Source organism: Dendropsophus ebraccatus, chromosome 15, assembly GCF_027789765.1.
Source record: "Dendropsophus ebraccatus isolate aDenEbr1 chromosome 15, aDenEbr1.pat, whole genome shotgun sequence".
Taxonomy (NCBI): Eukaryota; Metazoa; Chordata; class Amphibia; order Anura; family Hylidae; genus Dendropsophus; species Dendropsophus ebraccatus.
This window is the reverse complement of record NC_091468.1, coordinates 22,822,096-23,110,453: the sequence shown is the minus strand read 5'-3', so window position 1 is coordinate 23,110,453 and position 288,358 is coordinate 22,822,096. Positions and strand designations below refer to the sequence as shown.

The 288,358-nt window shown below is 44.4% G+C and overlaps 10 protein-coding genes and 2 pseudogenes across 19 annotated transcripts; 6 read left to right on the top strand and 6 right to left on the bottom strand.

Annotated features, from left to right (window-relative positions):
* The first annotated feature begins 4,309 nt into the window (after positions 1-4,309).
* PARP1 (poly(ADP-ribose) polymerase 1) lies at positions 4,310-30,567 on the top strand. The gene is made up of 23 exons (XM_069955631.1): positions 4,310-4,582; positions 9,049-9,211; positions 9,874-9,989; positions 11,148-11,365; positions 16,817-16,913; positions 17,800-17,916; positions 18,026-18,202; positions 20,511-20,646; positions 20,762-20,902; positions 22,154-22,378; positions 23,082-23,150; positions 23,339-23,471; positions 23,594-23,789; positions 24,082-24,210; positions 24,651-24,734; positions 24,846-24,968; positions 25,055-25,183; positions 25,638-25,736; positions 26,021-26,173; positions 27,508-27,635; positions 27,904-27,965; positions 28,145-28,259; positions 30,015-30,567. Exons 1-23 carry the CDS (start codon positions 4,463-4,465, stop codon positions 30,097-30,099), a joined length of 3,015 nt encoding a protein of 1,004 aa, XP_069811732.1. The 5' UTR covers positions 4,310-4,462; the 3' UTR covers positions 30,100-30,567.
* LOC138774491 (adenosine receptor A1 pseudogene) lies at positions 12,597-13,547 on the bottom strand (annotated as a pseudogene).
* Positions 30,568-32,278: 1,711 nt separating the features above from the next.
* Positions 32,279-33,217, bottom strand: LOC138774003 (adenosine receptor A1 pseudogene; annotated as a pseudogene).
* A 21,929-nt stretch (positions 33,218-55,146) lies between these two features.
* Positions 55,147-79,862, top strand: LIN9 (lin-9 DREAM MuvB core complex component). 3 transcript variants are annotated; one of them, XM_069954294.1, is made up of 15 exons: positions 55,147-55,393; positions 61,916-61,948; positions 63,303-63,391; positions 63,474-63,578; positions 64,924-65,054; positions 65,194-65,319; positions 65,783-65,940; positions 66,683-66,816; positions 68,870-68,989; positions 69,392-69,493; positions 69,691-69,771; positions 72,857-72,982; positions 74,005-74,184; positions 74,276-74,373; positions 75,629-78,100. In XM_069954294.1, the coding sequence occupies exons 1-15, from the start codon at positions 55,297-55,299 to the stop codon at positions 77,559-77,561; spliced, it is 3,513 nt and encodes a 1,170-aa protein (XP_069810395.1). In that variant the 5' UTR covers positions 55,147-55,296; the 3' UTR covers positions 77,562-78,100. The 3 variants fall into 3 exon arrangements, with proteins under 3 accessions (XP_069810395.1, XP_069810394.1, XP_069810396.1); XM_069954293.1 differs by having other exon boundaries at positions 55,148-55,393; positions 64,921-65,054; positions 75,629-78,099; XM_069954295.1 differs by lacking the exon at positions 75,629-78,100 and adding an exon at positions 79,285-79,862 and having other exon boundaries at positions 55,160-55,393; positions 64,921-65,054.
* A 28,675-nt stretch (positions 79,863-108,537) lies between these two features.
* On the top strand, positions 108,538-109,731 carry LOC138774002 (homeobox protein Mix.1-like). The gene is made up of 2 exons (XM_069954544.1): positions 108,538-108,606; positions 109,033-109,731. The coding sequence occupies exons 1-2, from the start codon at positions 108,538-108,540 to the stop codon at positions 109,729-109,731; spliced, it is 768 nt and encodes a 255-aa protein (XP_069810645.1).
* Positions 109,732-112,431: 2,700 nt separating this feature from the next.
* Positions 112,432-117,670, bottom strand: LOC138774310 (homeobox protein Mix.1-like). Of its 2 annotated transcripts, none has more exons than XM_069955057.1 (3): positions 117,612-117,670; positions 113,268-113,536; positions 112,432-113,129 (listed from the first exon to the last, which is right to left on the bottom strand). In XM_069955057.1, the coding sequence occupies exons 1-3, from the start codon at positions 117,640-117,642 to the stop codon at positions 112,458-112,460; spliced, it is 972 nt and encodes a 323-aa protein (XP_069811158.1). In that variant the 5' UTR covers positions 117,643-117,670; the 3' UTR covers positions 112,432-112,457. The 2 variants fall into 2 exon arrangements, with proteins under 2 accessions (XP_069811158.1, XP_069811159.1); XM_069955058.1 differs by lacking the exon at positions 117,612-117,670 and adding an exon at positions 117,188-117,319.
* Positions 117,671-128,394: 10,724 nt separating this feature from the next.
* LOC138774366 (homeobox protein Mix.2-like) lies at positions 128,395-132,139 on the bottom strand. Its single transcript, XM_069955152.1, has 4 exons — positions 132,096-132,139; positions 130,292-130,556; positions 129,300-129,565; positions 128,395-129,206 (listed from the first exon to the last, which is right to left on the bottom strand). Exons 2-4 carry the CDS (start codon positions 130,434-130,436, stop codon positions 128,526-128,528), a joined length of 1,092 nt encoding a protein of 363 aa, XP_069811253.1. The 5' UTR covers positions 130,437-130,556; positions 132,096-132,139; the 3' UTR covers positions 128,395-128,525.
* Positions 132,140-137,625: 5,486 nt separating this feature from the next.
* Positions 137,626-174,285, top strand: ACBD3 (acyl-CoA binding domain containing 3). The gene is made up of 8 exons (XM_069954977.1): positions 137,626-137,920; positions 162,092-162,233; positions 166,055-166,195; positions 167,445-167,603; positions 168,293-168,467; positions 169,450-169,651; positions 170,292-170,576; positions 172,092-174,285. Exons 1-8 carry the CDS (start codon positions 137,701-137,703, stop codon positions 172,301-172,303), a joined length of 1,536 nt encoding a protein of 511 aa, XP_069811078.1. The 5' UTR covers positions 137,626-137,700; the 3' UTR covers positions 172,304-174,285.
* Positions 174,286-185,413: 11,128 nt separating this feature from the next.
* LOC138774336 (nuclear RNA export factor 1-like) lies at positions 185,414-210,745 on the bottom strand. 6 transcript variants are annotated; one of them, XM_069955092.1, is made up of 22 exons: positions 210,610-210,745; positions 207,635-207,689; positions 206,768-206,830; positions 206,577-206,676; positions 204,039-204,122; positions 202,874-202,978; positions 202,660-202,770; positions 200,268-200,337; positions 197,541-197,629; positions 197,158-197,265; positions 196,063-196,172; positions 195,919-195,955; positions 195,260-195,328; positions 194,954-195,009; positions 194,446-194,553; positions 193,782-193,843; positions 192,324-192,439; positions 190,917-190,959; positions 190,461-190,536; positions 188,712-188,894; positions 187,017-187,077; positions 185,414-186,026 (listed from the first exon to the last, which is right to left on the bottom strand). In XM_069955092.1, exons 1-22 carry the CDS (start codon positions 210,644-210,646, stop codon positions 185,961-185,963), a joined length of 1,809 nt encoding a protein of 602 aa, XP_069811193.1. In that variant the 5' UTR covers positions 210,647-210,745; the 3' UTR covers positions 185,414-185,960. The 6 variants fall into 6 exon arrangements, with proteins under 6 accessions (XP_069811193.1, XP_069811194.1, XP_069811195.1 ...); XM_069955093.1 differs by having other exon boundaries at positions 206,768-206,827; positions 210,610-210,743; XM_069955094.1 differs by having other exon boundaries at positions 210,635-210,741.
* Positions 210,746-215,822: 5,077 nt separating this feature from the next.
* H3-3A (H3.3 histone A) lies at positions 215,823-226,232 on the bottom strand. Of its 2 annotated transcripts, none has more exons than XM_069954688.1 (4): positions 226,125-226,232; positions 224,671-224,825; positions 220,061-220,214; positions 215,823-216,798 (listed from the first exon to the last, which is right to left on the bottom strand). In XM_069954688.1, exons 2-4 carry the CDS (start codon positions 224,796-224,798, stop codon positions 216,670-216,672), a joined length of 411 nt encoding a protein of 136 aa, XP_069810789.1. In that variant the 5' UTR covers positions 224,799-224,825; positions 226,125-226,232; the 3' UTR covers positions 215,823-216,669. The 2 variants fall into 2 exon arrangements, with proteins under 2 accessions (XP_069810789.1, XP_069810790.1); XM_069954689.1 differs by lacking the exon at positions 226,125-226,232 and adding an exon at positions 225,234-225,427.
* A 17,118-nt stretch (positions 226,233-243,350) lies between these two features.
* Positions 243,351-259,420, top strand: SDE2 (SDE2 telomere maintenance homolog). The gene is made up of 7 exons (XM_069954472.1): positions 243,351-243,537; positions 245,919-246,036; positions 249,949-250,060; positions 251,516-251,685; positions 252,030-252,141; positions 258,353-258,773; positions 259,106-259,420. Exons 1-7 carry the CDS (start codon positions 243,430-243,432, stop codon positions 259,319-259,321), a joined length of 1,257 nt encoding a protein of 418 aa, XP_069810573.1. The 5' UTR covers positions 243,351-243,429; the 3' UTR covers positions 259,322-259,420.
* Positions 259,421-273,506: 14,086 nt separating this feature from the next.
* On the top strand, positions 273,507-276,336 carry LEFTY1 (left-right determination factor 1). Its single transcript, XM_069955102.1, has 4 exons — positions 273,507-273,783; positions 274,073-274,316; positions 274,424-274,663; positions 275,997-276,336. The coding sequence occupies exons 1-4, from the start codon at positions 273,507-273,509 to the stop codon at positions 276,334-276,336; spliced, it is 1,101 nt and encodes a 366-aa protein (XP_069811203.1).
* Positions 276,337-288,358: the final 12,022 nt, after the last annotated feature.

Sequence of the window (288,358 nt, the reverse complement as noted above, 5' to 3'; positions counted from 1 at the left end):
CTATAAGTTTGGGGGAATGGTCTGGGGTATGTATTAATCTTTGAATATGGTCTGGGCTCTGTTTTAGTTTAGGGGTTTGGTCTGAGGTCTGTATTAGTTTTGGGAAAAATTACACAACACAAAGCTACATTTTTAAAAATGTTTAACAATTTTTATTGACATGATTAAAAAATCTCATGATAAAGTAACATAGTGCAAAAGGATCTGGTAATTAATGACAGCCCAGAAATCACGGTGTTAACCCCTTAACGACCACGGGCGTATATTTACGCCCTGCGGTCGGTAAGGACGTTCAGAACGGGGCCGCGCGGCGGCCGCGCTCTGAGCCGCGGCAGTCCCGGGTGCCGCTTGTAGCCCGGGACCGCAGGTATTAGCGGGCACGGTCCGATCGCCGTGCCCGCTAATACAGTAATCAGATGCAGCTGTCAAAGTTGACAGCTGCATCCGATTACCGTTTGCAGCGTCATCCCTAGTGTCTAGTGGGGCGATCTCCGTTTCTGAAGCCGGCCAGGGACCGCTCCAAGATGGCGCCATCCCCGGCTCGGCACTCGTTTACTTCTGGCTGCAGCAGCCGGAAGTAAACGAGTGCCTATCTCATGGATCTCTGCAGCATATCTATGCTGCAGAGATCTCTATGAGAGATCAGTGCACTTATACTAGAAGTCCCTGGGGGACTTCTAGTATAAGTGTAAAAGTAAAAAAAAAAGTGTCATTATTAATAAAAAGCCCCCCCCCTAATAAAAGTCTGAATCCCCCCCCTTTTCCCAGATTATAAATAAAAGTAAATAAATAAACAAACATGTTTGGTATCACCGCATGCGTAATCGCCCGAACTATTAATTAATCACATTCCTGATCTCGTACGGTAAACTGCGTAAGCGCCAAAAAATCCTAAAGTGCAAAATTGCGCATTTTTGGTCGCATCAAATCCAGAAAAATGTTAATAAAAAGCGATCAAAAAGTCGTATATGCGCAATCAAGGTACCGATAGAAAGAACATGTCATGGCGCAAAAAATTACACCTGACACAGCCCCATAGACCAAAGGATAAAAGCGCTATAAGCCTGGGAATGGAGCGATTTTAAGGAACATATTTTTGTTAACAATGGTTTGAATTTTTTACAGGCCATCAGATACAAGAAAAGTTATACATGTTATATATCGTTTTAATCGTAACGACTTGTGGAACATATATAACAAGTCAGTTTTACCCCAGGGCGAACGGCGTAAAAACACATATCCACTATAAACACAAAATGTGTTGTTTTTTTTTCAATTTCACCACACATTGAAGTTTTTCCTGCTTTTGCAGTGTACTTTATGCAAAAATTCAGCCTGTCATTGCAAAGTACAATTAGTTGCGCAAAAAATAAGGGGTTTCTAGGTGAAAAAATGCAACTGCTATGGCCTTTTATGCACAAGGAGGAAAAAACGAAAACGCAAAAATCAAAATTGCCCCGGTCCTTAAGGGGTTAAAGTCACATAATCATGTAAACAGGTATTTTTGTAAGCCTCTCAATCCCTATATATGCCCATGCAGTGTATCCACATGGCCTCCTAGGTTTATCGGATGCAAATCAGCATAACCTAGCCGATATCTAACAAAGTAATGAGAGCCGCTTACCCATCTGGCGTCCGTAACCCCGACGCGCGCTTTGCGTAAGGTCGCTTTATCAAGGGGCGTATCTAACTCCTGTCTCTCCCACTATTTATGCTGCAAGTGAGGATTCCTTCCGGGGAGCGAGGAGGGGCCAGGAATCACGCCACTTCCGGCCTACGTCACTGGAACGCACGCCCGCCGGTGGAACGCAGGCGGGCATGCGCACAGCAGACTCATGAGGCCATGTCGGAAGGGCGCCTGTGCCCAATTCTCCCGGGATCTGCGTACACAGAAGGTAATCGTAATTCACAAATCGGAGGCCATGTGTTTACATCAACATCACGAGACTATGTCTGACGCGTCCTATACATATTACACCAAGAAACAAATAGGATAATGAATTAATTGAAGTGCATAATTATATATCAATCTAAACATGTAGATAATTAGTGTGACAATGCCAAGATAAAGTGCAAAATGTGCTATTTCACTACATACTCAAAAACATAATTGAAAATCAAATTTCATATATAAAGAAAACCAAAAACGATACTGATCATAATTAAATTGTTATAAAGTGCAATACATCATATATATGTAAAAAGTGACAGTGCATACAGGCGCTCATATAAATAAAGTGCTACAGTGACGCAATCATTAATCCCATAATGTAATACTAGATCACATTTCCTCTCATTCTATAACCTTCATCCATTCGTTCTCTCCCACTGTTCTTTTTAACTTTTTTCCTTTCTTTTATATTCTTAACCCCGTCACACATAGGAATCCACATCATGCTGTTTCAAAAATCTCCAAATAACTGAAATAAAATATAATACATACAAGAGTTGAAAACATGCAATTAAAATTTGATGCACATGAACAAACTACAGGAGTGAAGCAAAGCTTCGCTGTTCATTTAACCCATGGGGGGTCTGGTCTGGGGTCTGTATTTAAGGATCTATTCTGGGGTCTGTATTAGTTTAGGAGTCTGGTCTGGGGTCTGTATTAATTTATTAATCTTATATGGGGTAAATATAGGCTTGTTTTTCAGAACTCAAATAAGTAGAAATTTTATTTTCAGTAGAAATAAACCTCAAACATTTATTTCATCAAATAAAAGTATAGAGTTACAAAAACCTCATAAAAATATAGGAAACACTTTTACATGTTTTCTGGACAATGTGGCCCTTAAAGTTGTATAACTTTGTAATGTGTGTTATTTTGTGAATACGTTCTTAGCGCCGCACTACCCCTTTAATCATAGCTAGAAGTGTGTATTACTTTATGAGCTCTGTATTTACTTAGAGGGTCTTCTTCTTCTTCTTCTCTGGGGTGTGTTTATTTTGAGGGTCTGGTCTGGCGTCTGTATTTATTTTGAGTGTCTGCTCTGGAGTGTATATTACTTTTGAGGGACTTTACTTATTTAGGTGCCATGTCAGTGGTGTAGCATACCTCCCAACTTTTTAGACGGACAAAGAGGGACACTTATGGTTCAGTCTAGGAAAATTTTGCAGACATTTCTATACTTTTTTATTCAAGGATACATTTACACATACAGGATCTGCTGCAGATTGATGCATTTAGTTACAGTGATATCTGCAAATCTGCAGCAGATCCTGTATGTGTGTCTGCATCCTTAGGTCCCATTTACACATCAGTAACCCTGTCTGTAATTGTGGACCCACATCTGTGGAAAGCATTACAAGTGTGTGTTAGTAACTGTCCGCCTTTGCAGGGACCCACTGATTCAAATAGGTGACAGGGACCGTGCAATGGCTTAATTGGTATTAGCGGCACGATTCATGACCCCAAAATGGATCCGTAACACCTACAGATGTGTGTATGGGGCCATATGATCTGCATGTGTGATATGATAGGTGAAAGGGGCCATAATGTCACATGATTCATCTAAATAGAACAATTTTTAGGATCAAAATTGCACGAAACTAGAGCCACATAGGAAATTTATTAAAGGGGTAGTGCGGCGCTAAAAAATTATTCACAGAATAACACACATTACAAAGTTTTACAACTTTGTAATGTATGTTATGTCTGTGAATGGCCCCTTCACCGTGTCCCACCCTACCCCCCACCCGCGTACCGGGAAGTGTTGGTGCATTATACATTACCTGATCCGTGTCGAGCCCGTCCGCCATCTTGTGGCAATTCGGACGGATGGCCGAATCGCTGCCGCCGTCCCCCCTTCGCCGCGTCATAACTGTGCTCAGCCGCGATTGGCTGAGCGGCTGATGACGCGGCGGAGGGGGGACGGCAGCAGCGTGACAAAAAGAGGGACAAGGGGCAAAGAGGGGCTTGGGTCAAAAATAGGGACTGTCCCTCCAAAAGAGGGACACTAGGAAGGTATGTAATAGGTAGAAGCGTCTGGTAATCATCCTGATGTCACTTCTCATAAGTAAAAGTCAATGGGGCAGCACCTCTACACCAGATGAGTCACTTATGGCAGACACTGGGGGTGGTGGGAACTTTTAGGGACATTCCTTATAACTTCTCATGTTTTTACCCTGAGAGACAATGCAGACTTTGACTCCCAGGGGCGCTAGAGGAGTCACGTGGTTCAGGGGGGGGGGGGGGGGAGAAACAGAAACATCCCCAAGTCTCCAGGACCACGTGACGCCCTCTGTCCCAGCCCCGTTATCTCCTCGTTCTATCCTCTTCTTCCTAGCAGGGCGTACTAATCGATCGCCGATCCGGAGCCAACTGTGTGAGGCGCTGAGAGCGCTCGGCACTCGGCTTGTCGGTCCTAGTTTGTTGTGTGGCGGGCTCCAGACTCCACGCCGCTGCTGCTGCTGGTGTGAGTGCGCGTCCTGCCCGGCTCCTCTACACTCCCCTCCTGCAGCCATGGCCGAGGCCTCTGAGAAACTCTACCGGGCCGAGTATGCCAAGAGCGGCCGGGCCTCCTGTAAGAAGTGCGGGGATAACATCGCCAAGGGCTCGCTGCGGCTCGCCATCATGGTGCAGGTAGAGTCATGCGGCATCATCGCGTGTCTGGGAGGGTGGGTGGGCTTCAAGGAGGACACAGCTGGGTAGTAGAGGGGTGCCAGGGCCATGCTTCCTGTGTAAGGAGCCCATCTGCCCCTTTAAGACATTGCATAAGTATCCCCCCTTTAAGTCCCATATCCTTTGATACTGGGGGGGGTAAAACTTTTGCAGCCAGTGACTGCAGCTAACCCATCTCTGTGCACTTAAAGGGGCTTTCCAGGTGCAAAACATTGACCATTTAGGTGTGTGTACTAATGCACTGGGGTCTTCTCAGTAATACGTCCCAACCCGTGACACTCCAGCTGTTGCCGAGCTACAACTCCCAGCGGCTGTCGGGGTATGCTGGGAGTTGTTGTTCTGCAGTAGCTTGAGATTCATCAGTTGGGAAGCCTTGCTGTACTGGGATTATGTCACAGGAATAGCTACATACCTATACCACATCCTCGCTCTTAAAGGGAAAGTATTCTAATAGCTACATACCTATACCACATCCTCGCTCTTAAAGGGAAAGTATTCTTTATCTGTGCATAGACTTGTGCAATGGTCCAGTAGAGCAGGGTAGGGAACCTTGGTTCTCCAGCTGTTGCAAAACTACAACTTCCATCATGCCTGGACAGCCAAAGCTGCCCAGACATGTTCGGAGTTGTAGTTCTGCAACAGCTGGAGGGCCCTAGAGGTATATGACCATAGTAGTGTATGTGATGTGGTTCCCAGGTGTAATACCCAACCTGCTGCTCATGTATGGACAGGGCGTCTACACTAATGCACTGCCATGGAAAGAGAATTCCCCCCCACTCTGTGTGGTTCTCCACGTGCTTCACATTGGATATATACCCGTATATTACTTGTCTCGGTCTTGTTCCCCCTCTACAATCTCTTCATTTCATTAGTGGACAGTGTCACCTGGGAGGGGGCTCTCAGCTGTTGGGTCATCTCCTCAGCAGGGAGGTGGGGCGCAGCCACCTAGGTGACACTGTGCACCAATGAAGTGAAGTGAGAGTAAAGGGGAGGGGGGGGGAACAGTATCACTTTAAAGTGGATTTCAAGGGATGAGCGTTCTCAGGTCATTCCTCTAAGACTACTGTATGCAGATGGGTGTGTTGACTAAAGTATTGACATCTATAAATGAGATCAAAGAATGCCGTCTTCAACCCATGTTATATAGCAGGGATGGGGAATCTTCATCCCTTCAGCTTTTGCAAAACAATAATTCCCATCATGCTTGGACCAAAGCTTTAGCTATCCAGGCATGATGGGAATTGTACTTGTTCCCCATCCTTGCTGCAGCTCGTCCATAGGTTCAGCGCATGGAGATTGATGCGTCGGTTTCTAAACATCAGGGTATGCAGTTGTTAAACCCAACTTTTACAGAACTCCGGGCGCGGACATTTTGTGCCCCCCGGCCACATCTATTACTGGGTGAGGACCTGGGACATGGAAGGTCAGGCCTGCTCAGCCAGTCAGTCAGCTGCAAAGATGGGACAGCACTACATCTGGCTGACTGGAACGTTGCGTCCCAAGTCCCCCTCTCTAGACTAGAAGGTGGCAGAGGACTGGACAGGAGGACAGCAGACACCAGCACTGGAGCCAGGGGAGGTAAGTGCATGTTGTTTTTTTTCACCCTCCCTGTCAGTTTTGATTTTAAAAAAAGTCTGTGCCCGGAATTCTCCTTCAAAGGAAATTTCCTGGAATAATAGTATGCAGCTCCTTCTCATAACGTGCAGACACAGCCATGTGCAGCTCCTCCTCATAGTACTAATGTACCGACACAGCCGTGTGCAGCTCCTCCTTATAGTACTACTGTACCGACACAGGCGTGTAAACTAGTGCAGTAGAATCTTAATAGAATTATGGAATACAGTTTTTAACCCAACTTTTATGGACTTACAAATAGTGCCCAGGGTACTTAGCTGATTTATAGGATCGGTGTATGTACATGCCACAAAGGACGTGTATCGGGAACACACTATTATTAAAGGGCCACAAACCCTATGTTATATAATAGTGCAGGAGGAATGCTATACAAATGTAAGGGCTGGATGTGGCTATAGGAGGGATAACTGGGGGGGGGGCAGGGTGGTTTCACGCATTTCACTAACACTACAATCACAGCTTGTTTCCAGAGATGACTGATAAAGAGAGAACAATAGAGGACATTTGGTTGTATAGTGAATAATTTCATGTGTGCACAGTGTCCTACATAACCTCCTGCAGCTACATGTAAGTGTATGGGGGGGAGTAATAGGAGATCTCGCCCTGGGGGATCTCCTGATCAGTGGACACCACAGCAGTTCATCAGTCACTATTGGTATGTGGATTAGCAGCGCCCCCTGCTGTTCTCTATAGAACTTGACTCCTCTGTCCTCATCTGCTCTTTATAGTGATAAACACAGATGCTAATTCCCTTTTGGTTTTCTAGATTGATTAGTCTTATGCTAAGTTTACACGGAGCGATAATTGGTCCGATTAACGATTTCGAAGTAACTATTTTTTTTTTTTTATAACGATCAGCGTTTAGATGGAACAATATATCGTACAGAAAATTCGTTTTGCGATTGCTTAAGACTATCCCGCACATAGGTAAAATCCGTGAACGACTGTTTAGACAGAACGATCGGCAATTTTTTTGCGAAAGACAATTTAAGAACATGTTAAAAGATCAAAATGAACGATTTATCGATCGTTCGCCGCGTTTGCACATACGAAACTTCGCCCTATAATCGTTCCGTGTAAACGTAGCATTATCGTGCGTATACACAGAAAGATTTATCTGACAGATTTTGAAAGCCAAAGCCAGGAATGGAATTGAAAAGAGGAGAAATCCCAGTCTTTCCTTTGTGACCTGTTCCCTGTTTATAGTCGGATCCTGGCTTTGGCTTCAAAGATCTGTCAGATAAATCTCTCTGTGTAAACTCATCCTAATCAGTAACAATCATTGATACATTGTACATCGGAAAAATCAATAATTTTTTGTTAAAGTTGAGTTAAGAATACTGGCACAAGGTTATTAAAGGAGTATTCCTAACTTATCCCCTACACCCACTGATTATGACAAGAGGAAAACTGTCCCCTCTGATGAATGGAACCCGCCACCAGTATCTCTCCCACCAGTCAGACCCCGCACCAATCAGAAAGACTATCCTCTTATCAGAGACCAGGGCAGTGCTCTGCTGTCTGCTCAGTGGGATTGGTTGGTTATGTAATGCATATGGGGGTGCTCCGTTCCCTGATAGTAGATGAAGGGAGTGATTGGGCTTGTTGGATTTTACCATTCTCGATCCTTTTGTTCAGAGGTGTCTGTCACCAGTTTATTCCCTTCTCCTGACATGTATGTTCATCCAAACTGAGCATGTGTGTATGGGGAGTGTGGAGGAATAGCTGCTGACTTCTATAGGCACTGTAATGTATGACTACATCATCAATCTGCATGGAGCCGTGGAGACGCATTGGTCTGAGTGGGAGCTGTGTACACAGAACATGTTAAATGCAGTGATGTAATACATACAATCATATAGACGTCAATAACCTAAAAATTATTATTGTTTTTTTTACCATAGAGGATTGTCGAGACAAGTTACTTGGTTGATGGTTTTGAGTCACTAAAGCTTGATGGTTGTACCATGAAAAGTTCAGAAACTTTTTGATAAATGTTGCCTTCCAATCTCTGCTTGCCGGCAGTGAATAGAAAACTCTAACAAACTGTATACATAATACTTCCCACAGCTGAGGGTTTGTTATAATTGTATCTACTTTAGGGAAACACTGGGCTCCTGACCGATACATTGTATCAGATAATCAGAATCTGTTTAGCTGGCTGGATACAATGTAACAAACCTTCAGCTGTGAGAAGTATTAGATATATACAAGTTCCCGTTCACTAACACAAACCCCCCCCCCCCCCCCCCCCCCCCCCGAGCTCTTTATATAAGCCATGCAGAGTCACTTCTTGTCTGCGCTGGCTGTGTGGGCATTCACTAAATCGCTTTGCGGTAAATGTTTATCCACTTTATTGCCAAGTATTCATCTACGCAAAAGTCCTGGATGCCTTATTAGGGAAGCGGGTGAAATTTCCTTCCATGAACTGAAAGCATTTATCCCTACTTTCCTGGGCTTCTGAATGGCAGATCCCTCCTAGTTAGGCAGCAGAATAACCGCAGGGGTCAGATTAGTGCTAGATTAGACCAGATTTCCATACAGGTATCTTAGAAAGCCTCTGTAGTAATAACCCTATGGTGATCACCCAACTTTACTAAAGTCAGATACAGTTATGTTGTCATTGTGTATTGTATTCTATGGCCAACTTGTATTTTCAAGATCTGGGGATTACGAATGGCAGCAGGGGGCTTGAATAGGAGGGGTATTATCACCGTCTCCCCAGATCAGAATCCATTTTAGTATTTCCAGCCTACAGAACTAATTTGAGTGTATTTCTTCCTCCCCTCCAGTCTCCCATGTTCGATGGGAAGGTCCCGCACTGGCACCACTATTCCTGCTTTTGGAAGCGGGCACGAGTCTTATCCAGTGGGGAAGTCGATGGCTTCACGGAGCTGCGTTGGGATGACCAGGAGAAGATCAAGAAGGCAATTGAAACAGGGGGAGCAGCAGGTGGTGAGTTGGAAAGATGTTTTATGTATATAAAGCAGGGACTGGAAACTTGCATCACTTCAGCTGTAGCAAAACTATGATTCCCATCATGCCTGGACAACAAAGTCTTGGCTTTCCGGGCACTGTGGGAAGTGTAGTTTTGCAACCACTGGAGGGCTGAAGGTTCCCTCTCTATCATATAAAGCTTAAAGGGGTACTCCGGGCTGGGGTTATTTTTAGGGTATGGCTGGGGAAGGGATGGAAATAGAGGCCGCCGCCCACTTACCTCCCTGGTTCCAGCGCCGGGTCCCGGATCGCACCGCCCCGTTCTTCAGTCCCGCTGCTGCTTCCTGGTCTGAGCTGCGGCTTGAGACGTGACGTCTCAAGGCAGCTCAGCCGTTCAGCAGCTGAGACGAGACCACTGAATGGCTGAGCTGCCTTGAGACATCACGTCTCGATGCGCAGCTCAGACCAGGAAGCGGCAGCGGGACTGAAGAACAGGGCGGCGCGATCCAGGACCCAGCGGCCTCTATTTCCACCCCTTTCCCGGCCATACCCTCAAAACAACCCCAGCCTGGAGTACCCCTTTAAGAACTTTAACAACCTGTCTTGCATAGCAGTGTACTATGGGGGCAGATAAGCTGTACATGTATTGAGCTTAGCTGACTTTGTTCCTTCCCCCACAGAACCTGGAGGCGAAGCTAAAGGTGGTAAAGCAGATATGACGTTGAATGATTTTGCTGCAGAGTATGCAAAGTCCAACAGGAGCACCTGCAAAGGCTGCGAGGAGAAGATAGAGAAGGTAACAAGTGTTAACAAATCTAAACTGTTGATAGCCCTCTATTGGGCAGGAGGTGCCGAGGATGATGGGTTCACACTACATTTTTGCAATCCGTTGTTTTTTTTGGGGGGGGGGGGGGTCCTATCCCTTTTTGCAAAAATTTATGTATTTGTTTGCATCCCTTTAGATTTATTTTTCCATTGACTTCCATTATAAAAAAAAAAAGGATCAAAACGCATCAGTTTTTTTTACCGTACACAAAAATGTGGTCAGTTATGTTTTTGTGTATGTTTAAAAAAAAAAACAGAGGTGTTTTGATCCTTTCTTATATATAATAGAGTTCAATGAAAAAAAAACAGATGCACACAAATGCATCCTGTTTTTCCATCCCTTTTTTTTTTTTTTTTTTTTTCTTTTTTTTTTTATTTGCAAAAACGTATGAAAAGAAAACTGATTGCAAAAATGTAGTGTGAACCCAGCCTTAGCTTCGTCCTTGGCACCGTCCTCATGCGCTCAGTCATTTTTCTCCATGGTCCAGTAAGACTAAGACTGTTAGGAATACTGAGACACCTTTAGGAGCACTTCCCTGCCCCTATAGCGCAGATCCGCCCCTTCTAACGATTATCAATGGCGTGGGCTGGCCGGGAGCTGCCTGTATCTGTGCTATGGGGGCAGGTGGTACTTCTAATGGTCTTACCGGACCCTGGAGTAAACAACTAAGTGCATGGGAGCAGTAGGGATGCATCAGTAGGTTAGTTCCCCTTTAATCCTTGCATGAGAGACGCAAAAGCTTTTGCTGTCCAGGCATGATGGGAATTGTGGCTTTGCAACAGGTGTCGTGTAAGGGAAGGGTAAATGAAAGTTTTCCTCCACTGATACACTGTACCAAACATAAGGAAGATTTGTACTGTAAATGTATTTGGTTCACAGAAGATTTTCTAGATTGTTCATACAACAACTATGAGAAATAATTAGACTGTATGGGGTTCAGTGTCATAGATATAAACAGGAAGGTCTCCATTCACCAACAGTAATCGGAGAGCTGAAAAATATTCAGGTATGGGTGTCTGTGGATTCAGGAAGACAACGGTTGTAGGAGGGTGTCAGTGAGGTTCAGACTGGAAATGTCTATTATTTAAGGGGGCATTCACCATTTAAAGGGGTATGTTGTTTTTGCAGGGTCAGGTCAGGTTATCTAAAAAGAGCCTGGATGTGGAGCGACCTCAGCTGGGCATGATCGACCGCTGGTACCACCCAGACTGTTTTGTGAGCCGCAGGGAAGAACTTGGCTTCCTCGCCATCTACAGTGCCAGCCAGATGAAGGGCTTCAGCCTCCTCAGTGCAGAAGACAAGGAGACTCTGAAAGCCAAGCTCCCTGCGGTGAAGAATGAGGCTGGGTATGTGTCCCCTACATCCACGTCCTGTATACACCCCTGTGTCTCTGTTGTGGGTTGCAGATCATTGGTGTTTATTGTAAGTCTGTAGTGAAGAGTTTAGAGCCATATTTGAGAATCGGGTTTCTAGGGACACTGCGTAACAACCAGAAACTCTTGAGGGATATTCCCGTCACCAGTGTGTCTCAGATTGAGTGCAGCTCTGGAGTATAATACAGGATGTAACTCCGGATCAGTACAGGATAAGTAATGTATGTACACAGTGACCCCACCAGCAGAATAGTGAGTGCAGCTCTGGAGTATAATACAGGATGTAACTCAGGATCAGTACAGGATAAGTAATGCAATGTATGTACACAGTGACCCCACCAGCAGAATAGTGAGTGCAGCTCTGGAGTATAATACAGGATGTAACTCAGGATCAGTACAGGATAAGTAATGTAATGTATATACACAGTGACCCCACCAGCAGAATAGTGAGCGCAGCTCTGGAGTATAATACAGGATGGAACTCAGGATCAGTACAGGATAAGTAATGTAATGTATGTACACAGTGACCCCACCAGCAGAATAGTGAGTGCAGCTCTGGAGTAAAATACAGGATGGAACTCAAGATAAGTAGTAATGTCATGTATTTACAGAGTTGCTCTACTTGTAATACAACTTGTGTACAAAAGCCATTGTACACAAATAACTACTGGTATGTTACTTACCCTTGTGGATGGGTTAATAGGACAGTTGAATGCAATAATTTCTTTTTATATTCTTTTATTTATTGTTTTTTGCTCTTAGCTGTTTGAGAGTGAGATAGCTATCGGCCATACACTCCCATCAGGCATCTTATTAGATATCTTGTATGACCAGCTTAGGGATGTAAACTATATACTGTATACACAAGTTTTCTTCTGAAAACAATGCAATCACAATGGCTTTTTTGCAGTCATGGAGCATATTGTGTCCAGAGTCGTAGTGAGGTAGATTATACAAAGTGCTTTATGGAATCTTATATTAAAGGAGTTATCCACATTCAGAAAAACTGGTGCTGTCTCTGGAAGAAAGCAGCCATATCATGTCCTCAGTTTGGGTGCTGAATTGCAGCTCAGTTCCATCGAAGTGAATAGAGATGAATTGTAATACCCCACACAACCTGAGGACGGGGTGGTGCTGTTTTTACAGGAAGTATCTGTGCTTTTTCTAGTACTGGATAACCCCTTTAATAAAGCTTTCGGGTTTCTTAGTGCAGGTGACTAATGGAGGTCTGATCCTTGTGCTGAGCAGGGGTGACTGCCATGTTTCTACAGAGGAAGACTCTCTTGAAGGTTCGTCTGAAGGACTTCAGCTTGTAGACATACATGATAGGGTTGAGGGCAGAGTTGGCATGGGTGAGGATAATACCAATGTTGAGGAGGATGGGGTGGATGTAGCACTTGGGGCAGAGTAGGCTGACACCATTCATGACATGTAGAGGGGCCCAGCATAACATGAAGAAGAATATTATGGTAAAGAGGTTTGTGGCCGTCTTGAACTCCTTCATACCAGCTCCGTGTTTGCCCACCACCATGCCACGCAGCTGCCTTCTTACCGCATAGTAGATCTGGCTATAGATCACAAGCATAATGATTAGAGGCAAGTAAAAGTAAACTAAGGAGAACATATAGACCAGGTAAGTCATATCAATGACATGGACAAAGATGCAGTAGCCGTCTGGGGGCGCTGGCTTATGCCAGCCCATGAGGGGCATCAGCCCACTAAGAAACGCCACAATCCAGGCTATGACGATGACTATGAAGGTGTTGGTAGGTGTCATGATGCTCTTGTATCTTAGAGGGTTGAGGATAGCGATGTAGCGGTCTACGGCAATGGCCAAGAGGCTGAAGGTGGAGCTCATGGTCAACATGATCAGGGTAGAAAGCATCAGCAGGCAGAGCTCCAGGTTGTATCGGGGGAGTCCTATAGAGGTCAGAATGGCCCACGGAATTGCAAACGCCCCCACGCACATATCTGCTACTGACAGCGACACCAGAAAGTAGTTAGTCACCGTCCACAGCTTCCGATCTAGCATGACGCCAACACACACCAGGATGTTTCCTAAAGCCGCTGTGACCGCGATCGTGATCTCCCCGGCGGTATAAGGGACGTCCAGGCTAAATGTGAGGTCAGTCATTGCAGTGATGGTAGCATTCATTGTGCCGTTATGCTAAAAACAGAAAGGAATGGCGTGAGATGATGGGCATAGGTTCTGTTCAAACCAGTAAAATATGTGGCAGCAACGCCAGATCCATTTATGAATAGGTATCAGTGAGTGGCGATGCGTCATATTGATTCTAGTGTAAAAAATTAATGAAACTCTAGTTAGGGGGGAGGGTACTTATGCTTTACCTGGTCTCTTTTGTCTAATGCTCTGCTGCAGCTCCTGTTCACCTCCACCCCACACTCTGATCTTCTTGCTACTGACATGGAAAGGAGTGAGGATGGGTTCACACTATGTTAAAGCGACTATGTACCCACAATCTGACACCCCCCCCCCCCAAACCAAACCACTTGTACCTTCGGATAGCTGCTTTTAATCCAAGATCTGTCCTGGGGTCCGTTCGGCAGGTGATGCAGTTATTGTCCTAGAAAACAACTTTTAAACTTGCAGCCCTGTGCCCAACGGCCGGGGCTTAGAATATCTGTGCCCCAACTTTGCACCACCCCTCCCTCCCTCCTCCCCACCCTCTTTATCATTAGGAATGCAGCTTGAACATTTTCTCCTGTCTGAACATTGAACAGGTGCCCTAACAATCCAGCCCATGTTCAGTATTCACAGCTGAGGAATAGGAGACAATCTGCCTGGAGCATTCCTAATGATGAGGAGGGACAGAGAGGGTGTACCAGCCTAATGCATACACAATCTAAGCCCCGGCCGTTGGGCACTGGCTGCCAGTTTAAAAGTTGTTTTTTATGACAATAACTGCATCACCTGCCGAACGGACCCCAGGACAGATCTTGAATTAAAAGCAGCTATCTGAAGGTACAAGTGGTTTGGGGTCAGATTGTGGGTACAGAGTCACTTTAATGCAGTCAGTGCATCCCGGTTGTCTGGTCCTGTCAAAAACAGGGATGGCAGTGTACATTTCGATGCCCTGCAACAGCCCTTATTCACTTCAATGGCCTCCATGTAGTGTGCTAGTAGCTGGTCAAGTGTGTGGTGTCCTGTACTGTACTAAAGGGTCCAGTATATTACACACAGGAGTGGCATATGGCCCACAGCAGACTACATGCAGGCCATAGAAGTGAATGAGGTCTATTGCAGTGCATCACAATGTCTATCATCCCTTTTTTTTTTCCCCCATTAACACAGTGTGTACCCAGCCTCCCTTGCGCTATGTGTACCCAGTACTGTATCTGTCGCATCCTCTATGTCTAAAAAAAAAAAGAGGATTCTACTCCAGCACAGAAGGGGATTATCCTGTACTGATCCAGAACTTACATCCTGTTTTGGTTTTGTTTTTTTTATATAAAACATTACAACAATGATAGACTATAACATAACAATGACAATATAATTAAAATATAACTGTATAATATTTACAAGTCCCAGAGTCAATACAGATACAGATTACATTACTTATCCTGTCCTGATCCTGTATTATACTCCAGAGCTGCACTCACTATTCTGCTGGTGGGGTCAATATGTACATACATTACATTACTTATCCTGTACTGATCCTGAGTTATATCCTGTATTTCTTTTATTAACATTTTAAACATAACAATAAATAAATACAGAAATAACGCATCATATCTGACCAGAACAAAACAATAAATAGAAAAATTACCAAAACAAAATGAAACCATAATATAAACCACTGGTCCATCCCCACACTCATTCTTCCACACAGACAACCATATACCTATATACACTATATACACACACACACAATATAACCAATTTTAGTTAAACGTATTAATAAACTATATACACTACTATATACAATACACCACTATATACTATACACCTATATAAATAAATAACTAAATGTAAACTCCCTGGCCCAGTTGCATTGTGCACAACCTAATACTACAGAAACTCATTATTCTGCTGGTGGTGTCACTGTGTACATACATTACATTAATTATCCTGTACTGATCCTGAGTTATATCCTGTATTATACTCCAGAGCTGCACTCACTATTCTGCTGGTGGGGTCACTGTGTACATACATTACATTAATTATCCTGTACTGATCCTGAGTTGCATCCTGTATTATAACCCAGAGCTGCACTCGCTATTCTGCTGGTGGGGTCACTGTGTACATACATTACTTATCCTGTACTGATCCTGAGTTACATCCTGTATTATACTCCAGAGCTGCACTCACTATTCTGCTGGTGGGGTCACTGTGTATATACGTTACTTATCCTGCACTGAACCTTGAGTTATATCCTGTATTATACTCCAGAGCTGAACTTAATATTCTGCTGCTGAAGTCACTGTGTGCATATAATAAATCTCTGACATCTCAGACACATAGTAATAAAGGTTATCAGATTTCTATACCCTCCACTCTGAAATATTTAAAGTTCCCATAGTACTGGCACAGGACTTACAGGGTTGTTCCACATGCAGTGGATTTTCAGTGATGGGGCGTCCCAGAGTGACAATACTCCTCGCTCTCCGTGGTCTCCACTCCTCTATATATCTGTGCGATCCCTCCTGGTGACAGATGTTGCTCTTCATCATTAGTGAAGGTGTTGGGCGCTGATTTGATTAATTAGCTCATTAATGAGTCGCTGAGGCTCAGATATCCTGTCACGTCTCCTCTGGAGGACACCAGAGCGGGCCCCCTCTCTGGTCACATGATCAGGATAGAGGCCTCATTACAGAGTGTGGTGTCGCACTTTACTAACCCTGCGTGTCACAGGTTTCCTTATTAGTGCTCGGTGATTGTTGTTTTTACTAATAGATTCATTATATTTAGCATGTCTAGAGACAACATCACCACCCCCCTTCTTTGTTTTATGTTTCTAGATTTGAATTATTTTTCAAGAACTCAACAAAATTTTCAGTATTCTTTATGAAAGTATCGAAAACGTAACTATTTACTCTCTGTAAAAATAGGTAGGAATTAAAGTGACACTGTCACTTTAAAAAAGTTTTGAGACGTCCAAAGTATTTTTTGGTCGTGGCATGTGTCCCTACTACAATGAGCAGGGAGCAGAACTTAGCTCAGTGCTTTTCTCTATCTATGGGGGTCCAAGCACCCAGACCCCAACCGATCAAAACGTTTGACTTGTCTCTAAAAATGTTTGTTTAAATCCCATGAAAGTAAGCTGGAGTTACAGAAAGAGCAGTAGTGGTGTTATGGTGTTTTCAGAACTCGGGTCTGTAGGTCATAATTGATGGTTGAAGAATCATATCCCTACATTCAGCTACTGTAACTCTCTCTCTTTCATTCATTCATTCATTCAGGAAGAGAAAGGCAGATGAGCTGGACGGATCTGCTGTTTCCAAAAAGAAATTGAAGAAGGAAAAAGAAAAGGAATCAAAGCTTCAGAAACTGCTCAAGGTATCTAGTGTCTGAAATCAGCCCTCGACACACAACTTACTAATATAGAGTTCTCACTAATGGCTTCAGCGTTTCTCTCCGTGACTTACTACTGACGGGAAGTCTTATAGTCCTTTCATTCCCATTGTGATATTGTCTCCCTCTTTGCCAAGGCATCATCCTCTGCCGTCACAGGAGGCTTGGATGGATTTAGTCTCTAAGCTGTAGCCCCACCCCTGAGTAATGTCACCACCTTTGTCTACTACCTGGATAACCAAATTAAATGAGTAGCCCGGCAGAATATAAAATCCCGCAGGGGGGAAATTCATTACAAGTACTAACTTACCTCTCCCCGTGCCCGCGGTGAGTTTCATGACCAGCTGCTGGACCTCTTACGGGCTCCGGTGTCTCCGGACCAGACACATCACAACCCAGGTGATGGACTGGCCACTCAGCCAGTCCGTGACTGGGGTGGGACACCGCTCTAGTCACTGTTTGTCTGAGCAGCCAGTCCATCAGCCAGGGCAGGCCTTTTTCCCCGAGTTGGGGGGGGGGCATGAGGGGTGGGCACGGGGAGAGGTAAGTTAGTACTTGTAATTCATTTACCCGTTGCATGATTTTTCAATCCACTGGACTTCTCCTTTAAAGACGTTTAGATCAAATCATGGCTGCAGGGATAAATTAGTATCCGTGTCAGCACCTCACATCTGCAGCAATGTTACAGTTTTCATTGTTTCAAATGAGGAAAACTGCAACCAGTGCGGTTCCTGCAGAGTCAGGATCCGAAACTATATAGGAAGGGCAAAATTGCATCATCTTGGGGGTTTTGCCACCTTTACCATATGTCTAGTAATGATCTGTGGTCAAAAGTTTCTTAATTTAATTTCCCCCATTTCGCCACCCTCAGGAGCAGACAGAACTTATCTGGAGTATAAAGGATGAGCTGAAAAAGGTGTGCAGCACCAACGACCTGAAGGAGCTGCTTATAGCCAATAAGCAACAAGTACCGTCTGGGGAGACAAATGTAAGTGGTGATATTTGTGGATAGAATATATCCTGACATCATGGTATCTTTTGGGTACTGTGGTATTTGTAGCACATGTTAACTCATTTTCACCTCTATGGTGTTGTAGATCCTGGACCGTGTGTCGGACGGCATGGCGTTTGGTGCATTGCTCCCTTGCGAGGAATGTAAGGGACAGTTTGTGTTCAAGACCGATGCTTACTATTGTACAGGAGACATCAGCGCCTGGACTAAATGTGTTGCTAAAACACAGACCCCTGATAGAAAGGACTGGGTTATACCTAAGGTAAAGAACATCAGATTTCTTGTATCTATCCATTTATATAATGCTGAAGTCAGCAGCACAGAACATCCCCCTATGTTCAAGAGTATACCTACGATTATTCGGCCCCCTATGTGCAAAAATATAACTACTATAATACTGCCCCTGTACAAGAATATAACTCCTGTAATACTGCCTCCTATACACAAGAATATAACTACAATACTGCTCCTATATACAGGAATATAACTACTATAATTTTGCTCCTATATACAAGAATATAACTACTATAATACTGCTCCTATATACAAGAATATACCTACTATAATACTGCTCCTATATACAAGAAAATAACTACTATAATACTGATCCTATATACAAGAATATAACTACTATAATACTGCTCCTATATACAAGACTATAACTACTATAATACTGCTCCTATGTACAAGACTATAACTACTATAATACTGCTCCTATGTACAAGAATATAACTACTATAATACTGCTCCTATATACAAGAATATAACTACTATAATACTGCTCCTATGTACAACAATATAACTACTATAATCCAAACGAAGATAAAAGAGCTTGCACTCACCAAAAAATCGCTGCAAATCAATCCATTTATTCAGTCTTGACAGACGTGTGGGGAGGGGGAGTGAAAGCAGGGGCGTCCTGATGGCTAGCCATCAGGACGCCCCTGCTTTCACTCCCCCTCCCCACACGTCTGTCAAGACTGAATAAATGGATTGATTTGCAGCGATTTTTTTTTTGGTGAGTGCAAGCTCTTTTCTCTTCGTTTGGATTTCATTTACCCTGTTATAAGCTTTTTGCACCTCCATGCTGCTCTCCATTGCCTAGATTCCTCACGTATATGATCCTAGCTCGTGGGTATACAGCAGATACTATACAGACTTGTAGAGCAGGTCTGAGTTAGCACCCAAGTTGGTAACTACTATAATACTGCTGCTATGTACAAGAATATATCTACTACTATAATAGTGCTCCTATATACAAGAATATAACTACTATAATACACGGAAACTGGAGAGAAAGGAACGGCTGCACATCCCATCTATGGCTGATACTAATGCCGCTAGGCCTATATTAAAAATCAACACCAGAGTGTCTGTATATGAATTGATCAAGCCATATTGCCCCGTGTACCACCGCGCAGGTCCTCTGGTCCACACGGGTCCCTACGCTAACTCCACACCGTGTCGGCCAGCGACCGCCAACCCCGCAAAGCGTGCACATGCAGGGAAAGGAGGCCATGGAACGGCCCTGCAACCCCAATGTCACAGGACCAGACCCAAAAAGCCCCACCAAAACCCAGCCAGCACCACCGGCGGGGAAGGCTGCCCCCAAACGACACAAGTATGGATATGGTATTACACTTACCATTGCTGCTCTCACAGAATGGGGAAGACATAAGGTCCAGACATGTGAGCACAGGCATATCCTGCTAATTTTGGTCATGTGGGTCTTATAAAGGAGTGCTAGCTGTTCAGAGAGGGAGAACTCGAATCCCTCCTGTTTTTTCCCATTCTGTCTGTAGCAGCTATGGTGAGTGCAATACGTCATCCAGACTTGTGCTGTTTGGGGGCGACCTTCTCCGCCGGCGGTGCTGGCCGGGTTCTGGTGTGGTGTTTTTGGGTCTGGTCCTGTGGCATGGGGGTCGCAGGGCCTTCCCATGGCCCCGTTCCTTGACTGTGCGTGCCTGCGGGGTTGGTGGCCACTGACTGGCACGGTGTGGACTTAGTGTAGGGACCCATGTGTATCAGATACCGGCACGAGGTACATGGGGCAGTATGGCTTGATCAATTCATACACAAAATTCTGACGTGTTTTTTATTTAGCCTAGGGGCACTAGTATCAGCCATAGGTGTGCAGCACTCTTTTTCTTCCCTGAACCATAACTACTATAATACTGCTGCTATATACAGGAATATAACTACTATAATATTGCTCCTTTATACAAGAATATAACTACTATAATACTGCTCCTATGTATAAGAATATAACTGCTATAATACTGCTCCTATATACAAGAATATAACCACTATAATACTGCTCCTATATACAGGAATATAACTACTATAATACTGCTTCTATATACAAGAATATAACCACTATAATACTGCCTCCTATATACAAGAATATAACTACTATAATACTGCTCCTATATACAAGAATATAACTACTATAATACTGCCCCCTATATACAAGAATATAACTACTATAATACTGCTTCTATATACAAGAATATAACTACTATAATACTGCTCCTATGTACAAGAATATATACTCTACTTTTCATATTTAGGAGTTTTATGAGGTTCCATATCTGAAAAAGTTCAAGTTTAAGAAACAGGATCGTGCCTTTCCTCCTGCGGCCCCAGTTCCTGTTGCTGCTCCAGTTGCCACCGCTCGTGCTGTGAAAGAAGAGCCGCTGCCTGAAGGTGATCTGACGCTTCCATTCGATAACTGTTTTGCTCTTGTGTAGTGGGAGGTGAATATTATCAGGCTCCACCTGATATCAGATGGTAAATGATTTCTTTTACTTTTCGCTATCAGGCAAACCATTGACCAAAATGGTGGTTCTTACACTTGGTAAATTGTCCAAGAACAAAGAAGAAGTAAAGGCTCTGATTGAAGAGTTGGGCGGAAAGACGACCGGATCTGTAAATAAAGCCACGGTTTGCATAAGTACCACAAGTGAGTACCATAAACACTACTGATATACAATGTAAAAGCGGGAAAATTTGTGGCCTCTCAGTCCCCAACAGCATCAACATCAGCTGTTTTAAAACTACAACTCCCATCATGCCTGGACAGCCAAAGCTTTAGCTTTGGCTGTCCAGGCATGATGGGAGTTGTAGTTTTGCAACAGCTTGAGAGCCAAGGTTCCCTACCCCTGTTAGGGTGGGTTCATACTGAGGAATTCTAGCGGATAATGTCTGGAATTCGCTGTCCGTCGGCGTGCACGGCCGTGCGCCTTTCCGCCGGCTCCATAAACACCGTTTTATGGGCCGGCGTATTCTGTTATCCGCCGAAAGCAGTGACATGTCACCTCAGTATGAAGCCACTCTTATAGAGGAAGTGTGTAATACCCCTCCCCCGACGGTAGACTCGTAGCTAGGACAGAGAAGAGACTCTGCACCTATCCGCATTCTGTTCCCCTTTTTCGGTTCTGTCTCTTGTGTCCTTCCCCCTTCGGCCCTGCTCCCCGTTGTCTCCCCTCATCCTCCTTTCAGCAGTCTATTACTTTATACATGGGCTACAGCAGTTATTATTGGCTATCTGTAGGTCCCATCACGTATCTTCCCTCTTATTGTAAATACTGATTCTGATGCCAAAAATATCATGAAAAACTATGAATTCTAAATTATGTAAGCCATGTGTAATATTTTATGGTGCATGAATTGCTTCTAAGAATTAGCTTGAACTAAAGAATTTCTTACGTTAAGGGTACAAACCCACTTGACGTATTTGCTGCATGAATCAGTCTTAAAAATAAGCAGGCAAAACGCAGGTTGGCTTTATACAATTGTTCTGCGTTAAAATACGCAATTGTATATTTTTGAAGCATGAAGCTACATGCGTTTTTCGCACAGGTTGTTAACAACTGATGCTTTGCTAACAACAAGCTTCACGCTTCAAAAATACGCAATTGCGTGTTTTAACGCAGAACAATTGTATAAAGCCAACCTGCGTTTTGCCTGCTTATTTTTAAGACTGATTCACGCAGCAAATACGTCAAGTGGGTTTGTACCCTAAGGCTGCGTTCACGCAAAACTGATGAAAAATAGATGCATTTGTGTGCATCCGTTTTGATCCATTTTTCCATTGAATTCCATTATGAAAAAAGGATCAAAACCTATTAGTTTTTTCCCGTTTTTCATCCATTTTATGAAAAAAACATAGTGTAAACCCAGCCTAACCTGTCTCTTTACTAACCATCCGCAGAGGAGGTGGAGAAGATGAATAAGAAGATGGAGGAGGTAAAAGCGGCCAACGTGCGGGTGGTGAGCGAGGATTTTCTCACTGAGCTGCAGTCTGGAAAGAGTGTCCAGGAGTTACTGACCCAGCACGGGATATCTACCTGGGGAGCCGAGGTCAAGAATGAAGTGGAAGCCCAGCCGAAACCTAAGTCCAGCACAGGAAAAAGCGGAAAAGTGAAGGAAGAGCAGGGTGAGGAGAAGGAGTATGTGAAAGACTTAGATAGCGAGTCTGTGATTTGTCCTCTAATGGGAAGCTCTGTGACCAGTGCTAGTGTCTGTACACATTTGTATCCCCTCCCTGCACTCATCTCTATGATATGAGAAAGAACTGTGGTCATAGAGTTGCACAGTTCTTGCTATCCCCTCCCTGTACTCCTCTCCATAGTAAGAACTGCATGACCATACAGGTACAGGTACACAGTCCTCACTATAACCTCCCCGCATGCATCTCTAGGTTCATAGAGAGAACTAAGTGGTCATACAGCAGGGATGGGCAATCTTTGGCCCTCCGGCTGTTGCAGAACTACAACTACCATCATGCATGGACAGCCAAAGCTTTGCTTTGGTTGTCCAAGCATGATGGGAATTGTAGTTGTGCAACAGCTGGACGGCTGCAGGTTCCCCATCCCTGTCATACAGCTGCATGTTGGGAGCTTTGCAGTCCCATATACCCATAAATGTCATGATATGTTAGTCACTACAGTTAAGCTGGCTGATATAGTGACTGTGTCCTTCTGTGATTCTGTGTTACTGGATAAGTTCCTCCAACCCAAGCCTAAACTTAAATATAGAGATCATTGTTTTGTTATCCCAAGCAGCAGATTTTCCAGTCCTAATCTTACATTAACCGAGCATTGATTTCCATATGACAATGAATCCTTTTCCAATCTTAGGAGGCAGCAAATCTGAGAAGAAAATGAAACTGACTGTTAAAGGAGGAGCAGCTGTGGACCCGGATTCTGGTAAGCTTCTATATAGCTTCATGGATCACACACAGCAGATTGGTTGCAGGATCTGATGCACTTGTCCTATTCATCTACATTTATCAGTTCTGCACCAGCTCTGCTGCATGTGATGATACATGGCTGGGCTGTGGTGCCTTAAGTCAGGACATCTGCTTCTTGTAAAATCTAGTTCATTTTTCTTTTAGGACTGGAAAATTCATGTCATGTGCTGGAGAAGAGCGGCAAGATCTTCAGCGCTACCCTAGGGCTTGTAGATATAACCCGAGGGACAAACTCTTACTACAAGCTGCAGCTAATAGAGCACGACAGGGATTCCAGGTGTGTGATGCTCTTCCAGCACACTGGTGCTCTGGGGATGGTTCTCCATCACTCCTGTGAGTTACATCGCTCAGTGTACCTGCACAGGCTTGTATTGAGTCTTTATCTGGTGCATTCTGCAGGTATTGGGTGTTTCGTTCCTGGGGTCGCGTAGGAACAGTTATTGGCAGTAATAAGCTGGAAGAGATGTCCTCTAAAGAAGAAGCCATTGACCATTTCTTGAATCTGTACCAAGAAAAGACGGGCAATGCATGGCACTCCACAAACTTCACCAAGTACCCCAACAAGTTCTACCCTCTGGAGATAGACTATGGACAGGTGTGTAATACAGGGTGATGTTAATCCTTCCTTTACCTCCAATACTATATGTGTCCTGTTCCATCTGTATGAAGAGTAGGAGGTCACCCACTTGGCCCCTGTCCTCAGTGGTTCATACATAGGTGCACATGCCTCATGCCTTCAGTTACCTTGATCTTAACACATTGCGTAGTGACAGTTTTAAGTGCCATTTGTGCAAAGCTATGGCCACAGATTTAGGATTGTATGTGCATGATTTCATATATGCTTTGTACCTGCATACAGACTAGCAAAGTTTCCTTATGTTTTGTAGGAAGAAGATGTCGTGAAGAAGCTCTCGGAAGGAGCTGGTGCAAAATCCAAGCTTGCTAAACCAGTACAGGAGCTGATCAAGATGATATTTGATGTGGAGAGCATGAAGAAAGCCATGGTGGAGTTTGAGGTATTTTGCCTTTGCTGCACAGATTTTAATTGGTTATCCTGGATTAGAAAAAGCACAGCTACTTTCTTGCAAAAACAGCGCCACTCGTCCTCAGGTTGTTTGTGTGGTATTACAACTTCAACTGAGTTGCAAAACCACACTCAAATTGGAGACAGGAGAAGTGCTGTTTCTGGAAGAAAGTAGCCATGTTTTCCCAAGTCAGGAAACAATGTAAAGCAGGAAAGGGGAACCTGGTGCTCTGTAGCTGTTGCAAAACTACAATTTCCTTAGTGCATGGACAGTTTTAGCTTTGGTTGTCCAGGCATGATGGGAACTGTAGGTTTTCAATAGCTGGAGGGCAGCAGGTTCTTCATCCTTGAGATAAATATGGCACTTCTCACATCAAATACTTTGCTCATAGCAGCTATTGTCACCTTGTCATTCATTCCCGTTTCTTGTAGATTGATCTCCAGAAGATGCCTTTGGGTAAACTTAGCAAGCGACAGATCCAGAGCGCGTATTCTATCCTAAATGAAGTACAGCAGGTGAGGTCTATGCACTTCATCCTCCGTTCTAATTCTTCTGTCACTTATTAGGCTAGATGTAGTCAATGCAATATGTGTCACTATATAATTGACTGCTCTGTTTTATGCCAGGCTGTATCAGATAGTGCCACTGAAGCTCGGCTACTGGATCTGTCCAATCGCTTCTACACTTTGATACCCCACGACTTTGGAATGAAGAAGCCACCTCTTCTAGATAATGCCGACTATATCCAAGTAAGTGAATAAGCCCCATAATCTGTGCTTGTTACATGACATGATAGGTCACACATTTTACACAGTGCATCTTTATGGTGTTCCAGGCCAAGGTGCAGATGCTGGACAATCTCCTGGACATTGAAGTCGCTTACAGTCTCCTACGAGGCGGCACAGACGATTCTGAGAAAGATCCCATCGATGTGAAATATGAGAAGATTAAAACTGATATTAAGGTAGTGAAAAGAATGTTCATTGGACATCACTGTATATTCTACCCGCCCTAGTGTCGGCCCTTCCGATGGTCTCAAGAGGCTAGTAACCAGAAATATTCCATAGGCTTGTAATGTCTATTTTAATGCTCACATAAATTGTCTGTATCCAGACTGGCAATCTAATTGGCCACTTGCAGTTTGGATGGTGACCCAGTGCTGGTTTTACCTTCTTGGAATCGCTAACATGTACTATATGGACATCAGGGGAGGCTCAGTATCTGTATGCAGCCGCCCTAGCTATATGTAATTGCCCTGACCGGGGTTTGAGCAGTCCTGCAGTTCCTGACACATCCATTGGTGGCAGCAGAAAAGCTGTGTTGCCCCTTACTGCTGCCACTCAAAAATAATAATAATGAGAGTTGTAGTTTTGCAACAGGTTACAAATCATTGACATCTATCTATTTCCCCTTTGCAGGTGGTTGACAAGGATTCAGAGGAAGCCAAGATAATTCATCAGTATGTCAAGAACACTCATGCTGAGACCCACAATGCCTATGACCTGGAGATTCTGGATGTGAGTGATTATACTTTTCATAGTAAATGTCAGAAGTTTAGTATACATATGTTGCAGTGGCACATAGCTACCTGCACATAGCTGTAGACTAGAATTCATAGATATCTAACCTGCATACATAGGGCTACAACCCATGGTAGTACTGCTAATCGAAATGCGGCCTGATGTTCAGAACTGGGAGTTTCTGATGTCATTTTTGACCCTTAGGACACTGGATGGTCAGTGAAGGCGAAGTTTTCTAATACTTTTTCTTTTTTTCTTGTTTTTTTTCCCCCATATAATAGATTTTCAAGATTCAGCGAGAAGGAGAGTTTCAGCGGTATAAGCCTTTCAAGCAGCTACATAACCGGCAGCTGCTATGGCACGGGTCCCGCACAACAAACTTTGCTGGAATCTTGTCCCAGGGTCTCCGAATCGCTCCTCCTGAAGCGCCTGTTGTGAGTACACACCCTGCAAATGTTAACACACTCAACTCTAAAGATGGCTATATATGTCCGATAGCTGTTTCATGAAGGTACATGTATTCTGTATAGAGTGGAGAGAAGGCCACCGTCGGACGCCTCTGTTTCCTTTAGACTTTTCTAGAGGTGGCCAATCTCCCCAACAAAACAAAAAGGGGTCCGATATGTTCAAATCTGCTATTTCAGACCATACACTAATGCCCTGGAGAGATTCTGAAGGCTTTCATATACATTAGATGGTGCACTGATAGAGCTAAAATTAAAGGGTCAATGAGATTGGTCATCTTCAGATGTAAGAGAATGAGGAGGAAGACCGGCACTTTCTCAGACCCAAAACTTGTTAGCTCTCCTAAGAATTAAATTCTATTAATCTCTGGCACCAGTTGATTTGAAAGAATTGAATACATTTTTTGCTGAACTACCTTTTTTAAAGGGTTAAAGACCATATTCTTTAATATACTGCAATAGGACATGTGGATGTGTCTGTCATCATCAGTATTAAAGGTTTGGAAAAAACATGGCCACTTTCTACCAGAAACAGCGCCACCCCTGTCCTCAGTTTGGCTGTGGGTTTTTCAGCTCCGTTCCTTTATTGTAAATGGAACTGAATTGTAATACCACACACCACCTGAGGACAGGAGTGGTGCTGTTTCTGCAAGGAAAAAAGCTGAGCTTTTTCTTTCTTTTAAACCACTTTTTATTCAAAAGTTCAAATCGAGTACAATCCAAATTTGGCCTGCCGTAAGAAAGGCAGAAAATAGTCAGAACAGTCTTGGTAAAGAGAACACCGACAATACTTTTTGTATTTTCTAACTTGGGGGAGGGATAGTGGAGCCAGATTGTTACAGGGATCGGTGGTGGAGGTAAGTCAGCGATATTGCACCAAAGACACAGAGGAGACTCAAAGGGTAATCAGTTAGCTTAGGAGAAATTTCTAAATTTAGCCTAAGGGACCAGATTTTCTTTTTTAACATGTTGGGGCACCTCTTCTCCCTGAAAGCCAACTCCTCTAGGTGGTAAAGCTGGTTAACCTTCTGGAACCAAAGCTGCTCTAGTGGCTGCATTGCCAACAGAGGCTGCAATGAGAAGTCTGGCCGCAGCTAGCAGTGGTCTAACCAGCCGCTGAATAGCAGGAGAAAGGTCAGGGGGCAAAAGCTGGAGAAGGCAAGTTTAAGGGGTGTACGGAAGAGGGAGACCAATAATTCCACTAATGCGAGAAGAGATGCTGCTCCAAAAAGTGGACAGTGGCAGTGCCACTGCTGTTTTGTAATGCTGGATAACCAATCATTTCTTGCATTTCCTTCTTGCAGACTGGTTACATGTTCGGTAAAGGTGTCTATTTTGCCGACATGGTATCTAAAAGTGCAAACTACTGTCATACAATGCCTAGTAATCCAATAGGTCTCATCCTGCTGGGAGAAGTCGCTCTTGGAAACATGTAAGTAAAATCTGATTTACTTGTTTATTTTATATGAATTGCATTATAAGGCAGGGGATAGGAAACCTACGACCCTCCAGCTGTAGCAACACTACATTTCACAATAGCTGGGGGGGGGGGGGCTGCGGGTTTCATATCTCTGCTATATAAGGTCAGGGAAGGGAAGAGTGGATTAACCCCTCTATGACCTCTATGTGCTCTTATATGCAGTATGGAACAGGATTGTTTAGGGGAGACTGGTACTAACCTCTGATATTCTCATTTCCAGGCATGAATTAAAGAGTGCTGCTCATATAACAAAACTACCAAAGGGTAAACACAGTGTAAAAGGTGAGTGCTCTGTCATACAGATCAGTAATGTATGTATAGGTTTTGCTTGTGTACGCTATGTAAGCACTTTCAGTAGTGCATTTTGGTTGCAAAATTATGCAGCAATCTCCCCTTCTGTGTTGTGCAATGGGAGAGGGACTCTGTCTGGACAGTGTGTTGATATAGTTTTCTTCTCTTAGGTTTGGGTAGAACGGCACCGGATCCTGCTGCTACTGTAAAACTGGACGACGTGGACGTTCCTTTGGGAAAAGGTGTTTCCACCAACATTGCCGATACGAGTCTCCTGTATAATGAGTATCCTTCTCAGATGTTTACTTTGCAGATGCAAATTCTGGTAATACTGAATATACATAGTCACTGGAAGGGTACAAACCCACTTGACGTATTTGCTGCGTGAATCAGTCTTAAAAATAAGCAGGCAAAACGCAGGTTGGCTTTATACAGTTGTTCTGCGTTAAAATACGCAATTGCGTATTTTTGAAGTGTGAAGCTACATGCGTTTTTCGCACAGGTTGTTAACTGATGCTTTGCTAACAACAAGCTTCACGCTTCAAAAATACGCAATTGCGTATTTTAACACAGAACAATCGTATAAAGCCAACCTGCGTTTTGCCTGCTTATTTTTAAGACTGATTCACGCAGCAAATACGTCAAGTGGGTTTGTACCCGAATAGCGACTTTATTGCGGAATTTGGGAGCGTACCAGTGAAGTGAAAGCTGTATATATTTGTATGCAGTGAGTGCCTCCTAGTGGTCAGAGTTCTGTAAGCAAGTATCTACCATCTGATGCACTACTGGGGTGAAAGCACCTCTGACACCTTGTCTGCAGCCCTAGCTTGTATGTACATGGCTCCACACTCAAAATCATTGACATCCTTGTATGAATTAAGAAATTTCCCAATTTGATGCAGGTGTAGCTTAAACTTCTTAGTAGGCTATCTATCCATTCATCATTTGCATGTCATAGTTGTCATCAGTTGGGACCCGGTGCTGAGACCCCTCCCATTTGCTAGAATAAAGCTACACTACAATTGTCTGTCCTGCCCACTTTCTAAACAATTATAGTTAGCAGTATACAAAATTATTAATGGAAGTCTGTGGGATTCCAGCAAGTCTGTATACAGAAAACACCATAAACTTTCATTATAATCATATATTATTGAAGTAAATGGAGCCTAACTGTAATACCACACCCAACCTGTGGACATAGGTGGTGCGATTTCTGAAAGAAAGTAGCTGTTTTTTTGTTTTTTAAATCCTTGATAACTTCCTTAAAACGAATGTAACATCAGGTACATAGCTTTACGTTTTTTACATGTATGGATCGTGGCTGGTATGGGGATACCAGTGCTGCGGTTCCTTTTTTTTTTTGAACCGGTTCCTGCACACGGCGCCGTTATGTTCCAGGGCACCGGCCGGGCATGAAGCACTGAAGGTGGGCAAGCCGACCCCTAGAGTGATCTTTCCTCCGTGAAGGGCTCTATTAGAATCATGCTTCATGCTGGGCCGGTGCCCAGGAACTGACGGGAAAAAAAAGAGACTGCAGCAACGGCGCCCATCCATTCATGCAAAAAATTAAATATCTGGGGGGGGGGGCCTGACCACTGGAACACTTACCGATCCCAAGAGTGGGGGACACACTCCTCCCTGCAATGAATGGTGCACTCCTGTGCGACCACCACGGCCTGTGCTTTATTCATTCTCTAGAGGGCCACCTAACACTTACAAGAATTAGGTGTCCCCATGGAGAATGAATAGAGCGATGGCCATACAGGCAAGGTGGGTGCTCCATTTATTAGGGAACGATTGGGTACCCATTCTCAGGATTGGTGGGTGTCCTGGCGGTCAGACCACCACAATCAGTCTGTTATGTCTGATCCCATGGATAGGTGATAACATGAGATGAGATGAGAATACCCCTTTGATAAATGCTGCCCAATATTATATTAATGTTATATAAGTAAGTTTTAGTCCTTTACTTTATAAAGTAACTGAGCTCACCATTACTGTCCAGAGCTTGTATTTATGCCTTAACTCTTCTCCTTTAAGATATATTGTGTATGACATTGCCCAAGTCAACCTGAAGTATCTCCTGAAGCTGAAGTTCAACTATAAAGGAGGGATGATGTGGTGATCCTGCTGCTCGCTTCAACCTTTGTAGATGCTATAAAGCTTATATCTGACCTAGTACTGACACGTTAATGGACCTCCCACATGATCACTTTTCTATACTCCTCACCAGCCAGCATGGCGGGGGGATATCAGACATGCACTGATACACCTGTATGCCTGCTTGCTTCCCGCCTTCAGGTTGTTTTATAGTTGGACCTATTTCCTGTTCAGTAGTCGATGAAGCTTCCCTGAACTGAGGGTAGATGCTGGAATGCAACTCGCAACTCCTGGTTGACTGAACCTTGTTTCTTGTATATTTGAAGGTTTAGGTGGATGTGGCCCCTGGCAGGGGCTATTAGGACGCAGTTATCTATCTTGTATGACTTGATCTTCCAGTTGTTCGTTTTTTTTTCTTTGTTTTTTTTTTTTTTTTTTTCCCTCCCATGTCTAAAAGTTCTGGGAAAACAATAAAACAAAACTTTTGGTTTGGTTTTTGGTTATTGACTACTTTTTTTTTATTATTATTTTAATATGTTGCCTGATGCTTATGTGATTTTTCTTACTGGAGCTGCGTTTGCCATGGATTGTTCGGATGGATGCTGAATAAAGCTGATGTCTTCTTTAAAGGGAAGCAGTCAGCATGGTTGTTCCCAGCAACACAATGTACATCTACTGTGCAGCTCCGAGGCTAGCAGCCATGTCTGCATCTGTATATTTACATGGGCGAAATAGGAGTTTTATTCTGGCCCGTGAGGCCTGGGGTGGGGCGGCAATTAGTCATCTTGGCGGCTAGCTGTCTGTGACTAGTCACAGCTCTCTGCCTGTCAGCGCCCAGTGCTTTGATGATTGACAGGCGTCTGTCTCTTGGTTAGTGGCCTCTCTGTGACAGTGCAGTGACTGCTAAGTGCTTAAAGTTTGAAAAATGTGGGTGTAGGGAATCTGAGTAAAATGAGTATCTCCAGAACAGCCAGTCTTGTGGGGTCCCCAGTATGAAGTGGTTAGTACTGATTAAAAGTGAACAAGGTAAGACTTTTGGTGCCCAGGGACAGCATGATGGTGACTCCAAGGCTTACTAATGTGTGATGGCAGTCTGATCCAGAAGAGCTGTGCGCTATGAAAGAAAGGAGTCCGATCGCACAGGACGAGGCAGCTTGCTGTGTTTGGGGCCCTAAAGACCGGTCAGAGGCCATGTGATACCTATCCAACCTCTGAAGGGTCTATAATGAGCATCAGAACTAGAGCATGGAGCAATGGAAGAAATCTGGTCTGACGGATCACATTTTCCATCATGTAGATGACTGGGTGTGTGTGCGCGTCAGTTACCTGGGGAGGAGACAAGTTGGTGGGGTCAGTGCGATGGGCAATGTTCTGCTGGAGACATTGTGTCCTAGTATTGTGGATGTTACTGTGACATGTACACCTTCCTCACCATTATTCACACCAAGTCCTCCCCTTCATGGCAAAGGCGGACCCTCTAATGTCATCGGTCGGAAGGATAATGAGCAACATGACAAAGAGATCAAGGTGGTGATCGGCCTCCAGATTCTCTGAATCTCAATCCGACCAATCATCTGTGGGATGTTCTGAAGAAACGAAGTCCCATTCGTGAAGGATGCACCCCACACCTTACAGCTGCTGATACCACAGGGATCTGGGCCCTGGGGGATGCATCAAAGGACTATGGTGCCCGGGGGAGGAGGGATACATCACAGGGCTGGGGGGGTTTATACCTTGTGGGGCAGAACACAAAGTGGTTTGCACAGTATTAGCAGATGGCTACAATGATGCAGCTGATTGATTTGTATGAATATAAGTTGTCAATGAGACCCAAGCTGTGGCAAAACTACAACTGATGTCCCAATAGAAATTCAGTTTGTTTGCCATCAGCTGGAGAGTTACACTGTTAGGTCATCATGGGAGTTGTAATCGCGGCTGGAGACCCACTAGGATAGTCAAAAATAGACACATCCTTTAAAAAAAAAAGATGTCCAGGCTTGGAAAAACATGTCCACTTTCTTCCAGAACCAGTGCCATGCTTTAGTTTCTGTGTGGTTTTGCAGCTCAGCAAAAGCTGAACTGCAATACCACAGACAGGAGGTCAGTTTGGCGCTCTCTTTTTAAAGCATTTTTTTTCTAGTCCTGGATAAGGTCTTTATAAAAGGTCTGAGGTCTTTATAAACTTTTTTTTTTAGTGCAGGTGACTATTGGGGGTCTGATCCTTGTGTTGACTTGTGGGTGACTGCTGCCTTCCGGCAAATGAAGACTCTCTTGAAGGTTCGTCTGAAGGACTTCAGCTTGTAGACATACATGATGGGGTTGAGGGCAGAGTTGGCATGGGTGAGGATAATACCAATGTTGAGGAGGATGGGGTGGATGTAGCACTTAGGGCAGAATAGGCTGATGTCATTCATGACATGTAGAGGGGCCCAGCATAACATGAAGAAGAATATTATGGTAAAGAGGTTTGTGGCCGTCTTGAACTCCTTCATCCCAACTTCGTGTTTGCCCACCACCATGCTACGTAGCTGTTTTCTTACCACGTAGTAGATCTGGCTATAGATCACAAGCATAATGATTAGAGGCAAGTAAAAGTAAACTAAGGAGAACATATAGACCAGGTAAGTCATATCAATGACATGGACAAAGAGGCAGTAGCCGTTTGGGGGTGCTGGCTTACGCCAGCCCATGAGGGGCATCAGCCCACTAAGAAATGCCACAATCCAGGCTATTACAATGACTATGAAGGTGTTGCTAGGTGTCATAATGCTCTTGTATCTCAGAGGGTTGAGGATAGCGATGTAGCGGTCTACGGCAATGGCCAAGAGGCTGAAGGTGGAGCTTGTGGTCAACATGATCAGGATGGAAAGCATCAATAGGCAAAGTTCGAGGTTGTATCGGGGGATCCCTATAGAGGTCAGAATGGCCGACGGAATGGCAAACGCCCCTACACACATATCGGCCACTGACAGCGACACCAGAAAGTAGTTAGTAACCGTCCACAGCTTCCGATCTAGCATAACACCAATGCATACCAGGATGTTTCCTAAAGTGGCTGTGACCGCGATCGTGATCTCCCCGGCGGTGTAAGGGACGTCCAAGGTAAATGTGAGGTCAGGTTCTCTGGTGATGGTGGCATTCATTGTGCCAAAATGCTAGAAACAGAAAGGAATGGTGTAAGATGATGTGCATTGTGCAATACATTCATAAACTTATATCGGTGAATGTCAGTGTAGTATATTGAGTCTATTGCTTTTCTGTGCTCACCTCTGTGTTACAGGAGAGCTAAGTATTTTGATACACAGGCTCTAAAACATGGGTCTCCAAACTGCGGCCCTCCAGCTGTTGCGAAACTACAACTCCCATCATGCCTGGACAGCTAAAGCTTTGGATTTGGCTGTCCAGGCATGATGGGAAATGTAGTTTAGCAACAGCTGGAGGGCCGCAGTTTGGAGACCCATGCTCTAAAAGGTCTTGTCTTGGCCAGTGATTGGCTGCAATGTTAGGTCCTGCGTCCAAGCAGTACTGTTAGTACTGGGGACCACAGAGGGCAGTATTGGGGGGTCACTATTAGTAGTGGCTACTGTCAGTAGTGGAAACCAGAGGGGGAAGTATTGGAGGGGTCACTGATAGTGGCAGGCCGTATTGGCGTGGTAGCGTAAGCCGGAAGATATACATTGGGTGTACAAACATCCTTCACTCGCCCTCCTGTCTCCCATTCCTGAACGAAAGGTCGCAACCATTCTCTGCAGGAGAATACTCATGAAAGAGCCCTCTCTTTTCAAAGGTTTTTAGCTTTGGCCGGACCAACCATTCACCAGTGGGGAAACTTTCTGCCCCTCCAGGCGACCTTCCTTTTCTTTTTCAGCGTCACTTTATTGTAAACCAGCTTGTCTTTGGCGCCTCATAATAGTATTGAAGCCTCCACCAAAGATTACCTGCCGACTTAATCCTCATTGAGAGGTTTTTAAGGTTCCACCTACTTTGTGGGGCATAGATGGTAATATACCTGAGCTTCTGCCCCTTCTTAGTGACATCCAAGACCAGACACCTCCCAATGCCCAACTCAATAACCCGCCTGCATTCTACGGCAGCTGTAAAAAAGGACCGCCACCCCACTATACGGCTAAGCCCATGCCTCCACTCTTTCTCGGCTCTTACCAGGGAGGCTAAATTTGTCAACCTTGTCTCCTGTAACACCATTGCTTATAGATCAGTGTTGGTCTGTAACCTAGACAACGAGCTCTCTAAGAATATCCCTTAAATGCTGGCAAAGTTAATGGATGCCAGCGTCAGTGGGGTGAGTGCTGCCATCCTTCGTGATTGAGTTGGATGACCTAATGTCCCTATTTCTTTTGCTTCTTCCCCCCTCCTCCTAAATCAGAAGAAAAACCCTTAGCTTGCTCTTTAGACGTTTTTAAGGTTGCAGTTATGCCCATACCCAGATCCTCATCTCCAGACCCAGGGACCACCTAACTGGGCGGCTGTGTTCCCTGAACTCTTGAAACAGACTAAAAGTGTCAGGGTCCCAAACAAAATGACATGCTCATCAAATTTTTTCGGAAGATGTCCATCACCTCCCAGTACCCTGCCCAGCCACGTCATTGTCACAACAAGAAAGCAACTTGTTATGGGTAAGACTGCTCACTTTCTTCAATGCAAAGAGAATGGAAGAAGTCTGACTGAAATTTCTTTGTTCCAAAGGTCCTTAAAGTGCCACTGTCGTATTTATTTTTCAGAAATCAATAGTACAGGTGACTTTAAGAAACTTTGTAATTGGGTCTATTAAGCAAATATGCCATTATCTGCATTCAAAAAGACTCCCCCCCCCCTTTCCTCTCTCTTATTCACTGCTCATTATCAGGAAATCTCGACTTTTACATCAGTTGAGCCCTGTGTAACCTATGGAGGGGGGAGGAGGGAGATTAGTCACCAGCAGAGAGCAGAGAACAAAAGATTACACAGCGGGACCTGTGTGAAAGCCTGTATTCAGAGGCCAGAGAGGTCAGTGCTGACTTCAGAGGAGATGGTCCGGTGATGTAGCTGTAAATTAACTCTTTGTTGTTCTGTTTTGGAGCCTCATCTCCCTCAACCCCTCCCCTCTCCATAAGAGAACCATGAAGACTGGGGGGAGAGCTTCAAACTGCTTTTTCATGATAAAAATGCATTTTTCGGCTAATAAACCCAATTACAAAGTTTTTTAAAATCACCTGTATTGATTTCTGCAAAAAAAAAAAAAAAAAAATTAAAACGACAGTGACGCTTTAAACATTCTTACCCTGTTGAAGATGAGAATACGGAATTTTTGAAAAGGCCCCTACGGTAGATCCCCCAGTTGCAAGATCTCCAGGAAGACCGCTCTTCCCTTTTAAAGGAAACTGGCTCCCATGAACAAGAGGGCTGAGGAGAGGTTCCTTAAAAAGACTTGGGAGGCAGCTACCTTTAAACTTGTTTCACTAGCTAGATCCCTTAAAGCGACTCTGTACCCACAATCTGACACCCCCCCAAACCACTTGTACCTTCGGATAGCTGCTTTTAATCCAAGATCTGTCCTGGAGTCCGTTCGGCAGGTGATGCAGTTATTGTCCTAAAAAAAACTACTTTTAAACTTGCAGCCCCGTGCCCAAAGGGAGTATCTGTGTCCTAACTTTGCACCACCCCTCCGATTGTGTCAGATTGTGGGTACAGAGTCGCTTTAAGGTTTAGGGCAGTTAGAGGCCCATATTAAGGAGGGGTTCTCCCAGACACCTCTTACTTGCATCTATGCCCACCCTGAGTAATGCTGTAGACTACATGTCACATGCCTCAGCGGATGCCCTGAGGTTGGTTGCAAGAACCACGCCACTAGTTAATTCAGCCTACAGAGCAATTTGGCTTGAAGTATTCAATGTGGAATGGCATTTAAGTCCAGACATTGTGCCTTCCATGTCAGGGGCAGTTTCTGTTTGACCCTGCTCTAGGTGCTTCCTAGAGAAATCTTCAAAACATAAAAAAGGTTTTCCTACTATTCCCACCTTAACTAGGAGATCCTTTCATGACAGGGGTCAGAAAGAAGCCCAAGGTGGACCTCCTAAAAACAAGGGTTGAAAAAGTCAGAGAAAAAATAAAGAATGTTAGTTTGCCAACTCTGGTGCTAGTAATAAAGACCACAAGCAATGATGCCAGCGCCTCACTGCTTTCTACCCAGGATAGTAAAAAATTTTGGCAAGTGTGTGGGTGAAGGATCCAATAAAGCATGGCCTAAAGATAAAGCTGTTTCATTTCCCAGGTAATCAGTTCTTTGTCACAGATCCAAAGAAACAGTTAACGTAGACCCTTTATCTGGTGAGAACGCCTTGGGACCTTCTGTACCATCATAAACCTGAACAAGTTCAACCAGCACCTTCTATATGAAAAGTTCAGGATGGAGACTATCTAGTCCGCTGTTTTGATTTACTTCAAAAATTGTTTCATGATCCCGATATTTAGGGATCATCAAAATTTCCTTAGGATGGCTGTTCACATGGGGGACTTCAGTTTCAGGGTTTCTTTTTGTGCTGTCCCAGGCCCCCAGGGCATTTACCAAAAGAAGTCATGGATCACTTCAGTCCCTTATCTAGCCAACTTTCTGCTAGTAGGCCCCTTAAATTGTCACTGTCGTTTATAATTTTCAAAATCTAAATCAGCAGGAGATGTGATATAAAGCATGTTTGCAAATTACATTATTGATTTTTTTTTTTTAGTTATGCTTAAAGGGGTTGTCCGGCGATAAAAAATTATTCACAGAATAACACACATTACAAAGTTATACAACTTTGTAATGTATGTTATGTCTGTGAATGGCCCCCTTCCCCGTGTTTCCCCCCACCCACGCTAGACCCGGAAATGTGGTGCATTATACTCACCGCATCTCGTGTCGTCCACGGTCTCCGATCCTCAGCAGTGACGTCTTCTTCGTGAGACCAGCGGATCTTCCCGAGTGCCGGCCGCCCTCTGCAGCGTCATCCGAAGCTCAGCCGCAATTGGCTGAGCATAACTGTACTCAGCCAATCGCGGCTGAGCAGCTGATGACGTGGCCGCGTCATCAGCCGCTCAGCCGCGATTGGCTGAGCACAGTTATGCTCAGCCAATCGCGGCTGAGCTTCGGATGACGCTGCAGAGGGCGGCCGGCACTCGGGAAGATCCGCCGGCATCCCGAAGAAGACGTCACTGCTGAGGATCGGAGACCGTGGTCGGCACGTGACAGGTAATGTATAGCGCACCACACTTCCGGGTACACGGGTGGGGGTGGTGGGACACGGGGAAGGGGGCCATTCACAGACATAACATACATTACAAAGTTGTATAACTTTGTAATGTGTGTTATTCTGTGAATAATTTTTTATCGCCGGACAACCCCTTTAAAAACTTACTTGTATCCAGGTCCAGTCTCCTGAAGCTTTCTAGTCTTGTGCTGCTTGTAAAAAAGAGACTAAATTCAGGAAGTCCCCGCCAGTATAGAGTGCTACGGCCCAATGTGTCTGTCAATCAAATGACTGCCTACTCTGTGTCTGTGCAGATGACCTGGACTTCCTGTGTTTAGTCTCTTTAAAGTGTAACTATTGTTTTAACGTTCTAAATCAACAGTAGATGTGATATAAAGCAAGTTTGCAATTTAGATCCAATTGCAATTATTTTTTTATCATGGAAAACACGCCACTTCCTGTTTTCTGACACTTTTTTTTTATTTCAGTCAGAAAACAGGAAGTCCTATGTATCCCAGGCCATCTGAGCGCTCACAGAAAAGGCAGTCATGTGATTGATGGACACATGGAGCGGTGACTCTCTGTACTGGCCAGAATTCCCGTGTTTAATCTGTTTTTTACAACCAGCACAAGTCAGAAAATCTGCCTTCAGGAGACTGGACCTGGATTTCTGGTAAGTTCAGCTTTGTTTTACAGCATAATAACAGAAAAAAAAATAATGAATGTATATTGCAAACTTGTTTCATTTTACATCTACTGTTGACTTAGATTTTGACAGTTTTAACGACAGTGACACTTTTTAAGGTCCCCATACACTTTTAATAACTGAAGGCCTGACCGATCGGGTGTCATTTATCTCTCTTGCCTAAGCAGTAGATAGTAGTGGCCTATCTGAATCATCAAGGCGGTATGAGGTCAGATCTGTTAATGCAGGTTTGCTATTATATTTCAGGTTGATAGGTAAATTGAGTACGCTGTCAGCCCTCCACCTGAAAACGTCAGAGAACATAATGGCGGATTATTTGAGCAGTGTTTGTCTGAACCAGGTAGTATGGATGTTGAAGTCATGAATAGACCTCTTTGCTACAATAGACAACAGGAAGGTAGACAGAAATGAGTGCAATTTGAGCGCTTTGTTCGCCATTTGAATATCGGTGGCTAAAGTTGGATACAGCCATAGGCTCTATCCATGTATTCCAGGACTCTCTAGGGCTGGGCACAGAATCTCATTAACTTAACTTACAAGATATGCAAATAAAAATCCAACCATTCGTTTATGGCATAATTAACTTACGCACAAAGATCCAATCGGATCACTGTGTGGTAAAATGGTTCTGCAGCTCAGTTCTATTGAGGTTAATTAAGCTGGATTGTAATACCACACAGCCTAAGGACAGGGGTTTCACTGTTTTTTGCAAGAAAGTTGCGGTGTTGGTTTTTTTTCTACCTAGAAGGACAGGTTGACTTCCCTTCCCTTGACCTGGAGTGTTCACTTTCCTCTCCAAAATGCCTCCACGAGACATTGTCGCAGGTGACTTTCCCCATTTGGACCTGGAGGTGAGGATCTCCTTAGTTTCTCAGCCAACACACCTGCATAGCCCCTAATAGCACCTGGGGGTGGCCGGGCCTGTCCCTGCCTCACTAGTAACATTACCCACTGATGCAGTATCCCCATTATTGCCATTAGTACCATCCCCACTAAAAGACAAGTAAGGGCCCTATTCCACCGGACGATTATCATTCGCATAATCGTTAACGATTAACAATCTCAAACGACCGCTATTGCGAAAGACCTGAAAACGGTCACTCATTTCCATGGAACGATAATCGTTACTTATGATCGTATTTGCGATCGTTTCCTCTTCGCTATTTCTTCGCTATTGCGTTCGTATCTACTGCGAATGACCGAAAAACGTCTTATTCAATGCGAACGATTTGCGAACGAGCAACGATAAAAATAGGTCCAGGTCTTATAAAGCTATCAACGGTTTCTCGTTTAGTCGTTAATTGTTAACTGCATTTCAACCGAACGATTATTGTTTAGAGTCGAACGATTCAACGATAATCTGAACGATAATCGTCCGGTGGAATAGGGCCCTAATTCTCCAGCCTCGTTGGACACTGCTGCTGGTTAATGGCTTTCAGCAGCCCACCATCCATCTCCCCCTCAGACTCATGTAAGGCAGCCTGTGCAGCCTGGATTTAGTCACTTGCCTGGGTCTCTAGAAGGCTGCTCACATGGTCTATACAGGATGTAGGCCCCTTTGGGGCTTTAGGAGGTCAGCCATTTACTCAGCCACACTCTTAGCAGACAATCCTTGGGGGATCCTGGATAGCACTGTGACGTTTCTGTATCTCCCGCCTCATCTCCTTCCTCTCCTTCACTCTCTTCATCTCTTGCCTCATAGTCCATATGAACGTTCTTACTTCTCATCTGCTCAAAGCTTTCCTCATTTAGCATCTTTTCCCAGAAAGGCCCAGCACCCTCCAGGAGGATCTGCCTCTCTCCTTCCAGCTTCTTGATCTCTACTTTCAGGGCCTGTAGACGCTGGGAGAGCTCAGGCTTGTTCTTCCTGCTGGCTGCTCCTGCTTTGCCACTGACCAACCATCTCCTTCTGCATCTCTTTCAGCTTGTTGCACAGGTGCTTGCCACAATTCTGGAGCTAAGGCTATGATCACACATAGAATTAGAGCTATTTTGCTGTAAATTGTGCAATTGCGGTAAAAATTGCCCTACATTTTTTGCAATTCCATCAAAATTATGGCAAAAATAGTGCTATTTTACTGTGAATTGTGAGGTTCATGACAAAATAGCACTAATTAATGAGAATTAAATGCTAATTAAATGCTATGTGTGCACATAACCTAAAGGTGATAATAGACGCCTTAGGACCTGAAACGCCTCACTCCTAAATAGATCAAGGCAACGCTCCTCCCTCCTTTACTCTAGGAAGCTGTGCGGCTTCTGACTGGTTCAAATGAAGCCAGACACACAGGAGCACTGGCTAGTATCAGATTCTTCTCCGCATTCTCCTCCAGCCTGGACCGGAAAGTGGGAGTCCAGGACTCTATAGTGGGGGACCTTCTCAGGAACTTTCTGGGAAAGGCAGGTGGAAACGGTTATGCCGCTCTTCACACCCTAAAGAGCTACATTCACTATTCTGCTGGAATAATCCCCCAATAAACCTCTGACATATCTCTCATGCACAAAACAATAAAGGTGATCAGCTTTGTATACCTTCCACTCTGAATCATGTAAAGTTCCCACCCTAGCTGCTCTGGACTTACAGGGATATTCAATATGCGGTGGATTTCCAGTAACGGAGCGTCCTGGAGTAATGGTGCAATGCTTCTCGCCTTCAGTGGTCTCCGTACTATAAATCGTGTGCTCGTTCCTGGTGGCAGATGTTGCTCTTCATCATTAGTGAAGGTGTTGAGCGCCGTTTTGATTAATTACCCCCTGTAATGAGTCACTGAGGCTCAGATGTCCTGTCACATCCCCTCTAGAGGACACTGGAGCGGCCCCTTCCTTAGTGATCAGCGATCACACCTGATCAGGATAGAGACCTCATTACAGATCAATGTTGCACGTTTCTCACCCTACTTTTCACAGGTTCCCTTGTTAATAGTCACTGATTGTTGTTTTTAGTAGTAGAGTCATTATATTAAGTGTCTAGAGACAATATCACCTCACCCACCCTTTTTTCATTTGTAGATTTTAACAATTTCTTCACAAAAAAATAGCTTTCTTCATGAAAATGTTTAGTACATAACTACTCACCCTCATTTAAGTCAGGTTGGAATTAAAATGTCACTGTCACGTTAAAAAAAAGTTTTGAGGTCTGGGTGCTCCAAGGAGAAGCACCTAGCTGAGCACTTCTCGATATGGATGGGGGTCCAAGCAACCAGACCTCAACTAATCAAAACCTTTGCCTGTTGCCTGTTCTCTCAAACTTTTCACATGCCGTAAAGATTGATTTAATCCCATAGAAGTAAATTGGAGTCATGGAAACCCTGTGTTAACCTAATTCTGGACTACACCCCTCCCTGTGCCTGCAGAGAGCGGTGGGACTGGCCTCGGGAACCCCACTGGGTTCCAGTATCTCCATTGCTGACATGTCACGATCCAGCTGATGACTGGGGTGGGATGTCATCCCAACTCGAGGGGGGGGGGAATGTCTTCCGGCGGGGTTTCCAAGGCCTGTCCCCCCACTCATCACAGGCACAGGGAGAGGTAAGTTTGTACTCCTGATCAAATTCCCCCCTGTAGGCTGCCAGATTTTAAAGGGGTTATCCAGCGCTACAAAAACATGGCCACTTTCTCGCTACTGTTGTCTCCAGTTTGGGTGGGGTTTTGAAACTCTGTTCCATTGAAGTAAATGGAGCTTAATTGCAAACTGCACCTGAACGGGAGACAACAGTAGGGGGAAAGTGCCCATGTTTTTGTAGTGCTGGATAACCCCTTTAACATTCTCTTTTAAGCCACTGAAGTGCCATCTCCTCAAACCACAGGTGAAGTACCTGGGCCACGCAGTGAGGGCAGAGGGTGAAGCCTGATCTGGAAAATATCTCAGCTGTTCAAGGCTGGCCCACACAAACCACTGTTAACCCTTAGGCGACCCTGGACGTACCCGTATGTCCAGGGCCGCCTCAATGTGTTCAGAGCAGGGCCGCACGGCGGCCGCGGTCACGGGTGCCTCTCGGTCCGATCGCCGTGCCCGCTAATAAAGTAATCGGATACAGCCCCATAGACCAAAGGATAAAAGCGCTATAAGCCTGGGAATAGAGCGATTTTAAGGAATATATATTTGTTAACAATGGTTTGAATTTTTTATAGGCCATCAGATACAATGAAAGTTATACAAGTTACATATCGTAGTAATCGTAACTACTTGAGGAACATATATAACAAGTCAGTTTTACCCCAGGGCAAACTGCGTAAAAACAAAAAAAAAAAACTAATAAAAGAAATGCGTTTTTTTCCAATTTCACCACACATTGAATTGTTTTCTGGTTTCGCAGTGTACTTTATGAAAAAATTCAGCCTGTCATTGCAAGTACAATTAGTGGTGCAAAAAAAAAGGGCTCATGTGGGTTTCTAGGTGAAAAAATGCAAGTGCTATGGCCTTTTAAGCACAAGGAGGGAAAAACGAAAATGCAAAAATTTTATTGGCCTGGTCCTCTAAGGGTTAAAGAAGTTAGGAGCTTACTCGGATTTGTGGGGTACTACAGATGTTTCATCCCTCAGTTTGCTCACGTCTCTGAGCCTCTGCAATAACTGCTGAGGAGGCATCCACTTGAGATTTGCAAGAAGTAGCTGCCCATCATGTGGACTGACCAGCAGACTACCTTCCAGACCCTCATGAGGCTGCTAAACCAGCCCCCTCTCCTGGGTTATCCGGACTACCAGCTACCATTCTGGTTGTACAAAGACGCCAGTCACCTAGGCCTAAGAGCAGTTTTGTCTCAGGTGCAACATGGGAAGGAGAAACTGATCGCCTACACAAGTAGATGTCTGCAAGGTGCCGAGAAGAGCAACCAGAATTATAGTTCTTGTTTTAGTATTTAAGTGGTGGACAGATAAAGGATAGTATAGATTGTCAACTTTTATTATAGGTTAGGGATCCGACCCCAAAAATTTTTTGTACAGTTCATAAGATGCCAGAGTCTGAGAATTTAAGGTATAATCAAATTATTCATTTCTTAACCTCCCTTAAGAGCCCTATTACACCAACAGATTATCTGACAGATTTTTTGGAGCCAAAGCCCGGAATGGACTATAAACAGAGGCAAGGTCAACTTTAACGTCAATGCCTTATCCTGTGTACCAACAGATGAGGAACCACCCAGCAAAGTGGAAGATGAATGGGAGGAAATTGAGATGCCTGTCTTCTACACTTGTTTTGCTTACCAGAAAACAACTGCAGTCTTACAGGTTCAAAAGCAGGGTGCCAGACCAATACCATCCAACCACCACTTTGAGAAAACCCTCCTGCAAAGTGGGAATATACCATGCAGGCTGCATCAAGACTATCCTGATCCTAAGCTGCTATACCTCTGAAGACAGAGGAAATGTCTGTTTATCTACCAACGTCAGTTGAGCAAATTCATCAGCTGCTGATCCCTCACATGGTTGCTCATGTTGTACTTGAGGCATACCACAACAAATCTGGACACTTTGGAGTGCAAAAAGCCACCATTTGGAGAAGGTTCTACTGGGTTGTCATGCATTAGGACATTTAGAGAGGTGTACAGAATGTCCCTCCTGCACAAAGTCCAAGGAAGTAAGGCATGACCAAACAGCTCCTTTGCATCCTATCAAGACTCAGTGCCCTCCTCCCGGTCGGACTCCTGCCACCAATGTTTAATGTTTAATTGTCTCCTTGCTGTACCTGTACCGTCTTGTCCTGTCTTCCCCCCAGTGTTGTTATGTTTTTGGTTTAATGGTTTCTTATTTAACATTTTCCTTCCATGGGTTTACTCGGTGCTGTAACTATAGTATGGCCATACGCTGTGACCGCCTTAGGCATTTATACGGTCGGCCTTCGGGCCTCATGGTCTCTCCCACAATCCCCTACTGGTGGCCAGTTTGTTATGGGCCCCATCTTATTGCAGTGTTTCGCCCTATCCACCATCATACTTAATCTGTTTCATTGATGAACCCATATACAACGATATTTGCCTGTTCAATGTTTATTTCTTCTGTATTATGAAAACCTTAAAATAAACAATTTATAAAAAGAAAAAGACACAGTGCCCTCTTCAAATTGTTGCCAGGGACCACATCAAGCTGGAGGCAAGTAGGTCTGGGTACACCTATGGCTTGACCATAGTTAACTATTACACACAATTTGTCATGGCAGTACCAGTAAAAGATTTGACTTCTCAAACAACTGTAGAAAAGCTGTGGAAGAATTCCATCTTACCATACGGCTGTCCTGAATACACCCTGATTACAACAGACTGAGGAGCAGCACTTTGAGTCACAGTTGATCCACCAGCTTTGCCAGCAGCACAACTACAAGAAGCAGAGAACTACAGCCTTCCATCCTTAGGGTAACAACCTTGGCTGATTGGCCAAGATCACTACTGTACACTACTGTTGGTGTACGCCTACAACAACACAGTCCATTGTCCCACTGGATACACTCCATACTTCCTAATGTCTGGAAGTCACTTTTGTGGGTTTACAATATCCAAATGGTAAAGTCTACAAGACTAAGAAGGAAGGGAGAGAACCCCAAACCGTACACCATAATAGGTTGAAACTTTGCCTAAGGGAAGAACATCCTGCAGAGTACGGAGATATGAAACCAGATGAACAAAAAGAAGAAAGCTCAGAGCCATCTGTTCCTGTGCCAGTCACATTTTTTAACCAATTGTACATGTTTCTGGGAACTGTTCTAACTTCAGGCCATATTACATGGCACGATTTTCCAGGAGAAGGGAGTGCAAACCTATCAGTTCAGAGCTCGCTTCCCCCTTCCCCCTATTACACGCTCAGACAGCGAGTAGGGAGGAGCGGGAGGGGTCGCCCGAACGATCCTTTGATTGTGCAGGTTGCCCATAGAGGTCAGTGACAGTCTTCTGCCACCACTCCTATTATGCATAGCGACGTACAACGTCCCTGACATAATCATGCTCTTTCAGCAGGTTGATCGTTGCCTTTTGACATGCGCTATTACACTAAAGGATTATTGGCCTTATGTCCTCTCCAAGAGTTCCTACCAGAGATCTGACCAACCCAAGAGTTGAACCAGAACCAGAGATACTATCTGTAATAGTGGAGCAACCACCTCCATTGAAGAGATCGGAGAGAACAACCATGGACTGCCTATTCAGTGACCTTTCTTACCCCAGAGACTCTAATGGGCACTACCTAAGAGGAGCGATAATCGTCCGAATCGGCCCGATTTGGCCGATTATCGCTCAGTGGAATAGAGAAAACGATCAGCCGATGATTGTGTCATCGGCTGATCGTTTATTTAGGCCAAAACCTAAAATCATCGGTCACCCACCGCGCATTGCTGCGTGGAATAGCGTTGCGCGGCGGCGACCGACAATTCAAGCAGCATACATTACCTAGCAGGGCTTCTCCTCCGCTCCGTCTTCATCCAGGTCCCACGCGCAGCAGCACCTCCGGTGCCGCCTGACTGAGCTGTCAGACCGCTCAGCCAATCACACGCCGGGACCGCCGCGGCCAGTGATTGGCTGATCGGTCTGAAAGCTCAGTCAGGCCGCTCCAGAGTTGATGCTGTGAGCAGGACTGGGATGAAGACGGAGCGGAGGAGAAGCCCTGCTAGGTAATGTATGCTGCAAGGGCTGCAAGGACATCGGTAACGATGTCCCTGCAGCCCTCGCTAAACGATCATTGGGCCGTGGAATAGGCCCAGTAAACGAGCACAGATCTAGCAGATCGGCACTCGTTTACATCATTGATCGGCCCTAAGTCATGTGCTTAAGAGATTTGTTTTGCTAAAGGACTTCTCCTCTGTCCCCCTTGTTGTTCATTTTTTTTATAGAGCCCTTGGCTATAAAAATGAAAATGTCCAATGAAGTGAGAGGATTTGGTCTGCAGGGCGGGAATGAGAAACTCCTGCTATATGCGGATATATGTCTAGTCCAGTTGTGAAGGTGGTGGACATGGATGACCCGATCGATTATCTTGGAATAAAGCTCTCTACCAGAGTAGATAGGTACATAGCACTTAACATGCAACCGTTATATTTAAAGACCAAGAAGAAAATTGAATTCTGGGGACGGCTCCCTTTATCAATGGCTGACCGTATGGGAATAATTAAGATGGTTATTTTGCCTCAATTTTTATTCATCTTATTTTCTTCGCCAGTATGGATCCCGGATGCTTGGTTCAGTAAGATTGAAATTATGCTAAACTCTTTTATCTGGGGGAAAATGAGACCTAGGATCAGATATCACAATTGGACTCAGAGGGGTAGGGAGGGGGGAATGGCCTTGCCTGATCTCCGACTGTATTTTTTGGCTATGGGGGCCCAGACATTTAGAAAATGGGAAGTCTCGTCAATCACTCAGTTTATATTGGGGAATTCTAGATATGTTTATGAGGATTTTTTTGTAGGTTTAGAGGGGGGGTTTGGAGGAGGTAGAATTATTTCACATGTGGAACTATATGTCAGGATATGGAAGGCACTTAAAAAACTATGTAGGGTCACTGGGAGTTTTCAGTTCTCCCCTTTATGGGGGAATAGTTACTTAAAGGAATTTGACTCGCTTCAGGACCCCCTTGGTAGGGAGCTGAAAGAGATCAAATATGTATCACAAATAATAGTACATGGGAATCTAATATCCTTAGAGGAGATTAAATTTAAATTCACACGGTCTAATATACACTGGTTTAGATATACACAGCTAAGTCACGCATTTAGGAATACTTTAAATAAAGGAATATGGGATATTCAGAGGCATTAATTTTTTGAGTATCTGAGGTCTCCCATGGCTGGGAAAAAGTGTCTCACTGAGATATATAGGCGATTGTTGAAAACTAGAGGCAGGGGTCATCTGAGTAGGGCCAGAGAGAAGTGGGAATTAAGAATTGGGATTCTAACGGATGACGTTTGGGGGAATATAGTGGAGGGTATACAATATGTGTCTGTTAACCCCTCACATCGGTTAATACAGCTTAAAATCCTGTATGGTCTATACTTATCCCCTAAGGATTTATTTAGGAGAGGGCACAGAGGCAATTCTTGCTGTCCCAAATGCTCGGTGGAGGATGCGGATCTCTGGCACCTTTTATGGGATTGTCCTAAGATGCAGGACTTTTGGTCCGAAACAAAGGATTATATAGAGGGTGTGGTTGGCCCTCTTGTGGGAGCAGAGGCCCCTAAATTTCTGTTGGGTGGATACAGTAACGATGGGGTGATGGGATCGCTACTGAATAAATTGAGTTCCCTGGTAAAAGTTGTAATTTCGAGGAGGTGGTTTGGGGATGGTTCCCCGTCCTTGGAAGACTGGAGGTTATTGGTAGGTAGGGTGAGGCAATATGAGTTGTACTGGGCAATGAGGTGTTCCCGGAAGGCTATACAAAGATATAACAAGCTTTGGGGTCCCTGGATTGAAGGTGGGGGTGATTAATCTAGCTATGCAAAGAGGGTTTTTTTTTTTTTTGTTTTTTTTTTGGCCCTTATCTCTCTCTTCCTCTCGGGGGGGTTGGGGGGATCTATTCCGTGCTGTGTATATTGATGTAAGGTGGGGCCTAGATGTGTCCGGCTTCCCCTGAGTTTGTAACGATTATTATGAAGAAAATAAAAGAATAATGAAAAGAAAAAAAAAAAAAGGACTTCTTAACTAGGATGTGGACAGGGGAAAGTAGGTTTTGATTGGAAAACACCATTAAGTCAGGACATCTGCTTCTTGTAAAATATAGTTTATTTTTCTATCAGAACTGGAAAATTCATGTCATGTGCTGGAGAAGAGTGGCAAGACCTACAGAGCTACCCTAGACCTTGTAGATATAACCTAAGAAACAAACTCTTACTACAAGCTGCAGCTAATAGAGCACAACAGGGATTCCAGGTGTGTGATCCTCCTCCACGCTGGTGCTCTGAGGATAGGAGGAGGTGATGGCTGCATCCTCCTGTGCATGGTTCTCCATCACTCCTGGGAGTTACATCGTTCAGTGTACCTGCACAGGCTTGTATTGAGTCTTCCTGTGGTGCATACTGCAGGTATTGGGTGTTTCGTTCCTGGGGTCACATGGGAACAGTTATTAGCAGGGAAGAGATGTCCCCCAAAGAAGAAACCATTGGCCATTTCTTAATTCTGTATCAAGAAAAGACGGGCAATGCATGGCACTCCACAAACTTCACCAAGTACACCAAGTTCTACCCTCTGGAGATAGACTATGGGCAGGTGTGTAATACAGGGTGATGTTAATCCTGTTTCATACAAATGAAGAGGAGTAGGTCACCCACTTGACTTCTCATCACAGATTTACTAATGACAAATGTAGGTGTCATTTGTGCAAAGGTTGTAATACATGTATGTGGATTATTATACATATTAATATGTCTAATTCTATATAGATATATAGTCTTATATATTCTTATACCTGCATGCTTGATAAAGACATTTGTGATTGAAACATTGCTTTTATATTCTCTGTGATGCAATAAAAGCTTGGGACTTTTTGCACACAATGGGATGCTGTTGGATTCCTTTCCTCCTATGTCTGATGACATGTCTAAATCACAGTAACGCTTTGAGAGCCCTATGTCTTTTATAGGGGTATCTCAAGATGTTATTCCCTGTCCATAGGATAAGGGATAGCAAGCTTACTAGTGGGGTTCTGAACACTCAGACATTCTCCTGAGAATGGGAAAAATGTCTTCTCTATGGGACTGCTAAACATCGTTGAGCATATTTTGCCCAAAAGGGTTATTCCCACCATGGCCTGCACTCTATTCATTCTCTATAGGGTCACCTAACACTTCCAAGCATTAGGCATCCCCATAGAGAATGATGATAAGGGTGGCCAAGCAGTTGCAGTGGGTACTCTATTCATTGTGTAAACACACGAAAACACAACAAATGCAACAGCTCACTGCAATGGCAAGAGACAGACACACTACAGACATGAAAATAGTTAAAAGCACCCCCCCCCCCCAACTGCTAAAAAAATTCCCACAATAATAATGAGGCTCTTGGTTACCATTTGCAAACGGTGTAAACCACCCCACCACGTTACGGTGGCCTCATATCGGGGCAGTCCTACACTGTACTATGGCCTCTCCATGGCATGAAATACGCCTATGCTCTGGGCATGCAAGATCCATCTTATACCGGCAAAAGTAATTTACCCACCTGGGTGGGATGGGTGGAGTGCACGACCAAGTAGAGGCAGCCCCTCCCCCATCCGGAACACAGAAAAAAGACAAATTTGGTCAGCTCTCCTAGAACACCATTCACACTAGGCAGGAGCACGTTGCTATGACTAAAGTTGCAAGCACACAAAAACACAACAAAAATGCAACAGCTCACCACAATGGCAAGATACAGACCCACTACACACAAAATAGTTAAAAGCACCCCCCCAACTGCTTAAAAAATTCCCACAAAAATAATGAGGCTCTTGGTTACCATTTCCAAACGGTGTAAACTACCCCACCATGTTACGGTGGCCTCATACCAGGGCCGTTTCTAGAGGCGGGCCGGGCGACCGCACAGGGCGCTGTCAGCTAGGGGGCGCTGTTGGCATCCCCCGGACCTAAATTAGCTGCGTGCACCCACGGCCGCCCGCCCCATCATGTGTCCAGGGCCACTCGCCAGCCCCATCATGTATCCAGGGCCCACCACCCGCAAGTCCCTCCGCCTGGACCGCGCTCAGCCGAGCCCGGCACCTGGCAGGCCGCCCCGCACTCATCTTTTCCTTACAGCAGGCACAATGACGTCATTTCACTGCGCCTGTTTGGGGGAGAAGATTTGTGCGGGGGGGGGGGGCGGCCTGCTTCTCACAGGCTGGAGGAGAAGAGGAGAGAAGGACCCGCTGCCAATATAAGGTGAGTATAATGTTTTGTTTGTTTTTTGTGTGTATATTTAACAATGTGAAGGGGCAGGTATTACTATGGTGCCAGACAGAGCACAGGGGGAGGGGGCGGTGGTATTACTATAGTGCCAAACCCTATGGGGCCAGAACACAGGGCAGAGGGGGGTATTACTATGGGGCAGAGCAAAGGGGGGGGGGTTATTAATATGGGGCAGAGCACAGGGGGATTATTACTATGGGGCAAAGCACGTGGGGTATTATTACTATGAGGCAAAGCACAGGGGGGTTATTGCTATGTGGCAGAGCACAGGGGGGTATTACTATGGGGCAGAGCACAGGGGGGATTATTACTATGGAGCAGAGCACGGTGGGGGTTATTACTATCGGGCAAAGCACAGGGCGGGTTATTACTATGTGGCAGAGCACAGCAGAAGGCATTATTACTATGAGGGTACAGCAGGGGGCATTATTACTATATGGGGGCACAGCAGGGGATCCTACATACATGGGGCAACCCACATACCTATTCACTTTACTGCACATAACACAAAAAAGTGGAAATTGTTGTAAAAGTGCGGAGCCTAAGATGTTTGTCTGACAGGTTCAGAAGAGACAAATTGTTGCTGCAAGAAATCATCATGGTGGTCGGGCCAGAAGGAGGAAAAGGAAAGTGACGACTCAGATCAAAGAAGACGTCACCTGTGAGTCACTAAATTACTTTTTTTGCCTCAAGTTAAAAAGGGTTGAATAACACTGCTCTATACTATATATAATACACACACTGCTTCTCCCTAGCAACAACCGCCCCCCACCCCCACCCCTCTGACATCATTTCGTTTTTAGCAAGTTCACCCTGTAGTTAAAATTACCTAGAAACGTCCCTGCCTCATATCGGGTCAGTCCTACACTGTACTATGGCCTCTCCATGGCATGAAATACCCCTATGCTCTGGGCATGCAAGATCTATCTTATACCGGCAAAAGTAATTACACTGTATCTTGCCATTGCGGTGAGCTGTTGCATTTTTTTGTGTTTTTGGGTGTTTGCAACTTCAGCCATAGCAACGTGCTCCTGCCTAGTGTGAATGGTGTTCTAGGAGAGCTGACCAAATTTGTCTTTTTTCTGTGTTCCAGATGGGGGGAGGGGCTGCCTCTACTTGGTCGTGCACTCCACCCATCCCACCCAGGTGGTGTAATTACTTGTGCAGGTATAAGACAGACCTTGCATGCCCAGAGCATAGGCGTATCACATGCCATAGCACAGTGTAGGACTGCCCCGATATGAGCCCACCGTAACATGGTGGGGTAGTTTACACCGTTTGCAAATGGTAACCAAGAGCCTCATTATTTTTGTGGGATTTTTTTTTTAGCAGTTGTGGGGCTGCTTTTAACTATTTTCATGTCTGTAGTGGGTCTGTATCTTGCCATTGCTGTGAGCTGTTGCATTTTTTTGAGTTTTTGTAACTTCAGCCATAGCAACGTGTTCCTGCCTAGTGTGAATGGTGTTCTAGGACAGCTGACCATAGATGCTCCATAGAGGATGCCTGTTAATAGAGGACAAGTATTTTTAAATCGGCAAACCCCCTTAAGATATATTGTGTATGACATTGCCCAAGTCAATCTAAGGTATCTCCTGAAGCTGAAGTTTAACTATAAAGGAGGAATGATGTGGTGATCCTGACGCTTGGTTCCACCTTTGTAGATGTTATAAAGCTTAGATCTGACCGAGATGTACTGAGACGTAAAGCGGCCTACCACCCTGATCACACTCACTGTTCTATGCTCTATATCAGACATGCACTGATACATCTCTATGCCTGCTTGCTTCTCGGCTTCGGGTTGTTATATAGTTGGACCCAGTAGTGAACTATAATAGGGGCGTTTCGGGCGGCAGCCCGGGGCCCTGAGCTCCTGGGGGGCCCATGACCACCTAAAAAGACTTATACTTTCAGTGGTGTACTGTCTCCTGGCTACACTTCTGCCATGATTTGTAAAAAATCACAGTTTTTTATGGCAATTTTGCACAAATCAGGACATCATGACATTATCTGTCTTGTACTATGAACGCCAGGCTAGTGTTGCCATAGTTACAGTGGGGTGGGGGGGCCAGGCTTGGTGAACAGCCCAGGGCCTATGGTAAAGTGAATCCGCCCCTGGTTGGACCTATTTCCTGTTCAGTAGTCTATGAGGAAGCTTCCCAGAACTGAGGGTAGATGCTGGAATGCAACTCACAACTCCTGGTTGACTAAACCTTGTTTCTTGTATAATTAAAGGTTTAGGTGGTTGTGGCCCCTGGCGGTCAGTTAAACAGTTGTATCTTGGTTTAAGAGTAACTTGGATTAAGTGTGTTTTGCAAGAAAAGCTCATATTTTTTTAAAGTTGTAACTTGGTTTAAGAGCATTGCTTTGGTTTAAGAGCTCCCTGTACTGGGTGGGAGGGGTAGTCATGGAGGGGCATGGTCTGCATAGCGGGATCTACAGCAGTGTACTCTGACCCAGGAAGTCTCCCTCACCTTCCAAATCATAGATCTACTTCAGGCTGGGGATTACATCAGGGGACAGGACTGTGGAGGTAATCTCTTCATAAATGTAAACCCTCTCTCCACAGACAGAGAGTGCTGCATGTATGTGCCCACATCTGTCCTGCTAATTCCTTCATTCTCCCTGCAGTCTATTTCAGCCCTTGTGTTTCCCATCCTCTCCATTCCTGCTATAATGGTCCTGCACTTACACTCAGCTATACACACTGCTGCTATAATGTGCCTACACTCACGCTCAGTCATTCACACTGCTGTAGAGAGAAGTTTCTGTCACTGTCCTCCTGCAGAGCTCTGGGATTCTCACTTCCTGATTGGTCCATGCTGAACACACACCCCTTCTCCATTACTGTCATGTGACCACACAGACCTCTGACAGCAGCCTTGCTTCTCTATTATAGCCTATTGTACTACGCTACTGCATTATGGGGATCTGCAGTTCCATCCTGTATCTACAAACTGCTGATTTTTTTCAGGGTTATGCAGTTATTATACATTATACTCCATATGCTGATCGCTATACTGTACAGTAACTTATAATATCACATATTCTGTTGTTTCTAAATGTTTCATTTGTTTTACATGTTACACCAATTTTCAGCATTTTTAAATTATTTCTCATGGGAAAATTTTGGTGTAAGAGTGATTTGGATTACAAGCACAGTCCAGTAACAAATTATGCTCTTAAACCAAAAACACCACTGTATATATTTTGTTTGATTTGCTCCTTCAAATGCACCCCTTCCCCCCTTTAAAAAAAATAAGCCTAAAAGTTTAGGGAAACAAATAAATAAAACATTTAGTTAACTTTTTTTTTTTGCTGATATTTAAGGGATTTTGTTTACCATCTTTCTACCTTAGATCCAGGATGGATGCAGAATAAAGCTCTTCTTTGCGTCCTGTACACAGGTCCAACTTGTGTGTACAGCTTCTATGCATACTTGTGTCTCCATGGTAACAGACAACAAACAAACCAGTGTAGTCTGATCCTCCAGTCATAGATCCTTTTATAATGCATAATATCAGAATCACACTGTTCGGGGCTGCTTTGTTATCTGTTACCATGGAGACTCATAGATCAGCATAAGGGCTGTGGAACCAAAATAGTGGGAGGATTCTAATGAAAACTTTTGCAAAAACCTTAGAATTTGAAGGTGGATTTAATTTAAAGGCGTATGTGTCATGTGCGCCAGAATCACAGGTCTTACTGGGTTTAATCAAACCCAGTCTTTGTTTACAGCCTCCCATCGTTCCTGGGGGACTTCTAGTATTACTACACTGATCTCTCATTTAGATTTATGCAGTATAGCCCGGTCCCGGGCTGCAGATAGCAGCCAGGATTGCGGCGGTTCACAGTGGGGTCACTGTGTGGCCCACCTCTGAACTCCCCTAGCGACACCAGGGCATACATTTACGTCCTGGGTCATCTAGGGGTTAAAGGGATACTCCGATAAATTTTTAAATATATATATATATATATTTTTTTTTTATCAACGTGTCAGAAAGTTATACAAATTTGTAACTAATTAGGTCAGCAGCATAATACCCCAGGGTCCATACTGCAGACATTGTTCAAGAATGAGGAACATGACAAAGAGATCAAGGTGGAGACTTATGGTACTTTTACACGGGACAACTGATTGTTCGTTTTTGCACGATAACGGTCGAATTCGAGCGATAATCGTACGTGTAAACGCAGCGAACGATCAAACGACCAGCAAAAAATCGTTCATTTTGATCTTTCAACATGTTCTCAAATCATCATTGATCGTTCGCAAAAAATTCGCAGATCGTTCCGTATAAACATTTTTTCAGCTATTTCACCTATGTGTGAGATAGGCTTAAACGATCGCAGAAGGATCGCATAGCGAATTTTCCGTCTAAACGCTGATCGTTATAAAAAAAACATTGTTCACTCAAAATCGTTAATCGTGCGAATTATCGCTCCGTGTAAAAGTACCATTAGCCTCCAGATTCCCCAAATCTGTGGGATGTGCTGGAGAAACAAGTCCCATCCATGGAGGCTGTGCCTTACAGCTGCGGATACCACAGGGACATCAAATGGGTATGATTGTTAAAGGGGTTCACCAAAAAAAAGTTTCTGTCGAATCAACTGGTGCAGGAAAGGTCCAGAGATTTGTCATTTACTTCTATCAAAAAATTCTAAAGTCTTCCAGTACTCATCAGCTGCTTTATATCTTGCAGGGAGTGGCGTATTCTCTCCAGTCTGGCACAGTGCTCTCTGCTGCCACCTCTGTCCATGTCACGAACCGTCCAGAGCAGTAGCAAACCAAACTGGCCAAATAAGAAACCAATTTCGGCATCCTATAGAAAACCTCTTCTGCATGGAAGGAATACACCACTTCCTGCAGGACATACAGCAGCTAATAAGTACTGAAAGACTTTAGATTTTTTTTTATACATAAGTAAATTACAAATCTCTGGCACCAGTTGATTTTTTTTTTCTTGTAAACTACTCCTTTAAATACAACTCCCATGATGGAAGTTCAATTGTAGCTGTGCATCAGATGGAGGACCCCAGATAGTTAGAGCATATTGGAGAGCCACAAGCTCTAATGAAGGTTATGGTTTTTCAGGTCATCATGAGAGCTAAAGCTTTGCAACAGATGGACACCTGCTGAGTTATCACTAATGGACACGTCCTTTAAATATATAGAAAGTACCGTTGGCTGCCTATGGGTCTGGTAAAATTCCCTCACTGCTACCAGTAACGCGCATGCGTATCCCCTACGCCTTCCAGTGCGCGTCCCCTGTGCCGCTTTACGCGCGCTCTCCCCTGAGTGGCCGCGCACGTACGGCGCGTCGTGTGTTTGCCGTGACGTCACGTTCTCGCCCAGCAACGCGAGCGGGATCGCGAATGGCGGCGCAGAGAGGGGAGTTCAAACCCAACGGAGGCTCGTCCTGCCCGTGACTAGGCAACATGAAGCGGATGAAGACGCCCCGGACCCCTGCGGCCACCGGAGCTGAGGGGGAGGACGACGACGAGGTGCAGGGCCCGGATCTAGCGGACGTAGAGGGTGAGCGAGAGGGAGAGTGACAGGCTGGAGGGGAGAAGCTGGAGCCACCGCCGACACCACCCGTGAGGGGGAAGGACTGGGCTCCTGTCACTGAGGGCCCCGGCACAGCACAGACTCCGTTACCTCAGACATAACCACTCCGGGCGGCAGGGGGCGCTGCAGCGGCGAACAATGGGGGGAGGTCAGCGGGGGGTCCGCACCCCACCCCGGAGTGTCACCTCAGCACTTGATGGAACCCCCCTGCAGGGGCCCCTGTATCTAATAGTGCGGGGAGGGTCTCAGGGGTGGGCGCTTCCGGTTCTCTCTCTATGTAAACACACAAAGAGCAGTCCCTGAAGTCTTACATAGAGCCCCCCTAAAAATCACAGCACCCCCCAGTGGATCAGAGGCCCTGAGGAGTAGTCAGGTGTCAGACCCAGCCATAATCCGGGCCTTCCAGGGCTTATCTGTGTCTGGGAAAGCTGGGTGACAACCAATATGGCCGCCATAGCTATCTCCATCCATATGGCAGCGTTCCCCAAGCACCGGCTGTTGCAGAACTATAATTCCCAGCATGCCCCCACAACTTATGACTGGCCAGCTGTTGAGGAACTACATCTTGGCTATCAGGACTTGCTGGGATTTGTAGTTTTGTGACCGCTAGATACGGCCTGGATACACGGGGCTGGTCAGCGGATGTGTCAGCGGAGTGTGTGTGGGGGGGGGGTGATGGTCTCTGTAGTGCACCATGAATTGTTGTCTTCCTACTTTCCCTAAATAAGCCGGAGATGGCTAGACTACTGTTTTTTTTTTTTTTAAGGTTGGTTGCTGTATGATTGGAATTACAGTGGTGCCTTGCATTAGGAGCATAATTAGTTCCGGGCAGGGCTTGTAATCCAAATCACTCTTAAACCAAAGCAAATTTTCCACTAAGAAATCATAGAAGTGCAGACAATTGGTTCCACCCCCCCCCCCCCCCCCAAAAAAAAAAAGATTTATTATTCTGAATAACATGTAAAACAGATGAAACAAACATTTAGAAACAGCAGAATATGTGATATTATAAGTTACTGTACAGTAATGGAGAGGATGGGAAACACAAGGGCGGACAGAGACTGCAGGGAGCAGGAAGGAATGAGCAGGACAGATGTGGGCACATACATGCAGCGCTCTCTGTCCGGGGAGAGAGGGGTTACAGCTATGGAGAGATTACCTCCACTGTCCTGTCCTCTGATGTAAGCCCCAGCCTGAAGTGGATCTGCTATGATTTGGAAGGTGAGGGAGACTTTTTGGGTCAGAGTACAGTGCTGTAGACCCCGCTAAGCAGACCATTCCCCTCCCCCCCAACACACACACTTGCGCTCCCACCCAATACAGGGAGCTCTTAAACCAAGTCACAATTTTGAAAAACTGTGAGCTCTTAAACCAAGGTACCACTGTTTTAGCAACCCCTCGGTTATACTGTATGTATGAGACCAGAGCCCACCCTATGCTTGCACCCAGCGCTCTCTAAGCCTCAGTGTGGCACAGTGCTGGACCTGTTACCTAACCAGAATAATACACAATCTGTACCATTGCAGAGAGAGACGACATTTCTGGACAGATGTGAGAACACTGTAATACTGTATGATCACCAGTGTCTGTCCAGGAGAATATAATGGACCCGACATAGTATGGATAAGCTTTTACACCTTGTACCATAATTCAGCTACATCTCTAATCATTGCTCAATACAGGACTACAACTCCCAGCATGCCTCAGTGGCCCAAAGCTCCCCAATGGTTGAAAAACAACTCCCATTATGTCCTAACAACGTGTCTTTCCAGTGGTTGCTAAACTACTACCGGTACCTCATGCATGTCCTTTACCAGATTGTCTGACAGGTCATGCTGGGAGTTGTAGTTCTGCAGCCACTGGAATCCTTAGCTTGGAGAAGGCTGATCTATGGTTTTTCACACGTAAGGTCTGGGGTCTTGCATTTCATGGGTCTTCATCCTCTCCCTGTACGTGGCAGATCTATAGTGACTTTGTGAGCACCTATTTAAATGCATTCATCACACATATAGATGACCAAAATAGTTATGACGATCGATGTGGCATTGGTATCTTCTGTCATCAGACAGGACAGATGGTAGAGTCTGAGTAATATTATGGTGGAAGGATTTGCGTTGTGCTCTGTGATCATCCTCTTCCTCATCGTCATACTGGATTCTCGGAGATGCATCTGACATTCCTGGCACAGGGACTGGAGTTGTTTATCCCGGGGTCTACAAGTCATCACATTCCCCCCTCCTTCTCTGTCCTCAGCTGTTCCCTCCCCTGGGATGGATATCCCTCCACTCCCATCTGCTGTACCAAAAATATCCTTGCCCGGGGTCAGAGGGGCCGTCATTGTCCCTGCTTGTTGTGTCTGTAGCCATAGACCTGTGTTGCCTTTGTTTGAGTGTGTAGAGGGGACGGTGCAGCGCTCTGTGACATCCCCTGTGGGTTATGATGCTGTGGATTTAGTCCAGTCTGGTGCTCAGGTCTGTGCTCCACTGTCTATGGACCAGTCCTTGTTCTGTTGCTGATCCAGCCTGACGTCTCCCTGACCCTTCTCTTCATCCCTTGTTCGTTGTATCCAGTTCAGCCCCATTGTTCTCCAGATAGTCATCCTTCTGTGAAGATTATACGTCAGGGCCAGATGGTGATTGTATTCCTAAGGCACTTATAGCTAGAAAGCTGTGCTACCTAATAGGAGTCATGCCAATACAGATCATCCCCATCAGTGTCCATACACACACCAATCAGCCATAATAATAAAACCACTAACGGGTGAAAGAATAACAATGATGATCTGGTGACAGTCGTGTCAGATGATCAATGTTCTGCTGGAAACCTTGTGTCCTGGCATCATGTGGATGTAACTGTGACACGTACCACCTATCTAACCATTATACCCACCAAGTCTCCCCCAAAATGGCAGCGGTCAGCAGGATAACGCCCCGTGGACCACACTGCAGGCATTGTTCAGAAAGAGATCGCTGTGGTGATTTGGTTTCCAGATTACCCAGATCTCAATGCGATTGATGTGGTTGGTGTATATAGCCTGCTTCTCTAAAAATAAAATTTTTAGCAGGGTTTTTGGGGTGGACCTCAACTATAAGTTTTATTTAAAAAAAAAAACAACAAAAAACGGTTACAGTTATCTCGCATACGGAGAAAGATGGGACCATGGGTTATATAAAAAAAATGTATACTGGATGGGATCAAGCTTTCCAGTCTTATGTTTCTGCTGTGTGCTTATATTTTTAATGTATAATGAATTTTATAGAATTTCTGTTGCACTTTTTGTACTTTTTGCTTGACAGTATATATCTGGTTCATTATTAAAGGGGTTATCCAGCGCTACAAAAACATGGCCACTTTTCCCCCTACTGTTGTCTCCAGTTCAGGTGCGGTTTGCAATTAAGCTTCATTTACTTCAATGGAACTGAGTTTCAAAACCCCAACCAAACTGGAGAGAACAGTAGGGGGAAAGTGGCCATGTTTTTGTAGCGCTGGATAACCCCTTTAAAATCTTACCTGGTGGTACAAATTGCTGGCTTGCTACGTGGGCGCTCTCATAATGTAATACAATCACCTATGTCACATGATCAGGACCAGTAGCATTTGTGGGAGTCACAGAGCACAGACCCCCCCCCCCATCCCACCACCATTGAGGAAGATGGTTTACAGCTGAATGTTCCCACAGTGATACTGTGTGCATCTATTAATGCTATAGTAGACTTACAGTTTCAGTGTACCCCCTTACTCATACTTCATTTCATCGGTGGACAGTGTCACCTAGGCGGGGCTTCATCGCACTTGGGCCCCATCTCCCTGCAATAGACTAGTCAATAGTTTTTTTTTAAACTTTATTTTTCATATTTTTCCATTTTATAACAACAATACAGACAAAATAAGAACATCTGAGCAGTTAATCAGACTCCATGGAAAAGCAGTATACAAAACATTCAGTAAAATATGGTACTGTAGTAAGACAGTATGAGAAAACGGGATAGCCTTCATATACCTATGGAGTGGTAGTCTAGCGTGGAGGACCTCAGAATAATATGAACTAGTGCTTGCCCCCTAACTGTGGTAACATACTCAGCAACTGACATGGAGATCTCAAAATACCCAAACCTTTATGAACAAGAGAAGGGCATCCAACGTGGGCCCCAAACAAAAATAGGATCAGAAATTCAGACTAACAGGGAAAACCAAAAAAATCAGTAGACATGACTAGAAAAAACTGTGAAGTGCAACGGAATCTGTGTGCGCTATACAAATAAAAACATTATTATTATTATTACTGTTACTATTACTATTACTATTATTCAAGGGAAACCAGGGAAGGGGCCACACCTTACTGTGGAGGGAAGGCAGATTCCCAAGGATCCCAAATTTTCCTAAATTTGTCTACTTGAGACCCATTAAGGGCTGTTAGGTATTCCATACGATGGATATCTGCAATTTTTGCCAGCAGTTGCTCCCAGGACGTGGGGGGGGACTGTTGATTTCCGAAAACTTGCTATTAAACATTTGGTAGCCTTAAAGGGGTACTCCAGCGTGGGGGCTATTTTTAGATCTGGCTGGGGAAGAGGTGGCTGAAAGAAAAGACGTCCACTCACCTCCCCGGCTCCAGCGGCGGCTCCCGCATCGCGGCGCTCCAGTGCCCGGTTCCCGGCCACTACCGGGTGGTTGAGTGGACCTGAGACGTCACGTCTCAGGCCCGCGTCAGACACCGGAAGCGGCCGTGCACTGGAGCGCCGCGATGCGGGAGCCGCCGCTGGAACCGGGGAGGTGAGTTGACGTCTTTTCTTTCAGCCACCTCCTCCCCAGCCAGATCTAAAAATAGCCCCCACGCTGGAGTACCCCTTTAAGAATATGAAGGAGCAATTTAGCCATATGCTTACCTAAATTCTTAGGGGGAATATTGAGTATATAATGGCATGGATCAAGTGGTAAGTCCAGCGATAGGACCAACCGAATAAGATCCTTGACTGACCGCCAATAAGTTTGCAGAACAGGACAGTCCTAAAATATATGGGGTAAGGACCGCCGGTTAGTCAATAGTTTTAATCAGCAGTCATCTTAAGACCCATGGGGGGTCTTAGCACTAGGACCTCAACCAATGAAAACTTCTATGTGACCCTGAGATACAAATGCTTTTAGGGTTGAGCAAATTTACAGACGCCTGTTTTTATGCTGGTTGTGAGATGCCAGGCAGTTTTCTGTATTCAGAGCTGCTTTTAGAAATCTGTTGGTCAGCCTTGGAAACAGACAACAGTTTTGCCCCACCTGTTGTCAGGGATGGGGAATCTCTGGTCCTTCCGCTGTTGCAGGTCTACAATTCCCATTATGCCTGGACAGACAAAGCCAAATCTGATGGGAATTGTAGTTTTACAACAGCTGTTGGGCCAGAGGCTATAGACCGGACTTTTCCAGCCTCCATCTTCATCCTACCGCAGTGCACTGCTTTCTGGAAATAGGGAAACCAGCAGAGGTCCTGGCTGTAGGCTTAGGAATAAGCTGAGAAGAAAATCTCATGGGCCCTATTCCACCGGACGATTATCGTTCAGATTATCGATAAATCGTTCAAATCAAAACGATAATCGTTCGGTTGAAATGCAGTTAACGATTAACAACCGAACGAGAAATCGTTGATCGCTTTATAAGACCTGGACCTATTTTTATCGTTGCTCGTTTGCAAATCGTTCACATTGAATAAGACGTCATTCGGTCGTTCGCAGTAGATACCAACGCAATAGCGAAGAAAAAACGATCGCAAATATGATCATAAGTAACTATTATCGTTCCATGGAAATGAGTGAACATTTTCAGGTCTTTCGCAATAGCGGTCGTTTGAGATCGTTAACGTTTATGCGAACGATAATCGTCCGGTGGAATAGGGCCCTTAGGGTATGGTCACACTGCAGAATCCACTCAGAGTTGACATGTCAATTCTTTGGCGGATGACGGAATCCTGCGGCAAATATCATTGAGTCGGGGGAATCCACATAAAAGTCTCCACAGTGTGAACATACCCTAAAACAGTGCAGGAGAAGTAGAGCTTTTCTGCAGTTTCCCTGAGACACCACAGATGTTCTTTTTGTCTTATCTTTTACATATTACATATATTGTGCATGTATCTATCTATCCATCCATCTATCAAAATGCATTTGCTAGAAATGTTTCCAGTGCAGCTCTAAAACATAATCTTAAGCCCCAGTTCACACAACAGAGGCCAGAATAGTGTTTGTTTCTTTTTCTTGACTGTAGCAGGCTTTTTCATATTTTTGCCTCATTTCACCAGTGGATGACATTTGCCTATGCAGTGGTATATGTCGATAGTCAGGGAATAACACAACATTTGTAGTGGAAGAGTGGGAATCCAGCCGCAATTGGTGGGTCTAGCTGACTTTACTGGGGTCCATTACTGTTCCTGTCCATATATCACTGTATTAGTGAAGCCTCTTACCATTGTGCCGTCATTCTGAACCTGTTCTTTCTCCTTAGATTCTTCAGCGAAGGCGCTGGTCAGTCTGAAAGGTAAGAACCTCCATACACACACAATGCAGTATACATACAGATACAGTGGGCACCCTAGGAGGTTTTTCTGTGAGAAAAAAGCAAAACCAACAAATGTTCTTCTCTAAAGTAAATTTTAGCGCATTATACCCGTTGTACTGGATGATAGTGATGTACATAGTATCCTAACCACTGGGGTAGGTTCCATCTGTGAGGTCGATTCTGGTGTCTTGTATTTAGCAGATCATCTTCATCGCAATTACATTGTACCTTCAGTGATGGATCCTTATGTGACATAATGCTGTTGCCCATCATATTTTAGTGGGACTCATTTACTACAACAAAACATTACTTTGATTTGTCTGCCACTTGATGTTGCATTGGTGGAATGTGGTTTGGCTTTGGGCCTTGTGCATTTTAGGATTTGCAAAACCCAAGTGGCCATTACTACGATGCAAGTTTGGTCACATGACACTGGGCTGACAAGTGAATGTGATCTTACTACATGTCCCAGATTGCAAGGAACTTCTGTGGAGTTCATTTACTGTAAGTTGCGTGGAAATGTGACAGTTGTAAAACGTCAGCTATTTTTTGTTCTATGTCTCTAATGGTTGTTGCAGATCCTAGACTGCACAGGACTCGCCGTCACACCTTAAAACAGTCATGTTAAGGTTCTCCACGGCACCTTTGTGGTGTCAGTTTGCCACATCTGTCTGCAAATCTACCGGCATATATGGCAAATGTATCCATCCACCCCAGTCACCTGATGGAAAAGTATAATTGTGGCCTCAGTTCTGAGGATTTCCATCAGGGTCTGCATCTTTGTGCTGGAGTAACGGACTTTGCACTATTATATAGAACAGCATCCAGTTACAAAAGTAAGCCCCATAGTATGAACTATCTTATTTTTAACCTAAGAGCCTATGTATGGGGGTTGCCACTAAATACCATCTGTTACAGCTATACAGTGGGGGTATTTGTCGGGTAGACCCGTGAAGTATACATTTTCCGGACACCAATGTCTCTACAGATCAGACCCTTTTGTGGTTACCCAACTGTTTTTGTTGTGTAGGGAAACAAAATGCTAACAAGATGCAAATAAATCATATACTATTCACATTGAGTCCCATGCTGGAAAAGGTGCTGGGGTATTTGTTTAAAATCCATCGTTTTTGGATACTTGACAGTTGTTGTAATGCAACCTCAGGATGTTATTTGTTATTACACAATCACATTGACAAACCTTTTTTGCTGCCTTTATGTTATATGTAGACTTATAAAATAAAACATGGACCATTGCACAGTGTGTTCTTTGCTTACGTAGAGGATGAATCCACAACTTAGCTTGTTGTTTTTTGTTTCTGTTCTTTAACAGAAGGAAGTTTATCCAATACGTGGAATGAAAAATTCTCTCCTCAAAAAACCCTTAGCTGGAAAGGTGGGAACAGCCCAGTGAGCGAGCTGGTGAGTACCTACCCACCCCTACAAATGTAATCTAAATCTGCCTTTTACTGCCATCAGATCTGATTCACTATTATTTCTGCAGCCAACTCGGAGTTCTAAAAGGAGTAGACTTATAAGTGATGAAGAGGATCGCCAGATAAACACCCGATCACCAAAAAGGAACCAGAAAACTACCATGACACCACAGGTAAGTCACAATCTCTTGCGTATAGAGCCATGGTCACATGGCTGTTTCTTCTAATCGAGTCAAGTGTTCTGTGTACTAAAGGGATCCTCAAGCAGATTTTTTTTTTTTTTAGAGATAATTGAAGAAACAATTTGAAACCATGTTCACTCAATCGTCACTGCTTCTATTAATTATTGAGGTGTGACAGATATGAGGGATCCATTTATCGACATTGGGCATTGACTTATTTTCTATAAGGATTACAGTACTTTTGATGGCACAAATAGAACTCAATGTTAAGATGTCAATACACAGTAGATAAATGCTGTAGCATAAATAGGGGCCCATCCAGGCCTAGAAAAACATGGCCCTTTTCTTTCAAAACAGCATCACTCTTGTCCTTAGTTTGGGTCTGGTTTTGCAACTCGGTTCCATTAAAGTTAATAGAAATTAAAGAGTCACTGTCGTATTTTTTTTTTTTTTTGCAGAAATCAATAGTCCGGGCGATTGTAAGAAACTTTGTAATTGGGTTTATTAGCCAAATATGCCATTATCTGCATTTAAAAAGCCTTTTCCCAGTTCCCCCCCCCCCTCCTTCCTCTTTTCCATTCACTGCAAAAAATCAGGAAATTGTGACTTGTTGCATCAGACACAACCCTGTCTGTTCTAGGGAGAGGGGAGGGGGAGGAGGAGGACAGCAGAAAGCTGAGAACAGAGGATTACAGACACAGAGCTGGGTGACAGTTGTAATCAGAGCTCAGAGGTCAGTGGTGACTGTCAGAGGAGATAACAGGTGAGGTATTTGTAGATTAACTCTTTGTTGTCCTGTTTTGGTCTTTTATTTAGCTCTCTCCATAGGAGAACAATGAAGACAGGGGGGAGAGCTTCAAACTGCTATTTCATGATAAAAATGAATTTTTCGGCTAATAAACCCAATTACAAAGTTTCTTAAAATCGCCTGTACTATTGATTTCTGCAAAAAAAAATAAAAAATTCACGACAGTGACACTTTAATTGAAATGCCACACACAACCAGAGCACAGATGTGGCGTTGTTTTTGTTTGCTTTTAGTTCTAGATGTGATGTTTTAGATAGCTGTAAGTAAAATGTTTGCTCAGCTTACAACTGTCTCTCTGCTTTTCCACCCTGTACTCAGGGAAGAGATTTGTATCCTTTCTCAGGATCTGTGAGGGTCCTAGCGGTTGTCCCCCCCACTGATAAGTTTCTTATGGATCCTGTGGATAAGGGGATATCCTCCTCAGATAGGATATCCTTTTTATGGCTAGCTTTTCTCTATTCTCCTTTTTTTCTTTTTTTCTTTTTTTTAACTCTAAATTTAATGCTGCCCTTTATTTTGTTCCAGAAGTTTACAGCTACCACAACCACACCAGTAAAAAAATCATCACAGAAAATAGGCTACAGGCTCCGGAATCTATTAAAGCTTCCAAAGGCCCATAAATGGTGTATATATGAGTGGTTTTATTCCAATATTGACAAGTGAGTACCCACAGAAACCTAATTTCCTGCATGACATTTTACTACCAGAAGCCACAAGACTTTACTGAGGTCACTACACGTTCATCTTGCAGATGTGGCGTTTTATTCCATTTTTTTTTTCTCCTTTTCTCTCTTTCAGGCCTCTTTTTGAAGGTGATAATGATTTCTGTGTTTGCCTAAAAGAATCTTTTCCAAATCTTAAGACAAGAAAACTAACCAGAGTAGAATGGGGGAAAATTCGGCGACTGATGGGAAAACCCCGAAGGTAAATAAAATATTGTTACCTGTCCACTATATGATCCTCTGGATGGACAAAGCTATGCTGGTCAAGGTGCTCCTGAATGATGGTAACATGTAGAGCAACAATGGTGATGGGCTTTACTTGCTGGTGTGTGATCCCAATTCCATTCTTGTACATAGGAGCAGTACTACAGTACTTATGGGCAGTATTATAGTAGTTATATTCTTGTATATAGGGCAGTATTATAGTAGTTATATTCTTGTATATAGGAGGCAGTATTCTAGTAGTTATATTCTTGTGTATAGGGGCAGTATTATAGTAGTTATATTTCTGTATATAGGAGCAGTATTATAGTAGTTATATTCTTGTATGTAGGGGGCAGTATTATAGTAGTTATATTCTTGTATGTAGGGGGCAGTATTGTAGTTATATTTTTGCTCTTTGTGTATACTAATTAAAAAAAAATTATATTCTTTACTATTTTTAGATGCTCTTCTGCTTTCTTTGAAGAGGAGAGAGCGGCCCTAGAACAGAAGCGACAGAAAATCCGGCTGCTGCAGCAGAGGAAGGTTGCAGATGTTTCACAGTTTAAAGACCTCCCAGATGAGATCCCACTTTCTTTGGTAATAGGAACGAAAGTTACAGGTAAGAATATTCATTAGGACTTCCGCTCATTTCCAACCTCTTAGGAACAGAGACTGAATAGATTGTGCATTGCTTTACACATGTTCACACAAACTGTGATATGCTAGCTCAGTGGGTACTGTGACTGTACAGATCTTGTACAATTATGGTTTTTAATCATTAAAACCAAGACTTAATTACCTTATGTCAAATACGACACACTGAGTGTAAATTCATTACAATATTCATTAGAACTCCCTTTAGGCCTGATTCACACATACCGTATCACGGCGAATTTCACACTGTAAATTTGGCAGCAAAATCTGCTGCAATACCCTGTACTGTTAACTCAGCATCTGCCAGGCTAACAAGCAAATTTCATTACACCGCGGCGCATATCTGTACAGTTTCCCCGCTCTCAGCATCTAATTACAGATGCTGCAAGGGTGGAGGAGACTCCGTTACAGACGTTCCACGTCCGTGTTCCGTGAGGAACACGCAACGTGGGAATGCAGCCTTAGCCCGGCAGCAACTAAATACTTGCAGCAGAATAAAAATCTGCTGCGAGAATGTACGTTCATAGAAAATTTCAAGACAGTGCATCGTAGCAGAACTCGCATTGTGAAGTCCGCTATTATGCCTTGTGTGAAACTGGCCATAAAGTGGTTGTCTGGTGACGTGTATTTTTTAACATAGCTATGCATAAGCATAAATGAGAGAATTTTTTTTTTTTTTTTTTAAGTAGTTCTTTGCTTCTTTACAGCGCGGTTGCGTGGGATGCATGACGGCTTGTTTACTGGTCAGATTGATGCTGTGGATACCCAGAATTCTACCTACAGGGTCACCTTTGACAGAAATGGCCTCGGTACTCATACAATTCCAGATTATGAAGTGCTGGTAAGCATAATAGTACTACGAAATGTCTGGCTGCAACCTAAGAATATACCTTATATTAAAGGGGCTATCCAGGATTGGGAAAAAAAAACGATACTTTCTTGCAAATAAAAAGCACCATCCCTGTCCAGGTTGTGTGTGCTATTGTAATTCACATTCATTCACTCCTGAGCTGAAAAACTAACACCTAAACAAGTACAAGAGAGGTGCTGTTTTTGGAAGAAAGTGTCCATTTTCTAAGCCTAGATTACCCACTTTTATTGTACAATAATTTTGATTCCTTAGAGCACTGTAGATGTATGTTAGCAGTGCAGCCAGAAATGTGTTTCATCCTTTGCATAGATATGCTTGTTCTGTAAGATTATTGCACTTACATTAATGTCACCCCCTGCTTACCATGGATCTCCTATAACTGCACAGAACATTCAGCGGGACAGACATGTTGCACCTCCTGTCCCTCTCACAACATGCACATGAAAGAGAACCTGCAGCTCCATTTCTCTCCTCAGTTTTTTCCTCTAAATTAGTGATCAGACTATTAAGGCATGCTGGGGTGTTGTAGTTTTGCAACAACTAAAGAGGAACAGGTTGGGGAACACCTCTTTAGGGTTCCAAATCTGCAGATGAGCAAAGACTAACTGTGGCTTTAGAGGCGCAAGATACTTTTGATTTGCTAAGATAGATTACATTTCATGCATGTACATGTACAGCTGGTATATAATTAATGAAGCGATAAGGACATGTTCTTAGTGATCTAGCATTTAGCAACTGTATGAAAAATCTTGCAGTTGCAGACGTGAATCATTGGCATCATTGAAAGTCTGGGGCTCCGAAGGTGAGTTAGTGGTGTCTTATGTCTCTGACCAGTTTCTTTTTTTTTTTTTTTGCTTTTACTTTCTGGGTGCTATGTGGTATAGACTACGAGCCCCCCTTCCTTGTCTAGTCATTACATTGCCCAGGGAAGCCATTTGACTGAAAAGTATTAAGAAATGGTCCAGTATCTGTGATCTGACTTTGCAGAATAAACGTTATTACCAGCCCACAGTGTATGTTGCAGGGGTAGTAGGTAGAGGATGACATTTAAATGCACAAGCTACACTGTGTTAATACCTGTGACTTATTCCTATGTTGGACTCTCGGATCAGTTAAGAAGCACCCATCCCAGACACTTTATAGTAGCTACAGAAAGCAAGTGCAAATATGAATCACCAAATGGGGCAAGACTTTATTTTATCCAATAGAAGCTTGTAGATATAGTATACATGCCTAAGATAATGATCTTTTAGAGTGGTTGTCCACCTTAAAGGGAACCTGTAACCCCCCCATGCCGGGGTGACAGGCTCCCGACCCCCCGCTACAGCCCCCTATACTCACCTGATCCCGCTGGGTCCCGCTTCTGGATCCGGTCGGGTCACGGAGATATCAGCCGCTGCAGCCCGGCGCGCGCGCTGAGAGATGAGTCCAACTCTCATAGAGATTGACAGGAGCGCTGGACTCTCCTGTCATTCTCTATGAGCGTTGAACTCATCTCTCAGCGCGCGTCGGGCTGCAACTGCTGATATCTCTGTGACCCGACCGGATCCAGAAGCGGGATCAGGTGAGTATAGGGGGCTGTAGCGGGGGGTCAGGAGCCTGTCACCCCGGCACGGGGGGTGACAGGTTCCCTTTAAACTAACTTGTCCCCTATCCACAGGGGCCCGGGGAGATTGGTAGTGGGTACGGAGGTCAGACCCCCCAAGATATTACTTGTCCCCTAACCTGTGGATAAGGGGACAAGTTAGTTTAAGGTGGACAACCTCTTTTAACTCCTTTAAGTTGCTGTATTTCATGTCGTCATGGTGTGTGTGTGTGTGTTATATATATACACACACACACCATGATTCCCTTCGTGGTAGTAAACAGGAGTGTTTCCATTCACTTATTGCAAGCAGTAGAATATGGCACTTTATAATGTAGGATTTTTCTGTCTTCACCTAATGCTAATTTCTCATCCAGTAACACATCACGTGGGGCTCCTGTAACCACGGCTCATGTTGGATTTTGCTTTGTTTTACAGAGTAATGAGCCCCATGAGACTATGCCCATTGCTGCCTTTGGTCAAAAACAGCGGCCATCGCGAATGTACATGACTCCACCACGGTTACATCATCCACCACACGCCCAGTCACCCATCCTGGTGAGAAAAGTGACTTTATAAAAAGGTTTAAAAGTTTATATAGGAAGAAAGGTCTTATATTTATCTTTCCCTCTTTTGGGGGTTATGTAGCCTTACAAAAGTGATGACAAATGCTTAGGATAAGCCAACAGTATTAGATTGGCACAAATCCTACTCTTGGCAAACCTGTCAGTCATCTGTTTGGTAAGCACAGGAAAGCGCTGCAACCTCTTGAATGTTTACACGTAATCATCCTTGCATAGCCAAACTATTGTGGCAGGGCAGCGTACCATAGCATGGTTCATGGGAATGGGATAATGATACTAAAAGTACAGTTATTGCGACTAAACATAAGAGGCTACCAAACTTGTCCAAGTGCAGTTTATAAAACCATGGTATAAAATCTGTTATTACTATTTAAAGGAAATGGATCCCTTGTTGGCACAATCATCTTGGAAAACAAAATCTTCCAGTTCAGACAGTGACACTATAGGTGGATTTCCTGTTGAGTTCCTTGTTCAAGTGGTAAGTGGAAAAGACTAGGAAACTCTATGGAGTAAAGTCCATGAACTGACAACTGTCTCCTGCCTGGAGGGTATATGCATCATGTCTGTTGCTGTCAGTAATGTACCATAGTACACGTGTCTGCCATCTCTCTTCTTAATGAGCATTCTTTAATAGGTATTTTAATTTCTTCATTTTATCATTTATTTGTTTCTCAGACCCGATTATCAAAGATCTTGATGATTAAGAAAGAACAAATCAAGAAGCTAAAAGACATGAATACAGAAGCTGAAAAACTGGTGAGATGACAGCATATGGGCAACTTATTATTTTTTTTTTATTCATTCTCAGTATACATAGACACTTCATATTGAATATCACACATGGACTCCATATTTCCTCCATATAATTTTGGGGCCCCTGAACCTTGAACCGACTGAATGGTGCATCATCATTTAGTTGAGGGGGGGGGCAGAAATACTCCACATGGTTTTTAATGTTGTAGATGCACAGACCGATATATGAAAGATACCATGTGTCTCATTGTCCCAACAGTGTCAGCAGTTTGGAACCCGAATTGCAGATTGATTCCCTTCAAAAACATTTAGGGGCATTACTGTTACCTAAAGACTTGGGGTAGTTTGCAGTCCAGTTTTGCACCGAATATTCCTCACTTGGGGGGGGTCAGGCATGCCATGTTGTAAACCTCTCCTACATAGACCAAAATATATGCATAAGGCTATCTTTAACAACACAAATATCCTAGAAAAATGATAGCTCACAAAAAATGTAATAAACAATACAAACTTTATTAATAATTCATGTAAAGTTCATAAAAACACACATAAGACTTTCAAGAAATCAATACAAACAGGTTTTGACAGGTGACATAGGTAAGCCACAGAGATCACCCGGACAGGGATAAATAGTAAAGGGAAGCACGGTACATTTAATCAACGGCCCAACCAAGGAGTAAAATTACTACAAAGTGCATAGTGCCACGGATACAATGTCCAATAAATAAATAAATAGCAGCAACCAGGGTATATATCGAGGTGCAAAAATGCTATAGCGGTGTTTAAATGTGAACCCTCTTACAGATGGACGGCTATTACCTACATATATACAAGGTTGGAGCAACAGTGCCTAACCAGCTTCCCAACGGAAATCACAAGCTAGTGCCCAATATACCTTAAGTCCGGGGACTGCGTGGTCCTCCTCCTTCCCCAACGCACGTTTCGCGTTCGCTTGATCACGGGGCGTGGCTACACTCACTACCCTCCCAGTTTATATACCCATCGGCCACACTCCCATCTATGGACGCTTCCGTCATGCGTCCCGCGTCATCACGCCACTGACGTGGCGCCGCTCCGTCCGTCCGCCCACCCCCAGTGACGTAGTCACCTGACGGTGGGACACACAAACATCAAGGCGACGCGTTGCCATGGTGCGACGCACGCTAGACGCACTGAGTTCAGCGTCCCTATGCAAGAATGGCTTCAGGAACCCACCTAGGTGCATTACTAATAGCGAATGAAGAAGCTGGTTATCATTGTCAAGTCCAAGTATGTCACATATATTGGGTAGGGTATTAGAAATAGGCATGTACTTTGGAAATCACAAAAGTATATGAAAAAATGGGCATAAACATAGAGACCACAAGAATGTATATATAATATCAACTATATAGTGCAAATATTAAATGTACAGATGTGTGTAAATTAAATCATAATAACTACAAGTGTATATAGAAATATATGTATATATATATATATATAATATATAAAATATTAATTAAAAATAAATAAATAATAACAACAAGATAAATAAATTGTGACGTATAATATGAAAATAGAAATATATAAATATATCTATAAATGTGTGTATATATATATAAATTCATAAAACTACAGTGTAAAGGTAGAAACACTGGCTCACATATTTTCAGTCACATGGGCACATATAAATAATTTGATATTTGGATTTCAGCATGTCACTTATATATACATGTGTGTTTCTACCTTTACACTGTAGTTTTATGAATTTATATATATATACACACATTTATAGATATATTTATATATTTCTATTTTCATATTATACGTCACAATTTATTTATCTTGTTGTTATTATTTATTTATTTTTAATTAATATTTTATATATTATATATATATATATACATATATTTCTATATACACTTGTAGTTATTATGATTTAATTTACACACATCTGTACATTTAATATTTGCACTATATAGTTGATATTATATATACATTCTTGTGGTCTCTATGTTTATGCCCATTTTTTCATATACTTTTGTGATTTCCAAAGTACATGCCTATTTCTAATACCCTACCCAATATATGTGACATACTTGGACTTGACAATGATAACCAGCTTCTTCATTCGCTATTAGTAATGCACCTAGGTGGGTTCCTGAAGCCATTCTTGCATAGGGACGCTGAACTCAGTGCGTCTAGCGTGCGTCGCACCATGGCAACGCGTCGCCTTGATGTTTGTGTGTCCCACCGTCAGGTGACTACGTCACTGTGGGTGGGCGGACGGACGGAGCGGCGCCACGTCAGTGGCGTGATGACGCGGGACGCATGACGGAAGCGTCCATAGATGGGAGTGTGGCCGATGGGTATATAAACTGGGAGGGTAGTGAGTGTAGCCACGCCCTGTGATCAAGCGAACGCGAAACGTGCGTTGGGGAAGGAGGAGGACCACGCAGTCCCCGGACTTAAGGTATATTGGGCACTAGCTTGTGATTTCCGTTGGGAAGCTGGTTAGGCACTGTTGCTCCAACCTTGTATATATGTAGGTAATAGCCGTCCATCTGTAAGAGGGTTCACATTTAAACACCGCTATAGCATTTTTGCACCTCGATATATACCCTGGTTGCTGCTATTTATTTATTTATTGGACATTGTATCCGTGGCACTATGCACTTTGTAGTAATTTTACTCCTTGGTTGGGCCGTTGATTAAATGTACCGTGCTTCCCTTTACTATTTATCCCTGTCCGGGTGATCTCTGTGGCTTACCTATGTCACCTGTCAAAACCTGTTTGTATTGATTTCTTGAAAGTCTTATGTGTGTTTTTATGAACTTTACATGAATTATTAATAAAGTTTGTATTGTTTATTACATTTTTTGTGAGCTATCATTTTTCTAGGATATTTATGCCATGTTGTAAGTCAAAATCAATCAGTTTATATTCAGTAGTTTCATGTCCAGGTCACTGCCTATATGTGGATAAAGATTGCCATACCACTACTTGGTGCTGTGGTGGGGTAAGAGCATGTTAACTGTCCGATGTGTCCTACATGTACATTTGAAACCACACTGTTTCCCCTACTTCTACATGTTCTTTCTTTTATAGAAATCCTACTCTGCACCAATCGGCATTGAGTTCCAGAGGCGATATGCCACCATTGTGTTAGAACTAGAGCAGCTCAACAAGGATCTTAACAAAGTTCTTCATAAAGTCCAGCAGTATTGCTATGAGGTAAAATAAACCCTTTAAACTAACTACAGACAGAACATTGAACAGGAAGATTGAGGGTAAACGATGTTTAAGTTGTCACAAATATGTGTCCTAGCAAAACACCTATTTAAAGCCTATACACCCATGTCTTTTTTTTCCCCCTATTGGGAAAGCACAATTTTTGGGGGTTTGTGTATGGGGAGGTTGTTTTGTTTTTTGTAATACTTAATTTTCCCCAGATGTTTAATAATGGCTGTAAAAAGTGCACTTAGAAAATCTGTTAACAAGAAGTATGTATAAAAAAAAACACTACATGGTCTACATAGAAGCCATATATACAATACAAAATTATACTAGCTATAGCCAGTAAATTCAATTCATTTTCCCATGAGGCCACATGACAAATTGAAATGGTTTCCGAGGGCCAGAGCAATATACTTTGGTGGGGACAGAGGTACGTGGGGACGGTGGTGAGGCGGGAGAACATTACAGTGGCAGGCAGGGCATCCCTAAAAGCTGCGTGGCCGGGGGCCATACGATGCCCAGGTCTGATCTAGACACACAGGTCTGCATGGAATCTGTTCAAACAAAATTCTAACACTAGTTGCAATAAGTAAAAAAAAGATGTGTAAGTGCACATACCTTTTTAAGGCCAAAATTTTGGTGCAGAAGTTGTCTTAGAGGCTTATTCTTCTTTTGGAGACCATCATTTTTTCTATGAGACATGAAAACAATTTAATGCCGATTCTTTTGAACGTCACCTGTAACACCTTGTAACTGATTTACATAGAGCTAAAGGAAATCATGGCAGAAATCTACACCTGCTCAGGAGCAGGTGTAGATTTCTGCACCCGCTGTACGGGAGGCGCAGGTGAGGCTGAATTTACTACGAGGCAATCTGGCGGGGGCCTAATTTAAGACTGGCGTATGAGTATGCCGGTCTTCATAAATGTCTGTGCGTTTTTCTCCCCATTCATCAGTGAAGACCCCCTGTTCTATGGACATCATGGATTATAATTTTCTATCTTATATCTATTGTATAGCTTGCACAAGATCAGGGACTCCAGCCAGCAAATCAGCCTACAGACATCAGGCGGCGTTGCGAGGAAGAGGCTCAGGAGATGGTGCGCCAAGCGAACACGTCCAGCGGGCAACCATGTGTACAGAATGAGAGCTTGACAGACCTCATATCCAGGCTTACAGCTATCCTCCTACAGATAAAAGTACGACACCTACACCGTGGCCTCAGATTTGTTTGCTGACCTGTGTTGTTTCTGGCCCATGTAACAGATGCATGTGATCATTCTCTTGCAGTGCCTCGCGGAAGGAGGAGACCTCAATTCTTTCGAGTTCAAGTCCTTAACAGATTCTATTAATGACATAAAGAATTCAATAAATCCGTCTAATATCAGGTAAGAAATTGGATAGTATGGCCATTTTTTGTTTTTTAATTCACATTATCTGAAACCCACAATGAGTTTTTGTTCATTTTTGGCACAAAAAAATAGGCCTTTCCCATGACTTATAGTATAGCTTTTGGATATGCCACAATTGTGTGGTTGCTGAGAGCCCAACCAGTGGGCCGCTTTAGATGAATGTAATCTAAGTGCATTTTTGCATCTGTATTATGGTTGCACCCTGACCGCTTACCTAGAGGCCTGAACAGAAAGTTTGTTACAGTAAATTGATTCTGTCAGTTCTGATCATTACAGTTGTACAGCTGGCGAGTTTTGTGCACAAGCCTTATCAATTAAAACAGGTGTTGTGCATGGAACTGGGCGCAGGATGGTTGCATCTGCAATCTGATCCCTCAGCGCCAGCTGCATCACTGTGGCTCTGATTCTTTATCACTCATGTGTAATTGCCTTTTTTAGTTCACAGGCAGCCACTTCTGCAGGATTTGGCCTGTACAGTTACTCACCTTTTTACTAAATAGGTTATATAGAGAGAGAATTGAGTACACTTGCTCAGCTGTTCCTGTAGACTTTATTCCCTTCCTGCCCTTCAACATACTATTATATATTGGAGGTGGGTTTTTAATGTGAATCCCTATAATAGTCCAGTGACACATGAACATCACTATTCTAAATCTCATGATGAAGGTTGCCATTTTAAACAGCAGCCTATCATAGCTCAGTGTCCACAGACCAAACGCAGTGTTCTCACATTAGCCATGCTGTGATTGGCAGACATTGGGTGTCCCATGATCACCCACTCTAAATATCTGATTTGTTCAGAAGTGATAGAAAAAGAGAACAAAGAGCCATTTTTTTGTGCCAGATTGTTCATCTAACCCACCATCCCTGGTAATCCTCTTATCTGCTATCAACCAGTTTTGCTTTTGAGATTTCTGTTGTGTACAAATATTTTTTTAAAAGTCAGGGAGGGGTCCGCTGCACAATATTTAGACCTCTGGCAGGTTCATCTCTCAGGCATAGTTAGGTTTATCTTCTAGGGATGTTAGACATGGTTAGTGTCTAGTAGTTAGCAAGGCTTATGTAAAGTTTAAGTTTCTTCTATAGTTTTTAGCTTAATTCTGTAAGCGACATTCTCATATATCTAATAGCTAAACTTTTTTGCTGCTACGGTTTTTTGTCGGTACACTTGTTTTTACAAAACTTAACACGTGCTGAAACACAACATACATGTAATGAAAATGTCCCACAGGTCATTTTCTGCTGAAGAGGCATACGCATTTCTTGCCTCCGACACGGAGTCAGCAAGTGAGGATGACACCCCATTCATCCTGTCAGACTCCTCATCCAGCGAGGAGGAGGATGAGGAACCCCTGAGAAGCCACCCTGGGACCACCACAGAGGCAGCCCCCGAGACTAGTGACCCCACATGGACCCCCCCACCTGAGAATTATGAGCCCCAGATCCCTGAGTTTATGGGCAGCTCAGGGATCAAGTTTGCCGCTGCAGGGCCCAGAAAGATTGACTTTTTCAGGATCTTTTTCTCTGATGATTTTATTGAGCTAATGGTGGTCCACACAAACTTGTATGCCCAGCGGTTTCTTGCCCAAAACCCTACATCTATTTATGCCAAGCTGTACAGGTGGACTCCTGTGGATTCAGCGGAAATGGTGAAATTCTGGGGTCTCTTATTGAATATGGGGCTATTAAGAAAGCCATCCATCAGGGCCTATTGGAGCATGGACTTCATGTATCACACCCCACTGTACTGCCTGACTATGTCTAGAACACGTTTTGAGGCAATACTTAGATTTCTCCATTACAATGATAATGCGCAGTGCCCACCTCAAGATGACCCTAGTTTTGACCGCTTATTCAAAATTAGGCCCCTCATAGAGCATTTCAGTGCCCAGTTTGCCAAGGCATATACCCCCAAGAAGTGTATCACTGTCACAGAGTCTCTGATGCATTTCAAAGAGAGGCTTCAACACTGCCAGTACCTGCCGAGTAACAGGGAAAGGTATGGCATCAAGATCTATAAGCTGTGTGAGAGTGCATCAGGGTACACCCACAGGTTTAGGATTTATGAAGGGACAGACTCCAGGATTGAACCCCCAGAATGCCCATCCTCCCTGGGGGCTAGTGGGAAGGTGGTGTGGGATTTGTTGCACCCACTGCTGGACCAGGGTTACCACCTCTACCTCCCTAATGTTTATACCAGTGTCCCTCTATTCAAGTGCCTGGTATCCAGAAACACTGTGGCCTGTGGCACTTTAAGAAAGAGTCAGAGATGCCTTCCTAGATCGCTGCTTGGGCAAACACTTAGAAAGGGTGAGAGCAGAGCTCTGTGCTGTGACAATGTTATGTGTGTCCGGTATAAGGACAAGAGGAATGTTATTTTATTAACAACAATCCATGGTAAAGACAGCTCTGCTGCAGTACAAGGTACCAGTAAAGACACCCAATCACCTGACTGTGTCCTGGACTATAATAAGAACATAGGAGGTGTTGACCTGTTGGATCAAGTGCTGAAGCCATACAACGCTATGCGGCAACTGAGGGTGTGGTACAAGAAGCTTGCTGTGTACATTGTACAGATGGCATTGTACAATTCTTACGTATTATCCCGATGTGCAGGTCAGGGAGGGACGTACTTGGAATTCCAAGAGGAGGTAATAAACGCCCTAATACTTAGTGGCAAGGAAAAAGAAGTCCCAAGTACACCTTCTGGAACCAGGGACAACCGTATCGTACCAGGGCAGCATTTCCCTAACAAAGTTCCCCAAACTGGTAAAAAGGGAAGGAGCCAAAAAAGGTGCAGAGTGTGTTCTAAGAAGGGGATCAGAAAGGACACCATATACCAGTGCGACACCTGCCCTGTAAAGCCAGGACTCTGTATGAAAGACTGTTTTAGAATCTATCACACCTCAGTAGTTTTAGGAGAACAGGAAGGGAATGGCCCGAGTACATCATCCGGAAGCGACGACGGACGCATTGTACCTGGTCAACATTTTCCCAGTGAAGTTCCCCAGACTGGGAAGAAGGGACGGTCCCAGAAGAGGTGCAGAGTGTGTTCCAAGAAGGGGATAAGGAAGGACACTATTTACCAATGCGACACCTGCCCTGTAAAACCTGGACTGTGTATGAAAGACTGTTTTAGAATTTATCACACAACCCTTCCCTGATTTTTGTACATGACCCCCCCCCCACACACACACACACACCACCACCACCACCACCACCGCAACACAGATCCCCAAAATAATAAAAACTGTTAGCGATACCTCCTGGATGAAGATTTTATGACATCCTCTACTAACCTATGGTGTTAGATTAGAAAATGTCAGATGTGAAGGCCCTCTCTGGATGTGCAGGGGAAGAAGAGCAACTCTGCTTGAATGGTTATGCAGCTTTGGATTCTGGCATGTCAGCTGTTATATGCTGGAACTAGTGATTCCAAAAAGGGGTTGCTTATCACAGGTGTCTGTCCTTCAAAGGATGATGATGGCAATAATGTGTTCAATATATCGGAGTTCAGGTGGGCAGAGTCTCCTAGGTATAGGCTCACCTACCTATAGCCAGGTAAGAGTAGACATGTTTAGCTGAATATACTAAAGTGTGCCCCCAGAGAAAATATGTCATCACATAAGACACACGATGGGGCGTTCCTGTCTATTGCTGGTCTTATTGTGGAGATTTTTAATGTGGAAGAAATAAAGAAGAATTTTATTTTATCCCAATGTGCTGGATATTCTTTTACCTCTTTTCCAAAGTTAGAGACCACCTCTTGTCACATAGTAGCAGCAGCCTATAACAAGCACCTGTATCCTCACTGAACTAGACAAGAAAATGATTTTATTAAGAATTGTTGAAAATTTTTTCCTTTTTTTTTGTTTGGGGGGGGGGGGGGCTTCACATGGAACATTAGTCTATTGTACACATGCCATCCTATTCCGGTCCAGCAAAGGGACACTCTTTTGGTTGCTGTCGTGTGCTCCGTGGATACATCTGAAATTGGTGGGTTCTTCTAACTTCTCTTATTTGTGTTATAGTGGCTTATGCCAAGATTGGAAATTATCCCCTATTCTGTAAATAGTGGGCCAAAGCCAGAAATGGATTTGAGAAAAGGAGAAATATCAATCTTTCCTTTATGACCTGTTCTTGGTTTAAAGTCTGTTCCTGGCTTTGTCTTCAAAAATCTGTCAGATAAATCTCTCCATGTAAAGGCACCCTTAGGGTAACTCCTATAAAGATGTCCTTATCCAGATGCAGCAAAGTTAGACAATGAAGTTGCAGATGAACCAACTAGCTTAAAAAAATTATACCTGGCATTAGAAATAAAGACAAAAGTTTTCATCGGTCAGAGTCTGAGTGTTTAGATCATGACCAATCAGGAGAACAACTCGGGAGATGTCTGTGCTGGCATTGGTTTCTCTCTCTGATCTGAAGCCATCCAACCTGGACCATAGTCTTTCAACATGTGGCATTCCAAGTCCGAGCTGTGGACTTTTTCCAACTCGTTCTCCTGATCTGCCGCAGTCTGAGCTCTCTGACTCCAAACAATCAAAAATTTTGAAAGTTTTTCCTAATGAAAGGGTAGATTCTTATACACCTTCAATAACTTCTGTTTCATCCTTCCCATACACAAGAGTGAAAATCCATCAGGTCTGAGCCTTCTCTCCACTGATGTGGGGCAGAGAAGTAAGTTCACGTCCAGAAATATAAGTTTTTACTTTTGAGAAATTGCTTTTGTTCTGCAGGTCACTGACAGGACAAGGATCACGCTGTCCTGCAACTTTCTAATATACTTTGTTACAATTCCTCACCATTTATAAGAGCGCTGCTTGCTGTCAGTGAATGGAACCGTTCCCGGAAGCTTAAACCCAATGTGTTTGTCTCCCCTTGCAGCTGTTTTCAGAACAACGTCGAGATCCATGTGGCGCACATTCAGAGCGGACTGAGTCAGATGGGAAACCTGCACGCCTTCTCAGCCAATAACACAAACAGGGACTGATAATCCGCCCACGTTTTACCCTCCAGCCGGACTTGTCTGTAATTCACAGATGACAAACTCTTTTGTTTGTATTTAAAGAAAAAAAAAATATAGAAAATAACGAAAAAAAAAACAAAACAAAAGAAAGTGAACCAGCATTACGGACCTCACCTATTTTATTTACTTTGTACTATGGATACACGAGCGCATGGAGTAGCTGTTAGCATTGCTGAACCACAATCAAAACCTATGCGCATTGGAGAAGATGTGGAACACCTGGTGATCCCTGCAGGCAGCCCCCCGCCCCCCTGATTATTGTTATGATCTGTATTATCCTGCTCTGACCTGTAGGTGGCATCCTAGCTGCAGCACCAGAGCTTTAGAGCCAATCTCAATGACTTGTAAGTGAAGGAAACACACAAAATCTAGGCATTTTAATCAACCTTGTTCTTAAAGCTTAAACATCCTATAAAGTTCTGAAACTTTACTCATACACATTGTGTTTCAGTTTCTTCCATTTTTAAGATTTCCGCTTGCTGCTCTTGAGTTTTACTTCCAGGAACTAAAACAATAAAAAGCAATCCTTTTAGCTGCAGTTCTGCAACAATTGTATCCAGTGAAGGCAACACATCAGCTGCAAAGAGGTTTCCATTCACTGACGGCAAGTAGGGATCTTGAAATGGCAAGAAATTGAGAGGCTGCAAAATGAATTTGAAAGTTGCTTAAGTTATTTTATGATCCAACACTGAAAGTGTACCCCCAAGTATGAACATGGCTTTGGGCAAGAAGTCTATGAATTGATCATATTTGGGCGAACACTTCAGTTTTCTGCAGGTAGAACTTTAGTGTTGCCTTAGGGCCATTCCATCCAAACTGAACCTTTCGTAACACCTAGTTAAATACGCAGCAGATTTGATGGTGAAGATTTGATGCTGTGTTCAGTTATTTAGATCTAATCTGCTGCGTGTTTGCTGCGTATCGCAGCAGTAAATACGCTGCGTATACGGTGTGTGGGTTTATACCCTAAGACTCTTAGTGTATATTTATAACTTTAGTGTTTAAATTGCAGTTTTACTAGGTGTTACGGGTGTTACCAAAGGTTCAGTTTGGATGAAATGGCCCCTTAGTAGTTATATATCAGTCCTAATACAGTGATCTCCAGCTGTTGCAGACTACAACTCCCATCAAACTTTTGGCTTTCAGTTTTAAAACAGCTGAAAAAGCAGTGGTTAGAGAACTTCATGAGGGCGTCATGGGAGTTCTAGTTTTGCAATCCATGGGGAGCCACAGGTTGGGGAACAGTGATCTAAAGAAATGTTTTGATGCTCAAGAGACATGTGGACTGAGAGAGAATCCTCATGTTCCTTGTGGATTTTCTTCTCCCCCCTACATCATCAGGGGTTAGATTTGGAAGCTGAGGAGAATCTGCCAAGAATCTGATTATTTCAGTATAAAGTGTAAAGGAGGTTCTGTCAGAGGTGTTAGACATTGAGTGACTCTTGCTTAAGCTGCTTCACTGCTGTCTTTGTTCCAGTCAGGTTTGTTGTTCTGACAGTCTAGTTGCTAGGGATACACATGGCCTAACAACCTTTTCAATGACTGTATCAGGGGTGTATAGCTAGCAACCATTCTGTCTGTCCACTTACGTCTTCAGTGGGGGTTGGCGGCAGAATCACTGTCCTTATGGGTTTTGGTGATGAGACGGCCTATTTATCCACCAACAGCACTTATTACTAGTGTTAAGCGGATCTGTCAAAATGTTTGGTTCTGCAACGTTATCCAAACCTGAATGCTTGGTGTTTGATTCCCCATGGCTGAAGAAGTTGGAAGCAGCCCTAACGAGCCCTGGAACACATGGATACAGCCACAGGCTGTATTCATGGTTCCCTGGCAGCCCTAGGGCATCATGCAACTTCTGAAGCCGAGGGGAGTAAAACACTGAGCATATACGGGTTCAGTGAACCTTGAAGAACCCAAACATTTTGACAGATCTGCCCAATGCTACTTATTACCTATCCATAGGATAGGTGTGTCAGATCAGTGGGGGTCCAACCAATACCAAGAAGGGTGGAGCTGTATCTCCCTAGTTGAATAGAGCAGCAGTCAGACATGTGTGCTGCCCCTCAGTTTAACCCTATTGGTATGATGAGGATAGCTAAATATCTGATCAGTGGGGGGCTGACATCTTTGTCCTCTACAAATCAGGATAATAAGGGTCTTATGTTCCATTGGTTGGACAGAGCAGTGGCCAGACGTGCACTATTTTATTTAAAACTATGGGTCTCTCAATCATAGCTGAATGCTGCACCTCTGTCCCATTGTGGAATGGGGCAGCAGCGCACGTGTCAGAACGTCACATTGTTCAAACGTAGTAGGACCTTCAATTTTGTAATTGGTGGTTGGATCTCCACCGATCAGGAACTCATTGTTTGGTGGTGGTTTTGGGATCGGTGTTGACCTTTACATAAAGTTTCACAAAACATCAAAGGGAAATTATCAGCAAGTTAGAAGAATTTAACCTGCTGATACGCCACTACAGGGCACGGGGCCCTAAGGATGAGGGTAAGTTTCTTACCTCCATCCTCAACTTTATTCCAATCCATTAGTTTCATTTTTATGCACTGGGGCGGAAATACTGCCTTAAACGGTGCCAAGGTAAAAGGTTAGAAACTCACTTCATCCTCAGCACCCCATGCTTTTTAGGACATATCAGCAGATTACAGTCAAACAAAACCATAAAACAGAATATAGTGTACAGAGTTCCACCAAAGTTGTGCTTTACTCTAAAAGACCCAAAATGTTCTTTCATAGTTTACAGATTCTTGCAGGCATGGACAGTCCATATTTATATCCCAGTGGATGTCACCCAAGGACTAAGCAGCGTTGTCGCCATCTTGCAGGTTGCAGTTGTGTGTACCATTTGGCATATAGCAAAAAAAGCGTGTATTCCCCTCAAAATGTTTATCCTGTACAGAGTTGTGTATTGGGGTGGTCCACAGAGGTGAACGATAATAAAACATTTCGCATTTGTTTTAAAGCTAGCCATAGGTAAAGTGTCCCCCAATATTTTAGAACCCACAAATAATGAAGTATTTTATGGTATTGTACAGAGCAGAGACGCCTGGGGCCGCACCCTGAGGCGCTTGTATAGTTTAAAAAGAAAAAAAAAATATTCTAAGAGTTCTGGTGTACTTTGTATCTTCTTTCATGTCACGTTCCGCACGGTTACTACCTGAGGGCTGATATCTAATGTATGTATTGTATGTGTGGACTTGTTATGAGAGGTTTTTTTATTTTAATAAAGCAGTGTATGGTTAGAACGACACAGAACACACTGGGTTTTGTGGGCTTGTTTTCAGCATGTAGCTTCGCCTAAGACTTTTTATAGTTCCTGTACTGATCCTGAGTTACATACTGTATTCTACTTCAGAGCTGCACTCACTATTCTGCTGGTGAAGCTCTGGAGAATAATAATAGATCTTACTGAGGGTAAAAAAAAACAAGATTTAAAAAATTGGGGTGGAGGGGGTAATACATTTTCAAATAAAATTAATGTAAATGTATTTGGATGGACAAATGTGGTAAAAGCCTGTACTATTAAAATCACACATACATCGATCTTGTACATTGAATACTGGAAATGTAAACATCAATCACAAAACGTGAATGTAGGTGATGCCTGCAGCTCCGCATTGTTCCAGCAGGAGGAGCCAGCACCTACATTTTTTTGTGTCTATTTGTAGTTTCAAGATTAAAGGGGTTTTTCTTTCAAATCAACTGGTGTCAAAGTTATAGAGATTTGTAATTTGCTTCTATTAAAAAGATCACAAGTTTTCCAGTACTTATCAGCTGCTGTATGTCCTACAGGCATTGTTGTTTTATTTTCAGTCTGACACAGTTCTCTCTGCTGATGTCTCTGGCCGAGACAGGAAATGTCCAGAGCAGAATAGGGATTCCCATAGAAAACCTTTCCTGCTCTGGCCAGAGATGTCAGCAGAGAGCATTGTGTCAGACTAAAAATAAAACATTTCCTGCATGGGATACAGCAGCTGATAAGTACTGGAAGACTTGTGATTGTTTTTTTTTAATAGGAGTAAATTACAAATCTGTGTAACTTTCTGACACTAGTTGATTTGAAAGAAAACGTTTTTCGCTGGACAACCCCTTTAAATCCTTTTGGCATTTGCTTTCAGAATCTGCTGAAGTTTTAGCAAATTTCTTATTGAAACTGTAGAACTTGGACTGTAGCACCCAGAGAAAAGCTAGGGGTAGCCGTTGTATCAGGGCACTGGTACCTGAGTGAGCTCCAATGACTTCTGTCATTTTAAATCTAAATCTACAGGGGATGTGATTATAAAGCATGTTTGCATGTTACATTATTATTTTTTTTCTCTTAGTTATCATGGGAAACACAGACTTCCTATGTTTAATCTGTTTGAAAAAAAAAATACTTAACATAGGAAGTCATGGTCATCTGAGCACTGAACATCACTTGATTGATGGACACATTGAGCTGTGACTTCCTGTGTTAAAGGAGAAGTCCGGCCAAAATTATTTTTTTATATGTTATTACTTATGGAAAGTTACACAATTTTCTAATGTACATTAATTATAGGAAATGCTCATATACTGCTATTTGCCTTATTTTAGTGTATCAGGAAGTGTTAGAATTATCTCTGAAGCAGTGACGTCACGACAAAAGGTGTAATTCCTATGGAGTGTCCAGCAGGGGGCGCTCTATATATAGAAGTCAATGAGTACCATTGACTTCTATATATAGTGCGCCCCTGCTGGACACTCCATAGGAATTACAGTGTATGTAATGTAATGTTATGCACTGTACTTTTGTGACTTCATGAATACATTTATGGAATACTTTGGGGAGCAAGTGTCCTTGCTCCCCAAAGTATCCCATAAATGTATTCAATGAATACATTTGCTGGGCACCGAGCAGGGAGGAAGAGAGGTGCCATCTACCTCCCCCCTCCCTGCTCGGTGCTGGGAACATATACAAAGTACTACTCCCCCATTATCTGCAGATAATGGGGGAGTAGTACCTGTGCTATCCCTATCACCGTCCGCGCCACCGCCGCTCACACAGGGGCTGCTATTCATGCCCCCCGCCGCTCCCCCTCCTCCTCCCCCTCCCGGCATCAAACTTACTATCGCGCTCCTCACTACCCGCTCGCACGCCCGGTTCCCCACACTATCTGGCCGCCGCTCTCTGCACTTGCATGCCGGCCGCGTCAGCCCACCCCCGCTGGAAGCACGGCGCTTCCTGGTGTCCCCGGCCGGGGTGGGGGCGGGCTGACGCGGCCGGCATGCAAGAGCAGAGAGCGGCGGCCAGATAGTGTGAGGAACGGGGCGAGCGAGCGGGTAGTGAGGAGCGGCGCGGGCGGCGGGGAATAGTAAGTTTGATGCCAGGAGGAGGGGGGGCATGAAAAGCAGCCCCTGTGTGAGCGGCGGTGGCGGCGGAGCGGGCGGTGATAGGGATAGCAAAAGGTACTACTCCCCCATTATCTGCAGATAATGGGGGAGTAGTACTTTGTATATGTTCCCAGCACCGAGCAGGGAGGGGGGAGGTAGATGGCACCTCTCTCCCTCCCTGCTCGGTGCCCAGCAAATGTATTCATTGAATACATTTATGGGATACTTTGGGGAGCAAGGACACTTGCTCCCCAAAGTATTCCATAAATGTATTCATGAAGTCACAAAAGTACAGTGCATAACATTACATACACTGTAATTCCTATGGAGTGTCCAGCAGGGGCGCACTATATATAGAAGTTAATGGTACTCATTGACTTTTATATATAGAGCGCCCCCTGCTGGACACTCCATAGGAATTACACCGTTCGTCGAGACGTCACTGCTTCAGAGATAATTCTAACACTTCCTGATACACTAAATTAAGGGAAATAGTAGTATATGAGCATTTCCCATAATTAATGTACATTAGAAAATTGTATAACTTTCCATAAGTAATAACATATAAAAAATTTTTTGGCCGGACTTCTCCTTTAAGTCTCAACCAGCACAAGACTAAAAAAGGCTGGCTTTAGGAGACTGGACCTGGATATGGTAAGTATAGCTTTGTTATATTGCTGCCTTCAGGAGACTGGACTTGGATACAGTAAGTATAGCTTTTATATAGCTGCCTTCAGGAGACTGGACTGGGACACAAATAAGTATAGCTGTTATATAACTGTCTTCAGGAGACTGGACCAGGACACAAATAAGTATAGCTGTTATATAACTGCCTGCAGGAGACTGGATCCCTGGATATAGTAAGTATAGATGTTATATAGCTGCCTGCAGGAGATTGGATCCCTGGATACAGTAGGTATAGCTGCCTTCAGGAAACGTTCTTTATATTACATCTGTTGATTTTAGATTTTGAAAGTCATAATAACATACGAAGTAGGTGCAGAATGCAGAGGCAGTAATGGTTGATTTATGCTGCTTTATGCAGATACTAAGCCCCCCCTGATATCTATATTATACACGTTACCATTTGAATAGACATTACACTGAGGGGAGCTGTCTGTGTCACTAGTGCTGTAGCCTCCCCTGAGCTCTATAGTGTGTATGTATGTGTATATAATATATATATATATATATATATAATATATATACACACACACACTCATTAGGGGAGGCTTAGTATCTGCATGCAGCTGTTCTAGTGATTAAGTTTTCCATCGCACCATGGGTTCAGATCCAACCAAGGACAATATGTGCATAGAGCTTGTAGGCGCTCAGGAGTTTCCCCTGAAGTTCCTTTTCAGGCCCTTTTATGTGTCTTATGACCTTGACTCTTTAATGTGTGTATGAGATTGTGAGCTCAAGGTCAGTGATGACCATCCCTGTACATTGCTGAGGAAGATGTCAGCACTATACAATAAAAAAAGTACTGCATTAACCCAACACCATAATCGCCATTGGACACAGGTGAGAGAACACAGGTCCGGCTCCATTGTAACGGTGAGAATTGTCTGCTCCTGGTGGAAATGAGCCTGAGAAGGTAAATACATGAGCTCGCTATATGACTGCGATCGGCTATCAAGGACGCTTCATGGCTTTTATGAGAGCACTTACATTGTGCAGTCCAGGTAATGTGCATTATATGAGGCTCAGAGATTGCCTCTACAAGATTACTATTACTGGGTGGGGTTATGACTTTGTTCATCCTGAGCTGCCTGATACAGGAATATTCAACCTTGCACCACACTAGAGGTATAAGGGGCGGGTTCACACTACGGAATTCTCGCGGACAATGTCCGCGGAATTCCGTCAGCTGTCCGCCCGCACGGGCACGCGCTTTTGCGCCGGCTCCATAGACACCATTCTATGGGCCGGCGTATTCCGCAATCCGCTAAAAGAAGTAACATGACACTTCTTTCAGCGTATAGCGGAATACGCCAGCCCATAGAATGGTGTCTATGGGGCCGGCGGAAAGGCGTCCAGATGTGCAGGCGGACAGCTGACGGAATTCCGCGGACAATGTGCGCGAGAATTCCGTAGTGTGAACCCGCCCTAACAGTGTACTGATGATGAGCCTAAACTACCCCTTACCAAACAGAACAAATTTGGAGGCTCGACCAAAATATCAGTTAAAGGGGTGCCACTTTATATCCAGAATAAATCAGATGCAAACCAAAGAAGAAAAAAGCTGGACACACCATGCAAGTGCACACCACAAGTATGAAGTATCAAAAAGTCTAAATTTTATTAAGCAAATTATGAAACACCAAACACATGATTAAAAACATCTAAAAAGTTCCCTTAAGGAACACAATAATAGTCAAGGTTGACCCACATACAATAAAAAGTGGGTCTAAACCCTACAGGGGGCTATATGCCCATAATAATGCAACCATGACCGGAGCTACCCAACATCAAGGCGAACAACAGGAAACAAAGAACTTATAAATATATGAATAATAAAATTAAGAAAAATCTGTATAGTGTAATGTTACAATGGTTACTGCAAATGATACCTTGAAGTATATGTTAAATACAAAATAACTACTCATAACATAGGATACCTGTAAAGTAACAAAATAGCAACAAAAACCCTGTTACCCACAAACAAACAAGGGCCACAATAGCGCCTAAGGAAGCTCCAACGGTCATGGAATAATCACCCCTGGAAGAAAGGCTCCACGCGTATCGTCACCCTCCGGTGACTTCGTCAGGAGTGAAGATCTAGATCCGGTGTTCCCATATATACTATCGCAAATCAGTACATAAATGAGTAATTATAGATGGCTATAGTCTAACGGCCCCATAGTTTACCTGGCGGTTTGAAATGGTGCAACCCGTCATCAACATGGCCGCCGGTGGCGTGTGTAAGTCTCCTCTGCGCATGACCCGTTGATGTCAGTGTCGTCACGCGAACATCTCGGTCAAGTGTCCGACACGTCATAATGCTGACTCATGCGCGAGAACTTAGAATGGTCGAACGAGGTTGACAAGTTTAAAGATTACTAATTCAAGATAGAGAAAACTCAGGCTATAGGACAGACAAGGTATATATTACAAAACATGTGTTATATGGAGAGCAGAACTAAATAGATCTTATCCGCGCATGACCCAAGGATGTCAGTGTCATTGCGTGATCTGCCAGGTCACGTGTCTGACACGTCATAATACTGGCATATGCGCGAGAACTTTGAACTAAAAGAACAAAGTTTGGCCAATTTAAATGATAATGGTTAGAAATAAGATATATAGAGAAAACCAAGCTATAAGACATGAACGTGTAAACTCCAAATCAAAAAAAAAAAAAAAGTATGAATCTGTGTGTCATTATAGGGACAGAATTAAATATATTCGGTCATGTTGTATTGCTAATACAAAAGAACATAGCCTGATATACGCAACACTGTTCAGATGGATGTAAAGTATAACAATACCGTACTATAATGAATTAGATGGATATAATATATAGTACCATCACACTGGAATGAATTAGATAAAATAAATAACAATACCACACTAAAATAAATCAGTGATTAAATAGGGTAGATACCGATATCACATCAAATTAAGTAAATATTGTTATTCACCATAATCATGCTACGTGTCTCGGTGTGCTAGTTTAGTTCAAAAGATTATTCTATCATGTTATGTTAATGTTACTTAGTTATTTATATGCTATTTATTTTTTAAAAAATAATTATTAATTAATTTATTATTTATTTATTTATCTTTATTAATTTTTTTTTTTTTAATTTGATTTTTATTTTGTATTTTTGTTATTGTTTTTTGTTATTTGGAAATTAAAAGTGCCTTAAATTATAACGAAGTGATTTTACTATATAATGCAATCCAAATATCAACACAATGTCAACCTAATATCTAATACTCATAAATAACACAACCACAAACAAATAAAGTATAATCAGATCCAATGCGCATAGGATATATCCGTGGGATATCCCCCACGCGGCCAAATGGCCACGTCAGAGAGCCCCAGATATGGCGACCCCACATATACAATACTTAAGACCATACATAGCAGGATGTCTTATATTCATCAATATAGTATCTCTAACGTCAACCTGAAACATAACCTGTAAAGGGATGTATATTGCACTCAAGGTAGGTGATATTGTCTCATCCCCAGAATAGTAAGTGCGACTCATAGTATCTGTTACACAACAAAAAATGATTGATAGTCCAATTCTGGTACACTAATGACAACCCTGGGCCATACGGTCCTGTATGGTTGCCTATGAATAACGACCCATGTCCACAAGTAATAGGCACCCCTCCTAGATTCCGCCCCATATCTAAGTTGGTAAACTTATGGTAAAACAGACGAGTAGATCAGACGAGCAGGGATTCCACTGTTTTTCATATTCCCTACAGGACCATCTTAAAATCATATGGGATGAAGGAAAGGCGTGGAGAACTGAAAAAAGGAACGAAAAAGGTCAGAGGATGGGGAAAGGTAAGGGGAAGGAACTAGGAAAAAAAAATAATTTATTATTAAAAAATTTTTTTTATTGGTGTCAAGTGAGAAGACTGTGTATAAATGAAAAAACTGTGTCTGTGTCTGGTGTCTGATGAGAAAACAGTGTATGGATGTACTGGTGTGCACTACAAGCAAAAACATGTCCAAAATACTAACGTCTATCACTAAGTGAGCAAACAAAACTGTGTGTATATGGATGTGTGTGTAAAAGTATGGAAAAGGATGTGATATATGACCTAGAAGGTGTCAATAGTATGTGAAAATAAGTACGTTGTAATATGATATATGGAGAAAAAAAAGGGGGGGGGCTCCCTCCCCCCATATCCCCCTCCCTCCCCCTTCCGCTCCATCCAAGCTCCCCCCTCTCCCCATCTATCCACATAAAAACAACATGTGACCCTACATCATGTATAATATATCCTTCTACTCACACAGAGTTCTGCTCTCCATATAACACATGTTTTGGAATATATACCTTCTCTGTCCTATAGCCTGAGTTTTCTTCTATGCACTCTATCTTGAATTAGTAATCTTTAAAGGGGTTGTCCGGCGATAAAAAATTATTCACAGAATAACACACATTACAAAGTTAAACAACTTTGTAATGTATGTTATGTCTGTGAATGGCCCCCTTCCCCGTGTCCCACCACCCCTACCCGTGTACCCGGAAGTGTGGTGCGCTATACATTACCTGTCACGTGCCGACCACGGTCTCCGATCCTCAGCAGTGACGTCTTCTTCGGGAGGCAGGCGGATCTTCCCGAGTGCCGGCCGCCCTCTGCAGCGTCATCCGAAGCTCAGCCGCGATTGGCTGAGCATAACTGTGCTCAGCCAATCGCGGCTGAGCAGCTGATGACGTGGCCACGTCATCAGCCGCTCAGCCGCGATTGGCTGAGCACAGTTATGCTCAGCCAATCGCGGCTGAGCTTCGGATGACGCTGCAGAGGGTGGCCGGCACTCGGGAAGATCCGCCAAGCTCCCGAAGAAGACGTCACTGCTGACGATTGGAGACCGTGGACGACACGAGATGCGGTGAGTATAATGCACCACACTTCCGGGTCTAGCGTGGGTGGGGGGAAACACGGGGAAGGGGGCCATTCACAGACATAACATACATTACAAAGTTGTATAACTTTGTAATGTGTGTTATTCTGTGAATAATTTTTTATCGTCAACTTGTCAACCTTGTTCGACCATTCTAAGTTCTCGCGCAGGCGCCAGCATTATGTCGTGTCGGACACTGACATCAACGGGTCATGCGCAGAGGAGACTTACACACGCCACCGGCGGCCATGTTGATGACGGGTTGCACCATTTCAAACCGCCAGGTAAACTATGGGGCCGTTAGACTATAGCCATCTATAATTACTCATTTATGTACTGATTTGAGATAGTATATATGGGAACACCGGACCTAGATCTTCACTCCTGACGAAGTCACCGGAGGGTGACGATACGCGTGGAGCCTTTCTTCCAGGGGTGATTATTCCATGACCGTTGGAGCTTCCTTAGGCGCTATTGTGGCCCTTGTTTGTTTGTGGGTAACAGGGTTTTTGTTGCTATTTTGTTACTTTACAGGTATCCTATGTTATCAGTAGTTATTTTGTATTTAACATATACTTCAAGGTATCATTTGCAGTAACCATTGTAACATTACACTATACAGATTTTTCTTGATTTTATTATTCATATATTTATAAGTTCTTTGTTTCCTGTTGTTCGCCTTGATGTTGGGTAGCTCCGGTCATGGTTGCATTATTATGTGCATATAGCCCTCTGTAGGGTTTAGACCCACTTTTTATTGTATGTGGGTCAACCTTGACTATTATTGTGTTCCTTATGTGTGTTTCATAATTTGCTTAATAAAATTTAGACTTTTTGATACTTCATACTTGTGGTGTGCACTTGCATGGTGTGTCCAGCTTTTTACTTCTTTTGTTTTAAACTACCCCTTAGGGTACAAACCCACTTGCCGGATCTGCAGCGAGTCTCCTTGCTGCGTTTTTGCAGGGAGACTCGCTGCAGATCCCGGCCCTATACTTTCAATAGCAGAAAAACTCGCAGCAGGGATGTATATCCCTGCTGCGATTTTGTCTGCAGCCCGCCCCATTAACCCCCCAGCCGCCAGACATTATACATTACCGGGTCCCCGTTCCTGCTTGCTTCGGGGCTCCCGGTGTCTTCACTGCCCGCCCGGCCAATCAGTGTGCTGCGGCGGGGCAGCGCACTGATTGGCCGGGCGGAACGTGCCGGGAGCCGCTGAAGCAAGCAGGAGCCGGGATCAGGTAATGTATATCCTGCCCGCCCCCCTGCAGCCCCGATCGCCCCCAGCCCCTGGCCGCACCGTTGCCCCCGGCTGCACGATCGCCCCCAGCCCCCGGGCGCACGATCGCCGCCAACCCCGCAGCCCCCGAGCGCACGATCGCCGCAAACCCCACAGCCCCCGGCCGCACGATCGCCCCCGGCCGCACAATTGCCCGGCGGGGGGGGGGGGGGGCCTGGGGCTGCGGGCGATCATGCGGGCGGGGCTGCGGGGTTGGGGGCGATCGGGGCTGCAGGGGGGCGGGCAGGATACAGTATACATTACCTGATCACGGCTCCTGCTTGATTCGGCGGCTCCCGACACGTTCCGCCCGGCCCCGCCGCAGCGCACTGATTGGCCAGGCGAGCCGTGAAGACACCGGGAGCCCCGAAGCAAGCAGGAACGGGGACCCGGTAATGTATAATGTCCGGCGGCCGGGGGGTTAATGGGGCGGGCTGCAGACAAAATCGCAGGAGGGATGTACATCCCTGCTGCGATTTTGTCTTCCATTGAAAGAATAGGGGCCGGATCTGCAGCGAGTCTCGCTGCAAATACGCAGCAAGGGGACTCGCTGCAGATCCGGCAAGTAGGTTTGTAACCATAGAATATATTGGCAGATGCCTATGGTTGTTACCAACTCTGTACAGATCAGTGACCTGTTTTTAAAGGAGTTATCCAGGATTAGGAAAACATAGCAACTTCCTTTCCAAAAGCAGCTCCACACTTGTTCTCAGGTTGTGTGTAGTATTACATTTCTGCTCTATTCATTTAAACCCCATAAGGACTGAGCCAATTTTCATTTTTGTGCTTTCATTTTGTCCTTGTGTTTGAAAGGCCATAGTGCATTAATTGTTTTCATCTACAGACCGACATGAGCCCTTATTTTTTGTGAAAAAAATAGCAATTCTTTATATTTTAAAGGGGTTTCATGTTTAAAGTGTCACTGTCGTGATTTTTTTTTGTTGCAGAAATCAATAGTCCAGGCGATTTTAAGAAACTTTGTAATTGGGTTTATTATCCGAAAAATGCATTTTTATAATGAAAAAGCAGTTTGAAGCTCTCCCCCCTGTCTTCATTGTTCTCCTATGGAGAGAGCTAAAGAAAAGACCAAAACAGGACAACAAAGAGTTAATCTGCAAATCCCTCATGGGATATCTCCTGTGACAGTCACCAGTGACCTGTCTGAGCTCGGATTACAGCTGTCACCCAGCTCCGTGCCTGTAATCCTCTGTTATCTGCTTTCTGCTGCCGGCTAACTCCCTCCTTCCTCCTCCCCCCTCCCCTCTCCCTAGAGCAGACAGGTTGCGTCTCCTGCAACAAGGAAGGAGGGGGGGACCTGGGAAAAGGCTTTTTACATGCAGATAATGGCAGATTTGGCTAATAAACCCAATTACAAAGTTTCTTAAAATCGCCTGGACTATTGATTTCTGCAAAAAAAAAAAAAAAATACGACAGTGACTCTTTAAAGCAGACCTGTCAGACACCCCAAACCCACCCAACCCCCGGACAGGACACGGCACACATACCAGCTCCTGCGTTTTCCAGTCTCGGTCCCGGAGCGGAGATATGGCAGTTGCTCATCAGCGCACTCAATATGCAGATGAGTCCAGGCCATAGGAAATCAATGGAGCTGTGCCATCTCTCCATGGCGGGAGCAGGAAGACAGTATGTACGCTGGGCCCTGTCCAGGGGTGAGGGGGGGCTGACAGGTCTACTTTGAACCGTCGCCCTATGGTAAAACTGGCATATTATCTATGTTCCTCAAGTCAGTACGATTACAACGATATGTAACATATTTTATTTGATGCCTTAAAAAAAAAAAAAAATAATAATAATTTTTAAAAAAGCTTTCTTAAAAAAATCTTCAAATTGTTCTTTTCTGATCCTTACAATGCTTTTATTTTTTTGTCTATGGGGCTGTGTGAGGTGTCATTTTATTTCGCCATGTTCTGTAATTTCTATCGGTACCTTGATTGCTTATATTTCACACTTTAATCACTTTTTATTACATTTTTTCTGGATTTCATGTGACCTAAAATCAGCAATTTTGCACTTTGGTGGATTTTTGTGCTTACGCCATTTACCATGCATGATCAGGAATGTGATAATTTAATAGTTCGGGCAATTACGCACACGGTGATATCAAATATGTTGAATTTTTTTTATTTATAAAATGGAAAAAGAGGGTAATTTAAACTTTTATTAGGAAGGGGATTTTTTTTAACACTCTTTTTTTTTAAACATATACTTTAACTTTTAGTTCACCTGGGGGACTTTTATAATTACTGCTTTCATTTCTCATAGAGATCACTGCAATATACTGAATACAGCACTGATTGATTAGATCAGTGCTGTATTAGGGCCCTATTCCACTGGACGATTATCGTTTGCATAATCGTTAAAGAATAACGATTTAAAACGACCGCTATTGCGAAAGACCTGAAAACATTCAGTCATTTCCATGGAACGATAATCGTTACTTATGATCGTATTTGCGATCGGCCCGTAGGCTGCATTCACACCTTCCATGTTCTGCACGAAACACGGACATGGAATGCCTGTAATGGAGCCCCCCCCCCCCCCAGGCAGCATCTGTGATAAGATGCTGGGAGCGGGGGAACTGTATGAATATGTGGCGTGCGGTGCATAATCATACAGTTCCCCCGCTACCAACATCTTATCGCAGATGCTGCCCTGGTGTGGGGAGGACTACATTACAGACGTTCCACGTCCATGTTCTGTGCGGAACATGGAATATGTGAATGCAGCCTTACTCTGGGCTGCTGCGGCACAGATCTATAGATTGCTGAGCCAGGATCAACGTCCGTGCAACAATTAGGCCCCTCACTAGACACCAGGGATGGGGGACATGCTATTTAAATGCAGCTATCAGCTTTCACAGCTGCATTTAAAAGCTAATTAGCCAGGAGCGGCGATTGGCCACGCCGGCTGCTGATAGCAGCTGGGAGCCGCACATTGCGGAATGGGCCCGCACCCTGAGCCCTCTCTGCTTTCGCCTAATGGCTGCAGGAAGAACATACTCATCCTGCGTCATGAAGAGGTTAATATAACTGAGATGCAATACAACAGGCAAACTGAGGACAAGAGTGCTGCTGTTTCTAGAAGAAAGCTACTGTCTTTCTAAACCCATATAACGTGCTGACCATAAAATTCTACAAGAATGTGGAGATGCAATGAAACTTGTGCTGACTTGGGTTTTTGATAGGAAAGTGCAAAAGAGAAAAAAAAATGCTGTGGATTATCTGGTAACAATGGAGCCCGTCGGGGGGCTATATTGTAGGCAGTTCTGGAAATTGATGAGGGAAGTATAGGGGCTATATTAGATGGCCAGACATTCACTGTAGGCGAGCGCTTATCTGCTAGATTGCAGCTTGCTTACCAAGCCTATGTCCTCCTGGTTTGTGTCTGCGATCCCCACTTACCGCAGCCACTGACACTTATGAACCCATCTCTGCAGTAACCGCTGCGCTGTCCTGCCTCAGCCAGTGATTGACTAAGTGGCTTATCACTGGAGAGATGGTTCAGAAGTGTCAGCGGCGGCTGCAGTGAGTAGGGATCCTAGCGACAAGTCCACAGGACACCAGGAAGAGTGGACAGGTGATAATCACCATGTGTCATAGGGCCCTAAGGATCTGAGCAACCGTGACCAGGGCTGAAAAATGATGTGTAGACAGTTCATCTCCAGAGCGGACAGTCTTGTGGGGAGTCCCACGTATGTAGTGGTCAGTACCAACCAAAAAGTGCCCAAGGATGAACCACCAGGGCCAGGATTGTGTAGCCCAAGGCTTATAGATGTGTGTGGTCTGTAGGCTAGACTGCCTGGTCCTAACCCACAAGAAGAGCTGTTGTAGAGCAAACCACTGAAAAACTTCAGGAGTCAGATCACAGAGGACATGGCAGCTTGCTGTGTATGTGGCCCCGCAGACGGGTCAGAGATCATGTGACCCCTTCCCTGTCCATCCCCGAAAGTGTCTACAATGGGCATCGGAACTGGAGCAATGGAAGAAGATGTCTGGTCTGATGTATCATATTCTCCATCATGTGGACGGCCGGGTGTGTGTGCATCACTTGGGGAAGAGATGGCACTAGGATGCACTATGGGAAGAAGACAAGATGGTGGGGACAGTGTTTTGGACAATATTCTGCTGGAGATCTTGTGACATGGCATCATGTGGATGTTACTGTGACATGTAACACCTACCTAACCATTATACACACATGGACCCACTAATGGCTGCGGTCAGCAGGGGGATAACACTGCAGACATTTTGCAGAAATGAAAACACCTATATTCCTAGAATAATAATGTATTGTTAAATTTAAAAATGACACTCAGTACCCAACCCAATGCTAGACAACACCTATATAGCACTATGAGTCCAAAATAACAATCATGAATCACTCAAGGTTCAAAATTAATAACAAAAATTTATTAGATCCATCACAAAAGAAAAAACATAAAATCAAGGCCTAGGAGGTGGGAGACCCCACTACTGGGACAAAAGTTACATAGTCATTTATAATGCTCCAGTACGCTGAACAGAGTAATACAGGGTATAATCATACACATGTCATCAATGTGTTACCAATGGTATACAGGGTCCCAGTCCGCTGGCCTCCCACATCACTCTAACGCCGTTTCGCACGCTTCCTCAGGGAGTAATGAGGGGGAGGACCGGAGGACTTTATATACCTGTACCACTGCCATGGGATTGGATGATGGACTGTGCCGCATGTTACATAGCGGTCCACCAGCGCACCTCCCTATCGGCAGCACCACGATGCCCGGGACCGGAAATGACATCAGGGGCGTCATCATGTCGCTGCCGTAGAGTCATGCTCAGTGGACCGCACACGGCATGGACGCCATCTTGAAAATGGACAAGAGTGCTGGCAATCACTGGATCATGCGCAGACATAGGCGCACGGTCAAGTTGCCATTTTGGAAAAGAGCTGTAGTGCTGGCAGCATATTAAACATTGAAACCAACCCAAAAATATAATGTGAAGTCACAAATGTATGCAAAACAGAAAATTGCTCCTTCATATGATATGATAGTGCCAACTCTATAACAGAAGTGCCACATGCAAACATAAAAGTGCAAAATGATGTAAAAGTGCTCAGTGCAAAAAAAAATGCCAGTGCTAAAGTGATCAAATAAATGTGCAAGTGCTGTGCAAATTGCATAAATTACAGTATTAATGATAAACTTACAATACAAGTTAATAAAATAATGTGAATAATAAATGATGTGACTGTGTAGTGTGTAACAATTATGTGAATGAAGCGTACTAAAGTGCATAATGAGCTGAATGTGCTAAAATCATCTATGTAAATACTGCCAGTCCGCGCCGCTAGCATATACCTGTATGATCTGATGTGTATGTATAAATACTACCTTTGATATATATACTACCGCCACTGTGTAGTGCTCAATATAAAAAGATGTTATATTAATAGCCCAACTATACGCTGTGAACTTGTAGTGTGTGTACCAATCACAAATTAAATTACACTGTAGCGTAAGTGTAAACAAAAAGATCTATTCTACATTGGTCCTCCGAGCCACCTATACCACCAGGTCAATAAACAGAATAAAATGCTATGACATAGCCATCTGTTCAGAAATTAGTAATTTCCTATTAGGCTGCCCAATCATGAACTGTAAACAAGCGCCGATCTCCTAGATTGGCGCTCATTTACTGAGCAATTAGAAGGGCCAACTATCAGGTAGTAAGGGCTGCACGGACATCATTAGCGATGTCCATGCAACCCTCCACCTATCCTACCCAGGTGGTGTAATTACATGTGCAGGTATAAGACAGATTGCATGCCCAGAGCATAGGCGTATTTCATGCCATGGAGAGGCCATAGTACAGTGTAGGACTGCCCCGTGTATAAGGCCACCGTAACGTGGTAGGGTAGTTTACACCATTTTCAAATGGTAACGAAGAGCCTCATTATTTTTGTGGAAGTTTTTTTGGGCAGTTGGGGGGGCCATTGCCATTGCGGTGAGCTGTTGCATTTTTTGTGTCCATGCAACCCTTGCCTTTAGTTTAAAATAATAAAGTAATAACTCACCTTACCACATTCCCTGGTGCCCTTAGGCATTCTCCAGTGTCTGAAGCTCTGCCTTCTTGCACTGACAGGCCGCCGGCCGATCACTGGCCGAGACAGGCCACGGGCAATGATTGTCTGAGCGGCCAGTGACCTGTCAGTGCAGAGAAGGAAGATTTGCAGACACCAAATCACGGGTGTTTCTAGTCTTTACACCCCTCGCAAAAGTCTGTACTTCAAAGTAAAAGTGGTAATGAAGTAGTACCTAGGTTTTGCCACTAGATGTCGCTAGTATGTATATTGTGTACCTAACTATTGCATAGCTGGATGTAACTAAAGGGTTATTGTTTTAGGATCTGTGCACCAATGGAAGTTCTTTCTCTTTTCTAACTATCTCTACCCTTCTCTTTCTTTTGCACTCTCTTCTCACCCAATCACAGCACACCTTACAGAAGCTGTAGAGGGAAGTCACATGGGGAGAGGAAGTGTAGCCACACCTTAGTGAGTCTTAGGGTACTATTACACGGAACGATAATCGGCCCGATTCGGCCGATTATCGTTTCGTGTACTAAAGACAACGATCAGCCGATGATCGTTGTCATCGGCTGATCGTTGATATAAGTTCAGACCTATAATCGTCGGGCGCTGACCGTGCACCGCTACGTTTAGCAAAGAAGAATACATACCTAATCCATGGTCCAGGGTTCCTCTTCCTCAGAGCTTCTTACCGGGTCCCGTGCGCTCCGGCTTCTCAGCGGCCTGTGTCAGCTGACAGGCCCCTCGGCCAATCACAGGCCGGAACCGCCGCAGCCAAAGACAAGCCACTGTGAAGCTGAAGTGCGTGGACCCGGGGAGAAGTTAAGAAGAAGAGGAACCCTGGACCATGGATTAGGTATGTATACAGTTTAAACAAAGGCTGCAAGGACATCGGTAACAATGTCCCTGCAGCCCTTGTTTAACGATTATTGGGCCGTGTAATAGGCCAAGTAAACGAGCAACAATCTAGCAGATCGCTGCTCGTTTACAGGTATTATCGGGCCCCCATCGGCCCGTGTAATACCACCCTTACTCTGGCTGTTGTAGAGGAAAGATGCAAGCCAGAAAGGTCCCTGTAGTAGCCAAGGAGGACCCTGGCTTCTGCCAGGTCCCCTGTGGACAGTGGTTGTTTGGTCTCTGTAGAGAAGGGATGCACATGAGACACCTTCGCACTTGTTTCTTGAAAGCAGCACTTCCACACACTATGCAGTGCTGAGCGCACACTTAGGCCCCGTGCACACAGAGCAAGAGCGGCTGAATTGTCCGCCGTGGAATGCCGCCAGCCTCCGTGTCATAATGTCACTATATGGGAGGCGTGCGCGCTGCATCTCTCGGTGCTGAAGAATTCCGCCGCTCTTGCTCTGTGTGCACAGGGCCTTAGAGAGGACAAGTCAGGGATCACCCCCACCCACACCAAGAACCAGCCTAAAAGTGCAAGACAGTATCCAACAGAAGAAAGGAACTGAAGACCAATGAAAAAACAACTGATCCTCTAATATAGTAGAATATGTATAAATTTTATTATTAAAACCACAGTACAATAGCAATTCATAATAAAATATATTAAATAAATACACAATGAACCATGGCTGAAAGAATGTTAAAAAACAACAAACATACATGAGGGGACTGCTGCAGGTGGACACTGGTAAATAAATAGATGAATAACTACAGAATTGAATACAGCATAGTAAGGCTATGTGTGATATTAATGTAAATAAAGGGTAAATAAGGGGAAAAAGGCTACGCCGAAACGTGCGTTGGGGTGGGGGCCGCCGGTGGACACTCGGACTTCCTTGCACTATTGGTATTATACTTTAATATTATTGTTTCATTATTATTATTGACTTACTCCACATTACTTATATTATACGTAGTTTGCATAGCACTTTACTTGTTTTTTTACATTAATATCACGCATAGCCTTACTATGCTGTATTCAATTCTGTAGTTATTCATCTATTTATTTACCAGTGTCCATATGCAGCAGTCCCCTCATGTATGTTAGTTGTTTTTTAACATTCTTTCAGCCATGGTTCATTGTGTATTTATTTAATATATTTTTTCATTAATTGCTATTGTACTGTGGTTTTAATAATAAAATTTATACATATTCTACTATATTAGAGGTTCAGTTGTTTTTTCATTGGTCTTTAGCTTGCTACTAGAACCCGAGTTATCTTTGACTTTAACACTCTTCCCCATACATTAGAATAATATTGGTAGTTTCTTGTATGGTGGTGCTCTGCAAACTTTATATATGTGTCAGAAGAAAGGAACTGATCCGGATAGAGCAAAGTTGCTAGAAGCCTATGTACTCCATCTCGCAGCACGGTAGTCATCAGAGAACTCTGACCATTCTGCTCAACCCAGGTAACAAGGTCTGGGGCTTGTGTCACCCTCTAGGATGGGTCGCCCTACACTGGTGGGCAATAGGTGGTGCAAAGACCAAAGAGTCAAGGGACCTCCAAACAGCCCGGCAGATTACTGACCACAGGGGAAAGGGTATAGCCAGCCTATCTAAAATAAAAGCAGGTGTTCCACCATACCTGGGTGCCCAACCGGCACTGGCGTCACAACAACCTAACATCTGAGCTATATCCCGACCAACCACCATAGAAGTGGCGTCGAGCGTACACTATTACATTCTAATCCTTCTAAATAATCAGGCGCACATCGCTACAATGCGCGCCCAAAATTCGATTATTTTAGGTTTGGACCTAAAGAACTGATTGTTCTCTCTATTATATGGAGCGATAATCGGCCTGATTTGGCTGATTATTGCACTGTGTAGTAGGGCCCTAACATTACACAGAGATCAAACTGGTGACTCCAGATTTCCCAGATGTCAGTCTGATCCATCATCTGTGGGTTGTGCTGGAGAAACAAGTCCACAATCGCAGATAGCTAGGTCTAGTGACTGACATTTTGTAAGTATATATATTTTATAGTGAACCATATAAACTGTCAATATAGATGAGAGGGAAGAAACAGACGCTATACTTAAAACTTGGCTGAAACCCAGCTCTGCTGTGTACACAGAGACGAGTTAGTCCATTAGTTGTGTTTGTTCAGACCTTTTAGCACATTGTATTCCCCTCATCATGAGATGTCAGAGGACATTATGTTAGGGGTGACAATCACTTTCTGCCCCTCATTGTCTGGTCAGAGAGCCTGCAGAACGCACCATTTACCTGTGAACGTGGATCCAACCGGTTCTTATAGGAAGTTACAGAGAAGGTCGGGCAGGAAGACTTGTCTCACTCTCATACATCTGCTCCCCTAGTGCGATTTATAAGGGTTTTCTGGGAGAAAAGGGGGATTAGTGTACATGTATTACAACCTTTTAGACCTCCACGAAACAGCTGATCAGAAATGTTGTACTCCAAGTAATTAAAAGAGGCCTTAAAGGGCTTCTTCATTTTTTATATAGGCAAAGGAAACAAACATTGTACATTCAAAATAAATTTATATAACATTATCTTATCCATGTTCATATATGTCTCCGTTTAGAATTCACTACAGTAAGTGGAATCCCCCTTTAAATTTTTATTTACTCATCATCAGGATGATCACAGCTTCCTCCAATAACACCTCAGTAGATTAAAAACAAGCCAAAAAATGAATCAGAACAAAATGGCGTTCCAGGCTGGATGCTGTATATTGGAGATGTATGCCTGTCCATCACAGACACTGCAGCATTACAACTTCTCCAATTCACAAAAAAAAATTGCCATTTTTTTAATCCAGGGCTTTTCCTGTCCTCTAAGACAATGGGCAGGATGCAGGAACGTCTCCTTGTCACACACATCTCCCCATAAACAACAGATCCATTGTTCACGCTGCGGCCCTGGTAACACCATATCACCTCACATCAATGGACGCCGGGTGTAATGTGTATTGTGGGACAATCGGGAGCGAGGTCACTAATGTTCTGCCTGCTGCCCAGAGATACACAACATATGCTATATGATGGGCCGGACCCCCAGGTATACGGTGTATATCCCCTGAGGAGACATACATGGGGGACACAGATCAACATTACCGCCGTGTAGTCAGGAAGCCGCACGGTGCAACTTTTCTATCCAAATATTATATCCCCTACCCTGAAAATAAGCTCTAGATTCATTTTGCAAGGAGGCCTTAAAGTGTCACTGTCGTGAATTTTTTTTTTTGCAGAAATCAATAGTCCAGGCGATTTTAAGAAACTTTGTAATTGGGTTTATTATCCGAAAAATGCATTTTTATCATGAAAAAGCAGTTTGAAGCTCTCCCCCCTGTCTTCATTGTTCTCCTATGGAGAGAGCTAAAGAAAAGACCAAAACAGGACAACAAAGAGTTAATCTACAAATCCCTCACCCGTTATCTGTTCTGACCATCACCAGTGACCTGTCTGAGCTCAGATTACAGCTGTCACCCAGCTCCGTGCCTGTAATCCTCTGTTATCTGCTTTCTGCTGCCGGCTAACTCCCTCCTTCCTCCTCCCCCCTCCCCTCTCCCTAGAGCAGACAGGGTACGTCTCCTGCAACAAGTCACAATTTTCAGATTTTTCAGAGTGGATGAAAAAGAGGAAGGAGGGGGGGACCTGGGAAAAGGCTTTTTACATGCAGATAATGGCAGATTTGGCTAATAAACCCAATTACAAAGTTTCTTAAAATCGCCTGGACTATTGATTTCTGCAAAAAAAAAAAATACGACAGTGACTCTTTAAATATAAGCCCTACTCTAAAAAGAAAAAGCCGAGAGTGGGCTCACACTACGGAATCCGCACGGATAAGTTCCAATGGATCCCGTCGCTCGTTCGCAGCAGCGCGCCTTTCCGCCAGCTCCATAGACACCATTCTATGGCCAGGCCGATTCTGCTGTCCGCCGAAAGAATTGACACATCAGTTCTTTCGGCAGAATGCGGAATCCACCCGGCCATAGAATGGTGTCTATGGAGCCGGCGGAGAGGCATGCTGAACGAGCGACGGAATCCGACGGAACTTATCAGCACGCATTCCGTAGTGTGAGCCCACCCTAAGAAAGGAATCCAGCATACTGTGTGACTGTTGTTCATGGGGAAAAAAAATAACACCTACCCCCAAAAACAAGACATATTTTTGTAGAAAAAAAATAATAAGCTGTCTTATTTTTAGAGAAACACAGTACCTGTCTCCTATCTATGTATCACTAGTCATTCCATTCCCATACGGGCACATGTGAGGCAATTGACCTCTTTATTACAGCTCATACACTTCACACTTTCTCTGATGGCCGCACTTCAGCTGCTGTAAAATGCGGAGAAGTCAACCATTTGCATGACAAAGTATTTTCCTCCTCTGAAGATGAAAGCTCCAGCACTACCTGCCCTGATGTCACCTGCACCCACCTCATGTCACCAGATAATGGGGGTTATCCTCTATCAGAGATCAACAGCTATGTGAGTGAGACATTTTAAGGCTATGTTCCCACTACTTTAGTGAACGGCCGTTGTTTAGCGCTAAACCACAGCCGTTCTTGTAAAGTGATCATGAACATTGATTCTGGTTGTGGTTTTATGACAACGGCCATTTTTTGCGCTCATCTGTACGTTTGGTCAACAAGAGTTATCTAAGATTAGAAAAGGCACAACTGCTTTCTTGCTAAAACAGCGCCACCCCTGTCCTCAGGTTGTGTGTGGTATTACAGTTCAGCTTTATTCACTTCAGTGAAACGGAGCGGCAAAACCCACACCCAGACTAAGGACAGGAGAGGTGCTGTGTCTGGAAGAAAGTAACTATTCTTTTTCTAATCCTGGATATGCCTTTCAAAAATCTCTCTTCAGAGTGAGAGAGATGATATATATATATATATATATATATATATATATATATATATATAATATATATATGATTGATAGAACTGTTATCCACATAATATAAGCACCATCCCGTTGTTGGGGTATAAGGATATCGATGCACACCTGGTAGCTCAGGGTGTAGTTACAGACAGCCTCAGGCGCTCCCTGCTGTACATATGAATGCAGTGGGCACACTTGGTGTGGATTGTTCCGGGGGTCATTGTCATTAGTGCCGGTAATGAACACAACTATGTCTTCATGTCTATTGTGCAGCTCAATGGGCCCAGAATCACTGCACTGGGGGACACGTCTGAAGGACTACACAACAAGCCTATTATACACTTAGGACCCCAACTGGCCTCAAGTCACTAAAGACCTGTCTGCCCAGCAGGAGTCACTGAACAGTTACTCAAGAGGTCATAAGAAGTTTTATCTAAACTAATACAAAGTTGTAGAAATGTAAAAAAAAATCATAATAATAAAAAAAGCAAGAAAAATGTTCATGAGTTTGCAAGTTTTGGCCTCTAAACACTAATCAGACTACACAGGGTTAGCTTGTAGTGTAGTCTGTAACCATGGAGACAGATAACTCCCAGTATGTGTACTATCACAGGTTCACATAATACTTGGACACTACAGGTGAAATATACCTTGGTGTGAACAGAAGCTAACGTCTAGCTCTGGCCCTTGTTCCTTGACAAGAATCAGCCTTGTACTTCCTAAGGGTCTTTGTAGAGCTATTCAGGACACTGTGTGTGTTTGTCTATGCAGAGAAGTAACAGTAAGGATTACACATTCTGCTTTTGATCCACTTTCTACCAAAAACATTTACTAAGAGCGTACCCTCCTGTTACACTCATGTGCAAGTCACACTGAATACACACAGCGTCCCCACAGGGAACAACGTATTCCAACTGATCTAATATCTGTATCTATCTATCTATATGTATTTAGCTGTATGCAGTTATCTATCTATGTTTCTATCTATCTATGTATCTACAGTATCTATCTATCTATCTATCTATCTATCTATCTATCTATCTATCTATCTATTATCTATCTATGTGTCTATCTGTCTATCTATCTACAGTATCTATCTATCTATCAATCATCTATGTGTCTATCTGTCTATCTATCTATCTATCTATCTATCTATCTATCTACAGTATCTATCTATCTATCTATCTATCTATCTATCTATCTATCTATCTATCTATCTATGTGTTTATCTATCTATAACATATCTCTATGTATTTATCTGTATGTAGTCATCTGTCTATCTCATATCTATCTATCAACCTATCTATCTATCTCCTATCTTTTCTCATATCTATCTATCTATCTATCTATCTATCTATCTATCTATCTTTCTCTCTCTTTCTCTCTCTCTCTCTCTCTCTCTCTCTCTCTCATATCTGTCTATCTATCCATCTACTATCTATCCAATATCAATGTGTTTATCTATTATCTATCTATATAATATCTATATGTGTTTATCTATATGTAGTTATCATTCTGTTTATCACCTATCTGCAGTATGTATTTATGTATGTATGTATCTATCTATCTATCCACCTATGTATCTCTCTATAGATCCATCCAATATCTATCTATCAATCTATCTATCTTCCTATCTATCTATCTGTCTGTCTGTCTGTCTGTCTGTCTGTCTGTCTATCTATCTCAAATCTATCTCATATCTATCTATCTATCTATGCTTGATAATGACCCTGTGAGAGGGTCGAAACGTCGCATCTCTGTATTTCTTACATTTTTTGTAATAAATATTTAACCTTTTACACGTATGCTGGTGTGCTGCGGAATATCTGTGCATACTATTGGGGATCCCCAAGCCGGGGCACTGACTTTGTACAGCACCCGCTTTATGAGGTTTTGGACGTGCGGCTTTATCCTGTATCTATCTATCTATCATCCAAATGTTTATCTATGTATCTTTTTAGTTCAAAGAGGAGCCGCACATCCACAGAGATGACGCAGGTTCTTGCAGAGAAAGTACCTGGGTCAAGAATTCCCTATATATGTTGCAAAAGTTCGCAGCACACTAACTTTAAGTAAAAAATAGTTGTTTATTCCATCAAAAGTGCATGAAACAAGCAAATACCAAATAGTATTTGTTTATTTAATGCACTTAAATGGAACAAACCACTATTTTTCACTTGAAGCTGGTGTGCTGCAGACTTTTGCGACATATCTATCTACCTATCTTTCTTTTTTTTTTTTTTTTTTGTAAATCTGTATTCAATAATTTTTTTTAGAAACAAAATGGAAATACAAACACCCGGGGCGATCCCAGGAAGCATAGTACAATCTCCAATAAATATATGTGCAATACAATAAAGCTTAAAAAAGCCTAAGTGTTCACTTTCTGCTTACTGAAATATAGTAACGGGCTGTAGCTAGGTTATATGTATTATAGTTAGCAGTAACACAATATTCTGGTGTCAACCATTCACATTTGTCACTGGAACGTCACACATTGCTGTATATGCTGATGTTATATATTTTTATGTTATTATATGCTGTAATATAGTTTGAAATTTGAGGTTAGGCAGTCTGTGGAGGTAGAGAGCCATTTTTATGGATAGAATTTTATGTTATGTGTATGTAACTTAATGTTATTTCATATTTTACATTATTATGCAGTATTATGTTATATATAGACAGATATGAGCGGTGACTCTGATGTGTAGACAGGTGACTTGGAGGAGCTGCAAGTCTGAATCCACATCCCACCTTCTCCAGGTAAAGGAAGGGAAGTGACTGTCTGAGGATCAGGCCTGGAAGTCAGACACAGGATGGGCCCAGCTACCGCCCCTTCCCGGCCATTGTGACAACCTCTGGGCTCAGGTCCATTAGCAAATCACTGGCCGTCCCTCCATTACAGAAGCCTCTGTTCCTATACACAAGCTGCACAGAGGATGTGAGCACATCAAACAGCTGAGGTCAGGATACACATAAGCCAGACTAGTGTCACAGGCCAGAAAATACAAATGATATGTGAGACCCCAAAACTTCCTCTAATGCCCCCCCCCTTCCAAAGGCAAACAAAATTATGACCCATATTAAAGTTGATATATATATATATATATATATATATATATATCTTGATTTTTAAAGTTATCATGTTATTGCTTGATTTTCATGTCATGATTTTTAGTTTTACCTTTATTATAATAATTTTTTATTCCTTTTTTTCTATTAACTATTCTTATATTTTATTTCCAAAAAGTTACAATGGTCCAGCAGGGCCAAACAGGTTGATTAATCTAGACAGAGGGAATGTCAAAGCAATTTCTAGCTTGACTCTGCACACATTTTTTCTGTAAGATATCTGTCTGGGTAAAAATACCAAATGTGATTGTCATCAGTCATTATTCCCAATATTGTTTCCAAAGAAACAGTCCAGTCTGAGAAAAAAAAATGTGGTCTGTTTATCCATCTCCTATCTATAATTATGAGATAGATAGATAGATAGATAGATAGATAGATAGATAGATAGATAGGAGATAGATAGATAGATAGATAGATAGATAGGGAATAGATAGATAGATAGATAGATAGATAGATAGATAGATAGATAGATAGGAGATAGATAGATAGATAGATAGATAGATAGATAGAAGATAGATAGATAGGAGATAGATAGATAGGAGATAGATAGATAGATAGATAGATAGATAGATAGATAATAGATAGATATGCAGTAGAAAATGAGCAGCACAGCTTTAGCGAAGATGTAGGTGCCAGCGGTCGGGGTCCTGACCTCAGACCGTCTTTATATATAAGCAGAAACTCCGCAGCACACAAGGTTGAAGTAAAGGTGAACTGTGATTTATTCAAATCATAAGTGCAACACTCCAAGACGCAACGTTTCGGTGATATCACATCACCTTTTTCAAGCGTAGATAGATAGATAGATAGATAGATAATAGATAGATAGATAGATAGATAGATAGATAGATAGATAGATAGGAGATAGATAGATAGATAGTTAGATAGATAAATAGATAGATAGATAGAATAGATTCTCTCTATCGTTTAGTCTGACTATCTTATATCTATCTCATGTCCCTTTATACCCTTTTTGTCTTCAATCCCTTTCTCTATTTTATTTTTCAGCAGTAAGCAGTGAGATGTCGTGCTGTAGGTGTAGGAGTATGAGGACACTTCCTGATCTATGAGACAGGAAGCCTCTGCACCTTTTGGGATCAGTAGGGCTGAAATGTTTATTGGGACTGCCATGTCTTTTGGTTCCCCAGCAGGATGGGATGGTGGGCTGGTGCTGGACAATGCTGTCTACCTAACATTCAGACCCTCAGCCATGTTTTTCACGCCTCCAGGGTGTTCTCACACCTGAGCACTTTGATCACCAAGACCGCCTACTAAACCTGGTATAAGAGGAGATGAGGATGGACCTGAGTCAGTATCCACACAGTTGAGGAGTGTACAGCACTCATCCTCATCTACTCCTTGGGAGCCAAGACAACAGAGCTTACACTGGAAGGATGGCTGGCTACAGCCAAGAACCTGGAAATTTCTTTTTTCCAACAAGTCCTAATCAAGTTGGATTTTCCAACCAACAGACCCCCCATGTTGGATTGACTATGGCACCAACCCACCAGAAGGACTATCAGCAACCCAGTACAAAAGGTAGGTGGCATTAGAACATCTCTAAGTTCTCTTAAGGAATCTTTATTTTGTCTTTGCATTTATTATTTATCAATATCTGATCAATTTTTAATGTTTTTTCCTTAGGAAATGTCATCTCCCCAGTTTCAGCTGCCGACCACAGACCTGCTCAATCTACACAACCCAAAAAAGTGAGCAGCCCCCCACAACCAGCAGTGGCAGCAGTGTGCCAACGAAGGAAGAGGACCGTCTACAATCCTGCCCAGTTGGATGCACTTGAGAGATACTTCAAGACCAACATGTACCCAGATATCCATCACCGAGAACAGCTGGCAAAGCAAATGTTTCTACCAGAGTCAAGGATCCAGGTATGGGCTTGTCTGTATTACGTTCTGCTCAAGATCATGCATACTGTTACTTGTCTTGTCTGGTTTATAATTTTCACGTAATTAGTCGTCCGTCACCGTTGCTGAGGCATCTTTACCTCATTTTGTTGACGCATTCCCCATGGACACATGGACAGTTTGTCCAGTATGATTTTTTTCTATTTATTCTATGACTGTTCTCTAGCCAAAATACCCCAAATTTTTACACTGTATGTGACTTTTATCCTCATCATCATAGACCTCAATGCTTGACCGTGATGGAGCTCTGGGTCTACAGATGATGGATGACATACAATGATGTATGGGGTGAGGCCATCCCAAAGCATGGTCAGATATCTTCTAGTCCTTAGACTTTTGACTTTAAATTTCCTCCATTACATTACTTAATTCTGATCTCCTTACTGACAGGTCTGGTTCCAGAACCGAAGAGCCAAGGCTAGACGAAAGGGGGTTAAATCTACTCCCCACCATTCTTCTGAAGATCATTTTTCAACCATCTTAGGAGACAAGTATTTGTATTCTTCAACATCCACTCCCCATCTTTCCATGGTCCACCAGCAACCAATGGCTCCTCCCCAGCAGCAAATGCAACCAATGAAGAACACAGATCAGGAATTGTTTAACCAAGGTGCAGACTACCTAGGATACCCCCAATACTCACGTCCCGTGTCTAGACAAGGTCATATTGTGAAACAAGCCTCATCTAGAGTTTACCATCAGAACATGCCATCCAACATCTCAATGGGAAACCAACACTACTACAACAATGTGGCATCTGTTATGGGTTTCAATAACCAAAATGTGGACTTAGGAAGCGGGCACATCCAAATGCAAAACAACTATGCAATGGACTACAGTGGATTCCAACCCAACAAGACCATGTCATGTGAGATGAGTGGGAATATCCCACCCATCCAGGTGCCTGTGGCAGAATCCTGCACCAGGCTTAATGGTTTTCCTTCAGAGATCCCTTTTCAAATGGCTGCCATGCAGACTGACTTCTACAAGCAAAGCTCCCCCATCTCGGATTCTGGAGTTAGCGATAGATCCACGGAGTACGGGTCAGACTGGGATGAGGATCTCACGTCAGTTCTCAACAGTCTGTAGATAACATATCTGGATTATAATACTCTGGATGGCACTCTGCACTTTATATTTAAGCCAGGCCCCAACCATAGAACGCATTTATGTGCAATTAGAATATGTTACCTATTTGATATTCCTTTTAAAAATGTTTTTGAAAAAATAAATTTTGATTTTTCAAAAAAATATACTTTATTTTTATTTATTTTAACATATTCATAGTTGTCTCATATTGCTCTTTTCTTTTGGTTTTGCAGACTCCCAGCTGAAAACTTTTTTTTAAATCAATTGGTTTCAGAAAGTTATATAGATTTGTAGTTTACTTCAATTTAAAAATATCAAGTCTTACAAAACATATCAGCTACTGTATGTCCTGCAGGAAATGTTTTCTTTTCAGTCTGACAGTTCTCTCTGCTGACATCTCTGGCCGAGACAGGAACTGTCCAGAGCAGGAGAGGTTTTCTATAAGGATTTGCTGCTGCTCTGGACAGTTCCTGTCTCAGCCAGAGATGTCATCAGAGAGCACAGTGTCAGACTAAAAAGAAAACACATACAGGACATACAGCAGCTGATAAGTATGAGAAGACTGACATTTTCTTTGTTCTTCGAGTTGGGAGAGAAGGCCTTCAGCCAGCCAATGTATGTTTGGCTGATACCCATCTGTTTATGGGTACCATAAGGAGTTATCCAGGATTTTTTTTTCTTTTAAAAAAGCCACTTTCTTGCCAATAGCTCCACTCCTGTCCCCAGGTGGTGTGTGGTACTGCAAGTCAGCTTCATTCACTGGTGCCATTTCAGGAAGAAAGCAGTCATGTTGCTTGTAGGCCTGAATGAGAGCGAGAGAGCGCACACAAAATTATGGCGTTTTTTTCTCAAAGTCACACACCATTCGAGTTATACTCATTTTTTCGCAGAATGCTGACACACCAAGCTCAAAAGGTTGCCCATCACTGTTAAGTCCATAGTGCTGTCTCATCTCTGCCAGCAATTGGCTCAGTGGCCTGTCACTGCAGATATGTTACAGTAGGCCCCAGGCTGTTTACCAAGCCTACCCCCCCCCCCCCCCAAATCCACTGTAATTATGGCCACGCTAGTGTGATGTTCATAGTACAGGATAGATAATGTAATGATGATGTGCAAAATTGTGGTAAAAAAAAAAAAAAAGCAGCACTATTTTTGCAAAATTCATGGCAGAATTGTATCCAGGAGACAGTACACCACTGAAAGTATAAATCTTTTAGGATAGCCATGGGCCCCTCAGGAGCTCAGGGCTACCACCCGAAACTGACGTATTATAATCAGCTACTGACAGTGGCGTAGCTACCACGGTCGCACTGTCGAGGCCCCCCGCTTGCCACTGTACTGCTCCCCTCCCACTCCCTCTTGTGACCGCAAGGGCCCAAGAGACATTAGCTACGCCCCTGGCTACTGATCAGCTGAGGTGAGAAGCCAGGAAGACGCTGGGGAGTGTGGACAGGAAAGTATTACCTTGTTATTTTCGGTATACACAGCAAGGGCTGCACAGACATGGTCAACCCATGTAACTCTTGCTGCATGACAGCCATGCAATATGCTCAGTAAGACCCCAGATCTAGCACATCAAAGCTCCCTCAGTTAGTCAGACTGTTTAATATACAGCCCTTAACACCAGTGTTCTTTTAGCTACACCACCCAACCTGGGATGTATGGACTGGCTTTACAGTCCAAAATCCTAGTAGAAAATCAGCCACCTGGCTTTCAACACTGTTCCACCCAACCCTGGGTGTCGTCAGGGCCGTAGTGGGGGGGGGGGGGCGCAGTCTCCCTGCACACTCCCGCCCCCTCTGCTATGCCTGTTCATAATTAGGCAACGCTGTTGTTACCAAGGCGAGGCAGGAGCAGGGCACGGCCCTTGGGGAAGGGGGATTGATATGGAGTGGTGGCCCCTGAAACACTGTATGATGCACACAAGCGCCCCTCAACCACCACGAGCATCTGTCCTCACACACAGCCTCAGTCTCCTGCACTGTATGCTTCTTCCCTGTGTCGGGACACAGGAGGAGGGGAGAACGTCTGCAGCTGCTCTGTGTACTATATGTATACATGTATGTGACTGTGCATGTGTGTACCTATGTGCGCTCCTGTAGGTCCTGCCACAGCTACTGATTGGATGAGCGGGACCTAGAGAAGTAAGGAGCCACAGAAGCAAGCCGGAGCATGGACGGGTAAAGTATTCTTCCCTCAGCAGTGGGTTAAGGGGGCAGCGTTTACATAATCGCAGCCGAATGAAAAATTCTCCTGCTAGTATGTAAACCCATTCAAACTGACAGTACAGGGAATCACAGCAGATTTCACACCGAGTTCCTGTCATTTTCTATGGCTGTACATACTTGCAGCAGCTTTTTTTTACTCCATGTGTGCTGGCCCATAGTGTGCACTCCCTAAAAACACACATGGCCAGACTCAGACATCCGATGGTCCACGGCCAGCTTCACATTTGCTAGCAGAACCTAAAAATCTAGTATGGCAATATTACAGAGACTGTAGGTGCAGTGTACAGCCATCTTTATTGACATGATCTCAAGTGTACATGCAAGTTTCTGCCATTAAAATAATAAATATTCAATATATTAACCAAATAAAAATTCAGCTACAATAAAACTATATATTAATCAGACTATAGATATAATCCTAGCATTAAAAAAAAAAATACAAAAAAAAATGTTTTTAAGTTATATTTCCTGTTTTGAGATTTCCTTAAGGAACCGGAACTACATCTCCAAGCTCAGATTGTAGCAGGGTTTCTTGTTCTCCAGGAGAAAGAAGTCTTCCCAGTCAGAGTCAGCAGAGCGGTCACTATGACCTGAATCGGAGGCTGCAGAGCTTAGGTTGTAGACCTTGTTGTGGGTGACTGGCATCTGGAATGGAACGGGTGTAGAGAAGGGGTTTGGTCCATCCAGAGAGTTAAGGCCTGAAGTGAACGGGGACACTGGGGCTTCACTCATCCCAGACTTGATCTTGTTTAATGGGAACTGATTATAATCAAAGAAATTGGGTATATGAGAAGATCCTCTGTTCAAGTCCATGACCTTATCACCCATCACAGTGTTGCTGTAGCCTTGTGGTTGGACCCCCACATTGGTGCCATAGGATACATCTTGGCAGTAGACCATACCAGATACTCGTTGTACCTGGGGTGATGGATATGAATATGGATGGTAACCCATAAAATTTGGTTGAGGAAACAAATTTGGCTTTGATTGCTTTACGGCCTTCACCCAGTTTGCAGTTGCCACCATTTTTTGTTGGCGTATGGCGTTCTGGGAAGAGTGTGGGGGTTTATTTACAGCTTGGCCATCTGGAAAATATTCTATCAACACTGGTTTCTTCTTTGGATTCATGATATCGCGCTTCGCTTTCGCTCTTCGGTTTTGGAACCAGACCTGCAAGACCGGGACAGAGATCATTATTTTCTAGTAGCAACCCAGCATCATGGATGGGAACAGTGAAGTAGTCTGCAAGATAAGTTGTCGCCATCAGTAACCGGCATGTGGAGGAAGTTAGAGGGCAAAGACACCTACCTGGATCCTTGACTCTGGGATTTGCACACATTTTGCCAGCTCCTCACGGTGGTGAATATTTGGATACTGGTTGGTTTGGAAGAAAATCTCCAGAACCTTCAGCTGTGGTTTGGTGAAGCTCATTCTCTTTCTGCGCTGGGAGACACCACCCTCGTGATCTAGAAGATTGTCCAAAATAGGATTTTCTACCATATTCGGATTTTCTACCATATTCGGTTTTGGCCATTGTGCACCACTGCCGTCATCTGAATGTTGCAGCTTCAGCTCATCTATTAAAAAAAATATATATATTAATATATATATATATATATATATCCCTCATGTATTGTGAGACATAAGGTTTCTTTTACATAGTGCTAGAAGTACACAATTTCATAGAATGTTCTACAGACTTTGCACATCCCTCCAAACTCTTAAGAGCTAAAACATGACCAAGTCATTAACAGCACATGATACAAGTGCCTTAAACTGCTTTATGGGAAAGCAGAGTGTCTAATAAGTTATTCATCGGCCTTTAGTGGGCCCCAGTGTAACAGAACTGCCTACATCAATGGAATCAAAATCCACCATTTTAGGCTTCCTTCAGTTACCATGTGATCATGTTCAGGGATCATCATGTCTATGCATACATCAAACATAGCCATAGTCCACTGTTCACTGTTCACTGTTTTTGGCCAATGGGCAACATACCATTATAGCGCTATAAAGCAACAGGCCACAGCCTTCTAGCAGGCACTTTCCCCAAGTATCCTATCATTGCTAAGAAAAAGCTACATCACAGAAAGTGGTTTAAAGTGACTACCACCAGGCCCAGGCTGAAGCACTGGAGGCGGCCGACCCACCCCCAGTGGGAAGAAACTCCAGCCCCTCCATGACGTGACTCCATTAGAATCAATGGAACCCTATCATAGAGGGGAGGGGGTTTCCTCCCACTAAGGGTGGGTCAGCCCACCTCCAGTGCTTCAGCCTGGGCCTGGTGGTAGTCACTTTAAAGAGAATCTGTCAGCTGTTATTTACTTTCCAAACTGTCAATACTATTAGATAGCTGTTAGGTTAAAAGAGAAGGTTAAAAGAGAAGTCCAGCAAAACTTGTATTGTATTGCCCCCCAAAAGTTAAACAAATCACCAATATACACTTATTATGGGAAATGCTTCTAAAGTGTTTTTTTCCCCTGCACTTAATACTGCATCAAGGCTTCACTTCCTGGATAACATGGTGATGTCACGACCCGACTCCCAGAGCTGTGCAGGCTGTGGCTGCTGGAATGAATGATGGCAGGGGGACACAGGGCATCCCTCTGTCATCATCCTCTCCAGCAGAGACAGCCCACACAGCTCTGGGAGTCAGGTCATGACATCATTTTATCCAGGAAGTGAAGCCTTGATGCAGTATTAAGTGCATGGATAAAACACTAAGCATTTCCCATAATAAGTGTATATTGGTGATTTGTATAACTTTTAAGGGGCAATACTATAATAAAAATTTTTGCTGAACTTCTCCTTAAGTGTACACATTATTCCATTCATATAACCATCTGTACTTCCAGGATGTAGATAAATGCTTTTATTCTCTGGTACAAGGAACCAAAGAAGCTCCTAAATAGATGCAAGCAGGAATGTCCTCTAACCCCCTGCTTGATTGACACCTGGAGTCCCAAGCAGGTTCAGGTATGGAAGGAGGGGGGGGGGGGGGGGTAAGAAGGTGTTACAGCTTGCTGCACTTTAGGAGCTCAGGAAATCTTTGACTCTTCATTCTATAGAATAAAATAATTTTCTACAATCTGGGAGCACAGGTATATATGAAAGGTACCATGTGTCTCCTTGACCTAACAGTGTCATAAGGTTGGAATGTGAGCTGCAGCTGACATATGTCCTTAGACCTCATTCACACCACCTGGAACTCTATACTCACTATATGTACCATTGCATGGGGCACTCCATAGTACCACATCCAGTGGAATATAAAGTAATATTGAGGTACAGAAGGGTATATGTATATGTACAAGCACAGTCCCATGCAGCCTGGTGGTTGCCAAATACATAACCCCTATGTACAAAACTTTGAAAGTAAAAAAAAAAAAATTTGCACAAATAGGAAGATGGTGCCAGATATATTACATAGTGTTTGCCATCTTATTACGATCATACATGCTAACATTTTGCAGCACCTTTTTCTCTAAACCTGCCCTAAAACTTTTGCACACTCCACAACCAAGACCAATTTGCATCTAATTCAAAAGGTTACACTACCCACCATGCAGTTTTTGGGGAGACCCTTACCTGTGAGCACTGACTGCACAATCTCCTCCATGGACAGGCCATATGGCTGACCATACACACCAGGACTGAGGTCACCTGCAGCCTGCTCACATCCAGCCATGTCTGATCTGCAGTTCCTGTGATCTCCTGCACCTTGAGGCCTTTTATATGAATATAAGGTGCAGGCTGTGAGTAATGAGCTGTGAACAGCAGAGGTGTGAGGAGGAGCAGATCATTGATCCCAGGTAGATCACTCATTCATGGCTTCCTGCAGGGGGCTGGATTACACCCTGCAATAAACACTTTAGAGCTGGGATGGGGGTAAAAACGTTTTGCATGGGCTTGCTCCAAGACTCCATACGTTTAACAGATCCGTTTTTTTTTTTAACAGACAAAAAAATAGTGTCAGCAACGTTTTTGTGTCCGTCACAAAAAACTGATCCGTTTTTTTTATAATGGAAGTCAATGGAAAAACGGATCAAAACGGATGCACAAAAAAAACGGATGAAAAAAACGCAGTGTGAACCCAGCCTTAGGAATACTAAAATGTGCAAAAGTTATGGTCATTATTCAATAACATAATGGCGGCTGCCTATTAAAGGACAGAGCAACATGATGATATTACACATGGTGATCATTGCAGTAGGTGTCACCGCTAATTGTGGCCTATAGGGGTTGCATAAAATCCAAGAACAGTATTAGGGTACAAACACACACAGCAGATACGCAGCAGATACGCAGCAGATTTGATGCTGTGTTCAGTTATATAGATCTAATCTGCTGCGTTTCTGCTGCGTATCGCAGCAGTAAATACGCAGCGTATGGGTGCCTTCACACCTACCGACTTACAGCGTTAATAACTCCGTGAGTCGGCTAGGTCCTGGCAGATCACTGTCAATACATACACGCAGCGGTCTGAACGACCGCTGCGTGTATGTAAATCTGCCGGCCACTTAACCCCCTTCTGATGCCGGCCAGCCACCTCCCGCTCCGCTCTGTATACATTACCTCCTCGCTCCACTGGGTCCCGGCGTCCTGCTCTCCCACCCAGCCAATCAGTGTGTTGCCCTACCGCAGCCACTGATTGGCCTAGCGGGAGAGCAGGACGCCGGGAGGTAATGTATACAGACCTGAGCGGGAGGCGGCCGGCCAGCATCAGAAGGGGTTAAGCAGCCGGCAGATTTACATACACGCAGCGGTCGTTCAGACCGCTGCGTGTATGTATTGACAGTGATCTGCCAGGACCTAGCCGACTCGCAGAGTTATTAACGCTGCGAGTCGGTAGGTGTGAAGGCACCCTAAATGCCGTGTGTGTTTGTACCCTCAGGCCCTGTTCACACATAGGTTTGATGTAGGACAAAAACACAGTATATACAGGGCCTTACAGGGGCTATCCAGGATTGGGAGAAAATAGCTGCTTTCTTCCACAAACAGCGCCACACCTGTGTGCAGTATTAAAACTTGGCTTTATTTACAGGGTTATCCAGTGCTCCAAAATTTTTAACATCTTGCTTCCGTATTAGTAAGCGCAACATGGTATGCTTACTAATACGCCAGCAAAATGTTAAGCATAGAAAGGTAAGCATAATGTTTACTAATATGGCAGCAACATGTTACAATGGATACCTGGGGAGGAAGCACCGAATACAGTGTGAACCTACCTTTAACTCCTTAACAACAGAGGCTGTACATGGACGCCCTCAGTGTCTGGGCTTACATCAGGGGCATAACTAGGAATGTCTGGGCCCCATAGCAAACTTTTGATTGGGCCCCCACCCGTTCCCGACATTTGCAGAACCTGGTGCTGCAAATGATGACAGCTTAGGGGGCCCAGTGTATTGCAGGAGCAGGCAACGGGGCCCTCTGATGCGGTGGGCCCCATAGCAGCCGCTATGGCTGATGCAGTGGTAGTTACTCCCCTGGCTTGCTTGTACACTATCCCTGGGTTTAGAGCTATTAAGCTATGATAGCGGGTGAGGACCATCTGTGATCACGCGACCACCCACCATTAATTCCTTAAACGCTGTGATTGCGTCAAGTTGCAGCGTTTAAGAGTGATAGACAGCAGCCACTCCTGTCACTTACCGATCATGACCCCCACGGTCATTAAGGCCATTTTAGGCTCTGTCTTTAAGGGGTTAAAGGGGTTATCCAGGCTTAGAAAATCATAGCTGTTATCTTCTATAAACAGTACCACACCTGTCCTTAGGTTATGTGTGGTATTACAACTTGGACAAGAGTAGCGCTGTTTCAGGAAGTAAGAGGCCTTGTTTTTCTAATCATGGATAGCCCCAGGATAGCCCCTGATTTGGGTGACAACCATGTCACGTCACCCTGCAGGTCAATATTAATATCAGCCTCAGACAAGCATAATACAGGTCAGTTTCTTTTGTGGGGGCAGATTCACACATGGTGTAGTTGCCCATTGCAACCAATCAGATTTCAGCTGTCATTATTTGGTGACCTTTTTAAAAATGAAAGCTTGAATCTTATTGGTTACTATGGTAACTTCTCCTCAGCACAAGATTTTATATATCCCCCCCACCCCTGGTATTTGTTCAGTATTTTTAATAGGGTTTTCTAAAATGTACTTGTCCCCTATCCACAGGATAGAGAACAAGTAAGAGATCGCGGAGGGGTCCGACCTCCACGCCCCCCTGCAATCTCCAGTTTTGCTCCCGTCTCCTTTGTTGTGAATGGAGCTGCGGGTCACTGTGCAAAACCATCCGTGTTGTCATCCGTTTTGCATCCGTGTCCGTGTTTTTCACGGATCTGCTTAAAGCATTTTAAATTACATTGATTACATCATATCCTTGTTTTTCACGGATGAACATGGATCTCATTGATTTCTATGGGGAATTCTTTCCGTGCATCCGTTCCGAGTAATGACATGTCCTATTTTTTAATGGCACGGCTCACGGATCCGTGAAATCATGGAACGTCTGAATAGCCCAATGCTTGAGAAAGATCTCGCGATGAGACTGAAATGTTGCATGTATTTTCTGCTTGACATGGAATAAAACACTTGGAAGTTTTTTCACAAGAAGGTTGTGCTGCAGATTTCTTGGTTTATCTAGTGGGGAGACGTGGATTCGGTCTTCAGCCGCTGCCACCCGAATTCAACCCTCACAGAGTGCACTCCGTTGTGGAAGCAATAGAAGCAATAGAAAGCAATGGGCTGTAAATTTGTCTGTGCGCACGGACAACTTCACAGAACATGTGAATGCAGCCTAAGGGGGACATGGGAGGAGATTTATTGCACTGTCAATTCCTATGGAGAGGATGGAAAATGGCGTGCTCTTTCCTTTCCTTCGCTCCATAGGAATATACTTGCCGTACCAGCGGCTTTATTCATAATACTGAAGCCAGGGGCCCGATACGGAGATCAGCAGGGAGTACAGAGGTCGGCCACCACACAATCTACCTTTCGCCTATCAGGATTGGATTTTTCCTGAAATACCCCTTTAATCATGATACAAATCTACACATGCTGGAAGTAGGGGCGGCTGGGTTTACTAAGACACGTGCTCCTCTTAGTGAATCCGACCGGGGGAAAGGGGGATGGGGCCTAATTTCAGACTAGCATACTCGTATGCTGGTCTCTGTAAGTGTCCCCCTTTGTGTCTGTTTTTCTTCCCCACTGAGCTAAAGGGGAACTCCAGCAAAACCATTTTTTTCTATCAAATCAACCGATGTCAGAGAGTTATATAGATTTGTAATTTACTTTGGTTTAAAAATGTCAAGTCTTCCAGTACTTATCAGCTGCTGTATGTCCTGCAGGAAGTGGTGTATTCTTTACAGTCTGACACAGTGCTCTTTGCTGCCACCTCTGTCCATGTCAGGAACTGTCCAGAGCAAGGGAGGTTTTTTATGGAGATTTGTTACTGCTCTAGGCAGTTCCTGACATAGACAGAAGTGGCAGCAGAGAGCACTGTGTTGGACTGGAAAGAATACATTACTTCCTGCACAATCCACAATCATATTTTTGATAAAATATGGTGGTTTTACGTATTATTATTCATGTTTGATGCACTTTTGTTTACATATTTTTTAAAAATTGCTAGCAGTACCTAATTTGCATAAAGCATGAGAAAAACGCCCCCCCTCCAAAATAAATAAATAAATATATATAGAGAGAGAGAGAGATAAACACTCAAAAAAAAATCTATACAAAACTATAGAAAATATGGTACAACAGAATACCAAAAATGTGTCTGATTCTTCTCGGACAGATAGTAAGTGACCTCAAAACCTACAGGATAGAATGTTTAAAAACCTACAGGGCAAAATTTATAATAACTTCAGACAATATTATACAACAAAAGGCAATAGCGATGAGGCGGCACTCCAGATATAGTCTATATCTGTAGTGCCGCCTCATCGCTATTGCTTTTGGAATTCAGTGAAGCCTGAGTCTAAAGGCCCCATTCCACAGAACGATTGTCGTTCATAAACTCGCTCCAACGACCGCTCGTTATCGATAATCGCTTAGTGGAATTGGTATAAACGAGCAAATGACAAAGGCGAAATCGTTATATTGTCGTTCAAAATAGTTTTTCAGCATGTTGAAAAAAAATTGTTGGTCTTTGAAATATTGATTGCAACAACGGCCGTACATTTATGAAAAGATACGTTGTGTGAACATTGCCAAATAGTGACTACTTTTTTCTACATTGCATTCTGTTGTTCTTATACCTTCATTTCTACCTATTTTTATATGGTAATGTAAGTTCTGTTATTGTGTTTTTTTTATGTGCTATTACTTTATACAGCTGCGTTGTTTCACGCCGGTGGATGTTATCTGTAAATGTTATGGATGATGTGGCGCTATATAAAATACACTAAGCCATTTACATTTTGTTACCGGATGTAAATCCTTGGGGTGACAGGTGACATATCTGTGACAAATGTCCCCGGCAGGAGACGACACCTGCACAGTCCAGTCACTGGGGTCACTTGTTAGGACACTGGGGGCACAGACTCAGGTGCCACTCTGTCTGCCAGGGCGGGGTGGGGGCAGGTGTGAATTATCTCCTATCAGCTTGGACCACCGCAGGGCAGGATCATCAGGACAAATATTACACCCATCATTTTATCACCTTTTGGGGATAAAATTGTATCACTTTTGCAAACACCTAAAAATGTTCACACGTATCAGTTGTGTATTTGCAAGAAGAAAGTAGGAAGAGTATTTCAGGAGTGTCGTCTTCTTGTGGGGGCAGTGACCTGATACACATGAGGACTGGGCTGTATGTAATGAGGGACGGAAATGTAGATATATATTGAGGATAAGGGCCCTATTCTTGTTCAGATTATCGTTAAATTGTTCGAATCTAAACGATAATCGTTCGGTTGAAATGCAGTTAACGATTAACGACCGAACTAGAAATCGTTGATCGCTTTATAAGACCTGGACCTATTTTTATCGTTGCTCGTTCGCAAAGCGTTCGCTAATCGTTCGCATTAAATAAGACGTCGTTCGGTCGTTCGCAGTAGATACGAACGCAATAGCGAAGAAAAAGCTATCGCAAATACGATCATAAGTAACGATTATCGTTCCATGGAAATGAGTGAATGTTTTCAGGTCTTTCGCAATAGTGGTCGTTTGAGATCATCAATCGTTAACGATTATACGAACCATAATCGTCCGGTAGAATAGGGCCCTTAGTAGGATCAGGGTCTTCCACCAGCACAGAGTATTTCAGAAGAGCAGAGTGCCCATAGGGTACCCTCTTTTTTTTTTTTTTTTGTGTCGTTTTTATGTCCTTTGTTTCTGGCTTTTTTCTGCAATTTTTTACTTTATGTGTGAGTTTTTGTTTTTTTTGCGGTTTAGCCATTTTTGTGCTCAACAAGATTGCTGATCTTTCTTTCCCTCTGCCATCACATGACAGTTAAGGCCCTATTCCACGTAACGATTATCGTTCGTATTCGGACGATATCGGCCGCTACGGATGATAATCGTCCCGTGGAATAGAGTGCAATGATCAGCCGACATCGTTCATGTCGGCTGATCGTTGCAGTCGCTTGTTTTTCAACATGTTGAAAAACAAGCAACTGATATAGCAGCGATCTGCTGCCGTCGCTCCATTGAATAGGAGCATCGGCAGCAGGCGCTGCTATATCCTATGGGCTGCCCGGACGATCAGCGATCACCCCGGCAGCCCCCCCGCAGCTCCCCGACGCCCCTCCGGCACTCACCCGCTCGCTGCTGCCGCGCTGAATAGCGGCGGCAGCGAGCGGGGAACGAGGAGCAAACGAGCACTGAGAGCGCTCGTTTGCTCCTCTAAACGGCCGGTGTAATAGGCCCTTTACTGGATTAAAAGGGTACAAAAATGCCAGGAAAAAAAACCTATACACACAGCAATTGGGCTTTTGAGATGACCAGAATAGGTCAAGATCTGAGGAGGGACTATATACAAGTGGAGTTCCCTGACTGAGAGTGACTCCTGCAGCACAGAGTATTTCAGGAAAAGAGTGTGCTGATCTTGTAGAGAGAAAGTGGCCTGACCATTCATATGATGGTATGAAAGGGACATTATGTGAGGAAGAGTGCGAAGAACACTAGAAGGTCACAGACTGAGAGTTGAAGAATCAGCGTCCTCCAGCAGCACAGAGCATTTCAGGAGAGGAATGTGATAATCTTGTAAGGGGCAGTTACCTGTCTTCTCATGTGATGATGTCAATGAGGATATAGCTGTATGTGACAGGGTCATGATGTAAAGAGAGGAGATTGTATATTCAGTACGTAAAAAGGAACATACATGACCCAGGGGCATGTATATGGGCCTAAAACAATTGGCAATGACTGCTTCATAGCTGCTGGATGGTAGAAATCTCTTTCCACTGAAATATGTAGATTACAGCTTGGTCTCATTCACTACAACTGAACTGGGCTGTAATACCGCACAAAACCTGAGAACAAGAGTGGCGCTGTTTCGGGATAACATCTTCAAAACTGATAAAACCTACAAACCTACAAACCTCTAAGACCCCGTTCCCACTGAGCTAAACTAGCGGAATTCCGCGGCGGAATTGTCCGCCGCGGAATGCCGTTAGCCTCCCACTCATAATGGGAGTCTATGGGAGGCGCGCACTCATTCTTCAGCGCGGACAGGGCAGGAGCGGGCACCTCCCATAGACTCCCATTATGAGCGGGAGGCTAACGGCATTCCGCTAGTTTTGCTCAGTGGGAACGGGGCCTAAGAGAGATGTAGGCAACTGTCCGGCTGATGAATCCTCCTGTCAACTGTATGTATATGGCCAGCATTAGGCTTCCTTCTGTTGTTGTTACCCAGACCACATACAGTCCTCCGGAGACCACTAAAAAGAACATCACATCCTAAAATCAAGTTTTTATGTTAGATATATTTTTTAAGAATTTTGGTAATATTTATGCAATTTTTCATTTTAATATCTATATTGTTTTAATACTCCTGAGATCTTGCAGTTTCCATTCTGAGCCTAAAGCTAATCTGAAACCTCCTGTTCTGTCTGTGGTGATAAGGAGGAGACTACTGAAAAGTGATCTGTACTGATACAGCTACGTGACTGTGTCAGTACAGTCCCGAGAAGATTTGAACACTTTCTACGCTCCAGAAATCATAACAATACATGATGCAGTGAGGTATGTCATTCCACTGTGCAGCTACACGCTCCATAGCTTCCGTGATGTCTTTTTTATGACAAGACTGGCCGTTGTTGGAGATTAAAACAACAGCCGTTCTTGCCATACAATAATGCACTGGATTACGTTCGCATTGAACTCTATACGAACAGCAGCGCTTGTTCACACGCTGTATTGAACAATGGCCGTTCATGACACGTCAGTTATTTGTGGCCACAAGTGCAAAAACAACGGCCATTGTTCACACTCTGTGCACACAATGTATGGCTGTTCTTATGACCGTAGATTACACAGAGTTCTATTATTAACTGGATTGCAGGCACACCCACAGCGACAGGAACATGTTAAACGGCGGCCGTTGTTTGACACTCTCTTAGGCTATATTCACACTACGTATAAATACGGCGGACGTACTTTATGCGCCTGTGAACACTGCCTATTTAGCTATGGGAACCCGGCCGGAGCGTATACACATCGCATACACTCCGGTCAGGATCCTGTGCAGCGCCGCAAAAAACTGATATGTCAGTGGAAACCCTGTCAGTTCACACAATGAAGCGAGCGGCTTCGGCTGCTTGCTTCAGTGTGTGCTGTGTTATCTATGTCCATGGTGCTTAATAATGTTAATAAACAGTTCAGGCAAGATAGCTGTCCCTATAATAATGTACAATAGGATAAAAAGAAAAGAAAATACAATTAGAATATATAAGGGTATACAGGGGCGTAGCTAGGATTCATGGGGCCCCATAGCAAAAAATTTTAAGGGGTCCCCTCCCCTACGCTCAACACAAAGCACTGTGCGTATATATATATATATATATATATATATATATATATATATATATATATATATATATATATATATGCTTTACTGCTCCAGCACTGATAACCCCTGAACTCTGCATGGAGCTCTGCACATTTTCCTTTCCTACTTGATTGCCACAGAGGTCAGAGGTTATCAGGGCAATGAAGCAGAGATCTCTGTCTTCTGCTTGTTAACCCTTTTTTGTGTTGCCGCATGTAAGTAAACATTGGGTCACTTACACACTGCAGTACATAAGGGGTTAAGCAGAAGGACACACGCTCTTACCTTCTCCCCCAGGCCCCTCTCCTGCACGGGCCCCATAGCAACTGCCTACTCTGCCTCTATGGTAGCTACGCCACTTAGGGTATAGATGATAGGGTTGTATCTGATGGGAACAGAGGGTGGACAGTGATGGGGAGAATGGAAGGAAGCAGGATAAAACAGTCAGACACTGGAAAGCACAGTACAGAGTATTTTAGGAGAATGCAGTGACAGCGCCGTCTTGCAGCCTTTAATCCATCTATTGAAATAACATGCAGTCTGAGGCTATGTTCACACTACGTATATTTCCGGCCGTAATTTTTACACGACCGGAAATGTGCGGCTGAAACTACGGCCGTGGGAAAAAATAGACATGCGGCTGATAACATACGGTCATTTACTTGGAAATCTGGTTCAACTAAAAATAACAAATAAAATCTTTAGAAAGTGATGCAAACACCTCTGGATGCATCTGGGAAAGCAGGGAAACAGTTTACATGAATTGCTATTACCGCGGTTTGCGATCCTCTGCAGTATGCCGATGTCTCTCATGGTTAATACATTTAATAATAAAACACATTTTCTTTGTAATAAAGTCCCTTTCGTTGTTCAATAATTAAATTTAAACGAATCCATCATTGTGCAATTAAATATACTGTTAAAATAAATATGTATATAAATAAATGTATATTTATATATATATTTATTTTTTGACAGTATATTTAATTGCACAATGATGGATTCGTTTAAATTAAATTATTGAACAATGAAACTGATTTTATTACAACAAAAATGTGTTTTATTCATTAAATATTAATTAGTACAGGAAGCTCCATAAGCCGTTAATTCATATTGCCGGCAATAGAGCTTTCTGTACTAATCATCACTTTACTTTAATTAAAACATCAAATGTTTCTTCTAATTATGTTATCACAATAGCATTATTAGAAGAAACATTTAGAATTATATGTGCGCTCAGCTGATTGGCTGATCGGCTGAGCGCACATAGAATTAGCGGGTCCGCAGTACAGTGGCTTCATTGTGCTGCGGACCAGCGAAGAGGACACATCGGGGTGAGTATAGAGCTCTCCCCACCCCCTCCCCAGCACTGCACCCCTCCTAGCAAGGAAGGGGAGTCACTTAACCCCTTCCTTGCTGGGATGGGTGCAGTCTGACATCAGTCTGGCCCCCAAGGGGTTAAGGGGGATGCAATACATCCTCCCTTAACCCCTTGGGGGCCAGACTGTAAGCAGCGATCTGTAAAGATGCTGCATACTGTAAGGAGCACAACACCGCTCACAATGATGGGTGTTGTGCTCCTGTTTGTGTGTTTTTTGTGTGTTTCTCCCTTTTTGTTTTTCAGATATCGGTAACCTGTGGATTACGTCGAATTCCATGGACTACAACGATGACCAGCGGTTGTTTGGTGTTTTTATTTAATAAAATGGTCAATGAGGGGTGTGGGGGTGTTTTTATTTGAAAAAATAAAATTTTTCACTTGTGTCTTGTCTTTATTTCTTTACTTTATAGACTTAGTAGTGGAAGCCGTCTAATAGACGGAATCCATTACTAAGTTGGGGCCTAGTGTTAGCCGGTATAAAATGGCTAACACTAACCCCCCCATTATTACCCCAGTACCCAATGCCACCAGGGGTACTGGGAAGAGCCGGGTGCCAGTGGTCCCGGAGCATCAAAATTGGCGCTCCTGGACCGGGCGGCAGCAGGCTGGTAAGATTTAGGCTGGGGAGGGCCTAAACCAATGGCTCTTCCCACCCTGGTTTTACCAGGCTGCTGTTGCTTGGTTTGTAACCCGGCTGGTTATAAAAATAGGGGGGACCCTATGCGTTTTTTTTTTAAAATAAATAATTAAAAGTGCCATGAAAAACTTTTTCCCAGTAATTGAAGCACATTACAAAGTTATATAACTCTGTAATGTGCTTCAATCACCTATCTGCCTCCCTTCCCTGTCTTTTCCCCCCTCCACCCCCCACCAGGAAGTGTCCTGACTCACACAGACCTGATTACTGTCGTCACCGTCACCAAGCTCTTCTCTCAGCTCCTTCTCCTGTTACACTAGCCTCCCCCCTCCCCTGCCTTGTCAGGTGACAGGCTTGCTCAGCTCCCATTGGCTGAACAACTGCAAGCCATCACTTGTCACATCTCACTTGCTTATCTTCCCTCAGACTGACTCGGGCACAAAGGCAGCTCCCCCCTCCCCTCATACCCTCTCTCCTGCTGCCGTGGACTCAGTGAAGGAGTCATGTCACTAGAGAAGATAAGCTGAGCAAGCAGAGTCACCTGACAAGGAGGGGAGGGGGAGGCTGGTGTAACAGGAGCTAGAGCAGCCTTCCTGCTGATGACTCATCCTCACAAGAAGGAGCTGCCTGGTGACGGTGACGACAGTAATCAGGTCTGTGTGAGTCAGGACACTTCCTGGTGGGGGGTGGAGGGGGGAAAAGACAGGGAAGGGAGGCAGATAGGTGATTGAAGCATATTACACAGTTATATAACTTTGTAATGTGCTTCAATTACTGGGAAAAAGTTTTTCATGACACTTGTCCTTTAAATTATTAAACAACGAAAGGGACTTTATTACAAAAAAAATGTGTTTTATTAATTTAATATATTAACTATTAGAGGCATCGGCATTCGGCATTATTGCCGGCTATTTTTTAAGTACTCCGTACGGACCGCCTGTCAATCCACGGCCGTGAATTTGCACAGTTCCGGCCGCAAACAATGGTCTTGTTCATTTTTTACGGGTCAGTTTACGATCGGGCCGTAGGCTCATACATAGTGTGCACTGTGCAGCCGTATATCGTATACTTTCCAGCGTACGCATCAACCTCAAAACGAGCGAATATTCGCGGCTCGCACTACGGCCGTACATATACGTAGTGTGAACATAGCCTAAATCCATTATGACCAATGGAACAATGTTCTTTTCATCATCCCATTATCTCTTATTCATTCCCTCCTATCAGTCTCATTGGGGGTGATAATTCTCTCACACTACAATAGCTTCAGTCCTGATCTGATACCGGTCTCTCTGGTCTGCACCAAGATCATTATAATTACAATAAAGGACATAATGACATTTCTTTACAGACGACTTGTCTAATACTAGATAAGAAGAGCCCCATGCTACTACAGACACTCTTTATTATTGCCCCACTATTAACCCAAAAACCCTATAACACTATATATATATTATTATTATTATTATTATTATTATCTTATTTTATAGCCCTTTAAATCAACTTAAAAGTATATAGTCAAAAAGTTCTTTATTAAAATATTTACAAAATACAAATAAAACATCATCTATAGGTAAAATACAAATAAAACAATACAAATGGCAATAAAATAAAATTTGCACAATTTTTTAGCAATCAATATGAAGACAACTCGTAAGGAACGTACTGTTCACACTGAGGAAAACAGGCGGAATCCCTGCTGGGGACTGTGCTCGGAATCCCGCAGCCTCAATTTTATGTATAGGGTGTCTCCACTCTCCGCAGCTCTCTGCTTTCTTTGAGCGATAAGCCGCGAAGAGTGGAGGCGTCCTAAACATAGCAGTAAGACATTGAGGCAGACGGGATTCCGAGTGGAGTCCGTGTGGGGGATTCCACTCGAAACTTCCGCCTGTTTTCCTCAGTGTGAACCTACCCTGAAGATGGATTTGTTCACATTGCGCTTGTTTGCAATGCTTTTAGAAGGCACAATTAATCATGCAGCTGGGCATGTTCACACAACGTAATATTTAAGTTAAGAACGGACGCTGATTGCAATGGAATCAGCCTGCATTCTTTACCACAGGGGGCGGCATTGCATTGAAGTCAATGCAATGCTGCCCGCTGTGTTCACACATCATTATGTTAACATCCATTCTTTAGATATATAAAAAAATGTAACTGCCTATTATTTCCGGACGCTGTTCAGTGAACAACGTCCAGAAACAATCACTGTTCACACAATGTCAGCCGCACATTACATTGAAGTGAATGGCTAATTGATTTGAGGGCACATCCAACAGTGCCCGCAAATCAATACTAGAAAAAAGAAAAGTACCTACAGCCAATACGGCAGTATCGGCTGCAGGAACTTCCTAAATGCAGGCCAGCGGCCGTCAGTTTATCAGCGTCCGTTGCCATGCAATGGACGCTGTTAAACCAAGTGTGAACATAGCCATACACAAAGATGTGTGGCCAATAGCGTTAAATTTTAAAGAAGACAATGGAGATACATGGAAGCTTTTGAAGAACACCTCATCCCTACCATGTTTTTAGCTCCATGAGGACTTATCCATTCACAAGCAGATGGCGGAGGAGATGCTTTCCTTAGAATCCGACCCGGACTCTGGAGATCGATCACTAACACCAGAATCGGAATCAGGAGAACTCTGCTCGTAGAAGTCATCCTCCATGCTTGACATCTTATAAGGAAATTGAGCTGTGAAAGGATTTATTCCATTTGGACCTCTGGATTCAGAAGACATTGGGATGGGTGGGATTTTTATGTTCATGTCCGGTGTGATGGTCTTGTTGGGTGGGATGGAGTTGAAGTCGGCCATGAAGTTGAGCTGCGTAGGCATTTGGTTGGGCCTACAGGTCAGGTCGATTGCCTTGGTGTTCATGGAGTTTATGTTCCTATATGAGTGCTGTTGGTTGTTTCCTTGAGGTCTTTGGTAGTAGGGGTTGGGTGAGACTTGGTTCATCATCATCCTCTCTCGGGGGACAGCACAAGAATATGGAGGGTAAGTCATGGAGTCAACGGGTTGGCGGTACGCGTCATGCTGTAAAGTCATGGGGGGCTGTCCTTGCTGCTGGGGCATCATGGGCTGGGGCTGTTCAGATGGAGTTGGTGTTGGCCCTGTATGCACCTGGTTGACCTGTGGAAGAACATTGGGATAATATACACCCACGTTGTTAAACAGACTCACTTTGCTCTTTTCACGTCTGGCTTTTCCTCTTCTGTTTTGAAACCAAACCTGACAAATGAGAAGAAAATATATATATAAGTGGCAAAGTCTTAACCGAAGCTATAAATGCTTCCATATACCAAAATAGTACACTTGTCATACCTGAATCCTGGACTCGGGGATATAGATGCGTTTGGCAAGCTCCTCTCGGTGATGGATATCCGGGTACATGTTGGTCTGAAAAAACTCCTCTAGGACATCCAGCTGGTGCTGACTGTACACTGTCCTCTTCCTGCGCTGGGATATCGGCCCCTGTTCCAAAGAAGAAGGTGATGTCATCTCCTCCGGCTTCTGGCACTTCAACATCTTTTTGGATGCAGAACTTTCTATAGAGTTTTGCTCAACAATTGCCTGGTCATTTATCTCTTCTGTAGATGTAATATCACAACAAGGTGTTAGAAATGTGCATGGTTTTTGATAGATAGATAGATAGATAGATAGATAGATAGATAGATAGATACATAGATAGATAGATAGGAGAGAGAGCAAGAGATAGATAGATAGATAGATAGATAGATAGATAGATAGATAGATAGATAGATAGATAGTAGAGACAGGAGAAAGCCGCACATCCAAAGTTGCATGAAGCTGGTGCTATACGGAGTCAGTCCCCTGGCTTGGGGATCCCCACACATATATCCAGATATTCCTCAGCACGCCAGCATAGGTGGTAAAAAACGTGATTTATTCCATAAAGTACAAAAGATACAAAAGATGCGACGTTTCGACCTCCTCACGAGGTCATTATCAAGCATGCTTGATAATGACCTCGTGAGGAGGTCGAAACGTCGCATCTTTTGTATCTTTTGTACTTTATGGAATAAATCACGTTTTTTACCACCTATGCTGGCGTGCTGAGGAATATCTGGATATATAGATAGATAGATAGATAGATAGATAGATAGATAGATAGATAGACAGAGATATGTAATAAACAAATGCATAGATATGAGAACGAGATTTGTCTTAAGGTGAGACATAGGAAGTACAGCGGTTGATACATGATAGGAGATAAATAGATAGATAGATAGATAGATAGATAGATAGATAGATAGATAGATAGAAGATAGAACAAACCATAATAAACCTCTCACCTTTCAAGCCGCTTTGCTGGAATTCTTTGTGCATGGGGGTCAGGCTCATCCCCATGAATGGTTCCTGGTGGTCGGAGAAGGTGATTGGGCTGGGCTGGAAGCAGGCCTGGAAGTAGTCCTCAGGGTCTTGGGTATATCCAGCCATGTCCTGCTGGATCAGCTGGATGTCCTCTTGTATCACCTCTGCTACCTGTGTGTCTGTGGAGATGTGACTTGTCCTAGGCTCAGGGGTCTCTGGTTCTTATAGGGGCTTGGAGGGACGTCCCTAATGATCAAAGTAATGAGGTGTGAAATATGTGTGTGAGGCTGGCTGACAGGGGAGGGGGCAGCTAGACACCATTGTTAGCAGGAGAGGAGGGTGAGCCATTATTTCCTGCAGGGGGAGCCCTGGAATACACATCCCTGCAGTGGTGGCACACTTCTTGACATTGTCAAGACAGATGGGTGGAAGAATAAGCTTCATAATACTCCCTAATTGTCCTCTATGCTAATAGCGGTCTAGTTCTGCCTCACTAGCCCAGTCTGAACATAGGATGTGTAGAACAAATACAATATCTAATAGATATTATATAGGTTTGGATGGATTCCGTTTTTCAAGACATCTTTTAAAGCTACAAAGTTAAAATTTTAGCAAAAAAGTTTTTAGCAAATCAAAACTTTTCATGATTTTTTTTTTGCCACAAACTTGTAATAAAAGGTGTCAAACTTTTTTTTTTTTTTTTGCCACAAACTTGTAATAAAAGGTGTCAAACTTTTTTTTTTTACAGTGAAAAAGTAACATTGATTCAGGAGAAATACATTGCTAAAATGGTATCATCAATACATTAAGGTTATTAGCAATATATTTAAGGCTGGGTTCACACTGCGTTATTGCAGTCTGTTTAACGTAAGCATTTTATGGGGGGGAAAAAGCAGATAAAAAAGTATGCAATTGTGTGCCATTGTTTTTTCCAATTACTTCCATTATTTAAACAAAAAAAAACAACTGATGTTTTTTTTCCCCTTTTTTTACCACATTTTTGTGCACATTAAAAGTAACCATTTAAAAACACATACAATAAACGAACTGCAAAAAAGCAGAGTGAATCCAGCCTAACCCAGGTAAGTAAAGCCCCTATTGCTGGGGGGGGGGTGAGTAGAGGAGAAAACAAGCTCGCTTGCTCCTTGTTCCCTGCTCGCTGCTGGTGCTATAACACGCGTCGCCAGCAAGCGGGTAAGTGCAAGGGGGGGGGGGGGGGGCGCGGAGCCTGCCCGGCCGGTCGCTTTCAGTGCTTGAAAATGACGAGGTGAGGTCGTCGAGGCGTCGCACCCCCCTATTGCTTTGCTGTGCTGTGTTGCTATGTTACTTCACTTGCAATAAACCACTTTATGCACTGAATTCTGGATATGCCACGGACTTATGTGAATTGCAGCTAAGAAGAGGTCCTGGGTCAAGACCTACCTCAGGCAATCAATCCATCTGACCTTGGTGTGCAGCTATGTACTTACTACAAAGGATCTAGATAGATAGATACAGACAGACATATATATATATATATACAACGTGACGTATCAATCAATTAAACATCATATGAAAATACATCAAATGACAAAATGCAAAATATAAAAGTAATCACTGTTCACTTTTATATTTTGCACTTTGTCATTTGATGTATTTTTATATGATGTTTAATTGATTGATGCATTGTATATATACATACTCTGAATCTTCACTGTGTGTTGACTTTGGCTTGAAAAAAGTCCATATTGTATGGACAGAACCGTCGCTGCTATTTCTATAAGCAAATAAACCTTCATCACGTACTTTGGATGTGCTGCTTCATCTTTGGATTACAGATAGATAGAAGATATACATAGATAGATGTGAACTATAAGAGAGAAAGAGAGGAGATAGATAATAGATAAATAGATATTAGACAGATAGATTTAATGCTGGGTTTACACGGAACGATTATCGTGCGAATTTGCACGATAACAATCGAATTCGAACAATAATCGTACGTGTAAACGCAGCGAACGATCGAACGACGAGCGAGAAATCGTTCATTTTGATCTTTTAACAGGTTCTTAAATCATCGTTCGTCGTTCGCAAAAAAATCGCTGATCGTTCCATGTAAACAGTCGTTCACTGATTTTTCCTATGTGCAAGATAGGCTTAAGCGATCGGAAAACGAATTTTCTGTACAATATATCGTTCCATCTAAACGCTGATCGTTATAAAAGAAAAATCGTTACTTAGAAATCGTTAATCATACGATTGGGCGAATTACCGCTCCGTGTAAACCCAGCATAAAGGTCCATTTACACAGAAAGATTATCTGACAGATTATCTGCCAAAGATTTGAAGCCAAAGCCAGAAACAGACTATAAACAGAGCTCAGGTCATAAAGGAAAGCCTGAGATTTCTCCTCTTTTCAAATCCAGTCCTGGCTTTGGCTACAAATCTTTGGCAGATAATCTGTCAGATAATCTTTCCGTGTAAATGGGCCCTTAAAAACTGTGATAAATATGGAACAAAACAACAAGAATATGGTAATTACTGAAAACAAGTAATATAAATGTCGAAAGTAGTGAATTACTAGATAAGGTCTGTGGTTTATGCTGCGTTTACACGGAGCGATAATTCGCCTGATCGTACGATTAACGATTTCGAAGTAACAATTTTTTTTTTAATAACAATCAGCGTTTAGACGGAACGATATGTCGTACGGAAAAATCGTTTTGCGATGGCTTAAGCCTTTTTCGCACATAGGTTAAATCGGTGAATGACTGTTTACACAGAACGATCTGCGATTTTTTTTTGCGAACAACTAACGAGGATTTAAGAACATGTTATAAGATCAAAATGAACGATTTCTCGCTCGTCGTTTGATCGTTCACTGCATTTACACGTACGATTATCGTTCGAATTCGATCGTTATCGTGCAAATTCTAACGATAAAGGTTCCGTGTAAACGCATCATAAGATGTAACAATTACCACTGACAACCTGAATGATTTTATATTCGAGAGTCGTGTACACACCAAGTTTCTGATCACTCATCATCACCAGTTTAATAGGAATTATTTTTTAGAGAAATTGTTACAACCCCCATTTGGCCCCTTCATAGAGAAGTGTCAGCGTCCAGACAGCTCTACAGGATTACAAGGGGTCTGAGGAGAGGTGTGTGATGTCCTTTCACAGGTGACAATAAGACATTTCAAGACACAATTGCCGTCTCCTCTGTCATCAGACATCACACCTCTCCACCATATCAATGTGTTAGAGACAGAGCAACACCCTAATCCACAGACACTGGACGGTCTCCATGTTAGCATCTACTAACTAACAAGGCCCGAAAACCAGGCCTGGTTACCCATGGCAACCTGTCAGGCCCAATAGTTCTGTTAGATTATTATGATATATGAAATAGCCTCACTGTATACTAAAGCTGACCCAAAGTAATGGTGCGTTCTGTCCTTACTGACCACCTTATCCATGAGTGTATATATATATGAACAAAGCCTCCCACTGCCCTCTAATGTAAAGCAATGACTGATGCTACATGAGCTCTAAGATGATCATTCTTCAATGTATGTACAGCAGCATTACCAGCAGAAGTATAAATAGGACATGATGGTTGGGGGCCAGTCATACAGATTTAAAGGTGAAAAAAGAAAAAATAGGAGGGCACTCACCGTTAAAATTTAACTTTTATTTCGTATCTTTAAAAGACATCCTTCACAATCACGCCGGAGCTGGCGTCCTCGTACCTGACCGAATGGATGTCTTTTAAAGATACGAAATAAAAGTTAAATTTTAACGGTGAGTGCCCTCCTATTTTTTCTTTTTTCATATTTTGTGTGGAACTACTTCTACTTAATTTCCCTAACAGGAGTGAGCACCACCGTAAAACAAAACATACACATTCCTTCGTTTGCACCATATATATTTTTCTGTATTCTAATGTGAACTATATGGTAGTGCCAGCTACGTTATCTCACGTGTAGTTATACAGATTTAAAGGGGTTGTCCAGCGAAAATCTTTTTCTTTCATATCAACCGGTGTCAGAAAGTTGTATAGATTTGTAATTTACTTCTATTGAAAAATCTTAAGTCTTCCCATACTTATTAGCTGTTGTATGTCATGCAGGAAATGTTTTATTTTCAGTCTGACACAGTGCTCTCTGCTGACATCTCTGGCCGAGACAGGAACTGTCCAGAGCAGGAGAGATTTTCTATAGGGATTCATAGAAAACCGAGACAGAGTTCCTGTTTCGGCCAGAGATGTCAGCAGAGAGAAGTGTCAGACTGAAAATAAAACATTTCCTGCAGGACATACAACAGCTAATAAGTATAGGAAGACTTGAGATTTTTCAATAGAAGTAAATTACAGATCTGTATAACTTTATGATATCAGTTAAAATGAAAGAAAAAGATTTTAGCTGGACAACCCCCTTAAGTGCCCAGTTTCCCTGCAGCGCCACCACAGGCAAAATAAAGCATTGCAGAGGGCCCATTCACGTCAGTAGGCAATGCAGTTCCTCCCGAGTAAGGGATGCTCTTGGTATGTGCTCTCTATTGTGGCTAAGATATGAGGGTCCTGAAAATGGGATCCTTCAAATATTAACTAGGCAGGATATGCTATGTTATACCCCATATAGTGTAGGGCTCTGTGATAATTTCTCATACAGTGATCCATGCACCTTTAAGGACACACTGGTCAGATTGGCTTATCCTCAATTAGAAATGTTGGCATCATTTTGCAGTTTGTTTCCAAATCTAAAAATTCTGCAGTGACATTACTTTCTATTACCCATTCCCCCCATCATGTCCTAAGCTGGCATCTTGCCTGCACCCCCACGGAGCTGAGAGTACCCCCCAAAGCAAAGAAAACTGAAAGAGATGTCATGTGAGACTTTATGTATGTGCACTGAAGATCTAGCATGAGATCACATGATATTGTATATAATAAACTGCACAGTCAGGCATCACATGAAGCAACACATGATGAGTGACAACCATTGTGCAGGGGTTTCATCACAAGCTTTCCATTTTTAGTGTTGGGGCATGTTCTGATACATACACATAGGGGGACATTTATCACAACTGGAGTACACCAGTCTTAAAGGAGAAGTCCGGCAAGTTTTTTTTTTATTAAAGTATTGTATTGCCCCCTAAAGTTATACAAATCACCAATATACAATTATTACGGGAAATGCTTATAAAGTGCTTTTTTTCATGCAATTATTACTGCATCAAGGCTTCACTTCCTGGATAACATGGTGATGTCACTTCCTGGATAACATGGTGATGTCACTTCCTGGATAACATGGTGATGTCACTTCCTGGATAAAATGGTGATGTCAAGACCCGACTCCAAGAGCTGTGCGGGCTGTGGCTGCTGGAGAGGATGATGGCAGGGGGATGCTGAGGGACACAGGGCACTGGAGGGACACTGAGCATCCCCCTGCCGTCATCCTCTCCAGCAACCACAGCCCGCACAGCTCTGGGAGTTGGGTCGTGACATCACCTTTTTATTCAGGAAGTGACATCACCATGTTATCCAGGAAGTGAAGCCTTGATGCAGTAGTAAGTGCAGTGAAAAAAAGCACTTTATAAGCATTTCCCGTAATAAGTGTATATTTACTATACTATACTATACTAAGGCGTAATTTTTTGTCATTATAAATAATGTTATAGCGACTCATATAAAAAGAAGGTGGATACTAGTTTATGGTTTGAGAATTATATTTAATAAAAAAAAGTGTGTTTTAGTGATTTCTTTTTAGGCTGGGTACACACTGCGTTATTCCTATCCGTTTTTAATTGGTTAATTTTAATGTACAGAAAAACAAAGTCAACCCTATTTTTGTTTACGTTAAAAAACAAATCCATTTCAATCTGCTTTTTTTATATTAAAAGAATGGAAAAACGGATCCAAACAGATGGCACACAATTGCATCCATTTTTTTCCATCCATTTTTTCCATAAAATGTATACGTCAAACGGATAGGAAAAACGCAGTGTCATTTTAATGTACTGGCTGGATTTTTTGTTCTTTGATTATATTCTATTGTCATATATAGTACCTATATATAGGTATCAGGGCTGTGACTGTGTATTAAACGCAATGGCAGGGGTACAGTGCCTTCAGGATCGGCATGGTATACATAGTCATCATCAAGGTGTTATAGCTGCTGATACGTTCTAGTTATGTTCTGTTTTGCTCTTTAACACTTAGATTGTATATATATATATATATAATATAGGAATACTCTGACTGTGACTCACACCAGAATATCCATGTAACAGCCAGGCATTGAAAACAATAGCCTCCAGCACTGAAAGGGTAAACTAGTGTCAGACTTTATGTTCCTGGCAAACTACAAGACCAGACAATCACTGAATGTGGATTGGGATGATGTTTAATGAGATGTTTTACATCAGGACAAGTCTTTTGATCTGGGGTTTTCACACATACTAAGGTTCAAGACACAAGAGGTTTCAGACATTACAAGACTAGTGAAAGATGTAGTGTCATTCCAAGTGTAAAGTAGTCCTAAATATACAGCATATAATCCACATAAACAGCAACATACATTACATTACTTATCCTGTATTATACTCCAGAGCTGCACTCACTATTCTGCTGGTGGGGTCTCTGTGTACATACATTACATTACTTATCCTGTATTATACTCCAGAGCTGCACTCACTATTCTGCTGGTGGTGTCACTGTGTACATACATTACATTACTAAGCCTGTACTGATCCGAAGTTACATCCTGTATTATACTGCAGAGCTGCACTCACTATTCTGCTGGAGAGGTCACTGTGTACATACATTACATTACTTATCCTGTACTGAGTTATATCCTGTATTAGGGTGCGTGCACACTACGGAATTACCATTGCCATGTCAATTCTTTTGACGGAATGCGGAATCCGCCCGTGCACAGAATAGTGTCTATGGCACGGGCGGAAATGCGCGCTGCCGCGTGCGGGGACGAGCAACGGAATACGCCGCGGGTCATACGCGGCAATTCCGTAGTGTGCACGCACCCTTATACTCCAGAGCTGCACTCACTATTCTGCTGGTGGGGTCACTGTGTACATACATTACAATTATTATTATTATTATTAATAATAATAATAATAATAATAATAATAATAATAATAATAATAATAATAATAATAATAATTAATTGATATAGAATAGAATTCTATTATGTTGTTCTCCTGGTGACCGGCAGGGGCGCTCTTGCCATTCTCCACTGTCAGTTCTGACTGCACTGCGCGGCCACGAAGCTGGGCTTGGCGCATGCGCTTGGAGGCCTTCCCGGCGGAGGTGACGTGCGCGCCCCCGCTTCGCTGGGAGAGTGGAGCCGGAAGTCGGGACGTGGCCGGCGCTGTGAGCGGGGGGAGGATGGCGGTGGTGAGCAGCGCAGAGCGCCTGGAAGTCTCCATAGACGGGCTGACACTGACGCCGGATCCTGAGGAGCCTGCCGGCGGGGAGAGGGGTCCAGAGGCAGAGGAGCAGAGCCGAGAGCCGCCGCCACAGGATGACATGGAGGCCCAGAGCATGGAGCAGCGCTGGGGCTTCAGCCTGGAGGAGCTCTACGGTTTGGCCCTCAAGTTCTTTAAAGGTAAATGACATTTATGACTGTGGTGGTTCCTGTGCCCCCCAGTGAGTGATGCTGCAAGCCATAGATGGTGGCCTGAAGGGATAATAGTGAACCCTATAACACTGCCCCCCTGAGGAAGGCGAACCCTATAACGCTGCCCCCCTGAGGAAGGCGAACCCTATAACACTGCCCCCCTGAGGAAGGCGAACCCTATAACGCTGCCCCCCTGAGGAAGGCGAACCCTATAACGCTGCCCCCCTGAGGAAGGCGAACCCTATAACGCTGCCCCCCTGAGGAAGGCGAACCCTATAACGCTGCCCCCCTGAGGAAGGCGAACCCTATAACGCTGCCCCCCTGAGGAAGGCGAACCCTATAACGCTGCCCCCCTGAGGAAGGCGAACCCTATAACGCTGCCCCCCTGAGGAAGGCGAACCCTATAACGCTGCCCCCCTGAGGAAGGCGAACCCTATAACGCTGCCCCCCTGAGGAAGGCGAACCCTATAACGCTGCCCCCCTGAGGAAGGCGAACCCTATAACGCTGCCCCCCTGAGGAAGGCGAACCCTATAACGCTGCCCCCCCCCCTGAGGAAGGCGAACCCTATAACGCTGCCCCCCTGAGGAAGGCGAACCCTATAACGCTGCCCCCCCCCTGAGGAAGGCGAACCCTATAACGCTGCCCCCCCCCTGAGGAAGGCGAACCCTATAACGCTGCCCCCCCCCTGAGGAAGGCGAACCCTATAACGCTGCCCCCCCCTGAGGAAGGCGAACCCTATAACGCTGCCCCCCCCTGAGGAAGGCGAACCCTATAACGCTGCCCCCCCCTGAGGAAGGCGAACCCTATAACGCTGCCCCCCCCTGAGGAAGGCGAACCCTATAACGCTGCCCCCCCCTGAGGAAGGCGAACCCTATAACGCTGCCCCCCCCTGAGGAAGGCGAACCCTATAACGCTGCCCCCCCCCTGAGGAAGGCGAACCCTATAACGCTGCCCCCCCCTGAGGAAGGCGAACCCTATAACGCTGCCCCCCCCTGAGGAAGGCGAACCCTATAACGCTGCCCCCCCCTGAGGAAGGCGAACCCTATAACGCTGCCCCCCCTGAGGAAGGTGAACCCCATAAAGCTTGTAGAACTAGAAGTAGAGTGAACCACATGCTGGGAGTTGTAGTCTCACAGCTTAGCCCTACACATACACCCAGTATAAAAGTAGAGTCTGTAATCTGGAGCAGAATTTCCCCCACACCGCTCAGCTCTGCTGTGTTGTCATGTGTCATTGTTACTAGTGACAGCGCGTAGTGTCAGCTCATTCATTCTGCTGCTTCCTTCCTCATTCCTCCACACCTCAGCCACCTCATCAGTAGGATGCAGCACCCTCCCAGCACTCACCTGGGAGGAGCCGGCAGACGCCACCTGTAACTTATAATAGTCACTTAGGGTCCGTTCACACGTACAGGATCTGCAGATATCAATGTAACTAATGGAACACAGCACTGAATCTGCTGCAGATCCTGTGTCTGAATGGACCCTTATACTGTAATAGTATTTACTTGTAAAATCTAGAATCTTACAATTTTGAGGTTTTTCGCTCTGATCTAAATGGTTTACACACCTAATTCTGCTGTACGGTGACACACCTGACGCTGCCGCATAGAGACCCTGCGCACACCTGACGCTGCCGCATAGAGACCCTGTGCACACCTGACGCTGCCGCATAGAGACCCTGCGCACACCTGACGCTGCCGCATAGAGACCCTGCGCACACCTGACGCTGCCGCATAGAGACCCTGCGCACACCTGACACTGCCGCATAGAGACCCTGCGCACACCTGACGCTGCCGCATAGAGACCCTGCGCACACCTGACGCTGCCGCATAGAGACCCTGCGCACACCTGACGCTGCCGCATAGAGACCCTGCGCACACCTGACGCTGCCGCATAGAGACCCTGCGCACACCTGACGCTGCCGCATAGAGACCCTGCGCACCCCTGACGCTGCCGCATAGAGACCCTGCGCACACCTGACGCGCCCGCATAGAGACCCTGCGCACACCTGACGCGCCCGCATAGAGACCCTGCGCACCCCTGACGCTGCTGCATAGAGACCCTGCGCACCCCTGACGCTGCTGCATAGAGACCCTGCGCACCCCTGACGCTGCTGCATAGAGACCCTGCGCACCCCTGACGCTGCTGCATAGAGACCCTGCGCACCCCTGACGCGCCCGCATAGAGACCCTGCGCACACCTGACGCGCCCGCATAGAGACCCTGCGCACACCTGCCGCTGCCGCATAGAGACCCTGCGCACACCTGACGCTGCCGCATAGAGACCCTGCGCACATCGGACACTGCCGCATAGAGACCCTGCCGCATAGAGACCCTATTCATAAGATTCCTGGATCTGCAGTACTGGGGCAGACCACTATCTTTGCTCATCCTGATAGTCCTGTTTCATTGTAACTTAGCAAAAATAAATCAGACTCATGCCTAAGGGGTTGTTATCAAAGACCTTGGTGACACCACGTCTGGTCAGTGACTGTGTAATTTTGGAATGTCTCTGTGTACTAACAATGGGACTCCTCAGCCATGCCACCAGCGTCCGTGATGACATGGTCCCTTATATCACAGTCCCTCAACCTCTGTCTCTCCAGCTGTTGCAAATCTACAAATACCATCATGTTCTCATAGCTGAAGTCTATCAGGGCACGATGGGAGTTGTAGTTTTGCAATAGCTCTGCTGGCAAGGCATGATGGCTCTATGGCTGCTGCAAAAAAACTGCAGCTCCCAGCATCCCTTGGCACTGTGCTTTGCTGAGCCTTTGAGTCTGGTACAGGGAGGGTCACTTGGGCATCGGTAATGTAATTTGAGGGCCATACACTACATGGTTCCCGCACTTAATGTTATGCTGTACGCGGCGGTGTGGGCTGGCAGCACCCACGGCAAGTAAAAACTCCCCAATCCCCAGTGGTGCCCTGGTAGCTGTACTTGCCCCCCCCCCCCCCCAAAAAAAAATCCTCAGTGGTGTACTGGTAGCTGTACTTACACCCTCCGCCCAAATCCCCAGTGGTGTCCTGGTAGCTGTACTTACTACCCCCCCCCCCCCCCCCCCCAAAATCCTCAGTGGTGCCCTGGTAGCTGTACTTACATCCCCCCCAATCCCTTTTGATAGCCAAAGCCTAATAAAAACAACAAACAATCAAATGACATAATTTCGGAGATGACGTGTGCCGTTCTGGCCTACAGGAGCTGGTAAGCACCGCACTCTCCTGTGTCTGGCAGCTGCCGCACTCAGTTATAATGTGTACGGCACCAGCGGACACAGGAGAGGAGGTTCCTCACCCCTGCTATAGAGTATGGAGGATAGTGATACATGGCAGAAAGGGCCGGTCTCTTATCAACTAAGATAACTCACTGACATGTCACACACCATCTAATAGTATCTGCCCCACTATAGTCATAGACTGCATCCTCTATACCAGGGGTGGGGAACCTTTTCCATGTCGAGGGCCGGTCGGGCATTAATAAAATCATTCGAGGGCCGCATACTGTGTGCGGCAGTTAGTAGCGGGGGTTTGCAGCACATGGGGCAAGGCAAAGTATTGTTCCTCCAGTGCCCCTGCTATTTTAGTTAACCCCCAGTGATGCCCCTTGTAGTCTAGTTAACCCCCAAGTCATGTCCCTGGTAGCCTAGTTAACCCCCCCAGTGATTCCTCTGGTAGCCTAGTTAACCCCCATCAGGCATGTCCCTGGTAGCCTAGTTATCACCCCCATCAGGCATGTCCCTGGTAGCCTAGTTATCCCCCCCATCAGGCATGTCTCTGGTAGCCTAGTTATCACCCCCATCAGTCTTGTCCCTGGTAGCCTAGTTATCACCCCCATCAGACATGTCCCTGGTAGCCTAGTTATCACCCCCATCAGGCATGTCTCTGGTAGCCTAGTTATCACCCCCATCAGACATGTCCCTGGTAGCCTAGTTATCACCCCCATCAGACATGTCTCTGGTAGCCTAGTTATCACCCCCATCAGGCATGTTCCTGGTAGCCTAGTTATCACCCCCATCAGTCTTTTCCCTGGTAGCCTAATTATCACCCCCATCAGGCATTTCCCTGGTAGCCTAGTTATCACCCCCATCAGTCTTGTCCCTGGCAGCCTAGTTATCACCCCCATCAGTCTTGTCCCTGGCAGCCTAGTTAACCCCCAAATAAAAAAAAAATAAACATCCCTCTCACCTTTCCTCCGTTCCCACGCTGTCCAGGTCCTCTTCTGTCCCAGGTCCTCTGTGCTGGTCTTCTCCTGCAGGCGGCACGCGCTGAAATGACGTCATCGCGCGGCCCGCAGGAGACTGAAGACACGCGCCGCTCTAGTGGGGAAGAAGCCGGCACAGACAGCATCCTCCTGTATCCGGCAGCTGTCAAAGACACCGGAGGATGCTGTGTATGCCGGCTTCTTCCTCCTCCAGAGCGGCGCGCGCATCACAGGGGAGCTGCGGGCCGCATCGGGAGGTCTCAGGGGCCCCCCCCACCCCTGCTCTATACTAATACTACACCACCCAGCAGAGCCAGCACATCCTCTATACTGCACCACACAGGACACATCCTCTATACTACACCACACAGGGGGACACATCCTCTATACCAGTGTTTCTCAACCTGCGGTACGCGTACCCCAGGGGGTACGCGCCGCAGGCTGAGGGGGTACGCCGGGAGGTGGGGGGAAAAAATATTTTGGGTGCCGGGACACTGCTATCACCCAGCAATGTCCCGGCACCTGTCCCCGCCGCTTCTCTCATATCCTTCCCCCAGCAGCCTCACCAGCTTTCTGTACAGGACATGGTGAGGCTGCTGGGGGAAGGATGAAGTCCGAGGATACAAACCAGCAGCCTCTCAACTCACTGTCTCTGAGGCCCTGCTGGTCCGGCCGCCTGCGGGGACATCAGCCTGCCACCGCCGCATCTCCTCTCCGCCGGGTCACCTTAGGCAGCCTGTTCGGGATTCGTCCCCAGGCTGCCGCATATCCTGCTGGAGCCCCCGGCTGGACGCTGCAACCCGATCCGGGAGCCTCACGCTCTTCCCCCGCGGCTCCCGGATCGGGTTGCAGCGTCCAGCCGGGGGCTCCAGCAGGATATGCGGCAGCCTGGGGACGAATCCCGAACAGGCTGCCTGAGGTGACCCGGCGGAGAGGAGAGGAGATGCGGCGGTGGCAGGCTGATGTCCCCGCAGGCGGCCGGACCAGCAGGGCCTCAGAGACAGTGAGTTGCGAGGGGGTAGTGGTGCTACCCCGCCCGCGGCTCCTGCAGTAGATTGTGGACCAGGATATGGGGCGCCCCCCATGTCCACCTGCCGCCGCTTCTCCCCGGTCTCCCCTACGGCTGACGCTGCTTCTCTCCGGTCAATCAGTGGTTTGTAGACCGGGAGATGGGGCCCCCCTCGTCCTACAATTGACGCTGCTGCCTGTGGAAGTGGGGGGCCCCATCTCCCGGTCCACAATCCACTGCAGCAGAAGCCCCCAGCGCACCACTACATCATCACCTCTCTCCCCCCTCCACCTCCTCTCTACCCCCATCATCACCTCTCTCCCCCCTCCACCTCCTCTCTACCCCCATCATCACCTCTCTACCCCCATCATCACCTCTCTACCCCCATCATCACCTCTGTACCCCATCATCACCTCTGTACCCCCATAATCACCTCTCTCCCCCCTCCACCTCCTCTCTACCCTCATCATCACCTCTGTACCCCCTCCACCTCCTCTCTACCCCCATCATCACCTCTCTACCCCATCTTAACCTCTGTACCCCCATCATCACCTCTCTCCCCCCTCCACCTCCTCTGTACCCCCATCATCACCTCTTACCCCCCCCTCCACCTCCTCTCTACCCCCATCATCACCTCTCTACCCCCATCATCACCTCTGTCCCCCCTCCACTTCCTCTCTACCCCCATTATTACCTCTGTACCCCCATCATCACCTCTCTACCCCCATCATCACCTCCCTACCCCCATCATCTCCTCTGTACCCCCATCATCTCCTCTGTACCCCCATCATCTCCTCCCTACCCCCACCACCTCCTCTCACCCCTCATCACCCATCACCTTCTCTCACCCCCATCACCGCTCTCCTCCTCTGTCCTCCTCTCTCCCCTGTCTTCCTCTCCCCCCTTCACCTCCTCTCTCTTCCTCTCCCTTCTTCACCTCCTCTCTCCCCTGTCTTCCTCTCCCCCATTCACCTCGTCTCTCTTCCTCTCTCCCCTTCACCTCCTCTCTCTTCCTCTCCCTTCTTCACCTCCTCTCTCTTCCTCTTCCTTCTTCACCTCCTCTCTCTTCCTCTCCCTTCTTCACCTCCTCTCTCTTCCTCTCCCTTCTTCACCTCCTCTCTCTTCCTCTCCCTTCTTCACCTCCTCTCTCTTCCTCTCCCTTCTTCACCTCCTCTCTCTTCCTCTCCCTTCTTCACCTCCTCTCTCTTCCTCTCCCTTCTTCACCTCCTCTCTCTTCCTCTCCCTTCTTCACCTCCTCTCTCTTCCTCTCCCTTCTTCACCTCCTCTCTCTTCCTCTCCCTTCTTCACCTCCTCTCTCTTCCTCTCCCTTCTTCACCTCCTCTCTCTTCCTCTCCCTTCTTCACCTCCTCTCTCTTCCTCTCCCTTCTTCACCTCCTCTCTCTTCCTCTCCCTTCTTCACCTCCTCTCTCTTCCTCTCCCTTCTTCACCTCCTCTCTCTTCCTCTCCCTTCTTCACCTCCTCTCTCTTCCTCTCCCTTCTTCACCTCCTCTCTCTTCCTCTCCCTTCTTCACCTCCTCTCTCTTCCTCTCCCTTCTTCACCTCCTCTCTCTTCCTCTCCCTCCTTCACCTCCTCTCTCTTCCTCTCCCTTCTTCACCTCCTCTCTCTTCCTCTCCCTTCTTCACCTCCTCTCTCTTCCTCTCCCTTCTTCACCTCCTCTCTCTTCCTCTCCCTTCTTCACCTCCTCTCTCTTCCTCTCCCTTCTTCACCTCCTCTCTCTTCCTCTCCCTTCTTCACCTCCTCTCTCTTCCTCTCCCTTCTTCACCTCCTCTCTCTTCCTCTCCCTTCTTCACCTCCTCTCTCTTCCTCTCCCTTCTTCACCTCCTCTCTCTTCCTCTCCCTTCTTCACCTCCTCTCTCTTCCTCTCCCTTCTTCACCTCCTCTCTCTTCCTCTCCCTTCTTCACCTCCTCTCTCTTCCTCTCCCTTCTTCACCTCCTCTCTCTTCCTCTCCCTTCTTCACCTCCTCTCTCTTCCTCTCCCTTCTTCACCTCCTCTCTCTTCCTCTCCCTTCTTCACCTCCTCTCTCTTCCTCTCCCTTCTTCACCTCCTCTCTCTTCCTCTCCCTTCTTCACCTCCTCTCTCTTCCTCTCCCTTCTTCACCTCCTCTCTCTTCCTCTCCCTTCTTCACCTCCTCTCTCTTCCTCTCCCTTCTTCACCTCCTCTCTCTTCCTCTCCCTTCTTCACCTCCTCTCTCTTCCTCTCCCTTCTTCACCTCCTCTCTCTTCCTCTCCCTTCTTCACCTCCTCTCTCTTCCTCTCCCTTCTTCACCTCCTCTCTCTTCCTCTCCCTTCTTCACCTCCTCTCTCTTCCTCTCCCTTCTTCACCTCCTCTCTCTTCCTCTCCCTTCTTCACCTCCTCTCTCTTCCTCTCCCTTCTTCACCTCCTCTCTCTTCCTCTCCCTTCTTCACCTCCTCTCTCTTCCTCTCCCTTCTTCACCTCCTCTCTCTTCCTCTCCCTTCTTCACCTCCTCTCTCTTCCTCTCCCTTCTTCACCTCCTCTCTCTTCCTCTCCCTTCTTCACCTCCTCTCTCTTCCTCTCCCTTCTTCACCTCCTCTCTCTTCCTCTCCCTTCTTCACCTCCTCTCTCTTCCTCTCCCTTCTTCACCTCCTCTCTCTTCCTCTCCCTTCTTCACCTCCTCTCTCTTCCTCTCCCTTCTTCACCTCCTCTCTCTTCCTCTCCCTTCTTCACCTCCTCTCTCTTCCTCTCCCTTCTTCACCTCCTCTCTCTTCCTCTCCCTTCTTCACCTCCTCTCTCCTCCTCTCCCTTCTTCACCTCCTCTCTCCCCCTCTCCCTTCTTCACCTCCTCTCTCCCCCTCTCCCTTCTTCACCTCCTCTCTCCCCAGTCTTCCTCTCCCCCATCACCTCCTCTCTCCCCAGTCTTCCTCTCCCCCATCACCTCCTCTCTCCCCAGTCTTCCTCTCCCCCATCACCTCCTCTCTCCCCAGTCTTCCTCTCCCCCATCACCTCCTCTCTCCCCAGTCTTCCTCTCCCCCATCACCTCCTCTCTCCCCAGTCTTCCTCTCCCCCATCACCTCCTCTCTCCCCTGTCTTCCTCTTCCCCATCACCTCCTCTCTCCCCTGTCTTCCTCTCTCTTCCTCTCCCTTCTTCACCTCCTCTCTCTTCCTCTCCCTTCTTCGCCTCCTCTCTCTTCCTCTCCCATTTCACCTCTCTCTTCCTCTCCCCCCTTCACCTTCTCTCTCTTCCACTCCCCCTTCACCTCCTCTATCCTCCTCTTTCCTTCTTTTCCCCCTCAGACCTTACTCTCCCCTTAATCTCCTTGTGGCTCAGAGGCTGGAGAAGAGAGGAAGACCCCTCCCCCCCATGGGCGGATAACGTGAGTATGAATTTTTTTTGTTTGTTGGGGCAGGAGGGGGAGGGTGTAGAATGGTGGGCATTACTATGGGGGCAGGGCAGGAGGCATTATTACTATATGGGTGGGTCATGGAAGGGGATATTATTTTTAATGAGGGATCCTAAATACAGGGATAACCCACACACCTACTCACTTTACAGCGCATTACACCAAACAGCGGAATTATTACTGTATGGGAGCCTATAGGTAGGAAAAAGGGAGGGAAGTTAAAGGAAAACTGTGACGCCTAAGATGTTTGGCAGGTTCTCTGGCAAGAGGTAAATTGTAGCTGCAAGAAATCATCATGGTGGTCTGGGCCAGATGGAGAGGAAAAGGAAAAGTGATATATGGCTACATGGGGAGGTATCTGGCTATAGAAGGAGGTATCTTAACTACATGGGGAGATGTCTGGCTGCAAGGGGGTAGGTATCTGACTACATGGGGGAGGTATCTGACTACATAGGGGGAGGTATCTGACTACATGGGGAGATATCTGACTACATGGGGGAGGTATCTGGCTACATGGGGGAGGTGTCTGACTACATGGGGAGATATCTGACTACATGGGGAGGTATCTGACTACGTAGGGGTGGGTATCTGACTACATTGGGGAGGTATCTGGCTACATGGGGGAGGTGTCTGACTACATGGGGAGATATCTGACTACATGGGGAGGTATCTGACTACATAGGGGGAGATATCTGGCTACATGGGGGAGGTGTCTGACTACATGGGGAGGTATCTGACTACATGGGGGGAGATATCTGGCTACATGGGGGAGAGGTATCTGGCTACATGGGGGAGAGGTATCTGGCTACATGGGGGAGAGGTATCTGGCTACATGGGGGAGGTATCTGGCTACATGGGGGAGGTATCTGGCTACATGGGGGAGGTATCTGGCTACATGGGGGAGGTATCTGACTACATTGCAGAGGTATCTGGCTACATAGGGAGGTATCTGACTACATGGGGAGGAGGTATCTGGCTACATGGGGGGATATCTTGCTACATATAAGGGGTATCTGGCTACATAGGGAAAATATCTGGCTACATAGAAGAAGGCCTCTTGACTACATGGGGGAGGTATCTGACTACATGGGGGAGATATCTGGCTACATAGAAGAAGGCCTCTTGACTACATGGGGGGAGGTATCTGGCTACAGGGGGACATATCCATCTCTGTGGGATATATCCCACCTGCTTCTCTGGCACCCGGTTTACTGACGGCCTGCTCAGCCAATCAGTGCACAGTCCCACCGTAGCCACTGATTGGATGAGTGGGCTGTCAGTGAGCTGGGAGCCAGAGAAGCAGGTGGGAGTACAGGGAGGTAAGTATGATCTGTTAAGGGCCGGCAGCTAATTAGGTAAATAGGCAGCGGCTACATTCTCGCAGCAGATTGAAAATCCTCTGTGAGAATGCAGAGCCATAGGCCATAACAGTACAGAGTATCGCAGTGGATTTTGCTGTGAAACGTACATGTAAATCTACCCCGGGCAATGTTATTAATGGATGGCATCGTTGGGGGTACTCGGCTGGAGCATCTTGTCGCATGGGGGTACTTGGCCTGAAAAGGTTGAGAAACACTGCTCTATACTACACCGCACAGGGGGACACATCCTCTATACTACACCACACAGGAGGACACATCCTCTATATTACACCACACAGGAGGACACATCCTCTATACTACACCACACAGGGGGACACATCCTCTATACTACACCACACAGGAGGACACATCCTCTATATTACACCACACAGGAGGACACATCCTCTATACTACACCACACAGGGGGACACATCCTCTATACTACACCACACAGGAGGACACATCCTCTATATTACACCACACAGGAGGACACATCCTCTATACTACACCACACAGGGGGACACATCCTCTATACTACACCACACAGGAGGACACATCCTCTATATTACACCACACAGGGGGACACATCCTCTATATTACACCACACAGGGGGACACATCCTCTATACTACACCACACAGGGGGACACATCCTCTATACTACACCACACAGGAGGACACATCCTCTATATTACACCACACAGGAGGACACATCCTCTATACTACACCACACAGGGGGACACATCCTCTATACTACACCACACAGGAGGACACATCCTCTATACTACACCACACAGGAGGACACATCCTCTATACTACACCACACAGGAGGACACATCCTCTATACTACATCACACAGGGGGACACATCCTCTATACTACACCACACAGGGGGACACATCCTCTATATACTACACCACACAGGGGGACACATCCTCTATATACTACACCACACAGGGGGACACATCCTCTATACTACACCACACAGGGGGACACATCCTCTATATACTACACCACACAGGGGGACACATCCTCTATACTACACCACACAGGGGGACACATCCTCTATACTACACCACACAGGGGGACACATCCTCTATACTACACCACACAGGGGGACACATCCTCTATACTACACCACACAGGGGGACACATCCTCTATATACTACACCACACAGGGGGACACATCCTCTATACTACACCACACAGGGGGACACATCCTCTATACTACACCACACAGGGGGACACATCCTCTATACTACACCACACAGGGGGACACATCCTCTATACTACACCGCACAGGGGAACACATCCTCTATATTACACCACACAGGGGGACACATCCTCTATACTACAACACACAGGGGGGACACCTCCTCTATACTACACCACACAGGGGGACACATCCTCTATACTACACCACACAGGGGGACACATCCTCTATATACTACACCACACAGGGGGACACATCCTCTATACTACACCACACAGGGGGACACATCCTCTATACTACACCACACAGGGGGACACATCCTCTATACTACACCACACAGGGGGACACATCCTCTATACTACACCGCACAGGGGAACACATCCTCTATATTACACCACACAGGGGGACACATCCTCTATACTACAACACACAGGGGGGACACCTCCTCTATACTACACCACACAGGGGGACACATCCTCTATACTACACCACACAGGGGGACACATCCTCTATACTACACCACACAGGAGGGACACATTCCCTATACTACACCACACAGGGGGGGACATCCTCTATACTACACCACACTGGGGGGGACATCCTCTATACTACACCACACAGGAGGACACATCCTCTATACTACACCACACAGGAGGACACATCCCCTATACTACACCGCACAGGGGGACACATCCTCTATACTACACCGCACAGGAGGACACATCCTCTATACTACACCACACAGGGGGGGACACATCCTCTATACTACACCACACAGGACACATCCTCTATACTACATCACACAGAGGGACACGACCTCTATACTACACCACACAGGAGGACACATCCTCTATACTACACCACACAGGGGGACACATCCCCTATACTACACCACACAGGGGGACACATCCTCTATACTACACCACACAGGAGGACACATCCTCTATACTACACCACACAGGACACATCCTCTATACTACACCACACCACGCAGGACACATCCTCTATACTACACCACACAGGAGGACACATCCTCTATATTACACCACACAGGAGGGACACATCCTCTATACTACACCACACAGGAGGGACACATCCTCTATACTACACCACACAGGGGGACACATCCTCTATACTACACCACACAGGGGGGACACCTCCTCTATACTACACCACACAGGGGGGGACACCTCCTCTATACTACACCACACAGGGGGACACATCCTCTATACTACACCACACAGGAGGACACATCCTCTATATACTACACCACACAGGAGGACACATCCTCTATATTACACCACACAGGGGGACACATCCTCTATACTACACCACACAGGGGGACACATCCTCTATACTACACCACACAGGAGGGACACATCCTCTATACTACACCACACAGGAGGGACACATCCTCTATACTACACCACACAGGAGGGACACATCCTCTATACTACACCACACAGGAGGGACACATCCTCTATACTACACCACACAGGAGGGACACATCCTATATACTACACCACACAGGAGGACACATCCTCTATACTACACCACACAGGAGGACACATCCTCTATATTACACCACACAGGGGGACACATCCTCTATACTACAACACACAGGGGGGACACCTCCTCTATACTACACCACACAGGGGGACACATCCTCTATATACTACACCACACAGGGGGACACATCCTCTATACTACACCACACAGGAGGACACATCCTCTATATACTACACCACACAGGGGGACACATCCTCTATATACTACACCACACAGGGGGACACATCCTCTATATACTACACCACACAGGGGGACACATCCTCTATATACTACACCACACAGGGGGACACATCCTCTATATACTACACCACACAGGGGGACACATCCTCTATATACTACACCACACAGGGGGACACATCCTCTATATACTACACCACACAGGGGGACACATCCTCTATATACTACACCACACAGGGGGACACATCCTCTATATACTACACCACACAGGGGGACACATCCTCTATACTACACCACACAGGGGGACACATCCTCTATACTACACCACACATCCTCTCTACTACACCACACAGGGGGGACACCTCCTCTATACTACACCACACAGGGGGGACACCTCCTCTATACTACACCACACAGGGGGACACATCCTCTATACTACACCACACAGGGGGGCACATCCTCTATACTACACCACACAGGGGGACACATCCTCTATACTACACCACACAGGGGGGCACATCCTCTATACTACACCACACAGGATGACACATCCTCTATACTACACCACACAGGGGGACACATCCTCTATACTACACCACACAGGGGGACACATCCTCTATACTACACCGCACAGGACACATCCTCTATACTACACCACACAGGGGGACACATCCTCTATACTACACCACACAGGAGGGACACATCCTCTATACTACACCACACAGGGGGACACATCCTCTATACTACACCACACAGGAGGGACACATCCTCTATACTACACCACACAGGGGGACACATCCTCTATACTACACCACACAGGGGGACACATCCTCTATACTACACCACACAGGGGGACACATCCTCTATACTACACCACACAGGGGGACACATCCTCTATACTACACCACACAGGGGGACACATCCTCTATACTACACCACACAGGGGGACACATCCTCTATACTACACCACACAGGGGGACACGTCCTCTATACTACACCACACAGGGGGGGACACATCCTCTATACTACACCACACAGGGGGACACATCCTCTATACTACACCACACAGGGGGGACACATCCTCTATACTACACCACACAGGGGGACACATCCTCTATACTACACCACACAGGGGGACACATCCTCTATACTACACCACACAGGAGGGACACATACTCTCTATACTACACCACACGGGGGCACATCCTCTATACTACACCACACAGGAGGACACATCCTCTATACTACACCACACAGGGGGACACATCCTCTATACTACACCGCACAGGAGGACACATCCTCTATACTACACCACACAGGGGGACACATCCTCTATACTACACCACACAGGGGGACACATCCTCTATACTACACCACACAGGGGGACACATCCTCTATACTACACCACACAGGGGGACACATCCTCTATACTACACCACACAGGAGGACACATCCTCTATACTACACCACACAGGGGGACACATCCTCTATATACTACACCACACAGCGGGGACACATTCTCTATACTACACCACACAGGACACATCCTCTATACTACACCACACAGGACACATCCTCTATACTACACCACACAGGGGGACACATCCTCTATACTACACCACACAGGGAGACACATCCTCTATACTACACCACACAGGGGGACACATCCTCTATACTACACCACACAGGGGGACACATCCTCTATATACTACACCACACAGCGGGGACACATTCTCTATACTACACCAGATATGCCTTCTTTGGTCAGGTATGCCCCTTGTAGCCAGATATGCCCCCTGCAGCACAGAGCAGGAGAACAACCTACAGTGTTCTGGCACCAAAAGCAAGACTTTTTTTTTTTCTGTAACACCTGCTCTTCATACCCTCTGTGGTACATGTACTGCAGGTTGAGTAATACTGCTGTATACTACCCCATTTATTGCTGTAGATTATTGACAGTCTTTTGCCTGTGGACATCAATAAAACCATTTTCATCCATGCAGGATTAATGGCGTGTCTTGCTGTAGACATTAGCAGGTTGTTCCACTTCACCAGGAAATAATGTGATTGTGCTTTTATAGCAACCAAACAATAGTAAATTCCTTGGAGCGCAGTAGGAACATTAGACCCCAGTAGTACATTGACCTATAGGGTCGGGTCTATCACTTGATGAACTTTATGCAATGACTTCTCTAGAATTATGTTGTCTTTGTGTTTGCTCCTTTAGCTATGTCCTTTAAAAGGTAACTTGTCACCCTGGGAGAGTGGGCCAAACCCACCCCACCCCTGGATAAAGCCCCCCATACTTACCCCCTCCTGCAGGTCCCATTCCCGATCCTGTCGCAGAGACAAAAACACTGCTCCTTTGCATTCTCATTATGCAAATGAGCAGAGATGAATCCATAAAACTCATCCCTGCTCATTCGCATAATGAGTGTGCAAAGAAGCAGTGATTTCCCGGTGGCAGGAGGGGGTAAGTATGGGGGGGGCTCTATCCAGGGGTGGGGTGGGTTCGGCCAGCTCTCCAAGGGTGACAGGTTTCCTATAAAGTGTCACCATCAATATAACTAAATGCAGCTATACTTACTGTATCCAGGTTCAGTCTCCTTAAGGCAGCTATATAACAGCTATAACAGCTATACTTACTGTATCCAGGTCCAGTCTTCTGAAAGCAGTTATATGACAGCTATACTTACTGTATCCAAATCCAGTGTCCTGAAGGCAGCTATATAACAGCTATATTTACTGTATCCAGGTCCAGTCTCCTGAAGGCAGCTATATAACAGCTATACTTACTGTATCCAGGTCCAGTCTCCTGAAGGCAGCTATATAACAGCTATACTTACTGTATCCAGGTCCAGTCTCCTGAAGGCAGCTATATAACAGCTATACTTACTGTATCCAGGTTCAGTCTCCTGAAGGCAGCTATATAACAGCTATACTTACTGTATCCAAGTTCAGTCTCCTGAAGGCTGGTATATAACAGCAATACTTACTGTATCCAGGTCCAGTCTCCTGAAAGCAGTTATATAACAGCTATACTTATTTTTGTCCTGGTCCAGTCTCCTGCAGGCAGCTATATAGCAGCTATACTTACTGTATCCAAATCCAGTGTCCTGAAGGCAGCTATATAACAGCTATACTTACTGTATCCAGGTTCAGTCTCCTGAAGGCAGCTATATAACAGCTATACTTACTGTATCCAGGTTCAGTCTCCTGAAGACAGATTTGGAGTCTTTTGCCGGTTTAAAAAAAACAAAAAAAAACTAAACACTGGAAGTCTTAGGCTTCTGCGCTCACAGAGAAGGCAGCCCTTGCCCTAAGCTGTTCATACATTACCTTTCCACCCTCAGGGAAGAGATCAGAAGGCAGGAGGATACCGGGAGGGTGTAAAGGTAATGTATGAACAGCTCAGAGCAAGGGCTGCCTTCTCTGTGAGCTCAGATGTCTGGGACTTATGGCCCTCTTTCACAGGTCGTCTAGAGGAGCAAACGAGCGATCTCAGCACTCGTTTGCTCCTCGTTCCCCGCTCGCTGCCGCCACTATTCACCGCGGCAGCAGCGAGCGGGTGAGTGCGGGAGGGGCAGCGGGGAGCTGTGTGTGTGTGGGGGGGGGGGGGCTGCCTGGGTGATTGCTGATTGTCCGGGCAGCCCATATTCAACGGAGCGCCGGCAGCAGATCGTTGCTGTATCGTATCAGTCGCTTGTTTTTCAACATGTTGAAAAACAAGCGACTGCAACGATCAGCCATCATGAACGATGTCGGCTGATCGTTGCACTCTATTCCACGGGACGATTATCGTCCTGTGGCGGCCGATATCGGCCAAATACGGGCGATAATCGTTCTGTGGAATAGGGCCTTTAGTCTTTTTTTTTTTTTTTTTTTTTTTTTTTTTTTTTTTTTTTAAACCGGCACAATACTCAAAATTTTCCTTCAGATGACTAGACCTGGATACAGTAAGTATAGCTGCCTTCAGGAGACTGGATCTGGATACAGTAAGTATAGCTGCCTTCAGGAGACTGGACCTGGATACAGTAAGTATAGCTGCCTTCAGGAGACTGGACCTGGATACAGTAAGTATAGCTGCATTTAGGAGAATAGACCTGTGTACAGTAAATATAGCTGATTCCTGTGATGTAATACAATGGTGTGTAGATCTCCTAATACCAGTGATGTAACAAAATGGTGTATAAAGCTGATACCAGTGATAGAGATGAATGGGGTATAGAGCTGATACCAGTAATAGAAAGGTATATACAGCTGTTACCAGTGATGTAATAGAATGGTATATAGAGCTGATACCAGTGATATAATAGAATGGTGTATAGAGCTGGTACTGTACTTATGTTATGCACAAGCCAAAAGGACAGAAATGGCTGCACATCGCACTGTACTTATGTTATACTGCATTCAGTTCCAAGAATAGTTTTAAGGCTGGACAATATTTCCCATATGTAGGGATGTATGAAATAAAGTTCATAATACAGTAGTGTCTGCTGTATGACTGCCGTCTCATTAAACACATGATAAAAGACATGAATGTGTGCTCTTTCATCATTATGTATATATGTATATGCTGTACATGTTCCTGATTCTATTAGACACTTAATTCAGCATTTTCTATACTTTGTTTTTTCATAAGACCAACCCCATAAAAGACCTTTTTTTTTTTTTTTTTTTGGTGGTCAGCTCATAAAGGTTTCCCTGTATATGAACAGTTTAATCGTCAGCTGTCGGCTGATTATTTTAGGTTTGGACTTAGACAATCGATCAGCTGTTGAACATTTCATCAGCTGATTATTGTCTCTATTACACAGAGTGATAATCTGCCTTATTCGGCCAATTATCACTGCATGTAATAAGGCCCTGAAGCTATTTTCACATAACATTGTCTTTTGGCCGTATTTTTGGACCGCCGTCATTTTGAGACAAAAAAGCCATATAGGCAAAGGATAAGTAATGTAATGTATGTACACAGTGACCCCACCAGCAGAATAGTGAGCACAGCTCTGGAGTATAATACAGGATGTAACTCAGGATCAGTACAGGATAAGTAATGTAATGTATGTACACAGTGACTCCACCAGCAGATTGATGAGTGCAGCTCTGGATGAGTACAGGATAAGTGAGGTAGATGAGCTCCATGCATACAGTCTTGTAGTTATGGGTGTCAGCTACTATGAGGTGTTATAGGGGCCGCGCTTACATACTGTGTAGACTCTCCTAGGTGATTTGTATTCATTTGCGCTAACACTTTCTTCCCCTCTGTTATAAATGGAGGGTTCAGGATCCTTACGTGGCAGCATTTATTTTACATCTCATTAACCTAGATGCGGAGTGGCCATAGTGGTGTGTATATATAAGATCTTCCTCAGCTCTGGTGTCTGCAGTCAGCTAGGAGAGGATGGAGGGACGGCTGCTGCACAGATATGTCCCGGGGGGAATTTATCATCTTCTCCACTTCCTCTCCATTATCTGTTAACCTACAAAAAATACAGCTGGAGCCATTGTGGCAGAAAACAGGTTGAACGCCGGCATATGTGATGTATGAAGACATGGTGTATTATCAGAGTCTGCTCCTGGCCTCATGTGCGTTCATGTGCGGAGTGCTTCCACAGGGTGGTGCTGCTTCTTTTCACCCAGAAACTGGGGCATCCTACTCTGACTGCTGGGGAAGTGATTGCGTCATCATGCCATTACTATTAGGAAGTGGTGGAGGGGCACAGATGCCATGGGTGACAACACTGAATGTTTTGGTCTTCATCACCTTCATATATCCGCACTTCCATTTCCAGCCAGTAGGGGCATACACATCAGTATTGTAACTTTATTAGTAGAGATGAGCGAACCTCAAGCATACTTGAGTCCATCCGAACCCGATTGTTCAGCATTTGATTAGCGGTGGCTGCTGAAGTTGGATAAAGCCCTAAGGCTATGTGGAAAACATGGATATAGTCATTGGCTGTATCCATGTTTTCCAGACAACGTTAGAGCTTTATCCAACTTCAGCAATCACTGCTAATCAAATACCGAACGTTCGGGTTCGGATGGACTCGAGCATGCTCCAGGTTCGCTCATCTCTTTTTATTAGTAACAAAGCACTAGTTGATGTGTAGGATTGTTGGGGGGGGTGATATTATAATAAATAAATATATATATATATATATGTATATACATACACACACACACACACATATATATATATATATATATATATATATATATATATATATATATATATTTATTTATTTATTTTTTAAGTTTAACTTAAGTGCTTCTACCTGTATTCCTGACAAGCACTAAAAATCTGCAGATATTCCCGCAGTATATTGAGGTTACAAGATGTCGTCTCTCACAGGGAAGAGTGACTCATGTATTTTTCAGTGTCCAGCGCAGCCTGGCTACAGGGAGTTTACTTGGAGTGATGAGCAGCTCTGTGGTGTGGAGGACGACAGGTCGTCATTGGCACAGGGATAGGATGACACAAGTGTCTGCACTTTAGCGTCCCACTGGTGTTAACACCGAAAGACCTGGAGTAGAATGCCAAGCCACTACTACTACTGGTGCTGCCATGAAGGGCAGCTCCCCTCATAGCTGGTAAAAGCTTTAAAACATTACTGAATAAATAAGTAAAAGCATCACTCTGGAAGGACCATAAATTTACATGGAAACTTGTGAAACTGGTTTCCAATGTTAATTCTAAATGATGCTGCTGTACATTAATAGTGCAAGTCCGCATAACCATGTGTATTCTGCAACTTGTTACATAGAGCACAGTCTGAGACATCATCTACTGCCTCCTATGTAAAAACATATTACTACTATAATACTGCCTCCTATATACAAGAATATAACTACTATAATACTGCCTCCTATATACAAGAATATAACTACTATAATACTGCCTCCTATATACAAGAATATAACTACTATAATACTGCCCCTATATACAAGAATATAACTACTATAATACTGCTCCTATGTACAAGAATATAACTACTATAATACTGCCCCTATATACAAGAATATAACTACAATAATACTGCTCCTATATACAGGAATATAACTACTATAATACTGCTCCCTATATACAAGAATATAACTACTATAATACCCCCCCTATATACAAGAATATAACTACTATAATACCCCCCCTATATACAAGAATATAACTACTATAATACTGCTCCTATATACAAGGATAGAACTACTATAATACTGCTCCTATATACAAGGATAGAACTACTATAATACTGCTCCTATATACAAGAATATAACTACTATAATACCCCCCCTATATACAAGAATATCACTACTATAATACTGCTCCTATATACAAGAATATAACTACTATAATACTGCTCCTATATACAAGGATAGAACTACTATAATACTGCTCCTATATACAAGAATATAACTACTATAATACTACCCCCTATATACAAGAATATAACTACTATAATACTGCTCCTATGTACAAGAATATAACTACTATAATACTGCCCCCTATATACAAGAATATAACTACTATAATACTGCCCCTATATACAAGAATATAACTACTATAATACTGCTCCTATATACAAGAATATAACTACTATAATACTACCCCCTATATACAAGAATATAACTACTATAATACTGCTCCTATGTACAAGAATATAACTACTATAATACTGCCCCCTATATACAAGAATATAACTGGTATTGTACTGCCTGTGCTTGCACTATGTGGGATCTATATGTTATGACCTGTAATTTTGGGCTTTAGAGTCACATGATTTGTTGTCAGGGATAGTTGGTGGGTGCTTTATTTACTCTCCATGTTCCAGTGTTTAGATGGTTCCATTAAAACTGTAAATCCGATCTTTTGTTTTCGTCAGTCACCGGCTCCTCATCTGGTCATTTGTTGTGGTTATCAGCTTTTTGACGGTATAGTTTTTTAAAGTTTTGAAACTTCCCCCCCCCCCCCCCCCCCCCCCCTCCCATGTAGAATGTTTTTTTCCCCCTAAACTCTTTAGTTGAGCCTTTCATATCCGATCTGCCTTATGATATCTCTTTACGATGAGACATCATTACAGCACCATCCGTGTCTGATTTCTGCAGATCTTTCCTTTAAATTCTCATAGTTTTGGAAGTAGAAAAATGTATAATTGGCCCCTGAATTTGGTTCGAGCATTTGCATTTAAAGGTTTATATGGAAATATAACACCCCTGTGTTTCAGTCTAACATTTGGAGAGCTGCAGGCCGCGGCCCGCTGTACCAGAGATGGATGCACAGATATTTCGGGCAGAACGTCCTCCTCACAGCTGGTGCTTTGTGTCCAGTGTGGAGAATCCTCTCTTGTGCTGTCCTTAGAGAAACATGGTCGCTTTCTTCCACATATAGCACCTCTTCTGTCTTCAGTTTGGGTGCGGGTTTTGCAGTGCTGTTCCTTTGAAGTTAATGAAGGTGAATTGTAATGCTGCACACAACCTGAAGGCAGGGGTGGTGCTGTTTTTGAGTAGTAGAAAGTAAGTAGAGCTTTTTATTATACATCAGTCTGTGACCCTTCCCCCTTCTCTTTCCTTAGAGGACAGGAGAAGATGTGTGCAGCAGCTGTGGCCGCCCATGTCTGGTTACATTCTGTTCCTGGCCGTGCACATTCAGTACACGCAGTGATTGCTCTGCAGGACGATGAATCCTTAGGGTATGTGCACACGGAGCAATTCTAGCGGAATTCTGCCCGAATTCCGCCATAAAAAGCGGGCGGGATCCGCGTGTAATTCCGCCCGTGTAAATGCAACATTGCTCTTTCCATAGAGAACAATGGGATTTCCGACTGCCCGTGCACACAGAGTAAATTTCCGTCCGGAATTCCGCGCAGAATCCGCATTCCGCCCAAAGAATGTACATGTCAATTCTTTGGGCGGATTCCGCTAGAGGAATCTTATAGAAGTCAATGGGGTTTGAATTCTGCTGGTAATTCCGCTTGATTTCCGCGCGGATTCCGCTCAAATTCCACTCGAATTCCGCCAGAGCAGAATAGGCGAGGAATTTCAAGCAGAAATTTTTCAGCTACAATTCCTCGAGAATTGCTCAGTGTGCAAGGGCCCTTAAGGGTCACAAGTTAATAGAGAAGTTTAGAAAATGTCATGTGACCCTAGCCATGTGCCTTATTAAGCCTCTGAAGTCCTCACCCGACTTCTCTATGCAGGAAACTGAGGCCTTGTCTGTGATTTCTGTTAGATATACGATAGCATAGGGTGCGGTGGATACAGCCGGATCTCTGATCGGACCTCCGATAGTGACTAATAGATTGCGTGTCCCTGTGCCATGTCGATGCAGCAGAGCTAAGTCACTGATATTGATGATGAATGTGAGATCTACCTACAGATCTATTTCTATAATATTTGTACCAAAAAAAAAAGTCTGTGTGATTTGGGGTCATGTAATATTTAGATTACTTATATCCTGTGTTTATCGTCCCTTGTCTTTGATAGGGCGGACCCCTGTCCCCCTGGACGACATGTTTTGTTGCCGTAGCATCCCAGTGTACACATGCCCCTTCCCACATAGTCTACACCCCACATATATTCTCCCTTTGTACATACCATTGCACCCATATATATGTACATACATACATCCTGCGTGTAAATAAGTACCCCCAACATACATGCATCCCTCCCTCCCATGTAATACCCCCACATACGTATGTACATACATAAACCCACCCATATGCATCAGCTCCAACATATATTTGCATGTACTGTATATACATATATATATATATATATATATATATATATATATATATACACACACACACAAATACCTAAACACCAGACCCTCATACATATCTCTCTAGTATACATACGTACACACCTAAATGCACTCACTTCTGCTCTCACATGTATATTTGTGTGTGTGTGTTTTTGGATACCTGTTGTCAGGGCATGATGGGCTTAGCCACAGCTTACACGTGCAGTCCCAACATATATACATCCCATCCCACATACATGTATACCTCTTAATAATAATTTGTATAATAATTATTTGTATAGTGCCAACAGATTCTGCAGCGCTTACACCCCTTCATCAAGTATAAATCCCATCCCACGTACATGTATACCTCCCCAGCATATATATCCCATACCACATACATTCATATATACATCCCATCCCACATACATATATACCTCCCCAACATATATACATCCCATCCCACATGTATACCTCCCCAACATATACATCCCATACCACAAACATTCATATATATATATCCCATCCCACATACATACTGTATATACATTCCCAGCATATATACATCCCATCCCACATACATGTATACCTCCCCAGCATATATACGTACACACCTAAAAGCAGTCATATGTACATAAGTGCACGTTGATAAATGTAGGAATTGCAGTGTTTTTTGTCTTTTTTTTCTTTTTGCATATTTTGCCAGCAATGGCTTTGTCAGGGATGTCAAATAAACCAAAAAATAAATAAAAAAGAAATGGCCAGTGTAAGAAGTACCCCATCAGTGTCCTCCTCCTGGGCCCAGCCTCCTCTTATTTAGCCAGCAAGGGGGATGGTCGGGAGGATCAGCTTTTTTTCATGGTGCCAAGTTAAACTTGTTTTTTACTGTTTTTCTCTTTCCTTGTATTTTGTTACATTGCTGGGTAACAAGATGTGACTCACTATCCAGTTACATGGCTGAAACACAACAGGATTATTGATGCAGATTGGAGCTTAAAGGGGGGAGAATGGCCCAGACAGTGATGGAGCCTTATACTATATCAGATCACACAGGATAAGGCCGCCATATATTAGACTAAGGGTGGGAAACCTGCAGCCCTTGCAAAACTACAATTCCCATAATGCCTGGACACCTAAAGCTTTGTCTGTCCAGGCATGGTGGGAATTATGGTTTTGAGCGGCTGGAGGTTCCCCATGTCTGTAATACCTGCTGATTTCAGTGGCATCAGCTAGCGTATATGGGGGGCACTACTTGCCCCTCTAACAGCGGATGTCAGGGGACAGAAGGATGAAGTGTACTGTATTGTCAGTTGCATGATGGGAGTTGTAGTTGTTGGATAGGTTGGGGAGCACTGCTATAATGCAAAAAATCTCCTTCAGCATCCTCAATACAATTGAACGAAACTACCCCTTTTACCGACATTGCTCACTGATCAGAACCTCCTGCTGTGAACACCTGAAGGTTCTTCTAATGGTTCTTAAATTTTTTTTATTTTTTTTTTACAGAGAAGGATGGGAAAGCTTTCCATCCAACCTATGAGGAGAAGCTGAAACTGGTGGCTCTACACAAGCAAGTCCTCCTGGGACCGTACAATCCAGATACTTGCCCAGAAGTCGGCTTCTTTGATGTCCTGGGCAATGATAGGAGGTAAGGTGGTAGGTTACAGACTACAAACAGTCCGATCCTACAGTCAGGTCTTAGGGGCCTATTCCACGGAGCAATAATTGGCCGATTATTGCTCGGTGGAATAGAGAAAACGATCATCGTCGATGATCGTGTCATCGGCTGATCGTTTATTTAGGCCCAAACCTAAAATCATTGGTCGCTTCGATTTGAGAAGCAGCATACATTACCTGGCAGGGCTTCTCCTCCATTCTGCCTTCCTCCCGCGGCGCAGCATCAGCTTCAGTGCGGCCTGACTGAGGTGTCAGACCGCTCAGCCAATCACTGGCCGGGACTGCCGCGGCCAGCGATTGGCTGAGTGGTCTGACAGCTCAGTCAGGCCGCTCCGGAGTTAATGCTGTGACGCTTGACCCGGAGAGGAAGATGGAGAGGAGGAGAAGCCCTGCTAGAGGTAATGTATGCTGCAAGGGCTGCAAGGACATCGGTAATGATTGTCAGGCCGTGCAATAGGCCCAGTTTACATCATTGATCAGGCCCTGCTCGGCCCATGGAATAGGACCCTTATTCTCTTCCATATGCAAGTAAGAAAAGAAGGAATAGCTTATATAAAATACAGGTTTATTGGATATGCATTAAAAGTACAACCAGTACCAATGATAGAACTTAAACAATAATAGAAACATTCTCCAGATAAAGTGAAAGAGCGTAAAGTCAGTCTGTATAGTTGTGTCTAGGAATAATCTGCCCAATTCATACAGATATTATTTCCACAAATCCAAACACCTACAGAACAATTCTGACAGCTCTCAACTATCAGCGTGTGATGATACACAGTGATAAATCAGTCTCCTGTCAGTCCAGTACCACAATCATCAGTCCAGACTAGGAGATCATTAGACCATCTTGCCCATTGAAACCATCTTTCCCAACGCGTTTCTGTAACATTCTACATCACATCATCAGGGGTCTTGGGTTAGAGGTAGTTCAATATATGTAAAGGAACGTCGGTCATGTCACAACAACACAGTCTATATAGGCATGTTTAGTACGCCAACAGAATAGTGTGACAGAGTAACAAGTGTTGCCACATACTGTACTCACTGTGCCCCAACGAGAGCGACCCTTGGAATAATGTCTCACTTCACAGGTTTGTGTATGTGGACATATATCCCCTAGGGCAGTAATTTTCAACTTTTTTTGAGCCACGGCACACTTTTTATACTTAAAAAATCCCGGGGCACACCACCAACCAAAATGACACTAAAACAGTACATATTATACATATAGTTAATAATATAGATTCTAAATGTATTTATACTCACTCAGTGTGAAACCTAGGCCTGTTTTCTGCTCCCCCCTGTGCTTCTCTCCACCATACTTCTCCCCCCTACTTCTCTCCTGTGCTTCTCTCTACCATACTTCTCCCCCCTACTTCTCTCCAGTGCTTCTCTCTACCATACTTCTCCCCCGTGCTTCTCTCCCCTCTGCTTCTCTCCTGTGCTTCTCTCCCCCCCTGCTTCTCTCCCCCCTGCTTCTCTCCTGTGCTTCTCTCCCCCCTGCTTCTCTCCCCCCTGCTTCTCTCCCCCCTGCTTCTCTCCCCCCTGCTTCTCTCTCCTGTGCTTCTCTCTCCTGTGCTTCTCTCTCCTGTGCTTCTCTCTCCTGTGCTTCTCTCTCCTGTGCTTCTCTCTCCTGTGCTTCTCTCTCCTGTGCTTCTCTCTCCTGTGCTTCTCTCTCCTGTGCTTCTCTCTCCTGTGCTTCTCTCTCCTGTGCTTCTCTCTCCTGTGCTTCTCTCTCCTGTGCTTCTCTCTCCTGTGCTTCTCTCTCCCGTGCTTCTCTCTCCCGTGCTTCTCTCCCCCGTGCTTCTCTCCCCCCTGCTTCTCTCCCCCCTGCTTCTCTCCCCCCTGCTTCTCTCCCCCCTGCTTCTCTCCCCCCTGCTTCTCTCCCCCCTGCTTCTCTCCCCCCTGCTTCTCTCCCCCCTGCTTCTCTCCCCCCTGCTTCTCTCCCCCCTGCTTCTCTCCCCCCTGCTTCTCTCCCCCCTGCTTCTCTCCCCCTGCTTCTCTCCCCCTGCTTCTCTCCCCCCTGCTTCTCTCCCCCCTGCTTCTCTCCCCCCTGCTTCTCTCCCCCCTGCTTCTCTCCCCCCTGCTTCTCTCCCCCCTGCTTCTCTCCCCCCTGCTTCTCTCCCCCCTGCTTCTCTCCCCCCTGCTTCTCTCCCCCCTGCTTCTCTCCCCCCTGCTTCTCTCCCCCCTGCTTCTCTCCCCCCTGCTTCTCTCCCCCCTGCTTCTCTCCCCCCTGCTTCTCTCCCCCCTGCTTCTCTCCCCCCTGCTTCTCTCCCCCCTGCTTCTCTCCCCCCTGCTTCTCTCCTGTGCTTCTCTCCTGTGCTTCTCTCCTGTGCTTCTCTCCCCCCTGCTTCTCTCCTGTGCTTCTCTCCCCCCTGCTTCTCTCCCCCTTGCTTCTCTCCCCCTTGCTTCTCTCCCCCCTGCTTCTCTCCCCCCTGCTTCTCTCCCCCCTGCTTCTCTCCCCCCTGCTTCTCTCCTGTGCTTCTCTCCCCCCTGCTTCTCTCCCCCCTGCTTCTCTCCTGTGCTTCTCTCCCCCCTGCTTCTCTCCTGTACTTCTCTCCCCCTGCTTCTCTCCTGTACTTCTCTCCCCCCTGCTTCTCTCCTGTACTTCTCTCCCCCCTGCTTCTCTCCTGTACTTCTCTCCCCCCTGCTTCTCTCCTCCCTGCTTCTCTCCTGTACTTCTCTCCCCCCTGCTTCTCTCCTGTGCTTCTCCCCTGTGCTTCTCTCCTGTACTTCTCTCCCCCCTGCTTCTCTCCTGTGCTTCTCCCCTGTGCTTCTCTCCTGTGCTTCTCTCCCCCCTGCTTCTCTCCTGTGCTTCTCTCCACCATACTTCTCCCCCCTGCTTTCTCCTGTGCTTCTCTCCCGTGCTTCTCTCCACCATACTTCTCCCCCCTACTTCTCTCCTGTGCTTCTCTCCCCCATGCTTCTCTCCTGTGCTTCTCTCCCCCATGCTTCTCTCCTGTGCTTCTCTCCACCATACTTCTCTCCCCCATGCTTCTCTCTTCGCTGTTTCTCTCCCCCATCCCCAGGTTTCTCTCCCCCCTTCCTCCTCACCTCCTCCGAGATGGTCGCTGCTGCTGTCTGCCTCACCTACTGGCCGCCCGTAGGGCCCGGACATGCTCCTCCAATCAGCGAAGACCGGGAGCGTGGTGCGCTGCAGTGGGCCGTAGCACACAGTTGATTGGATGCGTGCATCACTGCTCGCAGCAGCGCACCACGCAACCCCTCACATTATAATCCGCAACTGATCGCTGCGCATTGCCGGGGAACAAAACACAGGGGCACCATAGTTTGGGGAACTTTCCCCGCGGCACACTGGTTGAAAATCACTGCCCTAGGGGGTCTAACAAGGCACAGGTGAATGCATTGGCCGTTTTCACAGTATGTGTGCAACCTGGAGATGTGTTCCTGACTTCCATATGCCTATTTTTCTTAGTAGCCTGCAAACGGAAGAGGAGGAGGCACCTTGATGAGAGTAAGACCTGGCTACACCTGGTTTCTCTGTTACCATGAGGAGACACAGCTCTGCAGAGGAGCTGTATACACAAAACAAAAGACTATTTGCACAGTTACCTTATATTAGATAAAATCCTAGTCATTCAGCCTTATAGCTCATCAATAGCACAGATTTGTTACAGTGTGTCAGTTCGGGTGCAATAGTGTCAAGAGGATTACCTAGACTGGATACAATTGTAACAAAGCACAAATCTAAATAAATGGAAGTGCAGAGTATATTACACATTACAAGTTGGAAGACTTTCCCTATTCAAACAAACTTTGTCCTTGCAGGAAAGAATGGGCTGCCCTGGGCAACATGAGCAAGCAAGACGCCATGACGGAGTTTGTTGCCCTGCTGAACAGATGTTGCCACCTGTTCTCTACATACGTCACCTCCCACAAGATAGAGAAAGAAGAGCAAGAGAGAAAGAGGTAACTATCCCGGCCCTTCCCTGCATGTCCCGTATTTTACTACAGTCTGTGGGAGGTGACAGCTGCTGGACTATCAGGTGGCCATAGGAAGGCGTATAAAACCTTTTTAGAAAGACCAGAATAAGGAGTTATTCACACACAGACTAGAAGAAATCTATGACAAAGTCCGAAAGAGTCATCCTTTAATCTGCTGCTATCACTTTCTCATCAGAGCAATTGGTAGAATTTGTATTTTGTTGCTTCCGGTCTTCTGAATTCTTCATTAAAAGGAAGTCCACTGTAATACTGATATGTACCATCCTTCCACCATCTCCTGCTACTGAAACCTGAAAAAAAGTTTACTATGATCTTCTATGTAGAGCATCTCCTCAGTGGCAGCAGTGTCCCTATTGGGAGATGTAAAAAATAGTGACTGAAATAGTACAATTCCCTGTTGTTGTTACTGAGCTCCTTGTAGCATTGGTTCTAAGATCTAATAACAAGCAACAATCTGCTCCTGTTGCTCTGTGGAATAGGAGCGCCGGCAGCAGACTGCTGCTATTTTCTATGGGCTGCCCGTTTGCTCCTCTGCATCGCCCCATGTGATGGAGGCTTTACTGAGGAGTCTGGGAAACTTTAGTAAGTAAACTTGAATAGGTGTGAAATCCAACGTGCACTGTAAAGCATGGTGGAGAGAGCAATTTACTTAAGGCCCTATTCCACAGAACGATTTTCGGCCGATAATCCTCCCATGGAATAGAAGGCAACGATCAGCCGACATCGTTCATGTCTGCTGATCGTTGCAGTCATTTGCTTTTCAACATGTTGAAAAACAAGCGACTGATATAGCAGCGATCTGCTGCCGTGTCCGTGGAATAGGATCGGCGGCGGCAGACCGCCACTATCCTCAATGGGCTGCCCGGACGATCTAGCGATTTCCCGGGCAGCTCCCCACGGCCCCTCCCGCACTCACCCGCTCACTGCCTTGCGTGGAATAGCGGTGGCAGCGAGCGGGGAACGAGGAGCAAACGAGTGCTGAGAGCCTGTCGGCCCGTGGAATAGGGGCTTTAGACTTTGCTTGGACAAGAGGTGGACTGCAGACTCCTGTAGACATTTCCACTAAGTTAGAGTCAAAGATTTAAGGTGTGTTCTAATGTAGTAGAGACAAAGAGCTACAAAGACAGATAGGTATCACCCACGGGACTGGCCATGCATGAAGGCGGAGTGGGTAGAGTATGGGAATCTGGACTTACATATGCTGATTCTACAGGAGAGAAGAGGAAGAAAGGAAAAGGAAGGAAGAAGAGGAGCGACAACGCCTGTTACGGGAGGAGGAGAAGCGGAGGAAAGAGGAGGAGGAGAGGCTGAGGAGGGAGGAAGAGGAGAGGATGCGCGCAGAGGATGAGAGGTTTCGAATGGAGCAGCAGAAGTAAGTACTCCTATCTGTACCACACTTCCTTTACTGGGTTAGAGAAACATGGCTTCCTTCTTCCACAAACAGCCCTTGTGTCTTCTGTCTGCGTGTGGTATTGCAGCTCAGTTCCATTGAAGGGAATGAAGCTAAATTATATTGTCACACACAACCTGAAGACAGGGATGGTGCTGTTTCTTGAAGAAAGCTGCTATGGTTTTTTTTTTCTGGATAACCTCTTTGAAACAACATATAGACATGTCAGCGGCTCTAAACCTGTTGCCAAACTACAACTCATGCCTTAACAACATTTTTTTACAATTAGGGCATGCTGGGAGTTGTAGTTTTGCAACAGCTGCAGCGCTACAGATTGTAGAACACTGTTAGGGGAAGGTGGCCATGGACTCCTCTCTGAGTCATAGTTAAAGACCACAAAGTTGAGCTAAATGGCCACTTTTTAATACTACATTTCCTTTATTATCTGGTTTCTGGCTCTGACTTTCTCACATTAATGGGATTGTCAGTAGTCCTTCATTGTGAATGTCTGATGTCAGGATGTAGGGACAGCAGAATCCTCCTCCTCCAGTCCACCTTTAGCATTGCAGACACATTTCATCTTAAGGTTTAAGGTTTGCTCAACAAGGGGATATCTGAGCCGGATTCTGCATTGTCTGAAAAACTTGTTTACATCTCCTCTTCTCCCACAGGCAGCAAATCATGGCTGCCCTGAACTCACAGACTGCGGTCCAGTTTCAGCAGTACGCAGCACAGCAATATCCGGGGAACTTTGAGCAGCAGCAGATCCTGATCCGGCAGCTTCAGGAGCAGCACTACCAGCAGTACATGCAGCAGCTATACCAGGTGCAGCTTGCTCAGCAGCAGGTATGTCCTCATCATTGTAGAATTATGGAGGGTTTGCTGAATTGGTTGTGTTGTATTTATCAACAGACTATAAGGGGAGATTTATCCAAGGGTGTAAAATGTACATTGGTGTAAGCTGCCCACAGCAACCAGTCACAGCTCAGCTTTCAGCTCTGGTAAAATAAATGAGCTGTAGTTGGTTGCTGTAGGCAGTTTACACCAGTGTATATTTTACACCCTTGGATAAATCTGGGCTTATATGTGTATATCAGGAATGGGGAAACTTCGCCCCTTCATCTGTTTCTATACTCTTCATCTGTTGCTAAACTACAATTCCCATCATACCTGGACAGTCAAAGCAAGTGCTTTAGCTGTGCAGGCATGATGGTAATTGCAGCGTTGCAACAGCAGAAAGGATGAAGGTTTCCCATTGCTTAGGTACATAATTGTTGGCCGATTACAGATTATCCTTCTGCTAGATTTGCTTATTACACGACTCAATTATGCAGCCCTTGCCGATGAAAGTGTTTAAGTGTAAAATAAAGATGTATACTTGCCTCTCCAGGCTCCTCTGGTGTCCTCCTGTCTGTTCTGCTGACCGCCACTGGCACTTCCGAAGACATCTCTGAAGTGACAGGCCACTCAGCGAGTGATTGGCTGAGCATCCTGTCAGTGGCTGCAGTCAGCAGAGAAAAGCAAAGGGGACACCTGGGAGTTTAGAAAAGGTATGTATACATCTTTATTATTTTATCCAGTCGTCAGCCATCGGGCATGCATCACTATTAAACATAGCAATGCACGGCCAATGGTGGATGATTTTTTAAGGGGCCTTAGATCTTGTTCCATGTTCCCGCTGTCAGGTCAGCCTGAAATATTGGTTAGGAGCTTTGTGGTTCTCACACCATCTTTCTTTTTTTTAAAGTGAACAGCCTCATATATGTAACCAGAAATGTACTCTTTCACAATCATCCTCTTAAACATTATATGATGTCTTCCTTTTTAGGCTGCCCTACAGAAACAACAAGAGGCGCTGTCAGCAGGTACCAGCTCCCCAGTAAGTTCTCCAGCCAAGATGAATATGGGGAGCATTGTGGGCTCTGGAGAGACCCCCTCAGTTAATGGACAAACTCACCCGCACATAGATAGCACAGAGACAGAGCTGGAAGCCGACCCCCTAGAAGATATGCTGGAGAATGGGCCGAAAGGTGCGTCCCTGTAGAGATCAATGCACTGTGTTTGTCGGATATGATGTGTAGACAAAATTGGGCAGATATAAAATGGCAAACTACTTCCAGGACTTCCATCACATTTATTGTGGATGCGACGTTTACACTTCAGTTAGTAAAGGACTGTAGCGTGTGTGCAACTCCTTGTACCAAACTTTTGGTGCCTTAAAGTAAGCCAATAGCTGGGTTATGCTTGCACTACACAGCGTAAAGAGCCACCGGATATATCATAGACCCTGCTGCATTCTTAGACTATCTAGTGTAGTGGCTTTCAGCTATGGCAAAAACATGGCATGCTAGGACTCATAATGTTGCAATGGTTGTGGAACACCGGTTTAACCTAAGTTTGTGCCGTCTGTGTATGTGTGTGTGTGTGTATGTATATATATATATATATATATATATATATATATATATATATATATATATATATATTACACACGACACAGTTAATCTGTCCCATGCACCAATGGAGGTATGTCCATGGATCTTCTGGCGTGTACTCCTGGTAAACTCATACCTTATCTGGTAAAGTTCTTATTCCTGCCAGAGCTAGAAATCCCTGCACAGCTATAGCTTATTGTCATCAGCTGACATTTTTTTTTTTTCTTCTCACCAGAGTCCACGCCGGTCATTGCAGCTCCTTCCATGTGGACAAGACCCCAAATAAAAGACTTCAAAGAGAAGATCAGGCAGGACGCGGACTCTGTCATCACTGTGGGGAGAGGAGAGGTGGTCACTGTCCGGGTCCCCACACACGAGGAGGGTTCCTATCTTTTCTGGGAGTTTGCCACAGATAACTTTGACATTGGTTTTGGGGTTTACTTTGAATGGACAGACTCCCCAAATACTGCTGTGAGTGTTCACGTCAGCGAATCCAGCGAGGATGAGGAGGAGGATGAAGGTTCGTCACTACATAATTTGTGTGAACTGTCCTGTTCTCATACAGTATCTTAACATGCCATGTTGCAGGATCTCCAGGTCTTCCGGGTACTCTGAATGGTCCACTTAAATGGGTTTGTCTGAATGTGGGGGACCCCACTGGTCACAGGAGCTGGGGTTTCTTTCCCCTAATTGAACAGAGCAGCGGTCAGACATATGCCTCCACTCAATTTGTGTTGTGCTTGGTTAGATTTGAATGGAGCAGCAGCATATACGTCTGACCACTGCTCTGTAAATGCGGGGATGTGATCAGTAAGGCCCCCACTGGGCAGACTCTAGAGAGGATGACTGTCTTTTGTGGGCAAACAGACAGGCAGATCTTCAGAGCCATATAATAGAGACTATTGCTTTAAAGGAGAAGTCCGGCAAAGATTTTTATTAAAGTATTGTATTGCCCTTCAAAAGTTATACAAATTACCAATATACACTTATTATGGGAAATACACATAAAGTGCTTTTTCCCTGCATTTATTACTGCATCAAGGCTTCACTTCCTGGATAACATGGTGATGTCACTTCCTGGATTACATGGTGATGTCACAACCCGACTCCCAGAGCTGTGCGGGCTGTGGCTGCTGGAGAGGATGATGGCAGGGGGATGCTCAGTGTCCCTCCAGTGCCCTGTGTCCCTCAGTGTTCCCCTGTCATCATCCTCTCCAGCAGGCACAGCTCTGGGAGTCGGGTCGTGACATCACTGTTTTATCCAGGAAGTGAAGCCTTGATGCAGTAATAAGTGCAGGGAAAAAGGCACTTTGTGCATTTCCCATAATAAGTGTATATTGGTGATTTGTATAACTTTCGGGGGGGCAATACAAATCTTCGCCGGACTTCTCCTTTAAAGCAATAGTCTCTAATATATGGCTCTGAAGATCTGCCTGTCTGTTTTCGCTGAACTCCTTTTAGGGCATATATTATAGACAGTGGGACAAAGAAATTGCTGCCTCCTTGGACACTGAACCAATTTGGTAGTCTTTGTGGAGAGATGGTCACTTGAACAGTTTCTTTCCTTAATACTGAATAAAACTTATGGAGAGCTCTTGAAAGTTTCTTTAATAGGGTATTCTCGCCCTGGTAGGTTGGCATATAATCCATGTATTGTCTAGGGCAGCAATGTTCTTGAGTATTTCCTGCGTTGACATTACATAAAACGTGGCAACTCACCGCTCCACACTGAAGGGCCCAGTGATAGAGAGCACAGGGAGTCCTAGAGGTCATACTCACTGAGATCAGAGAGAAGTTTTAATGTCTGGAATACCCGTTAAACCCCCCATTTATTTTACTGGCCATCAGTAATGTTAAATGAGACCCTTATGTTATCAATGACCAGTATTCCTCATCCTCAAGCCTTGATGTAGTAGTAAATATCTCTCTAGCTGGTATAAAACTACAACTCCCAGCATGGAGAGACACCTGTTGGGGAAGACTTCTCTAGCCTTATAGCCTGATCTCATTCCTGACTCTTGCTCTTTCATTACAGAGAACCCCAACAACGAAGAGAAAGCCAAAAAGAATGCCAACAAGCCTCAGCTGGATGAGATTGTGCCGGTCTACAGGCGGGATTGTCATGAAGAGGTGTATGCCGGCAGCCACCAGTACCCAGGCCGGGGGGTCTACCTGCTCAAATTTGACAACTCTTACTCCTTGTGGCGTTCCAAATCCGTGTACTACAGAGTGTACTATACTAGATAAAGGTGCGGGGAAGGGGAGTGTCAGAGATCAGGGGGAGGGGCCAGAGCAGCGAGTAGATCACATGCTGGATCTTTTTCAATCAGTGTTGTCTCCTCATCTCTCCTCACGTGGTGAAGGCCGAAGGCTCTTGGAGCAACACTAATCCAGCGCGCCATGGTTTATTAACCTTTTCAGTGTCATGACGCCTGGTGACAGTGAATGGGGTAAAGGTAGTTTGGCTGTGCCTGCACTTTTCTTTTTTTTTTTTTTCATGCCTGTTTGGAATTTTTAATTATAATTTTTTAAGTTCGCTCTTGTGGGTGTTTCAAGATTTGTTCAGAAGACGAATGTGCATGGAAGTGTCACAAGGGGCGCCCTCTGTTGTCTGAATTGGCCCCTTTGGCTTCAGGGTGATGTGTGCCCATTTAAGACTGCTATGAGTATATGGAGAAAGGTGTGGAGTGTGCACAGGTCAATGCTATTCTGTAGAGCACACAGCTCTGAATCATCATTACTCAGTATGGACGGTTTATCCATCACTACAAGTCAGAAGCTAGCTGTTACCTCTCCGGGATCAGCCAGCAGTGACCTGCAGGGTAGACGTGACCTCCGCTTGGGGGTAGGAGGGTTATGGTAGAAGTTTCTTGTCTGTCCTCTCATCAGTCTACAATTTGTCTAGATGATCTTGTACCATGTAAAATATGTAACAATATGAAAAATGGTTTCTAATAATAATAATCATATGGAATAATCTGGCCTGTGTGAAGTTCTGGTTCAATGCCCCAACATCTGGTGTAAACACTACACCTACCATCATGCAATGCAGCAGAGCATGTGCTGTACTAGGTATTGATCCAGCAGGATGAGAGGCTGCAGAGCAGGTTTATGATGCATGAGAAGCTAAGAGGAATCAGCAGAATTCTGAATGCAGCTCTGGAGCATAAGACGTGAAGATTAGAGTTGAGCAAATCTAGTGAAGAATGCTCTGTGTTTGATTACCCTTGGCTGAAGAAGTTGGATGTAGCCCTAAGGCTGCCTGGAAATAGGCCATAGGCTGTATCCATGTTTGGAGGTTTGAGGTTTGCTCATCTCTAGTGAAGATTTCTACTTGGACCTTGTATATGAGGTTAAGCAGTGGGGGTGCAATACTTCATGTCATTGTGTAGGCCAGTGACCCCAACCTGTGGACCTACAGTTGTTTCAAAACTACAACCACATTATCGTGCTCTCCAGGCATGGTGGGAGTTGTAATTTTGCATCAGCTGGAGAGCCAAAGGTTGGGAAACAGTGGAAGGATGTAGGAGTCACAATGCAGTAGTCTCAAACTGCTGCGAAAATGTGACGCCCAGCACACCCCTAACAGACTACATGTTGGGAGTTGTAGTTTTGCAATGGTTGGCTAGTCCAGTCTTCTGCTTAAATGCTGACATTTCCAGTTTCGACTTGCACTAATACATTTATATAATTGCTGTTGTTTCTATGAAAGTGTTAAGTTGCTTGTGTATATCATGTCGGATGACCTGGATGACAGCTGTTTGGCATTCGTTCCATCTGCAGTAGGAACGTGGTCCAGTGCTCAGACTCCCGGACAAATCTGTCTTGGTCTAAAGTCTGGGAAAGCTGGGTGACAACCTATATGGGAGTTTGGCAGCCTGTAAATAAAATACATTGCTATATGAAGCACCTTTACAGCACTGCCTGCCCCTGATGGACTTTAACCCTTTCCTTGTTGCGGTTTTATTGCCCGCCCTTCGTGTGACCTTCTCGTCTCATTGCCTTCGAGCTGTTAAGTAAAAACAGTACAAGTGCAATTTCAAGGAATAAAATCTCTCTATTTAATGGTCAGTCTGATCCCATTCTCTGTATATTTCCTATATTTTGTGTTTTCTCATCGGTTTGTTGGAAGGATGTGTCTTACACTGTAAATTTAGTTCTTATATATAAAAAAAAATGTTTATCCTCATTAAAGATGGAATTCTCTTTTTGATTTCTTATAATGTAAATTGTGTCCTAGATTCTTCATTTTTATTCATTCTAAATTTTATTCAATTTTCCAAATAATCTTATAAACACGCGCAGAGTAGATGAAAATCACATTTCAAGTAGTTCAATGTATGAACAACAGAACAGACGGCATTTGTGGTTACATAGCAAGGACATAACACAAAGGGAAAATGACTCAAAACTCCCATGAGTGTACGTGAAATGGTAGGGCAAAGTTCTGGAAGAAAACACCCATAGAATCAGGGCTGTGGAGTCGGTAAGCCGAAGCTCCGACTCCACGCCTTCATAAATGGCCAGTCAGACACCGGGGGAGTTATTACACTGGTGTAAAGAAGAACTAGCTCACCAGCTTCTTCCTAATGTCCTACATGATTCTGAGGGAACAAGGCAAAGATATAAAGCAGATTCTCCTGTGTGTGCTGCTAGTTTCCATCCTCCATGACCTGAACAACTCAGAACTAGACTAGATGGAGAAGGTGGTCTTTTATGCTGACAATCTATGTTTCTAACTAAATATTCACCATACACAAAGAAACACTGCCAGATACCTGTGATATAGAGGGATAAGACATAGGCCCAGATTTATCAGCTCTCTGTCAGCAGCCACGCTCCTGAATCATTGTGGCCCCACAAAAACTACCTGCTCAGCCAATCAGTGACTGCAGCTGTGCCCTGCCTCACTCACTGATTGGTCGAGCAGGCATTTCTGAGCGTGTTGCAGTACACAGAATATCTTCATATTACACTGCTGCTCATATATAATCATCTAGGAAGAGAACAGCAGAGATCTCCCCCCCCACACACAATGGACTCTTCTATCTTAGAAACAAACTGCAAAATAGTGACCAACAACATCTCCCCAACCACCCCTATCTAATAGGACCAGTGCTTTATTACTGATACTATGGAATCCGCCCGGATAAGTTCGGCACGCCTCTCCGCTGACTCTATAGACACCATTTTATGGGCAGGCCGATTCCGCTGTCCACTGAAAGAATTGACATGTCAGTTCTTTTGTCAGAATCCGCCTGGCCATAGGTGCAGGCAGAGAGGTGTGCCAACGGGAGTAGTATTTATAAAAGTCCTATGAAAACTCAATTATAAAATTTTGAAAGATTTATTTAGAGCTGGAGACGGTACATTTTTGTCCCCGCACAGAATGGAAACAACTAAAAAAAAAGTAAACCTGCCACATCACTGAGTTAGAAGAGATTTGTATTTGTTTCAGTGAATTGGTCCCAGTAGAACAAAGTACGGAAGAAGCGAGAGGAACAGTCATGCAATTGTGCCGTGACGCTTGATGTCCTCGACCTTGCTTATACACATAGATTTGCTGGGATGGTCCAGGTTTCTCGACAATGCCGGTATTCAAGACCTAGCAGCATTTACCAGAACGTGGCAGACAGGATAGTGGTAAATTTTGAAGGAGAGGTCAGAAATATCTAAGGAAAAATGCAGGTGTGATAGGTAGTTGGCGATCCGTGAAAGTCTAGATACGCAACACCTCCTTCCAAAAAGGAAACCAACTTAGAACAGTTAAAGTGTGCAGAAGAGAGCCTTCTTCCCTGCAGTTCCTCTAGCACAGCGGGAGACTTCTGGGAACATCCGGTGAATGTGGGTAGGGACACTGTACCAGAGAGTATTTTATATCCCACCTCCTGAAAGTGGGCGGAGATGGATGAAAAGTGTATGCAGATATAAGCCTGCTCCCAGGCAGACAGAAAAGGAGGTGGTTGCTCCGACAGGAAGCACAGCCTGGTGTACAGAAGAGAAAGAGAGTAAGGTAAGGGGCCAGTACCAAGACACAGTGTTTCAAAGGAAATAGTTGTCTGGACGGGGAAGGAAGAGAAAGGAGGAAATGATGGAGCTGCAAAGCTCTCCAAAACCTGAGAGGAGAGGGATCTGAGAGGGGTAGCCATTGAGAAGTCCTTTATGCTAAAGCAACACGCTCTAAACCAGGCACGGAAGACAGGGTTCTCAGATCCGGTAGAGGAGGACGGGTTACCAAGGACAGAAAACGGGGGAAAGGTGGGGGCGATAAACCCAGAGGAAAGGTGCTTATGACAGATCCTCAGGGTTGGAGCGATGGTCGGATGGGCATTGGCAAAGCAGGAGGAGGCAAGAAGCAATGGGGCCGCGAGTAACGAGGGGGGGAAAGGGCCATTTCAAGGCCTACCCATAGCTTAGTAGGGGCGTGGCGATGTTATTCTAGAACCCATGAGAAGCAAGTGGCAACATAGTAATGGTACAAATTAGAGAGGCCCACTCCGCCTTGGGTCTTAGGATGATACATGATATATTTCGCTAAGCGGGGCAGCTTGTGGGCCCAAATGAATTTAGTTAAGAGTGAGGAAAGTTACAGAAAGTAGCACGGGGCACAGCGACCGGTAGGGGCTGAATGAGGTACAAGTCTAGGTAGGACATTTATTTTAAAGATAGAACAGCCAAACCAGGTGAAAGTGCCCCTATGCCACCATAGCAAGTCAGCCTCAATGGTTTTAATTATGGACAGGAAATTCATCTTAAGGGTACAAACACACACACTGTATACGCAGCGTATTTACTGCTGCGATACGCAGCAGATTAGATCTAAATAACTGAACACGGCATCAAATCTGCTGCGTATCTGCTGCATATACGGTGTGTGTGTTTGTACCCTAAAGATATCTGAGATAACAGGTGTCAACTAAACAGCTAGGTAAGTCAGGGATGTTCGGGGAGGATTATATTAGGAGCTGCTGACTTTTAGAGGTTAATTTGGTAGTAGAGAGTGTTTGGTACGTGGTGAGTTCAGAAAGGAGATTGGGGAGGGGAATAGATGGTTGAGTTAGAAAGAAAAGGAGGTCTCCTGCGTAGGTCGCGACTTTGTGATCATCGCCACCCACCTGGACCCCAGAGATATTTGCGTTTTGACTCACATGGCAAAGTAATGGTTCAAGGGTTAGAATTAAGGAGTGAAAGAGTACAGCCCTGTCAGGTGCCATTAGAGATGGCGAATGGGAGTAGAGCAAACCGCTTTAAGGAGCACTATGTTCCCACTTCATTACCCTTTAAATCCGTGCCACAGATTTTTAGCGGCGCAGATCGCGGCCCCGTATACACGTACAGACACGTGAACGGGCCATTGAATAACATTGGTTTTATGTACTGCCCGCAATTCCGGACAGAACAACAGATGTGTGAACTAGGCCTTAGACTAAGATGCCCAAATGTGGCGCGCAGAAATAGCCAGCTGACCCTATCAAATGCCTTTTCGGCATTAATGGAAAGTAAAATGGTCAGAAGGGATTTATTGTTAATGTAATGACATTAATAGCTCTAGTGGTGTTCTCGCCACCTCGCGTGTGGGCATAAAGCCTACTTGGTCGAGATGAATGATAGGTTGGAGAAGAGGGGTCAGACTGGAGGCTAAAATTTTTCTCAAATAGATTAAAGGGGTTATCCAGCACTACAAAACATGGCCTCTTTTTCCCCACTCTTGTCTCCAGGTCAGGTGTGGTTTGCAATTAAGCTCTATTTACTTCAATGGAGCGGAGTTTCAAACCACACCTGACCTGGAGACAAGAGTGGTGAAAAAGGGGCCATGTTTTTGTAGCACTGAATAACTCCTTTAGGGTGCGTTCACACCTACAGGATCTGCAGCAGATTTGATGCTGTGTTCAGTTATTTAAATGAAATCTGCTGCAGAAAATCAGCTGCAGATCCTGTAGGTGTGAACGCACCATTAAGGTCCAGATTGAGAAGAGAGATGGGGGGCGATAGTTTTGGCAATGGGAGGGATCTTTAACGTCTTTGGGAATTTCTTTGATGTGCACTTGCAGAGAGTCAGTAGGGAGAGTGGAACCCGCAGAGATAGAGTTGAAAGCCCATAGAAAGTAGCCACGGAGGATGGGGGTGAATTTTTATAATAAGGTAGGGTAAGGGCCCTGTTACACCAAACAGATTATCTGACTTTTTTGAGCCAAAGCCAAGAATGAACTATAAACAGAGAACAGGTAATAAAGAAAAGACTGATTTCTCCTCTTTTCAAATCCATTCCTGGCTTTGGCTTAAACAAATCTGTCAGATAATCTGTTTAATGTAATAGTGTGCTAAGTCCATCGGGGCCGGGAGCCTTACCCAACAGAGGATTAAACCGCTCACTCCCATTCAGTAGAGGTGACAGGAGACTCAAGTGCAGGGCACGGGCCAAGGCCTTACCCGGTTTGTTACCAAATTCGTTGTAATGGCGGCAACAACGGGAAAGGGCCGCTTTAGCATCAGAAAATGTGAGGTCTCATAGCTTACTCCGGAGAGCAGCTAACTCCACCCTCGTAGCCAGTGTTAGGGCTCTTTTATGTTGTTTATCCAGATTGGCAATTTGGGAGACCGGAGAGACTCTTAGCCGAACGTTCCTTCTTGATGCGAGACGCCAGTTTAACGAGCGTGCCTCTAACGGAAAACTTATGTGCCTCCAATACAACTAAGAGGGAAGAGTCGAGAGTAATGTTCGTAAAAAAAATTAATTGGTTAAGGCCATCTGGAGGTCCGTTAGGACCCATGGATCTCTCAACAAGGTCTCATTTAAACACCACCGCCATGTCATTGGCTAAGTGGGAACAAAGTATAGGGAGACAAGTGCATGGTCCAAGAACGAGATAGGATCAATAGAGGCAGCTACCAAACGATCCAGGTAAGTGTGAGAGAAACATATAGTCAATAATGGAATAGAGGTTATGGGGATGGGAAAAGAAGGTGTAGTCTTTATCTAGGAGGATGAAGGAGCCGTCAGACATCCATCAATCGAAAAGTGTGTAAAGATTGGCTCGGTGGAGACAAGAGAAGGAAAGAGAAGAGTGACCAGAAGAAGAGTCAAGAGCAATACTGAAATCCCCGCCAAAGACAACCAGGCCCCCCAGGAAGTCCTTGACCTCAGAGAGGCACTGTTCCAGGAAGGTGGGTTGACCAATGTTGGGAAGGTAAACCATGCCAAATTCTACCATCGAAGAGTGGTATTACACGGGCCGATGGGGGCCCGATAATACCTGTAAATAAGCAGCGATCTGCTAGATCATCGCTCGTTTACTGAACCTATTACACGCCCCGATAATCATTAAACAAGGGCTGCAGGGACATAGTTACCGATTGGCCGGGCGGCCTGTCAGCTGACAGGCCACTCTGAAGCTAGAGCGCGGAGGACCCAGGGAGAAGACCGCAGCAGCAGCCCTGGAACGTGGATAGGTAATGTATATTGTCAGTCGCCGGCCCCACACCGTTATGACACGTAGCGATGCGCGGTCGGCACCCAATGAAAATAGATCCAAACCTATATCAACGATCAGCCGAAGATCGTTGTCATCGGCTGATCGTTGTATTTATTACATGGAGCGATATTCGGCCAAATCGGGCCGATTATCGTTCCGTGTAATAGTACCCTTACCCTTCTGAGTCCGCCTGCTGATCAACAAATTCCCAGGATTGCCTACCTTTATAATGCTTTGTCTTTGATGTTTTATTAAAGGAATATGATGGTAACAGAATAGTTCACTATCATTTAATTATAGTAAAATATACACTGAATGACCCCATTATTACAGCCTGCTGCTGTCACTATTAGATCCTCCCTCTATGGAGAAACATGGCTGAGTGAGATGTAGTCAGATCTCTGTGGAAAAACCAGGCCAGTCAGATGGTCCAGATCTGTGGTCCTATGGTGATGGGAGGGTCATGGTTTGGCACAAGAAACAGAAATTGGTGACCACCTCCTGTCAGGTGTGAACAGCTTAGGTTGGAGTAAGGGCCCTATTACACAGATTATTGTGGGAAAAAACATTAATTTGTTCTAATTTATGTGATAATTTTTTCATGTGTATGCAGGCAATAATCAAACAACTAATAAAAATTTCATTGATGGCATCTTTTGAACGGACCATAAATTGTTAGATATGGTCCAAGATAAATTAAACAAACTCAATGTAACCAAAGCTCCAGGGCCTGATGGATTACACCCCAGAGTTCTTAGGGAACTCAGTTCTGTAATTTCTCTACCCTTGTATGAAATATTCCGTGATTCTTTGCTTACTGGTATTGTGCCGAGGGACTGGCGTAAGGCAAATGTAGTGCCGATCTTCAAAAAGGGCTCTCGAACTTCCCCAGGTAACTATAGACCTGTAAGCTTAACGTCCATTGTGGGAAAACTATTTGAGGGGCTTATAAGGGACTACATCCAGGAATATGTAGTGGCTAATAGTATTATAAGTGATAACCAGCATGGTTTTACTAAGGACAGAAGCTGTCAAACCAACCTGATATGTTTCTACGAAGAGGTAAGTAGAAGCCTGGATGGCGGCGCGGCTGTGGATATCGTGTACCTGGATTTTGCAACAGCGTTTGACACAGTTCCTCATGGACGTCTGATGGGTAAGTTAAAGTCTATAGGTTTGGAAAATTTAATGTGTAACTGGCTTAATAATCGTACCCAAAGAGTGGTGGTCAATGATTCCTACTCCGAATGGTCCCCGGTAATAAGTGGTGTACCCCAAGGGTCATTACTGGGCCCTCTTCTGTTTAACTTGTTTATTAATGATATTGAGAATGGAATTAACAGCAATGTTTCTATCTTTGCAGATGACACCAAGCTTTGTAGTACAGTACAGTCTATGGAGGATGTGCAGATGTTATAAGATGACTTAGACACACTGAGTGTTTGGGCGTCCACTTGGCAAATGAGGTTCAATGTGGATAAATGTAAAGTTATGCACCTGGGTACTAATAACCCGCATGCATCATATGTCCTAGGGGGAGTTACTCTGAGAGAGTCACTGATGGAGACGGATCTGGGTGTACTTGTAGATAATAGACTACAGAACAGCACACAATGTCAGTCAGCTGCTTCTAAGGCCAGCAGGATATTGTCATGCATTAAAACAGGTATGGACTCACGGGACAGGGATATAATATTACCGCTTTATAAAGCTTTGGTGCGGCCTCATCTGGAGTATGCTGTCCAGTTTTGGAACCCGATTGATAAAAAGGACGTTCTAGAGCTGGAGAGGTTACAAAGACGGGCAACTAAACTAATAAGGGGAATAGAGCATCTTAGTTATGAGGAGAGATTAAAAGAATTAAATTTGTTTAGTCTGGAGAAGAGACGTTTAAGGGGAGATATGATTAACTTATTTAAATATATAAATGGCCCCTACAAGAGATATGGGGAAAAGATGTTCCAGGTAAAACCCCCTCAAAGGAAAAGAGGGCACGGCCTCCACCTGGAGAAAAAAAGGTTCAATCTCCGGAGGCGACAAGCCTTCTTTACCATGAGAACTGTGAATCTGTGGAACAGTCTACCACAGGATCTGGTCACAGCAACAACAGTAGAGGGCTTCAAAACAGGGCTAGACAAGTTCTTAGAGCAAAATAATATAGATGCATATGTATAGAACCTATCACCCCTCCCCCTTCCCTGTATCCATCCCCTCCTTGGTTGAACTTGATGGACATGTGTCTTTTTTCAACCGTATTACCTATGTTAACTGTTCGCATATCTTTCAGCGTATGTACACATAATTTGTTCGTTTTTACCATAATTTGTATACTAGAGTATACATGAGGTCATATTTATGATAACTAATGACTGGCTTTCTGTGTAATATGATGAATTATTTCAGGTCGTTCGCAAAAGCAATCAACAACACTGAGCAAGAAATTTTAACTTTGAAAAAAAAAAAAAAAAACCAGTGACCAATTGTAGTTCTCTTTATTAACCCCTTGACGACGCATGGACTGCAGGTCTTAGCCGCCGCGGCCGGCTAATTAATTATTCAAATAAAGCTGTCAAAGCTGACAGCTGCATTTGAATAGTGTATGTGGCCCCTGTCCCTGGTGTCTAGTAGGGGATCTCCCCTCAGCCATGCGATCGCGGAGGGGAGATCCATTGTAATGAGTCAGCCTCAGAATGACGCTGATCCAGGCTTGACAATCCATTTAGATGGTCTGCAGCAGACCATTATAATAGAGCACCAATCTGATGGATCGGTGCTCTGTTATATAAGCAGCATTGATCTCAATAGGAGATCAGTGCTGTGTATATAGAAGTCCACCTGAGGGCTTCTAATTACTGTATGTGAAAACAAAATAAAGTGTTTTTATTAATAAAAAATCCCCTCCCCTAATTAAAGTCCAAATCACCCCCCTTTTCCCATTTTATAAATAAAAATAAATAAACAAACATGTTTGGTATTGCCGCGTACATAATCGCCCGAAATATTAATTTATTTAATTCATTATCCCTCACAGTAAATGGCGTAAGCGCAAAAAAATTCCAAAGGGCAAAATTGCGCATTTGTGGTCGCATCAAATCCAGAAAAATTGTAATAAAAAGCGATCAAGGTACCGATAGAAAGTACAGATCATGGGGCAAAAAATGACACCTCACACAGCCCCATAGACCAAAGGATAAAAGCGCTATAGGCATGGGAATAGAGCGATTTTAAGGAACGTTTATTTTCTGTAAAAGGTTTTATTTTTTTACGAGACATCAATTAATATAAAAGTTATACATGTTACATATCATTTTAATCGTACCGACTTGAGGAACATATATATATATATATATATATATATATATATATATATATATATATAAAACATGTCAGTTTTTCCATAGGACACACGGCGTAAAATCAAAGCCCCCCCCCCCCCCAAAGAAAAAGAATTGCGTTTTTTTTTTTTCAATTTCACTGTGCATATAATTTTTTCTGGTTTCGCAGCATATTTTATGCAAAAATTCCGCCTGTCATTGCAAAGTACAATTAGTGACGCAAAAAAATAAGGGCTCATGTGGATCCGTAGGTGTAAAAATGCAACTGCTATGGCCTTATATACACAAGGAGGAAAAAACGAAAACACAAAAACAAAAATTAGCCTGGTCCTTAACCCCTTCCCACACGAGGACGTAACTTTACGTCCTCGTGCCGGTGGGGGAGTTCAGAGTGGGGCCGTGCGACGACCCCGCTCTGAACCGCCGCGGTCCCGGGTGCCGCGGCTATTAGCGGGCACGGTCCAATCGCCGTGCCCGCTAATTAAGTCTTCAGATGCAGCTGTCAACTTGCTAATGAAGACTTCAGAGCAGCTTTTCCCTGGTGTCTAGTGGGGAGATCGCTCCCCCGTGACGTCACAGAGGGGCAATCTCAGTGACTGGTGCCGGCCGGGGTCTCCGCCGAAATGGCGCTGATCCAAGCTCGACATTCGGTTACTTCCGGCTGCAGCAGCCGGAAGCAATCGAGTGCCTATCTCATCGATCTATGCTGTATATCTATGCAGCATAGATCTGTATGAGAGATCAGTGTGCTTATACTAGAAGTCCCCCATGGGGGCTTCTAGTATAAGTGTAAAAAAAAAAAAGTGTTGTTATTAATAAAAAGCCCCCTCCCCTAATAAAAGTTTGAATCACCCCCCTTTTCCCATTTTATAAATAAACAAACATGTTTGGTATCGCATTCCAAACATCTTGTACGGTAAACGCATTCCAGATCTTGTACAGTAAACGGTGTAAGCGCAAAAAAATCCCAAAGTGGAAAATTGCGCATTTTTGGTCGCATCAAATCCAGAAAAATTGTAATAAAAAAATTATTAAAAAGTTGCATATGCGCAATCAAGGCACCGATAAAAAAAAACACATCATGGCGCAAAAAATGACACCTCACACAGCCCCATAGACCAAAGGATAAAAGAGCTATAAGCCTGGGAATGGAGCGATCTTAAGGAACATATATTTGTTAACAATGATTTGAATTTTTTACCGGCCATCAGATACAATAAAAGTTATACAAGTTACATATCGATGTAATCGCAACAACTTGAGGAACATATATAACATGTCAGTTTTTCCATAGGACACACAGCGTAAAAATGAAGCCCCCCCAAAAAAAGAAAAATATATATTTTTTTCAATTTATTTTGGTTTCGCAGCATATTTGATGCAAAAATTTAGCCTGTTATTGCAAAGTACAATTAGTGACACAAATAATAAGGGCTCATGTGGGTCTGTAGGTTTTAGGCTGCGTTCACACTACGTATATTTCAGTCAGTATATGTATATTTCAGTCAGTATTGCAACCAAAACCAGAAGTGGATTAAAAACACAGAAAGGATCTGTTCACACAATGTTGAAATTGAGTGGATGGCCGCCATTTAATGGCAAATATTTGCTGTTATTTTAGAAAACGGCTGTTATATTGAAATAATGGCTGTTATTTACTGTTATATGGCGGCCATCCACTCAATTTCACCATTGTGTGAACAGATCCTTTCTGTGTTTTTAGGCTTTTGGCCGGCGGCGTAGGGGTTAAAGGGGCTGAGTCCCATACACACAGCGGAACCGCTGCATGTATGGGAGCCAGTACTGGATCCGCAGCGGATTTCGCTGCTAACTCGCAGCATCAAATCCGCTGCGGATCCAGTACGTGTGAACGTACCCTAAACGTGTTTATTAATGTCACGTTACATCTAATCACTAAATACACTGTCATATCATAGATCCCACAGATGATTAGAATAGTTGTTTAAGAATGGTTCTCGAAAAAAAAAAATGGTGTTCTGTGTGGTTGCAATGAGCAACAAAGAAAGTTTAGAGCTAGATGGTTTTCATACATGTCCTCATAATCTAATTGCTATTGATAACCACATGACACCATTCTACAACACTATATAGTTCTGTAAACAAATCCACGACAAAGTGACACACATCAAATTTAACCAAATTACATGCAAAACAATTAGTGCAATTGTACTAATTGTTTTGCATGTAATTTGGGTAACTTTGATATGTGTCACTTTGTTGTAGATTTGTTTACCAGAACTATATAGCGTTGTAGAATGGCGTTCTGTAAATGGCCTACATAAATAAGTTATGTCATCTATGGGACCTTTGACATCCCGGTATATTTAGTCATTAGATGTAACGTGATAACAGGTTTAGTAGGCTTGTTAGTATGCATTGGATAATACCATTGTTACTTCATAAAGTTACAATAAATGGTAACATACTACAGCAAAACTGAAGGGAATCTGTGCCATGCTCTGCCTTGTTAATAATCTAAGTCATGTAATCACCTCCTGAAGACGGCTGTATCACAGAACACAATACAATTCAGTATCAGAACACTTCCTTTAATGGATGTTTTGTAAGACACAAATGAACGTTCACACTAAAAACCTATAATATATTTAACAATATTCCCCCCATACAAAACTCACAAATTAACAATATTTATATATATTTTTCCCCCATACAAAACTCACAAATTCGTACAAAGAACAGAACAGTGCAGAATTTCTGTCGAACCTTGGGCACCATTCCAATACCAGGACCACATTTTACATCTTACAGTTGAAGTAAACTGGACTGATATCAAACCTTGATCATAAGATGGTGGTGAACTGCAGGGGAGGGATTTGGTTTAGCAGTTGTCATGTGGATGCTAAGCTATGGTCCGCAGTGGTAGGGTTCAATCTTACACTTGTAATACAGATACTAAACTGTGGTTCCCCATTATGGTCATCTAGACTGGGCCCCAATGAGACAAACACAAGGACATACACTCTGAAGTCTCTGTTCCAGGAATAGAACAATAAAATAAATAAGGAATCTCCTCCAAGGAAACAGAACTCTGGTCAGCGATGGAGCTCATCCAGCTCATCCAGACATGCTGCCTGCCATCTCCTCAACTTCAAAGGCCTCCGGAGGAATGATACCCTGGTTCTTTTAAAGGGAACAAAGGGATAAAAAGCTTCTATAAGAAAAACAGCTAGTAAATCTACTTAAAGAAAAAGCACCTGCAAAAATTTGATAGGGATGAGTAGGAACAGATGAACGAGAGCAGCATTCACACTCAATAGGATTTCTAGTAGCCGAGTTCTCTACTTGGCTATTACTGAAATCCCATACCTGAACTTTTAAGCTGTAGAAAAACTAGAATTCCTATCATGCCAGGATACACAAAGCCAAAGCACTTTGACTGTTCAGGCATGAAAGGAATTGTAGTTTAGCAATAGGTGGAGGGCCACAAGTGTGACACCAATGCTATAAGTAGCTGAGCGTGCACACAACTGCTGCGATGACCCACTGGCCAGGGGACCTCCGTTCTGGTGTCTGGTGGGAGATCCCAGCAGTTGGACCCCTCTGATCAGCTAGTTCTCCCTGATCCTACAAATAAGTAATACATTATAATCTTTTATCCCCTCCCTCTTTGGCTGTATGTTTTATACACCCTAATAAGACACATTGAAACAAATCGTTTTATTGTTCTAATGCTGCGTTTACACAGAACGATTATTGTGCGAATTCGCACGATAACGATCGAATTCGAACGATAATCGTACGTGTAAACGCTGCAAACGATCAAACGGCGAACGAGAAATCGTTCATTTTGATCTTACAACATGTTCTAAAATCATAGTTCGTAAAAAATTTGCATATCGTTCCGTGTAAACAGTCGTTCACCGATTTATCCTATGTGCGAGACAGGCTTAAGCAATCGCAAAACGATCGCAAAATGAATTTTCCGTACGATATATCTTACCGTCTAAACGCTGATCGGTATTAAAAAAAAAAATCGTTACTCCGACATCGTTAATCGTACGATCGGGCCAATTATCGTTTCGTGTAAACGCAGCATAAGACTTTCCACTACACCACAGGTTCAAGCTTTTGGCTCTGTTCAGTAAAGACATTCTAAAGCCATAGAATTACCTTTAGGGCATGAAATATTTCCTCTGCTTGCTGCATGTCCCAGTTGTTGTCTTGAAGACATCTATATGGAGGCAACACACACATATATATATAGAGAGAGAGTGGTTGGTTGCTGAACGGCACTGTGTGGCTCTAAGGCTCAGGTGGGTGCACAAGTCCCAGGTTGCCAGATCCAAGGCTCCCGGATTCACAAAAGAACTTCTAATGAGACGGCACTCTGGATTAAAGTGAAAAAGCAAAGTGTTTTATTCACCCATCAGTTGCGACGTTTCGATCTACTCCATGAGCTTGAAAAAGATCTCATGGAGTAGATCGAAACGTCACAACTGATGGGTGAATAAAACACTTTGCTTTTTCACTTTAATCCAGAGTGCCGTCTCATTAGAAGTTCATATATATATATATATATATTTTTTTTTTTATTTTTTTTTTAACACAGCGAAGACATTCAACATGGTGGATGTCAAACAATCAGCAGATTCGCTGCTCTTCATGGATATGCCATATCACTGCATGCAAACTCCACTAGAGGACGCTCCCTGCATACATAATTATATAGCTTGCGCTTTTTGCAAAAGCTAGAGAGTCACAAGTTGAGGAGCACTGCTCTAGAGATAAAGAAGAATGTTTGCATTCACTGACAGCAAGCAGATATCTCCAAAATACATTACATATGTTCATTAAACAAGGACTAATTTGTATCTGTTATTAGAAAAAAACTTTTGACATGTCCAAGAGAAAAGGGAAAAGTTTTGACCGGTCTGGGTCTGTGTTTAGACCGCGACCAATCAGTAGAACGAGCCAGAAGTCTGTGTTACATAACCTGGACGGCTGCATAATGTAAATCTATGGAGACATCCAGCAACACAGACACAGAGCGGTGAGAGGAATGCATGGCAGAGCAGTCGTCTCCCCGATGGTTCTCCAGATTGGTTAGTAGTCTCAGCACTCAGACCCGACTGATACAAATAAGAGTTTTTGGTGACTTTTTTTCTAATTTACCATTTTTCTATTTATATTATAAAATAATGCTGATATCATGCAGTTTTCATTCTCACCACTGGGGCTAAAACTAACTTGAGACTTCCTGTTCTGTCTGTAGTGATAAGAGGAGGCTGCCGTAAAGTGATCTATACAGCATTACAGCATCATGTGACACTAGTAGATAGCGGAAACAATAGCAGCTCCCTGTGGGATGACTTTTTCAAAGGTCACAGAGCGGGCTCAAAGATATTTTATATTCATCTTAAGGGGACAGAGTCTGTCTATTGTCATCTATGTCTACGAGTCTTGCTGTAAAGCATGTCACTAAATGCTTTCAAGAACAGCCCATGCAACATGGCCGCTCCCATAACAATGTACAAACAGTGAAATAAAAAAATAAAAAAAGTCAGAAAATAGAAACAGATTAGAATAAAATAATTTTTGTTTCTGATTCTAATCAGTAAAAGAAAATTTAGGTGACACATTCCCTTTAAGTGTTTAGCTGGTGTTCTTTTATATGGTGTTGTCAAAAAGCATATCCATAGGTCAGGACCCACACCACATATCCCCTCCATCTTTCTGTAAATTTAGGTGGAGACCCCTTTAAGCAGGAAGGCGAACCAGATGTCAGTGAGGTTAAGTTCTCACTCGCTGAGTCGGCCCTGACACCATCCCTGGCTGCCCCCATACAGATAATACAGTAACACTCACTTAAGAGCCCAGTCTGGTTTCATCCCTGTGTGCTTAGAGAACCATGCGGTGAGGTCACTTGTTGCTGGGGGAGAGGATTGTTTGCAGATCGTCAGGGTGGACCTGGGAGATAAATGTGAAGATGCTTCTTGCTGAACGACATACGGATTGAGAATAACCATCTGATCATTTAAAATCTGAGCACTGAAAAAAAAAAAAAAAGAGGAAAAGATGGAAACAAATTACCAATATCATTCGGGACAAAAATAGGAGTCTAGAGGGTAAAGTTATGTCTGGCAGCAGCTCGCTCCCCTGTCCCCTGCAAACACATATACATAAATACATATACACTTTCATCCAAAAAGTTCCTATGATTATAAAATAAAAAAGAATCTCCTACTGCTGGCCGACCTGCAAATGGGCAATCTAATTCGAGTGAGTATGTAGCTATTGTGGGTGATGATTGGTTGTTATCGTCTCTAATGCTCCAAGGTTGGCGTGGGCCTACCCTTACCATTGAGGGTTTGGGGGAATGGAAGGTGTACCCCAATGTCCTCTTGTCAACGTATGACCTAATCATAACTACTAACTGGACTTGACATATTTCTTGAAAGGACATTATGGACGAAAAGCACACTCTTTTTTTTCTTACTGTTCTTTATTTGAAATTATTGTTGTCTTTTGTATGTAGGACGCTGTTATTTATTTTTGAAAAATCAAAACAATAATAATATAGCTTAAAAATAAAATAAAAAAGAAGTAAATAGTCTGTAAGCTAATGCATGCGAGCAGGGCCCTCACTCCTAATGTACTGTATGGATAATTATATGTACCGTATTTTCCGGCATATAAGGCGACTGGGAGTATAAAACGACCCCTGACTTTTAATCAGATTGCCAGGGGGTTCGCCTTATACGCCGGAAAATGTTAACCCCTGCCTGACCACATCCCTGCTGCGGTCAGGCAGGGGTTAACTGCAGCTAAATAAAAAAAAACAACAACAACAAAAAAACATTTAACTCACCTGGGGCCCATTCCGCCTCCTGTGCCGTTCTCGGCGCAGGCAGTGTGACGTACACTACCTGCGCCGGAGATCGCCAAACCTCTTCCTAGCAGCAGCAGAGCGTCTCATCGGAGAGGCTCGGAGAAGCTCAGCTGCCGGGAGAACTTCGGGAGAATGAGAGAGGCTTCGGCAACTTCCGGCGCCTCTCTCATTCTCCCGAAGCTCTCCCAGCAGCCGAGCCTCTCCGATGAGACGCTCGGCTGCTAGGAAGAGGTTTGGCGATCGTCACACTGCCTGCGCCGGGAACAGGCCCTAGGTGAGTTAAATGTTTGTTTTTTTTTATAGCGGTCGCCCCATACGGTGGGGATGGGGCCATTTTGAGCCCCCCCACCGCATGGGACGACCATACTCGGCATATAAGATGAAAATACGGTATATCTCTGTGATGTGTGATGTGTCTATGTATGTACCCCCAAAATTGTAAAGTGCTGCGGAATCTGTTGGCGCTATACAAATAAAAATTATTATTATTTCTACCACAATTATTCAGACCTGTGTGTCTCCATGGTAACAGACTACAAATTGTGTAGTCTGGTTTTCATTTACTTCCTTCCACTACAATCACAAAATTGGGTGGTTTGCAAGATGCAGATGAAAATACAAAACAAAACAATAACTGCAGGATCAGACTACACAGGGGTTATTTTACCATTAAAACACACAGGCCCACATAGGACCTGTATTCATAAAACACTTCAGGTCCATACCTGTCTTGTGAGGCTGGAACAATGATGAAGGTTCTTCTGAAAGAGACGAATGGTATCTTGCCGCAGCTCGTGTTTACTGTCAAGTAAAAGCACATTAATCTTTCTGTACAAAACCACATCTCCTGCTCCCCAAATCATACAAAGACTTAAGGGAATTTATTTCAGTTTTAAATCTTATTTACTGTATAAAATACATTTTAATTCCTCACAGTGAACATCACCTCTGCTTGCTGTTAGAGAATCAGAACATTCTTGTACAGATTCAGAGATTAAAAACCAGTCTGGCTAGTACTGGGCTTCTTATTACTAGAGAATGATCTGCTAAACTGTAACAAACCTGCAGCTGTGAGAGGATTGATATATGTTTTACCTCGATAAGTGTAAAAGTTTCCATTCACAGACAGACAGCAAATACTGTGAGAAAATGTTAAATAACCTATATACACACCAACTCACCTTCCTTGAACCTTCCTTCAACAGTGAAGCACATGATGGATGTCTGGGGAGCAAACAGTATATAATATACATGAGAAGAGAGCGAAGCTGAAGGGAATCTATGATCATGTCCTCTAAAAGCTGACCTATACACGAGGTTACGGGAAGACCCTGGTGGATACAGCGGCAGCGCTTCACCAACAATCTGGGGCTGGATATCTTTTAGAGGAATGTCTTAGTGGTTTGGGCTGGGATTTGAAAAATTCAGGTGTTCTAGAAAAATAAGGATATCTGGTCTGGGGTCAATTTGGGGGTCAGGGGTCTTTATTACTTTAGGGGTCTTGTCTGGGGTGTACATTAGTTTAGGGGTCTGGTCTAGGTCTGTATTAGTTTAGGTGTCTGATTTGGGATCTGTATTAGTTTAGGGTGTCTGGTCTGGGGTTCTGTATCAGTTTATGCATCTGGTCTTGTATTTTGTATTGAGTTTGTATTTTTTTAATTAAAATATTTATTTAATATTTTTTCCCTTTACAATCACGAAAGAATAAAAATACAGTACATTACAATAAGTCTACTATAGTAAGGTCTGTGTCTTTATTAGTTTAGGGGTCTATTCTTGGCTCTTTATGAGTTTATGGGTCTGGTCTGCGGTCTGTATTGGTTTAGGGGTTGTATTTCCCAGGTGATATAATTATACTCAGTGCACCAGGTATTCTCACAGGTGTCCTTTGTATGGGATATTCTCAAAACATGACCTGTTGGTGAGGCCTGAGGACTGGAATTGAGAAGCACTGATTTAAGGGATCTGATCTGGGGCCTGGTATGGGATCTTCCATGGTTCTTTACTCTAGGGGTCTGAATTTCTTGAGAGGGTCATGCCTGGATCTTATGTGGGATCTGGTGTTTTTTTTCTCCTTGAAGGATTTATAGCGACCTGTGTGTTACATGTTCTATGTCCTTTTTTTCTTCTTCTTTTAAAAAAATTAATCAGAGAGGGTTCTCCAAGATAGGTTTTTCTCATAGAGCTCCTCAATGCTTTTGCTGTATAGGATGCTGGGAAAATAATGATTTACTGATATATCAGCCTGGGAGATGCTACTCCACAGGACTATCAGTTGTCAAAAATCCTTGTCCACTGACTGCAGTGATCTCTAACATGTTGGTTCACTATAAGGTATATATCGAGACGTAGCAGATTTTGCTTTTCACTCATCTTAATTGGGTTTGCAGAAATCCATATACTTGATGCCAAGACCCCAATTCGGATGAATGCAGGAATCTCTTCGATAAATCTGCCGTGTGTGAACTCTGGGTGGGTGCATCTCAGTTACGGACTCTGTAGTCAGGGGTCAGGAAAGTAATCTCTATAGAAGAAATTCCAGGAGGTGAAAGTGGTTCATTATTCCAGCAGGAGAAGGTGACACTTACAGTCTGGAAAGTGACATCCAGGGTCATGGACGGGCGGTCGTGCTCTGTATTCGGGAGATTGCAGAAAAAGCCAACTACCTGCAGCCTGTTATACTTTAGTAGCTGACGTCTCACTTCTAGAAAGTAACAGAAATACATCACCAAACAGTAATGAAAGCAATAGTAATAAATATACACTGCACCCCTCTTCACACCGCTCAGTATACAGAAATCTAGGGGCATAACTAGAAATGGCTGGCCCCATAGCCCAGCCGTCAAGTATTGTTATCAGTGACTATCATAGCAGTAATTGAAGGCATTACTGTCATTTGGAGTAACCTATGCCTCCCCTCAGACATGTCAGACGTTACTGATCACAGTGAGTGCGGAGACCTGCTGCAATCCCGAGCTACAGCCGGGGGACAATGGAGTGTGCGGCAGTGTGTTCCAACCGCCAGATGGCTGAACATGCAACTCGAACGCTCCAGACTCTAATGAAGTGAACAAGTGGGATTTAATTGACAGCCAGAAAAAAACGCATGCTGCCACCTCTTGGCTGTATCTTCTGATTGGATATCAGCAGTCAGACGATCAAAGTGATCGTCATGCACCCGTGCCCTGACGTGTTTAGAAGTTTGTCAACCCCTTGACAAAGGCAGACACCCAAACGCATGTGGGGGCAGAGGCATCTGGCGATCCAGGGCATACTGCCATAATTTACTGTTTGTGGGTAACAGATCTTTCTGTGTATTTTTTCACATACCTTATTGTTTGCATAGTCCACTGATCATTGTATACATACTTGGGATGTACATCTAAATACATTCTATACTACATTATACAAATATGTAATTAAAGAGTAACGCCTAGCGTCAATAGCAGCCGCTGCAGAATATCTCTGAAAGTGAACGTTATGAGGAGTTTAAGAGCAGAAGTATAATAAGAGGGGACAGGACAGAGGGAAGACATCTTCCAGTACAGAGCCCATATGGTAGACGATCGTGGCTTTGAAAATCAGAACTTAACATTAATAGCAGCTGCTGCCGAAACTCTTTGGAAGCAGACCCGTCAATCACGAGAAATACTACTGATGTGCAAAATGGGGCAAAATATAGGGGGGAACATCTTCCATGGGGTAGGGGGAAGTACAGTTAAAAATCAGAGCTCAGCATACACAGCAGCTTCTGCAGAACATCTTCAATCATTTGAGACACTGCTGACATACACAAACAAACAAAGATGTAAGGTTAGCCAGTTTTATGACAAAGCTAACTAGGGACATAACAGGGCTGAGCAGGCCACCGGGCCCCTACAGTGGTAGTTCTGCCCCTCCAGAAATCTCTCATCTGCCTTCAGCCTGAATACTAAAGGACCAGAAGGGGAAGACCCCAGAGACTAATAATAAGAATAAGAAACAGGCAGACAGCTTTTTATTCCAGGCCATTTGCTATTTCCTAAATTCTAAATCAATGTCCGTACCTGGTCTCCTCACTCTCAGATGGTTCCGGTTCTCCTTCCAGTATTCTTTAATCTGATCAAAGCTGAACATAGACAGAGCTGTGTTACAACACTCATCCAGCCTGACACCACATAAGACTACAGCAGCGTTACTTCACAATGGTGTCCCCATATACTGTGGTTATCACTGCAGCTTATTCTGAGCTTGGTCCAATTCATATGAGAGGGACAGAGCAGTACTGGCCCAGCCTCCCATACAGAAGTACCTGGATTAATAGTGAAGGGGATACAGTGCTACACCAAAAGCTGCAGCCCCTGTATTGTGCAGACTAGTAAGGATCACAGAAACCCATTTTAATAGCGTTTTCCAACAGAAGACACACAACACTTATCCAGAGAAAGAATATAAAAAAGTCTAATCAGTGGGGGTCTATCTAGGATGGGTGATAAGTGTCCTATTTAATCACTTTCTAATATACTTTCTGTTTAGGCTTTAAGTCCTGTCTGCTGTAAGTGACCAGAAACATTCCTGGTAATGATCAGACTGGTGAATCAGTAGTCTCTTTTTTTGTTGTTTTCAACCTCTAGACGTAACCAGGAATGTTCCTACTCACTGACACCAAGCGGAGATCACATCCTGACCATAGATGTCACCTCAGGGGTAGAGGTTACCCACAACACCCACTAGACTCTTGGATAGAAGACGTTGGGCAAACTGAACGAGCAGCAGCAGTTCTCGTGGTACAAAGGCAGGAGGGCTCTGCGGTCCTCAGAATCGTACAAGGTGAAGTACCTGGAGGAGGAACAACAGGAATAATGTCAGTAATCTGCAGGGTGAAGCCTTGGAAATAAGTAGAGGCTATTCAAATTAAGGGAAAGCAATCACAACGTACTGATGGCTCGCACTAAGTGGTCTCTGGGAGCCCTGAAGGAGTCATGTACTTAACCAGTCACTGCTGAAAAAGGGTTAAAGCTCTGGCCACATAAGCATCATGGCTCCTGTTCATATGGGAAGCCACAGCTAAATCTGTATGCAGTGAGCTCCCCCTAGTGGTGGCTGCATGCAGGTGATGTATGGTTCTGTATCAGAATCAGCTCTGACTCCTATAAAAATATGTCTGCACACTTTATTCTTACACATTCAGCCCACAGATACATATTAGACAATTCATATGAAGAAATATTTGGCTTACCGATGCAGGAACCTTGCTAGGTAAGTTTTGATGTCATCATTTACAAAAAAGCTTCCCTAGGACATAAAATGCAATGTGTTAACATTACTTGTGTGTAGTCCAGTCACAGACAGGCATTTTCTTGTGGCATGTAAGGAACCCATCACCTGACTGGTGGTGTAGGCAATATTCCTGACTCTCTTCTTTATAACCGAGAATATAGGAAATGTGAAGCAAACCCCCAGTATGTACTGTAGAGGGTAACAGTGACCCCAACATTTAGGTTATAGCATACAAGAAAATGAAGGGGGAAAATAATCTATATACCTTTGTTTCTGGGAGCGGTTTGGGTTCTTCTAGCTCAAAATGTAGATTCTCTTTTAAAAACTTCCCATCCTACAATAGAGAGACGAGAGGTTTGCAGGGTAATATGGACTGGTGCATACAGAGTGGTGCACAAGTGCTGGATTATTCATATCTCCCTAACCCTGTTTCCATCTCTGGCATAGCTTCAATGGGTAAACATGGCTGCTTTTTAAAGAAAAACAGTGCCACACCCGTTCTCTGGTTATGTGTGGTATTACATCTTGGCTCCATTCACTTCAATGGAACTGAGCTGTACTACCACACACAACCTGAGGACAAGAGCGATGCTAGTTCTAGAAGAAAGCAGCCATGTTTTTCTAATCCTGGATAACCACTTTAAAGAGTGCGTGCAGCTCCTTTCCGGTCTGTGAATGATCTCAGGCATGGACAGGTTCCACTGGATGCCAGGATGTTCCTTTGCCAGACTTGTTCAAGTCGCCTGATGCCTGCCAGGTATCGTGCAATAGGATACACGTACAATACCCGCTTCAGCAATTGTGCTGTCCTTCGTCTCTCCAGTTTGGGCAGCAGACAGAAGTGTTGTGCCCCCTTCATGTGAAGAGCTGACAGCTGCTGCCCGACACTGCGGATGGAAGCCTATATATTTTCTTAACCCTTACCAGTTTTTCAACAGCAGGAAAGTGATAGTTGACTAATCTGTAAAAAACAAGACAAACAGTGATCCGAAATATGAATTTAATTAATGGTCTAATTATATAAATAATAAAGAAAAGAATTTAAGAAAAGTTATAGCCCCCAGGTACCTGTAGTAGGCAGAGTGGCTCTCTACAGACTTGTGTAAAGGATTTCCTTTCAGCCACAGCTCCCTCAGCTCCAGGTTGTGGATCAGATCCAGGTCCTGGACTCTGCAGAGCTAGGACACAATACACAGACATGACTTTTTACTACAGTGAATGTAAAGGTTACATAGGGTGCACAATACAAAGCTGCATCCAACTTATTACTGCCTCTGGGACACGCTGAAGAACCCCTTTAAGGCCCTATTGTCCCATATTATAAACCCAGTAACTCCTTCCCCACGCTTACTCAGTGGGCGGGCTCTGCCTGGTGATGTCAGAGCTCAATTGTTTTCTCTGACCAATCAAACATCTTCCCTTTGCTGCCTTCTCTCCTAGCACACCCACAATCACAATGAGGGAGACATACTCCGGCTGGATCCCCCTCCTTCCTTCTTATAACTATTCTATTACTAAGCAAGGATTTTTTGGTTTGCTGCAAAAAAGGAGGAAAGTAACTGGAAGTTAATGAAAAAGGTTCCTCACTCCTGCCTTAGTACATATATCACACAGTTTTATGTATTTAGATGTACCTGCTGTAAAGCAGAAGGTTCCAACTTGTGGCTCTCTCACTGTCGCCGAACTTCAATTCCCAGCATGCCCTGGCAGTCTGAATGCAAACCTACAACTCCCAGCAAGTCCTGGCAGTCTGTGTGCAAACCTACAACTCCCAGCATGCTCTGGCAGTCTGTGTGCAAACCTACAACTCCCAGCATGCCCTGGCAGTCTGTGTGCAAACCTACAACTCCCAGCATGCCCTGGCAGTCTGTGTGCAAACCTACAACTCCCAGCATGCTCTGGCAGTCTGTGTGCAAACCTACAACTCCCAGCAAGCCCTGGCAGTCTGTGTGCAAACCAACAACAGCTGTAGAGTCACAGGTTGGAGATCTGTGTATATGTTGCTGTCCTTTATAAGAAATATATATGGTGTGTATTGGGTAGGAGGTTGATATGGTATATGCATTATTTTATCATGGTCTCCTCTTGTAATTCTAGAGTTTTATTCCAGAACTGTTGTGCGTCCATAGAGAACCTCAATAACCTCACAAGAAAGCCGCGCACCATATTGTAGGAGAGGTTTAGACTCTGCAGATGAGGCGTCAGGTTGAAGAGGTGAGCAAATCCGGTCAGCTTAGAGAGACTGTTGTGACTTAGATTCAGAGACAGAAGCTGCAAATAAGAGAAAGAAGTATCTCACAGAACAGCCTGGAGGTTCAAGGAAAAAAAAAACGTGAAAATGCGAAAAATGGAGGGTCTGGTCTGCTCTACTCATACTGGGGTCAGGTGGACAGGGACTAGGCGTAAAACACTGTTTACATGATGTTTCTGGGCTGCATCCAAGTTATATGTTATCCCATTCACTTCAAGTGACTAGTACGTCTGCCCATAATGTGTGTTATAATAATATTGTGAGCAGATGGGCACCAGACTGCATTCATTGTTACCTGGGGGTAATACTCGGAGATGATCTGTAAGACGATTTCTGCTGCTGATGCACTGCTCACTGACAGGAAGATGTTGGCAGAAAGCAAATCTGTGGAAAGAAAAAGGACATTACATCCAGTGTAGGTTAACACAATGAAAGTACATGGTGACTGCACCAGCAGAATAGTGAATGCAGCTCTGGAGTATAATACAGGATGTAACTCAGGATCAGTACAGGATAGGTAATGTTTGTATACAGTGACCCCACCAGCAGAATAGTGAGTACAGCTCCGCAGTATATTACAGGGTAAATAATATCATGTATACACATATTCACACAATAGTATCTGTAGATTAGCCATATGATGACCATGTGATTTCTCACCACCATACTTGTACACATATGACTGGCCTGCTATACCCTGGACTCTCCACTTGAGGGTGGCAGCAGCCTCCTTTCAGCAGTGGCGTCTGTACACAGATAACCTGAATTCACATGAGACCTCACATCACAAAGCCGTAATGCATTTTCTTGGAGTCACAATCCATTTTGCTTTCCACGCACACTAAACACATCCTGGAAGGTTGCAGCCTCCATTCACAGAGATACTCACCGCGCGCATACAATATAACCAATGGCTGCAACTCAGTCAGAAATGACACAGACTGCTGCTCGCTAAAAGCAATTACTACCAGGGAACGCTGCCAGAAAACAATGTAGCAAACAGTAACGTCACAATGGGCATCTCGGTGTGCCTGACATTGAGCCGCTGCCGCCGCAGGGTCTGGGGGTTAATTGCATTAACCTTACTGCACCGACATTTAATACCAGGAATCCTGCCCCAACCGCCTCCTAATGCTGCCGGCCATACAGGCCTCATACCCAGCACAAGCAGATAGCAGGCTGCTCACCACTATTACACATAACACAACTCCATCTGCCTGTAGTACAGGGGTTCAACTAAGGGGCTATGTCCGCTAAGACAGGTCCGTTAATATGGGGTCCTATGGGTTCTGTTGCATGTTTATCTATTCTCTATAACACTACTATTTGCATTATTACACCACCATTTATTATCCCTGTACTGTGACATCACTGTGTGTATTATCCCTGAACTGTGACATCACTGTGTATTATCCCTGAACTGTGACATCACTGGGTGTACTATCCCTGTACTGTGACATCACTGGGTCTACTATCCCTGTACTGTGACATCACTGGGTGTATTATCCCTGTACTGTGACATCACTGGGTGTATTATCCCTGTACTGTGACATCACTGGGTGTATTATCCCTGTACTGTGACATCACTGTGTGTATTATCCCTATACTGTGACATCACTGTGTGTATTATTCCTGTGCTGTGACATCAATGTGTATTATCCCTGTACTGTGACATCACTGTGTATTATCCCTGTACTGTGACATCACTGTGTATTATCCCTGTACTGTGACATCACTGTGTATTATCCCCGTACTGGGACATCACTGGGGGTTTACAATCCCTGTACTGGGACATCACTGTGTATTATTACTGTACTGTGACATCGCTGTGTATTATCCCTGTACTGGGACATCACTGTGTGTATTATCCCTGTACTGGGACATCACTGTGTGTATTATCCCTGTACTGGGACATCACTGTATTATCTCTGTACTGTGACATCACTGTGTGTATTATCCTTGTACTGTGACATCTCTGTATTATCTCTGTACTGTGACATCACTGTGTGTATTATCCCTGTACTGTGACATCACTGTATTATCTCTGTACTGTGACATCACTGTGTGTATTATCCTTGTACTGTGACATCTCTGTATTATCTCTGTACTGTGACATCAATGTGTGGATTATCCCTGTACTGTGACATCACTGTGTGTATTCTCCTGTGCCCACCCTGCACAGCCTTAGCCCACCACACTTTCTGGCTGCTGCTGCATCTTTAGCCCATCCCCCACTGCCAATCATTTTGGAGGAGGTGGCCAGCGACGGCCAGAGATCTGATTGAAAACCAAGAAAGAAAAAGAGAAATATTGACAATACATTTGCTGGTTGATTAATCTCCATTAAACTGTATAATGTATCGTCAAACATTTCGCGATGTTAATATTGTACATTTCTTTTGCTGTCCATAAAGGTTTAATAAAAATTAGCTGATTCAAATAAAGGAGGAATTTAGCACACTGGAGGTCCAGTGTGGCAGAAAGCCCGGCGCTGGCCGACTGAAGGATAGTTGCTGCACCAAGGACGAATGGGAGAGTGTTTCACATAAAATAGACCAGTGCTTCTCAATTCCAGTCCTCAGGCCTCACCAACAGGTCATGTTTTGAGGATTTCCCATACAAAGATCACCTGTGAGAATACCTGGTGCACCGAGTATAATTATATCACCTGTGAAATACTAAGGAAAATCTCAAAACATAACCTGTTTGGTGAGGTATGAGGACTGGAATTGAGAAGCACTGAAATAAAATCTCTATTGTGGATTACACATATCAAGGAAGCCCTCCTCATCAGATCAAGGCGTAATTCACAATAAAGAGTTTGTTTTATGTAAACTACTCTCCCCATCATCTCTTTATGTAAACTACTCTCCCCATCACCTCTTTATGTAAACTACTCTCCCCATCAAAAACATACATGGCGATCAGTAATGTCGCTGTACCTCCCCTTCCCTAATCCCCCCTAAAATTCCCCACCAAGCGACAGACATCATAGCGATAGACATTACAAGATACTTCTTACCAGGATCATTTACCAGATCGCTTAGGTCAAGGCTTTCCAATGACTGGTCGTATCTTTTCCAAAGACAAGACTGTAAGAAGGTGACAGGTGAAATGTATTAAAGTGCAGTTAAGGTGAAATGTATTAAAGTGCAGTTAAGGAGACTATCAGTAGGTTTATGGTGTCCTATCTCCGCCTGAATAGTGAGGACATGTGCGTGTGCTCACTAGTCCTCGATATTATTGTGCACCAGCACACACTGCCCGCCAGTTACTGATTGGCAGTTGTCTATCTATACTGTATCTAGGGTGGAGGGAGTGGTGTGCCACAAGGTCCATTCTCCTGCATATTAGAAGAATGGCTGCACTGGAGCTTTATACAGTGCTGCATGGAACAAAATCAGCCCAATATTTCTGCTGATTGGTCCCCTTTAAGGCACCATAAACAGAGTAACAGATTCCCTTTAAATATGTTTTTTTTGTGGTTCACAGCATTAGTCTGGACACAAATACCATATGTCTGGTGATTTGGGGACATCCGGATAGGAACTCTGGATGCAACAAGCTTGATGTGGCCACCTGGTGCCCCACAGGCTGGGATGGGACACATCACCAGGCATGTGAACTATCCTGCATAGCGAAACTTTGGTGCATGCATCATTTTTTGCATCAGGTGCCTCCATATAGGACAAAAACTGTGTTGGATCAACAAGCTTATGTAATCTAAGAGGAGCCAATAAATTGTTGCTGTGCTGTCAGAATAGTGAGTCGTATACCCAATATGGAAAGATATTAGTCCCGGGTTATATGGTCATAACAAGGAGACCAGACAGTAGCTGCTGCCAACTACAGTATAGTCCTAGTAGGTGTTATTCAATATTGTCTACACTGGATAATGATAAAGCCTGACATTGTATAAAAAAACATATGGTATAAAAAGCCGCAATACTCAAAACTCTGTGCACTAGCAGTCACACCACCATATCGCAACAGGTATTACAAGATATAGCAAATTATTTTTTTCCCTTAATGTAATGTAATAAAATGAACAACATAAAGACGAGGTTAACCTAGGACTGTGTGTTCATTGATGGGGGGGGGGGGCACCTTGTATGTGTCTGTGTGTATGATGTTATGTGTATTTAGTTTATGTTTTACAGTGGTTAGCGGTATACCTGATACTCAACCTCCATTATCTTGGTAGTTACACAATATCTTGCTTCTTGTGTACAAATACAGGATGTTCTGCACTATTATTATACCATATTCATTTTGTGTACTACTGTCTAATATATGTAATCTGCCAACGAATCATGTTGATTGTTATCTGTGCAAAATGGTTGAATAAATTCTTTAAAAAAAAAAAAAACAAACATAAAGATGATCCTGAAAGCTACCAGACACCGAATATCACACATGCCGTTAGGTGTCAGTGCCCATCTAGTGAACAGTGCATGTAGTTGGCATGGCACGCTCCAGAGCACAGAGGTCTCTGTCACCTGCTGATCCATTTTTCGTGGGAAACAGATGGCAGCACAGAGAGCATGCAGGCACCATCTATCTTTACCATATAAATCACCTTATTTCCTGAACCTTCTTGGAGAGTACGATACACGCTGGGTTATACATATGGCGTCTATACTACTCAAATCTGCATAACAGTGCAGAATTTTTCTTTTTATGATTTTTATGGTTTTACTAAAAAAATGTATCTTAATTGAAGTGTGTGTTTGATGGGGGCGGTTGTAAATACATTCATTTAGCAAACTTGCCTCCTTCTCCTGATATGCTGCTTTTTCCCTCACATTGTTGACAGCTTGTTGTCTTGGTTACAGACCACCACTCTGCTCTAAAAACATTAGTCTGACTCGTGTGGATATATAATGTAAATGTATGGAGATGCTGTTATCTATAATGCAATGAGAAGGTTAATAAAAAGTTATCTGATTAAAAAAAATATGTATACTCAGGGGCGTAGCTAGGAATCACACAGCCCCACAAAGCACAACACAAAGCACTGCATGTGTACGTGTATGTGTGTGTATATATATATATATATATATATATATATATATATATATATATATATACTTTACTGCTGGTGCACTGATAACCCCTGACCTCTGCACACACATTCTCCTTTCCTACTTGATTGCGCAGCTGGAGAAGAGGTCAGAGGTAATCAGTGCAGTGAAGCAGAGATCTCTGTTTTCTGCTTTTTAACCCTTTTTGTGTTGCAGCATGTAAGTAAAAATGAGGGGTTAAGCAGAAGGACACACGCTCTTACCTTCTCCCCCGGGGCCCCTCCTGCACGGGCATATGCCTACCCTGCCTTTATGGTATACCCCGTTAGAAAAATACACTAATACTAAAATACAAAAATCTACAAACCTAAAGAGGGAAATAAATATTACCTGGATGCGTTGGGCCCTATGATCTAGGTAATTCACTGTATCAGAAGGGCCAAGAATATTCATATCCATTGGCTCCTCCAGACTGTAGAAAGGTGCTGCTTTAATAATGATCTGCAATACAGAAATTATACTAAACACAATGTACGGATATCTTTACAGGAGTTTCCCCTCAAATTTTGCGCCTAATAGTGTGTAAAATAAAGTGAGCGGGTACCTTGTGGTAATTTTCACCTTGTATTTTCTTCGAGGCTTGAACCAGGGATCTGGCGGTGGAAAAATTGTCCACGAAGAAAGCAGCCATGTTGTTTACATAGTGAAACTGGGGACAAATACGTAATGTTAAATGTTACATATAGATATTCGCTACGGGTGTCCTTTTCCTTGGCGAGAGCTGCTACAAAGGCTTGTGTGTGTCTCTCTCTGGAGGACCTGTCCTGTCCTGCATTACAACACAGGAGAAGTCCAGTGAAAATTTCTAATAAAGTATTGTATTGCCCCCCAAAAGTTACACAAATAACCAATATACACTTATTACGGGAAATGCTTTAAAAGTGCTATTTTCCCTGCACTTACTACTGCATCAAGGCTTCACTTCCTGGATAACATGGTGATATCACGACCTGACTCCCAGAGCTGTGCGGGCCGTGGCTGCTGGAGAGGATGATGGCAAAAGGGAAGCTCAGTGTCGCCCTGCTATCATCCTTTCCAGCAGCCACAGCCGCACAGCTCTGGGAGTCGGGTCGTGACCTCACTATGTTATCCAGGAAGTGACATCACCATGTTATCCAGGAAGTGACATCACCATGTTATCCAGGAAGTGACATCACCATGTTATCCAGGAAGTGACATTACCATTTTATCCAGGAAGCGAAGCCTTGATGCAATAGTAAGTGCAGGGAAAAAAAAAACACTTTATAAGCATTTCCTGTAAAAAGTGTATATTGGTAATTTGTATAACTTTTGGGCTGCAATATAATACTTCAATAAAAATTTTCGCCAGACTTCTCCTTTAACACTGGGTAATGCTTTATTCCTCCTGGGGTGGCGCTGCAGGGAAACTGAACACTTACTGAAATATTTACCCATGGATCAAAGACTTGATTGATAGATCTCTAATGTTTGGATATAAGAAGAGATATAATAATATAATAATCTACCAAGGCTGGTGGGGCAGGCAGAAGCCATTGCTCTGTGTAATAGGAGTGGTGGCAGCAGACTGCAACTGACTTCAATGGGCTGTGTGAACGATCTAAGGCTCGTTCAGGCAGAGACTCCTGGAAGGCATTGCCTCATAGTAATACACTGTTTTACACTAACCTAATGATATTTCCTCCTTAAGGTCAATGCTCAGTGACAGGAGGAATATAGGATAGCCGTACCTGAAAGGCTCGGAAGTGAAAGCCGCATTCGTGTTCAATGGAATTCAGTAACCACATCTTGTTGTATTTCCGTCCATAAGGGATCTACTGACGGACAGACAAGGGGTTCTGTTACAGCGTCCTCAGGTGAGACAAACAATGATCAGAAAAATCAGCAATTTTTTACGGGACTCAGGAATGTAAGAAGAAGGAATAACACAGTCATGGCGAATACAGTTGACACACAGGACAGACATTACAATGTGATACACTATGTATGTAAGGTGTTTATAGATGACTATGTCTGCTAAACAGGTGGAATCTTATGCTGTAATCCTATCCCCAGTGCACCTTTCTGTCTAATTTACATATTAAACTGAAGATTTAACCCCTTGAGGATCAGGCCCAAAATGACACAGTGGACAGCGCAAATTTTCATTTTTGCGTTTTCGTTTTTCCCTCCTCCCCTTCTAAGAGCTCTAGCACTTTCAGTTTTCTATCTACAGGCCATGTGAGGGCTTGTTTTTTTCAGGAATAGGTGTACTATGTAATGGCGTCTTTCATTCTACCATAACATGTATGATGGAACCCCCAAAATATTATTTATGAAAATATAAACTGGTGAAATTGGAAAAAGAATGCAATATGGTAACTTTTGGGGGGTTCCTGTGTCTACGTAATGCACTATATGGTAAAAGCGGCATGATCCCAATATTCTATAGGTCAGTCCAAACACAACCATATGCAGGTTTTAAAACATATTTTCTAACGTTAAACATTTTCTATTAAATCCTTTTTTTTTGCAATGAATTACAGTGGTCCCTTGGTTTAAGAGTAACTTGGTTTAAGAGCGTTTTGGTTTAAGAGCTCACAGTTTTTCTAAATTGTGACTTGGTTTAAGAGCTCCCTGTACTGGGTGGGAGCGCAAGTGGGGGAGGGACATGGTCTGCATAGCGGGGTCTACAGCCCTGTACTCTGACCCAGGAAGTCTCCCTCACCTTCCAAATCATAGCAGATCAACTTCAGGCTGGGGCTTGCATCAGGGGACAGGACTGTGGAGGTAATCTCTTCATAGCTGTAACCCCTCTCTCCCCAGACAGAGAGTGCTGCATGTATGTGCCCACATCTGCCCTGCTCATTCCGTCATGCTCCCTGCAGTCTCTGTCCGCCCTTGTGTTTCCCATCCTCTCCATTACTGTACAATAATTTATAATATCACATATTCTGCTGTTTCTGAATGTTTGTTTCATTAGTTTTACATGTTATTCAATTGGTGTGGAACCAATTGTTTGCATTTGAATGATTTCTTATGGAAAAATTCGCTTTGGTTTAAGAGTGGATTTGGATTACAAGTACGGTCCCGGAACGAATTATGCTCGTAATCCAAGGCACCACTGTATTAATAAAATGGGCCTATTGTGACGCTTATAACGGTTTTATTTTTTCACCTACAGGGCTGTATGAGATGTCATTTTTTCCACCATGATCTCTAGTTTTTATTAATACCATATTTGTGAAGATTAAATGTTTTGATCACTTTTTATTAATTTTATATATATATATATATATATATATATATATATATATATATATATATATAATGTAGCAAAAAATTGGTAATCCTGGCACTTTTTCCCCTCTTTTTGTGTACGCCGTTCATGATGACGCTTATTATATTTTAATAGATTGGACAATTACACAAGCTACGGTTTATTATATGTTTATTTATTTATTTTTATATGTTTTATTTATATAATGGGAAAGGGGGTGATTAAACTTTTATTGGGGGAGGGGCTTTTACATTCATTGATTACATTATACACACTGATCACTGATATGCCATAGGCATAGCATTGATTAGTGTAATAGGCGTTCTGCTCATTGAGCCTGCCTGTGGAAGATCGGAGATCGGACCGTACGGAGGCAGGTGGGAGACTTCCAGCAGTCCGTTACAACGATCGGGACCCCCGCAATCACACTGCGGGGGTCCCGATCGGTAAGTGACAGGTGACTCTCCCTGTCACACCTTAAGGGGTTAATGACACAATGCAGCACGATTGCTGCAGCCTAACATTAACGGTGAGGGCTGGGCTGCTCACTGCAGCCGCCCCCAACTACTATGAAGCGTGCTTCATAGCTCAGGACGTACCTGGGGACAGACTTCCAGCGTGTATCGGGCAATAAGTAGACCTCTCCATTGTGTGCATGAGCCCAGATAGTCCTCAATATTCATGAGAAGCAGAAAACTCCGCCCACCAGCTGCTGATTGGCTATATGCTGTGTATAGGCAGTCACCGGTCAATCAGCTGCTGGAGGGCGGGGGGAAGGGTGTGGCAAGAATCTTATTCTCCTGCATATTAGGAGAACAACTGAACAGAATGATGTAAGAAATACACTAATCTGTTCAGCATTTCTGTCACTAGTTTATGCTGCCCTCATTTAAGGTGGCATAAACCTAGTGACAGATTCCCTTTAATGAACATAACAGAAGGACAGTCTCTTTTATCCTGTTGTTCGTTTCCCTTTTAGAGTCAGAGACTTCACTAGATGATGGCGCACCGTTATCTTAAACCACAGGTTTTTCAGTTTCTGATACTTCTGGTTGCTGCAGTTCTCCACACTCTCCCCATATTTATAGCGCTTAGGTCCATAAGGATTCCTGCATAAAAGAGATCAAATAAATATATATCAAATATAAATGGCACACAAAACGTATGTTGTCATCTCAGGCTGATGTGCTAAGGACGTACCGGACGGGGTCGCAGTATCGGCCCTTAACCACTCGCTTCCCTTTGGCTGATAGCTGCACTCTGCTGGGGCAAAAACATTTACATTATTAAGCTTCACCTAAAAGGGGGCCTCCTAGTGAACTGACAGAACTGATGATAATACACTGACCGGTGGGATCTAAATGCTGGATTTAGGGCCCTTTTACCTGGGCTAACAGCTCCTGATATTGGGCGCCAATAACGAGGATTTATCAAGTACTTTTTAAGCCACCTGATACACTGTGATAATTTTTAAGGATTCTTACACTGTCTAGTCTAAGCATGCACTAAGTATTTCAAAGTATTAGTAAATGTGATCCACGGGGGTGCTGTTACTCCAGGGAAGGAGAACCTTCAGTCCTCCAGCTTCTGCAAAACTACAATTAACATCTTGTCTGGACAGTCAAAGCTTTGGTCCAAGCATGATAAGAAGTGTAGTTTCGCAACAGCTGGAGGGCCTAAGGTTGCTCATCCCTGTGTTAGTAGAACCACCGTAGATCCTGCACATAGGATTTTGTTGTCCAACAGAATCCCTTTAGAACAGGATATATTTTGCTTTATTGTTTCTGAACTGATCTTGAGTTATATCTAGCTTCTTTCCCCATACATATTTATGAAATCTGCTCGCTGCCCTTGGAAACAGACTACATTTTTGCTTCAAGTGCTGTCAGACATGACATCCTCTCACAAACAAAAAAATATTAATACAAAAAGATCTGATTACAAAAAAAAGATATGCCATCCCCTCTCCTGCTCATATAGAATAAAGGATGTGGCAAGACAGAGCCTGAAGGTTTCCTTTTCCATTCACAGAAAGAACTTATCCCATGTGCTACTTTATGCGCTTACTGTAACTGGTAGTAGTTTTCTTCCATGGTAGTAAAATGGTCTCTTAAAGCTGCAACTGAAAAAAAAAAATCAACATTAACTTCATAAATAGTGCACTTTCTATTCATTATAATATGATGGTTCTTTTTTATTCAATTTTTGATGCACTGATTTTACCGTACTTGTATTTGTATGCTATACAAAGCCCAGTAAGTGACACTTTCAAAGGGCGCCATCACTAACTAACCTCCCAGGTGCCAGCTATGATACACAGTTATCACCCTCCGCAACTACATGACATAATAGTATGTCACATTTCAGGAAAAACACACTGTAAAACTCTATGTAAAACATGCTGTAAAGTGAAACTGGCTCAGTTGCCCCTAGCAACCAATCAGATTCCAACTTTCATTTTCCAAAGAGTCTGTGAGGAATGATAAGTGGAATCTGATTGGTTTCTAGGGGCAACTGAGCCAGTTTTACTTTACACCATGTATGATAAATCTCCCCCTGTGTGTTCCCGGGCATACAGAGCAGAGAACAGATGACCGGATAAGATGATAGACCATTAAGATGTTTAGTCCATTAGTGGGAGCGTTCTCACAACTTCCCTTGCAAACCCCAGCGGCCCTGTCCTCTCCAGCAATGGTATCAGGTGTAGGGGCTCTTATGCTCTCACTGTGTGATAGAGTGACTACATGGTGTCTGTTGTTCAGTCAAGGTGGCAGAGTGGCTGCTATGAAAGAAGAAACCACTGGCCTATCAGGTTTGGCTCATGGGCACGGCACCAAGTGTAATGCAGCCCGATTCTGACTCCAACCTGCGGCAACAAATCTACAACTCCCATCATACTCTATGGAAAACTGGTAATTGGTTCTAAAGCCCCCATAATATCATTCCAAAATGAGAAAAAAAATCTGATAAATAAAATGGATAAAGCAAGTACTTACATACAACCGTCAAAAAGAGCTACTGGAAGCTGTACATTACTTTTTATGTAGAGGACTGGACTGTTTTAAGGGTACTGTACAGTTCATACAGGGTCCCAGAAGAGTAAGATGAAGCCGTTCTCACCTGGTGCCCAAAGGTGCAACTCATCCTGGCCCAGGTAAAGAGCAGTATAGGACATGTAGTATCACACTATACTGTAGAGGGGATACTAGACACACAGCAGTACAGGACATGTAGTATCACTCTTTACTGTAGAGAGGAGATACTAGACACACACAGCAGTACAGGACATGTAGTATCACACTATACTGTAGGGAGGAGATACTAGACACATACAGCAGTACAAGACATGTAGTATCACACTGTACTATAGAAAGGAGGAAGTAGACACAGCAGTACAGGACATGTAGTATCACACTATACTGTAGGGAGGAGATACTAGACACACAGCAGTACAGGACATGTAGTATCACATGTAGTATCACATTATACTGTAGAGAGGAGATACTAGACACACACAGCAGTACAGGACATGTAGTATCACTCTGTACTGTAGAGAGGAGATACTAGACACACATAGCGGTACAGGACGTGTAGTATCACACCGTACTGTAGAGAGGAGATACTAGACACACACAGCAGTACAGGACATGTAGTATAACACTGTACTGTAGATAGGAGATACTAGACACACACAGCAGTACAGGACATGTAGTATAACACTGTACTGTAGATAGGAGATACTAGACAGCCACTCACTGCATGCACTTAAAGGAGACCTGTTACTCCCCGTGCCAGGGTGACAGGCTCCCGACCCCCAGTTAGAGCCCCTTATACAGACCACATCTGGCCAAGTCCCGCTCCCGGAGCCGGTCCACAGCGTGCGCCTGCTTCTGAACAGGATATCTCCGTCCCGGGACCAACTCCGGGAGTGGGACTTGGCCAGATGAGGTCTTTATAAGTGGATCTAGCTGGGGTCAGGTCTCCTTTAAGTAATACTGAGGGGTTTACCAATAAAGTATACACTTTTATTGGTCGATCATCTGATCCTGACTGTAGTATTATATGCTGAGTCTGGCCTAAAGGTAGGATGGTCCAGAAAGGAACACTGTATGTTGAAAATATTGTAATCTGAGGCCGCTGTAAATTGAACGATTACTGTATAATGTCAGCACTGTCATCAGCAAACAATCAGGATGGTTCTCTGTTTTCAGGCTGGTTTACACATCATAGTCTGAGCTATAATCTTAGAGTTCAAAAAAATGTTAGAAATTACAGCCTTTTTTTTTTTTTAAACTATTTTTGTATCTGAAAAGCTTTGGCCCTTTTTTGCCACAATGGGGGCCTGTGGGCCAGTCCCCAGTGATCCGTGCCAGGCCAGTGCTGCAGAGTAGACTAGTGCCATGTGGGGGAACTAGGCAGCGGCTCAAAAAAAATGGACCGCGCCACCACCATCCCCCCCGTCAGCCTGTTAATGAAGAAACCCAAAGCGATGTACCTGGTGATCTATTCGCTTTATACTGCTCTGATATAATAAAAAAAAAATTAAAAAAAAGTCAAACTGGTGGCTATGAGAAACAAGGACTATTTTATTATTAGGACATATTCACACCAGACAGAAATGCTGCAGATCTGATGTGGATTTTGACTCTCTCTATTGAGGATAACTGGGAAAATCTGCAGCGTGTCTTTCCTGTGTGAACTTGAGTTCAAGCCAATGGATGACCATGAGATAGTTACACCAAGTCCTCCAGAGGGGGCGCTATTGTTCCCTTATATTGTTGTCTTCCAGGGCCAGACATACAGTATCACTACCATATGGGCGGCTGCATTATTGCAAGAGAGCACTATGGGGTCAATAAGAGAAGCTTTGTGGGGGTACAAGGGGTCCATGTCGTGTTTCCCTTCCTAAGAACCCTCCATTGTGCTATATAAGCCTCTACACAGCGTGGCCATCTTGACTACATGCATCTGACCAGGGCCGCCATTGCTCCTGACACTCAGGCCGGTATATAACATTGCACCCTCATAGTCCCGGTACTCACTGCCAGCCGCAGGAGAGACGTTTACCTCTGACGTCATCACCACGCCTGCAAGCAGCCGCGCGCGACGCCTCCCGATGACGTCAGCAGAGTCCCCGCCCCTGAACAAGCGCCTAAGCGGAAGATCTGCCGCGCTGGTAGTTGTTAATAAAGTTTTACTTATCGTGAACTTGGGTCCGACCTATCGGGCCAATGGCGGAGTGAGAGTGATGTGTAGCTAAATATGGCAGCCAAGGAAATGCACGCTATTCTTTTATAGGGATGGGGATCCTTTAGTCCTCCAGCTGTTGCAAAACTACAATTCCCATCATGCCTGGACAGCCAAAGCTAAAGCTTTGTCTGTCCAGGCATGATGGGAATTGTAGTTTTGCAACAAGCAGGAGGGCTGAAGGATCCCCATCCCTGGTTTAACAGGATTTTATATTTTCATTTTCATGCCCCTAAGGTAGTGGGGAGGTCTATATCCACCCCCTCCCCAGCCATACACTAAAAATACAGCTAGCCCGGAGTACCTCTTTAAGGGTATGTTAACACAATGTAGTTTTTTTGTTAGAAAAGAAACGAATGGCTGCTGTTTGCAATTAAAACAGCGGCCGTTCTTTTCAGCCTGGGCGGCATTACATTGAAATCAATGCAATACTGCCCATTTCATGCACACACCACACCGCCAACAGCCATTGTTCCCTACGGCTGCACAAATAATTGACATGTCAATTATTTCGGCGGCTAATGCAGGAACAACGGCCGTTGTTCCCACTTTGTCCACACAATGTATAGTCGTTCTGGCGGCTGTACATTGCGTGCTTCAATGGTTAATTGGATTGTAGGCACACCCAAATGTGCCCTCAATACAAATAAAATAAAATTATGTTCCTGTAGCCAGTATGGTAATTTCGGCCACAGGACATGTCAAACAGCGGCCGTTGTTTATATATAGTGTGAACAAAGCCTTAGGACTAAGAGGCCAATGTATCTGGTGTAAAGGACTATATGGACACTATATGGAACTGTTTATATGGCTATTGTGTGTCATTGTCTAATATTGGAAAGCTTCTAAGCCTGGTTTGTGCAATTCAGCATTAAAGTGAGTGTACCACCAGGCCCAGGCTGAAGCACTGGGGGCGGGCCGACCCACCCTAAGTGGGAGGAAACCCTAGCCCCTTCCATTGATTCTAATGAAGTGACGTCATGGAGGGGCTGGGGCTTCCTCCCACTAAGGGTGGGTCGGCCCGCCTCCAGTGCTTCTGCCTGGGCCTGGTGGTACACTCACTTTAATTCACTTCATTGGGACTGAGCTGTAATACCACACAGAACCTGAGGGAAAACAGTGGTACCATTTGTCTAAAAATGCAGATTTTGGCAGCTCGGTGTCAGGGCAATGAAAGCAACCATACGTGTGTAAATTGTGCCCAAGTGTCCAAGAGGTGGTCTGAATTGCTTTTCTCCTGGCCACAATCCCCTACCTGGATGACAGACATGGCTTGGTTTAAAGCGCTAAGGGTCCTATTCCACGGGCCGATTGGGACCCGATCAACGATGTAAACGAGCGGCCATCTGCTAGATCGCCGATCGTTTACTGGGCCTATTCCACGGCCCCGATGATCGTTAAGCGAGGGCTGCAGGGACATCGTTACTGATGTCCTTGCAGCCCTTGTTTCATACATTACCTGTCCGGGCTGCAGGTCTTCTCCTTCTCCTGCGCCGCAGCAGCTTCGGAGCGGGGCTGTCTGAACTGACAGACCGCTCAGCCAATCACTGGCCGCAACGGTTCCGGCCAGTGATTGGCTAAACAGTCTGTCAGTTCAGACAGGCCGCCCCGAAGCCGCTGCGGCGCAGGAGAAGGAGAAGACCTGCACCCCGGACAGGTAATGTATTATGCTGCTGAAATCGTCGGTCGCCACCGTGCACCGCTATTCCACCGTAGCGATGCGCTGGTGGCGAATGATGATTTTAGTTCTGAACCTAAATGAACGATCAGCCGATGACACGATCATTGGCTGATCGTTCTCTCTATTCCACAGAGCGAAAAACATGGCCACTTTCTTCCAGAGACAGCCCCACTCTTGTCTTCAGTTTGGGTGGGGTTTTACTGCTCAGTTCCATTGAAGTGAATGGAGCTTAAAAGGGGTTATCCAGTGCTAAAAAAAATGGCCACTTTTCCCACTCTCGTCTCCAGGTCAGGTGTGGTTTGCAATTAAGCTCGAGTTTGAAACCCCACCCAATCTGGAGACAAAAGAGGGGAAAGTGGCCATGTTTTTGTTGCGCTGGATAACACCTTTTAAGTTTTTCTCTAAAAGCAGATCTATGTCCGAGATAGTGCCAACCAGGAAACTACATTTCCCATCATGCAGTGCTTCTCCCTGATTGCTGCATGCTGGGACCTGTAGTTCTACAGAAGCTCTGTGACCTGATATATTGTGATGTGGACGGATAGCAGTTTGCTGGGACTTTTAGTTCTACACAATATATTAGGTCATATAACGGGTGCGGGCTAACAGCTGTATGCAGGGGAGTGGTGGTGGATAATGGCTGTTTGCCACGGCGGTGGGAGGGGGGGCAGTGCCCGCGGAGTAACATTGCGAGGGGGCCAGCTGGCCTCCACTTACACAGTACTCTTTGATCATGGAGGCCTGGTAGGTCAATGTTTTGTGTGGTATAGACCCTAGATGTGATTTGTATGTCAGTGAGCATGATACAGCGCCAAATACAGAGGTGGCAGCATCCCCAGCTTATGTTAGTGGCAACCAGACCTGACACTCGCCGTTAGCGACCCCAAGAAATACTGTACTAGGAAAAGGAACCACTGTCTGCCTATACGGAACAGACAGAGGAAGACTTTCATACCTGTCCTCAATCTCTTCAATGGGCAGGGTTAGAATCACTAACCCAGCCCATTGAAGGGAGGGAGGACACACGATCCCTGACACAGAGGGTAGGGGCCAGGAGTAAGGAGCGGTGTCGGAGCGGACTATGTTTACCTCCTTTTTTGCATTGAGGGTGCAAGACAGCAGAAGAGGCACCAGAACCGCTCAACACGCAACTTGCCTTGACCAAGATGTAAAGCTATGGATGGGCGATTACATGGTGTAAAAGAGATTTTTGGAGGAATACCCCTTTAAGGATGACACTATTGCCCTAGCTGCAATTAGTTGTGGCAGTAATTTTAAGCGTTAACTGTGCAACCCGTTTTGGGCAACCAAAGGGTTAACACTATCTCTTAACCTATATATAAGTTATTAACACAAAATTGCAGCAACCCAGGACATTCATTGTCGTGCACAGCTATTTGATGTGTTCAATGTGTTGTCGCTGGTGCTGAACACAAAGCAACTTTCTGTGTTGATAACTTTTGAACCACAAGAGATACCCCTTTGAGGACCAGGCCCAAAATGACCCAGTGGACCGCGCAAATTTTGATCTTAGTGTTTCCGTTTTTCCCTCCTCCCCTTCTAAGAGCTCTAGCACTTTCAGTTTTTTATCTACAGGCCATGTAAGGGCTTATTTGTTACAGGAATAGTTGTACTGTGTAATGGCGTCATTCATTTTACCATAACATGTATGATGGAATTCCAAATATATTATTTATGAAGATATAAATTGGTGAAATCGCAAAAAAGGATGCAATATGGTAACGTTTGGGGGGTTCCTGTGTCTACGTAATGCACTATATGGTAACAGCGACATGATACAATTATTCTATAGGTCAGCCCGACCACAACCATATGTAGGTTTACGCAGATTCTCTAATGTTATATATTTTTTTTAAATGAAATCCTTTTTTTTGGCAATTAATTATAAATAAAATGGGCCTATTGTGACGCTTATAACGGTTTTATTTTTTCACCTACGGGGCTGTATGGGGCGTCATTTTTTCCGTCATGATCTTTAGTTTTTATTAATACCATATTTGTGAAGATCGGACATTTTGATCACTTTTTATTAATTTTTTTTTATATATAATGTAACATAAAATCGGTAATCCGCGCACTTTTTTCCCCTCTTTTCGTGTACGCCGTTTACCGTTCGCAATGACGCTTGTTATATTTTAATAGATCGGACAATTACGCACGCTACGGTATATTATATGTTTATTTGTTTATTTATTTTTATATGTTTTATTTATATAATGGGAAAGGGGGGTGATTTCAACTTTTATTGGGGGAGGGGTTTTGGGGTAGTGTGTTAGTGTTTTTAACTTTTTTTTTTTTACACATTTGAAGTCCCTTTGGGGGACTTTTACATAGATCAGTGTAGGTTTGATTTCTACACTGATGAATGCTATGCCATAGGCATAGCATTGATCAGTGTTATCGGCGATCTGCTCATTGAGCCTGCCTGTGCAGGCTCAGTGTAGCAGATTGCCGATCGGACCGCACGGAGGAAGGTGAGAGACCTCCGGCAGTCCGTTTTACCGATCGGGACCCCCGCAGTCACACACCCCCGCGGCGTTTAAGGAGTTAATGACACGCGGCAGCGCGATCGCTGCAGCGTGTCATTGCCGGTGAGGTCCCGGCTGCTAATTGCAGCCGGCCCCCACCTCCTATGAAGCGCGCTCCGCTCCGGAGCACGCTTCATAGCGGGAGAAACACCCAGGGCGTACAGTTACGCCCTAGGTCGTCTGGGGACAGACTTCCATGGCGTAACTATACGCCCTGGGTCGTCTAGGGGTTAAAATCAGACTGTGGCATCTATTTTTGGGACAATTCTGGCCTTCTTTGATATGTTACATGATCACTCATTTGCTGGGGTATTCAGTTTTTTTACTTTAGTTTTTGCCATGAATAGGTGTCCTTAGACTTTTTACTTACCCTGTATAAATGTGCATATGAATCGCTTTGATATTATATACATATACACACGTACCTACTACACCTGAGTATATTTGGGACTGTACCTATGGTGTGGTGCCCTTTAAAGGGGTTATCCAAGCTTAGAAAAACACTGTCCACTTTCTTCCAGAAACAGCACCTCTCTTCTCCTTAGATTGGGTGTGGGTTTTGCAGCTGTTCCACTGAAGTGAATGGAGCTAAATTGCAATACCACACCCAACCTGATGACAAAGGTGGCGCAGTTTGCACAAGAAAGTAGCAGTTTTTTTTTTCTAATCCTGAAAAAACCCTTTAAAGGAGCTGCCTTATTCATCTATTTGTAGCTGCCAATTTCATTCTTTAAAGAGAAAAAAATAAATAAAATAAATTAATCTCAAAAACAGAAAAGTTGTTTAATGTATTTTAATAGCAAACTTACAGGACAGCACAGAAGACAGACGACAACATTAAAAACATGTAGCTGAATGTCGGACGACTCCGTAAGAAAAAAAAGGGAGAGAGTGAATGGATGGAATTTTACTACATGGTAAAAAAAATGCTATAAACACTAAGTCGCCATCAATAAGAATTTTACTCAAGAAAAAAAAAAAAAAAAGAATTTCCAAATGCTGGCATTGTCCAGAAAAACAAAACCCTAACCGATCTATGATTTTTTTCTTTTCTTATAAAGTTGACAAGTTTTATGTTAATAAACCACTGAATGATCTTTTGTAGCTGCTAACAGTATTACATCCCTACACGGCTGAGGCAGCCATCTTGTGAGCTGAAAGAGAGGAAGCAGCCATTTTACGGAGGGCAGCACCAGTGTTTATGAAACAAATCCACTTCAAGAAGAACTGGAGAGGCGACAGAGCCGCGGCGTGTCCTCGCAGCTCTGAGGCCACCCGGGTTCCTGTTGAATTTCAGGCTGAATGTGAATTCAGCTCATATAATGGCCGCCTCAGCAGTGTTAAGGTGACAGTGACACTCTATATGTAGGATGTCACCCCCTGACTTCGCGGGGAAAAAAAAAAAAAATAATAATTCACACACAAATGAAAAATGGAAGAAGTTTGCCCACACCTGAACCTGTCCCCTACATTTCCATTCACAACCATATATTTAGGTACCTTTTTAACCCCACAGAGAAAAAAAAAATATATATCTAACGCTCAAACTACCAATTACAAGGAAGAAGAGATTTATTTTTTTTTCGCGTTTGAAGATGAACAAGATAGGAATTTTTTTTTTTCTTTTAAGCACGCTCTCCGCGTATGCGGCGTGCTAGCTGGATGTCTTTTGGCATAATTGTGACACGTTTGGCGTGGATAGCGCACAAGTTGGTGTCTTCAAACAGTCCGACCAGGTAGGCCTCGCTTGCCTCCTAAAAAAGACAAAAAAAACACATTAGCCAGATCATTAAAATGTACCGTAACAAAAACAACAAACAAAAAAAAAAAAACACTAATATATAATAACATAATAAAAGAAATCATTTTTAGAGGAGAGTTTCCTCTGGTCATGACGATCGTAACCAAACTGGAATACAGATGCTCTTAGAAGAGGTTATCCAGGATTAGGAAAAAATAAAAAAACTCAGCCTTAACAAAATGATAATTGATTAATGGCAATTTGTAGTGCATTTACTGTATTACCATATATTCAGTATTTATTTTCTTAAATATTTGGGTCTGATGGGCATGTGGCACAACATCTGTATGTCCAGTAAATAAAGAATTAAAAACACACACACAAAACCAGCTACTTTCTCTCAAACAGCACCATCTGTGACCACAAATTGAGGACTGGAGAGGTGTTGTTTCAAAGAAATCAGCTATGTCCCAATTTTGTAAGCATTTTTTTATTTTTTTTTAACATGGCTTGCTTTACAAACTTTTATCCTTTTTTTTTTTTTTTTAAAAAAAAGCAACAGTTTAAAATTGTTATCTGCTTTGGATAATCCCTGTGTGTTACAATAGTCTCTTAGCAATGAAGTAATGAAAAAATTAAAACTATATCCTCCTGCTGGGACACCTGGTGATCAGCTGTGCATCTGAACCTGGTAGTAAGTGTTCAATTTCCCTGCAGTGCCTCCACAGGTGAGGTGGTGCTTAACACCAGGCCCATTAAAATCTATGGGTTGCAAGCATAGTGCAGGACAGCGACTCACCATTCCAAGCAAGAGAGAAAGATCCTGAACTGAGGTCCATCCCCTCTAACTCAGAATTCCCTTATAGCATAATTGGAAATGGCTATTTTAATCTGGACACCACTTTAATTTTGTAGCATAACTGGGACTTTCACAAATCCCATTCACACCCATTGAAACATACTCCACTATGGAGATTGTATTGGACCTATGAGACCCCGCAGACCTAGAAGCCGCCGCTACCCGCCCCACAAGGAATACTCCGGTAGCGTCCACAATTGTGATGACAGATCTATACAATTGTGTTATTATCCTAAGCACTTAACTATTAGCCTGACCTAGAAACATTGATAATTTTAATTGGCAAGTAAACAAAGCTCTTCATCCTCACCTCCAATTATTGGCTCGGAAAAAAAACAAACAGAACGGGTGTAATTATTTCCATTATTACGCTCATCCGTTTTATATAGGAATAATTTAAAAACCAATTTATTCTGCTGAATGGCTTTCTGCAAGGATAACAGTCAATGGAGGCGATGGATGAGCACCGCATCTCATGGATAATTAAAGAGACAGCGTGTTGAATAGGAAGAGTCACCTACCCGAATGCAAATGTGGGAGCTACATAACAAAGCCACTTGTATCCAGCAGCATAACTTATGAGTGCATCACCTAACTGTCCTACCAGGCAATACCATGTTTCTCCTGTAGTGGCCACTGCAGGGAATACGAGTTGCTAGCAACGATCTGTTGATCACTGTATAGGATTTCTATTAAAGAGACATTCACATTTCACATGACAGAATCTGTCTCTGAATCTGGTGGTAGTCTTTTCAAAGAGGTGGTTTTTTGGATAGGATTGATTGTAATACTATACATCTCCATGGTAACAGACTACTGCGTAGTCAGGTCTTGCAGTTACCAGATTTTTTAGGTCTTTTTACTTCCTTGATACATACATATATACACACACACACACACCTATAACAAACACACCCTAATAAGCAAATAAAGGTGGGAATACCCCTTTAAAGGAATGTGTTATGTTGAGCTTAAAGTGACTTCCACTCGATGGCGGCAGCAATGAAGCCGCTTCTTGAATAGCAATAAGCTGCGCAGAGCACAATGTAGGGCAACGATCCTGCATCAAGAAAAAGGGCTACAGGCAATTTTAATAAAAGCCAAAATAAAGAATGGCTCAGATAAAATAAACCTGCATAATGCAGAGCGGCAGCCAATCCACAAGTGTAACTTATAAGCAGCAAGCTCTGTTATTACATTACTACTGCCATATAAGAGGAATCAATCAGCAATAAAATGGTTAAAGGGAACCTGTCCCCAGGGAGGCGGGCGCAGAGCCCACCCGACCCCCCGATGCATCCCCCGGATACTTACCCTTTCCGACGAGTCCTGTTCCTGGACCCAGGACGAAGATATCAGCGCCCGAAGCAGTGCGCACGCCGCTGAGATGAGTCCGATGCCCATAGAGAATGATGGCTCTATTTATTCTCTATGGGCGTCGGACTCATCTCAGCAGCGTACGCACTGCTTCGGGCGCTGATATCTTCGTCCCGGGACCGGCTCCATGAATGGGACTCGTTGGAAAGGGAAAGTATCCGCGGGCTACACCGGAGGGGGGGGGGGGGGGGTTGTGTGGGGATCGGGCTCTGTGCCTACGTCCCCGGTGACAGGTTCCATTTAAAGGAACAGAACCAAATAAAGTTTTATGGATGCCCTGTTTATTTGGTGGGTTATCCGATTAAAAATTTACTTTTTAAGGCACATTTACACGCACATGTGCAGCTATTGCTATCCATACATTTCAATGGATCAAATCTGCAATAGTGGAGGACAGAGAGTTGCTGTGGATCTATGGGTAGCAAAATCCACAAGAGCGAATTAAACCTGTGAACGAATTAAACCTGTGAATATACCCTTAAAGGGGAACTATTAGCAGGTTAGATGAATCTAACCTGCTGATATGTCCCTATTGCACAGGAGACGCAGAGGAGGAGGGTATGTCTCTTACCTTCATCCTCTGCACTGTTCCAGAGCAGTTAGTAGTTTGCTTCACGGTCTGGTAGGACCGCTAGGAGCACTGTCCACCCCCGACTAGCCTACTCCATTGATTATAATTACAGAGAGGTGGATTAGCGCTATGGTGGTGGGCAGTGCTCCCAACAGGTGCCCCAGGGCTTTAAATCAGGGATGGGGAACCTTCGGCCCTCCAGCTGTTGCAAGACTACAATTCCAATCATGCCTGGACAGCCAACGACTTTTGGGAATTGTAGTATTGCAACAGCTGGAGGGCCGAAGGCTCCCCATCCCTGCTCTAAATGGGTGCCAAGGAAGGTAAGAGACATACCTTCCTCCTCAGGGTCTCTGCTGCAGTAGGGACATATCAGCAGGTAAGATTTGTTTACCCTGCAGATAGTTCCCCTGTAAAGTAGTAACACTTTAAATATACATTTTGAATCTGGCAAAATCAGAATGTTACCTGCAAAGCACCAATGGCAGCGCTCTGGAAGCGCAAGTCTGTTTTGAAGTCCTGAGCAATTTCACGAACCAAACGCTGGAACGGGAGTTTGCGGATCAGCAACTCAGTGGACTTCTGGTAACGTCTGATCTCACGAAGAGCCACAGTACCCGGCCTGGAAGACAACAAGGAAACTTGTTACCCCACTGTGTATCAGAAAACCAGAGCTGCTCTCTTTTAAAGAGAGCCCCATTCTTGTCCTCAGGTTGTATGTGGTATTACAACTTGTCTCCATTGACATCAATAGAAGTGAACTGAAATAACATGCAGACACCTCAGTTTATGTGTGGTATTGCAGTTCCTTTCCACTGAATGGAGTCAATGGAGACTAGTTGTAATACCACAACCTGAGGACAAGAATGGCGCTATTCCTAAAGAAAGTAGCTCTGGTTTTTCTAACCCTGGATATCCCCTATAACAGGCTGCTACAAACTTTGTGGTATTCAACTCTCTAACATACTCTCATCATCTCTCTGGTCAAAACCTCAGCTTTCCATCAGTGAACAGGAACCTTTCTAGTTGCATGAGAAAAGCCCCAAAGACTTTCTATAAAATCCATTTGCTGCAGCAAGGAGAGAAGTGCATAGCTGGGAGCTTCTCCTCGCTTATCTACCAGGCTCAGCTACTTGTCAAAACTTCTTTCTAGATGAGATAAGTCACCATGACCAAACATCAAGACAGGATCCTCTCATAGCAAAAAGCTTTAAAATGTAGAGGAACTGAAAGACAAAAGTATAAGAGGAGGTTGCACTAGGGATAAAATGTAACTATCATTCTTTGGTGGCGGCAGGATACGCTGTCAAGATCCGGCAGCGCCATTGACTGCATTATATACAACAGCGCTGCTGGAAGAATTCAGTCTACAGTGTTTTGACAGTGTATCCGGCCTCCAGTGTAAAATTATAGTTAAACCCTTTAAGAATGTTGTGCAGCAAGTCCCTTTAAAAATTTGGAAATTGCCTCTAGGCCAAGTGTCATGCGAGGTCATGTGACCATGTCATCCCTGTGGCTACTGCAGTATATAATGTCAATAGGGTTCAGTGCACTGATTTAGAGCCTGATAAATATACAGTACCAAAAGGCCGTTTGCCACCTGGGCATGCTGGGAGTTGTAGTTTTAGAAAAATCGAAGAGCACTGGACAAGTCATTGAAAGGAACATTGAAACTGATCACGGTGTCATATGTAGCATAACATGACAAAAGGACACAAAGATCATCAAAAAGCATCTGTGCCATGCTCTGCTTCCACACAACTAGTGATTCCTAGGTGGCAGTGTATACCCCTCTCTCTATTCAAAACACACTCTCAGCCCAAACAAGCATGCATATGTATGGAGAGGACAGGAGGAACAGCTACTGGAGATGTGCAGGCAACTAGAAGGGGTTGTGTGGGATTAGAAAAACAGCGCCACCCATTCTCAGGTCATGCGTGGTACTGCAGCTCAACACAATTCACTAATAAACTGCTTTACCAGATATATCCCATATAGAGGTGTGGTACTGTTCCTGGAAGAAACCAGTTATTCTATAGGCCGTCCAGCATTAGATATGTAGAATACATGATGTCTAAGAGTTGCCATATTAGATGCACATATATATCTCAATAATTGCAATCAATGCAGCAAGATTATATGTCTTTCAGAAGCAGACAGACAGGAGTTATACAGCCAGATGCACTCTACAGGAAGAATAGTACTACCTCCTTATTCCCTCAGCACTACAGATAAGTGAACCTTGAGCATGCTCGAGTCCATCCTAACCTGATCGTTCGGAATTTGATTAGCGGTGGCTGCTGACGTTGGATAAAGTTCTAAGGCTACGTAGAAAACATGGATATAGTCATTGGCTGTATCCATGTTTTCCAGACAACCTTAGAGCCTTATCCAACTTCAACAGCCCCAGCTAATCAAATACCGAACGATCGGGTTCGGATGGAATCGAGCATGCTCCAGGTTCGCTCATCTCTACTCAGCACACTCCATAGGCAGAAGTAACATAATGAAACAGAGCATCCCCCTCTCCCCTGCTCTAGAAAGTGATATTCCAAACAATAAAACCTTACCCTATAGGGATAAAGGGGCGACCCTGCTGATAGCATCCATTCTGCACAGTACCTATGAAATGTACAAGAACTCAGTGTGCCCCTAGTGGCCACTCACTGAACTACAACACTTAAGAATACATTTTTTGACCATGTTTGAATTAAAACAGGAAAAATACAGCAAATTACTACTAAATTAATTGTACTACCATAGTATGCATACGTATGTAAACCTATAAGGCTGTATATAAGGTGCTGTTATGCTGAACAGTAAGGTCTATGTAAGCTTTCGCTGTCCAGGCATGATGGGAAATTGAGTTTTAAAACAGCTGGATGGTCTAAGGTTCCCCATCCTGACTTTATATGTTGCATACTGAAAAGCCCAATGTTCCAATACCTCTGCTTCCCATCAGTGCATGTGCTTGTTCTTTTACACAGGTATCAAACCTACAGCCCTGTGACTTTTGAAAAACTACAATTTCCACCATGCCTGGAAAGCCAAGGGTTGCTTGCAAAAGCTGGGGGGCTGCAAGTTTGACACCTGGGATCTAGAGGCAAAAAAAATAAGTAAATCAGGTCCATCTTATATAGCTACATCCTGTTACAATGCATCCGAGTAGGCAAGAGCTGTATTAGCACATAGTGGATTACCTACAGCAGTGTTGACCAATCAGCGTCCCTCCAGCTGTTGCAAAGCTACAACAGACTTGTAACAGCTGGAGAGACACAGATTGGGGAATAATGCAACAAAATTTTAGCTGTGTGAACAAGACCAGGTCATCAGACATTCTTATAGATGCATGTTCTCATTCATTGACAGCAAGCAGAGATCCTAGAGTGATTATAGGTCAGGATCCCAGAGTAATTTTGGGGTACTGAACTATCTAATAAACCCTTTGCAATTTTCCTTTTAATATTAGGATTTGTCCAATAAAGCGTGCAGGTGAAAGAACTCCAGCTACTGCCATTCATCCCATCTTATGCTTCTCCATAGAAATTGTACTCTGCTGACTTCTTCCTACACAAGAACAAGACTCCTATAGATCGAGGAAACAAGAGATGAGCGGATCCTTTCCTGCCTCAAGGTCCTGGACTAAATGGAAGTCAGTGACTGCAGCGATAATGGAGGTCACCCCAGACCACAGACCCTTTACTGACATTACGATCACTATAAATGTCAAAGCAGGTTAGCAAAATGCATAAGACGCTCTAAGAATCAATGTAATAATCCAGTCTCCGATCCATCACTGGAGGGCCTACAGAAGCCCATACATATTAGATGTATGTCTACCAATTCCTATGTATATGGCGGACCATTTATGACACAATGTTGTGGGAAAGTAGTGTCAGGCATGTTGCATAATAATATCCCAATGCAGGGGTGTCTGGAAGTGGCTTATATCCCGCTCATACCAGTCATCAAGCCTGTCCCCTAACATAATACAGTGGAGATCCTTAAGCATACTCATTTCCAGAATAAGCAAGGAAGGAGGGGGGAGGGGGGGGGGGGGAAGAGCTGTGAAACCGATTGATCAGCTGATAGACTGTATCCCTGTATAGGATGTAACTCCGGATCAGCAACGCATTTACATACTGGTATGCAGATTAATCCTGTGAGATATACCCTTTATACAAGGCTTGGAGGGAATCAGAATTATAATTCTCTCACATAAATAATGACCTAGGTTGTAGCTGCTGCCAAAAAAAAAAAAAAAAAAAAAAAAAAAAAATCTACAACCAAATTTATTCCCGCTTCCTTAAAACCTTACTAGATTGATTTGGGTTAAATGTTAGACTGGTGGCTTGTTTTCTCCAGCACACAAGGGGTTACACAGCAGGGACAGTGTGAATGTTGCCGGCGCGCCAGTGGCCTCTAGTGACGGCTCTGTGTAAGTGCACCATCCATGTCTGCTGGATCAGGTGGGAACAGTGCCAACAGCAGCGGATCGAGGAGTGCGGCGACCACCCCCACCCCGCCCCCCTCCTCATCCCTCCAACATGTCAGGCCACTCTCCACAACCATCCATCCCAAAACAAAACATCCTATATCCCCCAAATGACACCCAGGCCTCATTCAATATATACAAAATTACACAAAAAAAACACCCAAAATAGCCCAAAAACACTTCAAAATCTCCCAAATCCCCTCTAAGTGCAACCACTAATACAAATCTGCCTAGCTGCATGAAGCTGCTGTCACCCCAGCAGACAGAAAGGGGAGTTCTGGCTGTTTAACCCTTTCATGCACCCCTGATCAATGCACAGTAATAACCTCACTGTCAGCAGTAATATGCATGCCAACTAAAGTGCACTTAAAATTTTTTTTTTTTTTTGCATTTACCAAAAAAATAAAAAAATAAAAAAAAAATCTTAAAAGCAATCCCCAGTGTCACCATTCTGTATCAAAATCAATGCAAAACCTATAAATATACAAGATCTACAAGGATTTTGAGTTGGGACTGATTTCTGATGAGACTGTGGCACGCATGCGCAGCAGCCCCCCCTCCCCTCCCTCCATCCTTACATTACCTGTAACGATGTGGTTTCTTCACCCCTCCAGTAGAGGGCGCGCTCTTCCTTGCTGCCTTGGTCGCCAGCTGCTTCCTAGGGGCTTTTCCACCAGTGGATTTACGGGCTGTCTGCTTGGTACGAGCCATGATGGAGACAAGAGAGGAGTCCTAGACCTGCTCCCCCCAATAACAGCAGCACAGAGGAAGGAAGGAGGGGGAGGGGGGGGGCAGAAATAGAATCAGAGGATTTATTACTGTGGAATAAACACGCATTTCCAGCATTGCTTCTACTCCTTCCCATTCACCTAACATGACCGGTTTTCAAACTGTGGCGCTGCACTACCCTGAGCTCTCCTCCTCCCCTGCTACTATCCTTCACATTGAGGAAAGACATACATCCTACAAGGGGGGGCAACCCCCCCCCCCCCCCGACCCCCTTATCACCCCCTCCACCGGCTGCAGACTAACGACCCCCCCAGTATTAGGACTCCACTATAAGCAGCAGCAGCCAGCTGTCCAGTCAGAGCAATGCAAGAACTCCATCACTGCCCCCCCACAGCCATGCAGACAGCTTCCCCTCACCAGGACAAAGCCCTGACATCGTTTTGGGGGTGCAGACCCCTGCCACCCCCCCTGGAAGGATAAACTATAGGGCAATGCCACTAAGCAGCCGCCCCTCCCCCACCAGCCAGGTCCCAGCTGCTCTGAGAGCATGCAGGTTATGGCAGGACCCCCCAGACAGTATTGGGGGGCTGTGGAGCGGACTTTGGGGGTCCTGTGTGGGGGCGGGGGGCGGCAGCGCGGAGCGGGGACCGTTAAGCGGCCGCGACTGTTACAACATTTCAAACTGATACAATAAACATTGGGAACAGCTACAATGTATCCAAGTGCCCCACGTGTAACTGCCCCGGGGGGAGAGGAGGGGGAGGGGGTGAGTACACAGGGGGGGACCCGGACGGAATGGGGCCCCCCAGAGAAGAGTATATGGGGCCCCTGCTCTCTCTGTGGCAGCTGCTATAGGGGAAATTAATATGGTGACCAGAGTGAGAGAGACAAGATGGTGAAGCTCAGCAACAACTGGGGAGCACAGGGACATTAGGGGGGCATTTTGCGTCGGTTTTTAGCCACTTTCCCCCACAGTGAGGGTCCCGGGGGGCGCCCAACCTGTTAGAGCGGGGTGTGGGGGGGCGCCCGGTGCCGGTCTGGGGGGGCAGCGGCCGCGGGACTGGGGGATTTTGTCGAGTGAAGGAGCCCCGGGTAGTGAGGAGGGAGAGCTGGGGAGGAAGGCGGCTCGTCGTCTGAGGAGAGAGGACGGGGCCGCCGGCGGTCGCCGCTTTTGCAGCCCCAAAAAGTTTGTGTGGGGGTTCGGGAGGAGAGCCGGGGGGCCCCGGGAGGGCAGGGCGGGGGCCCGGGAGCGGTTTCGGGAGCTTTGGGTCCGCTTTGGGCTGAGGGATTTGCAGATATAAAACTTACCTTCCCCGCTAGCTGAGAGCACAGGCTGCTGGCTGCTAACACAATTGAAAAATGGCTGACATTGGTGTGTCCCACAAGCCTGCTAAGAGCTCCCTCACCGAGCCGCAGCCAATCAGGCACAATGGAGGGAAGGCCCAGCCGGGGCACAGTGTGTACAAACACAAAGACACGCTACCGCACTCTACTACTGCCTGACACATGCTGCCCGGGACAGGACTGCTGCTGCTGACAGGTGTGTGCTGCCCGGGACAGGACTGCTGCTGACAGGTGTGTGCTGCCCGGGACAGGACTGCTGCTGACAGGTGTGTGCTGCCCGGGACAGGACTGCTGCTGCTGACAGGTGTGTGCTGCCCGGGACAGGACTGCTGCTGCTGACAGGTGTGTGCTGCCCGGGACAGGACTGCTGCTGCTGACAGGTGTGTGCTGCCCGGGACAGGACTGCTGCTGACAGGTGTGTGCTGCCCGGGACAGGACTGCTGCTGCTGACAGGTGTGTGCTGCCCGGGACAGGACTGCTGCTGACAGGTGTGTGCTGCCCGGGACAGGACTGCTGCTGCTGACAGGTGTGTGCTGCCCGGGACAGGACTGCTGCTGCTGACAGGTGTGTGCTGCCCGGGACAGGACTGCTGCTGCTGACAGGTGTGTGCTGCCCGGGACAGGACTGCTGCTGACAGGTGTGTGCTGCCCGGGACAGGTCTGCTGCTGACAGGTGTGTGCTGCCCGGGACAGGACTGCTGCTGACAGGTGTGTGATGCCCGGGACAGGACTGCTGCTGCTGACAGGTGTGTGCTGCCCGGGACAGGACTGCTGCTGCTGACAGGTGAGTGCTGCCCGGGACAGGACTGCTGCTGACAGGTGTGTGCTGCCCGGGACAGGACTGCTGCTGCTGACAGGTGTGAGCTGCCCGGGACAGGACTGCTGCTGACAGGTGGACTGCTGCCCAGGACAGGACTGCTGCTGACAGGTGTGTGCTGCCTGGGACAGGACTGCTGCTGACAGGTGTGTGCTGCCCGGGACAGGACTGCTGCTGACAGGTGTGTTCTGCCCGGGACAGGACTGCTGCTGACAGGTGTGTGCTGTACTACTGCCGGGACAGGACTGCTGCTGACAGGTGTGTGCTGTACTACTGCCGGGACAGGACTACTGCCTGACACATGCTGCCCGGGACAGGACTGCTGCTGACAGGTGTGTGCTGCCTGGGACAGGACTGCTGCTGACAGGTGTGTGCTGCCCGGGACAGGACTGCTGCTGCTGACAGGTGTGTGCTGCCCGGGACAGGACTGCTGCTGACAGGTGTGTGCTGCCCGGGACAGGTCTGCTGCTGACAGGTGTGTGCTGCCCGGGACAGGACTGCTGCTGACAGGTGTGTGATGCCCGGGACAGGACTGCTGCTGCTGACAGGTGTGTGCTGCCCGGGACAGGACTGCTGCTGCTGACAGGTGAGTGCTGCCCGGGACAGGACTGCTGCTGACAGGTGTGTGCTGCCCGGGACAGGACTGCTGCTGCTGACAGGTGTGAGCTGCCCGGGACAGGACTGCTGCTGACAGGTGGACTGCTGCCCAGGACAGGACTGCTGCTGACAGGTGTGTGCTGCCTGGGACAGGACTGCTGCTGACAGGTGTGTGCTGCCCGGGACAGGACTGCTGCTGACAGGTGTGTGCTGCCCGGGACAGGACTGCTGCTGACAGGTGTGTGCTGTACTACTGCCGGGACAGGACTGCTGCTGACAGGTGTGTGCTGTACTACTGCCGGGACAGGACTACTGCCTGACACATGCTGCCCGGGACAGGACTGCTGCTGACAGGTGTGTGCTGCCTGGGACAGGACTGCTGCTGACAGGTGTGTGCTGCCCGGGACAGGACTGCTGCTGCTGACAGGTGTGTGCTGCCTGGGACAGGACTGCTGCTGACAGGTGGACTGCTGCCTGGGACAGGACTGCTGCTGACAGGTGTGTGCTGCCCGGGACAGGACTGCTGCTGACAGGTGTGTGCTGCCCGGGACAGGACTACTGCTGACAGGTGTGTGCTGCCCGGGACAGGACTGCTGCTGCTGACAGGTGTGTGCTGCCCGGGACAGGACTACTGCTGACAGGTGGACTGCTGCCCGGGACAGGACTGCTGCTGACAGGTGTGTGCTGCCCGGGACAGGACTGCTGCTGACAGGTGTGTGCTGTACTACTGCCGGGACAGGACTGCTGCTGACAGGTGTGTGCTGTACTACTGCCGGGACAGGACTACTGCCTGACACATGCTGCCCGGGACAGGACTGCTGCTGACAGGTGTGTGCTGCCCGGGACAGGACTGCTGCTGACAGGTGGACTGCTGCCCGGGACAGGACTGCTGCTGACAGGTGGACTGCTGCCCGGGACAGGACTGCTGCTGCTGGCAGGTGTGTGCTGCCCGGGACAGGACTGCTGCTGACAGGTGGACTGCTGCCCGGGACAGGACTGCTGCTGACAGGTGGACTGCTGCCCGGGACAGGACTGCTGCTGACAGGTGTATGCTGCCCGGGACAGGACTGCTACTGACAGGTGTGTGCTGCCCGGGACAGGACTGCTGCTGACAGGTGTGTGATGCCCGGGACAGGACTGCTGCTGACAGGTGTGTGCTGCCTGGGACAGGACTGCTGCTGACAGGTGTGTGCTGCCCGGGACAGGACTGCTGCTGCTGACAGGTGTGTGCTGCCTGGGACAGGACTGCTGCTGACAGGTGGACTGCTGCCTGGGACAGGACTGCTGCTGACAGGTGTGTGCTGCCCGGGACAGGACTGCTGCTGACAGGTGTGTGCTGCCCGGGACAGGACTACTGCTGACTGGTGTGTGCTGCCCGGGACAGGACTGCTGCTGCTGACAGGTGTGTGCTGCCCGGGACAGGACTACTGCTGACAGGTGGACTGCTGCCCGGGACAGGACTGCTGCTGACAGGTGTGTGCTGCCCGGGACAGGACTGCTGCTGACAGGTGTGTGCTGTACTACTGCCGGGACAGGACTGCTGCTGACAGGTGTGTGCTGTACTACTGCCGGGACAGGACTACTGCCTGACACATGCTGCCCGGGACAGGACTGCTGCTGACAGGTGTGTGCTGCCCGGGACAGGACTGCTGCTGACAGGTGGACTGCTGCCCGGGACAGGACTGCTGCTGACAGGTGGACTGCTGCCCGGGACAGGACTGCTGCTGCTGGCAGGTGTGTGCTGCCCGGGACAGGACTGCTGCTGACAGGTGGACTGCTGCCCGGGACAGGACTGCTGCTGACCGGTGGACTGCTGCCCGGGACAGGACTGCTGCTGACAGGTGTATGCTGCCCGGGACAGGACTGCTACTGACAGGTGTGTGCTGCCCGGGACAGGACTGCTGCTGACAGGTGTGTGCTGCCCGGGACAGGACTGCTGCTGACAGGTGTGTGCTGCCCGGGACAGGACTGCTGCTGACAGGTGTGTGCTGCCCGGGACAGGACTGCTGCTGACAGGTGTGTGCTGCCCGGGACAGGACTGCTGCTGACAGGTGTGTGCTGTACTACGCCCGGGACAGGACTGCTGCTGACAGGTGTGTGCTGTACTACTGCCGGGACAGGACTGCTGCTGACAGGTGTGTGCTGCCCGGGACAGGACTGCTGCTGACAGGTGTGTGCTGCCCGGGACAGGACTGTTGCTGACAGGTGGACTGCTGCCCGGGACAAGACTGCTGCTGATAGGTGTATGCTGCCCGTGACAGGACTGTTGCTGACAGGTGTATGCTGCCCGGGACAGGACTGCTGCTGACAGGTGTGTGCTGCCCGGGACAGGACTGCTGCTGACAGGTGGACTGCTGCCCGGGACAGGACTGCTGCTGACAGGTGGACTGCTGCCCGGGACAGGACTGCTGCTGACAGGTGTGTGCTGCCCGGGACAGGACTGCTGCTGACAGGTGGACTGCTGCCCGGGACAGGACTGCTTCTGACAGGTGGACTGCTGCCCGGGACAGGACTGCTGATGACAGGTGGACTGCTGCCCGGGATAGGACTGCTGCTGACAGGGGTGTGCTGCCCGGGACAGGACTGCTGCTGACAGGTGTGTGCTGTACTACTGCCGGGACAGGACTGCTGCTGACAGGTGTGTGCTGCCCGGGACAGGACTGCTGCTGACAGGTGGACTGCTGCCCGGGACAGGTCTGCTGCTGACAGGTGTATGCTGCGCGGGACAGGACTGCTGCTGACAGGTGTGTGCTGCCCGGGACAGGACTGCTGCTGACAGGTGTGTGCTGCCCGGGACAGGACTGCTGCTGACAGATGGGCTGCTGCCCGGGACAGGACTGCTGCTGACAGGTGGACTGCTGCCCGGGACAGGACTGCTGCTGACAGGTGTGTGCTGCCCGGGACAGGACTGCTGCTGACAGGTGGACTGCTGCCCGGGACAGGACTGCTTCTGACAGGTGGACTGCTGCCCGGGACAGGACTGCTGATGACAGGTGGACTGCTGCCCGGGATAGGACTGCTGCTGACAGGGGTGTGCTGCCCGGGACAGGACTGCTGCTGACAGGTGTGTGCTGTACTACTGCCGGGACAGGACTGCTGCTGACAGGTGTGTGCTGCCCGGGACAGGACTGCTGCTGACAGGTGGACTGCTGCCCGGGACAGGTCTGCTGCTGACAGGTGTATGCTGCGCGGGACAGGACTGCTGCTGACAGGTGTGTGCTGCCCGGGACAGGACTGCTGCTGACAGATGGGCTGCTGCCCGGGACAGGACTGCTGCTGACAGGTGTACTGTTGCTGACAGGTGGTGTACTGCTGCCCGGGACAGGACTGCTGCTGACAGGTGTACTACTGCCGAGACAGGACTGCTGCTGACAGGTGTGCCTAGTCCTACTACCCGGGACAGGACTGCTGCTGACAGGTGTGTGCTGTACTACTGCCGGGACAGGACTGCTGCTGACAGGTGGGCTGCTGCCCGGGACAGGACTGCTGCTGACAGGTGTACTGTTGCTGACAGGTGGTGTACTGCTGCCCGGGATAGGACTGCTGCTGACAGGTGTGCCTAGTACTACTGCCTGAGACAGGACTGCTGCTGACAGGTTTACTACTGCCGAGACAGGACTGCTGCTGACAGGTGTGCCTAGTACTACTACCCGGGACAGGACTGCTGCTGACAGGTGTGTGCTGTACTACTGCCGGGACAGGACTGCTGCTGACAGGTGTGTGCTGCCAGGGACAGGACTGCTGCTGACAGGTGTACTACTGCCCGGGACAGGACTGCTGCTGACAGGTGTGCCTAGTACTACTGCCCGGGACAGGACTGCTGCTGACAGGTGTGTGCTGTACTACTACCCAGGACAGGACTGCTGCTGACAGGTGTGCCCAGTACTACTGGCGGGACAGGACTGCTGCTGACAGGTGTGTGCTGTACTACTACCCAGGACAGGACTGCTGCTGACAAGTGTGTGCTATACTACTGCCCAGAAGAGGACTGCTGCTGACAGGTGTGTTCAGTACTACTGCCCTGGACAGGAGTGCTGCTGACAGGTGTGCCCAGGACGACTGCCCGGGATAGGACTGCTACTGACAGGTGTGCACAGTACTACTGCCTCAGGTAGTACAGTACTGCTTCTAATAGGTGCGTGCTGTACTACTGCCTGGGACAGGACTGCTGCTGAAAGGTGACCGCAGTACTTCTGTCTGGGACAGGACTGCTGCTGACAGGTGTGTTCTGAACTACTGCCCAGGACAGGACTGCTGCTGACAGGTGTGTACAGTACTACTATCTGGTACGGGACTGCTGCTGTTAGGTGTGCACAATACTACTGCCCGGGACAGGACTGCTTCTGACAGGTGTGTGTGGTACTACTGCCTTAGGGCCCTATTCCACCGGACGATTATCGTTTGCATAATCATTAACGATCTCAAATGACCGCTATTGCGAAAGACCTGAAAACGTTCACTCATTTCCATGAAACGATAATCGTTACTTATGATCGTAATTGCGATAGTTTTTTATTCGCTATTTATTCGCTATTGCGTTCGTATCTATTGCGAACGACCGAACGACGTCTTATTCAATGCAAACAATTTGCGAACGTTTTGCGAACGAGCAACGAGAAAAATAGGTCCAGGTCTTATAAAGCGATCAACGATTTCTCGTTCGGTCTTTAATCGTTAACTGCATTTCAACCAAACGATTATCGAACGATTTAACGATAATCTGAACGATAATCGTCCGGTAGAATAGGGCCCTTTGATAGCATAATTCTGCACAGGACTGCTGACAGGTGTGCACAGTTTAACACATGACAACTTTTATATTGGTAATGGGCCTCCCTTTCTTCCAGGGGATTTTTTGTTAGTAACATTTCTGTAAGGGGTCCAATAGCCCTGACCCCAAACAATAGCACAAAGCGGTGTAGCATCATGAACCCTTTGGAGTTTTATCAGGCAAAGTGCCACCCTGCTCCACAGGCCATGCCCAGTATTTCAGTTCAGCTCCATTTTGTCAAATGCAATAACACTTGTGACCTATGAACAAGAGAGGCGCTGTCTTGTTTGTGTGTACAGAAAAAAAAGCATTCCTTAAATCAAAAATTTAAACAGCGACTTTATCCTTGTTTTATGACAACATTCTGATTCAGCTGAATTTATCAAGATGCCACAGAGGGACCATTTGGTGACATCTGTGACTCCATAATGCTGAGATAGGCGATACATAGACGTGCGCTCCATCAAAATATCCGCTCCATAGAAAGCTATGGATACATTCAGCACATGTGCCCAAAGATTTTTACCATGACATCCGATACACGTCTGCCGCTGTTTAACTGTCCCCTTGTATCAGACACATGTACAGAGCATCAAACATGGTAGCACATCCATATACAGTGGTGCCTTGGATCACGAGCATAATTTGTTCTGGGACCGTGCTTGTAATTCAAATCACTTGTAAACCAAAGCAAATTTTCCCATTAAAAATTATTGATAAAGTATGGATAAAGTCAGCTGAATTCAGTGGAATTTATCCGCGAGAATTCCATAGTCTGAACCCGCCCTAAATCTGAAAAAAACTGCAGCAGTTTGTAGATACAGCATGGAGCTGCAGATCCCCATAATGCAGTAGTGTAGTACAACAGGCTAGAATAGAGAAGCAGGGCTGCTGTCAGAGGTCTGTGTGGTCACATGACAGCAATGGAGAAGGGGTGTGTTCAGCCTGGACCAATCAGGAAGTGAGAATCACAGACCTGTGCAGAAGGACAGTGACAGAAACTTTTCTATACAGCAGTGTGAATGGCGTGTAAGTGTAAGTGCAGGCACATTATAGCAGCAGTGTGTATGGCTGAGTGGAAGTGCAGGTACATAATAGCAGCCGTGTGTATAACTCAGTGTGAGTGCAGGCAGATTATAGCAGGGATGTAGTGGTTGGGAAACACAAGGGCTGACAGAGAATGGAGGGAGCATGAAGGAATGAGCAGGACAGATGTGGGCACATATATGCAGCACTCTCTGTCCGGGGAGAGAGGGGTTACAACTATGAAGAGATTACCTCCACAGTCCTGTCCCCTGATGTAAGCCCCAGCCTGAAGTGGATCTGATTTGGAAGGTGAGGGAGACTTCCTGGGTCAGAGTACAGTGCTGTAGACCCCGCTATGCAGAGTGGGGCTGCCAGACTGCTGGGTCACTCCCTCCTCAGGCGCTGTTGCTGTGGCAACGGTGGTCGCTGTGTGGCACTGTGCCATCTTAGGTTGGGGACCCACACATATCAGAAACCCTGCAGTTGTGTGTGGGCTTATACACTTTTATATTACCTTTAATTTTTCATGGAATCTGATTGGTTGCTAGGGGCAACTAAGACAATTCTACTTTACACCAGTTTGATAAATCTCCCCCTTTGATCTAATCGAAACTAAATCCTAATGTTCATTTTAAATAGCGCTGAGAAGTGGATGGTCAGTGTGAGCCATGTGGATGTGTGGCCATGTCTGTTTTTTTTTTTTTTTTTTGCATTTATTTACTAAAGTACGTTTTTGGGCTATCCCTTTAGGTTTCTGTGACAACACTACCGCACCTAAGAAACCATGACAACAAAAATGCTCCCATAACTGCTTCTGTGAAGAGGCCTAGTTGCCTATAGCAACCATAATACATCCTTAATTTTCAAAGGCCCTATGGAAACCGAAAGCAGCAACCTAGCTGGTTGCCATGGGTGACTTCTCCATTTGCTATTGCATCAGTTCTAATACTTTTCCTGCTTTGGGCCTCATTTGTTGGAGAACAACACAGCCTTGTTGCCCATAGTAACCAGTCAGTGTTCAGCTTTCATTTTCTAACCTGCTCTGGTAAAATGAAAGCTGCTCTGTGACTGGTTGCTATGGGCAACAAAGACAGGACAAGTTTGATAAATTAAGGCTGGGTTCACACTGTGTTTTCAGCATCCGTTTAACAGATCCGTTTTTTTTTAACGGTCAAAAAAGTAGTGTCAACAGTACTTTATTGTGCGTAAAAAAAAGCATCCGTTTTGATCCGTTTTTTTTTTATAATGGAAGTCAATGGAAAAATGGATCAAAAACGGATGCACACAAATGTATCCGTTTTTTGCAATCCGTTTTTTGCAAAAATCGGATCCGTTAAACGGATGCTGAAAACACAGTGTGAACCTAGCCTAAGCTAAATGAGCTCAGTACAGATTGTAGCACGCATCCCCAGATAGACCAGATAGACTTTTTTGGGCTTTGAATTTTGCTATTTTTTTCATAGTACACATGGATTGGGCTTTGGAAAACCCATTTAGGGCTAGGTTCACACTGTGTTTAATGTCTCCATCACAGGTATCTGGATTGCTGACATATACAGTGTCGGAGATCAGTAGATGCCATTGATTTATATGGCTGAATGGAGTGTCTAGTGAACCTCAACGCAGCAACCCCACAAGTTCCATTAGAGTATACAACACAAATGTTTGTTTGACATCTGCTTTGACTCTGTTTGACATCTGCTGTTCTCTCCCAAAGTATATGTCGACAAACCCATATACCTTTGACAGAGACACAAAACGCAGTGTGAACCTAGCCCTAGCAGCTTCTTTTAGGCCTGTGCACCAGAGAGACAGTACGATTATGGCCTAAAAACGCAGCATTAACAGACCAAATCTGCAGGTCAGTGCAGCAGCTGTAGCTATCGGGATGCTGAGAATTGTAGTCTTGCAGCAGCTGTAGCTGTCGGGGCATGCTGGGAATTGTAGTTTTTCAGCAGCGGTGGCTGACAGGTAATGCTGGGAGTTGTAGTTGGCTTTGCAGCACCTGTAGAGCCACCGATTGTCGATCACTGTTCTGAGCTAAATCCATTAGCAGCGGGTATCTATCCCCTACTGATAGTTTGTCACAATGTATTGTGGCAGGTTAGCTCAGATAGGATTGCCTAGAATACAGGCTTACAACCCTCAGCTGTGGACAGGCCTAGGTCTGGACAGATGTGGCTATAAACAGAAATGTTCCCATTCACCGACAGCAAGCAGAGCTGTGAACAAGAGTAGTAGAACATAGATATATGCTGTCTATTATTAGAAGAAGTGTCCCAGCTTTAGTGCAATTAAACAAGAAAAACGGAAACAAATGCTACGTTTACACGGAGCGATAATTCGCCCAATCGATCGTTTAACGATTTTGAAGAAACAATTTGGTTTTTATAACGATCAGCGTTTAGACGATCAGCCTTTATTATCGTTATTGCAATCATTTAAGCCCATCTTTTACATAGGGTAAATTGGTGAAAGACTGTTTACACGAAGCAATCTGTGAATTTTCAGCGAACGACGATTTAAGAACATGTTGAAAGATCAAAATGAACTATTTCTCGCTCGTCGTTTGATCGTTTGCTGTGTTTACACGGTACGATTATCGCTCAAATGCGATCGTTTATGCGAAAATTCGAACAATAATCGTTCCGTGTAAACGCAGCAAAACATTCTGCCGTTTGGCACACCAAAATGGGTGTGGCTTGCAAAAAAGGGGATGTGGCCTCTTCAGGGGCATGGTATAACAATCATTCTTTAATTGTAATCAAGCTTACATGTTCAAATAATTGTAATGTTGATTTAGGGTACAAACACACACAGCAGATACGCAGCAGATTAGATCTAAATAACTGAACACAGTATCAAATCCGCTGCGTATCTGCTGTGTGTGTTTGTACCCTTACACAAAGGGATAATTCGCCCAATCGATCGTTTATTGATTTTGAAGCAACGATTTGGTTTTTATAACGATCAGCGTTTAGACAAATAAATCGTTAGAAAAATCATCAGAAAATTTGTAAGAAAAATCGTTATTGCGATCATTTTTAAGATCGCTTAAGCCCATCTTTCACATAGGGTGAATCTTTGAAAGACTGTTTACACAAAGCGATCTTGCGAATTTTTAGCGAAAGACGATTTGAGAACATGTTGAAAGATCAAAATGATCGGTTTTGCGAAAATTCGAACCATAATCGTTCTGTCTAAACGCAGCATAACCTAGGCCATTTTCAAATTAGTTTTTTCACAATCGCCCAGCCCTAGTGCTGCGATTAACATGTTCGATTGATGGAGATCTCTGTGTAATCTTGCATGTAACATTAGAAGCTACCTGGAAGCTATAGAGCTGCATCATCCACCATGTAGCACAAACAGATGGAGGCGACTTGTTCTGCAACATCCAGTAATTACAGAAGTTTCGTGAGAACGCAATGTACACGGCAATTAGCTGATCAGTCGGTGGCACTGGGCAAGTTTGCAACAGAGGATGATGGGAAGTAAACCTTTTAAGGCAGGATGACCCATGTGCTGGGCGCTGACCTGCAGGCTACACACGTCACAGGGCTATTATCATGTCTGCAGCTGCCACACTTGTGTTTACACACCAGGAACAGAGCTGATGTCTGGGTGTGGCCGCAATACAGGCTGGAGGAGGTTCAGAGCCCATCTGTGCGGAGATAAACAGCTGCTGGCCTGCCCACAGCCGGAAGTGTGTAACCGGTTATACTGATGTAGGGCACCACAGAATATACAGCAGGAGTTACCCTTTAGATTTCTGCCTATTTTGTTATGTTTGGACAAGGACTGTTCTGATACAGCGAGACTAATCCGTGTCTTGCCTTCCTAAAGCAATTTCTATATGTGGCACGCACAAAGTAACGTCACTAACCCGCACGTACTTCAGAGATTCACGGTGTAAACTACTGCACATATTCCTAATGTAAACCAACTGACACATATTGCACACATTTTTCAATGCAGATTTTGGTGCAGAATACGTGCAAAGAATGCCACAGAGCATAGTCAAGTTTTCAAAACACTGGGGGTCATGTCAAGTTTTCACACAAAGGAAAACCATCGGCACCATTTGCTGGCGTTTTGGAAAAATCACTGAAAAAAACATGACATGACTGGATGTCATCATACAGGGGTATTATGGCTGCAAGACCCTGACCGTGGCTCTGATATTGCAAACTTAGGGCCAGTTCACACTGAGCAAATTCGGCGGAATTCTGCAGTGGAGCTCTCCGCCGTTTCCCATAGTGTTTGTATGGGAGGGTTTGCACATGCAATTCTTTGCACGGAGAGCGACAGGAGTGGGGGCGCTCAAACCCTCCCATACAGACACTATGGAAATCTGAGGCAAACGGGATTCCGTGGCGGAGAGCTCCACTGCAGAATTCCCCCGAATTTGCTCAGTGTGAACTAGCCCTTAGGCTGCATTCACACGTTCCGCGCTCTGTCCGTGAAATAGTTTGAATCACCGCAGCACTGTAATGACAGAGCCGCAGTGATTCAAACTGTTTCCCCACTCCCAGTATGATGTTGATACATCATTCCATGTGGGCCAAAAGTCCAGGACCGGCATTTATCATCCATGTTTCACGGACAGAAGTTCCCAAAAGAGGTAATCCCAAACTTATCACATACAGGATGAGGGATAAACAGTTGACCAGTAGGGTCTAAGGGCCCTATTACACCAAATGATTATCGACTGTACTTGGCTGTTTACCTACTGTTCTAGCTGATAAGTGTTTGGTGTAATAGCGCCTGTTAAAATACCACGATCAGCTGACAGGCACAGTGAAGAGACAGCGGGCAGGGAATGAGAAAGAAGGGAGCACTGAACTGACAGGTCGGCGCTTGCTTCCTCCCCTAGATAGTACAGTGTAATACGTCATTAAGGGCCCTTGTACACTGTGTAAAAGAGGCAGAATTTAAGAGCAGAGTCCGTGCAGCGGATTCCACTTGTCATTCTGCCTATCCTATTGCTTCAATGGGATTTCTTGTGTGCCTCTGAACATTCTGTGACACCCATCAATTACAAGAATTAAAGTTCCCTGTCCCCTGTGTGAATCGAGCATTTGTCAGGCAGGCACATTGCTGGTTGGCGTCCCCTCAATTGGGCCCCCATAAATCATGACTGGAGCGCCACATGGGTTTGCAGCTCTATAAAGATCCATGTTTTTTGCAGTTCTGTGTGGATTATAGTGGAGGATACTCTTGTCAGTTTTTTCTATGTCTTATTTAGTCCTATTCCAGTTGGTTCTTCCATATATCTGTATTTTGGCATTATCTGTTCGCCTAAATCCTCTGCTTTATATTCAAGACAATCCCTTAACGGAGTCCTGAATCTTGTAAAGACCACCTCTATCCACCCAGGTGGTTCCCATCCACCTACCATTAACACCAGCCTTGTATCACTTTATTTGCAAAGAGATAATTGCGACTATTTTAATTGCCCCTATCCCCGTGGGTGCAGCTATTAGAGCGTCCCCTGGTGGCACAGCCTGTAAGAGAGATATCTTCATGGCAGTGGCTCCATTATATACTTTTTTTGTGTAGTGTAAGATGATCAGCTGTTCTGTTCCCCATGCTCCTGTCACAGCACCTGCTGCATCTTCTGATGGAACGTGCACCAAATACTTATTATAGAAGCAATTAGAGGAAAATAATAAATCACTAGAGAGGGCTCCATAGAAAAGTTATTATAAAGTCACCCCAGTCTGTGGACCGCTACCTGCCGCTGTCACCCCCACCTAAGGGTCTAAAACATGTCCTGCCCCTGATTGATTTAGACATATATATGGAGATTTAACCACCACTATTTCTTCTGATCATCCCATACAGGGCCGGCTCCAGGGTTTTGTGGGCCCTTGGGCGACAGAGCCTCAGTGGGCCCCTTTGTGGAGCAAATCACATGGTGACAGTAAGGTCCCCTCGATGTAGCCCTCTAATAGATGCCCCCTCTGCCACACATACATCTTAGGCACTTCAGCACCTTCCTCTATAAAAGCTCCCAACAGTAACGGGACCCTCTTGGTGCCCCTAAAGTTATGTCCAATTTGTGCCTTTTTCTGTGGGTAGGATCCCATCTGTAGCTGTACCTCCTCTTACTGTTTCCCAACAAGTGACCCTTCAGGTGTTATTAAACTACAACTCTCATCATGTCCTGCTAGCAGTAAATGGTGGAAGTTGCAGTTTTTCTGCAATTGAAAAGTCATATGTTAGGGAACACTGCACTAAATATACCGCCCCACAAATCACTTTTCCCAATAAGTGACTCTACAGTTGTTATCAAACTACAACTCCCATGATGTCCTGTTAGCAGTGCATGATTGGAGTTGGAGTTTTGCAGCAATTGGAGAATCACATGGCCCCTAAACACCCCACAAAACACTACCCCCTTCCCCTTTGTACACTCACCCATCACCTGGCCCAGGAGCTGAGCTGCTCTGGTCTCCACTAATCAGGTCTGGGCCAGAGCAGAAAGATGCAGGGAGTGCAGATCAGGCGGATCTGAAGCACAGTGGAGACGCTGGCTGGCCGGGCAGGGAGGTGATTGTTCCCTACCTCCAGCCAGTCTCAATGAAGAAAGAAAGCAGCCCTGGCAAGACTGGGCCCCTAGGGATGCTGTGGGCCCCGGCACTTGCCCAGGTAAGCCGGGTGCTGATGTAGGCCCTGATCCCATACTTAAGATTCACTGATTTTGAATGGAGATGGGATGGAAAAGGCTTTGCCAGACACATGCCAGCTTATCATCCCTAACAACAAAAGGATCAGGCAATTGAAATCCAACATGCCCGATCCTTCTATCATCTTACATTATTTGTTGGGGCAGAGTCAATCACCCATACACATTAAGGGGGAGATTTATGAAAGGGTTTAAATATACACCTGGTGTAAACTGCCCACAGCAGCCAATCAGAGCTCTGCTCTCAGCTCTGGTAGAACAAAAGCTGAGCTGTGATTGGTTGCAGTGGGCAGTTAACACCAGGTGTATAATTACACCCTTTCATAAATCTCCCCCTAAATGTTCAATCGGTCCTGATACAGATCAGATTCATGACTAGTAAGTGGCAAAAATCTGCGATGACATCTCTGAGATTGTAGTGCCGACATCTGACAGCAGGGGGAGCTCACAGAATACAGATCCTCACTGCTACCATATTAGTAAATTAGAATGCTAGAGGCTTACCGGCTCCCCCTACTGGTGGCTATATAACTACAAAAATGACAACATTTTAGCATTATACGATGGGTGTCAAAGATCATAAATGATCATTTGCACAATATTATCATGTAACTACTGCAAAAATGCATGAAATTTGACCTTTTAAGGCTGACCTTGTGTCAATGCTACTATAAACAACAGGAATTAGTTCATCTACAAAATGCTGATGTAACCAGCTGCTATGAAGATTGACGCTCTTTGCAGCGGTTGCTATACAAGTGTTCAATAACGCTGTGTAATGCTCTGCAGATCAAGACGCCGGCACATCTGTGCTGAACACTGGGGACGCAGGTGCTGCCTGAATAACAGCTTGTGACGTGAGAAATCCTGAAGGAGAACATCGGCAAGGAGCGACAGAATCCAGGAATATTTCAGACATTGACGTCTTGTATATCAGGCTGCCAACAAAACGCCATTATAATTATATTACGTATCGTGTGAATATACGGTTTATTGGGTTTATTGGTCAGGCCAGACCAAATAAGATGAGCCCCCTTGCAGGAATCATAGTGATGCCCTTGAGCTGATTATCGAGGAATTGACTGCGACAACAGCCAGTGATCAGCTGATCACCCACAACATGGTATTGAATGGAGCCCTTTATGGTGCGTTTACACGGAACGATTATAGTTTGAATTTTCGCGATAACCATCGCATTTGAGCGATAATTGGCTCGTGCATACACAGTGAACGATCAAGCGATGAGCAAGAAATCGTTCATTGTGGTCTTTTAACATGTTATCAAATTGTCGTTGGTCGTTCGCTGGAAATTCACAGATCGCTTTGTCTAAACAGTCTTTCACTGATTCACTAGTGAGTGCAGCTTTGAAGTATAATACAGGATGTAACTCAGGATCAGTACAGGATAAGTAAGGTAATATATGTACACATTGACTCCACCAGCAGAATAGGGAGTGCAGCTCTAGAGTATAATACAGGATGTAACTCAGGATCAGTACAGGATAAGTAATGTAATGTATGTACACAGTGACTCCACCAGCAGAATAGGGAGTGCAGCTCTAGAGTATAATACAGGATGTAACTCAGGATCAGTACAGGATATGTAATGTAATGTATGTACACAGGGACCCCACCAGCAGAATAGGGAGTGCAGCTCTAGAGTATAATACAGGATGTAACTCAGGATCAGTACAGGATAAGTAATGTAATGTATGTACACATTGACTCCACCAGCAGAATAGTGAGTGCAGCTCTTGAGTGTAATACAACATGTACGGGTATGTCTACACTATAGAATTCTGGCGAATCACCCACCGCAGATTCCACAGCTCGCCCCCGCTCGTGGCCGTGCACATCTCCACTGGTCCATAGGTTTCATTTTATGGTTTGGCAGATTTCGGATTCTGCCCGAAGGATGAACCCGCCCACGAGCCTATGGTGGAATCTGCCAAAATATAGAATGAAGCCTAAGGTACCAGTGGAGATGTGCACACCCGCGAGCTGCGGAATCCGCACCAGGTTAAGCGCCAGGATTCCATAGTGTGGACATATCCTCTACTGATCCTGAGCTGTATTATACTCCAGAGCTGCACTCACTATTCTGCTGGTGGGGTCACTGTGTACTTACATTACATTACTTATCCTCTACTGATCCTGAGTTACGTAAGTAATGTAATGTATGTACACAGTGACCCCACCAGCAGAATAGTGAGTGCAGCTCTGGAGTATAGGATGTAACTCAGGATCAGTACAGGATAAGTAATGTAATGTATGTACACAGTGACCCCACCAGCAGAATAGTGAGTGCAGCTCTGATATATAATACAGGATGTAACTCAGGATCAGTACAGGATAAGTAATGTAATGTATGTACAGTGACCTCACCAGCAGAATAATGAGTGCAGCTCTGGAGTATAATACGGGGAACGTATACTTTAACAATACATATACTTACATTTATTATGTTCATACTAGTTCGTTGTAGCCCTTGTTGCAGTGACGGCTGTGGTAGTTCTGAGAAAATAAATTATTAGGCACCACAAGTAGCATATTACCATAAGCAATAAAGGTTTTCCATTCACTGAGAGCAAGCAGAGATGGTGAGGAGCTGCACCACAATGGTCAGTATATGAAGCCTATGGGCAGGGAGGACTGCAGCAGGATGTGCTGTATAGTTTGTTGCTTTATGCCTGACATACAGTTGTAACTTCATGGGTAGCCTCCATTATAAGTATATTATTACACTATAAAGCATTAGCACCTATAAACACACAATACAGGAACATACCAAAGTGACAAATCTTTATTGGCAAGCCCATAACATAACCAGCATGAGGCTCTCTGCGCTTCCCAGCCACACCCCAACCTAACCACGCCCACCAACCAGTGCACCAATCACAACGAGAGCCGTCATCTACCACTTATCCCGCCCACATTTGGATCGCAGCCGCCATCTTTCTTCAGGGCACAGTGTTGTGTTTTCTAGTGACCTTGTGAAAAACAAATGCGCAACATACCTGTTTTACCGATCACTAACACAATCTTTGGCAAATAAAAAAGTTCTTATAACGCCAAAATCACCAGAAAGGGTTAATAACACAAGATATAAGAAATGTAGAGATTCTAAGAAGAGATTCGCGGCTAGAGTCGAGTATTGTTGTTATCTGTCTGTCTACGCTCTCGGCTTCTAGAATTTTCTCTCGTGTGTGTTCCGTAGGCGTGTGGTTGGCACTACCTCAATAAAGATGGCGGACGCTTGCGTGCCTTCCTCGTGACGTAAGGAGCGTTACGTAAGTTCCTGGAGGCTCCGCCCCCCTTGTTCATGGTGACGTTGGAGCTGCGCCGCGGCAGTTTTCCCACAAGGAACGATGGCTATGGTGGTGGTGTGGGTGAGAGAAGCGGTGAGCGGTCGGGTGTCGGTGTGTGAGGCGGCTCCGGGAGCTCTGGTGCGGGACCTGCTGCCTGCCGGTGACCTGGTGAGTGGCTGTCCGCCATTTCTTATTGTGTTTCCTAACGCCTGTGACTTGGCTGGTTCGCCGCTAGGTGGCGTTGTTATATGGGAGAGTTATTGCTCTACCGCTAGATGGCAGTGTTCTCACGGAGGGTTATAGGCTGAGCCGCCATGGCTGTTATATAGGGCTGGCTTATTGTGTCTATAGTAAGAACAGGGTGACTATAAGGGGAGGAGAGGTTTAAGCTGCCACTCAGGGGGCTCTTATATAGGGAGGAGTGTTGGGGTTATAAGTAAGAATATGGGGCTTCTCCGCCACTATATGGGAGTTTTATATAGGGGAGAGTAAAAGGTGACATAAGTAACACTGGGCTGAGCCACTAAAGCCTGATGTACCTGTACATGATATTGTTTGGGGAGGAGGTGTACAGATCTGTTAATTTAAAATAAAAATCAAAGTCTTCCAGTACTTATCAGCTGCTGTATGTCATGCAGGAAGTAGTGTATTCTTTCCAGTCTGACACAGTGCTCTCTGCTGCCACCTCTGTCCATGTCAAGAACTGTTGCTACTACTAGTACAGTTCCTGATAGCAGATAGCACTGCGTCAGACTGGAAAGAATACACCACTTCCTGCAGGACATACAGCAGCTGATAAGTACTGGAAGACTCACGGTCCATAAATAGAAGTCATTCAGAAATCTGTATAACCCTTTAACACCGTGACCAGTTGATTTAAAACCTTTTTTTTTCCTCTGGAGTTCCCCTTTTAGCTGCCCCATGTGTAGTTACTGGCTGCCAGGTCTTTTGCTTCTGGCTGTGTTCCGGTCCTGCCAGCGTCTGATGACGTTACACTCGCCTACCTAACCAATCACAGAGCTGAACAGGGGAGCAGAACATCATCAGAAGCTGGGAGAAGGGGAGCGCAGCTGGAATGGAAAGATCTGACAAGCGCTCAGTACTTTTTTTGTGTCTCTGGGACATGTGGAAATTTTATGTCCATGGCGGGTACACTTCTGAAACTATTTTCCGCAATTTTTCAATAGGAGACTAAGAAATAACGTAAAAAAAAAATGTTAGTATCGCTGCTTGTGGAGCTATGGAGGTTATTATAAATGTACATATTTGAACCTGGTGAACGTCTTAAAGGGATTTTAAAAAAAAAATCAAATCAACTGGTTCCAGGTATTTGTAATTTACTTCTATTAAAAAATTTGTAAGTCTTCCAGTACTTATCAGCTGCTGTATGTCCTGCAGGAAGTGGTAATATTTCCAGTATGGAGAGCAGGAGAGGTTTTCTATGGGGATTTCCTACTGCTCTGGACAGTTCCTGACATGGACAGAGGTGGCAGCAGAGAGCACTGTGTCAGACTGGAATTAATACACCACTTCCTGTAGGACATACAGCAGCTGATAAATACTGAAAGAGTTGAGATTTTGTAATAGAAGTAAATTACAAATCTTTGGCACTTTCTGGCACCAGTTGATTTGAAAGAAACATTTTTTGGTGAACTACCTCTTTGAATGAACAAACAGAATTGCCAATTTTTTTAAATAAAACAAAAAGTCACGCACATCCCACAATTCTACCCATAAAAACAGCATAGAAAGTGGCTCCTTACACAGCTCCGTATGTGGAAAAATAAAAAAGAAAGTTATAGCGGTCAGACTATATAGCAATGCAAAAGGATTTTTAAAAGTGGAAAAAAAAAAATTGCTGCAGAGAGAAAGGGGTTAAAGAGAATCTGTCAGCGTCCGGACCATACCCGAGGTGCTGACGGTAGTGTAGGTGTCAGGTCCTTAGTGTGCGTGGTACAGAGATCAGCAGCACAGGCACGGACTGGCAAGTGGCCCTGTCCAGCAATAGCGCATACTCATACCAAGATAATGTCAGCGGTAAAAAGAGGGATTTGAAATTAGCCAAACACAAACACCAAACCACTCCTCTTTGACTCTTGGCTACAGTGGGTTTGGCAAGACTGTATAAATCTACTGCACATACGCATTTTATACAGGTACCATGCACACAAGGGGCCAGACGCCTACACTACACTGTCAGCACCTTGGGGCCGGTATGGGTGCTGACAGATTCCCTTTAAATAGTGACTGTTTCTGATCCGGTTGTAAATGTGCGCCATTGTCATTAGTGTACGCTACGGGGTCCCACTGCCCTTCAGCTGTGGCAGAACTACAATTCCCATCATGCCTGGACTGCCAAAGCTTCAGCTGTGCAGGCAAGATGGAATAGTTTTTCAGCAGCTAAAGGGCGGCAGTATTGACGTCTGTGGTGCGGTAACTACAGCCATGAGGTGGAAGGATTGTAAATGTGTGATGCCGCCGAGCACCTGTAACACCCAGCAAACGTGACCCTTCCATCTTTTTCAGTCTGAAGTCTCTTTTCTTTTCAGGGTGGGCCTCTGTCTGATTTTTATGTGAAGTGCAATGGACGCTGCGTCTGTGAAGAGGAGCAGCTGCGGAGCGGACTGGTGTACAGTGTGGAGCCGCGACTATGTGGAGGCAAAGGGGGTGAGTCCGGTGTACACTGCAGATACAGCCAGCACAGAACTGCAGAGGACACATAGGATTTTAAAGGGACTATCCAGAATTAGATAAAGCCCAGCTACTTCCAAGCAAAAACAGCACCACCCCTTTCCTCAGACTGTGTGTGGTATTACAATTCCGCTTCATTCACTTCAATCGAAATGAGCTGCAAAAACCACAGCCAAACTGAGGACAAGAGAGGTTAAGTTTCTGGAAAAAAACGGCCATTTTTTTCCCCTAAGATTGGACAACCTTTTTTAATACTGCAGTCTTACACCTTTAGGCTCGGTTCACACGTTGTAAGAGTGCGGCTGTATGTGCGGCTGTAATTGTGCGGCGGTATTTTTGATGGTTCGTGTGTATGCTGGGAAGTATAGGATATACGGCTGCACAGTGCACACTATCTCTGAATCTACGGCCCTATCGTAAACGGACCCGTAAAAAATGAACAAAACCATTGTTTGCGGCTGGACATGCGGCCGTGGATTGACAGGCGGTCCGTACGGAGTACTTCAAAAATAGCCGGCAATGATGCCGAATGCCGATGCCTCTAATAGTTAATATATTAAATTAATCAAAGACATTTTATTTGTAATCAAGACACTTTCGTTGATCAATAATTTATTTCTAACGAATCCATCATTTTGCAATTAAATATACTGTTAAAAAAAATAGATATATAAATAAATGTATATTTATCTATATATTTATTTTTTGACAGTATATTGAATTGCACAATGATGGATTCGTTAGAATTAAATTATTGACCAACGAAACTGAATTTATTTCCAAGAAAATGTCTTTTATTCATTAAATATTAATTAGTACAGGAAGCTCCATAAGCCGTTAATTCATATTGCCGGCAATAGAGCTTTCTGTACTAATCATCACTTTACTTTAATGAAAACATCAAATGTTTCTTCTAATTATGTTATGACAATAACATTATTAGAAGAAACATTTAGAATTATATGTGCGCTCAGCTGATTGGCTGTTCGGCTGAGCGCACATATAATAAGCCGGTCCGCAGTACAGTGACTTCATTGTGCTGCGGACCAGCGAAGAGGACACATCGGGGTGAGTATACAGCTCTCCCCACCCCCTTCCCGGCACTGCACCCCTCCCAGCAAGGAAGGGGGGGTCAGTTAACCCCTTCCTTGCTGGGATGGGTGCAGTCTGACATCAGTCTGGCCCCCCGGGGGTTAAGGGGGATGCAATACATCCTCCCTTAACCCCTTGGGGGTCAGACTGTAAGCAGCGATCTGTAAAGATGCTGCATACTGTAAGGAGCACAACACCGCTCCCAATGATGGGTGTTGTGCTCCTGTTTGTGTTTTTTTTGTGTGTTTCTCCCTTTTTGTTTTTCAGATATCGGTATCCTGGGGATTACGTCGGATTCCATGGACTACGTCGATGACCAGCGGTTGTTCTTTGAATTTTTTAAATAAAATGGTCAATGAGGGGTGTGGGGGTGTTTTTATTTGAATAAAAATTTTTTTTAACTTGTGTCTTCTCTTTATTTCTTTACTTTTTAGACTTAGTAGTGGAAGCCGTCTAATAGACGGAATCCATTACTAAGTTGGGGCCTAGTGTTAGCCGGTATAAAATGGCTAACACTAACCCCCTATTATTACCCCAGTACCCAATGCCACCAGGGGTACTGGGAAGAGCCGGGTGCCAGTGGTCCCGGAGCGTCAAAATTGGCGCTCCTGGACCGGGCGGCAGCAGGCTGGTAATATTTAGGCTGGGGAGGGCCTAAACCAATGGCTCTTCCCACCCTGGTGTTACCAGGCTGCTGTCGTTTGGTTTTTAACCCGGCTGGTTATAAAAATAGGGGGGACCCTATGCGGTTTTTTTTAAATAATTAAAAAAAAAACGCATAGGGTCCCCCCTATTTTTATAACCAGCCGGGTAAAAAACCAAACGACAGCAGCCTGGTAACACCAGGGTGGGAAGAGCCATTGGTTTAGGCCCTCCCCAGCCTAAATCTTACCAGCCTGCTGCCGCCCGGTCCAGGAGCGCCAATTTTGACGCTCCGGGACCACTGGCACCCGGCTCTTCCCAGTACCCCTGGTGGCATTGGGTACTGGGGTAATAATAGGGGGTTAGTGTTAGCCATTTTATACCGGCTAACACTAGGCCCCAACTTAGTAATGGATTCCGTCTATTAGACGGCTTCCACTACTAAGTCTAAAAAGTAAAGAAATAAAGACAAGACACAAGTTTAAAAATTTTTTTATTCAAATAAAAACACCCCCACACCCCTCATTGACCATTTTATTTAAAAAATTCAAAGAACAACCGCTGGTCATCGTTGTAGTCCATGGAATCCGACGTAATCCCCAGGATACCGATATCTGAAAAACAAAAAGGGAGAAACACACAAAAAAAACACAAACAGGAGCACAACACCCATCATTGTGAGCGGTGTTGTGCACCTTACAGTATGCAGCATCTTTACAGATCGCTGCTTACAGTCTGACCCCCAAGGGGTTAAGGGAGGATGTATTGCATCCCCCTTAACCCCCGGGGGGCCAGACTGATGTCAGACTGCACCCATCCCAGCAAGGAAGGGGTTAACTGACCCCCCCTTCCTTGCTGGGAGGGGTGCAGTGCTGGGGAGGGATTGGGGAGAGCTCTATACTCACCCCAATGTGTCCTCTTCACTGGTCCGCAGCACAATGAAGTCACTGTACTGCGGACCGGCTTATTATATGTGCGCTCAGCCGAACAGCCAATCAGCTGAGCGCACATATAATTCTAAATGTTTCTTCTAATAATGTTATTGTCACAACATAATTAGAAGAAACATTTGATGTTTTCATTAAAGTAAAGTGATGATTAGTACAGAAAGCTCTATTGCCGGGAATATGAATTACCGGCTTATAGAGCTTCCTGTACTAATTAATATTTAATCAAGAAAACACATTTTCGTTTAAATAAATACAGTTTCTTTGTTCAATAATTTAATTCTAACGAATCCATCATTGTGCAATTCAATATACTGTCAAAAAATAAATATATATATAAATATACATTTATTTATATATATATTTATTTTAACAGTATATTTAATTGCAAAATGATGGAATCGTTTACATTTAATTATTGAACAATAAAAGGGACTTTATTAGACAGAAAATGTGTTTTATTAATTCAATATATTAACCATGAGAGACATCGGCTATAGTGCAGAGGATCGCAAACCCCGGTAATAGCGATTCATGTAAACTGTTTCCCTGCTTTCCCAGATGCATCCAGAGGTGTTTGCATCACTTTCTTAACATTTTATTTGTTATTTTTAGTTGAACCAGATTTCCAAGTAAATGACCGTATGTTTTGAGCCGCATGTCTATTTTTTCCCACGGCAGTAGTTTCACCCGCACATTTACAGCCGCATAAAAAATACAGCCGCACAGTTACAGCGTGTGAACCCAGCCTTAACATATAAGTAGATGTCCCCTCCTGTTTTGGAAGTTTGGTGAGAAACAGCTGAGATCCCAGGATCTGGGTTATTCTGACGTGGATGTTGAATGAACAAGGAGTCGGGTAGGAAAGATGTAAGCTGTTCCAGACACATTCTCCATTGAAGAAACATGCACATTCAGACAAGCTGAGCATCCATATGTATTGGGGGACTGGTAAGGAATAGCTGACACACTATTGTATGTGGCAGGATTCAATTTTACCTCATATAAAACATTATACATGCCTGTTGATGTGTCCGTTCTTAACATTTTAGTGTTTGTCTGTAATATATATATATATATATATATATATATATATATATATATATATATATATATATATATATATATATAATATATAATAAATAAAAATAACAGGGTGTATACTCCTCATGGGCTCTTGTGACATACTGATATCTTTTCCCTGTAGGGTTCGGCTCCATGCTGCGTGCACTGGGGGCTCAGATCGAGAAGACGACAAACAGAGAGGCCTGCCGGGACCTGAGTGGGAGGCGGCTCAGAGATGTCAATCACGAGAAAGCGTAAGAGATCTGTTTGAGCTATCATCTACCATCTTTATTTAAAGGGGATTTGTAAAAAAAAAAATATATATATATATGGCTGCTTTATTTTAAAAACTGTGCCACCCCCTATGTACAGGTTGCTTGTGGTATTGCAGCTTACCCTCATTCAGTTTAGTGGAGCTTTTCTAATCCTGTAAATCCCTTTAAAGGGGTTATCCAGGCTCACAGAAACATGGCCACTTTCTTCTAGAAACAGCATCTCTCTTGGGTGTGAGTTTTGCAGCTCTGTTCCATTAAAGTAAATGGAGCTTAATTGTAATACTACACAGATGAGGTATTTTTGGTGTACAGATAATGGCATAAAATAGGCAGGTTTGTAGTGTCTGTTCTTGGTATGGAAAAATGTTGGCGCTGGACATTAGCTTTGTCCAAAATTAAAGCTGCTATCCAGGGTTAAAAAAAAACATAGCTACTTTCTTGCAAAACAGCACCACCCTGCCCTCTGGTTATGTGGGGTATTATAGTGCAACTCTTCACTTCAAAAGAACTGAGCTGCAGAAGTGCACCTAAACTGCGGATAAGAGTGACACTGTTTCTGGAAGAAAGCGGCCATGTCTTTGTAAGACTGGATAACCCCTATTAGGCTCCTTTCACACGGAGTAAAACTGGCGGAATTCCGCGGTGGAATTCTCCGCCAGCCTCCGTGTCATACTGGGAGTCTATGAGAGGCTCGCTCACCTCCTCTTTCCATGCTGAAGAATGGACATGTACTGTCCTTTGTATGTATAGGAGGAGCAGAACTATATCTGCATATTCTATCTCTATTATATGGTATTTCCCCCCTGGTACCACCCTGCAAACTCCATCTCTGTGCTGCTTTTCCTAAGCTCTGCTGCAGTGTAGATGCAGACTGGCCTCTGTGCTGCCTCCTATACACTATGTAGTCACTAAAAAACAACATCCTGCAATCTTACCTTACAGTAGCAAACCTTCAGTTCCCAGACCAGCACTAAGCAGTCTTAACTGAATCCAGTGTTTTCTGTGGCCACAGAGTCTGCACAGGGCAATGGCTGTTTCTCTCCTCTTCCTGCTCACTCATCCCCTTTGCCCCCCCCCCCCCCCCATAGGATATAGTGGACACAGCAAACCCATCATCTTTTTGCTCCTCTGTAATGTAGACGACTTTGCCAGATAATGAACAGATAAGAAGTGAGGGGGGGGGGGGGGGGAAGGGTAGTAAAACTGCTTTGTCAGTACAGAAGGAAGCTCTTTTGCCTAATAAAACCTATTACAGAGTTTATTGTATTCGCTTGTAATGATTGATCTCAGCAAAGATGTTTGAAATGACTTACACTTTAAGTCTTGAAACAAGGACTGACACTCTTGGTGAATATCCCCAATCTTTCATTTCTCTTATCAGTTCTACATTTGCACACTTTGATATCCTATACTCATGAATTATTTTATTGTTAGTATGGCAGAGTGGATCAAGAAACAAGCAGAACGTGAAGCGGAGAAAGAGCAGCGGCGCCTGGAGAGACTGAAACGTAAACTGGCCGAGCCCAAACATTACTTCACTGACCCAGAGTATCATCGGCAGTGCAGTGACATGTCCGAGAGGCTGGAGGACTCGGTCATCAAAGGTACAGAACACACAGAGCACAGGTGTCAAATCTGCAAAGCTGCAATTTCCATTATACATGGACAGCCAAAGCTTCGGTCGCCCAGGCATGATGGGAAATGTAGTTATGTAACAGGTGGAGGGCCGTAGGTTTGACCTGTGTCCTTGCAGGTCACTGTACTGGTGTTTTCTGCTATATTAGTCTAGTCAGCTTTTGCTATATCAGTGGTAATGCATAGATAGAGCTGTGGCCCTCAGGTTCTCTTCTACCAGTGTTCAAATACACAATATAAGAAAGCTCATGTAGTACATTACAGAAAAGTTGTATCGTAACTTACATGGTAACACATTTCTCTGTTTGCCCAGGATTACAAGCTTCATCAAGTACATCGGTTTCTGCAGGTCCGAGCGAAGCTCAAAAACGCAGGAAAGAACCAAGCAGCAGAGAAGGGGAATCTGGAAAAAAGCAATGCTTCTGGTGGGTGATGTTACTGTAACATATGGCTGGTTATATGGGGGTGTGGGGACATATCTTAATAAGGTTATCCAGGATTGGAAAAACATTGCTGCTTTCTTCCAAAAACCCCTTTCCTGTCCTCAGTCTGGGTGTGGTTCTGCAGCTCAGTTCAGTTTAAAGCAAATTATCCCCCTATGTACCTCTAAGGATATTATTACTTATTTATTATATCATCTGGTTAACATTTCAAATTGCCACATGATTCCTGCTATCTGCGCCGGTTTCTTCATTTGCAAATCCAGCTGCTCTATTCACTGAAGGAGGGATGTACTGGGGGCTCCAGGCCCGCCTTCAGTGAAGAAACTAGTGTAGATGGCGGGAACCGGGTGGCAATTTGAAAAATGGACCACGCCACTGGGATCTTCACGCTGACTAGACGACGATAAAAACAAAACAAAAAACTATTTAATATCTTTAGTGATACATTTGCGAATGGAGCTGAATTGTAATTCCACACACAAACTATGTCACAAAGGCAAAGTAAGGCAGAACGGCTCAGTATTCTAAACTAAATGTGTTCTAAATGTGTATTTTAATATTTGGTCACTAGAGGGCGCATGTAACACTTATTTAAAGGTGCCACCTAGTGGCTAATCCTGCTCATTGACCTTGCAGCCAGTATATGTGCAGCAGGGATCTTGTCAACCCATGATTAAAAAAAAATAAAAAAATAATCCATAGATGACTCCCACACCGTGACATAGATGTGTATCATGATGATAAGAAAAAAATGTGTGATCTTCCGCAGCTTCATAAAATTCAGTAGCTTTATTCAACGTCACAAAACATAAAATAACAAGTGGTTTAAAAGACACGCCGACGCGTTGCAGGGTGAGAACCCCTTAATCATGGCAATCATAGTAAGGTTACAACTGGTTTAAATACAGATCGGATGTGACGTTAGACTGGAAAGGAACGCCCAACAAGGCTAAATGCACCTGTGCGTCCGACTCAGGTAAGTCACATGACTGATTTACAATTCAAATGAAATATAAAGACAAACTTTAGTATGAGAAAAGAAAAATAACACAAAAGTGTGCACAAACAAACTAATTCAATAAATATAATATAAGTCAGTTCTATAATTTAACCCTTTCGGGAACCTAGTGTTGAGGTTAAGGATCCACAGCGCCTCCCTTTTCCTAACCATGCGTGTCCAGTCACCCCCGCGTTTGGGTCTGTTGACCCTTTCAATCGCGGAAACTTTTAGGCTACTCGTATCCCCTCCATGACACTCAACATAGTGTCTAGCAAGGCCCGAAAGTGAACGAGTGTTGATGGATGAAGAGGATATTTTAATGTCAGATAGGTGTTCTCCAATACGGGTTTTGAGTTTCCTGATACTAGACCCCACATACTGCAAATTACACTGCGTGCAGTGCGCAACATACACGATGTGGGATGAATTGCAGTTAGTGAAGGATCGAATCCTGAAATCGCGACCCGTACTGGATGACACCACTGACTGTTTTTTGGTTACAAAGCGGCACATACCGCATCGCGGTGCCGCACATGGAAAAAAGCCCGTGGTTTTAAGCCAATTTTGTGTATGCGGCTGTGGACTATTACCAATATCACTTGGGGACAGGAGATTGCACAGAGTTTGACCTCTCCGTGCAACATATCTCACTCTGTTGTTCAGGATCTGTTCACACTTGGGATCACAAAAAAGTAAAGGTAAGTATTTTTTTATGATGTTACGTATGTCATTATATTGTGGGCTATAGTTTGTGGAGAAGGTGATGTCACATTTATCCTTGTCATTTTTGTTTTTATCCGTCTCGCCAATATGTGGATTAACACCTCTATCTTGTAAATGGTACTCCCTATCCCTCTGCTCTGCTATATGTCGAGCCCTTTTAATGACATGATTTTTATATCCTCTGGCCAAGAGTCTCGATTCTAGATGTTGTGCACCCATTAAATAGCCCGCACGATCTGAGCATGTGCGGATAAGTCTAATGAATTCTCCAATGGGGAGATTCTTAGTTACATGGGGAGGATGACTGCTGCGGGCGTGCAACAAGCCATTGCCTGCAGTAGGCTTGCGGTACAAATCAGTGACAATTTTTCCATCATTAAGGTGCAATTTAACATCCAGAAAGGAAATGGACTTAGGCTCAAATTGTGCCGTGAATTTTAAATTAAGAGTGTTAGCATTGAGATAACGCACTAGATCTGTAGCCTGGCTCTCTGACCCTTGCCAAACTAGGAGGAGGTCATCGATATAGCGCCCATACCAGGTGATGACACCTAAATATGGGTTATGGGCGCTATACAGAACGACCTCCTCCCAGTAGGCCATGTATAGATTGGCCAGGGATGGTGAGAAACTAGCGCCCATCGGGCAGCCAAGTATCTGCAAATAAAAAACATCAAGAAATTGGAAAAAATTATTAGTCAAAAGGAAGCGTGTGACAGTAAGAATGTATTCCATTAATTCCCTACTGTAGTTGCTATACTTGCCAATATGGAAAGCTAAGGCCTGAATGGCCATATCATGTGGAATATTGGAGTACAAAGCTACTACGTCACAGGAGAGCCAAGATGCATTCTCCATGATGGGTAGCTTATCCATACTGGCAAGTAGGCTTTTACTGTCTCTGACATATCCCATGGTCCTCACTGCAAGGGGCTGGAGGAGGTTGTCCAACCAGATGCAAAGTCTTTCTGCGTCCATTCTGAAAAACTCCAATGCTGCTGTGGGACACCCTAAAACAGTGTCTTTTGCCACCTCTGAGGAGGACACTACAGATACTCAGACGGACTACTCCGAACAAGAGGACTCTGAGACTCCGTCCAATTCCAGAGGTAATACCCCCACCCCCAGTGGTTCCCGCCGCAGAAACAAAAATAGAAATTTTTCCCGTGATCCTCCGATCACACGATCACGAGCTATAGCCGGTACGGGACATCCAAAAAACGATCCAGGCCCAAGCGTGCAGGGAGGAAACACAAGAGGGGGAGGGGGCGGCCACAGAGGATGGGGTGGACACAGGAGGAGATATTGAGTTCTACCAGCCTTGATGTGATCAATCTCTCTGCATGTTGTTTGTCAGATGATCAGGAAAATGTTTTGTCACTAGGTCTTTCCTTTGTACCAAGTAAAAAGTTTAATCTGTTTAATACTATCCAAGATGTAAATAAGTTTATGAGATTGATTACCATCAAAAGACATTTTTTGGCGGATGCCCCAGCTACACCTTTGGGTGGTGGGTCCTCCGCCAATGGATGTGGGTTGGGTTCGCCCATACCGGACCTTAATCCAGTGGGGCAGGGGTCCACCCCACTGGATGTATTGTTCACAGAACAGAGGTGTATACAATCTTTGCTTGATTTACAGTCTGATACCATGCCTCTTTTAAACCCGGTCACTGACACAGGTAATCGCCTCACCATACCCAATCCCACCTACTATCCCATACAGTCTAGGATACCGGCCATGGATGTGTTTCAGCACAAGGTTGAAGAAGCTCTCACTGCTCTGAGCAACAAACCCGGTGTTGACACACATCCCAACAAAAATAACCTTACTATGAAAGAGAGAGCCGCGATAAAAGCTCTTGCGGATAACCCCCATATTATCATAAGAAAATCAGATAAAGGGGGATCATTGGTTGTCCTAGATAGAGAGCTTTACATCAGGGAAGTCAAAAGTATTTTAGATGACCCCACTACATATAGGTGCATATCCACTGACCCCACTGATGTGGTGAGACTACGCCTTTTTGATATACTGGATACTGGCGTAGAGTTGGGGGTCCTGAGTGATAAACAGCGACAATATTTATTGCCTTCCTTTCCTGTGGTGCCCATCTTTCATGCCTTGCCAAAGACTCACAAAAATCAGTTCCCACCACCTTTACGTCCTATTGTCTCTGGCATTGGCTCCCTCTTAGAAAGACTTTGCATCTGGTTGGACAACCTCCTCCAGCCCCTTGCAGTGAGGACCATGGGATATGTCAGAGACCGTAAAAGCCTACTTGCCAGTATGGATAAGCTACCCATCATGGAGAATGCATCTTGGCTCTCCTGTGACGTAGTAGCTTTGTACTCCAATATTCCACATGATATGGCCATTCAGGCCTTAGCTTTCCATATTGGCAAGTATAGCAACTACAGTAGGGAATTAATGGAACACATTCTTACTGTCACACGCTTCCTTTTGACTAATAATTTTTTCCAATTTCTTGATGTTTTTTATTTGCAGATACTTGGCTGCCCGATGGGCGCTAGTTTCTCACCATCCCTGGCCAATCTATACATGGCCTACTGGGAGGAGGTCGTTCTGTATAGCGCCCATAACCCATATTTAGGTGTCATCACCTGGTATGGGCGCTATATCGATGACCTCCTCCTAGTTTGGCAAGGGTCAGAGAGCCAGGCTACAGATCTAGTGCGTTATCTCAATGCTAACACTCTTAATTTAAAATTCACGGCACAATTTGAGCCTAAGTCCATTTCCTTTCTGGATGTTAAATTGCACCTTAATGATGGAAAAATTGTCACTGATTTGTACCGCAAGCCTACTGCAGGCAATGGCTTGTTGCACGCCCGCAGCAGTCATCCTCCCCATGTAACTAAGAATCTCCCCATTGGAGAATTCATTAGACTTATCCGCACATGCTCAGATCGTGCGGGCTATTTAATGGGTGCACAACATCTAGAATCGAGACTCTTGGCCAGAGGATATAAAAATCATGTCATTAAAAGGGCTCGACATATAGCAGAGCAGAGGGATAGGGAGTACCATTTACAAGATAGAGGTGTTAATCCACATATTGGTGAGACGGATAAAAACAAAAATGACAAGGATAAATGTGACATCACCTTCTCCACAAACTATAGCCCACAATATAATGACATACGTAACATCATAAAAAAATACTTACCTTTACTTTTTTGTGATCCCAAGTGTGAACAGATCCTGAACAACAGAGTGAGATATGTTGCACGGAGAGGTCAAACTCTGTGCAATCTCCTGTCCCCAAGTGATATTGGTAATAGTCCACAGCCGCATACACAAAATTGGCTTAAAACCACGGGCTTTTTTCCATGTGCGGCACCGCGATGCGGTATGTGCCGCTTTGTAACCAAAAAACAGTCAGTGGTGTCATCCAGTACGGGTCGCGATTTCAGGATTCGATCCTTCACTAACTGCAATTCATCCCACATCGTGTATGTTGCGCACTGCACGCAGTGTAATTTGCAGTATGTGGGGTCTAGTATCAGGAAACTCAAAACCCGTATTGGAGAACACCTATCTGACATTAAAATATCCTCTTCATCCATCAACACTCGTTCACTTTCGGGCCTTGCTAGACACTATGTTGAGTGTCATGGAGGGGATACGAGTAGCCTAAAAGTTTCCGCGATTGAAAGGGTCAACAGACCCAAACGCGGGGGTGACTGGACACGCATGGTTAGGAAAAGGGAGGCGCTGTGGATCCTTAACCTCAACACTAGGTTCCCGAAAGGGTTAAATTATAGAACTGACTTATATTATATTTATTGAATTAGTTTGTTTGTGCACACTTTTGTGTTATTTTTCTTTTCTCATACTAAAGTTTGTCTTTATATTTCATTTGAATTGTAAATCAGTCATGTGACTTACCTGAGTCGGACGCACAGGTGCATTTAGCCTTGTTGGGCGTTCCTTTCCAGTCTAACGTCACATCCGATCTGTATTTAAACCAGTTGTAACCTTACTATGATTGCCATGATTAAGGGGTTCTCACCCTGCAACGCGTCGGCGTGTCTTTTAAACCACTTGTTATTTTATGTTTTGTGACGTTGAATAAAGCTACTGAATTTTATGAAGCTGCGGAAGATCACACATTTTTTTCTTATCATGGATGATTCGGGCTGCGGTCTCCAACATTAGTACCCGCGAGCTTCTACATCACGGAGATCCATATATCAGGTGAAGCAAGGCTATGTGGGTGAGCTGACAACTTTCTACCGGTATCATGATGATGTCAGTGCAGCCATGAGATCAGCATCAGAAGTAGAGCTGTTACTACCAGCATTTTGGAAAAATTTTGTTGTGTTGGTTAACCCTTTTTAGCGCTGCCATAGGCCCCAATTGGCACGTATGCTATTATGTTAATAAATGTCCAGGTCTGAAAGGGGTTAAGCAGCAGCTGAGTGTAATAATTGTATCTTTTTACAGGACAGGATTGGAGGGCTTAGAGTCATCTTCTAGTTCTGACAGCGGGAGTGACAGCGATTCAGAGTCTCCCTCCACATCTGCTTCATCATCATCATCATGTAGCAGCAAAGGACAAAGACTCCCGACTTCTGACAGTGATTCTGATGGACAAGCTCCATGTTCTTCTTCACATGTACCCTCTAAACAGAGCCCAGAATACAGTGCAGAAGAAAGTTCTGCAGATGTAAAGCAAGCAATAATATGTGACCCAGATGAGCAAGTGCAGTGCTCCTCCAGCATTACAGCCACTGCGCCTGATACTGAACCCCAAGAAGACGAGAACCCGGTGCAAGAGTCCATGAATGTGGAGCAACCAAAGGCTGACCCAGAACCAGCGACACCAGCTGCTATTGCTGACACACAGCAAGAGACTCCCAATGTGGTAAGCTGCCATACATTATAGGGGTATCCTGAGGAGCATTTTTTTATAAATAGTTATTCTAAGGCTGTTGGTATAAAGAGAAAACCTATAATCTCCTCCACGGTTACCTCCCCCATCCTGCTTGGCGGCACTTCTTGGTTTGTGTAGATACAGAAGTGGTTGCTGAAGTGGGAAGGGGTAGGTTGGCCAGGACAGGCTTTAAAATGAACACTGATCAGTGGGGATCCCAAGCTCAGACCCCCATCTCCTTGGGCTCCTGGAGAACACCTTTAATTGTCATTGAAATGATGTATGTAGAATCCGCTGACTGTTTTCCTTTATCTTGCTCACAGGATACCTCTTCCTTTGACCTCCTTTCGTTCACCTCGGCTTCAGAGCTGGAAGCACTGGGGCTGGAAAAGCTGAAGGTGGAACTGATGGCGCTTGGCCTCAAATGTGGAGGAACGCTGCAGGAGCGCGCAACCAGGCTCTTCTCTGTGCGTGGACTCACTAGAGAGCAGATAGACCCCTCACTTTTTGCCAAACCAAGCAAAGGGAAAAAAAAATAGATCTGCACGAATATCAGACCAGGACTTTAAGTGTTCACAGGGCATGAAGAGCCGAAACTTTCTGTATTCATTTTATAATAAAAAATTTCTATATTTTAATTTTGCAAATCTCGTCTAATTCCATCACAAATATAAGATGCTGTAATATGAGAGACGTCCAAATGGAGTTAAATACCTGGATGAGACAAGCACGGATGTTATCCAGCATTAGGGTATATGCACACTATGGAAGTCTCGCGGATAACGTCCCACGACCTAGTATGTACCGGTACGTCCTGGAAGTCTGTGGCCAGACGGTAGGTCCTGAGATATGAAGCGCGCTCTGGAGTGGAACGCGCTTCATAGCAGGTGGGGGCCGGCTGCAATTAGCAGCCAGCACCTCACCGTCAATGACACGCTGCAGCGTGTCATTAACTCCTTAAACGCCGCAATCGTTTAAGTGTAAGTGACGCGGAGTTCCCTGTCACTTACCGATCGGGACACCAGCAGTATGACTGCGGGGGTCCCGATCGTTAAAACGGACCGCCGGAGGTCTCTCACCTGCCTCCGTGCGGTCTGATCGGCGCTCTGGTCACTGAGCCTGCACAGGCAGGCTCAATGAGCAGAGCGCCAATAACACTTATCAATGCTATGCCTATGGCATAGCAATGATCAGTGTAGAAAATGAAGCTAATGTATGTACAAGTCCCCCAAAGGGACTTAAAATGTATAAAAGAAAAAAGTTAAAATCACTAACACACTACCCCAAAGCCCCTCCCCCAATAAAAGTTTAAATCTCCCCCCTTTCCCATTATATAAATAAAATATATAAAAAAAATGTAACATATAATATACCGTAGCGTGCGTAATTGTTCGATCTATTAAAATATAACAAGCGTCATTGTGAACTGTGAACGGCGTACACGAAAAGAGGGAAAAAAGTGTGCAGATTACCAATTTAATGTTACATTATATATAAATAAAAAGTGATCAAAACGTCTGATCTTCACAAATATGGTATTAATAAAAACTATGCAAAAAGGATTGCAAGCAGCACACCTTAAAGCTCAAACGTCTTGTGGGTGCTGGCTGGATGATCCTGACCTAGGATTCTGAAGGATATTTTCAAAAAATTCCAACAGCACTTCCCGATATCTTCAAAAACGTGAAATATTTATTCAATCACATCAAAAAAACAAACTATGTGGCATGATTTTTGCTATTCCACATTGTTGTTTGTTTTTTTTTGATGTGATTGAATAAATATTTCAAGTTTTTGAAGATATCGGGAAGTTCTGTTGGAATTTTTTGAATTAAAAACTAGAGATCATGGCGGAAAAAATTACACCCCATACAGCCCCATAGGTGAAAAAGTAAAACTGTTATAAGTGTCACAATAGGCTCATTTTATTTATAACTAATTGCCAAAAAAAAGGATTTAATTAAAAAAATATATATAACATTAGAGAATCTGTGTAACTTGCATATGGTTGTGTTCGGACTGACCTATAGAATAATAGTGTCATGTCTCGTTTACCATATAGTGCATTACGTAGACACAGGAACCCCCCAAACGTTACCATATTGCATTCTTTTTTTATGATTTCACCTATTTATATCTTCATAAATAATATATTTGGGATTCCGTCATACATGTTATGGTAGAATGAAAGACACCATTACACAGTACAACTATTCCTGTAACAAATAAGCCCTTACATGGCCCTGTAGATAGAAAACTGAAAGTGCTGGAGCTCTTAGAAGGGGAGGAGGGAAAAACGAAAGCGCAAAAATCAAAATTTGCGCAGTCCACTGGGTCATTTTGGGCCTGGTCCTCAAAGGGTTAAGCTCCATTCACTTCAATGGAACTGAGGTGTAAAACCCCACATAAACCGGAGATAAGAGTGGTGCTGTCTCTGGATGAAAGTGGCCATGTTTTTGTAGCGCTGGAAAACCCCTCAAGGACAGATCCTTTCTGTGTTTTTAATCCACTCCTGGTTTTTGTTGCAATATAAGGACCACAATACTGACTGAAATATACGTAGTGTGAACCCAGCCTTAATGTGCGTGCATCAGGTGGATGAGAGAACCTACAACTGTTCTGTAACGCTGATTTTCGTTTGCTTGCAAATCACAGTTGATCACCCAACATGATGTTAATTCAGATAAACAGAACAGCAGGGGGACGTTCTGTATGTTGTGCTTTGTATTCTGTACTTTAGGCTTATCAGGGATTGTTGGATGAGCTGGAGAATGGACATGATGAAGGAAGAAAGAATGGACCATGGGGGGCAGACCTAGATCAGGCAAATGTCTGATATGTTGGACGATTAGTGATCTCTTAATGATATTTCCCATAATGGAGGCACTAGAGAGCAAAAGCACCCTCTGCAGATTCTTGGTTAACGCATACTATGGGTACAGTGAGAACAGGGACCCAGATCAGTCCAACTTTACTTCCTTATCCTGTGGGCTTTGCAGAGCTGCCAAGACCCCTACACAATGATGACAACATAAGTAATCGGGGGGCAATAGAGGTTCATGTCTTTTCTTTCCAAGGATGGAGAGGTGAGATGACGTGAGTCGTCATCAGTAGGGGCTACATTTTGGGCCCCCACCGCACCTGTCATACCAATCATTTTGGCCGCCACACATACAATCCATTTCGGTTGTATCTTATTGAACATGTAGTAGTTTCCACTGCAGAACACCTCTACTGTTTCTGCACCAGATTTTTGTGGAATTTTTTTAACGCTCTTGTTCAACCCCTTATTGACCATGTGAGGTCTGTGTTTTGAGGGACCAAATGTACCTTTCGTTTAAGTACACTGAAATAAAAGAAGTGGGGTACATCTGGAAAGCTGAAAATAAAATTACAATTTTAGGGGGGTTTATTTTCCGCTGTGCACAGATGTTATTTTGGGTCAGTACTATTCCAGAAAGACCCTATTTATATAGCTATTTGTGTTTTTGTTTTTTTTATTACCAAAATAAAAATTAATCTTTTTGCATTTATCCATTCAGTCAGTGATGTGCTAGCTATATTGTGGAAAAATTTTGGTAATAGGATGCTTCTTCTAAAGCACAGGTGTCAAACTCAGGCCTTCCAGCTGTTGCAAAACTACAATTCCCATCATGCCTAAAGCTTTGGCTGTCCAGACATGATTGGAATTGTAGTTTTGCAACAGCTGGAGGGCCTGAGTTTGACATCACTTTTCTAAAGATTCTGCTTTGTTCCAAATAAAATAGTGCCATCCCGGTCCTCAGGTTGCATTTGGTATTACAACTCTGTTCTATTTACTCCAATGGAACTGAGATGCAATACCGCATCCAAACAAAAGTTGTGCTGTTTTTTTTAACTACAAAAAAAAGCAGCTGTGCTCTTTCCTAATCCTAGATAACTCCCTTTGACTGAGTATTTGTCAGTGTTCACTACATGGCCTGACTTGACCCAAGTATTGGTATCTCTGGTTTGCATCCCTAGTACAGCAGGTGCGTTGTCCTTGTCTGGCCACTCCCTGTAGAGGTCGGGGAATGTCACAGGTGCAGGTCTGAATAGAGACCTATTCATGGGACTATTGACATAGAGAGATGCCACACGCCGTGATCCCTGGTGCTGTATGTACCTTGTCCTGAGGTTGGGAGGAGATCTGCCTCTCCTAAGTTGCTGCGTTTTCTTACTATTATTTAATCCAAGCTCTCCTTCCTTCCTGGACTAATTCCTCCACATTAGTATGTACATCCCATTCTCGCCAGGACCAACGCCGCACAGGAAAACAAACACGTGGACAAACAGACTTACCTGGACCTAAATGGGAAGGAGATTTGTTATCCCGGCTGGGGGCTAATGGGACAGGGGGGCAATGAGCTGAGCTCCATTATATGGGCAATAATGAGAATATGAATTGTGTACAAAAATAATGAAAGACCTGTTACTAATATCTAAAATAGTGGGGCCCCAGCCAGTCACATGATCATGGCAAAATCTGTTATACTGGAATAGGGACTTATGATCTGCACCCTATGGACCATGTGTTACCATAATAAACCCTTTTATACATCATTGGGGTTCATATGCCCTTGGTGCCCCCTACTGATCCATCATTCATTCACTATAATAGAGAACGACAAATGGCAAGCATCTGTAAGAGAAGTTGCTCAGGCGATCTGCCCCCTTATGGGGACTGTAACTAAAAGGAATAGTCACCCCCATGCTCTGATGACAGGGAGACCAAAGTCTCTCCTACCATATAAGAAGACAATATCATACATAGCACATATATGAGGGGGGTGTCGTCTGATACAGGTTGTGCATTGGAGCCCAAAGGGCTGCAAACAGACGTGTGCGACTCCCAGCGGACACTGTGCACCTGCAGAGTCCATCATCCAGAGTCCATTTATCTGTGACCTCTGTGGGATTCTCCGTCAGTCTCCTGCAGGGCCCACCACTAATCCTATATACTTAGACAAAGATTCGATGCAGCCCACCAAGCTTAGGATTTCACAGTTGCGCAGCTCTCTATCTCTGGGCGCAAAAGTAAACAGATTATTACACTGGCTGCATCTAACAGGATTATGGTTTACATGGAATACACATCACATCATGGGTCTTATATAGGGGCACATTTATTATACACACTGATCAGCTATAACATTAAAACCACCTACCTAATATTGTGTTTTTCCACCTTGTGCCACAAGGACATAGAGTCCACCAGATCATTGTATGAGTCCTTTAGTGTCCACTGCAGATCCTGTAAGGTGTGGGGTGCAGACCCCATAATTCTGTTATGTCTCCCCCCCCCACATTCCGAGGCCTAGACCCCATATGCCTGGGATGTGTCCCTCTGGTTCAGACAATATATTCCTGTGATGTCCCCTGTGATACCAGCAGCTGTAATGTGTGGCCTCCATGGATGAGACTTGTTTCTCCAGTACATTCCACAGATTGATCAGATAGAGATCTGGGGAATCTGGGGGCTGAGTAACAGCCACATGATACCAGGACACAAGGTCTCCAGCAGAACATTGCCCATAACACTGCCCCCGCCATCTTATCTTCTTTCCATAGTGAATCCTGGTGCCACCTGTTCCCTAGGTAAGTGACATGCACGCACCTGGCCATCCACATAATGGAGAATGTGGCCCATCAGACCAGATGCCTTCTTCCATTACTCCGTGCTCCAGTTCTGATGCAAATACGACCATTGTAGACACTTTTGGTGCTTGACAGAGGTCACATGGGTACTCTGACTTGAGTTGCAGTTGACAGATTCACTTTAAGGCTTAGTTTAATTTACAAGATTTCTTGGCAGTATAATGATCATTACAGACGGCCATCATCAACAAATATTGGACAAAAAAATCCCATAGTGTGGACTTAGCCAAAGGGTCATCATACACCCTACACTTTTGGCCACCATACCTGCTGCTTGCATAAGGTATATGGGGCTTTCTTGACTATCCACAAACAGATGATGTTAGTGGAGACAAGGGTCAGCCAACTTTAAGGGGTTATCCAGTGAATATCTTTTTCTTTCGAATCAACTGGTGTCAGAAAGTTATATCGTTTTGTAATTTACTTCTGTTAAAAAATCTCAAGTCTTACCATACTTATTAGCTGCTGTATTTGCAAGAATATGGGTCAAAGCAAAATAAGGTATTATAGGGGAAACTACTGTAACAACTCATCTCTGTTTCTATGCAGGCAATCCTATAGTAATCCTATAGTTATTTTTGTTCCACCCACATCAGTCCCGATCCCAGTAGTGTTCACAAGACATAAATACTGTCAGGACAATTTTATAGGGACCAAATTTCTTGTATACCTACAGACCTTCATGCTGACCATGAAACCCTCAAACACCAGTAAGACTAAAGACCTTTGATCGACAGCTGTTCCTCCTCATTCCCCGATGGCTCAGCATACATATATTTTAAAGGAGGAGTGAGAAGGTGGCAGTCAGACTCCTCTGGTATCAGCTTATGTCTAAAGAAAACAAAAAGATCAGGCATAAAATTTTAATATGTCCAGTCCTTCTTGGGAGACCTCCCAAATACATTAGATCCGATTAAAATCCAGCCACAATTAAATCAACAGGCTCAGATGATATTTCCCTACTGTGGTATGGGGGCATTGGGTTTTAGCAGATCTTTTACAAGGGAAAATAGGAAAATTAGTTATTGTCCTTTAGTTACACATCAACAACACTGGCAAAAATATTGTGAACTCCTGAACATCACCTCTATATGCTCTCACCAAACACCAAAAAAATCTGTAAAAGCATTGCCGAGGCACCCTATGGAAGACTAGAAAATATAATCCTTATTGGAAGTTAAGACAAACCAGACAGGACCCTTTCTCTTTGATATAAAGGGTCCAAGAATTCCCAATACATTACTAGGAAACACATAGATTTCCCCAGTCCTTTATGGAGCCCTATTAGGTCACGAGGGGGTAATGTGTTGTGGTTCCTTTTAAAATAGTCACTGGGGTGTTAAAGCCTAATACACAAGTCTTTTTGGAGGGCTTCCTGGATGTCTTAGAAGGTCCATCTCTAAAGTGTTGATATTGATGAAGAGACCTTTTCTTGTTGGCAGATTCCCTTTCAAAAAGTTTTCAAAAATTGTCAACGTTACCATGATTCCTAGTGAGAAACAAGTTACTAAAATAACAATGCAGCTTTCTACTGGATTTCTTAAAAATGTTTGATTATTTCTACCCATGTGTCCTATATCAAATAAAACCAGTGGACACTTAGTTCTTACTTATCTTGGTGTTTATATCTGAGAGGTCATTTAGATGCAGATGCTGTCCTGATGTGGACCGTCTGCCCCATTCTCTCCACTCTTTAATGTTAATTGTTGGCCAACAAGACTTAAAATACATAGTGTTAATAACCATGTCATCATCACTTCCGGAGATCAAATACAAGAGTTCTCCAACTGAACCATCAAAGCTGCAAAACCAACTTTAACTAAGAAGCATTTTGGTTCCTTCCATGGCCACCACCTTTCTTGACATCCTGACATCTGTTCTTCTAAAGTGTATTTTCCATAAAATCACCAATGTTTTTGAATTTTTTGTTTCACCCACCAGAGAATTTCTCATCTAGGAGCTATTCAGGACAATGTAAGCTAAACTAGGAAGCCACTGCAACCCCAACATACCATCAGTATATAACTTTTGCACATGGATAGAATGGCGCAGACCTGGATAAGCAAGTGCCGCAGTCTTTTTTTTTCAACTACGGCCTGGTTCACGGCTGGTATGGCGCCGATCTATTTCTGGGCACTGGCCTACACTGGAGCACTGGAGGCGGGCCGGCCCGCCATCAGTGGGAGGAAACCCCCGCCACTCCAGTGCTTTAGACCAGGGTGGTGCCCGGGAATAGATCGGCTTAATACACAGTAATTGGGCCACGGTTCACAAAAAGAATGGCGGCACTGGCTTCCCCGTGCCAGCACCAGTCTATCCATGTGTTCATTTGCTTTAAGAGGCAAATACAACCCCAAAATGGAAACTTGTCAAACTGTGAATTAATAGAATTGATCTAATCTGTACGAAAATCTCCTAACACAAATATCTGGAATATTCACCAAAATACTAATTCTGACATTACAGAAAGTGATTGACAGGCCACCCTTTGAACAAATTAGGAAGGACAGATGTGGCTTATGATTCCCCTTAGTCAACCCAATAAGTCTCTGATTTAGCTGCCTCCGTAATATCCATAGACTTCAGCATGGAAATCCATGTACATGTGCGGCCATCTCTTGTATATATGATGGTGGGGGTCTTCAAACCAAGAAACATTTTACCCAGGGGCTCCACCAAAGTTAACCTAGTCCTGAATATCATACACTTATTACCCCCACCTTTATTATCTGTAGTGCCTCTTTTAGACTCAGGGCCCTGGTCAGGCAGACCCCCATAGAAGCTATATAGACCTATGCTTGCAGCCCTGGTCCAGACATTCACAGAAGCCATATTTGCTCAGTCTGTGTACAACACTGTCAGACTTATCTTCCCAGCTGCTAATTTGTTGGATGGCGTCCTGAGGCTACATGTTGTTCCACCATAAATGTAGTTTGGCACAAGTCTTAAAGGGGTAGTCCACCCAAAAAAATTTTCTTTCAAATCAACTGCTGCCATGAAGTGACAGAGATTTGTAATTTACTTCTATTAAAAAATCTCAAGCCTTCCAGTACTTATCAGCTGCTGTATGCCCAACAGGAAGTTGTATTATTTCCAGTCTGGAGAGCAGGAGGGGTTTTCTATGGGGATTTGCTCCTGCTTTGGACAGTTCCTGACATGGACAGAGGAGGCAACAGAGAGCACTGGGTCAGACAGGAAAGAAAACACCACTTCCTGCTGGACATACAGCAGCTAATAAGTACTGGAAGACTTAAGATTTTTTAATAGAAGTGAATTACAAATCTCTGGCACTTTATGGCACCAGTTGATTTGAAAGAAATTTTTTTTAGGTGGACTACCCCTTTAACACCTCTGTGCTGCAGTCACAACAAATGTATTATCACATGTGACAAGGTAGCCTGCATTTCCTGCCTCCGAATACATTTACCTATCATCGTGTACATAGACCGTACCGTAACTGCTCAGATATGTTATGTGTTCTTAAAGGGGCCACATCACATTTCATGCCCACCCATTTCTATAAAGTGAAGTGTGTGTGTGTGTGTGTGTCTGTGTAGGAATAAGTTACAGTAATAGTTTATAGAAAGAGAGATAATATATATGTATATGGAGATGTATTAAACCTTGTGCAGAGGAGCAGTGAAACAGTGGCTTATAGCAACCAATCAGATTTCAGCTTTCATTTTATAACAAGGCCTCTAAAAATGAAAGCTCAAATCTGATTGGTTGTTATGGGCAACTGCTTCACTGCCCCTCTGCACATCTTTTGATCCTTTTAGAGGACAGTTAATTTAAATACAAATCTGCATATTACCACAACATAGATACATGCATGTACATATACCTGTGTACACACATATGTAGATAGGTATACACACACACATGTACGTACATATACATGCATTTACATACATATACATGTAGATACATCCACATGTACATACACACACATGTAGATACATATACACACATTTATATACATACTGTACATACCATGTACTGCAAATACATACTATACATACACGTGTACATACATACATCTGTACATATACATACATACACACATGTAGATACATATATATACATAGATACATACACATGTACATACATACACCTGTACATACACATACATAAATACATTTACATACATAATATACATACACATATGTAGATACATACACACACATTTATGTACATACCATGTACTGTAGATACATACATAACTTTACATTCGTACTGTACACAGACATATTTAGATACATACACACGTGTGTGTGTGTGTGTGTGTGTGTGTGCGTACATACATACTGTACATACACATGTGTAGCTACATATACAAATTTACATACTGCCATACATTCACATATGTAGGTAGACACATACTTGTCTGCATACACACAGACACCTTCTCTCCGGGCCTACATACATACCCCAAGCCCTTATGTTCCAGGCTGTTTGCTGTCCATATTTCTCTTTGTTCAGCCTGTTTAATCTCCTGTCTGACAGCTAAAAGCACCACCGGGCTCCCAATACACAAACCAGGCCAGAGCCTTCCCCAGATTCCAGGCGGCCCTTGTTTGCATGACAAGAGAAGCTGATAAGTCCAGCAATGTGAACAGCACACTGTGAAGTGCCCCCAATCCACATCTCATTCTCCGCTCACGTTGTTTGCTCATTAATTTTATGCTATTTGCGGATCCCATAAAGCTGCCCCTGCAATCCACAGAGCTGAGCCAGGCAAAAAAGGGGGCCCCCACCTGACCCGGGGTCATTAGGCCAGGCATGTAGAGTATTAGTGCTAGACATAGAGGAGTAAGAGGGCCCATCGTGAGCCATCGAAGCTTCTCAGACAAGTGTAAACAGCACAGGGCCCATGACATGTAGGTATCCATGTCTGAAGAGGTCAATTGCAGCATCTGCTGTCTGGGAGACTCCAAAAAGTGAACAACTGCAGTCCTTCACCCTATTCTTCTACACAGCAAAATCCACACTCCCCAGGCCTTGTATGTGTCTAGTCTATTTTCTGTGTTCCCACAGCCCCTAAAAAAACAGCTCGGAAGTTATGCAGCTTTTTGTTTATTACTATGAATCAGAATATAATTCAGTATCTTTCAATCAAGACACCCTCCACCCATAATGGACAGGATCTGGTTCCTCAGTTTACATCTATGGATTAAGCCTCATAATTCTACATTGATTCGAGCATTAAATACCAGATCGCCCTACTATGGAGTCCCAATAGTAGGGCATTCTATTATCACCAAGTAAAATTAGACATATAGGCTATGTTCACACTTGGTTTAACAGCGCCCGATAAATTGCCGGCTGCCGGGCTGCATTAAGTACGTTCCTGCAGCCGGTACCTCTGTTTTTACTATAGATTTGCGGGCCTGCAAATCAATTAGCCATTAACTTCAATGTAATGTGCGGCAGCGGGCGCACATTACATTGTGTGAACAGCGTCCAGAAATAATGGGCAGGTATATTATTTTAACGCCTGTTCTAAAGAACGCATGTTAAAATAACACTGTGTGAAGACAGTGGGCGGCATTGCATTTACTTCACGAAAGAGCGGACACTGATTCCATTGCAATTGGCGTCCATTTTTTACTGATAAGCTATGTTGTGTGAACATAGCCATATAATGCAAGATGATCTAATTAGAACATTAGTTTCTATCCTGATTTGTTGGATACTTCTGCATACATATAGGCTATGGGGGACATTTATCAAGGGCTTTGCGCCTATTTTTAGGTGAATAATTGGATTTTTGCCCATTTTTGGTCTAAGTTCTATTTATGAACCAGTATTTGACGGGCAAATATTTTTTAGAACTTTTTTATATGCCTGTTTTGAGTATTCAGCCAAAAAACACATAATCAGGGATTTGCGCCAGATTTATTATTTGCATTTTTTTTAAAAGTTGCAAAGACTGGTGCAGGTTTACGTCTGGTCAGTACCAGGTGAATATATTTGCACAATCTTTTTGAAAATATGCAAATACTGAGAATATGCGAATATTCTATTCACAAATTTATGAAATGTTTGTTAAATTAGTATATGGCTGGATAAAAAAAAAACAGACGAAATACTCTGTAGAAAAATTACACATTTTAGACTCAATAGCAAATGTCCCTATGCGTTGATGCTGCTAAGATATCTAATAAAAGTGCCTAGAAAAAAGAAAAAGAAAAATAAATTGGGTCCACTAATGAAGTATTAAATGTTAATGAGTAGAGATGAGAAATTCTCTCAAGACTCATTCCTGGACTGATTCTGAACATATGACTGTCAGATCTGTTTTTGGATTTGGACACTTATTCAGCAGTGCTCTGGTTGCCCTGTGTAAAGTATATACAGGAGCAGGGACTCCTGTCAAAGACAGGAGGTGTCCCTGCCCCTGTATAGCACACAGAGACCGTAGTCAATGGATGCAGTTCATACATCACCACCTACCTCTGGGCCACTCAGTGTACTGTACAGGAGCTGAGACTAAACAAATCCAAATTATAAAAAAAAATTCTATTCTTTTCCAGAAATTTTGTCTGAATCCAAGTTAAGACAATTCATTTAAACTATTACTAATAATAATGCAAATATTTAATAATTTATTTTATTATGTAATGTTTAAAGGTAAAATGATTTTTATTAGTCACAACTCTTATATAAATATAAAATGCATCTATGCTTTCCCACATTGTTCCACAAAAAAACCCCAAAACATAAAAATAATAATAATAAAAATAACGCTTTCATTTAAAGTACAGTAATGGGCAAAAAAAAACAAAAACTATAATACTTATTGGGGTATTCCCAGTTAAAATAATGAATCCCCTATCCAATTGTCCAACCACATCTCCGGAACAGAACCCCTGAAAATGATATTGATGAAGCAGTGAGTTACTTATGTACACACTCACTCCATTCATTGTCTATGGAGCTACTGCCAAGGGTAGTTGAGTGTTGTACTTGGCTATATTTGGCAGGTCCGTAGACAATGTATGGAACAACCCAGTTATCTGACACATGCTATATCCTGTGAATAGGGGGCGCTTTAAAAATGCTACATTAAAAGTTTTCCAACATATTTTAAAAAAAATAAAAATATAAATGGATCTGGCTGAACCTGCTAGTCATCCATTCTAGGATGTGTACTTTATTGGAGCCACCAGCACTGACTACAGTCAATAAACAGCTGCTCGATGTGTATGTCAACTCAAGGCCCGTAAGGAGCCAGAAAAGCCAAATAAAATCATCTTTGCCAATGTTCGTAAATTTCCATCTTTGCAACATTAATGGGACAATCGGCACTTTTGGTTATGTTCTAAACACACAGTATGCTCACAAAGCATCAAGATGACTCCCATTGTATCTCAATTCAGCAGAGACCACTATTTAAAGGAATACATTCCCCCTTGAGAATTCTATGACCCAAACCACTGTCTACAGGTTTTAAAGGACTTAGAATTCAAAAAGTCACTTGTTAGAATTCAAAAAGCTCATTCTATTTTAGAACCGACAGAAACACTGACAGCAAATGGCTCAGAGGGACATAAAAATAACACACCAGTCACCAGGTCCACTTCCTATCTGCTCAAATCATATCCTTTCATGGCTCCTGTCTGGGAATTAACACCTTTTGAAGAGCAGGGGACAGACATAACAAAAATTATCTGTCACGGGGAGGACTTTGTTGAATGGAGTGGTGGTCTGGGATCAGAAGCCGACTGACGTCTATGATTTATATGCTACTAGCCAATATCCTAATATAGGTAGGACAGAGGCTATAAGGTCATACAGTAGCTATAAATTCACCAAAGCTTCAATCTTTACCAAGAAGCTATTGTTTAAAACCCACTAATGCCACATAATCCCTAACACTTAGTGAAAAGCCCCCATCATTCCTGTGTAAGAATTCCCTGCCCTGCAACAAAAGACATTAACATATAATATGGACATTATGGCTGGATTGTGCCTAGGATGGAAGGATCAGATGTGTGGTTAACATAATGGAGAACTCCAAAATCATCTATCTCTTATCTATCTATCTATCTATCTATCTATCTATCTATCTATCTATCTATCTATCTATCATAGGATGATGAGTGGCACTACTAGAAATACGAGTGGGTGCCAGTGAACGTAGTCCAGACCACGAACCTTCAATGTAGATATATGTGATGATCCACGGCACTCCAATAGGGTGAAAACACTCCAAATTTATTCAAAGTAGGTGAATTACATAATGCAACACAGCAAGACACAACGTTTGGCGGGTGTTTTCACCTTATCTAAGTCTTATCTATCTGTCTCATATCTCACTGTGTTTCTCTACTAATCCATTTCTTCCCACATTTTTTATTCATTAAAAAAAATAATAATTGCAAGAAAGAAAAAACGTATAACAATAAAAATTAACATATAAATAAAAATTAAAATAAAAAAAAACATCTTAGAATTTTCAAAAGTGACCATGATAATAGTTTGGTAAAATACAAAGAAAAAAATAAATAAAAAAATAAATATATATATATATATATATATATATATATATATAATTTTATAAAGTGCTAAAATAAAAATGAGACTTTGATTTTGTGGTGTTACATGACAAATATTGTTCACACAATTAAGTATTCTTAATTTTTTAATTTATTGATTTAAATAAAGTTTCTAAAAAATGTAATTTAATCATTATATATTTTGAAACAAAAGTCAAACATGAAAATATGAATCTATCTTAAAAATCCTGAGCAGTCACTTTGTGGCCTTGGGGGAGGAATAGCCCTAATTATTAGTGTATTTCTTGTCTGAAGATGAAGCTTAGAAAAGTGTCAGACTCCTAATGGGGGTGATGTTGTCCTGTTGTCTTAGCTCTGCGTCTTCTTTTACATTATTGGCTCTCACAGCAGGATGTCCTTTGGATTTCCTATAAAAGGACGACTTTGACTGCTCCTCATCAGAAACCTTGTGGTGGAGCAAGGAAGAACTAGAAGGCATCAGCTCATCCTCTTGACATCTTGGACTTTTCTCTTGGGTTAGAGAACAATGAACACCGATCTGGTTATGAGACTCATCTGGCTCCTTAGTGCCTTCCTTATATCCACAACCCATGGGTTTACTTCTGATGACCTCAAAGACGCCATGTTAAAGAAACTCAACCTCAAGGAGGTGCCGAGGCTGGTGAAGAGAGACATTGACAACCTGGTGGTCCCAAGACACATCCAGAACAAGTATATGTCCATGCTTCAAAAGCACAAAGAGAGGACAAAGAGATCTCTGCCCAGCTTGGCTGGCATCCTCAGGGGCATCCCAGGCAATGCAGGTGGGTCATTGGAAATGAGTGATATCTAGTAATATCTGATATTAATAATTAACCATCCATAGCGTAGTGTGTAATGTGTCATTGTGTATGAGGAGGTGCACCAGACTGAACTCTTTGTTTACTGTCTGAGGTACCAATTCATTACAGAGTATATGGACATTGTTATGTACGGCCAGGAGGCCTTTCATGTCCCAATCCAGACTGTTGATGTATGTTCGTATGTAAATGACATGGTGATGGTCCTCCTTGGTAGAGCACCTACTGACAGGTTATTACTGATTCTTTATAGATATCTTTGGTGAAGTGCTATATTCAGATTCAACCAAGCAGACCCTGATGTTTGGAATGGAGTCCAGAATACCCCAAAACAGTGAAGTGACTATGGCAGAACTGAAGCTCTTCAAGTTGCCCCCTATTGCCAAGGGGCTCCCTGATAGACGATTTAACAGACCGGTCAATAATGCCCGGGTCAGTGTCTACTATGTGGAGATGATGAAAGATGGAAGCAACAGGACGTCACTGGTGGATTCCAGGTAATACAATTTTCTAGCAGTAATATATAATTGGCTCTGCTTTACCATAAGCTGCTATAAGCTCTTTATACATTTGGAATTAACAGGATGTGTTTTCATATTTTTAGACTTGTACCCATTATGGAATCTGGCTGGAGAAGTTTTGACGTCACCCATGCTGTGCACTACTGGCTGAGGAGCAAAGGGCAATCTAATATGCATCTGGAAATCAGGGTGGATGGAGAAAGACATGGAAACTACGCTGCCGAGATGGCAAAACTGGTCCGATTCACTACCCAAAATCCATCTGACAATGCGGTGGGCAAACCAGAGTTGGTCCTGTATACGCTCAATCTGGACGACCACGGGTAGGTTCTTGTCTTAGTCTAATATTCTCCTATTCTACTACTATTTTATTAGTAGTAGTAGTAGTAGTAGTACAGGTAAAAATATAATATAAGATTCACCACATAAAGCAGTGGTAGCAGAGGGAGAGAAATAATTGTCGCTTTAGTAATCATATTTAATAGACGTTAAAAGAAGCTGTAGAAACAGTAATGTAAAAGGATAATGGTGCGTTTACACAGACAGATTTATCTGACAGATTTTTGAAGCCAAAACCAGGAACAGACTATAAACAGGGAACAGGTCATAAAGAAAACACTGAGATTTCTCCTCTTTTCTAATCCATTCCTGGCTTTGGCTTCAAAAATCTGTCAGATAAATCTGTCTGTGTAAACGCACCATAAGAAGTAACAATAAAGTAGCTGTAACACACAAAATAATGAAAGCAATAGTAGTAGTAATAATAATAATAATAATAATATAATAGACTAGAAAAAGAGAGTATATTAGAATTAATAGTAGTAGTGATAGTTAACAACAGTAATATATATTAGAAGTTATAGCAATAATACATTCGGAGCATTAAAAGTGAGTATAATAATGTAAGTAGTGACTTAATGTAAAAGTGGTAGCAGTAATAGCAGAACACTAGAAGATAATGTAATAAAAGCAATAGTAGTAGTGGCAGTAAACAGTAATATAATAGTACTAATAGCAGGAGGAAGCGGTACACACTTGACAATTGTAATTTGCATAACAATGCAATAAAAGACCATAACAAGACCATAATAATAGGAATACACAAAAGCACAAAGACATCAAACGTATAATAGTCCTTTAGTGTTAGCAGGAGGAAGTCACCTATGTTTAGGGGTAAACACAAGGCACTTACCATTTTGACAGTAGATAAAACATTAGAAAACTCCAAAACGTAACATCACTAACAAATTACCGGAAGTGAATTTTAATATTAATACTTCTAATACTACATTAGTGATACTGCTACTAAAAATACAACTCCTAATTTAGAGATGAACGAACTGGGTTCGGGTTCGAGTTGATCCGAACCCGAACGTTCGGCATTTGATTAGCGGGGGCTGCTGAACTTGGATAAAGCTCTAAGGTTGTCTGGAAAGCATGGATACAGCCAATGACTATATCCATGTTTTCCACATAGCCTTAGGGCTTTATCCAAGTTCAGCAGCCACCGCTAATCAAATGCCGAAAGTTTGGGTTCGAATCGACTCGAGCATGCTCCAGGTTCCCTCATCTCTAATAATAATCAATCTAGACATGTCCTGCCTCATGGGAGCATCACCCCATCTCATACTGACCCTTTCGCTCTCTATATTTTAGTGCCCATGGAGACTGTTCAGCTCCAGGAGCCAAGAAGGACAACATCTGCTGCAGAGAAGAATATTTCATCAACTTCCGGGAGCTCACCTGGACCCAGTACTGGATCATTGAGCCTGCGGGTTACAATGCATTCCGCTGCACCGGAGGCTGCCGCCAACCTCACGCTTCGACCCTAAAATACCGCTATGGGGAGAGGACCTGTGCTGTAGTCGAGAGCTCCCCCTTACCAGTCATGTACTTAGTCAAGAAGGGCGACTACACAGAAATAGAAGTGGCGGAATTTCCCAATATGATTGTGGAGAGATGCGGTTGCACCGCAGACAATATTTCCATCATCTAGCGGTGTAACAGTGTTGCGTTGCTGTTTTATACACAGTACTTATCGATGTTTGATGGATGTCGGCATCCTGAACCTTCCCACGGCTGGCAAACTCTGCTGGAAAAGTGACCGGACACATGAACTCTTTTGTCCTAGACGTATGTTCGCAATCTTAGGAATGTTAATCATGGCCGTGTAGAAGCACTTACCTGTATATAGCTCATGTATATTTATCGCTGACACTCGGAATAGTGACCGACGTGATTTTTCTATTTGTCTTATATGTTCATTTTGACAGACTCTCTGGGTCTGGACACGTGTTAATAAATGACTTTATTACATATGTGTTTATATTTGTAATGTGTGTAGTGCCACAGCAGGTGAAATGAGGTACTACACTGCCATTGAAATAAATAGACTGTGGGGGAGCAACCAATCAGATTCCACGTTTCATTTTCCAAAGAGTCTGTTAGGAATGAAAAGTGGAATCTGATTGGTTGCTAGGGGCAACTGAGCCAGTTTCACTTTACACCATGTTTGAAAAATCTCCCCTTGTATGTGTTAACCACGGACATGTAAGGTCCTCCAAACAGAGACACTCTTATTGGCTGCCTTGGCTAATAGCCATTGGTTGTCAAAAGGGTGACATTACCCTTTCCACCAATAACTCAGATTTACAAATTAGGGCATTTCTCTAAGGCTATGTTCACACAACGTCAAAAAAAAAGAGAAAAGGCGTCCGCGTTTTCTATTTAAAAAGACGTCGGTTATTGCCGCGATTTAACTGACTGCCATGCAATGCATTAAAGTCAATGGAATGACGGACGTCCAATGCAGTGTATAAAATGACAGATGTTACCTGTACATCAAAATAATGATCATGTCAATTATTTTCGGACGTCTGTTGCAAACAGCGGATGTAATTTTTTAGTAGTTCACATACAGTTTTTCTTTTTTCACTGTCCTTTCTCTGTTTTTACAATTAAATTTAATGGGCTTTTCAATTTAAGACACTTCCAAAGTCCAATTAGTCCACCTGAACTAGAATAATGTACCAGCAGGTGTTATTGCACTGACAGACGGCCAATCCTCAAAATAATGGACATCAATTTAGACTCAAAATCACAGATGTCATTTTAAAAATGATAAACGGACAAGAAAAAAATGTTGTGGGAACATAGCCTAAGCCAGACATCCCTTTCAATGGGTACTCTGGATAAAAAAAATTGTTTTCAAATCAAGTGGTGTCAGAAAGCTATACAGATTTGTAAATGACTTCTATTTAAAAATCTAAAGTCTTCCAGTACTTATCAGCTGCTGCATGTCCTGCAGAAAGTGGTGTTTTCTTTTCAGTATGACACAGTGCTCTCTGATGACATCTCTGTCCATGTCAGGAACTGTCCAGAGCAGCAAAGGTTTTCTTTCGGGATTTGCTGCTGCTCTGGACAATTCCTGTCATGGACAGAGGTGGCAGCAGAGAGCACTGTGTCAGACTGGAAAAAAATATACCACTTCCTGCAGGACATATAGCAGCTGATAAGTACTTGAGATTTTTAAATAGAAGTAATTTAGTTATCTATATAACTGACACCAGTTGATTTGAAAACATTTTTTTACTCAGGAGTACCCCATTAAGTTGTCCGTGACCTCCTTATTCCTTGTACTTATTTTCTGCTGGAAAATTCTGTGTTCAGCTGAAGCCATGAGTGTCCTGAGACAAACTGGTTGCTATGAAGTTGCTAAATACGCCATAAAAAAGGTCTAGTTGTTAGGAATATGTGTCCCTAGCAATGAGTCTATCTCAAATTTCTGAAGATGTAGATCACACTGGATAATCTTGTCAGATATTTCCAATATATTTTACCATATTTATAGTTCAATGCGTAAAGCTCAAGAGTCAACAGAACTGAGTGGTATTACTTTATGGGTCAAAAAACAAAATGTCTGCCATTGCACCTGCCATTTGGATTGTCACTCATATTTCTTAGACACGTGTATAGTTCTATACACATGACAGCTAGACAGACAGCTAGTGAGACAAACTACTCAGTCCTTTGATTTGAATTATGAACTACTACTCCACAGGTAACATAGAGAAGTAGCGGTGCTTGGGTTACATACGGGAATTTTTGGTTTGGGTTGCAGAATCATGAACAAAAATGTAAGTTCATACAAGATCATACAGACCATACCATACCTCACCTAGATAACCCTAAATAAAATGGGAAGGTGATGGATGTCACAGGGTTGCCATTTTACTCCTAAAATTATACCTTAGTCCGCCATCAGTGGACATCACCACCAACACGCTGACCTGAGCTTCACTAATAAAGTCCGCCATATTGGTGCCTTTTGACCATAATACTTAGTGTTTATAGTTATGTAACTATAGTAACTAGAATTCACACCCAGGCCCTGGAGCCTATGGGTGCCCAAACTTCCCTGTGCCCCCTCTGAGGAGGCCAGTATGAGTGACGTGATAGCTGGAAGCCGGTTTCAGATTTCGCATTGGGGCCTAGATGCTAGGTACATCTTTATGTATACGCTGGATAACAACGATCGGGCGGAGGTCCAGGCGTTGCTGCCATTTTACTGACGCCACTGATGCCATGATATTAGGGTTACACATAATCACAAGGGGGGCATTGCCCATCAGATCCAGAGAAAGTGTGGCCCTCCCCTGGCAGACTCATTACTGTCAGCCATATAAACATGGAATCCACATCTCCCCCCCCAAGCCTTTCACTCACTATGATGCTGAAAAGACCCAGGCAGGAGCCGCATGATAAGTCTGTACACACAGGACCAGCTCACGAAGAGGATGCATACCATTTCCTGAGCAAATGAACCTGTTTACAAACCCATAGGAGGGACAAAGAGCTTCTCCTCAGCCTGACTATGTAAATGATGGCCATTCATTAGGACACGTCAAATTACCCAAGAGGGGACTAACAAAATACACGACTGGAGGCAATGAAGAAGACAAATACAGCGAGTCACCCGTCACTGCTTAACCCCATGACAGACGCTGGGAATGATCTGTTTTTGTTGCTTTGGGGAAAGCGGGGTAACAATCAAAATGGCCGCCATTATAGCTTCCATTGATACACCTATTTCCTAGACTCAAGCCTGAAGGAAGTGAATTGGCAGGATTGGAGGACTGGCCTGATTTTTTTTTTTAAAGTTTTGTTGTAGTATAAGTTTCAGATTCCTGCTAAAGTTTAGTATTAGTACTGATAAAGGGTTATCTTAAAGGGGTTATCCAGTGCTACAAAAACATGGCTACTTTTCCTCCTACTGTTGTCTCCAGGTCAGGTGCGGTTTGCAATTAAGCTCAATTTACTTCAATGGAACTGAGTTTCAAAACCCCACCCAAACTGGAGACAACAGTAGGGGGAAAGTAGCCATGTTTTTGTAGCGCTGGATAACCCCTTTAAAGGACAACTCCGGCCAAAACGTATTTTTTTTTATATGTTATTACTTATGGAAAGTTAGACAAATTCCTAATGTACATTAATTATGGCAAATGCACATATAGTGCCATTTCCCTAAATTTAGTAGATCAGGCAGGGTTTAGATTCTGTAAAAAACTATGACGTCACAAATCAGTTGTAATTCCTATGGAGTGTCTAGCAGGGGGAGCACTATATGTAGAAGTCTATGGCACTGTATTGTGTCTATGGAAGTGTATGTAAAGTAATGGAATGGAATGGAATGTACAGTATGCTTTATTGATTGAATACATTTATGGAATACTTTGGGGAGCAAGTGTCCTTGCTCCCCAAAGTATTCCATAAATGTATTCAATCAATACATTTGGAGGGCACCGAGCAGGGAGGGAGAGAGGTGCATGTGCATCTAACTACCTCCCCCTCCCTCTATGCTCAGTGCTGGACACATATACACTGTACTACTCCTCCCATCATCTGCTCATAGTATGAGCAGATGATAAGGGAGTAGTACCAGGGCCATCCCCATCAGCAACCCCCCCGCCACATATGCACTGTACTACTCCTCCCATCATTTGCTCATTGTATAAGCAGATGATGGGGGAGTAGTACCAGGGCTACCGGGGGTGACATTAGGGAAGGAGTCGACAAGCGGGGGCGGTGGTGAGCTGTGCAGTCCCCGGCAGGGGATGTGAACTGCAGTGCAGCAGCGAGATCAACGGCGGCGGCAGGGGGTGCTGATGATGGGGATAGCCCTGCTACTACTCCCCCATCATCTGCTCATGCTATGAGCAGATAATGGGAGAAGTAGTACAGCGCATATGTGGCGGGGGGGTTGGTGATGGGGATGGCCCTGGTACTACTCCCCATCCTCTACTCATAATATAAGCAGATGATGGGAGTAGTAGTACAGTGTATATGTGTCCAGAACCGAGCAGGGAAGGAGGGGGGAGGTAGTTAGATGCACAGGCACCTCTCTCCCTCCCTGCTCGGTGCCCTCCAAATGTATTGATTGAATACATTTATGGAATACTTTGGGGAGCAAGGACACTTGCTCCTCAAAGTATTCCATAAATGTATTCAATCAATAAATCATACTGTACATTACATTACTTTACTTTACATACACTTCTATAGACACAATACAGTGCCAGAGCTGTCTACATATACTGTGCCCCCTGGTGGAGACTCCACACAAATTACAACTGATTCGTTACGTTACATTTTTTTACAGAATCTGAACCCTGCCTGATCTACTAAATTTAGGGAAATAGCAATATATGTGCATTTCCCATAGTTAATGTACATTAGGAATTTGTCTAACTTTCCATAAGTAATAACATATTAAATAATACTTTGCCGAACATCTCCTTTAAGATCCAAGGGCCAATCCTGAAAATGGAGGATGATTGTCCCTCAAATGGATGGAACAAATTGAACCAATTCTGAGCTTCTCCATTTGTTTAGTCACACACTCCTGCTTCAGCTCTGCTCACTATTATCCTCATGATACCGTGTATACACTGGGACACCAATGGACTGATGGTGGTGCCGTTCTGGCGTTAAGTGCAAGGCATATAATCTCCAAAGAAAAAAGCAACCACAGCTCTCAAGGGCTGATATGAAGTGCACCTGAGCGTTGACCTTCATGTGACCAGAATAAAACACATATGGCATTGTGCTGTGGTTGTTGTTTTTTTTTTTTTATTCTTTGGAGAGTCCATTTATTTAGTACTTAGTGGCGTTCAGATGCTCCATAGAGAATGACTGGATGCATGCTGCTGCTCCATAAGGGTCCCTATATTCCTTGGACTTCAGTCATCCGAATCCGCCACTCGTGAGGTGTATAGGGCTCTCCTGATCGACCACCGACAGATGATGTGGGTGGTGATAGGGGCCAGGCGTGATGGAAAATTACCACCTGACCCCTTTTGTTGAGGAGAGATAAGTTGCAACAAAAGCCCTCTTGCTGTGGCTTATCCCTCCCCATAGACAACACAGGATATGGGGCTGTCAGCGCTCACTTGCTCCTCAGTCACTGCTCGCTGCCCGTGCTATTACATGCATCAGCAGCAAGTGGGTGAGTTCAGGGATGCTGGGATAATAGTTGACAGTAGAGTCCATTTCACAATTTCCATTGGTACCAGTTTTGGAACTACATTGCACCTATTGCCTTGGGCCATGTGATGACAAGAGTTGCATGATTTTTAAAGGGTACCTATAATTTATGCAAACTTATGACATGCTATAGCGACAGAAGGGTGCGAGTGCAGATGTAGACGCAGCAGCACTTTCAAATGTATTTCCAAATACATACCCAACAGGGTGCGTAGCAGACTTTTCATACCACCCTGCGTGTTGTAAGCACCTTGCCAGGTAAGTGCTATACATTTACATTTACCATGTGTGAATGGAGCAAAAGTTGTTTACATCTTGCATACACAGAGAAATATTCTGTGATGATGTCACATATAACTGCCAGGCAGACAGACAGACACTGTAGTTGCAGCCAGGCAGTTACCCAAGCAGCTAGGTAGCAAGGAAAATGCAGGTAGGTGCTGTTCAAACCATCTAATTTCGATTTTTTTTGGGGGGGGGGCAATCTATGCTTTTGCATACCGCTAAAGTTGTTAGAATTATTTTTTTTTAATAGTTAATACTTGGTAGCTATCTATAGATAGCTAGATAGACACATAGATAGATATTTAGACAAACAGATATATCCCGGCACTCCAAAAAGTTCATATAAGTGCAGCACAGCAAACAGGTCATGATGCTGATGACCTGTTTGCTGTGCTGCACTTATATGAACTTTTTCAAATAAATCTTCACTAAACCTAATTTTGGAGTGCCGGGATATATCTGTTGGGCTGGAATCTACTTGTTCCGTGGTTGGGACATTCCCTGGCACCCTTTGCTCTAGGAGGTGCGGCTGAACATTAACTGTATATAGATATTCAGGCTATGTTCACACTACGTAAAACTAGTAGTTTTGCCGTAGTTTTGCGGGGTGGAACATATCCTTACTTTCAATGGGATCCCGGCCGGAGCGTACACACTGACAGGCCACCTGTCAGTTCACACAATAAAGCGAGCTCTGCGGCTGAAAAGGATCATCCGGCCGGGATGATCCGGCCAGAGACCGGCCGTCACGGAATGGCCAGTCTCTTAAATTGTGTGAACATAGCCTTAGAGAGCGAAAGAAGGACACAGATAAATGCAAGTATATTGTGCATGGTAAAATATGCACAGATTGAATGGGGCTGTGGTAAAAGGGGGTGGCGCTGCTATATAGATGAGACAGGAGCAGTAGCAGTAGCAGACTTTGTATACCGCCCTACATGTTGTAAGCATCTTGCCAGGTGAGCGCATATAAGGCTGGACGTTGGGTTTCTTTTCTTTTTTTAAATAAGCACTTTTCTGTCTCAATTACCATATCAGAATAGAGCAAAAGTTGTTTACAGCTACCAAGCCAGAAAAGTGTTCTGCGATGTCATCAAGGCTGTGATGTCACATATAACTGCCAGGCAGGCAGGCAGGCAGACACTGTAGTTGCAGCCAGGAAGCCAACCAGGTAGGTAGATAGGCAGGTAGATAACAAGGAAAATACAGGTAAGTGCTGTTCAAACCATTAGTTGTGAGAATTTACTATAGTTATATTTTGAATAGTTAGTTAATAATTGTCAGCTATCTATAGATAGCTAGATAGATAGACAGACAGACAGATAGATAGGCAGGAACTTCCGGTTATTTCTGTACCCGAAGTTACATAAGGCTCTATTATAATGTCCCTTCATTCTAACAATCAGCGAGGGTCTCAGCACTTGTACTCCAACGGATACAAACCTCTGACATGTCACTATAACAGGTCAGAAGTTTGTTTAAATGATAGGTACCCTGTAAATGGGCACTGTCACTTTATAAAGTGTCGATCAAGTTTTTATCGATCGCAAGTGTCTAGAACAAGCTGGGAGAAGTGCACACTAAACTCTATAACATGTGACCCAGTTAGAGTCCCTGTATAAATCAATTGGACCATCTTGGTCATGGGCACAAAGAATGAGAAGTCTCCAGCCATTCATTCTAGTCATTACACTCAGACCTCGACCAATCCATACTTTTGACAGGTTCCTATGCACTTTATAATGGCATTGTCTAATCAAGACTATAAGGGACTTCATGGACTGGCGCAATGAAAGCTACTCTGGTCTCTGTATGCATTGCATGTTTAAAGGAGAAGTCTGGTGAATATTTTTATTAAAGTATTGTATTGCCCCCCAAAAGTTATACAAATCACCAATATACACTTATTACAGGAAATGCTTAGAAAAAAGTGCTTTTTTTCCCTGCACTTACTACTGCATCAAGGCTTTACTTCCTGGATAAAATGGTAATATCACTTCCTGGATAACATGGTGATGTCACTTCCTAGATAACATGGTGATGTCACTTCCTGGATAACATGGTGAGGTCACTTCCTGGATAAAATGGTGATGTCATGACCCGACTCCCAGAGTTGTGCGGGCTGTGGCTGCTGGAGAGGATGATGAAAGAGGGACACTGAGGGACACAGGGCACTGGGGGGGACACTGAGCATCCCTCTGCCATCATCCTCTACAGCAGCCACAGCCTGCACAGCTCTGGGAGTCGAGTAGTGACATCACCATTTTATCCAGGAATTGACGCCTTGCTGCAGTAGTAAGTGCAGGGAAAAAAAGCACTTTATAAGCATTTCCCGTAATAAATGTATATCGGTTATTTGTATAACTTTTGGGGGGCAATATCATACTTTAATACAAATTTTCGTCGGACTTCTCCTTTAAGTGGTTGCATGTAATAATCCATTTCTCCATTAGTGGCCACTCAATATACATCCAGACGCGACATCTCATGGTGAGAACAGCTGATCACTGGGCATGACCCACGATTATCAATGGCTTGCATTTAAAATTGGATTATCTTTGTCAGGGCAGGAAGGTACAGGCACGATAAGACAGTGGGCCCTAGGTCTGAACCCACCCACTGTCCCTACCTACTTGCCTCAGTCGGCCCTAGGCGGCCACGGACAACCACGAAGGCATTCCCTACGCCATATATGTGGCACAATAAAGGACAGACAGACAAACACAATAGAGGATGGTGAACAAGCCAAGACAAAACCAGACAGGCAACGCAGTACAGAATCAGCAATACAATAGATAGTCAAGTCAGGCGGGAGGTCAGATAACAAGTCGAGCAGTCAGAGGGAATTAGGAAGGGATACGCAGGAATAGACAAGGGGGGGGCTGGTACCAGGAATTCACCTAATAGCCAACAATAAGATGCTGGTCCTGACCGCATGATATACTGGATCAGGAGCTCGGACCAAAGACTGATTGGTCCAGCCTCCTGAATCCAGCTACACAACAGCTGCAGCACTGCAGGCTGAGTGGCAGAGTAGAGATGCCGCTCAGCTGTGTTGCCAGACAGCTGCCTGTCATGTGTGTCCGCGGTGTTCCTGCTTGTCAGGGACACCGCCAGGCTTTAATGACATCACCCTGCTCCGGCAGGCGGAGTGACGGTGCGCTCCCGTCCCGAGCCGGAGGACGCCGCCGCAGGATCCCAGCTAGGTAAGTTACTGACAATCTTTCTTAGGCTAACCATGTATATTACATCATAGTTGGCTGAACCCACAGATTTTGGGGGATAGGCTGACCATCCAATGTGTATGGAGGCTCCTCTGAAGGCAGATATTGGAGAAGGCTTAGGGTCCTATTCCACGGGCCGAGGAGGGCCCGATCAACGATGTAAACGAGCGGCGATCTGCCTATTCCGCGGCCCGATGATCGTTGAGCGAGGGCTGAAAGGACATCGTTACCGATGTCCTTGCAGCATCATACATTACCTGTCCAGGCTTCTTCTCTGCGCTGTCTTCATCCCTGGGTCCCGCGCTCTCTATCGTCAGAATGGCCGGTCAGCTGACAGGCCACACTCAGCCAATCACAGGCCGCGGCGGTCCCGGCCTGTGATTGGCTGAGCGCTCCGTCAGCTGACCGGCCATTCTGAAGATAGAGCAGGCGGGACCCGGGGATGAAGACAGCGCGGAAAAGACCTGACAGGTAATGTATGCTGCTGCTTGTAATCGTCGGTCGCCCGCCGCGCACCGATATTCAACCGTAGCGATGCGCGGTGAGGGAACGATGATTTTAGGTCTGGCCCTAAATGAACGATCAACGGCTGATCGTTCTCTCTATTTCACCGAACGATAATCGGCCCAATCGGGCCAAATGGGGCCGATCCGGACGATTATCATTACTGTGGAATAGGGCCCTAAGCCATGTTGGATTTCAACTACCTGACCATTTTGTCCTGAGGGAGATAAGCTGAACCAAGCATGCATGTGTACGGTAGGGTGATGTGTTACTTAGTTGTAAGTAAAATCAATAGGCTTTTCGGGTATTGCATCAATGTAACAGGTCCTCCAAGCAAGAGATGCCCACTTACTCCAGTTATTAGATGAGAGTCCTGAATAAGAGAAAGTCCTGCAGGAAAAGTGTTTTGTTGCCATAAGGATACATTCACATATACCGTGCAGATCTGACGCTGAAGACTTGACGCTGGGTAAATCAATGTAACCAATTGATTGATCCCGGCATTAAATCTTGGGTGCTGCCGGACGCTCGCTGCTGTTCACCTGCCTTGTGTACCAGTATTACCGCATCATGTATAATGCTGTCATATGTATGCCAGATGGCTGAGTGCTTATAAACAGACCGAGGGTGGATCGCAGGGCCATCCACTCATGATTGGGCCAAGTAGATGGTTTTTTGGCAGTCGCTCGATAAAGCAAGGACTGCTGGGAACTGTAGTATTCAGCGTTCTGCACAGGAAGTGAGCAGTACATGGAGATCTGTTGGTCAGACCAAATGAGTACTCTTCCAGTACTTATCAAGTGCTGTATGTCCTGCAGGAAGTGGTATTCTTTCCAGTCTATAGGGATTTGCTACTGCTCTGCACAGGACAGAGACTGACATGGACAGAGGTGGCAGCAGAGAGCACTGTGTCAGACTAGAAAGAATACACCACTTCCTGTAGGACACACAGTAGTTGGTAAGTACTGGAAGACTTGAGGTTCTTTAATAGAAGGAAATTACAAATCGCTGCCACTTTCAGCCACTTGATTTGAAAGAAAAAACATTTTGCTAAACTACCCCTTTTAAATAATAGCCATTGTTTGCTAAATAACGGCCATCAATAAATGTCCCGAACACTAATTTCATGGAGACTGTGGACAACGGCCGTTGTTTGCATTAGTTTTCTATGGGAATAATTGAAATTGAAAACAATGGCTATTATTTTAAAAGGGGTACTCCAGCCTGGGGGTATTTTTCAGTTATGGCCGGGGATGGGGTGGTTATGGACGGCGGAGGTCACTTACCTACCCCGTTCCAGCGTCGGGTCCCGGATTGCGCTGCGCGGTACACCAGTCCCGCAGCCGCTTCCTTGTGTGAGCTGCCGCATGAGATGTGACGTCTCAAGGCAGCTCAGCCATTCAACGGCCGAGGCGGGACTTTGCTACGGCCGCAGAATGGCTGAGCTGCCTTGAGAAGTCACGTTTCATGCGGCAGCTCACACCAGGAAGCGGCCACGGGACGGGTATACCAGGCGGCCCGATCTGGCACCCGGCACTGGAACGGGGTAGGTAAGTGACCTCCGCCGTCCATAACCACCCCATCCCCGGCCATAACTGAAAAATTTCCCCGGGCGGGAGTACCCCTTTAAGAGGAACTATTAGCAGGTTAGATGGCTTTAACCTGCTAATAGCCCCCAATGGTGCACGGAGCACCGAGGAGGAAGAAATGTCTCTCAGCAGTGTAATCCTTGGTCTGGAGCACTGTTAGGCCCCGTTCCCACTGAGGAAAGGTAGCGGAATTCCGCGACGGAATTGTCCGCCGCGGAATGCCGTTAGCCTCCCGCTCATAATTGGAGTCTATGGGAGGCGCGCGCTCCTGCTCTGTACGCGCTGAAGAATGAACATTCCGTCATGGAATTCCGCTACCTTTCCTCAGTGGGAACGGGGCCATAGGGTATGAACCCACACACCGTATACGCAGCAGATGTGATGGTGAAGATTTGATGCTGTGTTCAGTTATTTAGAACTAATCTGCTGCGTATTTCCTGCGTATCACAGCAGTAAATACGCTGCGTATATGGTGTGTGGGTTTATACCCTTAAGAGCACTGCCCTGCCCCCATCATGCAAGCTGGCCTGTTCCTTCTAATGATACTCAACACAGGAATGGAAGGTAAGAGACATACCTTCCTCCTTGGTGCCCCATAAGCAATAGGGGGCTATCAGCAAGTTAGATTCGTCTAACTTGCTAAGTTGAAATGGACAATAGTTTAAGAAGAAAAAAAACAACATAGAGAACATAAGATAGTCTAAACCAGTGCTTCTCAAACTTTTTATACTGGAGCCTCACCCAACAGAGCAAGACAATTCCTGGGCCTCACCAGACTGGCCAAGAGGGTGCCTGGGCCTCACTACATGTGGTGAAAGTCCATTTAAAAGCTGAAAATAATGCTAAGGCTGACCTTTCACTCATCTCCCACACT

What these genes read in the sequence shown, in the direction of transcription:
- LEFTY1 (XM_069955102.1), top strand. Translation starts at nt 273,507, where the DNA reads ATGAACACCGATCTGGTTATGAGACTCATCTGGCTCCTTAGTGCCTTC. An exon ending in GGGCATCCCAGGCAATGCAG is followed by an intron (nt 273,784 to 274,072) that starts GTGGGTCATTGG and finishes GATTCTTTATAG; the next exon opens with ATATCTTTGGTGAAGTGCTA. An exon ending in ACGTCACTGGTGGATTCCAG is followed by an intron (nt 274,317 to 274,423) that starts GTAATACAATTT and finishes TCATATTTTTAG; the next exon opens with ACTTGTACCCATTATGGAAT.
- LOC138774366 (XM_069955152.1), bottom strand. Translation starts at nt 130,436, where the DNA reads ATGGCTGGATATACCCAAGACCCTGAGGACTACTTCCAGGCCTGCTTC. An exon ending in CCAGCAAAGCGGCTTGAAAG is followed by an intron (nt 129,566 to 130,291) that starts GTGAGAGGTTTA and finishes TTACATCTACAG; the next exon opens with AAGAGATAAATGACCAGGCA. An exon ending in TCCCCGAGTCCAGGATTCAG is followed by an intron (nt 129,207 to 129,299) that starts GTATGACAAGTG and finishes CTCATTTGTCAG; the next exon opens with GTTTGGTTTCAAAACAGAAG.
- H3-3A (XM_069954688.1), bottom strand. Translation starts at nt 224,798, where the DNA reads ATGGCTCGTACCAAGCAGACAGCCCGTAAATCCACTGGTGGAAAAGCC. An exon ending in AAGAAACCACATCGTTACAG is followed by an intron (nt 220,215 to 224,670) that starts GTAATGTAAGGA and finishes GTTGTCTTCCAG; the next exon opens with GCCGGGTACTGTGGCTCTTC. An exon ending in CTGCCATTGGTGCTTTGCAG is followed by an intron (nt 216,799 to 220,060) that starts GTAACATTCTGA and finishes TGTCTTTTTTAG; the next exon opens with GAGGCAAGCGAGGCCTACCT.
- LOC138774310 (XM_069955057.1), bottom strand. Translation starts at nt 117,642, where the DNA reads ATGGCCTTAATGACCGTGGGGGTCATGATCG. An exon ending in GACCGTGGGGGTCATGATCG is followed by an intron (nt 113,537 to 117,611) that starts GTAAGTGACAGG and finishes TTTTTTTAATAG; the next exon opens with ATGAGCTGAAGCTGCAACAT. An exon ending in TCCCAGAGTCAAGGATCCAG is followed by an intron (nt 113,130 to 113,267) that starts GTAGGTGTCTTT and finishes CCGGTCTTGCAG; the next exon opens with GTCTGGTTCCAAAACCGAAG.
- ACBD3 (XM_069954977.1), top strand. Translation starts at nt 137,701, where the DNA reads ATGGCGGTGGTGAGCAGCGCAGAGCGCCTGGAAGTCTCCATAGACGGG. An exon ending in GGCCCTCAAGTTCTTTAAAG is followed by an intron (nt 137,921 to 162,091) that starts GTAAATGACATT and finishes TTTTTTTTACAG; the next exon opens with AGAAGGATGGGAAAGCTTTC. An exon ending in TGCAGCTTGCTCAGCAGCAG is followed by an intron (nt 168,468 to 169,449) that starts GTATGTCCTCAT and finishes CTTCCTTTTTAG; the next exon opens with GCTGCCCTACAGAAACAACA.
- SDE2 (XM_069954472.1), top strand. Translation starts at nt 243,430, where the DNA reads ATGGCTATGGTGGTGGTGTGGGTGAGAGAAGCGGTGAGCGGTCGGGTG. An exon ending in ACTATGTGGAGGCAAAGGGG is followed by an intron (nt 246,037 to 249,948) that starts GTGAGTCCGGTG and finishes TTTTCCCTGTAG; the next exon opens with GGTTCGGCTCCATGCTGCGT. An exon ending in GATGTCAATCACGAGAAAGC is followed by an intron (nt 250,061 to 251,515) that starts GTAAGAGATCTG and finishes TTTTATTGTTAG; the next exon opens with TATGGCAGAGTGGATCAAGA.
- LIN9 (XM_069954293.1), top strand. Translation starts at nt 55,297, where the DNA reads ATGAAGCGGATGAAGACGCCCCGGACCCCTGCGGCCACCGGAGCTGAG. An exon ending in GGCGCTGGTCAGTCTGAAAG is followed by an intron (nt 61,949 to 63,302) that starts GTAAGAACCTCC and finishes GTTCTTTAACAG; the next exon opens with AAGGAAGTTTATCCAATACG. An exon ending in TTTTATTCCAATATTGACAA is followed by an intron (nt 65,055 to 65,193) that starts GTGAGTACCCAC and finishes TCTCTCTTTCAG; the next exon opens with GCCTCTTTTTGAAGGTGATA.
- LOC138774336 (XM_069955092.1), bottom strand. Translation starts at nt 210,646, where the DNA reads ATGACGTCAGAGGTAAACGTCTCTCCTGCGGCTGGCA. An exon ending in CGATCTGGTAAATGATCCTG is followed by an intron (nt 197,630 to 200,267) that starts GTAAGAAGTATC and finishes TTCTTTCCACAG; the next exon opens with ATTTGCTTTCTGCCAACATC. An exon ending in TTCCTGCTGTTGAAAAACTG is followed by an intron (nt 195,329 to 195,918) that starts GTAAGGGTTAAG and finishes TCTCTATTGTAG; the next exon opens with GATGGGAAGTTTTTAAAAGA.
- PARP1 (XM_069955631.1), top strand. Translation starts at nt 4,463, where the DNA reads ATGGCCGAGGCCTCTGAGAAACTCTACCGGGCCGAGTATGCCAAGAGC. An exon ending in GCGGTGAAGAATGAGGCTGG is followed by an intron (nt 11,366 to 16,816) that starts GTATGTGTCCCC and finishes TCATTCATTCAG; the next exon opens with GAAGAGAAAGGCAGATGAGC. An exon ending in GGGTAAACACAGTGTAAAAG is followed by an intron (nt 27,966 to 28,144) that starts GTGAGTGCTCTG and finishes TTCTTCTCTTAG; the next exon opens with GTTTGGGTAGAACGGCACCG.
- LOC138774002 (XM_069954544.1), top strand. Translation starts at nt 108,538, where the DNA reads ATGTACCCAGATATCCATCACCGAGAACAGCTGGCAAAGCAAATGTTT. An exon ending in TACCAGAGTCAAGGATCCAG is followed by an intron (nt 108,607 to 109,032) that starts GTATGGGCTTGT and finishes CCTTACTGACAG; the next exon opens with GTCTGGTTCCAGAACCGAAG.